Source organism: Pteropus medius, unplaced genomic scaffold (assembly GCF_902729225.1).
Source record: "Pteropus medius unplaced genomic scaffold, Ma_sr-lr_union100, whole genome shotgun sequence".
NCBI classification, from domain to species: domain Eukaryota; kingdom Metazoa; phylum Chordata; class Mammalia; order Chiroptera; family Pteropodidae; genus Pteropus; species Pteropus medius.
In genome coordinates this window covers 21,707,105-21,995,462 of record NW_024354875.1, presented here as the reverse complement: position 1 = coordinate 21,995,462, position 288,358 = coordinate 21,707,105, and the positions used below count along the sequence as shown (strand labels likewise).

Below are 288,358 nucleotides of genomic sequence, written 5' to 3'. Positions count from 1 at the left end.
GAATTTATGGATTATATTGCTTCTATTAAAATTGTATTCAGGGTTCCAAACAAGTAACTCACAAACATTTTGGAAGGTTGACACCTGCCAATATACTGTCCAAAGATTTCAGATTGACACATATTTTTCATCTGCTGACAGTCTGAGTTAGACTTTTAACAGCTGAGTTGTTTTATCACAGATCTCAAAATAATAGCAGTTTTTGATAAAGTTCAGTTGGGTATTCTGATTCCTTTTTCGGTGCTTTGTAAAAACCGACTCTGTTGTTTATTTAGACATTGACAAATTGACAATAAGTGGAAAATTCCCATCAGCGCATCAGTCTGAGATTCAAGGTAAGATTCAATGAGAATATTTATTCTAACAGACGTCACGAGATACTTCAAAACATTCTTCTGTTTGTTCATAACAACGAAAAGGAATAGTTGCAGTAATAGATAAGAAGTTTGGACTTATAAAGGCACATAAATTGCATAAAGAATAAAGAAAAGCACAAAACAGAATAAACCAAAGTACTGCTGTATGAAAACAAAAATAAGAATTTACTTAAAATGGCAAGTCTTGAAGCATAAATCAAGGTGCTTCACAAATAACGCATTTTCATTGTGATTATTTCACATAAGCTACGTGGTAAAGTATTTCAAAAAATATAATCAAAACAATCATGTTCATGATTAAAACTTTCTATGCAATCACTATCTTACAGTTGGTAAGGAGCATTTTTTCAGATGCAGGCTTTTCTCAAAGAATCCACTGACAGTTAATGTAGCTGTCTATCCAGATTCTGGTAATGTATCAAGTAACACACACATAAAAAAGTAAGTTTAACTAAAACCTAGTTAATATCAAGTCATTTTGCTGCTCATCCTTAACACTTACAGAACAATTCTGCATATTTATATATTTTTATACCAATTTATATACCGAAGTTTTCTAGGACAATTTTTTCCAGTTTTGTCTTATCTTTCCCAACTAGATTGCAAAATTAATCACAGATTCTCCAAAAGTGGAGACTCAATACTGAATCCAACACAGACTATAAAACAATCTGGGGAATATCATTTTTTGGCCACGAGATCTAGCGCAGTCTGATACAGAGCAGAGATATAACAAATACTGGGTGAACTCAAATGAAGGAGACAACTTTTAAAATAAGAGTTATCTAAAAGAGAACACAATACCTCACACACAGGATTCCAGCAAATATCTGAAGCAATAACTGTGTTCAGTCCCCTCACCTGCACCCCTGGTGGTACTCAGGAATAAGGTATTACTTTAACTAAACAGTCCTTGTTTCCCATTCCAGCCAGGCACAGGTGTCAGAAAACATGATGCACTTCACTACAAATTATTACTGGTTTCCATTTTACAGGAGTGTTTATAATTCTCACGAAGGTATGGAAACTGAAGAGCCTGTTCAAGTATTTACTTTGAACATGACACTGAGAATTCATTTAATATTGCATACATTAGTAGTAAAATCGAGTCTACTTTTTGAAAACAATGTACTTATTGCATTAGCGAAGAGAAACCTGCCAATCTCAATATTTTTAAACTACTGTTTGTGAATGTATACATATGTAAGTTCTGTAGGGATTCCCCCCACCACCCTGCCTGTAGTGAAGAGCAGGATCTGGGAGAAGCTATATGCACTGGATTTTTAAATCTCTACACACACACACACACACACCCCACATTCCCCACCCCCATCCAAGTAAAATATCTGAAATCCATCACAATTTCTTAACACTGGTAGTTTGTCCATATTCAAAATCAGAGTTAAATAAAAAGTACCCCTATTCTATAATGAGGTATGGATCAGTGAGTTTCTACCAACATAAAATGTTCATGGAAAAACATCTTTTTAGAGTAACAAGTCTGTCTCAGTAATTTAGTATCTTTGAGGACAAATCAAACCAAAACAAATGGTAAATGGGTCTTTCTCACTTTAATTCCTTCTTTTTCTATCCAACTTATAGAAATTTTAGTCTCAATTAAGGGTTAAATTTCAAATGTGCACAGTGGACTTGTTAATAAATGAATCCAAGACAATAGCCACTGACTGCCAGTATGGAGTCAAATGTTTGTCTGGCTGCAACACTTATATTTTCAGAAGCTGAGCATTTTAGGCAAACAACTTCAAATTTTCCCGCTTATCCTGGAGGGTAAATTGTCATAGATTCTTGGGAAGACTGTACATTCTTGCTGAGGAAAAAAAATGTAATCAAAAGAGAGCGGTGAAATATAAGTATGTGAAGGCCTCTACAGAGAATCTAGTCTAACTCTTTCATTTTATACATGAGATAACTAGAGCTCAGAAGAGTTGAATGACTTGCTTAATGGATGCACAGCCAGGACTAGAACTAGAGTCTCTTGATATCTACTAAACCACTGTCTATTGGTTTACATCACAAATCTTGCAAATTTCTCTTCTAGTTTTTCTTGCTTTGGCAGTTTACTGCCGATTTCAAGCGTGATTAACTTTGGACAGAAAAGGTAGCTTAAAGAGTTAATTTATAGGCTGCAGTTCAGTCTACAAATGATTAACATTTTTGTAACACTTTCCTTATGGATTGACTTGAAGACATTGTATAAAATGACTACCGCTTAGAATTACAAATGCAATAGTTGTATACATATTTAAAAAGGTATGTTTTACATTGTACAAGTGTTTCCACTTGTGGCTCCTGCAATATGATACTATCAGTCTTCACTTTTTAAACCTTACAGTTTACTAAGTTGTATTTACCCAAACTTCCTACATGGGAGTTGTGTTTACATGCCTCTAAGTATTACTATTACCTACACAAAGAAGCTATAACTGTCCTATTTTAAAAAGGGCCCATATTTGATTTATTTTTCTGGATTCTCTTCCTTACAGGCAATCTCTTACAAACTAGCAAGCTCATAATAATTTTTTATTAATAGTTTACTTCTCATAATCATATTGACTAAGATAACAGAAAGCAAACCAATAATTTGTCTGGCATATAGAAGATGCTACAGAAAGCATCATACGTACCATGGTGTAAGAATAAAACCAATGACAAATGTATTAAGTACTGGCCCTGAGCCAGGCCCTATTATAATTGCTTTACACATATTAACTCCTTTAGTTATCACAATAACCACATAAAGTATCTAGATACTTTAATCATTCCATTTTACAGATAAGCAAAATGAGGTCTAGGAGATTATATAATCAATCTACCAAGTTACACACCTAGCAAATAGAAGTGCCAGAATTGAACTAGACAGTCTGGCTGCTAACCATAATACCTGTCTCATTGTCTTAATGGCACTTCTCATGGGTTTCACTCAAGGTGAAGGTGAAATCCCAAGGACTTTCCCTGGCCTAAACTACCATAGTTAATCTTGGTGGAAGCAGACAGCAAGATCCTGAAAATATATACTTTAATCCCTTCCGTTCACTTCCCAAAATGATACTGTTAAAAAAAAAAAGAAGAAGAAAATGAAAAGAAAGCTATTTAAGATGAATATGAAGGAGACTCAAAAGTTTCAAAAGAGAACCCCAACTCCTTGTTTCTATAATTTAGGATAAGAGGGGGAATAGGACTGATTATATACATGAATGTTTAGGAAACCATTTTTTTCTTTAAAAAAAAAAAGATACTGAGAACTGAGAACCTTGAGATGAAATGTATCTTAGATCAATGCAATCCAAACCCTGCATTTTTAAAAAGAATGAAGCTATAACCCAAATGTTAAATGGTTTGTGGAGGTCATAAGGTTTACTGGCAGATCTAATTTCCGGCTTAGGGTGCTTTTCATCTTCCTCTCATGTCTGCAATTTAAGAGAGAATTTATAGTAGACCAGAATTTTGGACAACATCTACCCAGTGTCTTAAAAGTCTATTTGTAAATGGGTTGTGGGTGTCTATGAATAACTGTATTCTAAGCTCCAGGCCAGGCTCTCAAAGTCTGCCTGCATAACACCCTGACAGCTCCATTTCCACTACACATTTTATGTAACAACTTTCCTATAAAATTATTTTATGACAAAAACCCAAATCCACTCTAAATTCAACCTGGAACACTAGGCACCAACTACTATATTCTATCTAATGGACCCTGAAAAGGGGCTTTCTCTGCCTCTCCAAGTAGAGAGATGCATTCATTACTGGTGGGGTAAGGAGGGGGCGGGGAGGCAGGGAGGGGATCCAGATTAGAGAAGCACAGAATAAACACCTTTGGATATTTGCAAATCAGCTAAATTTATGTTTAATACAGACAATAACTACAGAAGTCAAACATGCCTCAGCTGTTGAAAAAAGAGGGTTACTGGTTCCCCTAGCTTCCTCCCTCCTCACCCTTCATTCATGAGTTCTGAACTTTGTGAGGGCTATATAATATATGTGCCTACAGGGATTAATATCTACCCAATCAGCAGGTATTATATGGTTCAGGAAAAATGCCTCACAATGATATGACTTAAAAAATTCAGATACTTCCATGTTTTAATTTATATATTTTATAATGCTAAAAATTTACAATCTTATCTCTAACGACATTTTATCATCTGCTATAAATCACTATATATGAGCCATAATAACTATATTACCAAGTCTATGAACAATAAATGATCAGCAATGTAGCCAACATTTATTGGTGTATCAAATAAGTCTAAATTATAAAAAGAAAAAAAAATAATTTAGATCAATGAAAAGTGGACTATCTAAGTTTAACTGAAATGTAACAATTTAGTTATGGTAACATAGCCCCCAAAAGAGTAACATTAAAAGAGTAACATTATTCTATTTAATTATTAAAGAGGCATGTGAGCAACATTTGAATGCAGTACAACTTCTCAATTGAAACCAGCAAGCACATGAATTATTGCTCCTTGTGACTCAGGGTGTGATCTCACCCTAAAAGAAGCCTGTTATTTCTTACTGCTGGACATCAAACTGACCTGCTGACTGCTATCATCACTTACTGGCAGTATATGAAGCCTTATTCAGGTATGCTTAAAGACTTTCTCTCTGTTTGCAGCTCTTTGTAGTCACATTTTGGGCGTGAAATAGTTACTTTTCCGAACATATCAAGTCCACTGGTGTTTCAAATTCTTCTTCCCCCTTCAGTGCAAGAAAGGCACTACAAAACCATTTAACACATTGAAGAAGTAATTATCTCCCAGTATACTGAAGGTGTGAAGGCAAATTCCCAAAGTGACATACAATTCTATGGATGTTTATGCCCTAGAATAACCTCTATTTTATCTCCCAGTTAAAAATGATGTCCATTTTTGAATTAAGCAATTTAGGGATTTACCTCTTGAATGAAACAGAAAAAACATTATAGAGCATTCTCAAAATATAATATTTCAAAGCTGTAAGGTGAAAGACTGGAGTTAACATATGAACGGCATCATCCAGGGTATGAAAATTCTCTATTTCAATCAATTCCTGGTCAGCAGTAAGGAAATCATCTAGTTTTAAATCTGGCAATAATTGGATTTTTAAAAATTAAGTGGATTTAAATAAAGTTAATTAAATTTACTTTCCCAGTTTGTGTAGCTCAGAAAAGGAAGAAAATTTCATTTCTGACTTTATATATAGACTTAATCCAAATACTTCAAGCCATACAATTGCTAAACTTTTTATTAAACTGAGTTTGGTAATAGTTTCTTTAAATTCAAATTATGATGTGAGAACTATTCATTGAATTACATTTGGTTTATTCAGCTTGTAAATGCAGCAACAACATATATATTTTTTTCTGGATGAATACCAGCTGCTTCTGCTTATCTTCTCTTATGCTCTCATCACTATCTTGCTCCCCTATCTCCCTCTAAAGATGAGAATTAAGATAACTGGATACTTTGTTCCCCAAATTAGGATCTTCAGTATAACATATAAACATGAAATGCAGCACCTTCTCCTTACATAATAGTGGGGGATGCAGAAGGAATGTACTTAGTCAAAACACAGTGTATGCTGTTTTTGACTCTGAATGATCACCTGTGTTAAAACTTCTTCTCTTCAAATATCTATTAACTATAGAATAAATTTCTAACTAAAAGCCTACCTTTACTTGAATGAGTAAAACTACCTGCACAACCATGTATATACGTTATCTATATACTTCAACGGATTATTTCAATTCCTAATATAACAGAGAAATTAAATGGGTTTTTACCTTCTAATCTTCATATCAAATCAAAATAAACACGTATTAAACTCCGCTGTAATATGATACTGTTACATAATATTTCCTGTTGGCATTTACAAACACCTCCCAATATCTTACACAGTGTGGCTAACTATTATTTAGAGTTAAACCTCTAAATTAGAAGGTCCACTTATTATGGGCATACCTGAAAAACAGTGTAGCAGCCAAAAAACACAACTTTTGCCAATGCAAAAGCTTTTTTTTTTCCTTTTCTCTTTCTCCTTTCCATTGTGTTCTTAATTAAAAGGTGCTCATCATACTTTTCAATGCCCTTGATCCACCCAAAACAGATGTTGGAAGATAGCTGGACAATCAACTTATTATATTCCTGAATCCAAAACAAATAAAGTGTGGAGAAGCTTATAGCAAACTCAAACTCCAAAGTAAACTGTCAAATAAAAGCACACATAGTACGCTTCTCAACAGAAACACTTATTTTGGACATTGTTCTCATTTTCAAGTTGCCATTTTCCATAACTGTTTCACAGGCACCAGAAATGAAGATACTTCTATAGCAATATACTGCATTCAAAAAGAAAAGCAGTAATCTACTTTCCCTTTGTAAATAAAAGAATCTAAGCCCAATTCTAGAAAAGTGTCTTCTGTCTAAAATTTGCTTTTCTGTACTAAGGAAAATAAAATTTGACTAAAATGTATACTAATCATTATTGATTTTACACAAAATAGCAATTCTTTGAAAGTTGTAGGACTGTATTTATTATTTTTTCAAACTCAGTAACAGAGAAAGAACTGAAATCTCAACTAATAAATTACATTTTTAAATATACATGATTATGTTGTCCCAGTGTTACTTTCAATGGTAACTGACACGCCCCGAATTTAACTGTACCAGACAGTTCTATCTGTCCCATCTCTGACAAAACACTGCTTCTCTGTTTCTATTCATTATATATTATAAGAGGTCTAAACACAGCCCAGTATGAGAAGAAAAATTACAATTCTTATAACAGTAAAGTGATGCATTCAAGATCTCTTTTGCAGAACATCCCCGTCCACGAGCATTAACAGGCATTTTTTGATAGAGCTAAAATACGTTGGCTGCAAGCTCATTACTCTAAGAACCTTCGGCACCCTTTTTTGCAGGTTTTCAGAAAACCCTCAGAAAAAACAGGCACAATTAAAACCTTGCAAACCAAACTTGCCAAGAACCTTCTGCAATGATCAATAACCTTGGCTACACTGCCATCGACCCCCAATTCGTGGTCCTGGAGACCAATGCAGCAAAAACCCAGGCAAAAGGCTAGATAATACCCAAGAGAACTGCCGCGCTTCCCCTCCGCCGCCCTCTCTGCCGCATGGAGAGAGGCAAGGGGAGAAGAGTGGAGCGAACCTCACCAGCTCCGAAGATGCTCCGGTGACCTCTGGCTGCGCGGCGGGAGCTGGGCCAGGGAAGAGCTACTGCAGCCGCGGCGGGCCCTGTGGACTATGCCCCTGGTGCATTCCTCGCATTCCTGCACAAATGTGTCGCCAATCGAGGAGCCCGTGGCGTGCGTCCCCCCGCCCCCCTCGGACAGACACCTGCCTATTGCTGCGCCCGGAGCAGCCGCGGCAGCTGCGGCGCCTCCGCTGCCTGCGCTCGCTGTTTGTCGCACTCAGCCAACACGCAGCCAAATCCCGGCCCTGCCGCTCAACCCTCGCTTTCCCGGTAGGGGGAAAAGAGGAGAGAGCCGGGCAGTCCCAGCGCCCAGCAGGGACACTCGATCCGCCAGGGGGGGTTGCCGCAGCTCCGCTTCAACTCCTGGCAGGGAAAGAAGGAAGCGGCGGCGCAGGAGGACAGCCGGGGAAGCTCGGGGCTGGGGAACCGGGTGGGGTGGAGCGTGAACATACGCGGTGGGGAGAGAGGAGCACACTAGACAGAGCGGGGTGGGCAGAGCCCGCAGCAGCGTGGAACTCAGGGGGCAAACGCTAGACTACCCAGGCAGCAGGGGCGTGAGAGGGAGAGGAGAGGGCCAGGATGCAGGATCTGGGGCGGGAAGGAGCGACAGACGGCCCTGAAAGCCGGAGAAGGCGGGCGCCTCGGGGTGTTAGGGGCGCGGGGCGGCGTGCCAGGCGGGCAAGAGCAGGGAAGCCTCTGGGCAGAGGTCCAGGAGGGCTCGGCGTGGCCCTCAAGTTAGAGGCTGGGGGCTCTGGTTCCGAAAAGGCCAATGTGGGCAGGGGTCGTGTGCGGTGTGTAGGAGAGACCCGGGGAGAGTAATCACCGGGAAAAGCAAATGGAGGGTGAAACTTGTGCGCCTGCCGGGGGGAGGGGAGCAACCAGGCGAGTGCGGGCAGGAACACGAGGTGGGGCAGGAAAGCCGAGGCGGCCGCGAGGCGGTGGGGATGGAGTAACGAGAGGGAGGCGCCCGTCCCCCCCGCGCCCTCGGAGGCAGGTCCTGGCTGGGGTGCGAGGGGGCGAGGGCCAGGGGTCTCGAGGGCAGGAGTCTGCGCGCTCTCCCGCTAGCCCGCACACTTACTTTCCAGGTTAGGCAGCGGCCGTCGTCGCTCCGGGGATCAGAGACATCAGCGCCAAGGAGTCGGCGCTGCGGCACCCGAAAATATTAAAAAAGTGCCGCGGCCGAGCGGCTGCCCGTCCCTCCCTCTCCCACCCTCCCCCTCCCCCGAAGCGGCTTTCCCACCACCCCCGGCGGCGGCGGTGGCCAACTTGCCCCTCTACCCCGTGCCCATGGTGCCGCCTCCGCGGCCAGCAACAACACAGACTCAGCCCCGGAGCCCCCTCTACTGCCCAGAGGCCGCCGCCGCCGCCCGCCCAGCCACTAGCCCGCCTGCCCAGCCAGCCCCAGGCTCCCGGGAACGTCAGCACGCCGCCGTCTCCGGACCTGCTCCACGCCAACCCCATTGGTCAGAAGAAAAAGGCTGGCCCTCCCCATTGGCCCGGCCCTCATATTGAACGGGCCAATGGGAACTGCGGTTTCAGGTCGCCATAGAGACCGATGCTGTTAAGAGCGAAAGGGCCTGGAGAAAGTGGGGAGTGAGGATGAAGGTGTCTCTAGCTTTGGGCGCGGGAGGAGGTGGGGGAAAGAAGAACAGGGGTATTCCCAGGAGCTGGTTCTGAAATCTGACGCAGCTTTTGCTTTGCATTCCGGTCAGCTCCAGCTGTAAAAGGTAGAGTTGGTCCCTAGCGTCAAAGGCAGGAACAACTGAACCCCTAAACGAATCTTTGAAGGTGAGAGCCTAGGAGTGGGCGTTTCACTTTTCCCGCGTTTGGGAGCCCATGAGGCTATGCCCTTTGACCTTTGACATATGTGCAGCTTCTGCTTATCCAGGTGAGTCTGCACCCCATCCCTTAAATCGCTGCTTCTTCCTGACGTCACTGAAACGCCTGAATTCTACTTGTTCTTCCCAACCACTCCTAACCTGGGGCGGATCTTGCCTCAAAATTTTGGGTCTCCAAACTTATAACTCAACCCAAAAAAGACTCAAAAAGGATTTCTTTTGGATGATATTTTGGCAAGGAAACAGGCTGACATATTGTATAATGGATGTCATCAGCTCAACACATAAAGTAATGTGTTCCCTGTTTCCCAAAGCAAACCTTCAATCTCATTGTTGAAGGATATTGGTTAAACACCCATCTGTGTATGCATTCTGGGCTGTGAACTTGACAGGTGTTTGCTCTTTCCCCTAAGAGGTTAAAAGGGTGGGGAAAGGCACAAGTGACAGAGTCAATCCATGCTTCTAATGATTTCACAAGAGAGTAAAGGAACTAGATTACAGTTGATGGATTTTTATGGGTATTTTCCAGTTTATTTCTAAATTTGATGAAAAACACTGAGCTATGGAATAAGTACATGCAAAAATCTTGAGCTTTAATAATAAATCTTTGCTTTTATTTAAAGTTACTTTATACTAATTTGTCAATACTAGATGATTTTGTAAATAACTTCCATATTTAGATACTGGCTATTAAAGTGGGACTTCATGAATATATGAGGCTTTTAAGCATTGTATTGCTCTATCAAATGGCCACTGATATTCCGAGGTTCCTTCTTTGATGATTTTCCCATTTTTTATACTGATCTCTTTAGTAAGAAAACTGTCTTTATGTTACTGCCCCCTCAAGCTGGGGGGACCATATTGTGAAAAAAAAAGCAAATAGGATTTTGGAAATTATAAATATTTTGTTTAGAGAAAATGATTAATATGTGTTCAAACTACGTATGTTTAACTATTGTCCTGAATTTTAAGTTGGACAATGTGCTTTGCTGTTGTTTCTTTATCTTACTGTATTTGAGGATACAAACATAGATAGGAAATATTAATGTGGTACCTTGATTGGAAAAATATCTCCGACAATTTATAGTAAAATTTGAACTTAACCGATAATCCTATGCAATGTTGGACTGCAGAACAAAACAGCTGAACATGTGAGCATCCCCCCTAAATATTTTCAGAATTTGAATCACTAGGGGCCTTGGAGTGCTGTCTCATGCTTTGCCATCATGGAAACTAGATCATCCTGTTTTTGATTTTTGGCTTTTGGAGTGTGTGTGTGTGTGTGTGTGTGTGTGTGTGTGTGTGTATTATTATTATTATTATTCTTGGCGCCTTGTAGCCTTGCCCTTGCCTTATATTTATAGAAGATTAGAAAAAGTAAAATACAAATTTTTATAAATAAGACTCATTTTTAATGTACTAACAAGATACCAATGATTTGGGTTTTTTTTTAAAAAAAATACTGGATGAAAGGAAAATGTGTCTAATATAAAGGAAAAATTATATTTCCTTTTTTCATGCCTTGGGCTATCATGGAAAGAAGAAAATAAGAACTAATTGATTTTTTTTTTTTTACTCCAATAATCTTGTGTTATTGTCAGGTCACATATTTGAAGAGTGTTTTGATATTGTGTATTTCAAGTTTGTAATGATTAAGATGTTACTGAAGTTCACCATGAGTAATGTTCCCTAAAATATTTTCATTCAACATTATTTTTTCATAATTTTTATACTTGGTTGAAAGTTTTCTGTTGAACCTGCTCATGCACTACCAAGCATTGCTGGATAGGGTTAAGAAATTTTATTCCACTAAAAGTTTATGCTATCCAGCCTTGGCTGGGTCTTCACTGATTCTCTAAATTCCTTTCCTCATCAGTAGGTTGGTTATCCGGGACGCTTATCCAGGGACATTATCCAGGGCACTTCTCCCAAACCTGTCCTATTTCTGCTGTCCTTAAGACCCCACTATACTTGGTCTTCTTCCAATTCTGCAGATGATTTTGCCTCACACTTGACTGAGGCATCCGCCATGAGCTGTCTCTATTTAACTTTCCTAAACCTCAGCCTCAGTTTTTACACTTCATCACTTTCTTCAGTCTTAGCTAAGAAGAGGTGTCCACCCTTTTCTTTTCTAAGCTCATACTTAGAAAAGAACAAGCTCATACTTGTTCTCCTAAACATGGTCATTCTTCCTCCTGCAGGATTTTGCTCTGCTGATTATAATTTCTCTCTTAGGGTATGTGTTACATCTTTCCCTCTAATTTTTTTTTTCACTATGCCTTAAATATGTGACCTTTTGTAAAACTACCTTCCTTCTATCCTACCTCCATCTATTGGCCTTTCCTTTCACCAAGAAACAGTCTGAAGGGAATTTCTCGAGACTTCTATTTTTTCACCCCCAACGGTCCTTAAAACAACCGAAATGATTCTGAAGATTGTGCACTTTCTCCTCAAAATCCTAACTCATTTTGCCATGAAGTTCTCTCCTACAAAAGCGCTCTTTTCTTGCAAATTGCAGTGCCTGAATTCCTGGTTTTCAGTGAAGGTTAGAAACCATTGTCTCCCGCCTTGAGGGTCCATAGAAATGCAAATGATCTATTTGAGAAGGGGAAGTTTTTACCTGCTAGCCGCCCCACCGGGGTAGGTCTAATTACTGGGAAGTAGAAGTGGGCCTAGGGCAAGTAAGGAATGTTGGAAAGTAGGGAGAAGTTTGGTGAGCTCCACCCTCAAGAACGAATGTAAACAGCAAAAAGCCAGGGAACTTTTCAGTTACCATCGCAGAAAGAAGTCAACCCGAATTTTTCAGGATTATGAAAACTTTGTAACTTTCCAATGTTTGCTATTTTCATATTAGCAGAGGCAGCAAGGAAAAGGGGTGAGGCAGGAGCATGAGAATGTCTCTTCTCATTCTAAAATGCCTATAGGGAAGGTGGGAGCAGTGAAGATAATACTCCAAAAAGTACACTGATAACCACTAGAGGGTTTTTGTTTCTTTGTTTTGTTTTGTTTTGTTATTAAAAGGAATGTTAAAACTTAGGCAGGATGCAAATTAAGGAAAGAAAGCATTGGAATAAACTGGTCCTAAGAAGAGATGCTAGCGCTTAATAATAGTTCTGCTCTAGATTTCAGAATTGTCTGAGCCCTATCCAGCCCATTCTCTGAATATGCAAATCCTCCCCTGCCCTTAATGGCCCAGTTCAATAGTTAGAGCTGTAAAGATTTTTCTGAAAATTTCCTGACCTTACCCTTACTCTGGAGAGGATGATTTCTGCTTTAACATATCATTGTGGCACTTACCACTCTCTATCCCATGGTATACTTTGTATGTGAGCCTTCTCTCCTAGAGAATAGAATATATATCATGGTCATGACTATATCCTTCACAGTGCCTTAGACTACTGAAGTACTTCCCACAGTAAGAAAAGCCAACGTTCATTAATCCTTTTTTTAGTTTTTGGAGGAATTTGACTTTCAACGATAAAAAATTGGAATTAGTAATATTGGGAGGTAATTAGAAAAAGATGAGACTAGCGGTTCAAAGTGGAAAAGTGAAGTAATATGTGGCAGAGTGGAGTAGAGGTTTTTGTCATGTAGCCTCCTAAGAAAGAAGGGCTTCACATCTCATCTCTACCAGGACTTATCTGGATGCCTCTATGAGGAAGCGGACCTGTGTGAGAACTGGTTGCATGTGCTTTAGCATGACGTTCTATTCAGAGCTAAAGCTATAAAATTCTGTGTATGAGGGAAAATAATTGAAACTCAGCTTTGTCGAGCAGGTTAAATAAGGGTTACCTACATTTTTTCCATTTGAAATATTCAGCTTACTCTGTCCTTTGTAACAGAATAGTATCATGAGAATTTAACAACTTCATAAAATGTGAAAGGCATCAAACATCTGGTAAGTATAACAGACATGTTTCCAAGTACCTATATCCACAACCCTTGAAGTAGGCAGCCCTGCGTGCCTCATGATCTTGCATCTCTGGCCATGATATCAGCCATGGTGGCGACCTGATTCAAATGTAGCCAATTCATTGGCACTGCAACAGTGCCAATCAGATTTTTCCCTTCCTTTAATTTGGAATTAAGAACAAGTGAGCCAGAGAGAGCAACTGCCTTGGTCCTCATGTTTTCTGGGTTACTATTCTCCCTCATGAAACCAGAATATACTTCATTTTTTATTGTCCCATAAGATTTCTGTTTCTTATAATTACCCCTAAAACATTCTTTTTCTGGCTTGTCTTTAGTGAGTCTCTTTTCCTTAAAATCAAAAGGTTTCACTAAAATATCATGTGAATATTTTACAAAACAAACATATATTATGACTATCTTCTTGGACTATGAAGAGCAACAGTCTAAAATGTTCTAACAAGCAAAGAATATAAAATGAATATTCTGTCTAATTCTAAATATTGCCAACCTAAGTTGAGTAAAAGAGCTTTATGTAGTGTGGTATCTATTCCATCCCACTCCCCAGCCTCAAAGTCTTATATTCAATTCTCAGTTCTTTTCCTTTAAAGTTGAGAGCAAGATAAGAACTTTGAGAAGATGAGCAATATGATTGCTTTTTCAAGGTAGGATCATTTTACAACTTCATTGGTATCAGAAGACTATATTAGAATTCATATTTATTTTATACTAATTTTTTAGGAACTCAACTGAAGAAAATAAAAATAAGAAACATTTATCAGATATGTCAGTGGCTCCACAACTCAGGGGAAACAGATTATGAAGTTTAAGTTCCAGCAATTAAAAAAAAAAAAAAAAAAAGGCTGTCAGGAGGAAAACCAGACTTTGTCCAAAATTCTATACTCTTTTATCTACAATATCCAGTTTTCAACCAAAAATTATGAGATTTGCAAAACAAAACAAAACAAAACAAGAGAGTGCAACCCAGATTTAGGAAAATATGTCACCAATAGGCACACTGAATGGCCCCCTTGTTGGATTTAGTTGACAACTAATTCAAAAGAGCTACTATAAATATGCTGAAAAACTTGAAGGAAAAATGACACATAGGGTCTCTCAACAGAGAAACAGAAACTATGAAAAAGAACCAAATGGAAAGTCTAGACCAACGGAAACTATCCGATCTGAAGAACAGAAAGAAAAATAAGATTGAAGGAAAAATAGCCTCTGAAACTTGTGGGGTAGCTTGAAGAACAAAACATAGCCTCTGAAACTTGTGGAGTAGCTTGAAGAACAAAAATAAATGGAGGGTTAGAAAAGTATATAAAAAATATACGAAGGAGCAATGGCTTAAAAGTGCCCAAATTTCATCAAAATTTTAATATGCAGATCCATGAAATTCAGTAATCCTAAACAGAATAAGCAGAGCTACAATTAGGTACATCATAGATTACTGAAAGGCAAAGATGAAAAAATTTTGAAGCAACAAGAGGATAACAACTCATATACAAGGGTACCACAATAAAATTAACAGCTGGCTTATGAGAAACAAAAGAAACCAGAAGGCAGTAAAGGACCTATTGAAAGTGCTAAGAAAAACATCTCAATCCAGAATTCTATATCTAGCAAAATGATCTGTCAAAAATGAAGGTGACAGTCCTCATAAATGAACCTATGTCGAAAGTGTGTTACTCACTATACAGAACCCACACAGCTACCAGCTTTGAGTGAAGCCCAAAGCAAAAGAAGGCTCTCAGAAAGATTCAGGGCACCTGACAAATCAGCAATCTCCATTTGTAAAGCAGCTCTTGGCTCAATGCCAACTCCGGAATATCAAATGATCACCACACTAAAATGTTATTTAAAATACTAGATTTGAAGTTATTCTCTCAAAATAAGTTCTTGGAAAATATGACCTCATTGTTTTCTTAACTCTGACAATAAGCTAACTAGAGTAATAGCAGAAAGAAAATAAATCGCATGCAAGAGCTCTCTCCACATCCTGTACTCCAATCATTGTACCTGCCCCTTTCCATTCTGGAGCCCTATTTCCATTATACACCAGGTCAGCTAAGTGTCACCACAGGACTTCCACATAGCTGGTTACAGCTTCTGTGCATCTCTGGGGTTGGACTAGGAGAGAAAATCAAAAGCACCTGCTAGTACATTACTTTGTCAGGAACAAGAAGTCAAAAACTGCCATATTTTTCTGTAGTTTAGTAGATTTTTAAAATAAGAAAAGAAAAAATGATGAAAATTGATGTAGAAAAGCAGTTGACAAGATCCAATATCTATTCGTGATAAAAATGCTCAACAAATTAGCAATAGAAGAGCATTTCCTCAATTTGCTAAAGTACATCTATGAAAAACCTACATCTAACATCACATTTGTGATAAAAGACTGAATGTTTTCTCCCTAAGGTTGAAAATAAAATAATGTCCACTCTCATCTCTTCTATTTAACACTATGGTAGCCATGTAATAAGGGAAAAAATAAAGACATATAGATTGGGAAAAAAATTAAAGCTGTCTTTATTCATAGATGACACAATCCTATACATAGACAATCCTAAAGAATTACCAAAAAATAGTAATATTAGAAGTAATAACTGAATTTAGAATGGTCGTAAGATACAAGACTAATATACAAAAATCAATTGTATTTTTATATGCTAGGAATTAGCAATTCAAAATAAACTATAGAAAATAATTTCATTCATAGTAACATGAAAAAGAATATGCTACTTAGGAATAAATTTTACAAAAGAAGTACAAGATCTATAGATTCAATGTGATCCCTATCAAAATCCCAGCAAGCATATTTTTGTAGAAATCGACATGCCAGTCTTTAAATGGACATACATGAGAACAAGAATATCCCCAAAAACAACAAAGAGGAATTACAATATCCAATTTCAAAAGTTACTGTAAAGTTACAATAATAGAATATAGTCTTGGCAGTACTTTATAGAGCTAAGGACTAAAACTATAAGATTTCTAGAAGAAAACATAGTACAAAATCTTTGACTTTGCTTTAAAAAAAGATTTCTGAGATATGATACTGCATCATAATCCATAAAAGAAATTGATAAATTGCACTTAATAAAAAATAAAAGTTTTGTCCTTCAGAACACAGTGAGAAAATGAAGGACAAGCTACAGACTAGGAAAAAATATTTGCCAATCATAATCTGATAAAGGACATAGATCAGTTAAAAATGTGCAAAGTATTTGAATAGGCATTTCAACAAAAGTTATACAAATGATTAATGATTACACAAAAAGATGATCAATGTGATTAATTATTAGGGAAACACACCTTGAAACCACAGTACAATACCGCTGCACAACCACTAGAATGAATATAAGCAAAAGATTGACAATACCAAGTGATGACAAGGATGTAGGAAAACTGGAAATCTCATAAATTGCCGATTGGTACTATCACTTTGGAAAGCCATTTTGACAGTTTCTTAAAAATAAATATAAACATCACATGACCCAGCAATTCTACTTTTAGAAATCTACTCAGAGAAATAAAAACATATGTTCATACAAAGACTTTTACATGAATAATAACATTAAAATTTGTAATAGGAAAAAAACTAGAAATAATCCAAATGTCCATCAATTAAATAAAATATGACACAATGGAATAATATTCAGCAATAAAAATAATGAACTACTGATACATGCTATAAGATGAATAAACCTCCAATATATTGTGCCGAGAAGAAAAAAGCCAGGCACATGTTGCATAATACCATGCATATGACACTTCCAAAAAAAGAAAAAAAAAAAAAATAGAAAGCAGATCAGCAATTATCTTGGGCTGGGATGGGAATAATGAATGCAAGTGGTTATAACACAAGTATTTTAGGTTCTAGAACTGAACGGTGGTGATGGTTGCACAATTTGTTTTTATAAATTTTATGAATTTTTACATTTATTAAAAATAATTGCATTGTACTCAATAATGGATGTATTTTATAGAATGTAAATTGGAGATCAATAAAGTTATTACAAATAAACTAAAAAAACTACATAAGCACATCTTAAAACTCTCGTATATAAACACTTAGTAAGTTTGGAAACAATTTTCTAATATGATTGAAATTCTTCCAAATGGCATTTCAGTGGATTTATATCCCATTTGTTAAACATTAAAATAAAATTTGCAAGAAAAACTGATTTATATCAGTCAGAAATTTACTAGAGAAAAAGACTGAACTACAACCTTTGTAGAATTAGTGAATGGAATTGAAATTTGAGTATTGTAACTGAGTACATGAAGCCAATTTTGCACTACTTCTATGTCTTTTTTGTGCTATCTGTATTAGCTATTATATAACCCTTAGAACCAAGGATGAGAATGATCTGAACTTGGACTTTGAATTCTTCTATGATTAAACGTATTAAACCAAGATTTTCAAGGTAATGCAACATTTTCCATCACATAACTCTCACTAAATTTATTTAAATTGTCAATACTATATCAATACTATTTATCTTTTTTTATACTTATGGATTTTTCTATATTTGTATTTTATAATTTATATAATGTTAGGATGATATTGCACTTAAAAAATTTATAATAAATAATTTTAAAAGTGTATGCTCAAAGATGTTTAGTAGTAGGGGTATGTGGTTGAGAATGTTTGGAGACCTCAGTTTTATAGTATCTTTAGATAAAATGTACATTATTTCCCTCTTGTTTTGATTTGTTTTTGTTGTTGTTGTTTCTCTTCTGTCTGCCCCAGGTAATAGGAATAAGTCTTTGGAAGACTACATTTTCATCTTTTGTTCTTTTCTTTTTCTTGAAGACCACTTAGATCATTTTCTCCAATAAGTCACACTTCAACCTCTAACATCATCAGAGATGCTGATCATTATTGTGATCCAGCTTGAGAAGTCAGTGAAATCACGAGTGGTATTGAGAAGAGTATTCTTCTAATATATCCAAATGAGGTGAAAGTGAGCCATAAACACAAATGTACAATACACAGAAGACCAAAGAAATTGCTATAAAGTAGAGATTTGAGAAACAAAAAAATTCTACCCACACAATGTGTTTTTATGGTCAATAGAAAAACCTGATTTTATAATTCTAGGCTTTCAATGGTTTACATTTTTGGCCTCGGAAAAGTCACTTATTTTTCCACTGCCTTACATCTATGAAGCTTAATATACTTCTCCATTCTCACACATATTAATTATTAACTTTTAAACTTAAAAATATACAAAATGTGTAAACTTATGAACATTTAATATCTATTACTGTACCTATATCTGACCATAAACAAAGAGGTCTTTGGCATCTAAAAATTTATCTCAGAAAAGGACTCCTTATTTTTACTTTACATCAACTTTTCCTTTTGCTTTCTTCTAATAACATTAGGGAAAAATGTCTTAACATAGTCCGAACTACCATAGATAACATAATCAGTAGCATTTTATTAACTCATAAATCTCCCTTTTTTGAGGCCACTAGATATAGTATTCTCATAGGCTTATGGTAGGTGGTATGTCATAATCTCTTTGACAAAATATACTTAAATTTAGTATTTTAATTCAATGTTTATTTCAATTATCAGTTTTCTAAAATCATGGAATTTTAGAGCTGGAAAAGATTACAAACTAGCATGAAAACTGACCGTATAACTACCAGCCTAAGACTCTTTCCATTCAACCATGTCAATCTCTCTAATGAAGAAATTAATATCTCTTAGACATTTCGCTGTGTTTGCTCTTTATATGTGTGTGACTAAATTTTCCAAAATTAAAATAATGTCAATTTAAAATTTTTATAAGGATAAAACAATAGAAGAGAAAAGTGTGCAGTTATACCAAGAATTTTCTTCCTTGCATTTATAAATTACTACTTTACACTGCTCTTCTACAATATTATTTGACTATTAAGAAGATAACTTAAGGTGTTTTGTAATCTTCGGAATGTATACAGTAGTTATTTTTTATGTTCTCGGAACTGAGTCAAAACCTATTGACTAGCACTTCTGTGCTTTAAAAACTGATAAATTGTGTTTAACATAGTTGGAGCAAGAGCACTGAGCTCAAAGTCAAATCCGGTTGGGTTCTAGCCTTCTATAAGCTACCTGCTTCTTGAAATCTTAGACAAAGCATTTAATTTTCTCTGGTCCTGTGTTTACTGATCTGTAAAATACATCAGTCATACTAAAATCTTTCTTGGGCTTAAATTAATTCATTTATAAAATGAAATACTGCATGATCTCATTCTAAATCTTTGCTTTGTTTTCTGTTTAAAGAAATTCACTGAAAATGTGTAACATTTTGTTTGCTATAGCCCTTAAGTCTGTCTCTATCACCCTTTCCCTTAAACTGTCTTCAGAAAGACTTCTTTGTTTAAGCTGCCTCTCCCCTCAATTCTCACTTATATCTTACCTTCCTTTCCCTCCCCCTAGGACCTTATCTTTACCTTAACGAGGGAACAGCTGTTTACTTTAAAAAAAAAAAATAGGTGCAGGACAGAGGTCTACTATTAATATTAGAGAGAACCACCTGTGAGTGGTGGTAGAATAGAGTGTTGGATGCATTGGCTGTGGAGCCAGACTGCCTGGACATGCATATGGTTTCTGCCACACAGCATTTGTATGGTCTTGGACCTCAGTTTCTTATTCTGCAAAATAGGAACAGTGGTATTGATATAACGATAAAATGGTAATCACTTCAACACAGGCTGGAAGGGGAAATAGTAAAACTGAGGCACAGGAATAGCTCTGGGTGAACAGAATGGTGTGTTCTTACAGTTCAGAGGCGTTTTGCAACAACACTATTCTCTACTCTCTGCCCTTTCTCTTCTCTCCTTCTGGGATGTAAATGTTGGGCAAAGCATGATAAAGAAAGGAAGACTGGCATGACTTGTGGGTGATGTGCCTTTCATTTAATCTGCAGGAATAACTGGCAACTTTTTCTTCAAGTAAATTATCTATTTGAAATGTGCTTTTTTTGTTGGTTTTTTTTTCCTGTCATAATTATGAACTGACATACCATAATTATTATACTTTAAGACATTAAAGAAATAATCTCAGGAATTATCCTTTGGGCAGGCCTATTTATATAATAATACTTCATTTGAGAAATAGCACTGGTAAAAACTGTTCTTAGCAAAGAATATTAATTGATGAAAACATTTCTTTGCTAACAATCTACGGGAAGCAATCTGTTCTTGGGTCTTTCAAACTATAAAATAGAATTAGCCATTCATGAACAGAAGCTAATTATTTATTGTCGATACTACCTTTAACAAATTTTTGTTTTTGATAATGAGGCTCTTTTTAAATTCTCTATCAAAGCATCCTTTAAAATATAACAGCTCTTTTAATAGAGAAAAGGCAACAAGATTCAAATTTGGGTGCAGAACATACTTCCCATTTCATTATTTAACTGTGTGAGTTGTTTTTTTTTTTTTAAGAGGGAGTGCTTATCCATTTTGATTAAGAAATCCCATTAACCTAATGTTCTGTAGAGCAAGTGTAACAAATATGTCACATAAAAAAAAAATAAAAACACAAGAAAAGATTTTTGACTAGTAAGAAGCCAAAATTCTACAGCATTCAGAAAACTCTCATATTGCACATACCTGATGGACATTAAAGATATTGAATCTAGATAAATCAATGAGTATTTCACATTTCTTCACATTCTTCTAGGGTGGAAAGAAAACAATACTAAACGATACTGACAAAAAGTTAATTAGTACATGTACTTTTTTCAGATCATAAGTATTATGTTTGAAGCTCAGGTCGTAGAATGTCACATAGAATAATTTATCTTTTAATAATCTTCAACATATTTTATTTCAAATACTAACATAAGAGAAAAAGTTACATATTAAACGATTATGATTTACAACTCAATAACAAAAAAATTCTATTTAAAAATGGACAGAGGTAGTAATAGACAATTTTCCAAAGAAAATATACAAACAACTAACAGGTACATGAAAAGGTGCTCAAAATCACTAACCATCAGCGAATGTCTGTCCTTCTACCAATACTGTACTGTTTTGATAATTATACCTTTTATAGTAAGTCGAGATAGTATAAGTTTTATAATTTTGTTCTTCCTTTTAAAAATTAATTTGGCTATTGTATGTTTTTTGCCTTTGAATAAATTTTAAAATTTATCAACTTCTCTCTCTCTCTCTCTTTTTTTTTTTAAGAACTTCGAAGCCAACTGGGAAGTTGATTGGGATGGCATTGACTCTTTATTACTATTGGGAAAACTGACAACAAGTTTTCGATCCATGAATTTAATATATCTCCCCTTGTACTTAGATCTTCTTTAAAGTCTCTTGGGAATATTTTGCAGTATTTAACATTTTAAAGGTCTTGAATGTATGTTGTTAAGTATCCTTAAGTATTTTGTAGTTTCGATGCTATTATAAATGGTATTTTTTTAAATTTCATTTTCCAATTGTTCATTGCCAGCATCTAGAAATACAATTGAATATTATATTTATTGAATATTGAATATATTGTTTTTATAACCTGTGACCTTGCAAAACTCACATAGTACTTTCAGTAGCTTTTTTTGTGTATGTAAATTCCTTAGCATTTTCTAGGGGTACAATATGCTTGCTGTTTTTTAATAAAAACAGTGTTTTTCTTTCCAAAATCTCTGCATTTTATTCCATGTTTCTATCCTTTGTACTTGCTAAGATGCCAGAACAATGTTGATTAGGGGTCGTCAATGTGGACATCATTGCATTATTTCTGATTGTAAATAAAAAGCATTCTATTTTTTACCATTTAGTATGACGATAATAGTAAATTTCTTACAAATGTGCTTTATCAGGTTTAAGAAATTCCTTTGTATCAGAGTTTGTTGAAAATTTCAATCATGAATTAGTGTTAAATTTAGCCAAGTGATATTTCTGCGTCCTAAGATGATCAGATGGCTTTTCTGCTTTATTTTGTTAATATCCTTTTTTTTAATTGATTGATATTCAAATGTTAAACCAATATTACATTCCTAGGATAAACACCACTGGATCAAGTGTACTATTCTTTATGTATATTTTTGGATTCAGTATGATATTTATTGAGGAGTTTTTCTATTTTTGTTCCCAAGAGATATTGGTCTCTAGTTTTCTTTTTCTATAATTTCTTTTTTCAGTTCTGGTAATACCAGCCTTATAAACAGGTTTGGGACGTGCTCCCTTCTCTTTTAATATCTGAAGGTATTTGTTTAGGATTGGCATTATTTATTCCTTAAAAGATTGATAGAATTTACCCTGGAATGGTCTGGGCCTGGAATTTTGTCTTTGAGAAGGTTTTTAACAATTAATGTAATTAATTTAATAGATATAAGGCTATTCAGATTTCTGTTCTTTAGTAATTTTTAATAATTTGTTGTATTCAGGAGTTTGTGCATTCTATCTGTGTTGTTCAATTTCTTGGCATACATTGTTTATAATACATTTCCTTTTTATCTTTTTAATATTTATATGGCTCATAATGATAGCCCTTCTTTCATTTCTGATATTGATAATTCGTATCTGCCTGTTTTTTTGATCAGTCTATCTAAAAGTTTATGAGTTTTATTGATCTTTTCAAAATTCTACATTTTGGTACCATTTACTTTCTTTATTTGACTATTTTCTACTTTAAGTGTTGACCAACTGTATCCCATTGGCCAAATCTAGGCCACTACCTATTTTTCTAAATAAAGTTTTATTTTAATATAACCATACTTATTCATTTATCCATTGTCTGTGACTGCCTTCACATTTACAGCAGCAGGAATGAGAAATTGCAAAAGCGAACCTATGGTCTGCAAACTTTAAAATATTTGCCATATGGCCTTTTATAGAACAAGTTTACAAACCTGTCCTAGTTCGTTGTGGTTTTTTTTCCTCTTAGTTCTTTTTTTCCTTTGCTTACTTGGGGTTTAATTTGCATCTCTCCACCTAATATTAGAAGTTCAAGCTGTCACTTTTCCCTGAGCACTGCTTTAACTGTATTCTACAAATTTCAATACATTATATTTTTATTTTTGTTCAATTCAAAATATTTTCTAATTTCCATTGTGATTTCTACTTTATTGGGTTATTTAAAAGTGTCTTTTTTATGTTAACAACCCAAATTTTCATCAACATATGAATATATGAACAAATTGTATATACATACAATGAAATACTACTTAATAAAACAAGGAAGGATTCATACAACATAGATGAAAACCAATATAATTATCCTGAATGATAGTGCTACACTCAAAGAGTACATACTACATGATTGCATTTGTATAAATCTCTAGAAAAATGCAAACTAATCTACAGTGACAGAATGTAGATCAGTAGTTTCTTGAGGATGGAAGTACAGAGATGGACAGAAAGGAGTGATGACAAAGTACATAAGAAAAGTTTTGGGGGTCAAACATATGTTCAATGTCTAGATTGTGTGTGATGACGGTTTCATGGATATTTACATATTTCAAAACTAATTAAGTTTATTCTTTATGTGGAGTGTAGTGCATATCAGTTATACTTCAATAAAGCTGTTTTTAAAAGTATATTACTTTTGAAATATGTAGGTATTTTTCAGTTGTTTATCTGTTACTGATTTCTAATTTATTTCTGCTTAGAATTCGATTCTGGCCAGAGAACATATTCCATATGATTTAAAACTCTATACATTTTCTAAGACTTGTTTTAAGCCCCAGAATGCAGTCCACCCCGGTTAATGGTACATTTGCAGTTACAATAAATATGTATTTTGCTGCTGTTAGTTGGAGTGTTCTAATAATTTCAGTTGGTCAAGTTAACTGTAGTGTTCAAATCTTACATATGCTTGCTGACTTTCTATCTACTTTCTATCAGCTACCTGGAAAGGAGTTTTGAATTCTCCAGCTATAATTGTGGATTTATTTGTTTATTCTTTCAATTATCCCTGCTTTCGTTTCGTGTACTATGAAACTTACTGAGTTTGAATGTTCTTGATGAGTCATTATAAAAGTTCTAATTTTTGCTAATATATTTTGTTCCAGTGTCTTTTCTGTAGTAATATAGTCGTTCTAGATTTCTTATAATTAATTTTATGCATTGTATCTTTTGCTACCCTTATACTTTTAAATTGTATTTATCTGTATATTTAAAGTATTTTTTTTGGATAGCATGTAGTTCGTCTTTTTTTAAAAAAAAAATCATCTGCCTTTTAATTGTAGTGTTAGGTTATTTACTCTTAATATACTTATCAATTTGATTGGATATAACCCTACCATTCTATTTTTTTGTGCATTTCTACCATCTATTCTTTGTTCATTTTCTTTGCATTTTTCTCCTCCTTTGGACTGAGTAGCTTTTAGTATTCTATTTATATCTCTACTATGAGATTACTGATTATGATTTTATCGTAGTTCCTCTAGGATTAATAGTTTAACTCATCATTGTCTATATTCAATAATATTTTCTGTTTATGCATTGTATATGACCCTTATTATGTAATATTTTCATTTCACTTCATGTATCATTTGCCATTGTTATAATTCCTTTTTTTATCCACATATGATATAAACACCACTATATATTTTCCATCTGGTATCATTTTTTTTCCACCTGTAAAACTTTAACATTTCTTGTGGTTCCTTGGCTACAAAATCTTTTTGCTTTTGTTTGTCTAAAATATTCTTTGTTTTGCCTTCAATCTTTTTTTTTAATAATTAAAAAAAAATTTTCAATTGCACTTGGCATTCATTGCCATCATTCTTGAAAGATATTTTCACTGAATATATAGAATTCTAGGTTGACAGATTGTTTTTTCTTTTTTGTTTTTTATCTAGTACTTTATAGGTCTTATGTTACAGTCTTCTGACTTGTACAGTTTCTGGCAAGTTTATGATCATTCTTATCTGTATTCCTCTGTATACTATGTGTCTTTGTTCTCCCTGGCTGCTTTTCACATTTCCTTTTTATGATAGGTTTTCAGCAATTTGATTATTATGCCCTTGTGCGGTTTTATTAAAACTTGTTAAGCTAGGCTTGGAGTTTGTTGGAATTCTTGAACCTGTGTTTTTCTCATTTTCTTCAAATTTGGAAACATTTTGACCTTTATTTCTTAAACTATTTTTTTTGTTTTTCACTTTTTTTCTAGGACTTTACTTACATACATATTAGTTTTCTTGGTATCCCACAGACCATTGAGACTGAAATTTTTTTTTTTTTTGCCTATTTTCCCCTCTGTGCTTCATTTGGGATAATTTCTATTTTTATATCTTCAGATTCACTGATTTATTTTTTCTGCAGTGTCTAATCTGTTAATTCTATCTAGTGAGATTCTCATTTCACATATTGTATTTTTTTCATCTCTAGAAATTCCATTTGATTCTTTATCTTGTTCTCTTTTTTTTTAAACTTGAGCATATTTATAAGTTATTAGAGTTTTTTTCAAGTCCTTTAATACTAATCCTATCATCGCTGTCATTTCTATATCTGTTTCTATTAATTGATTTTTATTCTTTTTATTGGTCAATATTTTTCTGCTTCTTGGTATTTCTGGTGCTTTTTGAGGGAACACTAGACATTTTATATGTTATGTTGTTGAGTATCTTGACTTTACTGTCTTACTTTAAATTAGTGTTGGGTCTTTTTTGGCAACCAGTGAAGACTTGTGGATTAAGTCAAGGCTTGTTTTAAGATTTGGTAGAATGCTGAGTAGACTTCACTCTAAACAAAAATTTAACCTTACTACTGAGGCATAACCTCCTGGAGGTCTCTACTCAATGCCCAGGGTGATTAACATGGGCTTTCCATTCTGACAGGTCAAAAATAGATCATCTCCCATCCCTGTGTGGACCCTGGTAGCTGCCCATCTTACATCTTTCCATGCAATGTCTGCTTGAACTTGGACTGTTTTCCCCTTTGTACACACCTCTTAGTATTCAACAAAGACTCAGTAAGAACTATATGCAGACTTATAGAGCTGATTTTTCTGCCTAACTCCCTCCTTTTTGGAACCCTCCTTCACAACTTTTAGATGCCTTACCTTCCCCAACTGCCAATCTCTGATTCCTCAACTCTACTAATGCTTGAGAAATCCCCTCCTTATTGCATGGTCTAGAATATAACTCCAGGCTGAAAGTCAGGGAAATCATGAGTTCTACTCAGCTTTTCTCTCTTTTTTCAGTGATCACAAATGTGTTCTGCCTGTTCTCCAATGTGTGAAAATATGGGTTTCATATATTTTGTCCAGTTTTCTTGTTTTTACAGTGGAAGGGTAAGCCTGGTCCTCGATACTCCACCATGGTCAGAAACAGAAGTCTGGTTTGTTATTATTATTATTATTACTATCTTAATCCCTTAATATTGTTATTCTTATTCTGGTTATTACTACCTTTTGACAGTTTGTATTTTTATGTATGCGTATGTTCTTATGCAATGGATATTATTGGCTTCTTCTTTCTTAAAAAATTGTCTTCCACGGGCTTCTAAATACATACTAATCTGATTTTCCACATTCCTCTCTTGCCATTTCTTTTAAGACTTCTTTTTAGGCTCATCATCCTCTGCCTGAGCATTACATCTTGGAGTTTTTCAAGGCTTAGTTATAGATCTCTTTTTCTTTTTATATCATATTCTTTCCCTGGGACATCTTACCTATAACAACATTAAAAGTCACTAAGGACCCCAACATTTTATCCCTAACCCAGACCTCTCTTACATGCTCTAGACCTTCCTGCCTCTTGGATGTCTCTAAAGCAATTCAAAATCTAGTTGATGAAACTGTGATCTTCTCACCTGCCCTAACCCCCAACCCCAAACCTGGCCGTCTTCCAGTGTTTTATACTTTAGTGAACTGTACCTAATCCAGTTGTGCTGGGAAGAAACCAGGGAGAGATCTTGAACTGTTTCTTTTCCTTTATTCTTCTGCCATCTCCAAATGTACCTCTTTGTATATCCTCTCCATCAGCAAGTCCTATCAGTATTATTTTAAATTTATTTTTTACTCCATCCATTTCTCAACCTTGCCACTAAATTAGCCTGAGATAAATATCACCTCTCATCTGATCTACTACAAGACTCTTAATGAGCCTCTGTATATCCCCTCTAATCATCCATCCAAATTTGTTCTCAATACCAGAGGCTAGAGTGATCTTCCAAAATACAGATCTAAGCATGTCAGCTTAAATTCTTCCTCAGTGAATTCTCATTGATTTTAAGATAAACACCCTAATCCTAAACAAGGCCTAAAAGGCTCTACATTCTTACCTCTCTCTCTTCTCTTACCACAGTACTCCTCAGTCTGTTCCCCAGCCACACTGGCTTTCTTTTAGTTCTTGGAAGATTTCACCTTCCTTCTTGCCATAGGATCTAAGCAAATACAATTATCTTTCCCACTTTCAAATCACACGCTTCCCCAAGTAAATTAATCTTATTTATTTGTAGATTTCAACACATATTGTTTCTTCAAGTAAGCATTCCTTTCCCTTTAAACATGCACTTTGTGTATAATTGTATAAAACTAACGATGTCCCTGCCACTTTGTCCCCAGTGAAAATAAGCTTCATGTTTTCAGCAATAGCCACTACATGAATATTGGCTGAATGAATGAATGATTCAATGATTGCTTTTTTATTTTTATAGAATCATGAGCATGATAGAGCATAAATGAAATTTGTTGACCACTTTGTGAATTATTGACTAAAGTACGTCATTTCATATATTCTAAATGACAGTTTATTTATAGCCTTTTAAAAATGAGAATAATAGCATTGAAGATGATAGCATAGAAGAATTTAATTTCAAATAAACTTTCATTATAAGGGCAAATTTTAATTTTTTAAAAAAATATGGTTAAAAGATTACCTCCTAGTTGCTGTTTGCCACTTATCTTTCAGAATATTTCAGTCAATTTTCAACTATACAGATTGTGAATTTTCACAAAAGAGTGAAAATGGTATCCAGTTTTTAAAGAGGGAAGCGGGCTTGTAGAAATAGTTCTGACATCTCTTCCCTCTCACGCATATACTCCTGAGCACCACAGCAGTACATTATCAATTTCGTCGTCCAGGTTAGTTGCCATTTATTATCTCATATGTGCCTAGTCCCATGTTTAGTGCTTTAACATATCATGAATCTCTAAAGTTAGTTTTACCAATAATACAAAACGTGCATTACTAATGCTATTTTACAAATTAAAAATGAAGGCCTAGAAAAATTAAGTGAACCACTCAAAGCCACAGTAGGTTAGTGCCAGGGACAGGATTTATGAAGCTCTCAAACTTTTACCTTTTCTGCTACTTGTTCGTGAGCCAATTCCTGGTTCCTAGTGTGTAAATTGAGACTTTAAATTTGCTTGTTCCTTAGATTTTTTGACATCAAATTCAGTTAAAGGCTATCTTATAAAAAGAACGGTTTCTTTTAACTTCAATGACTCATTCTTAATATAACCTTTCTACAGTAATTAAATTTTTATAGAGCTATTTCATAACTTTATTATTAGCATTGTGATTTTCAGATCTTCAGAAATCAATACAATTATTTTGATACTTTCTTGTTTCCAGATATTAAAAGCTAAGTAATTTAAGCCTTTTTACTCAATTAGTTAGAACATGATCTTGATATTGATCAGCATACAATTATATTGACCTCCCACAGAAAAATCCAGCCCAAAGCTAATACTAATGCTACTTCCGGTGCACATTTGGGTTTTTATCTTCTCTAATTATGAAAAACAGCACACAGAGCCAACTTTATATTCTGCTTCTTTATGACCCAGGAAAATAACTGAGTGAGAGATGATTTTTATAACTCCTTTCACTCTTCTAAATGTTAAAATGTTTTTTCTTTAGCATGCAGATATTCATTTGATCACTCATTTGTTCATGTAACAAACATTTATTGACTGCTTCCTACATTCCAGGCATCATTCTAAGGAATATAATGATCAATAAGACAGAAAAAATGTTCGCCCCATAAAGTTCTATTCTTGTGGAGAGAAATGGACAACCAAACAATGAAATTGTTGTAACTGCTGATAAAAAAAAATGTATACAGGATATTCTGATAAAAAAGTTTAGGGATGCGGCAGGAGTTATTTTGGACAGGATAACTGCATAAGGTATTTTGGTAGAGGTGACATTTGAACCAAGACTTAAACTATGAGAAGGAGCAAGCCATTTGAAAAGCTGTCAGAAGTACTTTCCAAATAGATCCAGCAGCCCTAGAGAGCAAGAATGACCTTTGGAGGATCCAGGAAGAGAAAGAAGGTGCTGCCAGAACATTGTAAAGCTAGAAAAGGAGTCAGAGGCCAAATCTTGAGCATTTCAAATGAAGTTACTATCAATTTCTTCTGATATAACATTATCAATATTATTGTATTTGCCTTAGAATTAACTTTTTCTCCCTGGCACTGAGAAACATATATTATCATAAAATTTTAAGAAATGAAAGGATCCTTAGAAGTTACCTAGTTTAACACCTTCATTTTAGAGACAAGGCCATTTTAATCCAGAAAGGTTAAGTAACTTATAGGAGATAATTTACCAAGCCTGGACAGGCTAGAATTTGAGCTCAGGCTTCAGGGTATAGTGCTCTTTTTTAAAAACCCAATTTTTAAGAAAACATTCGAAATTTTTTTATTTATGGTATTTCTGTGACTGTCCTGTTTTCCATTAGATTTTTTAAAAATTATAAATTTTTATAATTTAACCGGTATTTAAGTATAGTTAATCGTTTTAAATTTGGATTATATATGTTTTTCTGAACCATCAGCTAAATTTTTATAACTATATGAGCAGAATAATGCAAATGTCGACTTAGTATTTATCTCATTTGACTTTCATTGTACCATCTGCAGAGATTCTTAACCTGGTGTTTTTATACTCCAAGGGATCTACAAATGGGCTTTGAGGTTCCACTAACCCTCTGAAAAGATGCACAACATTTTACATGCTTGCAAGTATCATTTCGGGTCCTCCAGGAAACAGACATCAACATAGGATTAGACAAGCTCAATTTATGGGAAAATGTCTCTTGTGGAGAATAAAGGAGAGGGAGCAGGAATAGGCAGCAATGAGACCACAATGCAGGCCTGACATCTGTGAAGAGAGAAAGGAAAGGAAGGCTTGGGTAGAAAGTCTCAGCCAGGCTGATGTGGAGTCTCCAAGCAAAAACTGCTTGTTGGAGACAGAAAGGCATTGCAACCAGTAACCCTGCCATACTCCGTTATTGGCTCCGAGTGGCCCCAGGGGAAGTGTGGTTTTGCTGTGAAAACTGTCATGGATACAAGGGGACAGCAATTGGGGCTGTCCGTCAACTCTGCTCCTGGCAGCAGTTCTCTGGAAGGAGATCTGAATGGTACACTTCCTGGTCCACCACGCTATGCTTATGTGCATTCCTTTGGGGAAAGTGTGCCTTTTGTCATATTCACAATATATTTGGGTTCTCCCAAAAGTTTAGAACCACTGATTGTTCTGACACCTAAATAGTTTAAGTGTGGCCTTCAGAAACCAAAGTATGGACTCAAATTTATTACCAAGTCACCAAACCGTTGAAAATTGTGACATGGTGATGAAGACAGAATTCCTGGGTTCGTACTGTAATTTTGCTGCTGATTAATTGCTTGACCATGGGTATATTACCTCACCTTTCTGTGTTTCCGATTCTCATTTCTTACATGGGCATAATAATACTGCCTGCCTTTTTGGGTTGTGGGAGGATTCAGTGAAGTGATCTCCAGAAAGCTCCTCATACAGTGCCTGGCACACACTGTTTCTATGGTGATAGGCTCTTGGGCACTGAGCATGGTAATGTATCCCACTTGAGCAGATTCAGCAATCTAAAATATGAAGTCAGGCAGTAAATGAATGCATGAAGCTCAGATCCTTCAAATTGCAGCAGGATCTTTTAAAGAGTGAACGCTTCTAACATATTTAAAAATTATTCAGTGAAAAAGTAGTATCTCTGGGTTGGTAGTATTTGAGGAGATAATTAATTTTTGTCTTTGTATAGAAGTGGGTGATTCTATGCATAATATTATTACTGCTGTTACTACACAAATGTTTTAAAAGTTTTCAGTCTCTATAGAGCTTGACCTTTCTTTTTTTAATTTTATTAAGTTTATTGGGATGACGTTGGTTAATACAATTATATAGGTTTCAAGGGTATAATTCAATTATGTATCATCTGTATATTGCACTGTGTCTTCACCACCCAAAGTCAAAACATCCGTTACCATGTATTTTACCTCCTTTACCCTTTCTACCTCCCCCCATCCTCTTTCCCTCTGGTGACTACCATACTGTTGTCTTTGTCTATGAGTTTCTGTTTGTTTGCCTTATTGTTTGTTGGTGTCTTTCAGTTTTATATCCCACATGTGAGTGAAGTCATATGGTCCTTGACTTTTTTCATCTGACTTATTTTGCTTGGCATGATATTCCCAAGATCCATCCATGTTGTTGCAAATGGCAGTATTTCATCTTTTCATGTGGCTGAGTAATATTTCATTGTATATATGTATCACATCATCTTTATTCAATCCTCTATCAAGAAACACTTAGGTTGTTTCTATGTCTTAGCCACTGTGAATAATGCTGCAATGAACATAAGGGTACGTATATCTTTACAAATAAAGGTTTTCAAATTTTCCAGGTAGATACCCAGAAGATGGCTGCTGAGTCATATGGTAATTCTATTCTTAATTTTTTGAGGAACCTCCATACTGTTTTCCATAATGGCTATAACAATTTACATCCCATCAGCAGAGTATGAGGGTTTCTTTTTCTGTTTGGATGATCTAGCCACAAGATTATTTAGATTACGGCTATGATTGTGTTTTTGTCAGTTTCTCCCTTTTGTCCTCTTAGTGGTTGCTTTATATATTTTGTCTCTTCCTGATTGGTTGCATATACATTGATGTGTTTTGTCTTCTTGATGTATTGTCTCCTTTATCATTATAAAATGTTCATATTTGTCTTGATATCTGTTCCATCAAATATAAGTATGGCTACACCCACTTTTCTCTAGATGCAGTTTGCTTAGCGTATTGTTTTCCACCCTTTCACTTTGAGTCTATATTTGTCCTTGTAGCTGAGATGTGTCTCCTGAAGGCAGCATATGGTTGGGTTGCGGGTTTTGACCTGATCCGCTACTCTGTGCCTTTTTATTAGTGAGTTTCTGTCTGTTATTTTAGTTTGATGGTATTCTATGATTTTTTCCCATTTCTATTTTTTTATGTTATGTGTCACAGTTCTAGATTTTGTGTATGTGTGGTTACTATTAGGTTTACGCAAAAGAAAGTTTCATTTGTACAGTTATCCTTTTTATTCTGAATGCATCTTATCTTCATTTGCCTTTGCAAATTCAGACCTTTACTCCCTCCTCCCCTTTTATGTGTTTGTTGTCACATATTATCTCTATTTATGCTATGAGTTCCTTTCCAAATTACAGTAGCTATTGGCTGTTGCTTCTCTCTTTTTTTCAAATGTTTTTACCTCCTTTAACCTTTACATTATATTTAAGTGTCTAATACCCTCTTCTGAATACGAGTTTCAGTTTTCTGCTTCTGTCTGCTTCTGTTAGTCATCTTCCTAACTTACTAAGTTTTATATCCTTTTGTCTTTTTGTTTCAGGTAGAATAACCTCCTTCAGTATTTTCTGTAATGCAGATCTTATGGTAGTAAATTCCCTCAGCTTCTGTATGTCTAGAAAAGTCTTGATTTCTCCTTCATATCTAAAGAATAACTTTGCTGCATATATTATTCTTGGCTGGTAATTTTTCTCTTTCAATAGTTTGAATATTTGATTCTACCTTCTTGTAGAGCTTGACCTTTCTTGATGAATCACTTTCTGTTTGGGCGACACTGCCTTTTCTCCTTTAACAACTTCCTTGATATCTCACAGCCTCTTTTTTCTATAATACTTTAATTCCCTATTTCCTTTACCCTCTTTTCTCTATTCCTGGTCTAAACATTTTTAGTAAGGCAGATATGATCAAAGATTAAATAAGCATTTTAAAGGTGAAATTCACAAATTGTTTAGTCCAATAGTTTGCAAACTACAGCCAAAAGACCAAATCTATTCGGCAGCCTATATGTGTAAATAAAGTCTTATTGGAGCCATGCTTTTTAGATTATATATTATATGTAGCTACTTTCATGCTACACAATGGAATTAAATAGTTACAGCAGAGACTGTAGTTCTACAAAGCATAAAATATTTACTGTCTGCCCTCTTAAAGAAAAGTTTGCCAACCTCTGATTTAGTTTACTCAAAATTTTAAAAAGAAGGCAAAAAATTTCAAAATAAATCCACAACAGAATAACTTCTTGAGGGTAAGAATTGTGCTTTATTCATTGCTTTATCCTTAATAGCTAAATTAGCCTAGAGCCAGGCTTGTAGTACATACTAAACAAATATTTGTGAAATTGAATTGATTACATTAATTTTAAAAATTAAATACTTAAAATTAAAAAGAAATTTTCCCCCAGTATGTTTTTATTAAAGTCGACACTGTGGAGTAAACTCTCTGGGCTAGCCCATTAGAGTGGCCATTATAAATAATCCTCCTGTGGTGGTTTTGATACATTAGAAAACTTTTTTGTGCAAAAAACTATTATTTTAATGGAATAACATGTTTGAGAGAGAATACTTGACCCCCTGCTGCTGCTTTTAAGATTTTGCTTTTTATGTTAAGATTCCTTTAATAATTTCTTAATACTTTATGCATGATAATTTACCAAATTCTTAGACTTACATGCATGAAGCTCTCCAAATATTTTAGTAAATGTATTCTAGTATCTAGTTTGGAAAAATTGTTTGGGTGGAAAAACCTTTATATCTGGTTACATGTGAATTATGAAATTTACTTTAATATTTATTATACTGCTATAAAGGTCAAATATTTTTCTTATAAATTATTAATCAATTGTATTCAAAATTTTACAAAGAAAGGAATCCAACTTTAAATAGATGATACTTTTTAAAAATTAGGGCATGGATTACTGGTTTTCTTTTTGTTAGTCCATTTGTTTTTCTGTGATGAACAAGGACATCAATAACAACTTTGAAAATTTTCCGTAAAATGTTTCTAATTGATAAAAATTACCAGAGACACGTCTTTAAAAACATTCCAGCGGGAAGTAATAAAATAGATAAAAATTACCAGAGACACGTCTTTAAAAACATTCCAGCGGGAAGTAATAAAATAGATGGAACACAGAGGATCTGGGGGGCCAGTGAAATTACTCAGTTTGATACTGTAATGGTGGATACATGTCATTACATACTTGTCAAACCCGGAAAAAGTGTAGACTAAGAAGAAATTATAATGTAAACTATGGACTTTGAATGATAATGAGTGTTAATGTAGGTTCATCAAGTGCAAAGGATGTACCACTCTGGTGGGGAATGTTGATAAGTGGAGAGGCTTGCTTCTTTGCATGTGGAGGGGCAAGGGGATATATGAGAAATCTCTGTACTTTCCTCTTAATTTTGTTCTGAACCTAAAACTGCTCTAAAAAAAAAAAAATCTTTTAAAAAAAAGTAATAAAAACTTCCTAGGTCTCTTCCCTCCAAATTTCAAGTCAGTATTTGTGGGATGGGGCCTAGGACTTTTACTTTTTTAAGTGTAAGCACTGCAAGTGAGTCACATCAGAGAAGTTTAGGAAGTACTACTTTAAATAATACCTTCATATTTTCTCAATCATGTGTAAAATTATTTGATTGGCACTTGAAAAGCTTACCTAGATCTATCATACTCTCACCAATGATGACACCATTTTAATATTTATATGTAGAATTTAATATTTGCATTTAAAATAGGCTAAATATTAAATAATTTTATTAATTACTTAGAATGGATATTTCAGTCGCTGACTGTCCTTCAAAATTTTAAGCTTATTTAGGTCATAGATTCCCTCTGAGAAGCTGATGAAATATATATAATCTCTCCCCAGAAATATTAATGCCAAAAACTTTTGCATACAATTGCAAGATTTCTACTAAACCTGACATACAATAATGGACTCCAACCATGGATCAGTTAAGATCCATTCTTCAGTTAGGACCCACTTTGTTTTTCATTTTGCTTGATATCTAGGTGTCTTTACCCTTATTTTTTTTTTTCTATTAGATGTCAAAAATTAATAACTGTCAAGATACTGACAGTATGTATCTCTCTTTCCAGTTAAATAAGACATATATTGTTAATGTACTTCTGATGCAGGACAGGGCAAATTTTCCCAAGTGACAGGAGACCAAGCCCTGCACTGAGAGAAGAGGGTCCTTTGGAGGAAGGTGTAGAAAGAATTCACCACACACACCAAAGTTGGGTCAAGAGGAAAGTTTATTAAAGAAGGAGTAAAGCAAAGACTAGAGAAAGCAAAGACAAAAACCCAATGAAGGAGAAAAGGCCTTGAGTGTTGAGGGATCCAGTTTCATATCATTCTTTAGTTCCCTTGAGTTCTAGTTTAAAGACTTTGTTTACCCATTTCTTTGATATGGATATACAGTGAGGAAGAAGGGAAAGAGCCTGTAGCCGCGAAAAGCCTGCTGGCAATTCCCAGCCCTTAACTCATAGGTTCTCTATTGTTTTAGCCATAGGGAATGATCAGTTTTGTGTAGGGCAACCACTTAAAGACTGTTTTTCCTGTTTCTCCTTCACAGATGTTGGAAATGGGTTGTTAGCAATCCCAGCAGAAATCTTTCTCTGTTCTGCAAGGGTCCTCCTCCTGGCCTGGCTGCAGAGCTGATCAGCATATTGCAGGCTCTGAATGTTGCTCGATTTAACATTTTATTTCTCGTGCCGCCTCCCTACATAACTTCTTTTGAATAATATGTCACTTAAAAATCTCATTTTGATACAAATGTGTATTTAGGGGATGCTATTTATGAAAAGAGCAAGACATTGTCAGTTTGTTGGTGGAAGAAACAGAGAGAGATACCTAGAGACTGGGTGACTCCTGATAGAAATGTGATAGAACAAAGAAGATGCCTGGAGAAGGAGCAGAGGTGACTAGAAACCAGCAATGAAAAACTGAGGGCAGACTGAAGTCAGAGGGGTGAATTCAGAGGAAGCTGGCAACATAGGCCCTTGATTCCTCCCTAGTTTTAGAAATGGGAATTCAGTGAGGGATGCAAACAGCTTGGGTGGCAGATGGCTTCAGAAAGAACTGTTTCAACCCAAATTTGAGCATTGTATCAAAAACTCAGGCAGAAGGAATTTTGTTTTCTTCAAGGTCTTAGGGATGAAGTCAGGGGTCAGGGGAGAACAAGAGAGAAATATTGAGTAGGGAAGACAGGGAAGGGAGAGTGAGAGAAGTGAGAGAGAAAAAAAAACACAGAAGGGAAACTTCAGGAAAGGAGCCATACTTGCATCAATCTAGACAAAACAGGGCTCATTGATTACATTGGAAATATACTCTACCTACCTGACTGGAATCTCGAGTAGTACTTTAAAATGACTTCCTAAAAGTGTATATTATGTTTTATGCTTCACTGTGATGGGAGGAGTATCAGAGAATAAAAACGGGCCAACCTCTCACCTATATGTCAAATTATGACTCAGAGCTCACACTAGCCCACAAGACACTTTTGTATGAATTAGAAAAAGGCAGATGCAGCCCCACACAATGGCATGTGGTTTAGCAAGCAGAGCATGACTGAGATTTCAGCCTCCATTTCTCTCCATTGCCAGACCAGCTCATGCAGTGAACTCTGTGCCCAATCCTGAGTGCAGCCCTGTTACAAAGAATTGCATTTCTGCTTAGGCTTCAGGCAGTAGGGAGGATAAGGAGAGTCTTAGGATCTTTGTAAAGACTTTTCAGGTCTCTTACAGACCAGAGCTTCTACAATTTTTTATTTGTTTTTAAAATCTGAAGTATCCAAGTAAATGTTAGTCGGGGTAGCAAGGCTACAGAGCAGGCTGGCTTGAGGAAGATGCACATGGAGAGATCAAGGAGGAAGGAGGTGCTGGTCCAGCCAGCCATTTCACATGGAACCTCCTTGGCACTCAATAAAGAGGCAGATGTTTCCATCAGATTGTTCTCACATCTATAAACTAGTTATAATTGTTATATTTTCACAAGTAACTATAGAAATAGTTTCAGAAGTCACTAAATTTATGTATATACATATATATTCACACATACGAGATTTGTATACTTGTTTCATATATACATATATATATATATATGAATCCTAGCCATTCTTTCATATGACTTTAATATCCACCAAACTACTGAATAAATTCAATTATTGTAAATAATTCTTATTGTATCTACTATAACAAAATATGAAATATGTAAATAAGGAAGTCATTAACTTATCTGAGGACTTTTAAAATTACGATTCCATCTTAACTGTTTATTAATGACAATTAAACATCTAACACTTTTTTTATGTAGATGATTAAGTTGAAAACAGTTTACACATATTTCCAATATTTTCTTCAGCTTTGTTCTCTGTTTCTATCTCCTTTTTCAAATTCAGTGAAAATCTGAGTAATAAGATGTTGCTGATCAAATGTGAATTGTGTCTGTATCTTTATTTGCATAAATTTGGATTATCTTTAATTAAGTCTGGCCCATTTTCTTCATTTAGACTTATTAAATATCATCTATCATGACTAATAAAGTTTTTAGTTGTAAGATATATAGAAGTACTTTATCTTCCCCTATGTTTAAATTCTTTTTGTAGGTTCAAGACAGTCTCTTCGGACCTTTTACTTTATTAAAATAGACAATTTTAAAATTCTTTTAATTTTTGAATATCTCTTACTTGATATGGTTCAACAATTAAAATGATTCAGAATGTATACAAGGAGAAATCTTATTACCTCTTCAGCTCTGGTCCCCTTCTACCTCCTGTGCCCATATGTAACCATAACCATTTTTGTTTCTTGTTAATTTTTTTCCGTTTCTTAATGAAAATACAAGAAAAAACAAATATGCATTCTTATTTTTCTCCCATTCTTTCAAAAACAGGCAAAATTTTGAAATTCTCCCCTTAAATGCCCTTTTAATCTTACTATTGACTCATTAGTCAGTTGATAACTCTTCTTTGCAAAGAGTTTTAATGAAATCATCTACACATACATTCACGAGATCTCCATACAGTTATCAAAATTAACAAGAAGATTTTAGGTAAACATTTATTGATTGTACGTACTCTTTCAAGTTTCAGAATGGGTTGGCTAATTTACTGGAAGCACAATGCTTAAGTTAAGGATATCAGAGAAGAAGCTAGTCCTGTCTAGTGACTGGAATATTCCGGTACACTGTTTAGGTTACTTCTTTCTTGGTTTGACAATTTGGATAAGTGCTATGCTATTTCTTCCTTAATTTTAAAATTAGTTTAATTTCCAGCAAAAAAAGCTATGCTAAAGTTACCACATAGGAAATTGTGTCTAGATATAAGAATTGGTTAAGGATGTTTTATCATAAATGCAAATTTAGAAATCTCTTAATTTCAAAATCTTATATAAAGTGATGTTGCAAAAAAGTTTGATCTGTTTAAATTTATAATGCTGAAAAAATTTGATACTAACAGTTGTCTCTGATGTGATTATATTATCAACTGCTTATAAAACTGGAAGTTTTCAATTAACTTGAGCCCTTCCCTCTCATTGCGAATATTTTCATTCAAGGGTGGCTAGGCATTCTTATTTACTAACATGTATTATATGTTGAGTATTAGTAAAACCTTGCTCCTAGTCCCCAGGATTCCAAACTACCAGACTGCTACACAGATAATGATTGGGGTGGCCTGCCACTGTATTGCTAATGGAGCTCCCTTTCAACATCAAAAGTGCCTGGATTGGATGAGAAATTATGTAGTCACTTTAATATAAGATTTTTCCAATAATAATTATGGCTAACATTTATTGGGCACTTGCTCTATAAAGGCATTGTGCTAAAGTGTTTACATATATAATTTCATTTATAATGGTATATATAGCATAACTTCCATTTGGCAACTGGTATTATGATACTTACATCACAAAAGACAAAGGAAGTTAAAAGGTTAAGTAATTTACCCAAGTTCATGCAACTAGTAACTGAGGAACTAGGACTTCAGTTAAGATATATCAGATCCACACAATGAGTGTTTGTTATTTAGACTGTTTTGAGGACCAGTCTGTGGCCACCAGTGCCCAAGTTTGTTTGGCAGCAGCTTGAGGAGGTTGGGACCACTGAGTTTCTTTTGATTGCCTTAAATTTATGCAGTCCATTCATCTGCTAAATAAATAAATTAGTTCCTTTCTTTTTTAAGTAAATGCCTAGGCAAAACAATTTTTTTTTTTTTCAAGACAGGACTGGTAATCTTGGCAGTGTTATGTTATAGTGGTTTTTTAAGTTTTGTACTAGATGCCATTTTAATTGTTTAGTTTGATGGATGCATTAGAGACAGTGGTTCACTGTTTTTCTTTGGAAAATCTGCTCTTTGTCAGGTTTGTGAACAGCTTTATTGTTTCATTTGTGTAAAGGTCAGTAGCTCTAAAAATATACACTTTAATGGATGATGTAATAGATAGGCTATCTGCGTCGCAAGTACTTTCCCTCATTGGTTGAAATGAGCACCTTTGTGCCTTTTGCAGAGAAGGTATAGTTATGTGTGGTCTGTGAAAATGCATGTGTGTCTGTGTCTGTTTGAAAGCCCAGTCTTGTAAACTTACACACTGGATCCTTAAATCTTTATCTTATGAAATATCAACATTTCCTGTGAATCTATTGTATATCATTGGATCAAAATGTGGACTTTAGTTCAGAAAAAAAAAATTGTGGTGGATTTTGTTAGATTTTTTAAAAATGGAATCAATTGATTTAGTTTAGCTTAGCAGCCTTATAGGTAACTTTAAACCAATCTCAGCTCCCACCCCACCAACCCCACAGCCTAAGAGATAATTTCTTTCCTTTTGTTTCTTTTCTTAGCTTGATGAAGTGTTAAGATTTGTTCATTTCAAAACAGACCATTTAAAAATGAAGAAGCCACATTGTTTAGTTCACTGGACTGGGAACCTTAGAGACAAGTTCTATTCTCAGCCATGGAAAACTCTCTTAAAGCAAAATCATATGACCTGAAAAAAAAATGTATTACTCTAGTTTGAGAGAGTACATTTTACTTTCTAATCAGTGTTAAAAGCAGTACTAACTGGAAAGTTCTTGGCAAAGTTATACTATCTAAACAGGCAAGTTCCAAATCCTGGCAGAGAATACTCCTCTGAATTCCATTTTTCTACAACTTTTAGTCTCTTCTTGGCTGTAACCCTTCATTCCCACTAGAATAATACACGATTAATCTATCCATCGGTGGGGTTGGGGAGGGGTGGGTATATGAAGATATATTGGTTGAAGTTAATATAAGTCCCTTATCAAAATGTTACCATATGTAACCCCAACTCTTGTGTCTGGGTGCTGGGATGGTGGTGATGAAATTGGGTTACTCTGATCTGTAGCTGGGACTGTTGGTGACTTAATGCCTGACATCACAGGGAAACTGATCTTTTTAGTTATTCGGGTCCAAGCTTTGACATATCTTTTCCTCGACATTTTTCTTCTGTATTCAACCAAGACTTATCTACATTAAAAATAACTCCCCCCCATAATAAAACAAAACTTTCTTAAACAAATAAGGAAAATTGTAAAGGGATAAACAAACCTGGAAACCACGTGGTGAACAAATTGCAATTTCTAAAGAAAGTGCAATGAGCAGTACACAGTAATTGTTTTTAGAAGAATTAAGCTTTAGCAGTCTTCGCCATTTACTGTTTTTTTTTTTTCTTTTAAGCAATGGCCTTAATCTCTTTTTTGCTATTCATCTGTAAAATAGGGGAATACTGCTTCATATAGCTAGTCTGGGATCAAATGATAAACGTGAAAGTACTTTGTAAAAGATGGATGTTCAGTTGTTGTGTTGATATAAGGCCAGCCTCCGAGCTGTTAGGTACATTCCTTGCACAACCCAGGTGTTTTTTGGAAACCCTCAGGAGAAGTAATTTCAGATTGTGTGGGTCACACATGGTAGAATTCTCACCATTTGCATGATCTCCCTTTTATTTTAGTCTTGTATTTGGCTCCTTAGCTGAGGTCCAGGCTCATCTGCTCTGACCATAGTTTGTACTCTATATTCTTGTTGCCGTCACTCTATCAGTATTCTTGCCCTCTCCTGCCTTGCTCTTCTTCAGTACCTCTTTTCCAAAGAGAAAGGCTTGTTTTCCCCGGGTCAGTACCAACTTGTAGATACCTCCCTTGCCCTCTGAAGTTGTATAGCTTCAGAAGTTTAGAAGATCTATCTTCTCCTAACTCTGGTTCTGTCTGCTGGGTTGGCTCATCCGAAACACATTTCTTACTGAAATTTTGAGACAGATTCTTGCTTTCTTTCTGGGCTTGAGCATGAGTCTGGCTTCCTAGTGGTCCCATTGCTTTTGAGATTGGAAGCTCTCTCACTTCATTCTGCAGCTACCTCATTGCGCTCGTGAGCAGTGGTGGACAGAAACTACTCTTTCCTACTTTTGAAAGGCTCCATGTTCCCTAGGGCTTTCTAAATGAATTTCGATTTCCAGCTTGAGAAAGCAGAAATGAGAATGAAGGAAGTCCCATAGGTAGTGATTGTGATAGCAACAGCAGCAATCATCATCATCATCATCATCATCATCGTCGTTGTTGCTGTCTCTCCATCATCATTGTCATTGTAGTAGTTAATATTCATTGCCCCTTTTTATAGCCAGGTATAATAAACAATTTTTTATATGCATTACATTATTTAAACCTTATAACAACCCTGTGAAATGAGTCAGTTACTATTTCTCTTGTAGAGTTGAAGAAACTAGGACTCTGATATGTGAAGTAACTTGCCTGAGGTCACAAAACTAGTAATCCAGAGAATCGGTATTCGAATCCAGTTTATCTGATTTCAGAACCTGAATACGGTGCTATGTAGTATTGTGGAATATATTCATTAGCTTTGTGGCAGAGGTCACTAACTCAAATGCCTGTAAGAACCAGGCCAGAAATGACAATTTGTAGAAGAGAACTGAGTTAGCAAGGCAGCAGTGCAAGCTGGATGATAAATGGCAACCGACATTATTCTTCAGTGCTGGGGTGAGATAAGGCATGACAAGGACTGTAGTTTACTGGAGAACATATTCTAACCAAAAAACTAGCTGCTACTCACTCCATTGGTTGTTTTTATAAGGGGATAAACTTTTGAAACATGGATTTTTAAGAAGATAATGAAAATATGGGTTTTATATTATTTTCTGATTGTTAAATGCTTAACAGAACACTGGGGAAATCCCAGTTGATTAAATGTAGTATAAAGACTGAAAGAAAAAACATAAATAACAATAACTCCTATTCTTGAGTACCTACTGTGTGCCGAGTACTTTAGATGCACTATTTTATTCATTTTAATCCTACAGCAACCCTGTTTATTAAGTAAGGAAAGAGGTCTGAGAACTTTAATAACAATAGCAACAACATCTTGCTAAAGGACATGGTTCCATAGTGTAGCAGTTAGCTCGTCTGCTTTACATGCAGAAAATCCTGGGTTTGTGCCCCAGTGGAGCCACAGTCCATGGTCTAGGGCCATGCCACCCTGAACAAGCCCGATATCTGATCTCGGAAGCTAAGCAGGGTCAGGCCTGGTTTGTACTTGAATGGGAGACCACCTAGGAAGACCAGGTGCTGTAGGCGTAAATAATAATAATAATAATAATGATAATAATAATAAATCATCTTGCCAAAGACATCCCTCTAGTAGGGGACAACATTGATTTGAATCTGCATGTACATCATTCCCATGCCCTTGATCTTGCTGCCCAGCTCTCCTTCCTTTACAGTGTAATATTGCTGGGAGATTAGAGTTATGCTAGAACTCAAGTAAACGGAGACAGGCTTTTCAAGTTGTTGTGATTTTCAGTTTGTCTGGGGGATAGTTTCTCAAATCAAAATGATCTCTGCACTCTACTGGAAATTCTTCCATTTCACTTTATCACCCATCTGGAAATTCTAGCCATTAGAGATTCTTTTGTGTTAACAAGCATACTCTTGGGGCAGTCCCTGCTTAAGCAACCTTTCCTTCTTTCACATGTTAACATGAAGTTAATCAGATTACATCCTGGGACAGTAGGGAAGGGGAAGGGGCCATTGTGAAGCATGAGTCATCCTTCAGGTGGAATGACAGGATTGTGGAACTTGGAATGGGTCCCTGTGTCAACTGCAGGCTTCCTGTTGCCTCAGAAGCAAGAAAACAGACAAAAGTTTGTTAGCTACTCTACTTTTTTCCTAGAGCTGTCCCCTCAAATAGGTGAGGCCATATTATTGCTTGGTACTATTCATCCTGTTATATTTATATTACAAGAATGTAGCATTTTTGCTTTGAATAGATTTTGAACCTATTTTATACTTCTAAAATAAAAATATAGTCTTTTAAAAATTAATATTTTTTGATCAGATTAAGGAACAGACCCAATGAATAATGAAAAAGAAAACAAGGCAAAGGAATAATTATACAATTGCTGTCTCTAGGGATAAGATTATAATGGACTTTTTAAGTATTTTTTGAATTTTTTTATAATAACTCATTTTAAAAGGAGAACAAAGAAGAGTTTTACTACTGAAGCAGAGTAAATGAAAACATTTTTAGTTGTCAAGTTGTGGTAAGAACAAGGTGGTGAAGTTTTACTGTTTATATGGTAAAATTTGGAATTACTTCATGAAGAGTAGTCCCACTTTCATGTGCATAGCGCACATGAAAGGGAGCGGTAGAGGGCTGACTCTCAAAGTCCTTGTTGATCTTTCTCTCTTTTCCCTACTCCAGAAGTACCAAGAAGTATGAGATTCCCCCAGAGTGTTTTCTTCTTCGAGAGACAACGAGAAGAGTTGAAGGATTCAGGGTGATTCAATGCAGAGTTCCTTGATATCTGCTAAGCTTTATTACTGACTGTTATGTATTAGACACCTTTGTCCATAACAGCCCCTCAGTGACAAATGTGCCAACCCTTGTAGAATTTGCTTGTGCTTCCTTGTATTATGTGTCTTCTCTCTCCCAGCTATTTGGCAATATCAAAATAGTTCTACTTTCTTCCTTTTTTCTTTCATTTTGGATACTAGCTATGAAAACTTTTAATTTTATTGTATGTGGTTCAGATGCAACTTGAAATCTTCAACTCAATTGCCTAATTATTTGTCAATGGTAAATTGTTGCTTTTCTTTAACTATAGTATATTGTCTTTCAGTAAAAGTTTTTTTCCAAGAATAGTAAAATTTTTTCAGCATTACCGAGGCATAATTGACAAATAAAATTATAAGAAGTTTAAGGTGTACAATGTGATGATTTGATGTAAGAATAGTAGTATGAATGTATGTATATATTAATACAGAATAGCTGAGCTTTACTTTCTGTAAATAAACTCAAAACTGGTGAATTGTAAGTGGGATAAGATTCAGTGATACAGACTCAGCTCTTTGTACCTACCCACCTTTCACTGGTCAGTCTCCAGAGTCTCTCAGAGGTATTAAAGAGTAAAAAGGCTACAAAGAAGAGTATCAAGAGCTAGGAATTCAGAAAGTTTTTAGGCCTTTAAAGCAAAATGGCCATCATATCCTTTAAAATCAAATTTGGTATGTAATTATTTTATTTGTCTAACTCACAGATATCTGGTACTAGGAAAGCCTTTATGGGTAACTGCTCTAGTCTCTGTGCTATTCTTGCAGTTAAAAACCCTTTATTTAGTTTCCAAAATTCTGCTCCACACCAGTGTCTTTTAATATGACATGTTCCTCAATGATTTCTCTTTAAAAATCTGTCCATCTCTGTGATCTGTTCTCTTGTCCTCTTGTCTATTTAATTTTGGCCATCTTTTTCTAAATTGAAGCCATCAGTGTTCTTGACATCAGCAGAATTCTATCAATCCTCTTTTCATCTATTACTTCTCTGTCTATAGCTAACGCTGCCCACTTGGCTCCCTAACCTGTAGCCATCTAGAATTGCTTGCTTATACTAGTCCAAATACATCTTGCTCTTGTGCTGCCTGACTTAAATAGCTGTGTCTTCTAAGGCCTTATCTCTTCCTATGCATGATGAAACCACCCTACTATTCTTTAAGACTCACCTTTCTCCACCATGGCCTTCTGCAAAATGAGCCTGTCTGCCCTTTGCACTCCAATATCTCAGGTGTCAGGATCTTTGTCTCACTCTGCAGACCAGTGTTCTTCTAGGTAGAGCGCAGGTCAGTCCTGTGCAGGAAGGTATGGGAAGGTAGTGCTAGATCTTCTATTTACAGTTATTTCAAATCTAAAGAAATAAAGTAAGCTTTCCTAATCTTTAATGCATTAATCCATCCTGATACCTTCATCTAGTCTTTCATTATACCAAGTTTGATCTCACTTATTTGCTCATATGTAGCATATTGTGAAATGTTAATAATTACTTTTATCTGGTTTAAGAGGATTTACAGATTATGTTAACTTTTTTTTTTTTTTTAATGAAAGCTAACCTTCATAAAATGGACAAATGCCTTAAATATATTCCTGCAAAGATCCCTGGATTCTAGATGATACTTATAATGTAGGCAGAGCAAATGACAAGAAAAAGCCAGAGCCGACTCCTCTGTGAGGACTCCCTCAGCAGCAATATGGCACGTGATTGTGGGCAATAATATGCAGTGGTCCTGCCATCAGACCTATCATAGGTAAAATAATCACAGTAGCAATCTGATTACATTTTACTGAAGATTTAAAGTGATTAAGATCTTTTAAAATATAGATTTCCATCAACTATTGCTATCTAGGAATAATATCCTAAGGGTTTATTTTTTCCTAAGATATTAGATGAAAGGAATACAGTAATAATATAGAAAAATTATAACAATTTATAAATAGTAATATCCATTATTGACAAAACATAGTAAAAATTGATTAGGAGTATGTAATAAAAAAAGTTTTGAGGCCACTATGATATGCTTAGAGTTGTTGGAGGATAGGGTCTTTTTCATCTTTGTAGCTCCGGCACATAATACAGTGACTGGAACATAGTATGTACTTAGTAAATATGCAGTGAATGAATAAATCAGTGGCAGAATCAATACAAAAAAGGTGAATGTTGTGCAGAGAAACCTGTCATTTTTTCCATTTTAAGCTCTACTCAAAGCAGTCTCAAACTAGAGGGGGGAACCAAAATGAATCAGATGACTCAGATTTAGGAAGTGGCTTTATGTCTGAGTACATGGAGTGAAATTATGACCATGCAATGTGAATGTGCCTGGCGAGGTCATCGCTTCCTGTCTCATGGGGAAGGATAGAATGCCAGTTAAATGAAAGAATTCTCCTTGTGATTTCACCCTAAAACTTCACCCCATTTCTCAGATCCTCATCCAGGTTTTGTTCTCTCACACCTACCACTTGTGCCTCTGTTACTGTGAAAACTTTGTGGAACTTTGAAATGCTCACCTAAATTCCTGAATGATTTTATCTCTAGTGTGATTACAGTCCCAGCGGTATTTTCTAATAAGTGATTACAAATTTACTTACGTAACCCTACAAGCCCAGGCCTCGTTCTTCAATACAGTGGCAAAAGTCTTTTAAATTCATGTCATGACACTGCATCAAAAGTCTCACCGCAAGACTCAATTGTTTTCTTGTTTAAGTATTATCCTTAGAAGTTCTGGGTTCCTAATGGAGGAAGCCTTTAATCATTTCTATTTATAAATAATATTAACTGCTAAGGAAAGTAATATGGGCTAACAACTTGTGTTTTCAAAAGTAGAGAAAGATGTTCTCCCAATATTGTAAAGGAGCAAAAACAGTTTCAGTAACTAGTAGCATAAAGTAAAACTTTATTACTTTGTTAGCATATGTTTAATTCATCTACATCATCTTAATTAATGTTCTCTAAGATTTTATGGTAGTCATAAGCTTACCTAGTATGTCTTAGGACTAGTAATGTAAGCATTTCACAAATAATACTGATCTTTTAATTATATGTTCATGATAAACATAAAATATTTATTTTGAGCACTAATACTTTTTATTGCATTATTATGAAAGAGTGGCAACCATCAATACCAGGGAGAGTTTGCCATCTGTAATTCGCTGCCAGTGAGTACACCAGTGGACAGTAGGCACCATGAACATGTCTCTTTCATCTATTGCTGTGGTCCCTATGCCTAGAACAGTGCCTAGTGCATATCAAGAAACCAATAAATATACTAAGATCTTTTAAAATATAGATTTACATCAACTGAATGAGTGTCGAATGAACGGATGAAGTATGTGTAAGTTCATCCCTGACACCAGCCACACATTATATCTACGCCTGCACATAAATACAAGTCTCAATAACGACTATTGCTTAGGGCAGTGGCTTTGCATTTCTGATCTAGGGAACTTTGGTGCTCTGCAGAGCTGCTGAGGGGTTCTGCAAACAGTGAATTACTTTCTGCCAAACCTTTACATTGCCTGAGTGTATTTTTCAGGATTCTTAGTTACAATACAATCTAACTTAAGCAAAAGAAAAAATTATTGGCACAGGAGTATCAACAGAGGTGGAATAAATGAAGCCAAGGAAAGGGCAAGATTCAGTGTAGACCTCAGAAAAATTCACCACCTCAGCATGTCAGTCAGCTTCGTACAGGCTCACTGCAGGCCTGTTGCTTTTAGTGGGAAATATGGTTTATGACAGCTGTTAAACTTTATTTCTTAGGACTATATAGTCACTGGATAAAGAGTAACTTAAAGCTTTCTGTGGCCTTAAATTTAAAATCTTGGAGAAAGAATTTTGTTTACAGAAGAGTCTGGCTATTGAAAAGGGTTTGAAACAGTTTTGTTTTAAGCAATTAATTTGCAATCCCACCACTCTTTTCTTACCTTCCAGATGGTTATATTCCCATCTGCTTTTCCTCAGCATCATTTTCCTCATTCTGAACTTGGATCTCCCTGCCTAGTCTTACCCTCTTCTTAATCTCCTCCTGGCATATTTGGTCTATAGATTTTCTGTTCCTTGTGATTGATATGGCTTTTTTCCTTCCATCGTCTTGTCTTTTTTTTTAAATTTAAAAAAATTTTTTTTATGGTGACATTGGTTAATGAAATCCTATCCTCTTGTCTTGAGTGAAGACTTTCCACCCAAAGAGTCCACTTCCAACTTTCTGTCTGGGAGGAATTCAGTCTTCTAATGTGCAAGTTTCAAGATTACATAAACTATAGCTGTATTACATTTTCTTGATGCTTTGAGAAGGTTTTCACTTAAGGACAATAGGCAATTATTTTACATCTACTGCAGTCCCAAGCAGCATTTTATAGGGTAGAAGTTCTTAAAATAACTTCTTTTGAAAAGTGAGACACCTCAATTATTGGACAACTAGAATTTTCTCTGAAACAAATGCTAAGAAACAACCTTGATTAGTAAAAAGGTACATACAGATAGAAGCATGAGAATGATCAATACAGTCTTTATTTCTTGTTTCTGGATAGTCAGTTAAGGCTTTTTCTCCACTGGTCACAGCAGAGCCTAACCTGAATCAGTTGTGACAATGACATTATTTCACTATAACCAAAGGAGGTGTCAGCTCATTTTTAGAGCAGGACATTTCATCTTCACTAGTCCTCTTAAATTTTAATACTGGCTTTAGAAAATGTGAGAAACTTGTCGTGGAAATACATTTTAAATATTGAGAAAATCATTATTTATTAAGTCAGAGAGCATGATAAATTTAAATAGGTAAGGTAGTGATCCTACAGAGTATTCTTTGCTTAGCTCTATAGTGAAAATATTTTAAAATAAAGAAAAATTAAGCTGCACTTTAATTAGTTTGTGAAATCATGGATAAGTACTTTTGAAAGAATAATGATCCATCCCTTAAGGGAATGTGGGTTGAAAATTGGAGTTGATCGAGGATTAGCTCACTTAATTTTATCATAATCTCATGTTCTGCAGTCAATTAGCAGGAATTCTATCATACATAAACTATCTTTATTTTTTTTTTGCTTTAGGTTATTTTTATTTATAATATTTGAAAGTGGTCCCACCTATTTAAACTGAAATCTAATTCTTTAAAGGATAATTTAGTCTTTGTTTATATTACCTCAAGTTGTGGAGAGAACGAAAATATATTATTATGCTATAAGGAGTTATTCTTATGCTGGAGATCATCAACATATGCTAGGAGATTAATAAGTTCTCTCTGAGAATTTAAATATTTTATGTTTCTATTTCAATCTTTAAGAAAAAATACAAATATGTAGTCTTAAATCCATCCATGCAATTTTGGTGCCTATTTTTGTGCTCCTGGATTAATGATGACAATTGTGCCACGTGATCGCCTAAGTGGTAGTCTCTATTTTAATTTATTGTTTCTCAGATCAGAGTCTAAGAGTCACAGAGTCCATAGACACATTTTCAGGCATCTGTGATAACATTAGTGATTAGCATATTTTGTTGACATTTCCGATGCCAGATGCTCTTCTAAGAAATTTTTGTATATTATCTACCATATATTACTTGAAGAAGTACAACTACTATCTTTATTTTACAGATGGGGAAACTGAGGCACAGAGAAATTAAGAAACTTGCAAAAGTCCTCAGAGCTAGATTTTGAACCTAATATTCAGCCCCAGAGTTCAAACTCTTGAGTGGAATGATATTTTCCCTCCCTGGTAGGCACAATGGGTGCTGTTTCTTCCCTTTGTTATTGGTTACCCAGATTTATGATCATTCAAAATGAAATTACTTTCATTAATTTAGTAAATATAGATTTCAATTTCTTAGAATAAAACAACTTGCCTTATGTCCTTTTATAATCCTTTTCTCCTTGCCTTTCATAGTCCTCTAAATAACCACTGATTTACTTTCCCTTAATATAGGTACCATTGCATTTTCTAGAATTTATATGATTGGAATCATTAAATTTTTACTCTTTTTTTTTTCTGGTTTTCTTCACATTGCACAATCACTTTGAGATTCATCAATGATATAAGTAGCTCAACTTTCTTTTTTTTGCTCTGTTTGATTATACCACTATTAGTTTATCCATTCATCTCTTTATGGACACTTGGGTTATTTCCAATTTTCATCTATTGTAAATAAGGCTGTATAAACATAAATGTTCACTGGTCCCTATTTTAATAATATGACCACTTATAGAAGAAATTAATTTATATATTAAATATTTTTAGGGTTGTCATCAGAAAACTGTTACATCATAATAGCAATAAAGTAGAGAATTTCTGTTGAAGTATATTATCTTCGTAGGAAGAAGACAAGGTTTCTTCTACCCAATTTCTTTTCTTTCTCTTCCCTTCCTGATCAATCAATTAGTCTTAACGCCATTAGATGATGAGAAGTTTCTACACCGGAAGGGCAGGGGGGCACAGTGGCCCAGAGCGTGGTATTAGAGCTCAAAATGGGGAGAAGAGGATCCATTTGGGAAGGCTGACCTGCACTGATGTCAGAGACCAACCAGGCTAAGGACTGGTATCTATGTGGAGGGGCAGCCTGACGTGAGGTTGTGACATTCAACTGGAGAGGAAAATATCTCCATGCAGTAGGGAGAAGGGCAGCATGCGGAGTGAGGAAGGAGTCTCTTTGGAAGACTATAGTCTGCCATGGTGTATTGGAGCTGATATGGTGGCGGTGGGGCACCTTCTGTGGGTTGTTGAAACTCAAGTGGGGTGAGGAAAGCGTTTGTGTAGAGGAGGAGTAGCATTAAGGATGGGGGAGACAGGGTATATATGGGGAGTTGATCAAATAAAATATATAAAGAGTAACGAAGGCTGGGTTTCTTACTGTTGGAATAAGGATTTACAAAATAGGAAAAAGAAAAACACTAGAATAAACTTTATACTGTTATATTGTAGTTGGAGATATTGGTGTGCAAGGTGCTCTATCTATCTGTTTATCTATGTATTTTTAAAAGCGAAATAGAAATATTGTGTGTGTGTGTGTGTGTGTGCATTTCCTAGCTTTGTTCATAGGGAGGGTCAAGAAGCAGTGACACCCCAATAGCCATGAATGCATCGGTATCCAGATCTCGACTTCTAAATACCATCCTCCAAGGAACCAGATCTCTTTGGAAAAAATAGCTGACTTCAGGACTGTGAAAAGCAAAGCACAAGATGAGACTTGAAAAATAGGTTACTCCAGAAGACAAGAAAGTACTCAAAGAATGATTTCAAAAGGACACAGAACTCCTCAACCATATACGTATTTTCATACTTCTTTTGGTTTCCTGCAAAGACACTTGTTGCATAATTTAGGTATAACAATAGGTTTTAATTGATTATCAGAGATAAATTAGCAAAAACTAGAACTAGAGTTGGGCAGATTGTTAAAGCTAGAGATGGATGGAAATTAAATGTAAATGAAGGTTAAATCAGATTGAATTGTCCTGACAACATGAGGAAAAGTAGACTATAGCAAGGAATGTGGGAAAGATGGAGAGAAAGTCCATGAAGAAGAAAAAGACAGCTAGTTATTTTAGGGGCCTGGGCATTGAATTTATCAAGAATTGTGTCAGAGAATAGCAAGAGATAAAAGAAACTACCCTGGGTTTTTGAATCTATGGATAAATACTAGTTCCAAGTATTATGGAGTTTGGAATATCTCTATTCAGGTTTGAGAGATCAATGGGAAAAATGGTTTCAAAGTGAGCTTGTGGTGTTATCTAGATCCCTCAGTTAAAAGTGCACCTGTTCATTTGAAAGTTAAAGTCTGAGAGGTTGGAGCTGAAAAAAAGCTTAGGAGAAAAAAGTAGTCTGCACTGTAATCACATTACAGATCGCTAATTTACCTTCATGTATAGGGAAGCAGTGATTTATATTGCAGTAGGTCTTAAACTAGGCTAATCATTCATATTTCTTGGGGAACTTAATATATATGTATATGTACATATACATATACATATATATAGTAAATATATATACATATATGTACACATATATATACATATATATACATGCATACATATGTACATATACATATACATGTGTGTATATATGTATATGTATCACCAGATACATATACATAGAAATCACCAGAATCTCAGAAATCACCAGAATCGCTGGTATGGTGGAAAAGCTGAAACCAGTCACTTCAAAACCTATTTTTACCATTTCCTAAATGCATCCTTGTAAAAGTTATGTAAACCCTCTGAGCTTGTTTTCTCACTTGTAAAATGAGACTAATAGTAGCTATTTTAGTGTTATAAAGTACAGTAAAGAGGTGCACTCTAAATAATTATTAACTTCTGTTATACCCTCCATCCCCAATTAATACATATTTTTTACTCTGGGATGCCTCTCATAGCTAAAACCAAAGAAAAAATATACTCTAAAATTTTAGCTGCAAATAACTCAACCAATTTAGTATAAAAGAGGACTATACATTAGGAACGAGAGGCCAGACCACACTTTTTCACTTGAGGCCTTGAGTAAGGCAGGAGTGCAGAAAACCAGGGGAGATGATGCAAAGCCTTCCTTTTCAGGATGCCCTTGTTGTTTTGGCAAATGAGCATGACCAGACAGATGGTGTCAGGGAATGTTCTCTCTCTTTTCAAGTGACCTTTTCTTGCCAAAAGGCTACCTCACACTCTAGGAAGGAGGCTGGGCTCTAAGAAGTTGCCAGAAACCTTGTTTGAATTATAGCAGTGTGAGGAGGCTAAAACCTATCTTGCCAGCCATAGAAGCTTAACTATAACATAGCTCAAAAGAGATAAGAAAAAGCAAGAATCTATTTGGTGTTTGTACTAAAATTGGATAAGACTACATAGGCAAATTTATAACATATAATTCTGTCACATGTAAGATGTGTATGTTCCCTTCTTGTTTAATATTTTTCATACCATGTATTTTTATTTGTTTTTTGTTTTTGTTTTTAATGCTACACAGTATTCCATTAAATAACTATGCCGTATTATTTAATTAAACCCCTAAAATGAGATTTTTGGTTTCTTTTTAAGTACTTATTATAAATGTACTATAATTAATATGTCCTTTCACAGATCTTTGTATATGCCTCTGATTATGTCTTTAGCTAAAGTCGAATTCCTAGAGGTAGAAATATTAACCTTTCAATATACGTTGCCAAATTGGTCTCCAGAAGCTTCTAGCAATTTATATGTCTTTGATGGTACATTGAAATATCTGTTCACTACACCCTTGACATTCCTAAGTCATTGCTATTTTTTAAATTTCTCTGAGTTTGCCAGATAATGAATAATAATGATAGCTAATGCTTATAATGTTCTAGCACTTTACATAAGTAGGCAGAATTCTAAGATGGCACCCAAGACTCCGTGCCCGCTAGTGTACACACCTTGGATAAGCCCCAGGAATGTGAATATGAGGAGATACTGCTCCTGTGATTGTGATTATGTTATTCTGTATTGCACACGGGATTTTGCAAGGTAATTAAGTTTCCAGTTCAGTTAACCTTACGATAGGGAGATTATCTAATAGACTTTATCTTAGTACATGAGCCCTTTAAATCTGAGGTCAGAGATAGAGAAAGTCAAGGAGATTCAAAGCATGAGAGGGGTTTAACTTGAGAACGATTTATCCCTGGTGGTCCTGAAGATAGAGGGAGCTACTTGGGAAGGAATGAAAGTAACCTTTACTTGCTGACAGTGGCCTATGGTGGACAACAAGCAGTGAAATGGGACCTCAGTCCTACAGTTGCAAGTAACTGAATTCACCCAACAACACAAATCAGCTTGCAAGGGGATTTTCCCCAGAGCCTCTGGTAGAACAGTTCAGCAAAGAAACCAGTCATGTCATGCCAAACTTCTGACCTACAGAACTGTGAGTTAAAAACGGATGTTGTTTAAAAGAAAAATGTAGGATGCAGAAGATAGCTTAAAGTGGTTTCCACTGGCCAAACTGGACATAATTTGATCATCAAAATAAATAATTATAGTAATGGCACAACCCATTGAATAAAATGAATCTATATAGATATGGACAAATACATACATAATTTAAATGTTTACTAAGAAATGGGGTATATACAGCATTTTAAAGGAACTCTCCACAAAATACTTATTAATTACAAGTAGAAAAAGAATTCCTCTATAATGGAACTCTACCTTAACTAAGTGTTCAATTAAGTGTTCAAAGTGAATATCATCAGTAACGGACAAATGGAAATCAGATTAGAATACAATGAGAAGGACACAAATCACTTCTGTGATATTCCTGACATAATCTAAGTCTAAGCATGAAGAAACATCAGAAAAACCCAAATCAAGGGCCTGTAATTTTCAAAAGTATCAAGATCATAAAAGTCAAAGACCAAATAGCGATTTCAGACTGAAGCTGACTAACGAGACATGACGACTAAATGCAATGCTTGATTCTGAATTGGAGTTTATTGCTATAAAGAGTATTACTGGAATAATTGGCAAAACTCATGAGGTCTGAGAGTTAGTTGATAGTATTGTTATTTGTCAGTGTTAATCTCTTGTTGATCGTTGTCCCGTGATTATGTAGGAGAATATTCTTGTTTGTGGGAGAGACAACTTCAGATATTCAACAATGGTGGAGAATCAGAGTAGCAACCTCCTCAGACATAAAACCTTTCAGAAAAAAAAATTTTCTACTGTACTTGCAACTTTTCTGTAAATCTTATTTTTTAAAATTTTTAAAAAATTATATAAAATATTTTTTAAAAAACAATTTTCTTCAAGTCCTCTATAAATTTATTTTAAAAAGAGCAAAAAATGAGAATAAAAATTACTACTGTTACATTATGACGATAGCTTTATAATCATTTATTAATATTCATGTACATCCGTGTACATATATATGCACTTATAAAATTAGAATTCTCCCTCTTGTATCTTGTTTTACGATTTTTATATTTATATATAATCTACATGCCATTAAACAGTATACTACAATATGAATTTTTATGGTAACTTTTTGTACGTAAAATATATTTCATTATTATTTGAAAGGCTCACGTTTGGTTTTAAAATTAGTTGAGCACCTCTCATCAACTTTGTCAACTTTGTCTCTATGTCAAATAAACCTCAGCTAGTAATTATAAAAGATAACTTGAAACAATGAAGTTCGTTTGTACTTCAAAGATCGATGGCTGATGTTTATATATCCTTTTCCTTAGAAACACTTCCCATTGGACAGATCCAGGAGCACCATTTTTCTGGACCTAACAAGCACTAGTACTGATGAATATTTCACTACCCTCTCCACCTCACAGCCCCACCCCCAACAACAAAAGTAAAAGGATAAATTTGTGACTATACCACCATTTATTTATTCAACCACTGATAGATGTTTGAGTGGTTTCTAATTTGAGAATACTAGGAATATTGCTGATATGAACATACTTATACATTTCTTCTGGTGCATATATGTGCACATTTCTGTTGGGTATATGAAGGAGTAGATTGGCTGAATCAGAGCAGCTTCGTTGCCAATGAGTTTTCTAAAGCAATTGTACCAATTTAGACTCTCACCAGCAGTGTATGAATATTCTGGTTGCTCCACCTTCTTACCAACATTTGGTATTTTTTCATTTTAGCCACCCTAGTGTGTTTAGAGAGGTATTGCATGTTGGTTTTAAATTGAATTTTCCCAATGAATAAGATGAGTCCTTTAAATATGTTTATTGGCCATTTGGGTATCTTTTTTTTGTGGAGTGTCTATTTAGTTCTTCTGCCTCATTTTTTATTGGGTTGTCAGAATTTTCCTTATTAAATTGTAGGTACTTGAGAAATATCTGTATTCTGAGTACAAGTCTTTTGTTGAATATATGTATTGTGAATATATTTCCCACTTCTTGGGTTGCTTTTTTATTCCCTTAATGGTATATTTGGATGAACAAAAGTTCTTAATTTTAGTACTTCCCAACTTAATACATTTTCCATTTATGGTTAGCATGTTTTTTCTAAACTATTTAAGAAATCTTTGCCAACTCTAAGGTCATGAATATGTTCTTTTACGTTTTCTTCTAAAAGCCTTATTTTTTGTCTTTCACATTTAGATCTTTAATACATCTGGAATTGATTTTTGTAAATGTTGAGAGGTAGGGGGTTAAGATTCATTTTTTCCGTATGAACATCCAATAGACCCAGGAGCATTTATTGAAGACTGTTCTTTGTACACTTCACAGCAGTGTGCCTCACCTCTGTCATAAATCAGGTGACCATAAATGTACGAATCTGTTTTTTGACTCTATATTGTTCATTGGCCTGTTTGTACATCCTTGTACTAATAATAACTGTGTTAATTACTACACCTTCATAATGGATTTTGATATATGGTACTTTAAATCCTCCAGATCTGTTCTGAAGATTCCCTTGGCTATTCTTTGTCCTTTGCATTTCTATACACATTTTTTAATCAGCTTGCCAATTTTCACATACACACACAAATCTTTTAGGAGATCAATTGAGATTGTATAAATCAATTTGGAAGAGTTGACATCTTTACAATTTTTTGTCTCATCCACCATCTAGTTTATGAGTGGTAGAGTTGGAATTCAGCCTTTGGTGGCCTTATTCAAAAGCCCAGCACTACTCTTGAGTTAAAGTATACCTTAGTTTGAGGATATGCTGTTTTCATTTCAATTATACTTTAAATGAACTTATTTTGTTGGTCCAATATAATGTTTTCTATAAGAATATCTTTTTAAAAGCTCTCACTGTATGGATATCTCTTATGTCTCATGTCTTTAATTGCCAAAGACAAGTAGTATTGTAGTCATATATTAGTGACTATTTCATGTATTATTGACCATTATATTTTGGGCCAACGTATTTAGATGGTACTTTTAAGACCAAGTGAAAAATTCTGTGCAGCCAAATTCTTACTGTTTTTCCTTGTGTATATGATAATCTGACCGTTTCCCCAAACCCCAGCTCCCATTCCCCATCTCCAGGCAAAAAGGAGAACTTTTCCTTCCCTCTTTCTCTAAGGGAGAGAAACTTTTTTTTCTACCTCTCCTAGCTTTCATAGAATATTATTGGGATTTTTCATTCAAGGACTTTCAAATAATTGTTCAGAGAATATGGATCCCTATGGAAGGAGATCATGCAATAAAATATAATGGAGAATTTCCCTTTCTTTTCCTGTGTGAAAGATTAGGCCGAAACAAAAATTTAAACAAGAAAAGCCTGACTTCTTTCACTACACCCTCCTCATTTAGCCTTCTACTCACATCAGGTGTTCCCTCCCTCTTCTCCACAGTGAGGCTGCTCATCCTGAGTTAGTTAGTTGCCTCCTATCACTGGAAAGCCCACCCAGATCTGCCTTAGGGCCCACCTTTGATGCTCTACCTCCTGTGCAGTAAAACTTCTAACCACATCAGCAAAGAATGCAGCGATCTAAACTGTGAGTTTGCTTTCTTGGGAGAGAGGATGCCTTCTTTTTGACCCAAACTTCAGGGAACTAAAAAGATTTTTTTCCCTCTAATTTTTTTTCTTCACTCTTTCTCTCCCTCCTTCTAAACTTTATCTTCACTTCTTTAAATCTTCTTTTTGTTTCTTCACGTCTTAGCCTAAAGAACTTTTCTTTAACCGGCAATAACACAAAAATGAATTAATATTTCTTACCTGTTGGAATTATTTCATTTATTCTAAATGTATTGCTGCTACTGTGTTTCAGGCAGTGCCATTGAACAGTTTTATAATCTTTGTTGTTAAAGAGTGGTGGATTGCTATTTTTTATTAAGAATTAAAAAAAAAATTTATGTAGCATTTTAAAAGAAAATTTCTTCTTGTATAATTGATCCTTTGTGAAACAACTATTTATCCTGCAGTATTAAAAACCCACAAATACATTCTTCTGTGTTATTTTTTGATAGTGGAGTTAAGTTTCTGAGGATTTTTCTTCCTTTTCCAGAACCACCTACACATGTTTTTATCTATTCTCTTCGAGCTATGTTGACATTGCAAGTGAAACTCTATTGGAGTTTTAAAATAAGAAATTTCGCTAGATGTAATTTTCTCATGCTACTATTGAAGAGCAATGATAGTAATACTTTCTGGTATTTTATCCTGTTCTTATATTGATGGGTGCTTTCTAGAAGAATTTTTATACTGCTTTATATGGAGAGGCATCAAAATCTCCTGGATGCTTCATATAATTCCAGTCTGTATCAGTTGGGAATTTTGTTTGGCTGAAAGTTACAGAACCCGATTATAGAAGCTCAGGGATTTATTTTTTTCATAACAGCAAGTCCAGAGAGAAGTAGTCCACAGCTGGTATAGCAGATTCTTAATATCAGCAGTGTCTCAGGCTCCTTTTGCTTTTCTTTTCTGCAATAGTTAGTATCTATCTTTCATCCTAATACTCACTACATAATCATAACAGCCTCCCTATTCTCTAGTTTCACATCCACATTCCAGGCAGGAAGAAAGAAGGAAGGAAAGACAAGGAAGAAGGGGCAGTGCCTATATGAAAAAGTAAATCTCGTTCCGGGATTCCCAGATTTTACATTATTGGCTGGAACAATGTCACTTGTCACTGAGAGCCTCAGAGATATAAAAACGAAGACCAATATTGTAACCCTGAATAAAAATGGATCCTGTTAGGAAGAAAATAAGGGAGGATGGATATTGGCACCTAGCTGTGTCTACCCCAGTCTTAAACTTCAGATGATAGACTCTCCTCAGCAGTGATAGCGAAAAGCACATCAAAAGTCCATCTAATTGTTGAACTCTGTAACCTCGCTTGTGGCCTGACATTAACAGTTTTCTTCTAATGAATAAGCTTGTAATCAAAAGAAAGAGCACTGCATTTGTGACCATGAATCAGGAGAAAAAGTACTCTCTTTCAAATCATTTTGTTAAAGATGTCAGAAGGAATTTTTCATAAAAGGTACAACAAATTTGTATAAAAATTATGTTGTATAATCATACCAGAAACTTGTGTGATGGTAGCTGGGGCCAGGAAAACAAGTAAAAAGATATTGCAAATACCCCCTCTATACACATACACCAAGGTTTGAAAATCCTCCCCCCTCTTTTTTTTCTATATACTTCTTTAAACTAGATATATATGCATTTTCTCTTGGGCTTTTGAAATGATTAAAATGGTTCTCAGGATGTAGCAGGAGTTAGGGCATGAGAGAGTCCACTGTCTACAGAACTCTAAAGTCCCTCAGAAACTTCCATGTTCCTTGCCTTGGAAAGAGAATCAAGTTTTTAAATGAAAAGAAACCTGTAGAATTGCACATATATCGTGATTGCATTTGTATAAAAATTGGATACAAACATGTATATGCATAGAACATCTTTAAAAGAATATAAAAGAAAACACTAAACATGAACGACTACCAGGGCTAAATACAGTGGGGATATTAGGGCTAAGTAGGAAATTTTAATTTTTACCTTATAGTTTTCTATACAGTTTGGTTCCACTAGTTTTTCCAGGACAATCATTTTACCTTATGCTAATTGCAATGCATAATATTTCATAGTGGAAGTAATATGTGCCATTCTGCTCAGACTTTAAAAGAGAATTCTGCATTTTTAAAAAACACTTCTTAAGCTAGACTTTGGCCATAGTATTTGAACTAACACTTAAAAATGTCATAATTTGATGCTACATCCAAGATATTTCTTCATATTGATATTGTTCTCACACTATTTGTCCTCTCAGAATCCTCATCGCCTTTGAAAACTTACCCTCAGAGGGTAATTGGAAAATCCACATATGTCTACATGGTTCGGCAGTTTTAGAGTTAAGAAACTATCCATATGTTGTACAATTTTAAGCCTAAATACAACAGACATTTCTTTCCTCAGTTTATTAAGGAATTTTCTTAGGAAAGAGAAGAATGCAAATCTTAACACTTAAAAAGATCGCATTGTTATAAATAATCTCTTTGCTATTTTTTTCCTTTTCTCTAATGAAGTCCTGATTGTTCACCTTCTCTGAAGAGACTGAGGTCATGTATTTTTTTTCTAAAGTTTAGATTCTCTGGTAATCCGTAAAAATTAACTTTATTTTAAAATGTTTTTTCAACCCTCTTGCTATTGTGAAGCTATCATTACATTATATATCAGACGTTTCTCCTGCACTATAAGGAATTTCATATCAAAATATATTATTTTAATATATTTTTGGTAACTAAATAGATCTAAAAGGCTTAACATTTTGATAACACTTATAAGCAATTTAAAAATGTCACACAATGTGGACATGAAATAATTTTTAAAACTAGGTGCTCTTAAATTATTTAACATGGAAAATTCTATTCAAGTAGCCATTACTCAGCCAAAAGCACTTTATAAGCTGAAGTTAGCCACTTTGAATTTCTCACTAGTAAGCATAAAATTGAGATGACCCAGATGACATTTACTTGTTTTAATACATTTTAATAATCCTTTATCTGTAATCTGTGGGACCAGATGTAGTTTGAGTTTTTCAGATGTTTAGAAATACAATATAGAGCTTATTCCTTAAAACTGGTGGTGCTTGGGGAGCATGCCATAATTAAACACATTAATATTTTTGCACAAATATATGAGTATTCACATTAAATAGGATAAACTTCAGTTTGGGTCAAGTTTGCTACCAAATGATATCAAGTCAGATTGGTTAGGTCACCGTATTGATTATGAAATAAACCTTTATCTTCAGAGATTTTTATATTATGAATATAAGATTTTGGACTGAAGTTCACTATGATGTTGGTCAGTTCTCTGGGTCTCAATCATCTCATATGCTAAAATGAGAAGTTAGACTAACAGATTATTTTTTTGTGTGTGTGGTGAGAACTTATTTTATTAAATTATTTTTCAATTACAGTTGACATACGATATTATATTAATTTCAGGTGCACAACATAGTGATTAGACATTTATATATCTTACGAAGTGATCACCTCGATACTTCTAGTACTCATCTGGCACCATATGTAGTTATTACAGTGTTATTGACTGAATTCCCTGTCATACTTTATATACCTGTGACTATTTTTATAACTGACAATTTGTTAGACTAAGTTAATTATATGTGAACTCTTCAGGTTCTAAATTAGAATATTATTTTAATTCCCTGATATAAGAAACAACACAATTAAATCAGTTTTATAATACCTCAGTTTAATAATTACTTAGTTTAGAGGCCCTCAATATTCTTGAAAGGTGAGCAGTAATTATTTATGATTTGTATATAAATATTAAAGAATGTTGATCAAAAAGTGTTTCCACTCGGTTTTCTATATCGTTAGAACCAAACTAGGTTTCAAGTTCATGAAGACAATTACTTTTTGATTACAAGTTTGATTTCTAGAATGTGTTCTAGTGCACAGTTCTTATGGTCATAATTAAAATTTGAACTATGCATAAATGGTGAGAAACTTTTTGTAGCCATCATGATTTTGCTCTGAAGACCAGAAAGAACAAATTAAACAGAGTTAGAGCAAGGTAATGGAAAGGGAGTCTATAAAACCTCGTTTTATTGCAGAGCCTCAATCTTGCAATCTTTAACATCTTTAAAAATGTTTTAAAAATAATATTATAAAATTTTAGCTGTCTCTTGTTTCCTTGACAGATATGGAAAACATGAATAAAAGAGACCGACCTTTCATCGCAATTCAGAAAAACAATAGCTCAGGTATATTTGTACTTTCAAGTCTGCTTTGTGATTTATGGTGGATTATGCATAATATAAAATTGAAATGTTGATTTTCGAAATTTTAATCATGGAAAGCTAATTTTTTGGGTTTCTCCAGTTTCCTCACCATAGGCATTTAAATCACCTTCGACAGCTGTTAGGACAATCTCGCTGTCCTTCACTGTCCTTGTCTTTTTTGGAGCCATCTTATAGTCATGTGATCCATGATATATTTAATAAATCTTAATTACTTCACATGGCACTGATTAGTTATTCATATTATTGAGGCAAATGTACATTTTCTGCTTGAATTACTCAGTTTATTGTACTTTATGCTACTTGGCCTTAAAGTACCTCATACTTATGTTTTACTTTTTTCAAAGTAGCTAATATACCAGACTAAGTATTTGGATAGAGAATGCCTGCACAAACATTTTATATCATTTTAATTCTGTTTAGCCTATTAAATTTTTTAGCTTTCAGTTTCAATCTGTTTTCAAATTTAATTAATTCTTTTTCAATTTTTCTAAGTTAGAAATACAGCTCTGACTTTAAAAAAATCTATTTCTTTAATTTGATTTATAATAATGTGATATTTAAATATTCACAGATGATGCTTAATACTTTTAAATAAAAAATGGTCACACTTGTATCTTGGCATAATAATTTTCTAAAGTTCTCAATATACTAACTTAGATGAAAGTATCTCTTTTATGCCCTTTTAGAAGTAATTTTATGCAAGGAATATATTGGAATATATTGATATAGCTTCAAATATACTATGAATGTTTTAATATATTATTTCTTGTATTTACTTTGAAATATTTAAAAATAAGACCTGAAGTCAGCATGTTGCCATAATTATATATTTTTTTGCCATAACTATATTTCGACTTCTAATAACATGATACTATTTCTTTGTCATTTTCTGTTTTTGATGAAAAACAGATAATCTGGTATTTCATGTGAAAAATGGAATAAGAAGCATCAAGTATAAGCCAGTAGACTATCAACAATTGCACGCATTAACTGAAGCAAAAAAATTAGCTTCTGCTTCTATAGAGCTAAAGGTTAGAAGTTGTGTGTATATCCGTGTGTGTGTGTGTGTGTGTGTGTGTGTGTTCTAGTTTTGGAAAATTGAATTGCTAAGAAGTAAAATGATAATAAAATGTAAATGTGAAAATAAATAACATTCTAAATAGTTTTTAGTGTCTTCCAACTATTAATAATAGTGAATTTATTGACTCCTCTCAGACACTATGCTATATAGTTTATATTTGTTACTCGCTTAATGTTCATAATAACCCATTAGGTTTGAATTCAACTTAATTTTTAGAAAGATTACTGTTTCATTTGCTTTCAACAATTTCTAACTTAATCTGAAAAATAAGAATTGCTAGTAAAAGTGCCAGCCATGGGTTATCTGATTGAAGACTCCCTCTGCAACACCATTCAAATGAGCCCTCAGATGCTTCTCTTTTTTAGAATTCTCTTTTTTGACTTGACCTAAGAAAAGGTGAATCTGGACTAGACTTGAAAGGCATTTATGTGCAAGTGATTGTGCACAGTATTTTAGGATCATGTATGGTTTAGGATTACTCATGCAATATGTTTCCCTCATGTGTAAATAATACAGTATATTATAAACAACATTTTCATTGCTTGGTTGCATTCAAAATCTGGTTTGGCAAAGCAACATATTAAGTAATTTATAAGTTTTCATTCATAATTAATATTTTTGTGTTATATATTGTTAATATATTTTTTAAAAGGCAATTGTTATAAATTCAAAGCACATCTGATAACTTTTTCTAGAGAAACTACCATATATCCATGAGCTATATCCCCTCAAACTAAGAAGAGCACCTAAAAAAGTAGGGCATTATTTGGTTCAAATATAACAAGTTTAATGTTATCAGGACATTCAAAAAATTTTTTGAGAAAACCACTTATATAACTATCATCCTAATAAAACACTTTTTATATTTCCGACTTCTGTTTTGACCCATTATACATGTACCACATATACACATACATATATAAGTATAAACATATACATACATATTTGATTTTCTCCCATGATAACATAGACATAAAATCCTGTATACTTTTCCTCCTAATATTTTTCCACATAATCTTTATGATATTTAATTACTCAAGTAAATAAATATTCATTTACTTGAGTATGCCTGGAAGATACAATGGTAACAAAATATACCCCTTACCCTCATGGAATGTACTGTTTGCAGGAGAATGGGAGAGAAGTCAGTGTTTCTCAAATAATCTCCAAAATGTTGCAAGAGAGGGGAAGAGAAGTCAGTATTTCTCAAAAAACTCCAAAATGATATTACGTTAAGTATAAACTTCAATAATAATAATAATAAAACATGCTGTCTGGTTTGTAATAATAGGGCTTGACCCCAATTGGGTGGGAAGCCTGTTCTGAGGAAGTGACATTGAAATTGGGATCTCAAGGCCAATAAAATTGAACTGACCATAAACAGGAGTGATGAGTACTCCAAATAAAAAAAGATGCATGCCTGTTCATATCCCGATTTTTGGATATTGGGATTATATCCAATTTTATGATATTGGAAATTATGCTTTAGTAAATGTCTTCATGCATAGAGTTTTCCACCCCCATTGGATAAATTCTCATAACTGGGATGTCTGGGCAAAAAAAGAATGAATGTCTTTTAGCTCTATCCCAAAGTATTGTTCTAATAAAGATGCCACCACAAACGTTTTTGTCTATGCCATTGGAATATGTACATGTATATTCAGATATATATACATATATAGTCCTAATATTATCCATATATTTATTTTGTTCATCCGTTCTTCTGTCCATCTGTCCATCCATCCATCTATCCATCCATCCACTATGCATTGAAAGGAAAAAAAAACAATTTCGGCTTAATGTGGAATAGTTGATGTTAAAATCAGTGTTTGGTCAAAGTGAATTTCCTTTTGATGATAGAATCACTATCAAAGAATAAACATTTTAAAATTTTAATAATTAATGTGGTTTTTAAAGTTTGACATTAAATGCAGGGATAATAATTTTCAGCATTGTCAGCTGCTAGGTTGCTTCGCTATTCAGTGTGCCATACATTTTTGAGGTTAAACAGATGATCACTTAAAACTGACATTATAAATAACATCAATAACCTTTTTGTTCATAGAAAATAATTCAAGAAGAAGCCTTTTAGTTACATATTTCTTAGAAATAACTTTATATCTGGGATTCATACTTTTGCAAATCTCAAAAAATCCTTTGTCTTCAGCTCAGCTACTGAAAATGGTTCACAGTCTGTAGCAATCATTTTGACAAACTTCTTACTTCCATTTTTAGTCTCCATAGTTTCATAATGATAAGGAATTGTCCTTTTAAAGCATTTTTGTAATATCTGTTGTTTTGAATTTTAGTTAGTGAGAACAAAATGTGTCTGGGATACTCCGTGATTTTCTAACACTTTCTTCTTTTCTTTATACAGTTTTTATTTTTTATTATATTTGGATTAAGGAAGATGTATTGAGAGTGTTGTTCTATATGATTTTTGGAGTCTTCCCTTCTCACTTAATTTGGAGATAGCAAGTTGACATTTTGCTTCTAATTTACTCCCATAAGGTGTGAATAATTTCCAACTATATCTTTTTTCTTGAGACTCGTGGCCTAAATAGAATTCAATGTCTAGAAATTAAAATATAATTCTTAAAGTTTATTTTGTTTAATGTTATGATTGCTAATATACCAAATAGTCTACACCAACTAGAATTATGAATATGACGTTATTTTTTTCTATTATTTAAATTTTTATAAAATATGTGTTGGATCAAGAAGAATATTTTATTCTTCTTAATATTACATAGTTAACATAGTCTCTCTTAATATTTGTATTATCTGTCCATTTTCCTATTTATTTTACTAATTAAATGTGCTTATTTTTTGCACATGAAATTAACAGCTTTAACAATCATTGTTAATTGTTACAGCACTTTACTCTGGCAATCTTAACTATAAACATACTTAAAACTGAGCAATAGAATCTTACCATTTAAAGCACATAGGGAGATTTTTGTTTCAAGTTATGTATAGAATACTTACCTATATTTGAAAAAAAATAACAAAAATTATTGTTAATTAACAATAAATTTAGAAGACTTGCCTGATTTGTATTACTGGTATTGTTATACTGATTAGATGTAATGATTACCTACGTGATCACTGTGTCATTGATCATGCGCAAGTCCTGGGATGCCAACTAAGACATTGATGTGGACAATGAGTAATCCAGTCTTTCAAAGGCTGAAACTGAACTTGAAGCTAAATAGCAAATTTGGGTTGAAAATTGAGACCCGAATTGAGTTTTGGTACATTATATGTTAACCGTTCATTCCCAATTTAAGTATAAAAGATATCTTTATAATTATTTTTATTTGAATTTCTTTGCTTAGCAGGAATAAGTATTCTTGACCAACTCAAGTATCAATCTACTAATTCTTTTTTTAAAATGTTATATTGTAAGCATATGCAAAATTAGAGTGAATGGCATCATTAATCTCCATGTAACATTACCCAGCTTCAACTAGGATCAACTCTTGGCCACTGTTTCCTCTGTACTCCCACCCACAACTTCCCCCTGTGCCAAATTATTTTTAAACACATCTCAGACATCATAATATTTCACCATAAATATTTTAATTTGTATCTCTTAAAGGTTATGGGGAAAAAAACCCATACCCTACAATACTATTACCATTAAAAATTTCTTAATTGTTTCTTAATAATTTCAGTTATCTAGTCAGTGCTAAGTTTCCCTGATTTTCCCCAATTTTTTTCTTAAAGTTTATTCAAATCAGTGTCTAAGTAAGATCCACATATTACAATTGAATTTTTATGTTTTTAGATTTCCTCCTCTATCTCCTTGTATTTTTATAGTTTACTTGAAGAGTTTGTATTGTTTGTTTCATAGTTTCTTACAGTCTGGATTTTGCCTATTACATCCTGGTTGTGTCATTTAACATGTTTTTTTTTCTCTTTCATTTCCAGTAAATTGGTAGTTATATCTAGAGACTTGATCAGATTCAGGTTCAATTTATTTTGGCAAGAACACTTATTGATGGAATTTTTGTGCTTGTCTTTTTCTATTACAAATAGTGCTGCAGCGAGTGAGCTTTGTTCATTTATCTTTGTATACTTTTGTCAATATAGATTTCAGATAGATTTCTATAAGTAAGAGCAAACCCATGTGAAAATTTGTTGTACACATCCAAATCCCATAGCCTCACAGAGTGTTTTGTTAAACATTTGAGTTTTTGTCAATCTGACAGATGAGAAATTGCAACTTAGTACAGCTGTTTTTTTTCTTTTTATTTATATTAACAGTTCTTTGTTGAGGTATAACTCACATATAGTAAAGTGCACAAGTGCACAAATCTTAATTGTACATCTCAATGGATTTTAACAAATATATACACACATAACCAACACGTACATTGTCCAATAGTTATTGTTTATATCTCAAGTTAGATCATCTGGCCCAAAGGCCTTTTATGACATTTCGAGGTGCTTATTTAGGGTTTTATTATCTTGGATCATCGCAATAAACCAAATAGGAAACATCTAGTTTCTAATTCTTTTATAAATTTATTATTTTTGTTATTTTAATTTCATCAGCATTTTGAATAAATCATCATCCACCTTAAATATTGATTTCATATGGCTCATTGCCTAGCAAAATGAATTGGAATCACCTAGACATCTCTATATTGATAAAGATACAACTTTGAATCTTTTTGTTCTTTTCAGATTTTATTTTTCTTCATTTTTGGCCTGAGGATAGAAGTGGAGTCAATGGGTGAATTTACAAAAAATTAAGATGTTCTGCAAAATATTGGAAGTGTCTAGTGAAAAATAGTAGCTTTATTTTGACTTTTATAGTCTATTTAATTGGTCTTTCCCCAGGCCCAAAGGCAGCAGCATTGATTTTCTTTTAAGCTGTAAAAATGTGTCTACATCCTTCACCAATGTATTTTAATTTTTTTGTATGACATAGACCAAATATGTCAAAGAGATCTAATTTCAAAAGTTGTGTCTGCTGCAACAAACTTTAGAGACTGTAGATGACAAATAGTTGGAATGAGTTTTAGGTATTCTTAAAGCAAATACTAGAGTGTCAGATTTTAGAAATACTATGCATTTTTATTTTTTCCCATAGATAAAATAGAGATTCTGAATGCATTCCTGCAGTGTCCAGTTCTTATTTAAATGTGCTTTTCTTCTAAATTCATAATTGTAGCACTCTTAATATCTCCTAAAGAAAATATTTGACTTTTACTTTGTGTTTTTTTAAGTTATTTTTTTTCTTGCAGCCCTAATTTTGAGTCAGTATCCAGAACTGCGGAAAGATAAACTCAAGGTTAAAGTAATCAGGGAATGACAGCTAGAAATAGCATGCATTATAAAGAGTCCTTTTAGAACTTATCTTCTGAAGGTTTTTTATCTTCAGTATTGATCTGTTAAAGCATTCGGGGTACTAAGCATTCTAGTAGCAGAGAAAATATAAAATACATGTATTTCATCAAGTTTCTGATTTGAGAGTAGCACTTTGGTTAAAAGTATTAATATGGAATACATGAGTTCAACATATACACATGAGTACCAGGCAGAGTCTAATGTGGAAACAGATACTACTTGAGGAGGTCTCTGATGAGTAGAGGGGTCTTTAATTCAGGAAATGGTTACACAGGTGATGGAGCTGAGAAGCCAAACAGGACTGTGAAGCAATACAGGGATTAAGAACAGGAAGTCACTGCCATGTCAGAGTGACATTTAGAAAAAGCAAGGCTGTACCATTTCCTATGAACCAAGGTTACCTAGAGATAGCTGGAACTGTAGTAGAACTGTCAAGAAAAGTTGGAGCAAATGAAGAAGATGCTTTGGCTTCTTTCCTCCCTCTCTTCAGTCTCCCACTGCCAGTGTCTCCTTTTGACAGAATGCAGCTGGAAACCAGCTGAGGGGTGTCTGAGAAACACAGGCTGCTCTTTGATATGGAGCAGATTAGTGAGAAGGCCAAGAAAGAATTTTAAGGCAAACAAACCCAGGCCTGATACAACTTGTCAACAGAAACCTCAAAGTACTAATTATATGTTAAATTTTTTAAAAAGTCATAAAATTTAAGGAAAATTGAAATTTAGTTAAAAATTTGGGTTTCAATGCTACCTGATATTTCACTATTTCTTTAAGTATCTTCAAATAAATATTTGCCTAAATTCTTTTTAGCAATTTATTTATGAAGTCATGGAATCGAAAGATTAAAATTGGATATTCGAGGTCATATTTCTAGTAGGTGTTGAAGTTGGGACTACAGCCAGGCCTCCCAACAGTTTATCCAATGACCTTTTCCCGTCCTATGCTGAAGGGCCAGATAAAAACCAATTCATGCACCAAGATTCTACATGATTCTGATGTTTATGAGCTTTATAATCTTGACCAAGTCTTTTAACGTCTCTGAACTTCAGTGTCTTCATCTGTAAAATGGGAGTAATGATGCTCATGATGCCTGGCAGGAAAAATGTACTGAAAGGTAAAAAGCTCTTAATATGGAAAGCTCTTAAAATTTTTTCTGGAATTGTAAAAATTAATATATTATGTATTGTATGTACGGAAAATAGAATTACTTTACCTTCGTTTTCATAAATAATGTTAAAAACAGTTCTTAAATTGATCAATATTCCAAATCATTTTCTCTTTCACCTCCCAGCTTTTTGTTTAACAAAGTACTACTTTAAGGAGGATTTTGTGTTAAAAGATAAACTAATAGTATTTAAAAACGGTAAGTATTTAACTTAGAAAATACAGATTAAACATTTCCATTGAGGAAAACACATTTTTAAAATATATTGAATAGGCTCCTCTTTTCTTCTAAATCTAGATCAGAAAAGCAGTGCAGACTTCAAAGATATCTAAGGAACAAACACTAATAAAGCAACACAAACAAGTGTGGTGGCAGGAGCATCAAAGGCTAAATGAAGTCAGGTAAGAGCTGAAGAAAATTTTAATAAGAGCACCTAGGAATTACTAAGATTTGCAGTTATTTAGTTAGATAGTCTATAATTGTCTAGTAAACAATAATAATAAAAATTTAAAGTTATCATTTGGAATTTAATAGATATATTAATATGGATTTCGCTTTTCTTAGGGGGAAAAAAAGACACTATTTTCTAATCACTTTCTCTTCTGCACTCCCATTCATACTAGCAATACACCTAGCACAAGGGCAAGCATCCCATCATATTCATCTTTTCATTGGAGGATACATAGCAGGAAATGTATAAATGATTTCAATAAATTAATGCATAAATAAACTAAAGGGTTCAAGTTGTTCAGTAATTTCTAGATGTAGCTGTATCATGACTAACATTCAATTTGTATTTTTGACTTTGTTATTATTTCCAGCAGTCACTTCAAGATGAATTAAAACTAATGATTCTATACTTGATCTTAACTGTAATTTTTGAAAAATAAAATTCAAAAGTCAAGGCAAAAAGAGAAGGCAGGTGTGTTCTCCCTCCATTTGAGGTACATATACCAGTTGATGATCATTATATTTACAAAGTATGCTTTTTAAGTGTATATTTATATCAAAATAGTTAACTTTTGTTGTCTTATTCTAAGTCAAATCTCCCAATACCATTCACTTTAATTTTGATGTAGGTGCTTTTTATAGTAATAGGAGTTTCTTATTCTGGCAAGAGATTCCTACAAGTAAAAGGCTTGTGATTGGAAGTGCTTTTACATCACAGTATAACTTAAAACATGGAAAAATGAGATTATATAGACTTTGTTGCCATACTGCTGCTAAGAAAACAAATCAGACCCATCTTATCCCTCAAAAAGTTATCGTTTGTGGAAAGTTTGAATCCATTAGAAAAAGTTTTTCTTGAAAATTTGCATAACTTGAAACCTGATAAAGAAAGCTGTTAGGAGGTTTTAATTATGGTGCTCACTGATGCAAGCTCAAATGTGAAGGAACACATGAGTGGTTTTTTATCTTGGCTGTTCCATACTCTTTAACAATGTGTATATTAAGCATGTTCTTGGAAGCTAGATAGAGAAGATACATCATTGGCTATGGAGAAAAAATTTTACTATATATATATATATATATATATATATATATATATATACTATATATATATAATTTTTTTTTTTTTTATTGACCTGGAATGACACAAAGATGATGGAAATGAGGAACTTATAAGGGCTGAATATTGGACCAAAAAAGGAATTCCAAGAAAAATTTTTGTGTTATTCTAGAAAGTAGGCTAATTTCAATATATGTTCAGTGAAATTAAGAAATAATAGTGAAAGGAGGACAGTTAGAGTGTGGCTAGATTTGTGGAGAATTTAGGAACCATCAGAAAATCAGGAGTTTAAGCTCTATCTTTAAAAGTCTATCTTCCCTTTTAATAAAAAAATTAAAAGTAAAGTATTCTTGTGCATCACTATGAGAGGCTCCATTTGAGAATCTCAGGCCTGTAGAAAGTAAGGGCCTCAGTTTGGTTGGGTAATTTAGCATGTACCAGGTACTATGTTAAGTACTTGGCATGCTTTATTTTATTTACTCCTTACAATGACCCTGCAGAGGTCATTTAGGTATCAATGCTATCTCCACTTTACAGATGAGAATCTTGAGGTTCAGAGGATTAGTTATTTGCAGAAAGCAAATCAGCTAGTTTATTTGAAGGTGATATTGGAGCTCTTATCTTTAACTCCTGTTGTCCATGAACTTGAAGTAGAGCAGCTTTTTGTTTTTTCCACAGAGTCCCATTCATAGTACCTGAGATCTAATTGGTTTAGCCTTTGTAGAAAAAAATGATTTTGCCAAACTTTAATGCCTTGAAATCTGTACTAAGGAAACAAGTCACATAAAATTTTCAAATATGAAATTATATTTTATATTTAAATTTATAAAATTATATTAGTAATTGATATGTTTTCTCAAGCTACACCTCTTGAAGACTGATATACTTCCCCAGGGTTCCTTGCTCCCTTGTTTCAGAATGGCCAGTTTAGAGGTTTAAGAGATAGTTATTTATATTGGTCATGTGATAAAGAGTTATAATTTTTATTTTAATAAGAGGTTTTGATTAATAAAGTTTGTGAGGGCTTTTGGTCCACCTTACTACTTTTACTATAATGCCTACAAGGGATGTTTTTAACCAAATCTCTGTTAGAAATATATGTAGTCTCTTGCTCACAATTTTAGTTTTAAAGCATTATTTTAAAAATATCACCTTTATACAAAGCGTTTCATAGGGTTTTACCAACAATTAAATGTTGTCTGGAAATGTGTCTTTAAAGATAAAATTGAGACCAGTATTTAAACCATGTGACTTAGGGCACTGGAGAACTCTCTCTGAGCCTAGCTACTGAACTCATTCCTTCGCCAACAGTTGTGAGACTTCCTTCTCTGGCCTCTGTGTACGCTCACTTGGGAAGACTTTTAATAGTGAGAATCGGATCAAATAGCTGAGTCTAAAATGTCTGCGCTACTGAGTTCCTCCCTTGTTGGAGGGCTAAAGCTTTGGCCTTCAGCCTGCTCTGGTGTCCTAATTTTCTACAGCTCTCCTGGTTGGTAGTTCCATGTATGGAACTAACAGATTCACTTGTTATGCCTTTCACAACCCAAGTTTCTTTGCTTATTGTTTGCTTAAATGGCTTCTGATTTACCACTCTCTTGTACCCCATGCTTCACTTGTTTTGCCAAAATTAGTAACTAAGTGGTTGCTCTAGAAATCTCAGGAAGCTCCGGGTAATTGTTGATGTTCTGAGGAGACTGATTCTACACCTAGAATGTGGGCACCATCCTGGCAAGGCCGAAGACCTGTACTGAGAATAGACTCCTGAGAGCTAAAAACACCCTTCTCTGGGCTGGTTTATCTTGCAGGTAGTTGCATTGCAACTAGGCATATCTAGGAAGTAGATTAATATATCATCCAGGCAAAAGGTCACACAAAAACTCAAGAGATTTTGTAGCCCCATCATATTCAGTGGTACCAGAGGAAAGGCCAAATAACATTAGGAGGCACTAAAATTTGCAGATTTAGACACAGAAAGTTGCCTTACATTCAATTGTCCCCTCTTCAGATCTGGAGGAGGTTGCATGTACTACAGAGTTCTAAGAACACCTGGAACCTAGTCTAGCATGTCAGTGATAAATAGAACAGGGTTCTCTTCTCCAGAGTTATCATTTTTAATATCCTATGTCTATTGCAATTTTAATCTATATTTTCTAAATCATCCTACAAAAGAGAAATATTCTTCCAGGTATGGCTAATAGTGGATTTCATGGTCCTGTAAATTAGGGAAATATATTTCATTCCCTTTTAGAGAATCTCAATGCATTTTATCATAATCAAGTTTCTGGGAAATCCACACCATAAAAACTTGTCTGATTTTGTTTAGTTTACCATTTCCCATATTTCTTTCCCTAGCATCTCCTTGACATTACTGTTTTATAGAACACAATTTGGGAAATATTAGCCGGCTTTCACAAGCTAGTCCCAGATTCTTGTAGTTCTTGAGGACATAAAAAATGCTTCTGGATTTTTTGGGCTCTCAGGACAATTAGAGAAACAAGCTAGTCTTTTCTGATGACTCAGGATTGTTAATCTATGAAGCCAGGATGGAGCTTACTAGAATGGTTACATACAAAGTAGCAGGTTGATCTGTACGAACAAAGCTACTTCTATTTGTTTGTATGTTCTACCATGGCTTTCTGGGTACTGACAATATAAGGGAATTGAGCTGGATGGTTTATAAGTACTATGTTTTTGTTTAAGCAAATCCATTATGAAATAACTTCTGGTTTTACTCCACCGTTATACATCCATCCTCTCTTTAACAGTTTCAAATTTAGTCTTAAAGATACTTCTGGCAAAAACTACATGCTGGAAAAATACATGGTGAAGTATCATCTATAATAGCACCCCTCCTTTATATATATATATAAAAAAACCCTGTCCCCTGTAAGTGAATTGGCTTAGAAGATGAGGGCACATATAAAAAATAATTGATAATTGTGAGAATTATTTAGATATATCTTAAAAAATTATTCAAACCCCCACTATAAAATGGTAAATGTGCCATAATTACAACTATTTAAAATATACAAGCATGTAGACAAGTGCTAGAAACTTATAGAAAAATGAAAATAATCATGGAATTGAAGTGTTGTAATTGTTGCTATTTTAAATTTTATGCCATTTTAATATTGTATTTTAAAAATGATAATAAATCAAAACTATTTTCTAAGATTTCATTAAATCTGCCATAAGCAAGGGATAGACTACAATATTTTGGGATGTCCATTTAGAGCTGGTTATGATTTTACTCTAAAAATGACTATATTTAAATAATATCATAAAAGATCATAAAGATTTGTTACTTTTATTTGTGTATAAAAATAAAGTATATCTTTTCTCCCATTTTTCTAGTTCAGGACCTCATCTTCTCTTAACTTTTAAAATAAACTCCTTGTTGGTCCTGTTTTACCTGATCCTCTCCTCCTCATTTTCCATTTTTATTGATCACCCCTCTTTCCAGCCCATCCTGCATCCTGCTGCCTTGGGAATTTTTCTAAAACACAGATCTGCTGAACAGGCTAGTAGTGCTTGCCTTTGTTCACGTGTTACTTCTACCTGAAATGTTCACTTATGTTTCTTTCTAGCTCGGTGTCTAGCCCTTGCAGGAAATTCAGTTTTGTCTAAAACATCTACAGAGATATTTGGTCTATGCCAAGAGGTCCTTGATAATTATGTACATAATTAATATAAACCCTGCTCTTCTGCACAATTCCAACCTAGACCCATCTATCTAACCCCATTTGACATTACCAGGTAGTCTACTGAGGCAAGAAGGGTTATTATTGGCAATATAGCCACAATATAATTATTGGACCAATAAAACATGATAACATTTTTTATGTATTAATCCCGTAAACTAAAAGTAGAAACAAATATTATGGACTATTGGAACCCAGGGACATTTTGTAAGCATGGACGTTTTTGACAGGACCAAATATCAAAGACCATTTGACATGGACCAAATATACTCATGGACATTTTGCACAGAACTGTATTTCAAGGACCTTTTGGTGTGGACCAAATGTCTCTGGGCATTTTGGATGGGACCAAATGTCTGCTAATTGTGTCTGGGAAGTACCTAATCCATGTTAAGAATTTAGTATATGGTCTACATAAATAAACAAGTGGATAAAACCACATTAGATTAAATTTCTACTACTAGTTATTTTTTAAACCTATACATGTTTGTGATTATAAAAATGATTGAGATAATGTCTATTTCAGATGTAAAATGGAATTTGAAATAAAATTTTTTCTCAATGAAGAGAGCATTGGAAATGAATGTCTTTCTGACCTTACAAATTTCGGTGAGTTTTTTTTTTCTTTTTTTGATCCTATATTTAAAGGGGAGTTTTGTTTTGAAGATGAAAGTGGGCCATTCACTTCATGTTCTTTTAATATTAACTGCTCTTTTTTTTTTGGTAAATGGATCCAAAAATAAATTTGTACTCTAAGAAACTGGTTTTGAAGAAACTTAAAATAATGTGTTACCTTGATTTAATTTTGTTTCACCATAGAACGAGAGCTATCAGAACAATGGTGCATATATCTGAAAAATGTGATAAATCCTATTCAGCAACTGAGAGCAGATTTAAAATATAGACAGCATCACATTTCGCAGAATTCACATTCACATACTCAGTTAAACTCAGTGAAAGTACTGGAAGAGGTTAGTATATTACCTTTACTTTTAATAATCTAATAGTTCATTTATGTTCCAACTAGAACAGTTTGAGATAACAAACATCTGTGTCTCATGTATTTTAATGAAAAGTATAGCAAATGTGGTCTACTCAATTTCTTAAACATCCCTGAAGCTGTCTAAGCGTGCTCATTTCTCATCTGGAATGTTAAAGTGGCCACATAACTAGTCTCTCTGCTTTCATTCTTGTCCCTCCTCCCAGTGAATTCTGGGATCTACCTTCAGTGCAGGGGGATCAAGTCATGCACCTGGTCTCCCCTCAGGGCTCCTGCTGGGCCATAATTCCTCCCTATACATCAGGCTCCTCTCTGCTTCTTCAACCTCATCTCCTACCTGACATCCCCTTTCCTCCTAGATATTGTCCCACTGATGCTTCCTCACACATGCCAGGCTCCTTCATGTCTCAAGGCCTTTGCACTAGCCATTTCCTCCATCCCACCGATGGCACTTTTTGACCTTTAGATCCTCGCTTAAAAGACCTCTCCTCTGAGAGGCCTGTCCTGATCACCCACATGAGAGAAGCCACAGTCACTCCCTATTATCTCACCCTGTTTTTACATTACTTACCTCTTCCTGATACTTAGCTATTTTTCATTAGTTTATTTGACTACCTTCCCTGACTAGAGTATTAACTCCATGATCATAGTTGCACTACCTGTAGGCTTACAGGTGATTTTTTTTTTTATTCTATTTTTCAGTTATTCTCTACTAGTGTTGTTATATTGCTTTCATAAAATATTAAAAATCCCATGCCCAGCTTGAGATTTGAGCAAGGATGCAAGGGAAGGAAGGGGTGATTGAAACAGGACAATCTGATAAGCTCTCTGTCTTACCACAAACAAAGTCGAAACGTGGGTGTAGAGTGGCTAGGAACCCCCTGTATTTCCGAGGCCCATTTTTGGATTATGTGTCTGGAAGCTCCCTGATAAGCTCTGCCTGGCTGTGGTATCTCTTGAGCCCTCTTCTTCAGATCCTCAAGGGATTTTCTCTCACCTTATTTTTCATCACTTATTGGCTTTAGAGAATAATTCCTGAAACTTTAAGTATGAATATTGGATGAATCACAATTATTTGCATGCTACTTATTTTAAATGTCTTATAGGTTGACTCTGTGAAAGAACAATTGAAAGCTGTCTTTGAAAAACTTAGTCTGGAGCAACAGAAATTAGAAAATAATCTTTCAGAGTGGAATATAAAAGTAAGTGTGACACAGATAGTAATTTGTTTATGTGTCATTTGTGTTAAATAAAACGATCATATAATTTTTTTTTTTTTTAGATACTAGACCATTCTTCAGAAGAAAAGAATAACCTGCTTAGTGAACTTCCCATGGAATTAGAAACTTTGGAATGCCCATACCCTGATTTGAAATCTTCCATTTGTAACGAGTTCTGTAATTTTACAGAGAAATATCAAAAGAAACTTCAAGATTTTGATCTGCAGTTAGAAGACATATACAGGTAATAAGATGAAACTACTTGAATTATATAGATTTTTGCCACTAAATTTTTCTTTTTGCGGGAAGTTAGTATACTTCTGATTTACTGTTTTCATAGTTACTATGTGATTGGAATACAGTCAATCAATAAATATTTAGATTGACTATTTGTTGGAGAGGTTTTTTTTTTCTTCAAAATAATTTCCCTGCAATAATGGTTTCAAAGATTTTTATAAGGTCGAAACATGATGAAAATAGCCCTCTCCTTGAGCTTTTACCCTCTCAGATAAGAAATATTAACAAACATGAAATTTCAATAACTATGAATTTTCATTTCAAGATGTGAAGCTCCTTTTCAGTGGAAATTTACAGATCAGCACTAATAATTGGTTGCAATGGAAAATGTAGCCACGGAATTATGTCATTTGTAATACACTGTGATTTTCTCTTACAGTAAACATAAAGTATATTTTGTTAATTTTCAAAAACATGCTAAATGTTTTTAGAAAGTGTACTTTTGGTTTTATCCTGAGAATGATAATTCTCTTCTGAAAGACAAGCATAATGTTAAGTGATTTAAAATTCAGTTTTGGCCGGGTCTGCCTCTGTGTAAATTCTGTTTTAAAATTTATTTAATGAACAAAGTCAGAAGTGCCATTGTGGGTCACATCAACAGTTTACCTCATGTAATGTTCAGCAGATAAAGTTTCTAGGGAATATTTTGTAGGAAGAGATGGTTTTACTCTATCATATAGACCTCGAAATTTCTCCCTAAGAGTATATACTTAAAAAGACAGAAAAAATATTGAAAGGACACATTCATAGTGTCCTTTTACTAAGGGCTGTCACTTTGAAAAGGAAGAAAAGAAATATGACAAATATCCATATTTCTTAACATTCCTTAATGAAATGCCTATAAGTGAAACTCCTTTATATAAAATTACTACTGTTAAGAAATGAATAACAACAAGGAAAACCTTAAATCCTACCAAGTAGTTCTCTATTTTATTAGCTTTTTGATCCAAAGCCTTCAATCACTGCTTCCACATGTCTCAGCACACTCGGAGAGGCAATCCTAGGTGAGGCCTGCCTGAGGCTTTCCCCATTTAAGCTTTTTTCTTACACCTCTGTGGTGATGGTCCGTCTTCCTCCCTAATAAACACCTTTCAGTCTCCTAAGAACCTCCTCTCTCCCTGCATTTTTGCCTTCCTTTTTGCCTTCTACCTTGCAATAAAGTTGAGGAAAAAATTAATAATAAATTATTTATATGTGTTGATTGATTAATTTCACTTTAATTGAAACGCAGTCACAATGAAGTGTTAACTCAACCATGCACTTAGTTTAAGTCTCTAATTGTAAACTAAATATCCTCTCTCGCCTCCCCATCGTAACCTTGTTTAAGAGATTTTGGAACTTATCAAGCAAGAGGGAGAGGGTTTTATTTTGATATTTTTGTTGTGTTTTTTCTTTTCTTTTTTGAGAGGTTCATTATAAGTAGGCTGATTTTGGCTGTGAAGAAGGTAAATCTGACCCTGTCCTTTTAAAGCAAGTTAGTTGCCTCATGACCTTTTTTTTCCAGATCGCATTTTGTCCCCCTAGCAAAGGTAGCTGAGTTTATAGTGTTTCTAGATTAGCAGCTCCTAAACATGGAGAAGCTTGCCCTAGCAGTCTGTAATGCCTCCTTTCCTCTAGGACCCATACTTCACAGCCCGTTTTCCTACATTCCTTTTAATCTGAACTTAATTTCTGCTCTTCCTTCATACAACACTGTACCCTTCAGAAAAAATTGACATTTCACAGCTCCATTGGCATTACTGAAGACTGAGAAAATAAGATGAATACACATCACGTGCTAAGGGAAGGACCACTGAGGAAAAAATACCATAGGAAGGCTTGATGGAGGAACCGAAATTCACATGGTGTTTGAAGAATTGGTAGGGTTAGAATAAGACAGAAAAGGGGTTGGGAGGACATTCTAAGAAGGAATATTAAATATCTAGACTATAAACCCTTTGAAGACAAAGTAATTTATTAGCAATATTTATATCTTTAGCATCTAGGATATCCCAGTGCATAACAGCTTTTAAATAAAAGATTGTTCAATTGAGTTGAATTAAAGATAAAAACAATAAAGATGAGAGTGGCAAGGCATATTATGGGGGCAGTAGGAATCTATTTTGGCGGAATATAGGTTCACAAATCCTTGTTTAGTAGTCTGCTTACCTTACCGCATATAATCATCCAGGATAAATTTTATAAAATTAATGATGTTTTACTTGATGGATATTTATTGGGTAACCCCTAATACACAATGGTCTCTGCTGAGCTCCTTAATAAAGGGTTCACCAGACAGAGTAGACCAGAAAATGGCTTTTCCTTTAAGAAGGCTTGGAATATGAAGCAGCCTATACACGTGTACCCTGAACAAATAAAAAATACATGCAAACATCAACGAAGAGACTATTTTATAAATATGCTGACAGTGAATGATGAAGCATCAAGAAAACTGAATGAAATTTCAGGGGCAGTTTCACTGAAGAGAAAGTGAGTAAATGGACTATTTTGAATAAATACAAAGATAGTGGGCATCTGCAGTCTGGCTGGTGTGCATTAAGGCATGCAAACGTCCTGTTCTAACTAGCACAATGAATTATATGTTGAAATGTTGTTATATTAATTGGTCTTCTAGTTTGCCAGTATCTGCCATTATTTCGATATAGCCATTTCCCCTTTTGGTTCCAGTTATTAGGCTTCGTAAGAATTCACATAGATTGCACATGCATGTACACAATTGCACAAGTAAATGTGTGCATATATTAAACAGATGCATACCACTATGACATAAGAAGGTTGAAATATGTGGAAGACATTTTTAAACTATAAGTTTTCATTGGGCTAAAGGCAGTGGACATTATGGTTAATCCCAACATTTATTTTAATTCTCTCTATTTTATAGCAGCTCACTGGTTTGGCTTAAAATGACTCCATCCCCAGATCTAAAGGTAGGCCCAGGTGGGAGGTGCATACCAGTCAGTAAATATATTTTCTCAGGCCACAATGACTAGCTCATGGTGGTCCAAATCAGGACAAAGCTCAGAACTTTTGTTAGATACAAAAGGAGTAGCACCTTTTCTTCCCTGTAGTTGTACCAAGAAAGTCCGTCGCTGTGGTTTCTGCTGGCAGCTGTCCTGTGAATGATGGAAAATAGCACACCGGGAGAGGACAGAGCCCAGATAATCATGGGGAAACTGAGCTGGTACCTTGTTTGAACTGCATGGGAAGCCAACCTCAATGTTGGATTTTCAAGGGCAATTAGTCCACATTAATGTCTTAAAACTGTGTGAACAGGGTTTTAGTTGCTTGCAACCAAAACATCTCTTATTTTATGCAATAATTGATTTAATTTCAAAATATTCATAACTTATTATGTACTCTATCAATTTAATACAATTGCAGTTGAAGAATTGTTAAAAAATAATTCCAAAGTTTATTAGGAAGAGTAAGCTCATAAAATCAGGCAAAATTTCAAAATGAAGAATAACTGGGGTGGGAGGTAGAGATGAAACTTACACAGCTAAATATAAATATATAATATCAAAATAAATTAGAAAGTTTTATATATCTGTGGAATATGTAGCAGAAAAGGAGAGCAAAATAGAAATACAGAAAACAAAATATCTATAATTTAATTTATTAGAAAGGAAAATTTTCAAATCTAAGGGAAAGATTGGATTATTTATAAGATAGCATTAAATGACAGGCAATTAGAAAATAAAGTTAGATCTCTTCCTTATTTTATATAACTCAATAAAACTACAGGTGCATTAAAATGTGAAGAAGAAAAATCATAAAAGAATGAGATAAAGACAAATATTAAGAATCCTTGGAGTGTGGAAAGCCTTTTAAAATATGTTACCTGCTGTGAAAATTGTAAAGAAAAAGTTTAAATAAACACAATGACATAAACATTAAGAAAAATCTAAAAAGATGATTTCTCAGACAAGTTTTAAATCTTTAAAGAATCATTAGAGACTTTCAGTTTCTGATCCAGCACATAAAGAGCTTGGAATTTACCACTCTGCTTTGAAAAGCTGAACAAACAAAAAAATCAACAACTCTTCGTAGATACATCAAAAAAATAAGGTCACAAGACAAACCATTGCCTCCAAAATTGGAGATACAGGTAAAATGGAAAGTCACAACTTACTTGAGAGGAAACCCATGAGCAGAAACCTCCATGGGAACAAGATGGGGTAGGAAAACTTGAACTATAATTGATGAATTGCTGGAAGCAGAATATAGTCAACTCTGGAAGTTAAAAACTCTAGGGGGCCTTAGTCATGGAAAGGGGTGGCACACACTTGTGAGTTTTACTTCCAGAAGGCCTACCATGTACTCACAATAAAAATCTGAGAAAAATCTCCTTGAGCCTCTGGCAGTGGGATGGAAAAAGGAATTATTTTGGAAATACCCCACGAAGTTGTATTTTTCTTGATAAGGGCTGCCCTCAGGAGAAACTATTTTGATAAAACTAGAGCCTAAATTGCTGGGGTTTTATCAGAGCCTAACCTACCTAAGGGCAGGAAAATACCTAACACCAACCCTCTCTAGCCATCCTGTCCCACCTAAAGGGGGAGAAAAAACTGAGGACTGGTGAAGTTCACAGCCAGGGGCACAGGCTCATCAAAAGACAGACCTAATATAGGACTATAGAAAGCTTCTTCCCCACTGCCCCCCGCCCCCCACAATATGCATCACCACTACATTATATACTAAAGGCTTATCAGCAGATTTTTTTACCCAGTATATCATGTCCACCTTTCAACATCAACAACAAAATTACAAGGCATACTAAGAGGCAAAAAGTTCAATTTGAAGAGACTGAGCAAGCAACAAAATGAGGGTGAGATGGCAGAAATGTTGGAATTATCAGACTAGGAATTTGAAAAAAAAAAAGCTCTATGATTAATATGCTAAGGGCTTTAGTGGAAAAATTAGACAACTTGCGAGAACAGATGAAGAATACAAGGAGAAAGGTGGAAATTATAAGAAATAATAAAAAAGCAATGGTAGAGGTCAAACACACTATAATGGAAATGAAGAATCCTGTGCTGGGCTCATTAGTAAACTAAAGATGACTGAGGATAGAATCTCTGAGCTTCAGTATAAGACAATGGAAATGTCCCAAACTGAAAAGCAAAGAGAAAAACAACTGAAAGAAGCAAAAGAATATCCAAGAACTGTGGGACAACTACAAAATGTGTACTATGTATGTACTGGTAATGTGATAAGGAGAAGAAGGAAAGGGAAGAACAGAAGAAATATTTGAAGCAACTGAGACTGAGAATTTTCCCATATTAATGTCAGACACTAAACCACAGATCCAGGAAGCTCAGAAAACACCTCACGTGATAAATAACCCCCCAAAATTACACCTACACAAATCATATTCAGACTTCAGTTATCTCTCTCCTTGGTACTTACTCAAAGTAGTTGAAAACTTATGTCTACACAAAAACCTGCACATAGATATTTATAGCAGCTTTATTAATTATTGCTAAAACTTGGAATCAACCAAGATGTCTTTCAGTCGATGAATGGATACCTCCAGATATTGGAATATTATTCAACACTAAAATAAAAATGAGCTATCAAGCCATGAAACGACATGGAAGAAACTTAAATGCATATTACTAAGCTAAGGAAGCTAATCTGAAAAGGCCGGTATACTATATGATTCCAACTCTCTTCTGATATTCTGGAAAAGAGAAAACTATGGAGGCAGTAAAAAGATCAGTAGTTGCCAGGGGTTAGAAGGAGGGAGGTACAAATAGGCAGAGCACAGAAGATTTTTAGGGCACTGAAACTATCTGTATGATACTATAGTGATAGATATATGTCATTATATATTTATCAAAACCCATAGAATGTGCACCTAATGTAAACTAAGGACTTTGTATAATAATGATGTGTCAGTGTTAGTTCATTAATTGTACTAATGTACCACTCTTGTGCAGGATGTTGATAGTGGGGATGTTGTACATATGTGGGGACAGAAGATATATGGAAATTTTTTGTACTTATGCTCAGTTTTTTTTGTGCACTTAAAACTAAACAATAAAGCTTATTAATTTAAAGCATGAATAAAAAAATAAATAATTTAATTGCTATTTAACTTTTCCAGATCACAAAAGAAGGAAAACTTCTAAATTATGTTTATGAAACAGGCATTGCATTGATAGAAAAACTTGAAAAATATTGCACATACACACAAAAAACAATAGCCTAGTCTCACATCTGATACATAAATCCTAAATAAAAAATTTATAATGAAGATCCAGCAGCACATTGAAATAATAAATCTGAGGAGACTCTTTGTGGCTTACCTTTTTGGACACTAAAATGCCATTAAAATTTTTAGCATCTATTCTTTAAAAAATGTAAAAATGTTAAATTATCTGACAAATACTTTTTAACCATTATAAAATGTATGAACTTTTCAAAACCTAAAGGGGAAACAATGGAAACACTTTTATAAGTGATAAGCATCTGTAATCACCATTATTTAATGTTATTCTGTATATACTAGGCAACAAAATTAGACAAGAGAAAGATGTTCAAGTTATAAACATTAAAAGAAATAGCTAAAATTCTTATTTTCAGATAATGAGTTTTTATTTGGAAAATCAAGGCATTTACCAGAAAAATCTATGCAAACAAGATAATTTAGTAAGATGGCAGAGTATAAAATTAATACAAAAAGAACCAAACCTGGTTTTATATACAAACAATGGCCAGCTAAAAGATAAAATTAATGAAAAAAACATAGTTTGCAATAGCAATAATAAATACAGAATAGGAACTCCTTTAACAAAAAATGCAAAGGATCTATACTATAGGAAGAAAACTTTAAAATGTTTCTTAAGGACATAAGACTTGAAAAAGCCATACCTTATTTTTAGAACAGAAGATTCAACAATTATATTTTCCCCCTCAGCCTATAAATTTAATGTGATTCCTATAAAATTATTCACAGGATTTAAAAAATTCATCTGAATTTTAGTTTTAAATTAAAAAGAAGTAAACAAAAATAGCTAGAAAAATTGTGGGGGTGGGGGGATGCAATGAGGAGGACTATTGCTATCATACATTAAACATTTTATAAATGATATCATTTGTTATGGATAGATAGGTCAATGGATATGATTTAGATTTTGAAATCAAATATACTTGCATAAGATTTGGATTCAGAATTAAGTTATAGGGGAAAGAGGCAGGGAGTGAGACATTCATTTTGCTGATGTGGATCACGCTTTGTAGTCGTAGCTTCCTAAAGTGGTGCAGGACCTTTCCTAATCACAAAAGAGGCATTGTGACTTTCTGGGAGCTAGAAATTGCTTCTGTAGCCCTTCCAATTATGTTGTAAGTCATATAATATCTGGTCAATACATTCCTTTATACTTAAAAAATTTCAGCGGTGTCTATCATCTGCAGCTAAACCTAACCGATGTGTAAGAATGTGGGAAGACAGGTATTTCATATTTCATATAGGGAGTCTAAGTTGGTGTAACTTTCCTAGAGAAAGCAGTTTGGTAGGACTCATCAAATCACAAAGCACATGCCCTTTTTCCAATAGTTTCCACATCTTAATAATATATCATATAAATATACTCAAATATATATATATGATTTATTTTTAGTTATTTGTATATGCATATAATGATTTATTATTTAGTTTATTGCAGTAACTAAAGATTGAGGAGAGAATTTTAATATCAATGAGGACTAATTTTATAGATTATTTGTACAATCAAACAATGTATTCTCCATATTTTAAAAAATGTGAATACTTAAGTTAACTGATATGGAATAATCTTCAAGCATTAGAGTTAGGATGTAGCAAACAAAACGATGTACAGTACACATTGCGTAAAACAGGGAAAATTAAATGTGTACTCGCACATAAACACAAACATATATATTTGCTTCTATATGTCTGAAAAATTACGTAAAAACTGATAATGTTTATTGCCTTGGGGAGGGGAACTAGATGTGGGGGGGAAAGGGGTGAGTGTGAGGGAGAATTTTTATTGTATAGTCCTTTTTTGTTATTCCTTTTGAATTTGAAAGCATGTGAACATATTATCTATTCTAAAATCAAAGAATGTTTTTAGAGGAAAATAACGAGAGTAAAAATTAAATGACAAATGGGAAAACATTTGGAATATATCAGGCACAACAAATTAAAATATCTAATATATAAAGACATTTTGCAAATGAATTGATTGCTGAACAGCCAGAGGAACAAAGGAGATAAAGAAACAACTTATCATTTATATTTTCAACAGTATTTACTGAGCGACTACTGGCATAAAAAGACAATAAGCCCTGTACTCATAAAACAAGATGGAGACACACAACAAACTATAAATACAACACTTAAATAAATTATACACCGTAGTGAATCAGAAGTTTATAAGTGCTATGAAAAGAATAGAGATTAGTGTAAAAGACAAGTTGCTGAGGTTGTGGGGATGGGGGGCAGACTGAAATTTTGAATAGAAGTTTGGGGGTAGGTTTGGCTGAGAAAGTGACATTGAGGCAGGCATGACAGAGGTGAGAGAGCTATCCATTCATAAATTTGTGATGTACATGTTTTATCCAGTGTTTACCCAGGTGGGCATGTGGTTTGCCAAAGGTTTGCATGGCAGGAACAGAGTGATAGATGGGGAGAGTAGTAGAAGATGCAGTCAAAAAAGTAAGGGTGAAGGGTGGGACATTTAGAGAGTTATAGTCATTGTAAAAACATTTAGATATGGGATGCTGTTGGAAGCAGAAGTGTGAAAGAAGTGTGCAGAGTAACAAGACCTAACTTATGTTTTAATAGAATTAGTTTGGCGGTTGTGTTTAAGATATTGATAGGGAGGGCAAAAAAACAGAATATTGAACACTTTGAAGGTTATTAAGGTAATCTGGATGAGAGATAATGGTGTCTTGTATCAGGAAGTAGAAGTCATGTGACATACTAAGCTTTGGGACATACTTTAAAAGTAGAGCCAGCAGCATCTGCTGACAGATTTCATAAGATATGTGAAAAAAGAAAACAACAAAAAAATAGTCTGATGTTTTTGGGTTGAGCAACTGGAAGGATAGAGTTACCATAACCTGAGATGGGGGAGGACTGTAAGTGAAGCTGGATTTGGCTGTGGGGAAGATCTAGCTCTCAGGTTTGGACATGTTGAGTTTGAGGTGCTATCAGAGATCCAGATTTTGAGAAGGGAGTCAATTATATGAGTTTGGAGGTCAGGAGAGAGATCTGAGCTGGAGATACATGTTTGTGAGTCATCAGCATGAAATTGGATGTGATCACCAAAATAAGTGAGTGACGAGACAGAGGAGAACAAAGACTGATCCCTTGGGTCTGGCTGTATTACAGTGTCAGCGAGAAGAGGGGTATCCAACAAAGGACTCTGAGAAAAGGTCTGTGAGATATGAAAAAAATCGAGTGTCCTGTCCTAGAAGGCATATGAAGAGGAAGGGGTCAGCAGTGTGAGCTGAGGAGGGGTCATCCATTGAATAAATGTGGCTAAGTCAAACAAATAAGACTGATAGTTGACTGTGGCTTTAGATGGTGGTTGTTGGTGACCATTTACACTGAAGAAGTAGGAGCAAATGCCTTATCGGGTTAGATTTGAGTGAATGGGAGGAGAAAATTGAAGACAATAACATAACACTTTTGAGAAGATCTTTTGCAAAGGAGAGCAAGAAAGGAGGACCAGACTTTATTGTTGTTGTTGTTTTGTCTTTTGTTGTGCTTAAAATGGGAGAAATATCAGCATGTTTGTTGTTGATGAGAATAATCCAGTAATGGAATTTACTACACAAGTGGAGATTAAGCACAGATGGTTCATCTACTACAGTAACAGGTTGGAATACAGAGTATATGGTACAGATGCTGGGAGTTGAACAGATGTCATGGTGGCCGTCCATGGAACTCTGGGCGGCAATTCTAAATATAATGACAAAGAAATTTATGAAAACCTCTCTACTCATCAAAGCAATGAAAAATTGAAAATGTTCAGATTTTTACCCGTCAAATGATAAAGCATAAAAGAAATTTATCCAAGGTTAAAAATATGGGGAAAATGGGCATTTTTTATACATGATTGGTGTATAAACTCTTTCAAAAAGAAATTTGGCAATATGTCATCAAAAATCTTTATAAATGTGATCATTGTCTCTTTAGAAATAATCCTAAAGGAAATCATTATAGAAGTGAAATAAAAATTTGACTTGAAGGATGTTAACATTGTTTTTTTTTTTCCTTTTTTAGTGATAGCAGCATCTTCAAAATGACTAAATAGACAACCAATGGGAAATTAGCTTCATCTATTATAATATATATATATACATATATATATATATACACACACGCAATGGACTACCACACTATCATTAATAATTGTATTAAAGAAGTTTTATGGGCACAGATAGTTGCAATAAGTTGCTATGCAATTAAAAATCAGGTCACAAAATAGTTTGTATAACATGGACCACAGGAAAAAAAGCTGAAAGCTTATCTACTCAAATAAACAAGAACAGTAGTTATCTCCAGGTGGTAAAATTATGAATTATATTGGCATGCCTGCTCTTTCTACTTTGTAAAGCAAAAATACCAATTTTTAAATATCTAAGTTAAAGAGTAAATATCTTCTCATTGATATTTAATGAGTATCTATTACATGATATGACAAGTACATACATTTTAATCCTCAGTGCACCCCTTTAAAAAGCTCTATTTTACAGATGAAGAAACTACAGGTCAGCAAAAAGGTGAGCCATTCTCCCAAAGTTTCCTAGTTAGTAGATAGCTGAGCAAGAATGAGTTTCTTCTGCTCATCTGAATAGAAAACTTTTCCCTCACATCACACCACTTCAAGCATTTACATGTACCAGAATGTTGGTAAATTGGGTTGACTACTAGATCAGTGCTTTTTAATAGAATTACGATGCAAGCCACAGATGTGAGCAATGTATAAAATTTAATTTTTAAGTAGCCATATTACAATATTTTTAAAGATGAAATTTACTTTAATAATATATTTAACTCAGTAGTTCCAAAACATTTTAATTTCAACATATAATCAATATTTTAAAGTTATTAATATATATTACTTTTTTTTGTACAAAGTCTTTTAAATCTGGTCTGCATTTTACACTTACAGCACATCTCAGTTGAGACTAGCTACATTCAAGTGATATGCACATGGCTAGTGGCTACCATGTGGAGAGCACAGCTTTAAAGGAGGTTGTCTTTTACTAAAACATATTTATAAATTTTTGACTACAATTGAGCCTATTTCTTTATTCACTACATTTGTGAAGCTATTTAGATTATATTAGGGTTGTGTTTCATTAGCAACATGAAGACAAATTTAATTGCTTGTTTTAGACTAAGATGAGATTGTGGCTTTAATTTCCTAGCATTTAGATAAATTAATTATAAAGATGAGAAATAATTGAATGATGCTCCATTTAACTATGTCAGATCTGAAGCCAATATGTGACAAAAGCCATATAACAAGTAATTTCTGCCTTATCGTTTGATAGACATATTAAATTTTATAGTATTGATTCATCATTATTATTCTATTATTTTATGAGATCTGAATTTGAATGCTATTTAAAGTCCACGATAATGTAACAATTTTTTCCCTCTGTGTGTATATTGCCAAAGCTCATAGTTTCATATTTTTTCAACTAAGTTACTTCAACTTATCTTACTTATTAGCAACTTTCAAAATAGCTATTTAGTGGCCTATAGACTTTTCCTATATACATATTTTTTCTCTTAATACAGAAAGAATTGTTTTTAGAGAAAAAAATTTTAAACCGAGGCAAGCAAAGAGGAGAAACTAAAATTAATCTAAGTTCCCAAAACTCAAACATCTCCTCTGATAAGAGTTTGTATAATTCAGATATGTGTATGTTGTTTATAAAAATGAAAAAGTACTCTATACACATCCATTTTTTTCCTGTTAATAAACCAGATCCAATAGTATTTGTATTTCAATGAATATTTACTAACCTTCTGTATTTTAGGTCATCGTATTAAATATTCTTTTACAATATATTTTTTATTACATGCACAAAAAAACTCATTTTCGAGTTTTGCACAATTATTTATTACATAGTTTGATATTTGTTTAAAAACCTTGGAACAAACAACTTTGTCACTATATTTTGAGTAATTCCATGATTATTTCCTTAAGACAAATTCCTAGAAATGGAATTGATGAATCAAAGAGCCTGAAAAATTCTAGGGCGTTTGAAAATATTGCCATATTGCTTTCTAGGAAAGTAGAAACAATTTATACTTTTCTCTAATAGACTTTGTATCATTTGATTCATTTTTCTTTTTTTTAATTTTTTTTAGGCAAGGCAACCCTTGGTTGACCTCACAAATTACAAGGACCTTGTCAGTTTACAATCCCTTATTTTCTTTTTTTACAGCACCTGGTCTTCTTAGGTGGTCTCCCATCCAAGTACTAACCAGGCCCAACCTTGCTTAGCTTTCAAGATCAGATGGGATCGGGCTTGTTCAGGGTGGCATGGCCGTAGTAGACTCATTTGATTCATTTTTCACTGTTGATCGAGGCATTGGATATTGCTATCAGATGTGAATAGCACCAGTGTCTTGTTCATATTGTCTTTCTCTCTTTTCCCAATATTTATCTGTATAGCATAGTTGCATAGCATCATGGTCCTTATGCAAAAATTTTGCCAACAGAATTGGCAAAAAGGTGAAAAAGATAAAAGATGAAATAGATAAAAGCCAGCATCTGAAGCTAGTACTCAACAAACAGTGAGTGTCCTCACATAATTTTATTTTAAAAATATTTGAATAGACAAATACTAACGTGTTTGACTATTGCTTGATAAATACAAGATAGAAGAGAGAAAGGAACGTAATAAATAACTGACATTTGCTTACTTGATGAACTCACAACACGTTAACATGGGAGCCTTAATTACTGGGTGGCATTTTTCTCTGAGAATATAGACTCAGTACTTTCAGAAAATTTCAGTGCTTGGTCATGTCCAGTCTCAGGTTCTACATTTCTGGCCTGGGCTCATTGTTAATTCAGGGGTAGTTAATAAGGGGAGAAGTGCTCAGAAACAGGACCATAATTATTTGAACACTAATGTGTTCACTGAAGCAACATTCTGGGTCACTGCAACTTCTATTTTCTCTTGGCATATTCCAGCAGGGATTATCCAACCTGAGCTTGGAATTTATATCTGTTATGGGAGGAATAGCTATAGACTATGATCTTATTTTTGGTCTTGTGTATTTTGTAGGTTTCTCTTAAAATAAATACATCATTAAAAATACTTAATTACTTTATGACTCTTGGACCAAAAGCCACATTTCGTGATTGTTTAATCAACTTTGGATTTGTTGTGGGAATAAAGCGTATTTTAAATCCTCTTGGCTATAGTGGAATGTATTTTATCAACGGGAAAAATGGGTCCAATTGTTATAAGATATCTCAAAAACTAGTCTTAGAGTTTGCCTTTGCTTAATTAATAACTCAGCCTGTATATTACCTGTATGTTATGTTTATTTAAACGTATTTGTGAACAGTGAATCTAGGAATAGTGGCTATAAATTTCTAGATCAACAGTCTTTATTATGAATATCACTGCAGCCTACACCCGCCTTCTTGATATAATTGTTTCAGCTAGGAACTGCACAGTGTAATGGTGCATGAGTCTACATTTTTAATACTTCAGGAGACTGAAAAATCTGGATTTTACAAGGTGAAGGAGTAAGAGTCATTTACCAGACGTTTCTGTTCTTTGCTGAGTGTGAAATCAAAATAATCATGAGTAAATCAAATTGGAGAAAATGGAATCAGAGCAGCTTGACAAATTCATGTCCAAGACAATTGACATGTTATTTTTTAACGTGGATGATACAAATAGAATTTAATAAAATAATAAAATATATGTAGCTATAAGCAAAGACAAGATTAAAATTTTTATGGACAGTGTTGACAAATTTTGATGTAAGAGGAACTATAACACCTATTTTATATTTCAAATCAATTATTTCCTATTCCTTCTACCTGGAAGTCCAACTATGGATAAATATAATCCTTTGAGTAAAACCCTTTCGTTAGAACTGAAACTATGGAGAACAAGTAACATGAGACATTACAATCACCACACTCACAGTTTTATGTTTATTTCTCATATTAGTGCCTATAAAAGAACATAAAGTTGAACATTGTTAATATCATTTTAAAAAACTGAGGAAGAGAGCCACCACTCTCCTAATTGACTCTTATTATTTCTTAATGATTACTGGTAGTTTGTTTTAGGTGATATTATAGCATTTTTATGTAGCAATTAAAATTTCAGAAGCCTCATGATGGCTAATTAAGGTTTTCCTCATGCCATCCCAAAGAAGTACACCAGTTTTATTATTTTTGCTCTTGAACCTGGAAAACTGAGTCATAATATGTATATAAAGTAAATTTGTTCACTTCAACATTATTGCAAATAATGTATTTATAGATGATCATGTCTTTATTTATTGATTCTGTTCATTTGCGTTTGAGCTGGTTTTGTTTTGTTTTGTTTTTTTGACCTAAACGTGGCCCTTGATGTTAAACACTTTTCTCTTCCAATCAGCTGACAAGTGTTACTGTAGATACTGGTTTCTGGCCACATTGGGTCTGCATCTCTTTAATTTCTACATCTTTCACAGTGCTTTCCTTCCAAAGCAATATTAGGATGCTGTTTAAAAAAAAAAAAAAAAGTCATTTTTCTTCCCTTCGATGATAAGAAATTCTGAAGCCATCGTTTTTAGAAGGCTGACATTTCCACTTTCCTGTCACCCCTCAGAACAATATAGTTTTGGGATGCTGGTGTAAGTTCTAGTTTCACCCTATGGTCCACTTTTGTTGTTGTCATTGATTCTTCAATTCAGTAAATTTTGACCATACTATTGAGATCCCACTTTATTCTGCCTTTCAACTCCCAACTGTGTAGCCAGACAGGGCAGAACTCGGGACCCTGGAGGTAGAACAATGCTAAATGGGAATGGATCCCATTGGAAGGTAATGTGCATACCCTAACAAAGCCCAAGAGCAGATTTTCTTGGTCAGAAATGCATCTGAGGCCAGGGAGATCCCTGTAAATCAGGCTGAAAATCCAAGATAGATTTGTATTTGGACATTGGTCCTGAGGTAGTGGAGTGATGGGTAGTAGAAAAACAGTTTCAGGAACCAGGTTGATTAGATTTGGTGTTTGAACAGGTTGGATTTGGAAAGACAATGTTGAAAGTGAAGTCAAGTTATATTTTCTACAGGGTCAGACCTAGTACAGCCAAACAAGCGGATAGTGTCAGAGATATTTTTTACCCACATTAATCCACCAGTGGCTCACTGCAATCATGCTTCTCAGTGGAGGAGCACTAGATGTCCCCTGACAATGTTACACCTGGAAAGATAAGAATTTTTCTTCAGGCTAGATTCACTATGGTCATTTTCCAATTTCGAGGCAGTTGCCAGATGCTGAAAATTGCATCACCTGGCTTTCAGGAGACAGTAAGTACTATTTTTGTTGTAAAACTCCCTTTACTCTGAGATAACGTAAAACAACTTTCAGCCAATTTGTAAACACCATGTTTAGTTTCATAGACTTGTTTTTGTCGTTAATGTACCTGTTACCCTTACGTATCTTGTTTACCATTGTCTGCCCCTCCCTCTCAAATGTGTTTTGATGTCATGGAACCAGACCTCAGGGAAGTGGTTTAAACATGACAACAAAGAAAACCAGTAGCTAAGTTATTGTGATTCAGTTTTGGATTTGGGGGATAATTCAAACAGATATAAATAGGGAGACAATCAGCCTTGATCTGGTTGAATTCTCACAGCCCTGTTGTCCTTCTTTTTTGAATTACCTGTTTTGTCTCACATTCTGTTGAAATTATATCAGTGGAATTCAATATTTGGGAGCCAGGTATGGTGGGTGGGAATTGCATGGTAAATATATCATACTTCTGCAGGCTAAAATTCCCTGAACTGTAAGAAGTGCCAATTAACCTGGAAACTATAAAATCTTAGAGTGCTATTTTAAAGATGAAAATTACAAAATAATTTAAATTAGAAAATTTGGATTGACAAAAAGAATAGGAATAACAGAGACCTGCCAAAGGTCTTTTGTCTAAATATATTTTAAAAATTGCAAAAGTTTAGAATAATTTTAAAATATTCTTTAATTTTTTTAAAAAATTATAGTCATTTTTTTGTCAAATTTAGAAAGTAGATAAGTGATCCAATTATTTTTCAATGCCTGAGTGAATTAGCTCGTTCTGACATCATAGTCACCAGCAAAACAGTTAAATTAAACAAGAAATTCAGAAGGTAAAAGCTAAGCTAGTTATTTTATAAAGCTAAGCTATTTTATGTAGATTTTTCTGTAAATTGACAGATGAAGGTTTGATTAGGAAAAATAAACATCCAGATTTGAATTTAGAAATGCATATTTTATTTTAAAACTTTATTTTAATTTGATTTTATTTTAGAGGCTAAGTAGGAAATGATTACTTTGTTATTGTGAAGAGGCTATTATGTTAGAATATTCCTCTTAGATTTATACCATCCAGAAGACTATGTATACATAGAGAGAGGTGGGAGTTTTCTGCCTCACAAACAGCATCCTAATGGAGATGTATGACTGTGCCATTAGTATTGCTGATGTGAATATTTGCTTTAAGATTTAAGCCTGTGGCTGTGAAAACTGCTATAAATACTCTAAAAATAATAATATTGTGAATATTTCTATATTTCTTTAAGATGTTTTTCATTTTTATTCCATGTATACTAGAAAAATGACTTGCAATTTGTATAATTGTGGTAATTGGAAAAAAACTATTGAGATGAGAGATTTCTAAAATTAATAAAGAACAAGATGAATGTGATCATTGTTCATGACATATTTTGTTTGGAATATTTGGTTTTAATGTTATATTATCATTTTATATGTTTAAGTCATTTTAATGTCATTAAAATGGGACATAATTAATACATTCATGCAATGTATAAAAATGCACTGAGTGCCACTAATTCTCCTGCTGCTATATTTATTTATAGCAATGTACACTGCTTAATGCTTTTATTTGAAAAATATTTTTGTCGATGTTTGCTATTTGCGCTTCCTCTTTGAAAAAACCTTGCACCATCATTCGATATGAGAGATCATCAAAGCAATTAGCTTAGAAGTACCTATCCATCTACCATCTATTTTTGAAAATTATAGGTAAGATTGCTTGTTGATCATCTTAGGTCAGGTTTGGTAGAAGCAAAGCTGAGACAGGGATTATAAGAACAAATGATTTGTTTGTCAGTGCTCTCAGGAGAAGTGGGGTAAAGTAAGCAGGATAGAGGAGGAGAAATGTCTGCAGGAAGATCTCAGTGAGAACGAGCTGCAGTTTGTTCCCACAGTGAAACTCTAGAGCATGACTAGAACCACAGAGTTGGTCCCATCTTGAGGCAATTGGGATGGTCTTCTGTATCCCCATGTCAGTCAATCACTGGTTGTGGCTGGCACTTGAAAGCAAGTGGGTGAGTGGCCTTCCTGTGTAAGGCAGTTCCCAATTGGCTCAGGTCAATTCTCTAGAGAAGGGAGATGCATCTGATAGGAATTCTAGCTAATAAAGGTGATCTGTCATGGCATCAACGTTATCTATTACATAATTGAATGACAATTTACAAGAACAGAAAACTTACTGGATTTAGAGTCTGTCACTTCTTCTTCCCCACACACACACACACACACACACACACACACACACACATTTGTAATCAGAAAGGTGGAAATTCAAACCATGTTCAAGTCCCTTTGATTACAGAAACAGTTTAAGAGCATTAATGGAGACATGGACTTTAAGATTATTTTGTTGTTGCTGTTGCTTGTGGTTTAGTAATAGAGAATTTATGTGGCAAACTGCTATTAAAATGCATTTATGTAATCATAAGTGAAAATGAGTTCCTTGAGAGAGGACCTGAGATATTGTCCTTGAAGTCTTGAGGGTGTTTTAAATGCCAAGTACACTCAGACAAGCCTTTCTCCAAGCTTAATACCCCTATTTGAAATGCTTTATTTGCAAAAGGCTTTGACTCTCTATACCATGCCTAACTGATTTAGTCAGAACAAAACATTCAAGGTGGTCAATGAATGAACTCATCTCAAATTCTTTCTCTGAAATAGATTATGTCATGTTGAGGAACTATAGAGTATGCTGCTTCCTGGTGAAACATATCCAACTCTCTTTTACTTCTCATTATGGAACTGATAAGGGAAGATTACCTTTGAAAAAGAATTTTTTTCTTTCTTGCTGCTTACCAGAATAATGAAATGCTTTACAGGAACTAGATAAACTTGCATAAAGACAGTGAAATTCCCATTACTATCACTGACTTAAGTAGATTTTTATTGTTTTAAATTGTCAAGTATTTTTCAAGGGCATGGAAGACATATTATGAAAAATCCTTTGGATTGCACAGTTAACTTTAAAGTAGAAGATCACTGATATAGTAGAAATAAACAATAGCAAATCTTCATCTTGGATCAAGGAAATATTTGTTGCTAATAATATTCCCTCTGATTGCATCTGTATTTGATTATTCTAATTTATTAGACAGGAATAACAATATGCAAATAAACTTGGAATAATAAAGAGACATTAATTCATTTTAGAGTTCAAGCTGATATTGCAGCCTTTTCACTCTGCATAGGGCTTTGCTAATACAATTGACCCTTGAAACAACACAGATTTGAGCTGCATAGGTCCGCTTATATGAGGATTTTCTTTCAGTAAATACAGTCAGCCCTTTGAATCTGTGGGTTTCACATCTGGATTCAACCAACCACATGCCGAAACAGTATTTTCGCATTCCCACCTGCAATTTTCTAACCACAGATTCCCAACCTCCACATCAAAAATACTGTTTTGAATTCTGGTTTGGGTGAATCTGCCCACGTGAAAGGTTGACTATAAAGTCAAGAGCTATACATGAATTTTCGACTGAGTGAAGGTCAGAGCCCACCCATCCCGTGTTGTTCAAGGGTCAACTGTACTTTACATAGAACACAAACCAGGTCAGTGCCTAAGAATTTTCTGAAGTGAAAAGGGCATTTTCGAGCACAGTGGACATGTTATTGGTAAGGTGACTTGAGGTGATCCTATTAACAAACAATTTCTTCAGTGATCTGAAATTTAATGTCATTGGTTATCTTTTCACTACCAATATCTAGTCTTACCCCCACAAAGGAAGAAGTTGAGAAGTAAAAGATGATTTTAGACTTGTTTTTAAATCAAACCTTAAACAAAACTCCTTCCTCAGGCCTTAGTTTCCCTTGTGTAATGTTTCATTTAACTGTCTACATTTGTATTTTCCTCCAGTCTAGAAATAAGAACTTTTGTCAAATAAGTAAAATTCCTTTTTAAACTGTATGTTTAATAATAACTTATTTCCCAATATTTTAAAATTTCATTCTTGCTCATGATTTTTAAAATAATATAACAAGGTAGAATAAATATTTAAAAAATATGTCTGATTGCCAAATTTTTTCAAATTATGCCTGGAACTCGTGGCAAGACCAAATAAAAGATCGAAAGAACCAATTATATTAGAATTTAGAAACTTTTCTGTAGCAGATATTTAATTTGGCTAATGTATTTAAAAAAAAAACAGATCTCATTTTATGTAATCATTATCATTTGCTAATAGCTCGAACGGTTTGAGGTTCCTCAAACTCCATAATTGTTAAAAATATGGTGACATTTTTGTTGCTTCCAGAAACTTTCAGTTAAGTGAAGAAGACCACTGGGTTTACCAGGCTGTTTTGGATCAGTATCCTGGAGATCTATGTGGCAGAAGGACTCTGTATCTGGACATGTTACAAAGATATTTTCCTCACAAATCTAGGCATGATTTGGTGAGTGCTAGACCTTATATACTGGCGAGTTAAATTGTTTTAGTGGTCAATAATTATTAAGCAAAAATATATATTTTAAATAGTATTCTAAAAATTATTTTTTCCTATACTCTAGAAAATAATAGGGTTGCAGGTTGAAAGGCTGACATTTTTCAAGTCTGTATGTCCTGTAGAATGTTGGAAGACCCCTCTGACAACATTTACTCCAATGCTTTTACTTGCCCCTGAGATTCCACTGTGGCACCCAGGTCGCTCTACTAGTGTTTGACCTCCAGGTGTCTGTATATTCACCCACCCACCCTGGGTGTCACCTGAAAGTGGGTGCCAGCTCTTTCATCCACACAGTTGCCACACCTCAGTCCTTCTAGCCATGGGGAAGCCAACACTTGCCTTGGGGGCTGGTGCTTATCTATACCATCCCCTCCACAACTCCTCTTGATCCCTCCAGATGGGTCTGAAGCACAAATGTCTCAAATTCAGAACTCAGCCATGACTAAAATTTCCCTGAGAAGGGTCTGGAAAGTTACTGTTTCATTCTTAAGTTGACAAAACAAGAAAATAGAAGTTACCATGTCACCGATTAATTTCATAATAACTCACCTTAAAACATATATGTAAACAAACATACATAGAGTCTTAACTTTTCAATGGGCCATGCTATAAAATATTATCACATATATGCATTTTTGTAATTGTTTTTAAATTAAGTTGCAACAATATTAACATGTATATAGAATTTACCTGTCAGTCATGTGTAAACTCCTGTAACACACATAACAGTAGACAAGGGAAGATGTATTGTTATATTTATTTTCAGATGAAGAAACTGAAGCAAAGACCATATAACTAATATGACCATCCTCTCCTATCCTTTCTCCCTCACCCCCTCCTAATAATTATTTGTTTTAATTCTGACCTTTATTTTATAGCAGATACCTGCTATATAAAAACATGTTATATAATAAATCATTCTTTCTAGAGTTTTTAAAGTCTTAATTTATTAAATTAGATCTTTCTTTTTATTCTCTCTTAAATCTAGTTGCTTCTGTAATGAGCTGTCATTTTTAACTTTGTAGACTTTTGTATTTGCCTACTATTTACATAATAAAGATTTTTTCATTTCTTACACTGGGTTGATTAGTATGCAGTTCTTCATGGTGTATGCTTCCTTTCTTAAGGTTTGACAGGTTTAAAGTATTTTTTTGGCTTTTAAGAATAAAGCTAAGAAGTTTACAGAACAGATTTTAGTAGCCGATGTTTGGTTTAAGTGAAGCCATAGCCTATTTCATCATATACCTCATTTACCATACTTAAATTATCTTTGGGTTAGGACCAACCTAATCCCTCTTGCTAGCTTCTTATCTTATACCTCTTAAGGGTTAAATAATGTATCAAATCAGAGACATTGTCTATACTGGCAAATAAAGAATTATTTAGATCAGCGACTCTCAAGTTCAGGAGACACGCCTTTATATAATGAGCATTTCAGAATCACCTACAGAGATTTTTCCAAATACTCACAGTATCTCCATTCCTGTTCTTCCCCTCAAGACTGATATCTCCCCTGGTTGTGATTCATTGCCAACAGGAACCACTGGCACCAATGTGAGAGTGTCATGTCCCTCAGGAGTGTGGGACGGGAAGGGCTAATATCATTGCTATAATTACTTCAAGTTTATACATTATAACATCTGAATGTTTCAATAATCAAGGGCAAACTGAGTTTTCAAGATTATTGTTAACAATTTTTTTTTATGTTTATTAGCACGTGTCTAACTGAAACACTTGAATTGATTGTTAAAATACCAAAACTGATTTAAAGATGGAGTATTTTTGAAATTAAATATGCGGGAAATAATGCTTTCTGCTCATAGATTCATTGTCACATAGAAGTGGAAGTTGTTTTAGGGCCATCTGGTCTGACTCCATCTTACACAAGGAAACTAAGGACTTTTGAATGTTAAATGACTGGTCCTCAGTCCCCAGTCAGCCACAGGCTCAGAACTCTGGGTCCGATACCTGGTCCTGGTTGCTGCATTTACTATTAAGATATTTGTCCTCCATTTTTCGGAATCATTTGTTATTCATTTTTGTAGCAATGACATAAAGCATAGACTCATTTTCATAATAAGTCTAATAATAACCATCTGTTAACGTTTCAGGTTGAACACGAGAAATATTGTGACCAATATCACTTTGCTAGGAAGCAGCGAAGGATCTTGATAGCAAATTGGAATAAGAATAGGAGAGATTTTATACAGAAGGCTGTGCTGACACTCGCTGAGGCCTGCGCAACTCATGAAATGGAGAGCACGTTGGCTAAGGACAGGAAAAAGCAACAGGAATTGTGTGCTGATCTGAAAGCCAAGGTCAGATGCTTTGCAGGTGTTTCAGTATTTGCCTGGGTATTCATTTAAGAATCCACTCTAACTTTTTGTTCAAACCCAACCTAAAGTTCAGTTTCTCTAAAAAGCCTATTTTGAATAAAATTGTTAGTTTGAACCATATGAAATTGCAAATCTTTTAGGTCAAAATACTCAACAATCAACAATTTTATGTAGTTCGACCTGAAGTTATTATAACAGGAGGTTAATATTGAAGTCTTGATTGAGAGATACCCAACACCAACCATCAATGCTGCACACCAGCATGAGGTGCTGACAAAAGTGCAGAGTGTAATTGTAAAGTAAATGTCTGATTCTGGTTCAAAGGCTCTTGGCCCTGTCCTTCACATTAAAGATGTTTTTAAAAAAAGGTCAAATTAAGAGGAGAGAGGATCTATGAAGAGTTCTGTTGGGAGAGTTTGTGTGTGAGTCCTCAACAAAGTGAAAAGGGAAGGAGATGGAGTTTCTTTCTTTGCAGACCCAATGAGGGACCTCTAGCATGGCTTGGAGAATTTCATGAGTAACTCTGTAGTTGGAGGCATGAGGACTGGTGTCTGATGTTCACAGGGAAATACAGAAGAGCTGTCTCAGGTTCAGAATTGAAAATAAGAGTGGCAGCTGCATTGGGAATAACTGCATTCCCCAGACTGGTCATGGTGCATGTGTCCTGGAGGCCCCATGTGGGTAGGACCTCCCTGGGAGTGTTGGCAGAGCCATTAAAAACAAATTGTATTGAGGTATAGCATGCATACAGTAAAGTGCATGGATCTTGGTTTATTGATAAATGATGTGGTAGGACGATGAGGGCACAACAAGAAATTTTATTCTCTTGATAGAAAAGAATAAAGTGGTAGATGTTATACTATAGCAATTAATAGCACATAAAAACTAATATTTCTTTTTTAAAAGATTAGAAGAAAAATGCTTGGTCTGCATTTCTTAAACAAAAAGATATTTCTTTTGAAATTGCATAACTTTGGGACTTAAATGGAATAGAAGCGGCATCAGGTCTGATCTACAATAGGCTACAGAGCTAAGGTACATTTCTTCTCCATCTGCAGCTAATAAGAAGCACACAGGGGTCAGAGCCATGACAAGTCCTATATACTCCTAATCTGTTTATATTCATTTTGCATGCATTACCATTAGCGCTCGAGCTATGCTGTATGTATTATTTTCTTTCCATCATATTGCATTGAGGTAAACATACACGCAGTAAAGTGTACAGAACCTAAGTATGCTACTGACTGAAGTTTTACAAATATATATTACCCCATGGAAATATCACTGAGATCAAGATATAGAACATTTCCTGCAGCTCAGAAGGCTCCCTCATGCCTCTTCTCAGTTTACTACCCTACTCATAACCACTATTCTGAATTCATTACCACAAATTAGTTTTGTTTATTCATGAATTTAATATAAATCAAATCCTACAGTGTATAGTTCCTTGTGCTACTTTGGCTCATCAGACCCGCGAGTGTCATCTTTGTTGCATGTTGCAATCATTTGTTTTTCTTTATTGCTGGGTAGTATTTCATTGTATACATATACCACATTGCATTTATATGTTCTCCTGCTCATGCAAATGGATATTGTTTCTAGGTTTTTTGCTGTTATGGTAATGGTTCTATATACGTTCTATGTATGTCTTCTGGTGGACGTATGTGCTCCTTTCTATTGGATAAATACTTGGGAGCAGAATTGCTGAATCATAAGGCTCAGACATGTTTAGCTTTAGTAAGTACTGCCAAATAGTTTTCCAATGTGCTTATAGAAATTTGCAACCAGTTTCAGTTGCTCACATTGTCACCGTTGTTGATATTGCCAAACAAACTTAGCTGATCTGGAGGGTGTGTGGTGGTACCTCATTAGAATTTCCATTCACATTTAGAATAAAGATATTGAGCAGATTTTCACGTGCATATGAACTATTTGGATATATTCTTTTGTGAAATGTCCACTCAAGTTTTTTGCACATTTTTCTATTGGGTTGTCTGTCTTTTTTTTTATTCATTTGTATTTTCTCTATATATTCTGTATGCAAGTTCTATTTCCTTTTATTTTCTCCCAATCTGTGAGTTCTCATCACTCTCCTAATGGTGTCTTTTGGTGAACAAAACTTCTTAATTTTAATGAAATTATGGGTTTTTAAAAATTTTTAAATGTCTTTGAGTTATGCTACCTACAGTAAAATCACCCTTTTAAGTGTATAATTCTGTGAGCTTTTTTTCCTTCATTTTGCATACTTTAATTTCAGAACAAAACAAACAAAAAACCCACAACACACAATATCCTAACCCGATGGAACTCTTCCATCGCCCTTCAGAAATCCTTCATGCCCCTTTGATGTTGGCCTTGTCCTTTTCTCCTAGCTGTAATGGGTCTATGCTTGTGCCCTGGTGGTTTTGCTGTTCTTCATCTCTCCCCATCCCCAGCAGAGTTTTTGCCTCCCTCATAGACCTACACTACCACAGGAGGCTTCCTCTTCACCCCTACTCTGACTCTAATCTTTATATGAGCATTCTATGTAGTTTGTGGGGAAAAGCCTGTGAGAGAGTGTAAATTCTCTTTGTGTCTGTAGCTTCCATGGGTTCTATACTCTCACTCTCGGCCACCGCAGCAAATTGTTAAAATTTAACTATTTACAGAATTATAGCTACAGTCTTCTTATCCACCTCTGTGGTGGCCTGTTCTTTCCCAGGTGCTCTGCCTCAGGTAAGCCTGTTCTCACTTTGCCTATCTTTTTTGGAGCCATTTGTTTTTCTTTAAATCTCAAGCTGCTTTATTGCCATGTGACCTCCGCTCTCTGATGGGTTCAAAAAATGTTTTGATGTTGGCTACTTAGTTTTTTTTGTGGTTAATGTGGGAGTGAAATTCTTTTCAGCTTTCTACATCTTAAGTATAAGACATTGGAAGATCTCAATGAAATGTTATCTATCAATCTCTTATATGCCCTAGTCATGAAATCATTGGCTAGTGGCATGGGTTCATTTTCAAAGGCATCCTGCCAGAGATTTTTCTGTCTAACAAGGTTCCTGCCAGAGCTGAGGGGACACCAAACCAGTGGGAAGGAACAACAGTAATGGAAACCTGATAGGTGGAAGAGAAGTCAGAATAAAATGTGTATGACCCACAGCAGGAAAATTTTTCCATGAACAGCTCAGCTAACAATCATGGCAACAAAACTGGTAGGCAAGAGTCAGCGTTAACTACCTGCCAGGTTTACTGGGGACAGCATCAGTCACCAGTGTAACGAAAACTCTGCTGTCCTCTCCTATACCTCTCCTTCCCTTTTCCCTCCCACTTGTTGCCTCTGATGGTCTAAGCATCTAGAGAATGAAAAGAGATGTCATCTTCTGAATAAAAAGGGAAGAATCCATTAATTTTGAAACTGGACCATTTAATTTTGAATCAGGACAGTATTTTGTGACTTAAAGTGACTGTGGGACCCTCTGTAATCCAAGAATGACCATGAGCTCTGCTTAGTTTTCATCCAGTGACAGGAGAAACATCTGAATGGGGGACAAAAATAATGCTATGTTTCGGTGATTTCCCACATATTTGCTGTTCAACATATCACACATACTCTACAGAGTGCCCCCTACATCTCAGGCCTTTTAATAGGCACTTAGTAGGCATTTTCTGATATTATCTAAGTTAAGACGCACAGCAGTTGCTTCAGAGTGTCTATGCACTGAAATCAGGGGCTTGGTTCCTGGAGGCATTACAATATGGTGTCTCTTCAGTGATTCATGGTCACAAGATGATGAACAAATCTCTCTGAACTTTTGGAAATGAAGCCCCTAGGGAGTTAATGTGGTCAGAGAATGGAGAACTTAGAATATAAAGTAAATTGTGGTAAAAAGGGTTCTATTTTCTCCTAGAGATGGTATTATCATTGGAGTTTTTATTCCTGATAAGGATGGAAGCTCAAGAAATTATAGCTGGGACCAAAAATATATCATATCAGAAAAAGGGTAACCCTATCAATTCTATAGTAATTTAAAATATTAAATTATGCTCATGATTTTTTTTTTAACCTGGAAGGAAGCTTGGAGATTTTTCTCTCACTTTCATTTTATAAGTCTGAAAGCTGAAGTCCCAAAAGATGAAATGACTTGCCTAAGGTTCACGCCAGCTCATTTGACTTGAAATTCAATATTATCTCAGCCCTACACAGCTTTGCATACAAGAATATTACAGAATAATAGAAGATATTTATTATACTGTGAGCCCCAATGTACTATAAATTAGACCCACAGAATGTGAAAAATATTATTTCATTGTATCATAAATTTGACCTTTCTAAAACTAACATGCTAGCTATAACATAAACATTAATTAAACATTTAACCATAATTTTGCTCTCAGTTTTGGCATTTAAAAGGGCTTTTGGGGGATGATCTAGATGATTTGTGTCTTTAAAGAACAGCGTCAAAGGAATTTGGAAAAAATGAGTTTTCTCTTTCTCTTTTTCTCTCTGTTTTATTTTGGTTTTCTATCCATTGCAGTTGCTGTAGCAAGGAGAAGCTTTTAGGCCTCTCATCAGAGAGGTGAGAAGAAAGGAGGGAAGTAGAGCACTTATATTGTTCTTACAAAACCTGCTCTTTGATCCCCTAAGTTTTCCTGGAGTACCAGCTGCTCCTCAGCATCTAGCCTAGACCACTCTGCTAGCTATGCAGTTGATTCCTTAGCACTGTTGTTTGTGGCATGGCTGAGGAACCTCATTCCCAGATCTGTCTCACAAATGACATTCTCTGTGTTCATACTGGGTGGCCAAGGGCCATTTAGAAAAATTCAGCTTCATCTGGACTCTCAATGCCACATGAGAGGCCTTAGTCCTGTCCTTTGTTCACCAAATCGCCCCATCCTTCTTATGATTGTTTCAAAGGGGTCACCAGTCCTTACAAGAAAGACCCTCACCTAACGCCATCCACCCTCCCCACCAAACTCTCAGGAGACAACCCACCTTCTACTTTATCAATAGGATGAAGTCACGGAGGCATGAAATCAAATCCGAACTCCTGCCTCCCCCACGCTATGTCTTTCTGTCTCCTGCTACTCCCCTGCTTTCCTCCCGATGCAGGATGTGATGCCTCCTACATGTTAATGTCCCATCCTTCCCTCTAATGTTTAGGACTTTGACCAATCTGACCACTTCGGAAACTTGATTCTCTTGACTATCCCCTTTCCTTATTTTTTTCCCTCTCTTACTCTATAGATTATTTCTCTTAGCCCATAAAAATGATTAAGCCTTTCTTATCTAAATAAAATCCTTTATCTCCCGGGCAGTTCCTAATCTCTTGTCTTTTGCTTGAAACAAACCTTTTAAAAAATTAATCTATATCATTTTCTCCAGGAATTCTGACTGCTTCACTCTACCAAAATCTTCTCCTTTCCCAAGGTCACCAGTGGCCTCCATATTACCTCGTTCAGTCTTCTATCCTGATCTAGTGGAACTTTCAGCTTCATTTCTCACTTTTGACTACTCTTTGACGTTCTTCACTCCTTCAGTTTCTAAAGAATTATTCACTCCACCATATCTTAAAGTGATTCTTAATCCACCTGTGTATTTTTCATTGCCCACTCCTAAAATCCTGGTAGCCTGCAGGTTTCTGTCCTTCCTCTTTGCTCTTCTCTCTCTACGTCTTTGGCTCCCAAACCCTCCTCGTGATTTTACTTACCTTTATATGCTAATCACTCTCAATTCTTTTTCCCATCTTTAAACAGCTCTCTCTTGAACCTCATTTATATAGCTACATACTGGTTGTATCAACTTATAAGTCTGCAGATACCTCAGACTCAGTGTCCGAAATAGAAATTTTTGTTTTCCCTTAGTAGATTTGTACTTCTTTCCTGAAACTTAGATTACTCTTCTCCCTCACTGTCAAAGCCATTTACCAAGTTTGGAAAATTTTATCTCTGAAGTGTATATTCCTACCTTCTATCACTGGGCCCTGGCCGTTGTTCCTGAACTATTACAGCAGCCCTCTCATGGCTATACTTCACATTCTGGCCTTTTGAAATCTTTTCCTTAAGTTGCAGGCAGAATGCTTTTTCTAAAATTCAATTCAAGTTATGCCATCCCTTGATGACAACTCAGTGGCACCCCTTTGCTTATAATAATAGCCAGACTTCCTGGCCTGGCTTCCCAGGTCTTCAATAGCATGGACTTCCAGCTTCCTTTCCAGCCTCTTTTCTTGATACATGCTACCTCATACTTACAATTTAGAAATACCAAACTCCTTGTAATCTACTCTTCCTTTTCTTCTGCCAATGCATTGTACAACATTTTGTTTCCTGACTCTGTGCCTTTGCTCCTGCTATTGTTGGCTTTGCCTGAAATGCTTCTACTAACCTTCCTTTGGCTGGCTAAGTCTCACTCATCTTCAAGATTCATGTCTGCTCAAATGTCTGCTACAGGAAGACTTCCTTGAGTTCTTGGCTGTATTGAATCTACTCTTGGTTCTAACTCCTTATGCATAACCTGACTTGCTAGTGATTATGGCACACTAAAATATCTATGTCCCCTATATAACTGCAAGCAGGAATCCCATCTTATTCATTTTGTTATAACATACACCCTCTCCAACTCCCCCACGCTTCACACTCTCCCCAATGTAACATATTTTTTACTGCTTGGAACACAGTAGGTGCTCAGTAACTTTTGTTGAAGTAAAGTATATACTACGTCTTAGACATTTCCCCCTCTTTTCTACAATACCTCTTGTTTTTACCTGATTTATGAGAAAGCTTACTGTAGAAACAAGTATGTAAATGTGCAAAGTCATTAAGAAGTAAAGTATAAGTCTTAATTGTCAACATTGAATGTGCTGAGATGTCAAATGTGGTTTTAAAAATAAAACCTGGTAACCTATAAAACAGCTATGAACAAAGTTACCAGGCGCTTACTTTTTTTCTCCAGTTCATCTTGCTTTTGTGTTCCTTATCCTCATCTATAGCTAATTGTGTGTCCTAATTAAGAAGTCATGGTAATTAGGGAAATCAGATAGTGATGGGTTAGAAGGTACTTTTTTGAATAAATATCATTGAACACCCTTTCCACATTTCAATAGTTTCTCATAGCATCAGCTTCTTCCATAATATCCCTTCTCCATAGATTTCAGATTCCTTGTTGGAGAACAGGCTTAGACTGAGGTTTCACTAATCAGATGGTGAATTGTACTTTAATTCAAAATAGAGAGTTTTTCAAGTTCCAATTCAGGTGATAATGAACACCTAATATCACAGTAAGCAACTATAAAAAGTGAACAAAACATTAAAAAAAAAAAAACCCGTTTGCAGGCCTTGGACAATCAATGCATGGATAATATCCTTGAAATAAAAGCTTTGATGGTGAGCCCTATGTTTACTCTGGATTTCTTCCTGATGACATTATTCAATATAAGGTGGAAAGAAATATAACCCAAGCAAAAAATTATACTCTTGTTAGGTGAAGGAAGCAGAGATTGGAGTTTGAGATGTAAAGGCAGCTGAGATTTAGGGGAATAGGATACCAGAGATGTAGAAAAAGCAGATAAAGAGGCTCTAAAATGAATATAAATATACTTCATGTGTCCTTTGCAACTTATAAGTTCAGAATGCACAGAGTGAGACACCAACAGGCTAGCAGAGAACAACTACTAGAGGTTGAGGACTTAATAGAGATTTCAAAGGTCACACATTTTTGTAAGGTATAGGTATTGGAGGTCTAGCCCAGCTAAAGTGGAGAAATCTTGAAGAACAACACTATAGACATTCAGTTGAAACTCCAGAGTTGTTATGCCTTAGGGGTATGGATTGCACTCAAAGGTTATGGACAAAACTGAAACAGACCTACCCTAAAAAAGTAAGAATAAAGCATCAACAAGATCCAGGAGATTTGCTGGCAGTTTAACTGCCTTCCAAACTAATGACTCAACACTGTTTAGAGAAAAAGACCGGCACTTCAAAATAATTATGACTAGTATGTTTAATAAAATGAAAGAAAAGATGGACAAAATGGATGAAAATATGCAATATTTTAGTAGAGAATTAGAATATATAAAAATAAACAAATGAACATTCTAGAAATGCAAAATATAATACCTGAAATTAAGAACTCATTGGATGAGCTTTAAGAATAAACAAGATGTAGAGAGAATTAGTGAATTTCAAGACAGGCCAATACGAAATACTCAAACTGAAGCACATAGAAAATTAAAAAAATGAAAAGCAGAATAGAGTTAAGAGCACACGAGAGACATAGAACATAGTAAAAAGGTTGAATATATATGTAATTGAAGTCACGTAAAGAAGTGAGAGAGAATGAGATAGAAGCAATATTGAATTAATAACATCCAATAACTTACCAAATTTGATGAACATCATCAATGTATATTTTCAAGAAGCTCAGCAAAAACCAAGATGTATAAGTAGAAAGAAAATGATACCAAGGCACATGATAATCAAACTACTGAAACAAAAAGTGAAAAGAAATGGAGTTATGTGAAGAAAAAGATATGGCATAGAGATCCATTTTGCTGGTACGTTCACGAGCGAAGGCAGCATACCCTGGGATCAGAGGTTATGGCAGCAATTTCCTGATTGTGCCAGAGGCAGCACAACTTTTACTGGACCAGCTCTGTGGTATGCAGTATGTGGTTCTGGATGCTATTCCTGGAAGTTTAGTCTAGAGCTTACTTCTCTGACCCTTCCAAAGACTTGGTGAACGTTCTAAAATCCCATAATTAACACTTTTCTTCTTAAACTAACTAGGGTGGATTCTGCTGTGTGCAGCTAATAACTCTGACACAAATGATACCTGGGTCTTGTCATGCTACTTGAATGTGCCTACTTGCTGACTGCAGGTTAGATGAGCAGGAGTCAGAACCAGGAATGACTCATCACTTAGCCTGATTTAAGCTGGAATTGATCCTATGAGCATAGAGGACCCAGTATAAGACCACTGTAAAGGGAGAAGTGACCACAAAAAGCTTACCCACCTGTCACATGGCCTGAGTGACTAGATACAGGGGAAAGGACGCTTTCTCCACATGATAACAATTTATCAATGTCTATGGTTGTCATTTAATTCTATTTACATTTCTGCCATTATCTCAGGGTTTTTTTCCTTGGTAATGGGAGATATAACAAGTTTCTTCTTGGACATTAATTATACGCCTCACATCATATGCCTCTTTGATCAGAAAAAAAAAAAACAATATAATTGGAAAAACTTGAATGTTTAATTTACCACAGGAATTGGCAAGGATTTAGCAGTTTCTGCCAATTTAGGGCATTTGTTCAAGAATGTCTTGCTGTAGTTAACTGTGCCATGCACCATCAGTATAATCAGTGTTATGGATGAATCCTCTGCATTACTGGCTTTCCTAAAGCCTCTGCAGTTGGGGACATTCACAGAGAAGTTCTCTGTGGTTAACCATGGATATAATATTGGCAGAATGAAGGGAGCTCTGAGGAACCATAAGCATCGATACTAGGGTGGTTTTTGGTCACAGAGGCATATGGTATTTCCTCTATATAACTATATTATGCTATCTGTGACTCTTGGCAGGTAGCTAATTGAAATTCCACAGGGCTTGGGGACTTGATAAATCTATGTATTAGTTCCAAGTAAAATACTGAAAGTAACCCCACTCTTAAAATGTCTTAGTTTTAAAAAGCATATTTGTCTGCATTGGGGTCTATTTTAGAAAGTCTAAAAGAGACTGTGCTTTTTAATGTTCTTTATAATGAGAGCCTTATATTTCAGGGACAAATAATACCGTCATCTCAGAAGATGTTTTGCAAATGAGGATACATGATGATATATATTGTGTTGTATGTTTGTATTTTATAGTGACTTTATGCAGTAGAACTTCAGGCAACCATAATCTCAATGATTGGGTAATTTAAGAGAGGAAGCCACAATTTGGAGTTGGAAAGCCAATGTTGTTTTAAATTCCTATTAAAAATAAAGACATGTTTACTAAAAAAAAAAATAAGTGTATTTCTTTAACAGACTAGAGAATCCAGAAATAGATCCATATATCTATGGTCAATTGATTTTCCACAAAGATACAAATTCAATTCAAAGGATAAAAGGTAGTTTTACATACAAATGGTATGAGAACCAGTGAATATCTAGATGCCAAAATAAATGAACCTTGATACATACCCTGTGCCCTATACAAAAATTAACTCAAACTAGATCATTGACCTAAATGTAAAACTGAAAACTAGAAAACATAGGGAAGGACAAGATAGGAGAAAAATCTTCATAACCTTGGGCTGGACAAAGATTTTAAAACATGACACCAAATGCACTATTTCTAAAAGAAAAAAATTGATAAATTGGACTTCCTAAAATTTAAGAACTTCTGCTTATTGAAAGACACTGTGAAGACAATAAAAAGACAAGCCTCCTATTAGGAGAAAATATTTGCAAATCACATATCTGATGAAGGATTTGAATCAGAATTTATAAAGAATTATCAAACTCAATAATAAGTAAACAAGCAACCCAATTTAAAAAAGAGCAAACTATTTGAAGTCACTTCACAAAAGAAGATATATGGCAAATAAGACATGAAAAGATGCTCAATATCATTAGTCATTAGAAAAATACAGATTAAAACCACAATGGGCTATCAGTATATACCTTTTAGAAAGTCTGAAATAAAAAATCTGGCCATGCCAAATATTAACAAAGATGTGGAACAACTGGAATGCTCATACACTGCTGGTGAGAATGCAAAATGATACAGTCACTTTGTGAAACACTTTTGCAATTCCTTATGTTATTAAACATATGCTTGCCACATGACCCAACAATTTTACTCCTAGATGCTTACTCATTTAAAATAAAATCGTATGTTTACACAAAAACTTATAAAGGAACATGTATAGCACCTTTATTTGTAATTGCCCAAACTGGAAGCAACCCAAATACCCTCACCTGAGGAAGGGATGAACAAACTGATATTTATATGCAGTGGAATATTACTTAGCAATAAAAAGTAATGAGCTACTGATAGATGCAACAATGTGGACAAATCTCAAATGTATTATATTAAATAAAAAATGCCAGACACAAAAGGCTACATACTATATGACAATTTTCTCGCAAAGACAAAACTATAGGAACTGCGAAAGAGGAACTTCCCCAGTCGGCATGAAGAAGGGAAGGAGAAAACTACACCACTGCTCTTCAAGTTTATTTTCCAGAAATTGCACACTCTGGTCCCACTTAACCTCCCATGAACCAGCACTTACTCATACCTTCTATACCTGACTGCAAGCTGAACAGTATAGGCTATTTTAGGTGGTTGATTTCCAGCCCAATTTAAGAAGTCGTCTCTATGAATAAATAAGAGAGACAACTAGCAGACTCTATGACCGTGAGTTACCAAGAAGGGATTTTGGGGTATCTGCCTCCCTAAGATTCTACTTCTGCTTCAGGCATTTTTACAAAGGGTCTTTATGGCCTATTATCTCTAAGGGCCAAACAGGACCCTTTAAGTTCTCTCGGAGAGCTGAGTCTGTTATTTCTAAGGGAAAACTTCAGCAGAGAGAAAAAAAAAAAAAAGATTTGGTTAAGCAATAACTATATTCCCTAGCTTCTCTTGGTCCCATTGGTGCCATCTACTCTTCTTCCTCTTTGTTCCTCTTCTACCTGCACTTGCTTTGTGATGACCTAATATTTGTAGAATAAATAAATGAAACTTGGCTTTGAAACATGTAGGCTAAAACAAGTTAAATTGCTGTTTTCGTAGGTCAGAAATGGCTGAATATCAACACTTTCATAAAGCATAACCTACTAGGTAGATAAATGTAAAGAGCATTAGCTCTTTTTACATTATATATAATGGTACATTAACAGTGCAACTTTCTCTTGAGATCTGAATTTTCATGGACTGCAACAGTAAATGTACTCCCCCACTACTGCACATTGTTCTCCCTGTGCTCACCTCTCATATTTCATTCATTACATCTAATGTAAATGTTTATATGTCTATTGCTGGACTCTAAACTTATGAAGGGGAGGGTACATTTTTTATTCATCTCTGTATCATTAATGCCTAACACCAATTATAATCCACAATAAGTACTTAATAATCACCAGTATTAATTTCATATACCCTAGCATAAGTCATATTTGTATGAAATTGATTTTAAGTTTTTATAAAAAACAGGAAAAATCCTGTATACTCATTTATGTCTTCTGATAATCTACTTGTATTTCAAATTGTTCACATCTGACTTAAATGTTTCTTATGGTTTAAAAATAATTGTATTTGAAAATCAGTTCATGGCATTAACTAATCTAATCCTGTTCAAGGCAATCCCCAAAGTTTTTATAACACTAAAGGTCATCTGGTTCTTTTATATACTTTTTTCCAACTAGAAACTCAGAGGGCAGATCTATTTGTTTTTCGTTGTTTGCCCTTTCACCTTGCTGTTGTCTGATTGGAGAAATTTTAGGCAGTGAATGAGAGAAAAATTGGGTAGAAAGATTCTAGTCCTGATTTCTTGCTTCGTATGGCACAGGAAATCTTTTATCAAAAAAGTTTCAAGTCTAGGATTGACAGGTTATAATAAGTAGACATAGGAGGCCATCTTTTTAATGTGTCATGTGTTTTCATAGAACTCTAGATGATAACAAAGAAATTAAATACATTAGTTATTGAAGGAAATCTCTTTTGATATCTATGATATCTAAACACATTTCTACCTAGTGGAACATCTAGTACTCTGAACACAATGACCGGTTGGCACCTGTTACCAGGCTGATTCTAACCCAGAGAATTCCCATTAGAGTATTTTCACTTCAGACTACTTGAGAAAATCCCCATTTTGTAAATGTCTAAAGTAATGTATATTGAGTTTCCCCTATATTGTCCTTTTATAACAAATATTACATTTGGTTATAGTTGCTTATTGGAAGTTCTTTTTCTGTGAGTGAGAAAGGCAGACTAGTAAAGGGATAAAATTGAACAAAAAATGAGAAAAATAGTACGTTGGTGTCTGAGGCATTTATAATAAAGAGAACCAACTTTCTGGGCATGAAAAGATCTTAAGAGACATGTTAGAAGTGATTCTTCTGGGCTCTGTGCCTATTTCTTTACTTTCACAAAAGGTGGAATTTGTAAAGGACATATGTTGAATGGCTGACTATTTGAAAATAACACAAATTATTTGTTACTAATTTGCTTAGTAATTATCACAAAAATTATTTCTTTATATATAGCATAACTCATTCATTTACTCAGTCACCAAATATTTTTTGAGCACCTGCCTTGTGCCAGGCACTGTGATAGGCACTAGGCATTCAGAGATGGATAAGATGCCTTCAGGGGTCCAGATTCCAGCAGGAGACACAGCCATATAAACGTAGTTATTATGGAAGGTAGTAAGTGCCACAGGAGAGAGGTGTATGAAAATTATGGGATCACAGAAGAGCGTGCATAGCCTACAAGAAGAGGCAGCAGTAACAAGCACTGAGAGAGGCAACTGTTTAAACTAAATCGTAAAGGATGGTATTTGTTAACATGGTAAAATAAGAAGTGGGAGGACATTCCAGACATAGGGACAGATGAGCCAGTCTCCCACAGATCAAAAACAACATGTCGTGGTACAAAAGCAGTTTCCTGTTGGGGTTTCCTGTTCACAAATTGTGGGCCAGAGAATAATGAGAGTAGAACCAGAGAGGTAAATGTGTGTTAGATCTTCCAGGGCCTTGTGTGCAGTGTCAAGGAGCTGGAATTTTAGTCAACCTATGTGATGAGGAACTATCAACAGGTTTTAGTAGAAGACTACCAAGTTTTAAGATCAGTCTGATAGCTCTGGGAAGGATGAATTTTATGGGGACAGGGGTAGAGGAGGATAAGGAAGTCAGGCATCTCTTGCCATAGTCTGGGTAAAAAATGACAGTGGTCTCAGCTAGAGTGATAATAATAGAGATGGAGAGGAAGAGATAGAGGGATATTTAGAAATTTAAATGGATAGAACCGGGTGAGGGAGAAGAAAGAGCCAAAGATGGCCAGATTTATAGCTTTCAATATTGAATGGACGGGTTCATTCATTTGTTATTTTGTTTATTCATGTATTCAATTATTTATTCAACAAATATTTAGTGAGTGCCAAGTATATGTAGCATTCTTCTAAGTACTGGGGAGTCAAATATTAAAAAAAAAAACCCTTAAATTCTAACCCTTAGAATGCTTACATTCTAATGGAAGTTAGGATGACTAATAAAATAAATAAGTAAAATATATGGTGCAAGAGTGTGGTAAGTACTAGTGAGGAAAACATTAAGCAAAGAAAAAGATCCAAAGTATGGTGGGTACTGTAGAAAATTTAGATAGATTAACTAAGGAAGACCATAAGGAGAAGATGACAACTGAGTAAAATCCTGAAAGAGATGAGAGAGCAAGCTGTGAATTTAGATGAAATGTAATAGACAAATATAGGCAAAGGGAACAGCACGTGCAAAGGCCCTACGGATTATGCTTAAGAAACAGAAATTAGAACAGAATGGTTGGAGTGAGCAAAGAATGACATGATGTGATTTAAATGGGTTAATAGGATCTTCTGACTGTTGGTTTAAGAATGGACTAAAGGGGCAAGGGAAGAGGCTGGCAGACCTTTTCAGAGGCTTTTGAAGTTATCCAGATAAGAGATAATGATATAAAGTGCTAATATATAATGACAACCTGCTCAGCCTGTGTGTTCAGTTCTTCCCAGCTGCTAGCCTCCTTTCTCCCCCAGCTTGTTTCATTGCCCCCACCTCATCCCCTCCTCAGCCCGCCTCAGTGACTCAGCTCCCTTTCCTCTGTGACTCACCTCAACCTCCCTTTCTGCCTGTGACTTGTTCCCCCACATCAACCCCCAACCATGGAATGCTTCTTTGTCCCTCCTCCCTGAGACTTCTCCCTGAGACCTCGCTGCAGCAGCCCCCAGCCATGTGCTTTCTTCAGTTTCTTTCTTTCAGCCTCTATCCACAGTTTACTCCTCAGGCTCTACCCCTTTTTCAGTCACTTGCTATAGCTTCACCCTTCCTCCAACTCTGCACCCCAGAATAGTATAACCAAATGTTGTGATAACCATTTCTGGGGTTTTACCACTGGATATGCATTCCTGAACAATATAAGTTATGTTTGAACATTTGCAAATGGAATCAACTAATATGTTATTATATTCTGTCTTGTATCTTTTCCTCAATATTTATTGTTGTGTGTGACTGTAGTATACCACAATCCATTTTGCTATTGATGGACAATTGGGTATTTGCCTGTTAGAGTTTTTAGGGACATGTTACTATGAGCATTCTCACACATAATCCCTGGTGCCACATTTCTATGGAGTCTATCTATACCTACAAGTGGATTGCTGGGTCATAGGGCCTGTGCATTTACAACTTTAAAAGGGACTACCACATTTTTTTTTCTCAAAGGGATTGTACCAATTTACAGTTGCACCGGCTATGCATACAGTTTCCCATTGTTCCACATCCTTGCTAATGCTTATATTCTCAAATGTTTTCATTTTAGCTAACCGATGGTTGTAAACTGGTATTTTATTATGGTTTTCATTTGCAGTTCTCTGATTTCTAATGATGTTGAGGAACTTGTAGCATGTTTAATGGCTATTTGGATTTCTTCTTTGTAAAATTGCCTGTTCAGATCTTTTGTTTATTTTATTTTATTTTTCTGTTTGGTTGTCTGTCTTCTTATCAATTTATACTTGTTCATGAAATATTTTAGGTATAAGCTCTTGTAGATTTTATGTTTCAGATATATTTTCCACTCTACTTCTCTCTTTTTTACTCTCTTAGTAGTACTTTTTCATTAAGAAAAGTTTTTCATTTTTAAGTTATGAATTTGTCAATTATTCTTATAGTTATTGCTTTTGTATATTATGTAAGAAATCTTTCCATACCCCAAAGTCATAAATATATTATCCCTTTAATCCTCTAAAGCAGAGGTCCCCAACCTTTTTGTCACCAGGGACTGGTGCTCCTATGAGAATCTAATGCCTGATGAGCTGAGGTGGAGCTGAGGCAGTGATGCTAGTGCTGGGGAGTGGTTGCAAATACGGATAAAGCTTTGCTCACTGGCCTGCCACTCACCTCCTGCTGTGCGACCTGGTTTCTAACAGGCCACAGACCAGTACCAGTCCACGACCCAGGGGTTGGGGCCCCACTCTAAAGACTTATTTTACCTCTGATACTTAAGTATAAGATCTACCTGGATTTTTTTTTTTAATACTATGAAATAAAGGTTCAATTTTATGTTTTATCATAAGGATACTCAGTTGTTCTAGCACCTGTTATTGTAAGGTCTGCCTTTTCCCACCGCTTTGCAGTTCTACCTGTGTCATAAGCCAAGTGGCTGTAAATGTACGGATCTATTTTCAGACCCTTTTTTCTGTTTCATCTGTCTATGTGTAGTGCACGGGCCAATACCGTCCTGCCTTAGTTCCTACTGCTTTATAAATAAGTGTTGGTTTACAATAGAATAACTTCTCTTACCTTGTTCTTCTTCATAGGTGTCTTAGTAATTCTTGGACTTTTACATTGTGTATACATCTTAGAAACAGTTTGTCAAGTTCTAAAAAAAATCCTATTGAGCGTTGTTTAAGATTGTCATGAATATATAGATAAATTTGGCAAGAATGGAGAGATTCACAAAATAAGGAACATGGTGTATGTTTTAATTTACTTAACTCTTCTTTAATTTTAATTTTGCTCATAAAGTTTAATAGTGTCTTACAGAGATCCTCTACATCTTTTACTAGATTTATTTCTAAGTCTTGGTGTTTTTGATGTTGCTAAAAATGATATCTTAAAAATATATTTAATGTTTATTGCCTGAACATAAAAATATAATTTATATTGACTACAAATAACTATGGTATACAAATATTGATACATTAAGTGTTATTAATTCTAATTATTTATTTCTATTTTATGTTAGGTTATCTATGTATAGACTATTACTTTCTGCGAATTGTAATTTTGCTTCTTCCTTTTTAATGTTTATCCCCTTTATTTTTCTTGCCTTATTGCTTGGCTAGGTCCTCCAATACAGTATTGAATAGACACTTATCAAAGTGTCTTGTTTCTGATCTCAAGGAGAAAGCTTTCAGATTAAAGAAATTCTCCTTTATTCCTCGTTTGCTAGAACTGTATGTATGTGTGTATATGCAGATGCAGATGCATATATGTTTATATGTAAATATTATTATTAAATGCTTTTTTTGGTTTCTATATTTACCTTTTCTATATATCCCCTCTATTTTATATTCTATTCCTTTTTCTAGATAGTTTCTTTTAACCTATTTTCTGACTTATCAATTCTTTCTTCAGCTATTTCTAACCTGCCATTAAATCCACCACTGAATCCTAATGTCAGTTATTATAGTTTGCAATTCTAGAATTTCTATTTGCATCTTTCTGAAAATTTGAAATGTCAATGTTCATAGTTTTTAATTCCTTGGCTACAATTTTTAATTCAGCTTTTATCTCTGTGAACATAGTAAGTGTTCCATATCTGATGATTCTTGCAGAACTTCTGATCCTTTTTTTTCTTCCTGGTTCTGGCTCAAGCAGACTCCTACTGGTGCAGCCCTTCAAAATTCACGTTTCCTCTATGATCTTTTCAAAGCACTGCTCTTCTCTCCCAGTTGGTGAATGCCCCAATGCTTACCTCTCGGTTTTTCAAAAAAGAATGAATGGTTTTGTGTAGCTGTCTAAATTCCCAAAAGGAAATCCTCATTTGGTCCTTTAGTTTCTTACTATTTTATTAGATTTTTAATAAGCTATTATTACTATTTAAAAATTTGGGAGGCTAGTTATTTTTCAGTTGTTCGGAAGAAAGTTTGGTCTGAAATAACTAATCTGTCATAATTGGTTTTTATTGTCAAATAAATTTAACTATGTTTTTTTTTTTAAAAATGAGTAAATTTAAAGAAAAAGTTTAACGTCCACAGATTTTTTGTAGATTTGGTTTATGAAGAGACACTCTAGTGACCAAAGTTTACCAAATACTGGTGTAGTGGCTAGAACCAGAGGTGCTAGTCAGATCAACTTGATTCATGTCTTACCTAGTTACTTATGAGCTCGTTAACCTTGAAAAAGTTGCTTAACCCCTCTAAGCCTCTGTTTCCTCATTTATAAAATAGGGAAAATGAAAGACCTAACTCACTGTATTATAGTATGTATTAAATGAAGATATGTGTGTAAATCACATGGCATAGTTCCTGGGATTTAGTAAATGTTTCATAAATGTTAGTTGTTGTTTTCCTTATTTGTAAGTCAGAGAGAAAAATGACAATGGCATTTTTAGGTCAATCATTATTCTCCTTAATTATGACAAAACATTAACTTAATTTGGAACATTTCTTGGTAGGTATGAACCGTTAAATATCAAGAATGAGCATCATTACTTCAAAGAAGTGTGGGGTGCTTCAGAGTAGTTCCCGAATCCTCAAAAGGATTTTGGCATGAAATAATCAATCCTGCTGTGAATAGCCTTTCAGGTTGTGTACTGCCAGCTTTAATTTCTATAAAAGGTACTGCCCTCTTGAGTTGTGCTCTGCATTCATCTTCACAACTACTTCCAATAGCTCTGATAGTATTCTTCAATAGTGGTACATTCTTAACATATTTACAACATCAATTTGCAAACCATAATTGGACTTAAGGTATCCGTAGTAATTTGTCCTAACAATTTTTGCTTCTTAAGAGAATTTCTTGAATCCTAGTTTATGCCCTGTTACTTTCTGTGTGGGCGTGGTCAAGTCACTTAATATTTCCAGGCTTCAATTTTTTTTTTGTCTGTAAAAGATGAAAGTTGAACTAAATTACCTCCAGCTCTAAAATTCTATGATCACATGTAAAATGCAATTTTAGAATCTCTCTGTAGATTTGCATATTTGAGTGAATTTCTAGTATTAACTGGATTGTTTGGATTTGTGTATAGGCTGATAATTGAAGCATCATACTTTTTCCATTTGTCACGTTAACGAAGCATACATATTCTAGAACAAATGTGTGACATTTAAAATAATAGAGCTTAATCTCACCTCAGAGACCTTTTTAAAGTCTGTTCCAGCACCATGAATATGTGTATACAAATAATCATATTGGATGCCTACTTAGGTCGCAATATTTTATATGGCGGAAAAAAGTCCTTGTCAGTGATAATTAATAGAAAGTCCATTTTGTGTGTCTGAATGGAGTTTCAGCTCACCTAATGTAATACTTAATCTTAAATTTGGCTCAATGGTACAATAAAGCAGTTCTGAATTCAAACCCAGTAAACTTCTAGTGCCTCATCCCGACCTGACAAGAGTCTTGAAAAATGTCAATTCATATAAATAATTGACAACTAAATATCACTATTTTACATGTTTATCTTTTTATTTAACTCAATCGATTTACTTTTTTTTTTTTTTTGGAGAGGTTAGCCATTCTTTTCTTTAAAAGAATCTGAGATATAATGGTTATTCTTTGATTTTAAAGTGAATAGATGCTCAGGCCATAAAATCCTTTGGATACGGGGAAGTAATACTGATGATGTTCAGGGGTGCTTCTGTCTGGAACTTACACTGCTGGAAAAACGCTCACTATAATATATACCTTTTCAGCCATCATGACTACTTACACTTTTCTAAAGTAATAATAATTTCTCCAGAGATTTTTTCAATTTAAAATTTTCCCATCGACAATTTTTTACAAAATACTTTGAATAAATATAACCGACTGCAACTCTGACTTCCAGCTGTCACCAAAGGTCTCTGAAGAATAACTTTGATTATAAAACTAGATTGACAGGAATTTGAGAAAAAAGGAAACTCCAAAAGGCCACAGAACTATTAGGCCCCTTTGTTCACATAAATTCCCTAGTATAAAGCCATAGAAAAGTGTTAATATTAAAAAGTTCTTTTTTCTTTTTTGGGAAAGGAGAAACCTAATTACTACCTAGAAGTGAACGACATGGCTCCTGCTTGTGCATACAAATGCTCTGAAAGGAAACATATTATATTGCCCAAATCTAAACAATATAACAATTACAATTTCATTATCTTCCTTAATTTTTCAAAATAGTTTGACATATATTTTTCTGTCATCGAAGCTGTCTTATGAGAGAGGACAAGTTATTATCCCTAAGCTACAGATAAGGACATTGAGTCACAGAAAATTGGTCTGCCAGAAATGATGTATATGGTATTTGATTTGGGACTAGAAATCATTCTGCAGATTCCTAGCAATGCCATTTTCTAAAGACGACAGGATCACTTACAGGGACTTAGGAATAAAAGGGAAAATGCTGCTCAGAGAAAAGCAAAGAAGCCTTTCTTCTTCATCTCTTTTTTCATGTTCCTTTCTCGCAATACTTATGCCAAGGCAAAGTGAACTGGCCTTGTTGTTCCCAGCGACACAAGTATTTTGTGGCTATCTTGCTGCTAATTTTGTAATTCATATAAATTCAAAATTGACTTTGTTGACTTGCCCCTTTCTTCCTGAAATCCTTTCATTCTTGCTTCTGAGATTTCTCTCTGTCCAGTTTTTCTTCTAGTCTATGACCCTTCCTCAGACACTCTTGGATTGCTGTAATCATCTCTGCATTGATTCCTCCAACACTAGTCTTATAACCCCAAATCCATCTTCCAGACAGCCCCCAGGAAAACCTACCTGAAATGAAACATCCTGCTATGTTACCTTGCTGCTTAAAACTTGTGAATGGCTTCCCATGGGCATTGGCTGTGGTTGTCAGTACCCTTAGACCCAGTGTCCCCCTATTTGCAATGAATAGTCTAAAACGTCTCATTTACTCTCCCCAAATGAAATCCATAGAAAATACAATCCACCTACACACATAACTTGAAAATAAAATCAATATCATACCCTAACAATAATATAAAAGGGAAATAAAATATAATAATTTTGTATAAAATGATATGTATTTTAATGGGTAAATGTTTGGGTGTGACACCCCCAGAAGATCCAATGGCCAGATGCTTTCATATATAGAATCACAGTGACTGTGATGGCTGCAGATGCAGATGGATACAGATGTCTGTATTCACATCTCAAATCTATAAGCAGTGCCATAATTTTCTGAAATGGTAAAATTTAGAGAAATAGTTTATAACATTATCTTCTCATACTTTAATACAAACATGAATCACCTGGAGATCATCTTAAACTGTGCATTCTGGGGTAGAGTTTGAGATTATGCTTTTCTTACGAGCTCCCATGTGATGCCTATGCTGCTGGTCCATGGACCACGTGTTGAGTAGCCAGAGCCTAGACTAGGGCGGCTACATTTATAACCATGGGCAAATTACAACTATGGGTAATTCAGTAAAATTGTGAAGTCTCATGAGAGACTTTGTGAATTCTGGCATGGGGTCATCTATATATTGCAGTAATTTTAAGGCATATCTCTATTTAATATCTTGCTGTGCTGGAACATAGCATTGAAGGCTAGCAACCTTAGGCTGTGAGCCCAGAGCAAGGGCCAGGGAGTGTAGAGAAAACACTCTCCCCTTCTCTGAGAAAAAGTCAGTGGCTGAGGTGGAAATTGTCTCTAAAGGACTTGCAATACTTAACAGGTCGTACACTGGAGCAAGATGGACTCTGCCAAGCCTAAATTGATTCTCCAGTCTCATGACATGTATCTATTCAGCTATTCAGGTGCAAAGGCATGAGAGATTATGATAGACAGAAGGCATGGCATCTCAATCCTTTAAAAGAGAGTAGTGAATGTGACTCATTTCTGTACGAAACCCAGAATCACTGTAGCACAGGAAAAGTGGAGGGATTGCAGGGCTGGTTAGCACCTCTAGGATTTGGAGGCTTTGCAAGTACCAGGTGATGCCTTTTAAGAAGAACCTCTCTCAGAGCTGCAGACTTAGTGGATGCAAAGTGGAGATGGCAGATCCACCCCCTGAGGTCTGAGGAAAAAGTCAAATGCCCACCAGACACGACTTGTTAGTATACCCTCTGTCAAACTCTAGAAACAGTTAGGGGACACTTTCCAGTGGTCTGAATTTCCCAGAGAGGAAGTGAGCATAAGGAAGCAATAAAATTTGTCAAATGCTAACATGACTTTACTTGTAGTCTGGGGACATTATGATAAACATTTATGTTATTTAATATCAATAATTATCACATATCTCCTTCACTGGTGTTCTCTATATATCATGCCTGTTATCCCCATAATATACACTTTTGACTAAACTTTATCTCCTTCTGGTTTGACATCTTCTACATCAAGTCTGTATGATTCCCTACAAAAATGTTCTTCCCAACCTTTACAGGATGCTCAGGAGTTTGCCAATTCAGAATCATAATTTGTAGTGCAGAAAGCAAATCTTTTCTCGACTATTTTCTTCAGAGCCAGCTATTTACTTCTCATATTCTCCAGCCTCTTCCAAAGTCATGATGTCCTTTTAGAAGAAAAAAGTAGTCTGTCTCTTGTGTCTCCAAGGCTTCAATTTCTGAGACAAGTTTTTAAGGTCTAAGAGATACATTCTGGATTTTATTGTTTCGTTCTTTCACAATAAACGAGTAGAAATGTGGGGGTTCGTGTGATTGATTCTAGGCAAGCTCTCCTTGAACTTTGACCAGATACTCCAGGAAGATTGATTCCCCACAGCAGATTTTCATTCAACTGCCCCATGCTCTGCAGTAAGCACCACACATCCATTCCAGCCCAGCACAACAGTCCTACTCTCTTGGGCTGGCCTTCTGCAGCTTCATCTTCCCATCCTGACTGGGAAGAGTTTCATACCTGATGGATGGTTAAGGCATTATGGAGTTTCCTCTTTTTCTTATCTATGTCAAAGATAAGAATTGCTAAAGAATTGGCAGTAGCTGTGTTTTTTCTTTTTGATTTTAGTTCAAGAATAGTTTATTCCATTCATCTATGAACTATACTTCACCTTCCATAAATGAGAGGTATAGAAAGGAAGTACCTAATCCTTCTCCACTAGCAAGCAGACCAACTTGCATTTAGTACCCATATATTTGTCTCTACCTCTAGCACGTACTCTGCTTGTCCCGGAGATTATTCCAAGGTCGTTCATAAGTCTAAAGTCGAGCTACCACTCTTTGTGTTTTCCCTAGAAATTTCCACTATGAATCTTATGAAAATCTCTTAGAATGCTATATTCAAGCTTGTTAGGTAATACTCATGTCTTCTCAGAGCTTATTTGTACTTGGTTCTGATATCAACCAGCTGGGCATCAGCCTAGCCTTTTGGACTTAGGAGGAGAGGGAATGGAAAAGAAGAATCAGATTAAACAAAGGGTGAATTAATATAACTCGATTTACGATAGGGAGGCAAAGAGGATGTAAGATGCCTAAAATTTCCAGCCTGAAGTGTATAGGGGAATAGAGAAAAGAGAAGAGCAGTTTACTTTTGTGACAAAATCACTGTTTGGTTTTAAGGCATATTGTTTAAATGATAGTTACATTTCTAAATAAAAATAGTCAGCAGTCAACATTTTACCTGATTTCAGTATAATAAAATAGACAGATTGCATATAAAATGCAATATATGCATAAAATCCTCACATAAAATCTTCAAAATAGTTTATTAACTTTAAAAATCTGCATCATTAATTCCATTAGTTGGTGAAAGTGAAGGTGATGGTGATTATGCTGAAACAGAGAATAAATGAATGCAGTATATTGTAAAATGTTGTAAATGTTTATAGTGTTTATAGTGCTTGATTATTGTAAGTACTAAGAAATTATTTGTATATTTTTCTTTTACATGTTTTTATCTGGAATCACATCCAGCCTAAATTGCTCATTTAAGGAGCAATTTCTGGACGCTCCTGGATGTTTCCAGGAGCTCTTTCTGCAGCATTCATCTATGAAGCCTATAAACTGTGAATGAAATTCAGGAGTTTTCCTCTAATAGAGTACACATTTGTGACTTCTGTCTATCAAATATGTGAGCTTTTACTTTTCACGAAAATTCTAAGAATTTTCTAAGAATGCTTTCTACAATAGGAAAATAGCCCCCACGCAAAATATGCCTGTAGATATAATCGGCACATATATGTAATATATATGTGTCAGAACGATCTGTGCCAAGAAGAGTCGAGTTATACTTGCACTGTCATCAAGAAAATTGAGAAATCTATCCTTCTGAATAGACTAGCTTTCTCTTGCTTATTGACAGAAGCTACTTTTGTATGGACAACCAGAAAAGTAGTATCTATCGTCGAAAGTAATAATAATGATAAAAACCGTTACAAGATTCCAAGTTTACCTATGAATTGTTCAATATAAGGGGTAAACTTTATTGGAGCCATTTAAGTGTAGCTTTAACAGCCAGAGTTATCAGGATCAAGGACTTCGTTCCTCATATAAAATAAAGTAAACCCGTTCTTTGCTATTTGCTTCTGTCCTAAATGACACAAGGGTCACTGTCACTCATATCTTTTTTCCAGACCTGGTATGAACCGTTGTACAGAGAAACACCCTCTTCCATAAGAGACCACACCTAGGCAAGCCACCTTAATTGTTTTTCATATTACTCCCATGAAGCTCTGTCACAAATGTGCAAGTAAACTAAAACGATGCAAGTTTACAAATTAGTGAAGAATAAAAGTTAAATATTAATGTTTAGCAAGTTGACAATATTTTGTTTTCAATAAATCTACAATACTGTCTTCACATATACCCTTACAATTAAAAGTTAAATATACACTTACCATATGACTCACCAATCCTACTGGGTATTTATCCAAATGAAATGAAAACTTAAAGTTTACACACAAAAACTGCCACAAATGTTTATAGCAACTTAATTATAATCACCCAAAACTGGAAACAACCCAAATGTCTTGCAACTAGCTAGTGAGTAAACAAAATGTGGTGCATCCACACGATAGAACACTTCATCAATTTCTGATGCGTGCAACAACATGGATGAGCCTCAAGTGTGTGATGAAGTGAAAAACACCAAACTCAAAAGACTACATGCTGTATAATTCCTTTTATAGAAAATTCTGGAAAACTATATGGTCAGAAAACAGGGACAAAGTCACCGCGTAATGAGTGAAAGACTGACCAACCTAGAAGATTATGAGCACTTTTCAGCTATAGTTGTATTTCTATGAAAGAAAAGTTAAATTCAGACATCAATGAAGATCTCTAATCTGTTTTCCTATTGTTAATATTTTGTTATAAACTAGGGAAAATGGTACAGTCTCTTATCTCCTCCTGGTTAGTTCTAATATAATTGTGTCCACCAATAGGCTATGGGCTGAGAATAGATATAAAAAAATTAAGTTTTTTCCCTTAAAGAGCTCCATTGTCTGACAGGGGAGGCAACTTTAAAATAAGTAGTTTCAATTTACTCCAATTAATTCTATAATAAGTGTATGACCTAGTAACAGTGATGACACCAAGGACAAAATAATTGTCTTGTGGCTGGGTCCAGGAAGGCTTTACAGAGGAAGAGATGCTTGAGCTGAGTCAGTCTGAGAAAGTAAGTAAGAATTCGTCATTAAAAATATGAGGTGGGTAATGTATTCCAGAAGTAGGAAAAACTATTCAAAGCCATGGGGGAGTCAAAACAGCATGGCACTTTTGAAGAATTGCATGTAATTTGTGATGGGTGGAACACCGTTTGGGTGCAGGGAGGTTGAAGAAGGGAATATTCTTTGACAGATAATGGGGGATCCAGTATGTGATGCTAAGAGTTGGAATTTTATCTAGTAGATGAGAGGTTGAAAACTAATAGACTAGATATTAAATTAAGGCTTTATATGTTTGTTTTTAAGAATATAGGTGTATTTTCAACAATAAAATTTTAGGAAATGTGCATACAAATCCAGATTTCCTGCTTCTCTTGAAAAATTGGGATATCTGGTGGCCTGGGGCCTACATTTCTATATGTCAACAACTGGCTGGAGTCAAAAGCAACTGCCTCCCTTAGGTGCCTTTAGATGGAGCATGCACCTGACCCCAACAGATATTTGAATTTGTGCTTCTGCTGGAGATAGCAGGGAGCCATTGATAGCCTTGAGGTAGAGGAGTAATATTATCAGATTTTTCATCATAAGAAGATTAGTCAGACATGATGTAGGAGATGGACTGACGTGAGATAAATTTGAAAGCTGGGAGCCCAGTTAGGAAATAATTCTTACAGTCTATTGGAAAGAGATGATGAAAGTTTAACTGAACTTAGCAGCTTTGGGGTTGGAGATGAGATAAAGGAGTTGAGACATAAGGAGGACTTGGTGATAGGCTGTAAAGCCAAATGGAGAGAAAGGAGTCTAGAGTGGCTCTTGGCTTCCATAACTGGATGATCTATGATGCCGTCAACTGGATAAGGAATACAGGTTTTGAGGGAAGGATAGTGATTCTGTTTTTGAATGCATTGCTTTTAGAGGTCTGTAGGTTAGGTATGTGGCTCTGGAGTGGTGTGGTGGCTTGAGTACACTCATGGTACTGGAAGCCCAATGGGTTGAATGAAAAGGAAAGAACCAGAAAGGAAACCCTGGGAACACCAGAAGGTATATATAGAAGGCGGATCCAGCTAGCTAATGAAGATATACAATTGGTCTTATTAATTCAGACATGTTATGGACTTTTAAAAACGTGCTTTTATTCAATTAAAATTTAGAACCATTTTCTTATTAATTTCACATAATATGTCTTAATTTAAATGCTAAGAACAATATTTTTCAAGGATTAGAGCCTCTCCCTATGTGATCCATGGGATGTACATGACATAGAGGAATCACACATGGGGAAAGGTGCAATGCCAGAGCTCATCTGACTCCTAGGAAAAGACAAAGTAGTTTTAAATGTAAAAAATCCCCAAGACATTGGCACATAATAATGTATAGAATTATTGGTCAGTTACATTATCTCTGTTACAACAGATAGCATCTTCTGTTTTCCTAGCCGGGAGTAATTATCTATAAGCAGCAACCTTGCAGTAGGCCACAGACTTGAAAGACCTAATTCAGATTTCTAAATCTCCTAGCATAAGTGACAGATTCACACCATCATGCTTTATATGTTCTGTTTAATATATCTTTATAGATTAATACAGAGTTGTCTCCTTGGCTGAATAGTATAGAATTTTATATAAGGGATCATAGTTATTCCTTCGAGAAACATATGCAGAATAAGTAATTAGAAGACAGGGCAGGTAAGAAGGATATATAAATGAGCTTCAGCAGAGTTGTCATTTTGAAGTAAAACTGGTCAAATCTTGAACAAAGGAAAAACAAATTCAAAATAATGTACATTGTTCTAGTGTTTATCTGCTCAGAACATTCATTTCAGAGGTTTACTAAGACTTTATGGAAAAGAATAAGATTTCTCATTTCCATGAACATATTGTAATATCAGTAGAGCATCCTGCTTCCTTCTTAGTGTCTATTTAGAAAAAGTTTAAGATGATAGGATTTATCATCTTGTGAATGTTTAGAGAATTGATGGGTATAACTTCTAGTAGTGTTTTTGGGACTAATTGGGGTGAGGCCCCTGTACATGGATATAATGGCCCCTTAATTTTGCATTTTACCTTTTGTCTTCCCCTTTTCCCTTTTTTTTCTATTACCTTTTTTTTTTCTAAGAAGATATTGGTTTTTTCTCGTTTATGTTCTAATTATTCTTTTTTGCAGAAAAGCATTCAGGCAATATGCACATATCAACATGCACTATATCTAGTTTGAAATATTTATTGCTCAAAAACATCCCAAGTGAAGGAGTTCTGCTGATGCTAATGAAAGTCACTTTCTTTTATGGTTTTTCCCAGTTAATCTTCTTGTCATCATCTCTGCTTGGCTCTTCTTCTTGGCCCCCCACGTAGGTGAGATGTAATGGGTTTATGTGAAGAGATTAAATATACTGCCAAGTTCTTTAAATTATCTGATGTTGAGTCTGTGCTATACTAGAAAGAACTGAAATGATGGGGGGAAAATAAGTATCTCGTTGAAGGTTTCCTGTTTGGGTCCTATGAGTTAGGAAATCCATAAACTGTAATCACCTTTATCACACACTATAATCACTTTTCTAATTTTTTGTTCTCAGCAGCGGTCTCCATTTCATAGTTCCAAAAGTGTTTTATTCTCATTAAAAAAAAAAAACCCAAAAAACAAAAACCAAAAAACTGTTCCAGTGGTTACTAATCTATGAGCCTTTCTCTTGAGGTTCTGTTCATTAAAATAATAACTCTAAGGGAAGTAGCAGAGCTTTGAGGTGTATGGTTATGCTAGTGTAAACTTGTGAATTTAAGAATAGCTTACTAATGCTTATTTAATACATGTTTCCCACTTTCTCTTTCTACACATCATGCCACCCTAATTACAAGAAACGATTCTAGATAACTCTTTTCCCATAATCCATTTCACTTGCATTAATTAGGCAAAGGCCTTGTTAGGCAAATGCGGTAGATATTATATTTGTATTTTATTTTTAACCATAGCCAAAGGTAAGAAAGCTCAGAATTGCAGAATAAAAAGTGGAGTCATTACTGGGATTAGTGACTTTATGGATAATCCCTGGTACTGAAATTAAATTTAGGGCTTACAAAAAGTTGTCTCAACTTTCTTACATGATGATTGTAAGATCACAGACATCTTTAATGAGTGTTATAGAGTACCTTCTATGAGTTTAGCATTGCAGTGGATTTTATAAATTACAAAAAATTGCAATTTTTGTAATTAAAAATGACCTCAGACTGCAATTAACATATAATTTAATTGAGAAGTGGACTATACATGTGAAATGGTTAATAAACAAAATCTTGTTTAAAAAATAAGGTATAATTGATGTATAACATTGTTAGTTTTAGATGTACAGCATGGTTTGAAATATTACACAAAATGATTACCACAATAAGTTTAGTTAACATCCTTCACAACACATAATTATTATTATTTTTTCTTACAATGAGAACTTTTTAGATTTATTCTCTTAGCAACTTTTAAATATACAATACAGTATTGTTAACCATGGTCATCGTGCTCTACATTACATCCCAGGACTTATTTATCTTATAACTGGAAGTTCGTTCCTTTTAATCTCTTTAGCCCATTTTGTCCACACTCATTCCTCTGTTTCTAGCAAGCACTAATCTGTTCTCTGTATCTATGAGTTTGTTTTTAAAAAAGCTAACATGTAAGCGAAATCATTCAGTATTTGGCATTTGTCCTTCTCTGTCTGACTTTACTTAGCCTAATGACCTCAGTGTCTATCTGTGTTGTCAGAAATGGCAGGATTTCTTTCCTTTTTTATGGCTGAGTAATATTCCACTGCACATATGAGACATCTTTATCCATTCATTCATTGATGGACACTTAGGTTGTTTCATATTTTGGCTATTATAAATAATGCTGCATTGAACATGGGCTATTATAAATAATGCTGCATTTGCGATAGTGATTTTGTTTTCCATAGATATATACCCAGAAGTAGAATTGCTGAATCATAAGGTAGTTCAAATTTCAATTTTTGGAGGAACTTCCATACAGTTTTCCATAGTGGCTACACAAGTTTACATTCTTACCAACAGTGCACAGGAGTTCCCTTTTCTCTACATCTTCCCCAACAGTTGTTATCTCTTTTCTCTTTATGTTCTAATTATTTAAGTGTCTTTAAGACATGAGGGGAAAATCTTATAGGTACACATGATAAAGACAGACATGATTCACAGGTAAAAGCGAAGAAAGCTTAAAAGCCTGTCAGCTGTTGAAGCTGAAGCTCTAAGTACGACATGTTGCAGGCTGAAAGGAATAGTAATTAGTGTTCTCCTCCTTCCTCCTTACCCTCTTCTTTAACAGAATCCACACTAACTTCCTCATAATCCTTCTCAAGGGCAGCCATGTCCTCACAGACTTCAAAGAACTCTACTTCCTCCATGCTCTCAACCACATACCAGTGAACAAAGGCATGTTTGGCATACATCAGGTCAAACTTGTGGTCCAGGTGAGCTCAGGTCTCAGCAACAGCTATGGTGTTGCTCAGCAGGCACACAGCTCATTGTACTTTGACTGGTCTCCGCCAGGCACCACAGTGGGAGGCTGGTAATTAATGCCAACTCTGAAGCCAGTGGGTCACCAGTCCACAAAGTGGATGCTGTGCTTCACCTTGATGGTGGCTATGACAGCATTGACATCTTTGGGAACCATGTCCTCACAGTACAACAGGCAGCAAGCCATGTATTTATCATGGCAAGCATCATATTTTACCATCTGGTTGGCTGGCTCAAAGCATGTATTGGTGATCTCTGCTACAGAAAGCTGTTCATGGTAGGGTTTCTCAGCAGAGATGACAGGGGCACATGTGGCCTGAAGGAAGTGGATGTAGGGATAGGGCACTAGGTCGCTCTGGAATTCTGTCAGATCAGCATTCAAGGCTCCACCAAGTCTCAGGGAAGCAGGAATGGAGGACACAGTCTGGCTAATAAGGCTAGATTAGGTTGGGCACTCAATATCAAGGTTTCTATGACAAATATCATAGATGGCCTCATTGTCAACCATGAAGGCACAATCAGAGTTCTCCAGGGTGGTGTGGGTAGAGAGGATGGAGTTGTAGGGCTTAACTACAGCTATGGAAACCTGGGGAGCTGAGTAAATTGAGAACTCCAGCTTGGGCTTCTTGCTGTAATCAACATAGAGAGACATTCCATCAGCAGGGAGGTGAACCTAGAACCAGTTCCCCACCAAAGCTGTGGAAAACCAAGAAGCCTTGAAGACCTGTGCACTGGTCAGCCAGCTTCTGAATTCAGTCCAAGACAAGGTCAGTGATCTCCTTGCCAATGCCCATGGTTGCCAACGCCTGTCTCACTGAAGAAGTTGTTGAAGGAATCATCTCCCTGCCCTTCCCCCAATGGTCTTGTCACTTGGTTTCTAACCATCAGCCTGGATACCATGTTCCAGGTAGTGGAGCACCCAGCAGGCATTGTGGATCTGGATACCAGCCTGGCCAATGTGGATGGAGATGAACAAGGGTGGACAAAATGGGTTAGCAGGCACAGGCGACAGGAGAAGACACCGGGTCCCAGTTACTGTCCCCGAGAAGCTAAGAGTCGAGGTAACACACCTCTCTCTTTCTGATGATAGTCATTCTAACAAGTGTGAGGTGATATCTCACTGTGGTATTGATTTGCATTGCCCTGATTATTAGTGACGTTCAGCACTTTTTCACGTACCTGTTAGCCATTTATATGTCTTCTTTGGAAAATGTCTTCAGATTCTAGGCCCATTTTAAATTGGATTGTTTGCTTTTCTCTATTTGGTTGTATGAGTTCTTTATATATTTTGGATGTTAACCCTTTATTAGATATGAGATTTGCAAATATTTTTTCCCATTTTTTAGGTTGCCTTTTCATGTTATTAATAGTTTCCCTTGCTGTGCAGAAGCTTTTTAGTTTGATATAGTCCCACTTATTTATTTTTACTTTTATTGACTTTGATTTTGTGTCAAATTCAAAAAGTCATCAGCAAGACTGATGCCATGGACTTTACCCACTACACTTTCTTCTAGAAGGTTTTATAAATAGGACCTTTTTATAGAAGATAATGAAGTGCTAAATATGTTTTAACACACACTTAATAAACATTTACTGTGTGCCAGGAACTGAGATAATTTTTGTCGGAGATAAAAAGGAGAATAAGTCAGTACTCTCTATCCACTGAAAGAAGATAGCTCTACACATATATAAGCCTAACCTTTCTCAAGACCTGCACTCATAGAGTATATACCCTAAAGTAGAGTCTTTTACTCTGAACTAATATAGTCTAAGTCCTCCTTCTTTCTTAAAAAATAAAAGCTGAGCTTAGGTTCTACCACCAGTGTGGAACCATAATAATTTTAGCCTATCACGTTGATAAAATGTCAGAGAGGCAGAAGGGAGAGGAGGTAGATAGAAGGAAGTATGGTATGTGCAAGAAATTGTTAAGCCTAAAGGTTCCTGTTGAAATTATGGAATCCCAGAAGCAATATGCTAGGTGGTAGTCATCTGCACCTGAGGTTTAGAGACTAAACATGTACATGATTGCTAATCTGAGTTTTAGATACTTATTCATCCACCCAAGAATATCACTGAACACTTTGGGTGAGGCACTGTCCCCAGAATGGGGTTAGAATAGTGAATAAGGCCATGTCCCTGCTATCATGGAGCCTAAAGTCTAGTGAGAAACATAGACAAGAAAATAAATCGATTGATTAATAACCATTTTTTCCATATATCGCTGTATGTTTAAGGTATATAGCATGATGGTTTGACTTCCCTAATTTGTGAAACGATTACCATGATAGGATTAGCTAACATCCATCATCTCATATTGATACAATACAAAGAAAGAAAAAATTTGCCTTGTGATAAGAACTCAGAATAATATAATTTTATATAGTGAAATGAAAATAAATCAAGATAAGTTAAATAGTGACTGATTGGTGTCTATTTTAGAAACTATTATGGATACAGGTCAGAGGTGGGATAGACAATCGTTGGATGAAATCATTAGGAAGGGGCCCTGAATAACCTTGAAGGACAGATGAGCAGGAGTGAAGGCTTTCTAGGCAAGGGCCTGGGACAGAGATAAAAATAGATGTATAGGAGTGAAGAGGAGAGAAAAACACAGAGCAGGTAGTGGAAGGGCTACCTGTTTGCGCTGAGAAATAATAAGGAATAAGGTCATATGTGTGGAATCAAGTCCAAATATCCCTTAAAAGATTTAGTCTTTTGAATATGTATTGTCCAAATAAATAAATAGCCATAAAAGCTACTTGAAATGGTAGCCAACACGAAGCCACTACTGTTGAAATCTTGAGCACGGGAGCAAAAATATGTGAAAATTAATATAATAGACAAATTCAACAGGATGAAGTTAGGAAAGTCAGCTGGAAAGCAATTGTAGCAATCTAGGAATAAAGTTAAGATTTGTGTAGCACTTATGCTTTCTTATCTCATTTATTTATTCATTCAAACATATTTATTGAGCATCTATTAGATGTCAAGTGGTGTGTAAGGCACTGAAGATACACTGGTGAGCCAATCAGATATAGTCCCTGTCCTCATGGAGATCGCAATTTAGAGAGGAAACAGATATTGGTTATCTAATCATGAGGTTGAATGTCTAATTTTAAACTATGATAAGTACCTTGAAGGATAAGTAAACAATGTTATGGGAGCGTGCAACTGGGGGTGGGAGGAGGGGTGGCGGGATTACCTCACGTGGGACAGGTGGGTAAATTTTCCCTGACAGACACTGGAGCTAAAATTTGGAACTTAGTAAGTATTGATTAGGAAAAGGTGTGGAGACAAGGTGGAGGGTAAAAATATTCCAAGAAAAGAAAATAGCATGTATAACATCCATGTAGCTGGAGGAAATGTAGCCTGTTTAGGGATCTGTAAGATGGCCAGTGCTACTGGAGCACAGAGGGTGGGTCTGTGATTGGTTGCGGGTTTTGAGTTGGGGCTGCAGACACAGGCAGGGCCAGACCTTGGATATTCATAGTTAGGAGTTTAGACTTCACCCCAAGAGCAGCGGAAACCATTGAAAGTATAGGCAGTGAGATGAAGATTTGGGCAGATAATGAAACGAAAGTAGATGCAGGATGCATCCTTGTAACATTAGGATGGGATCATAAAGGTGGAGAAAAGTGAATGGGTTCAAGAGATAGTTGAAGGTACAGTCAACAGGTAATGGATTATATGTAGAGTGTCAGGAACCATCAGTGTTAGGATGGTTCTTGAGTTTCTGGCTTGTGAAAATTGATGGTGTTTGCATAGCAACCCTGTAAGGTACATGTCATTGTTATCCCATCTTACATTAATCTGAAGTTCTAGGTGGTTAAATAATGTACCACTTATTAACGGAATGCCATTAATAAGTCACAGAGGTAGGATTCAAGCTCAGGTTTACAATTTCAAAAACTAGGTTCTCTAGACCTGAACAGACACTTCTCCCAAGAAGACATACAGATGACCAACAGACATATGAAAAGATGCTCAACTTCACTAGCTATTAGGGAAATACAGATCAAAACCATGATGAGCTACCATCTCACACCTGTTGAAATTGCTGTCATCAACAGGACAAGTAATAACAAGTGTTTGGAGAGGAGATAGGGAAAAAGAAACTCTCATACACTGCTGGTGGGACTGCAAATTGGTACAGCCACTATGGAAAACAGTATGGAGCGTCCTAAAAAAAAAACCCCTAAGAATTGAATTACTGTATGATCCAGCAATCCCTCTTCTGGGTATTTATCCAAAAAAAACCTGAAAACATTTATCTGCAAAGATATATGCATCCCGATGTCCATAGCAGCATTATTCACGGTGGCCAGGACATGGAAGCAATCAAAGTGTCCTAAGATAGATGATTGGCTAAAGAAGATGTAGTACAAATATACAATGGAATATTACTCAGCTATATGAAAAGTTGAAATACTGCCATTTATGACAACATGGATGGATCTTGAGATAATCATGCTAAATGAGATAAGTCAGATAGAAAACGTTGAAAACCACATGATATCACTCATATGTGGGATATAAATCTAAAAGCAGAAAATAAGCATGACAAGTAAACAGAGGCTCATGGACATGGACAGTGGATTAATGTTTACCAGAGGAAAGCAACGAGGTGGGGTGGGGGTAAATAGGGGTAAAAGGGGTCAAATATTTGATAACAGAAGGCAATCTAACTGTGAATGTTGAACATACAATGCAATATATTTATTACATATGGTTGAATTATACACTTGAAACTTATTAGATTTTGTTGATCAATGTCACCTCAATCATTTTTAATTAAGAAAAACCTAAGTTCTCTCTTCTATACCATGCTTCTGGGTTGACTGCAGAAAGAATGTCTATGGCTTAATGATGGAAATGCAATAGCTTTGGTCTTTATATCACAGAGCCATAGAAACTTACTGTTGGAAGGGATTATAGAGAACTTCCTGCTGTGTTTTCAAGCTTCTTTGACTGTGACCTACAGTGAGAAAGGTATTTTGCATCATGAACAAATACACATACACACACAATTTTTTGAAAAAAAATTCTTGAAACAGCATTACTATAATGATGAAATACACTCTGATATTTACTGTTCTATTCTCTTCCATAAAAAAAAAAACACTAGTTCCTTTCTACATGACTGACTTCATTATCTACTAATGAGTTTTAACCTTCTGTTTGAAAAACTGATATAGTCCTCTTCATTTTTCAAAATGGATTTGAGGCCCAGAAATGGGAAGTGATTTCCCTGGATCTCATAGACCGCAGGCTAGTGACTTTCTAACTGTTAGCCCCATTTTCTGACTCTAATATACAATTTGGCTTTGTCAGCTTCATAAATAAAATTGACAGGTTTGTCAGTTTTGTTCCTTAAGAAAAAAAATCTGTTCATAGTTTTTTGCTTATTGACATTTAATTTGTTTCTTCCTCTACAAGTCTTGTAAGGTTAAGACTTTCTAGGACTCAGTTAAATGAAACTTTGCAAGGTTTTATTTGAAAAGGAAATGAAACAGTCAAGATAATATTGCATAATCTTTAAGATTTTAAGAAAGACTATTAAAAAGCCACAGAAAATAGAAAGCAGTTTTCAAAAAGAGGTGATAAAAAATGAACCAAGAAACCAAGCGACAGTTGTGAAACCAAAAGGGAAAACCAAATCTTTCTGTTAAGCAAAAATGCCAAGGAGAGAATAGAAAGTTTTAATAATCTATGCAAAATCACAGGCACTGCATTTCATGAGCGAAGTTTAAACATAAATGGAACACATAAGATAAGAGCTTGATTAAGTAATATTGAAAAATGGTGGGACTTTAGAAAAGAATTTAATAGAACTATCAGACTGTTAAAGATTTAATAAAATGAAAATTTGAAGTTGACTCAGTTGAACTGAATTTTGAAGCTTTTAAGAACATTTAGGGAGAAGACAGAGAAAGGGATTTTCTTGGCATTTTTTTGCACATGCCCTCTGACATTGCTAGAAATATGAATTAGTTATTGAAAATCCCGACAAGGTTTTTCTAGATATTTTCCCTCTCAGACAAGCAGAGGTGGAGCTTCGGAAGCACAGAAACAGCTAGGATTGGGCAAAGTAAAGATTGAGAATCCCATGGTGGTAGAGTGAGAAAATGGTAGCATTTCTGGTGGGAGTAACTTTTCTTTCTAAAGACCAATCCAGCAGGGAGAAGGTGAAATATTGTCAGTGTAACTTCTGAGCCTTAGCCCCAGAGCCTTATCTGTGCATCCACCAACAAGTATTTCTTGAATCCTTACCAAGTGCCAGGTGCCATGTTAGGCTCTGTAGAGAGACTATGAATAAGACAAATTTTGTCCCTGCCCTTAAGTTTGTAGCCAAGAGAGAGGTACAGGCAATTCCAAATGCTTTGGTACATGCCGTAATAGACATGGACAAAGTGCCAGACAGGAGACACCTGACTTGGACATGGTAAGTTAGGGAAGGCTTCCTGGAACAAATCTATCTAAGCTTAGACTCAAGCAAGATAAATTCAAGTTGACCAGATGAACTGTGAAGAAGATACTTTGCTCGTTTTATATGCTTAATGTCTTTATGAAGCATAAGCCTGGCACGAAATAAATCTTCATAAATGGCAGTTTTTAATATTTTAGTATTGTCAGTTCTAAGGCATTGGTCAGATGATATTTTCCCTGTATGAAACAACACACATGACACAGCGTTTCCATAAATTTGGCTGATAGAATTCAATATTAATATTTAATTGCCTGTTATTACTTAACAGATTTATAAAATACGGATGTTCCTCATTGCAGTTTTTTTTGCTTACAGAAGAAAACTACAGAGCATGTCATATATTGTGATTTCTCTATCTAAGAAAAATTTGAAATAGAATCAGAATAATAGAACTTAAACTATAAGAAAAAGGTAAAAGGGAATATAATCAATAATACTGTGATAAGTTTGCACAGTGACAGATGATTAAAAGGCTTAGTGTGATGATCACATTGTAAAGTATATAAATGTCAAATCATTATGTTGTACACCTGAAACCAATATATTAATGTATACCAACTACGTTTAAATAAAAAAATAAAATTTAAAACTATAGAAGTCACCTGATCCAGTCCATCCCTTTAATACAAGAGAAAACTGAGCCATTTGCTCAGAGGAACAATGTTGTTGGTTAGTGGCAGAAATAAGACAAAAAAGCAGGTGTTCTGACCAAAGTTGATCACAGTAGTCCCCGCTTATCCTCAGTTTTGCTTTCCACAGTTTCAGTTGCCCATGGTCAACTATGGAAAATTACAGAAATAAGACAGTTTATAAATTATGTGCCATTCTTATTAGTGTGATGAAATCTCTCTCTATCCTGCTCCATTCCACTGGAATGTGAATCATCTTTTCATGCAGTGTGTCCATGTTGTATGTACAAGGACAGTAAGATACTTTGAGAGATCACATTCAAATAACTTTCATTATACTATACTGTTATAATTGTTCTATTTTGTTGTTATTGTTTTTCTCTTTCTGTGCCTAATTTATAAATTAAATTTTATCATAGGTATAAATGTATAGGAAAAAATATGGTATATGTAGGATTCAGCACTATCCATGGTTACAGGCATCCACTGGGAGTCTTGGAGCTTATTCCCCACAGATAAGCAGGACTACTGTACTCATTTCAGTTATGTCACATCCACTTGAAGTAAAATTTTTTTCAAAGCTCTTAGCTTTGATGTAAAATTGTGTTAATATTGTTACCTTGATGTTAATTTCCATCATTACCTTTGAAGTTTTCATGGGCTTCATATTTTGTTTTTCTTGTACTTTATTCACTCTGAGAATATATGTTTTTAATTGAACCATTTTATTTTTACATCGAGAGCAAGGAGTATATGTGATGCTACTCACCGTTTTCATTTTAAACCATTAATTTATTATTTGCAATAGATGAATATATTTTAAACTTTATTTGTTCTCTGTTAGGGTAAGATTTCATTCAAAGACTATACCTTTGGCAGGAATATTGAATAAAAGACCTGGAAAAATATCCCGTAATTAATCGTCTAAATAATGCTTTCCTTATAATGCGCTCCTAACTGCTACTGTGGTAATGTTCTTTCGTAGTTATTATTGTTACACGGTTATGTCACATGTTCTGTTTAAAGCTATATAATTAGCAAACGCTTTAAAATAAAACCACTGAAATGTTCTTCTGGGTTATTCTTCCTTTTGCTCACTGTTTGCTCAAAGTCTTCTGTACTTTAGCCTATTGTACTAATATTGATTCTTTCACCCACCTGCCAGCTTTCTTATTCTCTGGCATCTCAAAATTACCATAATCGGTTGTCATTCTCTCCACACGGGAGCTGTCTAAATCCCTAGGCTGCCACTGTGGGCATCTATCGGGTAAGGATTTTTCAATAGCACCCTTTTCCCACCAGATTCTTCACCGTATCCATTGTGCATTTTGAAAAGCCCCATTTACCTTACTGCCTGGATACCAATTACTGCAGATCCTGTTTCTTGTTGTCAAGGTCTCACAACTCTAGCTGTTTAAAATACAATGCTAGCTTCAACAATCTTCTCTTCTACTCTTCATGTTATTTGGGTTATGGTTATAATTACAGATGATATTTTGAGTTATTGATTGCAAGCAAACCTCAAAGGGTCCCTGACCATTCTTATGATTCCAATATTGAGTGGAAGCAATTTAGTTTCTAAAGGCTGGTGCTGACTTGCCCAAGAGGTTTTATTTTCCTCCCCTGGAATTTCATAGATTGCTTGACATCTATAACCCATTGGCTTTTGGTTGCTGAACTTGCATTTGTTTCATGATTCTACAGTGTGCATGCCCATTTAAAAAACTGCCATAATCTTTTTTTTCCCTAGAGAACAGAAGAAACATCATTCAGATTTGCAAATTATAAGGAAGAGTAAATTGAGTAAATTGGTGGATATACTAGATCGCCCCAGTTTTATTAGTCTGGTTATTTTCTCGCTGTACTTGCCTTTGGAAACACAAACTTTTTCCAGTTATAGATTTACTTATGCTTTGGCTTCTTTAAATTATATGACACATTTATGCAAACCTCATTCAATGATAATTCCCATAAGTTAGTCTTAAATCAAAAGATGAGAAGAATAATTCCAAGGCCCAGACTTTTTTCTATCAAAATTTATGGAAGCAATCTCAATACACAGAAAGATTGAATATGTGGTATTTTTCTTTTCATTAGTTCAATGCATCTCAAATCTTCCCTCCTACTGTCTGAAAACCTTGGGACTACAGTTTTTATTATACAAATCTCTTTGACATATATTTTATAGTTTATTTTGTTTTTGTACAAAATTTTAGTGTAATTTTAAACAAAAAAAATTTAAACATACAAAAGTCTATCTTCACTCAACTTCAACAATTATCAACTCAAGTGTCAAATTTGCTTCATCTATCCCCTTACCTATTCTCCCATACCCATTGGGTAATTGTAAACAAATCCCAGACATCATATCATTTCATCTGTATTTCAGTATATATCTGTGAAATTAATAAGACTTTTAGAAAGCATAGCCATACTGTACGAAAACCTATAAACTTTAACAATATTTTCTTAATAGTATCAATTAACTAATCAATATTGAAATCTCTTTAATTGTTTCATAATTTCTTACATTTGGTTTATTCAAATCATAATCTGAAAATTATCTGCATATTGCATTTAATTAGTATGTTTCATAAATCTTTTTTAATCCATGATGCTCCTTACTTCTTTATTTTTCCTTGTAATTTGTTAAAGAACTTTAAAGTTCTTCAAATACCAGTTTAGCTGATTGCATCCCCATACCATTGTTTGATATGTTTCTCCATTGGCTGAATTTCCTGTAACCTGATCCATAGGTTTAGAGATTCGATCATATTCAGTTTAATCTTTTGGCAAGAATAGTTCATGAAAAAGTTGTATTCTTTTCTCTGGATGCTTGTTTCTCTGTGATGTTAAGATTGTTTAGTGTGTTCAATTATTGCCAGCCTGATCCATCCATTATAAAGTTTTGCATCAGTTGTTAATGTGAAAGTTTTAGTAGCCACTACGATTGTGAATGAGGACCCATTATTTCATTAGGTGTTTCAAATTGGCATATTCTGATACTATCATTTCTTTTTCATTTACGTAGTTTCATTTAAAAATGTTTATTTGGGTAAATTAAAGAGAAGGTAATTATTGAGTGCCTGTGATGTGCTAGCATTCTGCTAGACTCTATAAGGGAAAGATAAACTACATATATATCATGAACCTGCTCTAAACAGAAACCGAAACATTATGCTCAAAACAATTAGTGAGCAATTATGGTATGGTAAATGAATTAAGAAAAGAGAGATGAACATGGGTTAGAGAATGTTTCAGGAAAGACATGGGGCATGTGTTGGGCCAAGAAGCGTTTTGTGAACTAAGAGAAAACTGAGAGCATTCCAGGTAGGGGAATAGTTTGAATCGTGTTATGAAGCTAAGGACAACAATGGCCATATAAGGGAAGGCACAGGAAAAAAACTACCTGAGGATTACACATTAGCTAGGTTAAAGTGGGGTATTGGTTGGGAGTGAGAAAGCTAAATTATTCAGGTTCTGTTTGACATCCCCTGTGAATATTCTGGTATTGTTCTAGATACATTTGGCAGATAGACTTTGGTTGGACTAGGGAATCACAGTGAAGTGGCCTATGGAAACTCAATAGTTTAGAAATCAATTTGTCATAAGTAAAACCTCATCTAAGCTTAAGAAATAATAAGATTGCCCAAATCTTGCGCAAAATGGAAAGAATGAGTCATGTTGCTAAGTATACATGGTAATAAAAAATTACAACCTACAGAGATACTTGTGGTTCCACGGAACAAACGAAGTTGTTTGAAAGAAGCGGCAGGTACACATGACTTGGCGTGAAGCTGTAGCAAAGTTAAAGATATTGAATTAATTTTGGAAATGTTGTGTTGGGGGTGCATATATAAATGGAAAAGGCCTTAAACATTTGTTATGATGGGGTTACAGACAAAAAGATGAGGCTGATATTCTACATTTTAGAGTCAGATACACAGAAGTGATAGGTTAACTCATAGGAGAGGACGTGCGCATCAAATAACAAACAGAAGAGAAGCTGAGTTTAAAGAGAAAGAATAGCAGTAGAGTTGTGGGTGTGGAGTGGGAACAGGAAGCAGAAAGAAGAGAAAGGTAGTATCCATTAGTGGAGAAACAGGGGAGAACAATGTATGGCCAAGGAAAGAAGGAGTTTTATACATGAAGAGATGGTTAACAGGGTTAAGTTCCACCACAAGGTTAAGAAAAGGAGGACTGAGAACCATCCTTTGGGTTTTCAGAAGGGAGATCACTAGCCACTTGACAGGACACTTGATTTTGTTATAGCATGTTACAAATGGGAAGTGGGTCACAAGAAGGAATGGTTTGGAAGCAGGAAGTCAGGATTGAAGGCATAGATGATCTTATTCTAGGAATGGGATTTCAAAGAAGAAGATAAATAAGATTGATGGCCAGGATAAGCAGCAGATATGTAAACCTAAGTGTATTTGAAAACCAAGAGTCTAGATTTTCTTGCTTATTTTGATAGAGAAAAAGATATTTTTAGAAAACAAACTTTAGATAATAAAAGTACAAAAAGAGCTTAACAAGTTACTTTAACTCATCATATTTTTAGGACATTTTATTTATTCAATTTTTATGTTATGTATTACCATAATGAGTCATGCTTATTTCAAATATGTAAAATATGAGTATTAGATTGAGAATGCTAATTTCTTCTTTTTCAAAAAGAAATCTACCCACCTTTCCATCTCCCTCTTCTCTGCTTCCTTAGCTATATCTGTACATGGAACATGTGTTGTGTTTTTATTTTGTTAGTTTCATTGGTTTCCTGCTCACGAAGATAATACATGTTTATTGTACAAATGTCACAGCACAGAAAGTCTTAAAGGATACGTTTTTTTTTAATTCCATGAAATGATATTACTCAAAGATAATCAATATGTTATTTTTGTAAATCTCCTTCCAAATTTCTTTCTATGTGTAGATACATAGATGATATTTATATTAATGAGATCATACTGTAAATGTTTTTGCAACTAATAATATGTCGTGGACATTTTCTATTTCAATGAATATAGAAATGACGGCCATTGTATGTTGGTACCATAATTAATTTAAGCTGTTTCCTATTGTAGTCATTTAGACTCTTTCCAATTTTTCTTTTTGAGCAGCACTGCTGTGAATGTTCATGTGGGTACATTATTGTGGACTTGTCCAGTTGATTGTCTTCTTTGAATAAGTTCTGAAAGTGAGGTTGTGTGTCAAAGGCTATGCATATTTTATATTGTGATACATATTTACATATTGCTCAATGTCCTCTAGAAGTGCTATACCAATTATATATCTACCAATAACATCTATCAATACCCAGTAAGTTCTTTTAAATGTCTTGAAAATTTATTTTTTTAAATCTTCATTTGGGCTCATTTTCCTCACTTATAAAATAAGAAGGATGAAATATATCAGTGGTTCTTAAACTTTTTAGGATCTTAGGACTACTTAAGAAGTTTAAAATTGTTGAACAGAAATATGAACTGTTGTTTCAGAAAAACACACCTGTGCAAAAACACAGACATTTTTACATACTATTTATGAGAATTCACACTGAAGTCAATTCACAGAGTCTTAAGGATTTCACTCCATGAATCTGAGTGAAGAGTCTCTGAATGAGATGATTTTTAAGTTGCTTTCTGCTTTTAACACTAAAGCACACACACACATCTTGCACACATATCATAACACATATCACACACTCATATGTACATAGAATTTTAATGTGTATTTGAAAAAATTTTGACATCTGCTTGGTATGGAACCTAGTCTTATTTTGATCTGGAAAATCCTTTGAGTATGTATAGTTTTTGGAATGAATTTCTGTTTATTTCAGGTTCTTCAATGGCGAGCCCACCAGGAAGAGGTAGCAAGACTGGAAATGGAAATTTCTGCCAGAAGAAGGAAAAAGGAAGAGGAGAAAGAGAAACTGTGGAAGAAGAAGGAATTGTTACAAAGAGAAGAAAAGAAAAAAAAAGTATGAAATCCTCTGTTGCTGTGAGTGTGTGAATGAATGTTTAATTGCCTGATTGAGCTTTGGTTTATCTTAGTCTTTGGCATGGAATTCTAATTGGCAGTTCTTAGAAAGATTCATAAGGTTCTAGCAGGTCCTGCTTCAGTTCATAGGAGCTTCAAAGATTTGTGGACAAGGAGGGGAACCCACCTTATTGACCTGCACAAGCACAGATATTCATGATGAGAAGAGATGCTGTAGATGAAGGACAGGGTTTGTGACTGTTGTCAAGCCTTGTACTAAGTTGGGATATGGCAAAGGCCAAGTGTACTGGGATAGCATTTTGGTTGACTGCAATGCAGAAAATGACTGTCAATAGATGTCCATGAGAGAAAGGTATTTTGAAAGATGAGAGAGAGACCTTTATGAGCTTGTAAATGAACTGTTGATATTTGGTCTGACACCAAAACAACAACAACAAAACAAACAGTAATGGAAGGAATAATTAAATTCTAAACCAAATTCATGGTCAACATCTTGAATTATATGAGACTAAGGCATATGTTTTATTTTATTTTATTTTTAAAAACACTTTTTACATTTAGAATATATTTTTTAAATACAGAGAATGATGTAATAAGCACAATAATACTCATCACCTAGCACTGAAATTATTAATATTTCTCATTCTATTTCAGATTTTTATTCTACAAATAAAGTTGAAGTCCTCCTTTGAGGGCATACTCAGTACCATTTCCCTTCTTACCTTTTCAAAGGCAGCCTTAATCATAAATTTTATTTTTATCTTCCCAGGCCATCTATTGCTTTTAACATATTTTAATATGTAGTTTGTGACTTTTATTTTTTTTCATGGATACGATCATCCAGTATCATTCTGTAGCATGTACTTCATTCAACCTTACATTTTTGAGATATACCCATGTTAACACACTCCTTTTAATTGCTATATAGTGTTCCATTATAGAATTGGGCTACCATTTATCCTTTCTCTTAGTGGTTGACATTTAAGTTTCTAAAATTTTGTTCTTGTAATTATGCTGCAGCAGCCACCTTATACATGTTGACTGGGGTATGTATGCACCTATGAGGGAAATTACTATGTTGTAGGATTCATATACTTTCAAGTTCATAATACTTTTTAAAAAGATATTACAACTTTCCTGTTTGACTTTTGTCAATCTAATAAATGTGAACAGTATCTCATTGTTTAAATTGGATTCCCCTGATCACTTGTGAGATTGAAAATCTCATGTTTATTGGGCAGTTTTCTTCCTCTGTGAAATGCTTATTTGTACTTTTTGTCCATTTGTCCATTTTTTTCTTTATTAATCTATAGTTCTTTATAAGTTCTGGATACTATTTCTTTTTATCAGTTATATGGGTTGCAGATTTTTTTTCCAATCGGTCATTTGCCTTTAAATTTTGCCTGTAGTGTCTCTAGTTTCATGAAAATTTAAAATAATCAAGTAATCAATGTTTTTAAATTCTTCCTTTGTGAATTGTGCTTTCTTTTATGAATTTTGACCTGGTAGTGAGAGCATCTCTACAGGGAATTTTTATATTTGCCTCTGCTAAGAGCACTATGCATTTTACTGGCCCGGGACCAGTTTGTATATTAACTTTGAGACTTGCGACCTATTCTGAGAGCTGGAGTGGGTGCTGACTTGGCACTGGTGCATAGCACCTGCCTGGGTTCTAGAGCCAATCCCTTTTTTCCTCTGGTCTCAAGCAGAAAGTTAGCCTCCCTGTCACTTCCCTGGGGAGTGGTCATGGTGTATTTAATTCCCATTCCTCCATGGCTTCTTGGTCATTGTAAGTAGCTTGGTTCCAGCTCCCATGTGCATAAGTCCCACAACTAATATTAAAGGCCCGGCCACCAGCTTCTTAGACCTATCTCAGGTCCTCTCACTGCTCACTTTGAGTTTTATCTTTATTTTCAGCACTGGGGCAGTGTGTGTGTGTGTGTGTGTGTGTGTGTGTGTGTGTGTGTGTGTAGTTATTGTGTTATAGTTTGTCCAAAATTTCTTTGTGTTGAAAGTGAGAAAGGAGGTTTCTATGGTAAATCAGACATACTGACCAAAGTTTTGGCTACTTTTATATATACCAACCACAAATCTAAATTCTCTTGTTTTAACTATTTTATATATTGGAGACAAATTTTAGTTCTTCGGTGTTTAACAACAGCTTGGCAGAAAAACCCTTATGGGCAATTCTCCATAACTCAAGGCTGGTTGCCTTGTTAGCTGGTGCTCTGTACTTCCCCATCTACTGTTTCACTTGCCCGGCTTTCTCTTCTCATAAGAAAGCAGCAATAGAGATAAACTATGTCATCTGTAAAATCCCACCTTAGGATTTCTGAACAAGAGATCTTCTTCCTCATAATTCTTCAGAGCAATTTCTCTTTTAGGGAATAATTACTGTCTTTTTGCTGGAATAACATATTGATTTCTATCCAGTGCCAAAGTTGATCCTGGTAGGTGCCCAGCTTATTTCAAATATACCTTTAAATTATTAGATTACTTTTTCTTCTGTGCTTTAAAACTCTAGTTGAACATAGTATTCACAGTTTTAATGCTTTTATCTCAAGACTCAAGAGAAGTTTTGATTCATATGCTGTTAGGTGATAATAGTAATATTTCAGAAGCATCTCTTCACTTTTGAAATTATTATCAAGATAAAATCAAAAGATAATGCCTTTCCATAAACTATCCTCAGAAGCTATTGTAAGAAACAAAATTACTGTGCTAAATGAACCTTAAAATGCTTGATGTGTAATATTGGTCACAACACCACCCTTCCACTGGACATGGCTCTTTGGGTGGCTTCAATAATATAAAATTGCTCTGCATCATGGTGTTTTAGGAGATTTTGTTGCTGCATGATGCCTAGAGTTCTATGGCATCCAAGACAAGAGTAGTTTCACCCTTGTTCCCCAAATGGAGATTTCAACCAAAGCTCACATAGAAAGAAAATATATCTTTTTCTTGGTCTCAGATGTCACAAAACTCTCCCAAGTTTAGCCAGCTCCTAATTCAACACTGAAATCCCCCACATTGTGTGACAGAGGTGGGGAGCATTATTAGGAAAGTCGAATAACTTCACCAGCCATATGACCTTCAGCGTTACCTCAGAGATGGTTCTGGGGAAGAATCTGTCATTTTATGATCTCTTAACCTCAAGTGACATTGCACCAGTAAATACCAATAGACCATGGCTTAGCACTTGGTTGCTCCCCCTTGTCCTCAGGTGACCTGGCAAATGTTCAGAATTATATTTATCCTGTAAATATCCAGGGAAGAGGAGAAACAGTCTAAAACAAAAAGTGTAGGCTGTCATAACCAGAATGCAGTCTAAAGGGCTGGAAGAGTCTAAAGGGCTGCTTCTCAGATGATTCAAGAAGCTCTATGCTCAGGAGGGAATGCACAGTACCTTTTCAGTTCAGATCAAAGCCATTCTCTCAGGGTGGGAATCTATGGGTTTTTATGAGAGCATTTCATCATGAAATCATAAAATCTCTTTTCCAGTATTTCTTAATCTAATAATATAGTGACAAAGAGATAAGAGTGGGAAAAAATGTCAACACAGATGATAAAACAAAAAACAAAAAAACTCCTAGACTTTAAACCCTGCTTCTTTAGGATTGTCAGGACTTAAAAGGGCCAATGAATAACACCTATGATAGGCAGGCTTCTAAGATGGGCCCCAAGATTTCGCCCCCGTGAGAAACATGTGCTATATAATCGCCGGGACAGTAAATACCATGGATAAGATTATATTATATGACACAGACAACCTTGGGAGATTACATCGTGGGCTTGACCTAATCACAAGCCCTTTAAAAAGCAGAGAGTTTTCTCTGGCTGCTCACAGGAGGGGTAGTCAGAGATTGAAAGCACAAAAAAGACATGACCCACCATTCTTGGCTGAAGATTGAGGAGGTCACACGGCAAGGAATGTGGGTGGCCTCTAGGAGCTGAAAGTAACCCTGGCCAACAGCCAGAAAGGAAATGGGAATCTATAACCTATAGTCCTATAACTATAAGGAACTGAATTCTGCCAAAAAAAGAGAATGAGCTTTTTTCTTTTCTAAAGCTTCCAGATGAGAACTCAGAATTGTTAACACTTTGATTTCAGCCTGAGATATTATGAGCAGAGAACCCAGCCACACCATGCTAGACTTTTGATTTATAGGATTCTGGGCTAACAAATGTTGTTTTTAGCTGCTAAATTTGTAGTAATTTGTTATACAACAATTAAAAAAAAAAAAAAAGCTGATGTAGATTCTGGTATCCAGAAGTGAAATGCTGCCAAAACAAATACATAAAAATGTGGAAGTGGCTTTGGAATTGGAAAGTGAGGAAAGCTGGAAGAATTTTGAGAAGCATGAATGAGAAAAGACTAGAATGCCTTGAACAGGCTGCTAGTAGAAATATGCATGTTGGAGATGTGGCTGGTGAGGGCTCAGAAGGAGAGAAGGAACATATTGTTGGAAACCGGAGTAAGGAGGATATGTAGTGTTGAAAAGCCTAGGGAAATTCTGACCTGCAATTAGGTGAAAACACTCCTAAGTAAGGAACTTCGTACGTGATGAACTAAAAAGATTTCTAAAGTGTGTATACTTTCTAGGTGATCTCAATCCAATATAATTTTTATGACATTAATATGTTGACCAGTGCCAATTAATATCTCTGACCTGGACTCTCTCTTAAACGGCAAACTCACACATCCCCCTGCCTCAAATCGATATGCCCAAATCTAATCTTGTCCTACCCTCCAAACCTACTCTGGAGATAAGAGATTATTGCTGTCAGCATGGCATAAAGAATAGGCTGAGTGTGCTAACACAAAACCCTTTGTTGGAACCTCAAAAAAATCAAGAGATCAAAGTATTCAGTCACATAAAAGACACTTCCAAGAGATTGAGGGTGTTTCTCATAGATCTTCTCAAACTAGGGAGCCTTAAGGAAGTTTAAGGACAACTTTTTTTCTCAGCCACCTCAACAGGAAGCCAAAAGAGGAAGGAATTATCTCAAAAAGATCTGTGGGTGTGGCATTTGTCTAATGGAGTGAATCCCCATAAAATCTGCAATGGCTCACTTGGTTCTTGAGAAAATTTTTGGAAACACTGATTTCTAATAGAACAAAATTTTATCAGAAACACTGCCAGCTTGAGCTGAAAGGTACTGAGAAAGTATAAAATGGAAGGAGGCTCATGGACCCCTGAATTCTATTGGGAGGCTGATAAAACTACTCAGGAAGCCGGCATTCCTAATACTTCCAGCATTGAATGAAACCCACCCATCCAGGCTCAGAAAGAGCTTCTTTCCACTCCCCACCACCTTATACATAGCATAGTTGTGTCAGCTTCTAGTAAGACATATTGACAATAAGACTGTGTGTAATCCCAAAGGGGTCACTGGAGGTCCAGATAGGATGATCATTCATTCATTTATTCAATAAGTATTCCAAAGTGCATTTAACATGATATATATTAAACCTAGTCCTTCATGCAATTGTAAGAGGTTACCCCACTCAAACAGAAATTGCCCCTTTTCTGATATCTTTTTAAAGGGATATGTTTATCTGCTCTGCCACAAAGACAATAAGCGAGTCTTAGTTAGATCGTTAGAAGCTCTTGCTAATAATGCAGAAAGATTTCTTTTAGCTTCAAACTTTATAAACAGAACAAAAGGCTTAAAAGAGAAAAACTAAAAATTCAAAATGGAGTGAACTATATGGAGTTTGCAATTAGTTAAATTAAGCATAACTTCATACAGGAAATTAAATACATGTACATATATGCAGTATATACAAGTGCGTATGTTTGTGTATGTACACTTATACACATGATTACAGTGTGCCTTTCCTGCCCCTCTCAGTTGGGATTGATGAAGGCCTTAGTTTGGGGTGGGTAGAGAGTTCCTTTGCCCTCATCATGCCTAGACCTCCTCTTATTTCCTGGTCTTATATCATCAAACATACTTTGGGCATCTAACCTTACATTGGCTCATGCTGCTCTGATTACTTCCTAGTGTGAATGCTCTTATGCTAATAAATGTTATTAGTTTTGCCACATCTGATCAAAGTTTAGGCCTTACAGTATAAACTTTTTGCCCTGACTCCAATAGGGTTCGTCATCTCTCTTTTTATTATTTTTTTCCTTTTTGTTTGGGCCTTTAATTGCTCTTGTGTGTGTTTGTGCACTACAGGAACTACAGGATATGAAACTGTCCTCTGCAATTTCCTTCAAATGCCTGTGACTAATTGCCTTTCATTTCCAGTGAATGCCCTGCTGTTGCAGAGGGAGGGTGATATAGATCTTGAGGATTTAGGTGGTTGGAAAAAAGACCTTTAAAATTAAGAGTGCTGCCTGGAAAACATCCCCTGGAAGAAAGGACCCTCAGAAATAGCACCTCCTGCTCCAGATCCTTGTCTATTTTGTCCAAGTCCGTTCCGTCACACTGCTCTTCTCAACCTTGAGTAAAGAATGTGTGTGTGTGTGTGTGTGTGTGTGTGTGTCTGTGTGTCGGAGAGAGAGATCTAACTGGATTCCGCTTAGACTAAAATGACTTAGGATATAAATATTATCAGTTTATGTAATATGTCACAGAATTGTAACTACAAACAAAAACACTGTGGCAGTACTCAGTAATGCATCGGCATTCAGATGATCTAAGATTGACCTACAGCACTTTTTACATTTTCATAAAACAGAGAGTATAAGATATAAGAATTCTCATAGATTCCATGAACCCTGAAAACATGTCTTTGAACCTCTCTGAACAGTTCGACCTTTGTTTTAACATCCACCCACCCAAATCTCTCACTGCAAACATCCTCTTTCCAAAGGAACCACCTGCCATTAGAGCTGAAGTGTCTGCACTGGCTGAGAACCAATCTGTTGAATTACTTCCCACTCTTGGTTTTGTGGTTCTTTCAATTACTAACTCTTAGAAATGTGATCTTGCAGTCAAAGTTTGAGAGCGTGTTTTTCTTTTAATTATTGGTCTTTTTACTTGGGAATCTGATGAAATACCCCAAACATGGGAGCTATAAAACCTAATGGATAAATTAACTATCAGGATATTATAATGGTCCAAAGCAGAAGATGGTTAATGCACATTTTATGTAAAAATGATTCCAAAATAAACTGGATGTTCAGACTTTCTTTTCTGAATATTTAATATCAGTCTTCTGAATAATATTGTATGAGTAAAGAAATTAGTGTAGTATGGGAGGCTTAATTATTTGAAGATCATATAATTTTAAAATATTCATAATGTTCCTTGTTTTTGTCATTAAAATTTGGAAATGAACATTAACATAAGCTTACTGATTAACCTTCTAATCTGAGAATGAGTGCAGAGTCAACTCTCAGTACATGAGTCAATAGGTGGCAGAAAGGCAGATGGTAGTCCAAGAAGCTCACTTTTCTGCTTTCAACTGTCTTTTAAAAGTGAAATTTCTAGTAGAAGTTCTTTTTTAAAAGTAGAAAAACTGATGATGGAATCTTCCTACTCTTCATCAGGAAACAGTTTTTTTAGAAAAGTCAGATAAAGGTGGGGGGGAAAGCCTGGATGATCAAGAGCCAGATAGATTTGTTTTTCTGTAAAATATTTCCCAATAGACAGTTTTAGAGGAAAAGTCTTAAAAATTAGCTCCAGGTGTCAATGTTTGGCTATATTTTTTAGCTAGGTCTTGATTATTCATGGTGATTTAATTTAATAGACACCTATATAGTGCTTGCTAGTTGTAAGTCATTGTTCTATGTTCATTAAACCTTAACTACCCGAAAGGGTCCATAGTAATATGATCTTCACTTTATAAATGAAGAAACTGAGACACATAGAGTATACATAATTTCCCCAAAGTCATATAGCCATTAAGAGGTGCAGTCAGGATTTGAACCCAAGAGATCTAACTCCACAGTTCATGATTTTAAACACTGTGCTATGCTGCTTATCATTGTGATAGCTGTTAATTTTTATGATTAATCAATTTTGAGAAATCTCAGTTTCAAGCTATTTGCCTTAGGGTCATTTTTATAGTTTTGGTCCTGTCCTAGTTACTCAGAACAGTTAAATAGAAAGGTAATTGATCATTTTAAAACTCTTTAGTAGTTCACTTACTATGAATATTTCTTTTATGTTCTACAGGTGCACATAGTTTCACTGTGTCTGTCTCCTTACTCTTCTTAATATTCTCACAAGATTTCTCTCCTTGGATTAATGAGCCACTATGACTAAACACTTTACAAGGAACCAGATGGTTACAGTTTGATCACAGTTGAAGTGCCAAGTATAAGATGTGTGTTGTGAATGGATTAAAAAACACCTTCATAACTTCTTTAATGCCTTTCTTTTGTTAAGTAGACTGAAAAAAATATTGATGATTTTGATTTTTTTACCTATCAACATCTTACTTCACAAGGAGAGAATTTCCACAGGCTTCCAATATCACATTTACCAACCAATCAGAATCTGTACCCATTACCCACCTTTTCTCCTTTTACAATGCATAAAGTAACTGTGCTCCTGTCTAAAACCATTTCTTTTATTTACACACTGAGTCCTATTCCTTCTCTCCTATTCAAGTTCATTCCAATTTCTCCCCGCCCCACTGTTTCCCCCTTTTCTTCTAGTTCTTTCCTATTAACCTACAAATAAACTATTATGCCTTTGTTTAAAAAAATACTCTCCCTTGATCCTCCACCCTGCCTTAGGAAAATTGTACCATTCTATTGTCTATATACACTGTCTCCAACTTCTGCTTATTCTAGTCTGAGCCATTTTGTCCCTCCACTTAGCAGAGCTGTTCTTGCCAAGGTCATCATTGAGATTTATGTTGCTAATTCCGTGGGTCAGTTCTCAGTCTTTACCTTACTTTGATGATTAAGATGCAGATGGTCACTGCCTCCTCCTTGGAAAACTTGATATTTGGCTTCTAGGAAGCCATTCTTTTTGTTCTTTTGTCTCACTGGTTTCTCCTTCTCAATAAACTTGGATGGATCTTCCTTATTTTTCTAACTTCTAAGTCTTGGAATGCCCTAGTGGCTTGAGTCCTCTAAGTTCGTATACTTTCTAGGTGATCTCAATCAATCCAATATAATTTATATGCCATTTATATGCTAAGTAATACCAATTAATATATCTAGACTTCTCTCTTGAACTCCAAACTCACACATCCCACTGCCTCAAATCTAATGTGCCCAAAATGTACATTTTCCCCCACTCCAAACCTATTTCTTCCCTAGTATTCCTTTTCTCAACAAATGGAAACCTATTCTCCCAGTGTTCAGGTCAAAATTCTTGGTACTTCTTTGATTCTTATTTTTTTCCCTACAAACCCCATACCCATACCTTTACCTATAGTCATGAACAGAAGGCTCTACCTTTCAAATCAGAACTATTACGATAACCTCTTAATCTCCTAATTAATTTCTTTGCCTCTTTTTTTCCACTCCCACCCTGTGCCTCCAGTCTATTTTCCACGTAACAATCATAGTGATGTTTTTAAGTCACATCAGATTATGTCAATAAATCTAGGATCTCATATCCTATCACTTTTCCCCTTGCTCATCCTGCTCCAGCCACACCAGTACCTCCTCCTCTTTGAATACCCTGGTACATGTCCTCTTAGCCTTTTGCATTGACTGTTCCCTCTGGAATTCTTCCCTCCCAGATGTCTGCATAACTCACTCTCTTACCTCATTCAGGGTTCCGATCAAATGTTATCAAGAGGGAATATTCAACCTTGATTACCAAACTTAAAATAGCATCCTCCTTCCCTGTCACTCTGTCCATTTACACTACTTTATTTTTTTTCTTAGCATTTATCATCCCCCTAACATATATCTACTGACTACCTTCTCTTGAATGTAAGCCCCATAAAAAAGTGGGGATATGTCTGTTTTCTTTATTGTTTTATCTTTAGTGCCTGGCACAAGGCCCTTAATAAATATTAGTTGAATGAATAAATTTAATGAACAAGCAGTATACAACTATACTTTGATGCTGCGGTATAGAGGAAAATGTGCAAATTAGGAGGCCCTAACAAGGTGGATGACCTTGGGCAAGTTATGTAGGCTCCGTGAGATGTTGCCGCCTCAATTGTGAAATGAGGTGTTTGGATTGAATGATTGCTAAAATCACCTCAGCTCTAACAAATCATGATTGAATAACTCTGAGGTTTGATTACTTTTCAACTTTTATTCTCCCTGACACTTCAGGTTGTGAAATACAACATTCTCAGTATATATACTCCCTTCTTAATGAATAGTGAAAAGAGAGAAATTAAACAAGATTACAGACAAATTCATTTTAGCAATATCAACATATGACATGATCATTATGTAATATTTCAACACCCATGCTGAAAATAGACCTTATTCCTAAAGAAGACATCACAGTTATTTTTTAATCCACCTGGCATTTCAATTAAGAGGGAGATAACTAATGTGTTTACCCCATTTCTTGGCTCATCATGTTCTAAGGACATAAGACATCACAGCTCAAAATAGCTATTACCAACTTGAGTAGGCAGCTCTGTTATGGAAAAATGCTCACATAAGTGACCAAATTAAATACCACTTAAAGGAGATTCATATTATTTACTTATGCATGTAGACGTCACCTCCCTCCAAACACTTTATAATAAAAGGAGTCAACACTATTGTGCTGGATATCCCCCCCTTGGGTCATATCTATTCTCTATTCTGCTCTGTGAAACAGGGAGTTGTCCCATATGGCTCCCTTGCCCTGTGGCTTCTGTTTGGGTTCAAAGTAGAACACTAGAGATGAGAACAAAGGAGAAGAGTGGGGTTGGAAGAGTTGCTCCCACGGTTCCTTGCCCTGCAGAGTTGTGCTAACTAACTGTGTCCTCCAGCAAAGCCTTCAGCTCCAGTCAGGTGGCCCTCCCCGTACCACCCTCTCTGACTCTGGTCTATGGACGATAGAGCAGCCAGGCTACCTAATGACCCCTTGTGATTACCCTGACTTTCAACCCTCTTTTGTCAATTGTCCCCCTTATATATTCTTTTGGATTTATCCTAATTTTGAGTGTGCCATCTGTTTCCTATTAGGAATCATTAAAATAGAAAATCAGCAAGAGAATGAGAGACAAAAATTTAAGAGGATGAGGAATATAGTTATGTCAGCAAACCAAGACTAAAAAGGGGTGCTGTAATTGAACATGTTAAAGTTAAAAGGAAGCATTTAGCTCTTATTTGCTAATAATAGACAACATCCCAGCACATCAGGAGCTGGCACCATGTATTAGGGGGAGGGAGGCAAACCACTCAGTGGATAGCATATTCAGTAGAAGTTTTACAGAAGAGTCTAAATCAATCCTCATTTGATATTGCATCAACCTTCAGAAGGCCTATGGCATAGAATTAAATCACAGTTCTGTGAAACTTTTCTATAGAAAATGAAAATGATGCTGCATGCAAGGTGATAGAAAGTAAAAATGTTATATACGGGGATATACGGTATTCTTATCTTATGACTTGATACAGGAATAGAGTTTGGAAACTTCAGAAATAAATAATAGCCATATCCCTTAGATATTCCTTCTACATACTAATTTTTCTTGGCCAGACTTTTATAAAACATACTTTTGTAATTATAAAATATTTTACATCCATTGTAGTTTGGAAAATACAAATAGGCACACAGAATACAATAAAAGTCACCCAAAATTCTAAACTGTTGCTAAAGAAAATTATTAACAATGTCCTTATATTCTTTTTTCTATACACAGAGACTTTAACGTAACTAGAAAGAGACCGTATACATTATTTTTAACCTGATTTTTTAAATTTATCAATATATCTTATATATTTCCCCCTGTTTTCCTACCACATAATTTTGAGTGCTCACGTAGCATTTCATTATGTGGAATATTGCACTGAACCAATTTCTTATTTTGGGATGTTATATTGTTTCCAATTTTTTTAGCATTTTAAGGCTGTAATGAGCATACCTATATATAAATCTGTACATATGTTTCTGCTTATTAATTCTTAATTTTTATTTCTTAATTCTTAAGACTTTTGATAGTTATTTTCTTATTTATCCTTAAGAAAGAAGATGACAATTTACACTCTTACCAGTGGTGGATGTGCTTCTTCATCAGATCGAAGATTGGTGGCAAAATGTTCAAGTTTAGGACACTAATACACAGCCGAAACACAAATAGTCTGATTTGTGGACTGAAAGGAGATCTATTAAATTCAAATAACCAGGCAGGATGGTGGCAAAATTGACTTTCTATTTTGAAAATCCAAAATCTAGCCTTGATTTCTTACCAATATAGAAAAATTTCCAACCTTTCCCTTAAAGAATCCCTTGCAGAGTAATTCTTCTGGAGTCAAATTTTTATTCAGAAGTTTCAGTAAGTCCTAAGTTGAAGCCCACATAGATCACTATGCCATAAAGTATAGAAGAGATAACATTGGTTGAAAGGTTTTGAACATGAAAATGACTATGTCCATCTTTAGCTCAAAAAAACCTTTAGCTTCCGTAGACAATTTGATTTAGATTGTTTACCTCCACACCCTAGATGACTAAATGATCTGGCCCACTGATGGTCTGTGGTCTATCATTGTTTTCTATCTAGATGTTTTATTAATAGTTTTGGATTTATATGAGTTGATATAAAAAAGTATTAAGTACAATGTTGCTTTTCCATATTGTTTTTCATTGGATTAGTTTAGTAAATGTATATCTTCCACCTATCATCTGCAAGGCGTGATATTAGATACAAATAAATACCACAGTATAAGGTATATTCCAGAAGTTCATACAAATCATGTGGAAAAATATAGCTGATTATCAATTTATTGTATAGAAAGATGAATCATACTTCAGTTGGTGGTGATTTTATGTAATCTAAATGAAACAAATGAGAAAATTTAGAGTAAAAAAATACTTTTCTATTAAGAAATCCCATTATCTTTCTATATGTAACAACTCGACTTTTTTTAGAGGTTATGTATTCCTGGCTGAAAGTAGAAAAGAGATCTGTAAGATGCAAAAGAAAAAAAAAAGCTAAATAAATAAGAATCTAGAAAATAAAATAAAAATTGCTTTACCTCAGAGATTTATGAGGAAAAGAACTGGATGTCTTGAACTTTGTATTTCATATATTTCGTGTATCTGCCTAAGAATTGTGACTTCCTCCTGAATAAGTCATTAAAGACTTTGCAATAATGACCTGGGAGCAAGGTACAGAAGTCGTCCATTTGTTGAAAGATTCAGCATTACACAGTCTGCTTGGAATCAGAGACCAAATCGTCTTCCTACTGTAAAGTATTTGTACTAACTTTCTACTTTCTATGTGTAAACAAGAAATTCTTATTTCATGCTGAATTGTAATAATTCTTGGACTGAAGGAGTAAAAAATGTAATGGTTGTGTAATATTAGTCAAAGTTTTTAAAAATTAAACTCTAATTTACTCCAATACCATAAACATCATGTTTACTAGTGGAGTTTTTAATGGGAAACAAATTATTTGGAAGATTACAAAAGTAAGGTGGGATATAAAAATGATCTTAAACCCTCTGAAAAGATAGCATAGCCTATCATTATTTTAGCTCTCTCTCTATAAATCCATGTAGAGAATAGTTTCTTTGTTTTATTTATACTTTTACTGGCTTAACTTTACCAAAGTGAACAAAATGTGGAACTACGAAAGAACATTCAATATGAATCAGAAATAATAAGAGAAGATGTGGGACAATGAGGGCCTGTCTCGATTTTCAGAAAAGCGAGCTTTTTCTAGAAACCTCTTCTGGAAATCTAGAGACAAGCTTTAAATTCAACTCATCATTTGCACTAACTTTCTGATTCCCTTATCAAGGATTACTCAAGAATTTTAAAAAGCAGTATGTTTAAAATCTGTCTCAACAAATGTCCCAAAGGGCTAGTTAAATACGCTTAGCCTTAACTTTAGTTTGAGTGATGGTACCAATAATTCTTGACACACACTTCTTGTTCCTATTAATTGACGAAAGTGAATGGAACTGTCCTTAGGGAAGTGCTTAGTTCAGACTTTAACATCCTGCAAATAAAACTGCTGGCCTCGTTCCCATCCACAACTTTGTTATTCCCAGCCCAGAGACCAGAAGAAGCTTCCACTCAGCTAGCAATGATCAATTAATCCCTATTATGTGTCAGACAAGATACAAGGTACTAGGGAAACAAAGATGAATAATGCAGATCAATATGGGAAGAGCTATGCTAAAGATACATAAATAGTGCCTCAGAAGGTATATCCAGCTATGTCTAGAGGAGAAGGAGAGGACTGACGACTGAGAAAGCAATGCTAAAATTGAGTTTTAAAAGATGGTCAGGAGGGATTTAGCAGACAACAAGGCAGGGGAGAACATGCCAGGTGTGTAGTAAAGGCCCAAATATATCAATAAGAATCCAGTGGCCTCATAACAAAGAATCAAGGAATACAAGACAGGATAAAGAATAGAGCGGGTAATAAGCCATAATCAAAGGTCACTGGTATGCCAATGATGGAGTTAACATTTTTCTGGGAGGGTTCAGAGGAAGATTCAAGGGAGAGATAGTAATTGTTCTGGTCTTACAGGCAGAGTAAAATTGGCAAGTGGGTGAAGGAAATAAAGTCATTCTAGTTGAGAAAACTGCAAAAAGTTGGTAAGCATGCAAGGGCATGGCCACCTTCTCTATTTTGTTTACATTCTCATCTTGGAGATCTCATCCAGTCCTGTGGCATGAAATAACATTTTAAGTGGATGTCTCCTTTATTTAGCTTTGAATCCAGCTTTGAATTCTCCCTTGAGCCACCCATCTGTACCTCCAGATGGTTATATGGAATCTCTACTTAAAGGTCTTACAGTTATGTGAACTGTTTTATATTCACCACTGAGCATCTGATTATCTTTCTTTTCCAAACCTGTTATTCTTCCAACCTTCCATCTCAGTTGGTGGTACCATCACTCAATCAGTTGCTCTAGCAAAAACCTAAGAGTCATCCTTGATTCCTTTTTCCTTCAGCTTCCATATCCAGTCCATCAGTGAGTACTATGACTCCACTTAAAAGCGAATCTCAGATCTGAACACCTCACTTCACATCCTGAGTCCAAATGATCATTTTGCCTCATTCTTCTTTCTGGTCTCCTTGTTTCTTCTTTGCTCCTTTGCTAGTCATTCTTTATCAATAGCCAGAGCTGTCTTTTAAAAATGTAAGCCAGATCATGTCATTCCTTTGTTTAAACACTTCAATAGCTTTTCCTTGTTTTCTAGAAGTAAATCCTTGCCTACTTCTCTAGCCCCCATCTAGCTTGCCAACCTCACTTCCAGTTTTAACTCACACCACCTGCTCCACCTGCACTGACTTCCCAGTTCTGAACATATGCAAGGTCTTTTCCCACTCAATGCTATTGCCCTAATAACTCCCGTTTCTTTCATCTCCCTTCATCTCTTCCTGTTGTCTCATTTATCTTTCATGTTTTGATCTAAATGTCGTTTAAAAAATATGCCTTCTAATAGTTTTACCCACATTGTTCTAAATCGTCACCATATTTATTTTCTTCTTAGAACTTAACATATAATATTATGTTCATTTATTTACTTGTTTATTATCTCTTGCTCTTTTGTTGAGTCCCAGCTCTATGTTCAGAATTAAAGGTCTTACAGTTATGTGAACTGTTTTATTTTCTCTCTTTACACGCCATCTTTGGTGCTGTTACCTTTCTGTCTTCTTCTCTGTTCTCAGATCTCAGTCATCTCTGGAGTGAAATCACCTTATCTTGAGCTTATCCAATTATTAATTAAGTAGTGAACAGTATCACTATGTGGCTGCTGAGGTGGCAGGCCCTGCTGCAGTAGTTCTGAGTGCTTCTTTTGGTTCTCCCAGGGGTCAGAGACCATGTTGCTTGGGCAAGTCTAGAAACCCTTTAGCTTTTCATATCTACTTCTGAAAAGAGAAAATGTCACTTTGGGGGTGAGGCTAACACATCCTCTACCACAGGCCCTCTGTGGGTAGCCAACCACTATCGTTCACCTTTGAGGTATTCTGTTTTTTACCAGCAGGATCCAGTCTCTTGACCAAGATACAACATGGCAGACCAGAATGGTGAACCGGCCTGTGTCAAATAAATATTAATTTCGATTGCCCGGAATGAGGAGAACCCTAAATAGTGGTTTCAGCCCTCTGAAAATAGCATATGTGTACTTCCGTTTTTCTCATTCTGTCTCCTGAAAAAGAAAGTAAAACAGGCCTAATAAGAACTATGCTTTCACCTTTTTGAGCCTAATAAATTTGTCCTTTATTTTACCACATAAGTCAGAACTACTATATATCACAATCCCGCTAATTTTTTTCTTTTCTTCTTTCCTCCCACCTATCTCCTGCCACTTCCCCAGAAGCATAAAGCTTTCAACATCCTGCTGTCCATTAGCGTAAATAAACTCATGCTTTTAAAGTAAAAATAGGTTTAATGCTACAATTGTTAAAGACTGCATTACCATATGATGATAAAAATATTCTTGAATAACAGGTAGATCACTTACTTTAAAGACAATAACATGCTCTTATTGTGGTTCCCTGAAAGTCAATTATTTTAGCCTTAGATTAAAACCCTAAGTCTCAGCACAAGTGAAATTTCCACTTCAGAAATTGTTAAACCATGTAGTTTCTCAGAGTGTGTACCTTTGTCTTAACTGTTTTTTTCTGTTGCCAATATACTGTAGGCAGATTTTAAAAATGAAAGTGATAAAATGCTATTTAAATTTAATCTTTGCTGTATAAACCAATGATTAATGTTAATTTTTCCTCCTTGTTTTTATATATCTATTGTTAATTTAAATTTTATGTAATATTTATACAATAGATAAGAAAATACTGGGCTAAAAAAGAAGAGAAGTGGCAAGAAATGGAAATGAGAGATCTTCAGCGTCTAGAAGAACTGAAGAAATTAATGGCTGAACAGTCAGTAAAAGACAGAGAAAGGTAAAAGAAAACTTTTAAATTGTGCAGTGATGGAGATAGTGAATGGGGTTTTCTATAATGTGCTAGGATAACAATATCAGAGGGAACATTTTTTATGCTTAATGTATCCTTATAGTATTTATATTCATGAATGGATAAAATGATGCTTATAATGTATTTTAAGCTCTCATCTTCATACATGAATCTCTAGTTTTTTATTTTGTTCCTTAGATAGCTTCCTAGTTAACACCCTCACAGAGGATTTCATAGTATTTGATTGCCCACTGTGTGCATGAAATGATACTGTCTGCTGCCGTGACAATACTTTGACCCAGAAAGAGGAAATCATTATTCAGATACAGGGAGACCCGTTTACTATGACTGAGGTTAGGGAAAACAATACACAATTATACTGTGTTATATGATATCCATTAGCATACCGAAGACGTACCCTATATAGAAAAAAAAAAACCCTCAATTTCCTAGAATAATGTAATTTAAGAGCTGAATAGGACATTTGAGATCAGCTAACCCAATCTCCTCATTTTTTGAAAGAGTACACTGAGAAATTAAAATCATTTTCCAAGGTTATTGTATCAATCAGGGTCTGTGAGAAGAAATAACAATAATTTGAATAGAAAAATCTTAAGATAAAGAATAATCTCGGTTACATAAAGGGATAAAGAGAACTTTAAAGCACACCCCAGGGATGAAAGAGGGTTCCCATGGAAGAAACAAATATGGAAGTGGGGCCTCCTCTCTATGGTTGGGATTCAGACCTTATGTAGAAAATGTGATTGTGGTCCATTTCATGGTGGGGAAGTTCTTGGATGGGCTCAACCAGAACTTGTTCACAGTCACCAGGCAAGAAGGAAATACCCTACTTGGGTGCAGGAGGCCAAAGCTGAAAGTCAGTTGGTCTGCTTGCAAGACTCAGTGGAAATCTGACCATGAGAGTGCCTCTGAAATTTGATGGGAGACTGTATGGAGTGACATTGGAAATCCCTGGGCACAAGCACCACTAGTGTCTCCTACACATGCTATTGGCAGCCACATGGTAGGAGCAAGAAGAGGTAAACACTGGTACCAGGAAAGAAAACCGATTCCTTCTTCAGCAGCCCTCCAGCACTCTTTTCTGAAATATAGCAACATTGTGCCAGCTACAAGGGAGAAATAATTACGTGGTTCAGCTCTATTTTCGTACAGCAGACAATGAAGGGTGGATTTGGAGCTGAGAGACAATAAATTGGTAACTGGCATAGCTATCTAGTTTACCTAGCTCCTGAGTGGATTTTCACAAAAGATAAATTAAAGATAGGTCTTTTAATTCATAACATAAGTCACAGTAAGTTTTCTTTACAGTTAGTCAATGTACAGGAACTAAGTACTTCCTGTTCACTTTTGCTGTGAACTTAAAACTGCTCTAAAAAATAAATTCTATTTAAAAAATGCCCCTTAGACTTATAAATAACTTTGGAGGACATAACCGCTTTATACAATGAGGTTCACTTGTATCTAGGAAGCTTTGTGGCCTGTGGGACAGTTATCTCAAACACCAGTTACAAACTTGCAGAGTGAATCTGGGGTTCCACATGGATGCCAGGCAAGTCCTAAGGCTTTACTCAGTGAAATTCACGTTGTTTTCCAGGCATCTCAGGATTTTAGAGTTGAGTTTAATCTATCATGGAAGAAATTAAGAATATAGCAAAGCCAGAGTGCAAGGGTAAGAGGTGAAACAGTCCGTGAAAAATGAGTTAAACAAGCACAAACCATGATATAACGGGAAACCAGAAGGTAGGCCATGCCATGGGTCAGACACAAAAAAAAACCCCAAACAGCTAAATACTGAAGGGCAAGGCAAAGACGAGGGTCATGAGACCGGCTGGATAGTCTGAAATTATGCTGGGGAAACAAAATTGAGCCACAGGAATTAAAGGAGGTGGAAAAAATAGAACAAATGTGAGGTCCCAGCAGCTAGGCAATGCTTCTAATAGCATCTCTCCTCATAGCCAGGGAGTTTCTTTGATTACAGAACCATTTCAGTCTTTTGCTTCCTGTCCCAATAATTATCAAGATTAGCTGACTCAGAACTCCAGTTGAAGAAAAAAAAAGAAAATCAGATTAATCTGCTATTACGTAACAGAATAAAAATAGGCATTTTATAACATACTGAAAAGATTACTAAGGCCTAAAAACTGAGAGACCAGGGTTTTACTCTTCAATTTTTCTTGAAGAGTATATGACCTGAGGGAAATCATTCATTTAACCTCTACAAGGCTCTGTTTTGTCCTTTGTAAAATTGAACTATATGATTTGTGTGTGGGCTAAGTGAGTGATCAACTTTTAAGAGTCTGCAATCTGTATGTTCAACTCGTGTAAAATGTTCAACTCACGTAGATTCAGATAATTATGAATCCAGCTCTCGCATGCCGATAGGAAATCAGCGAGAAAGGCAGTTAAAATATCAGGATGATATATTAGGAAATAATTCTCAGAAAATTTTGGGTGATGTAGATAAAAGCATAGCCTTCATTCTGTGATTTAAGGAGATGAAGTTCAACATGTAAAAATTGCTGGTAGCTTTTGCTTCTGACCAGAAGCAGAAGGTGTGTTCTTTTGGAACCATCCTGACACTAAGAAATTAGTTGATTGGTTAATACACGTTTTTCTATTACTGAAATACAATTCACAAATTTCATGTTTGATGTTATAATCGTGGGCATATTTTTCTCACGTCAGAATGAGAAGGCTTGGAACAGTTTCCAGATTGTTAAAAACAAACATACACACAGCCTTGAGGGTTTGGAAACTTCTGTTGTTTATTTCCTTTTCCTACTTTTTAAGATAAAGTGTCTTGAAAACAGTATTTATAAATTAGCACATACGTTAGGATGGACCATAAGAAAATCAGGTTTTTGTGGGTCAAAATAGTTAAACATTGGCAGTTTGATGTAGTTCAACATAACTTTTAAAAATAGCAATTCATTTTATTTATTAATTATATTTTCCTCTCACTCTATTACAATATGTCTTTTTGCCTTCATCATTTTATTGAAATTGTTTTTGCCAAAGTTTCTACTACCCTTTTGATTTCTTGATGCTCGATTTTCTCAACATGCCATAAAGATTAAGAAGAAATGCTCTAGAATAAAGTTTTCAAATGATTCTATCTTTTATAGCTGTATAAACTTGAGTAAGTTATTTAACTTCTCTGAATCTCAGTTTCTTCATCTGTACGATGACATAAATAGTATCTACTTCAACGAATTGTTGCACAGAATAAGTGAGATATTGCATTAACATACTAACTGCCTGGAACATAGTAAATATTCATTAAATATAAGTGATTACTATTAATTGAATTTTTAAAATGTGAGACACCTTTAACATAATTTTTTCTCAAAATATTTCAGCATTTTAAATATTTTAGATAAAGCATGTAATATAAGGACATCTTATAAAAAGTTAAGGTTTAAGTAAAAGTGACTGTCAATCACTACCTTCATACAGTCTCTTCTCTAGAAATCATTTATTATCAGTTGTTTAATACATATACCGACGTACTACCTATATGAACCTACATATAAAATGAGTTTAAGAACAGCAATAAAAACCCCATACATTTTATAATGACGTACCATTGTATAAGCTCTTGCTGCCATTACTGTTGACTTAAACAACAGATACTTATTTTCTCAAAGTTCTGGAGGCTAGAAGTCCAAGATCAAGTTGCCAGCATGGTTAGTTTCTAGTAAGAACTCTATTCCTGGCTTATACACAGCTGCCTTCTTGCTTTGTGCTCATGAGGTGGGAAGAGAGACAGCTAGCTCTTTGGTGCCTCTTATTATACACTAATCCCGTGGTGAGGACCTGCCCTTATGACCTCATCTAACTCTAATTATTTCCCAAAGACCTCATCTTCAAATACCATCACATTGTGGATTAGGACTTCAATATATGAATTATGAAAGGACACATTCAGTTTATAACAACCACTTGTATAAAAAATCATTTATGTACATACAATCTACTTACTATTACTACTATTTATTGGTTGCTGCTGACATATAAGGTTTTGTACCAGTTAGAAAAGGTGCCTTCTTCTGGTGGCAAAGTGCATACCACCCCTGCTAGATGTAGACAAATTAGAAAAAGACTCCTCTTCTGAATCATGGCACACAGCTTGACAAGTGGAGGCAAAGCTGGACATCATTCCCACTTATATTCCTGGCTGGGCATCGCTTTCGCGAAGTACAAACTTCAAAACATTACATGGTATCCCTGAAAATAGACCTACCTAATTCTTTTAAAATACTACATATTGTTTATGATTCTTCTAAAAATTAACCGTCTGCAATTTATTTTTATGTATGATAGGAGCTAAGTGTCTGACTTTCACTTTTGGTCTAATTTGATAGCTATCTCAACATCAAATAGTTGATGATTCATTCTTACTCACTGATTTAAAATGCTACTTTTATTCATATTGCAGTTCTAATTATGCTTTTATATACATGTGGATTCTTGATTAGATTTAATAAAAACTAATCTATATATATATATATATATATATATATATATATATATATATATTTCTACATGAATACCATACTGTTTTAATTATTCTGTGCTATCTGATAGAACAAGTATTCGCTCATTGTTCTTTTTAAAATTATCTTAGTTATTATTATGCCAAATTTCATTTAAAAATTCCCGTTGATTTTTTACACTGATATTTTGTTAAGGACAGCTTACATTTATACCATATTTAATGTTCACTCTAGGATCATGTTTCCAGAATAGCTCTTCAGTTCAAATCTTTTCTTAGGTTCTTTAGAAAATTTCATATATTTTTTTTTCTGGCGAAAACTTAGAAATTAATTTGGAAATAAGTAGAAATTGGTGACCAAGAAACCGATTATACATTTTCTTTACTAGCTCTGTGAGAAAAAGTTTCTAAACTAGGAAGTGGCAGTGGGGATGCTGAGGTGACAGATGTTTATGAAGTATTTAGATTAGGTAAAATATGGTGGCTCATTTTAATAGGGATGGAGTTGGAAGGAAAACAGAGAAAGAAGCATGATCCTGAACATTATTGAGCTTTTTACGTCCTCTTGGGCTGAAAGCTTTAGTTATTTTGTTTTCAATGTCTTTTTTTTTCTAATAAATACATTTGGCTATAGATAGGTTTTTTTCCTGTATATCTTCGGCCACATACCACAAGGCTTGAAATATGTTTTTATTATTCAATTTCTAAAAGTTTACATTTCATTTTTGATGTCCTAACAATAAATTGGTAGATACTGGGGTGCTTGTCAAAGGCTAGGTTGCTGATAGTTTTCATTTTTTTCTCTACTTTCTATGTCATTTCATTAAAAGTGTTTGTAGGAAGCTACTAACACTGCTACTTTTAACAGTAAAAAAACCTTCTTTATTAAAGAATAGCTCATATCACAAATTTACATTTTAAGTGTACGATTAAATGATTTTTAGTAAATTTATATAGTTGTACAACCATTGCTATAGTCCAGTTTTAGATCATTTACATCACCCCAAAGAGATCTCTTACGCCCATTTGCATTAATCCTCAGTCTCACTCCTAGACCCAATGACTGATGTCTTTTCCTGTCTTGATAGATGTGCCTTTTCTGGACATTTTATATAAATGTGATGCATCTGGGTCTTTCCCTTAGCATAAAGTTTTTGAGGTTCATCATGTTATGTCATGTATCATTAGTTTTTTCCTTTTTATTGCTGAGTAATATTCCACATCAGCATTGCTTTATAAATTTGTTTTGCAAGGCAATATAGTTTTTTTTCCTGTTGGTGAGGATTTAATATTGATGTGTATAAGATCGTAAAAAAAAAAAAGGTATAAAGTATGATATTAATTCTATAAAAGGCTTTCATTTGTACGAAGGTCAAATTCTCACACCACTCCCAAATATGTGAAGAATAGTAACTGATCTCAACTACTTTATGGCCCCCATCTTGCAGAGTAGTGTCGAAAGATGGAAACTTGTTAATTAAAAGTATTTCAAGCCCTTTTGTTTCAAAACGGTCTCATTTTGGATTATCTCTATCTCTTTCAGGGATAAAACACAAATTCTAATCTCTGCTAAAGGCAACCTCCTCCAATAGAAGGGTGAGATGTCTGGTCAGCCTCTAGGTTCTGGAATCACATATGTAATTTAATATTTTCTAGTAGCCACTTTTTACAAAAGTAAAAGGTGGAGTTGACCTTTTATTTAACTCAGTGTATCTATAAACATTATCATTTAAATATGCGATCAATATAAAAATTGTTACTGAGATATTTTACATTCTTTTTTCATAGGAAGTCTTTGAAGTGTGCTGTACATTTTACACACTTTCAGCACATTTCAATTTGGAGTAGTCACACTCCAAGTGCAGAATAACCTCATGTGATTAATAGATACCGTATTGACCAGTGGAAGTATATAGTAAAGCTTAGCAGCCTCTTGGCAATGGAGGTTGAGTGGCTGGTCTACCTGCAGATTCTGACTCCCTTATAGAATTTATATCATATTTTATATAAGTTATGAACCTTGCTTTTGTGCTTATCTTGCATCTTTCAGGGTCTTCATCATCCTTGCCAGTATGTCCTTGGTATCTCTTGTTTCTGGGAATGGTCTTGGTCCTTATGCAATCCACCAGTAACAAAACTGGACTCACTTAGCCTTAGGGTGTCATCGAACACATGCTTCTGCTGACCACACACCCTATGGTTGCCTATGGTCCTGAGGTTCCCTCTTTCTGGTCTTGCCAGCCCTGGTTTCCCCAGCACGTGGCTTGTGCTTCCAATAAGACCTCGTGCAAGCCATGAAGAGCAAATGTTTTCTCTAGATACTTCCCTCTGCTCCTGTGTTATATCAGACAGGACCCCATGTGGAGGGCTGGGCTTCCCTGGAAAGCATTTTGTAATGAGAAAAGGGGGGAACCAGCCCCATCTTCTTAGATTCTCCCATAGCTATCTTGGTACTTCTACTAAGCCCCCAAACATCACACTTTTATCCACTAAGGGGTAAAAAGTGATGGGGCTGCTATTTGAGAACCTCACCTACTTCTCCTTTCCATACCAGTGTAATGGCCAAAGGGGAATATGATTCCAGGAAAAAATAAAATAAAGTTTATATTTTTTAAATATTGTTTCTGTAATATTAGCTAAGGAAAAAGTCTAGAAAGAGACATAACCCTATACAGTTTTTGTCTCCAGGTAATGAAATGAAAGATAGCTTTGATTTTCTCCTTTATATTTCTGTATTCTCTAAAATTTCCACAATGAGTATACATCTCTGATAGGAAAAAACCTGTAGTCATTTTAAAAATAATAAATAAAACATAAACATACTTTTTTACTTTCATTGGTTGTTTGGCTGTAGACTTCACCTTGGTGGGCAAAATAGAGAGTAATGTGAAATGTATAGAAGTGAATATACTAATCCAAATATAAGAGTATTAAATGGAAAATACCCTTTTCAAGTAACAGAAATCATCTTCAAAATAGACATAAGAACATACACTTCTCTTTTATTTTTTACCATAACATTTCTACTGTTTATTATCTAATTTCTTTAATTCTGCATTTCAGGTTCTTTTTCTAACCATCCCTCCTCCTTGTCATTTGACCTCCTAATGACTTGTCTCTCCAAAGCCTTGTTTTCTCACCCACCACTGGAAACTTAATTCTCCCTCTTCTTTTGCATGCAGTGGTTCTTTCATTCTTTCCGGCAGAGCTCTAAATGCACTTGATCCTCACAGCCTTCCTATTGGGGCCTGTTGGGGCCAATGCCACAGCTCTAGTCACTGCAGTATGTAGTCTTGTAAGCTGTGATGGTTCTGTGATGTTTATGTTGCTTGTGTTTTGGGGTAATTTTTAACATGTTTTCTACAAAAACTTCTTTTACTGAGTATTTGTTATGTTAGATACACACAGGGAGGAGAAAGCAATGACATGTAATGGCCGCATCTCATTTTTTTGTCTTAGCATCATCACTTCCCATTACACTTGAAAGTTACAGAGTAAACAAGCAGAAATTAGTTCACTATTCCATTCATAGAGGCTTCTTCCCTCTTGTCATTATGACATTTTATAAATGCTTTTAAAATGTTCAATCCGTAACTTTTCTGATGTTCAGCTCTCTTGTAGCTAACATATACACTCCTTTCTTTGTACTTGCCATGATTGTTTTTACAAAGATGGATATAATTGAGGCATTTTAGTTATATTCATTGCTGTTCCTTGTAATTTAATAAATAGCTTGCTACTTCCATTTACCTCCTTTGTAATAATGTTAATGTATTTAAAAAATTTTTAATTATACACTTTAGAAAATAATTTTAAAGGTATCTAAAAAGCAGTTTTACTGGGCAAGAAGTTGCTCTGAGTATCATTTCGTAACCAGAAAAACAGAAAACTGAATGAGGTTGGGCACAACCAACAAAAGGAAGGTTTGGGGTGATCAAAGCTAACGTAATACTAGAGCAGCGGTTTCATTCTTTGCTGCAATAGAATCACCTGCGGAGCGTAAGAAAGTCCTGATGCCCAGGCCAAGGCCCCAACGAATTCTATCAGAATCTCTGGCAATGGGAACATGGTTCCATAGTGTACAGTTAGCGCATCTGCTTTACACGCGGAAGATCCTGGGTTCATGCCCCAGTGGAGCCACAGTTCATGGTCTGCGGCTATGCCACCCTGAACAAGCCTGATATCTGATCGCGGAAGCTAACCAGGGTTGGGCCTGGTTAGTACTTGGATGGGAGACCACCTAGGAAGACCAGGTGCTGTAGGCATAAATAATAATAATAAATAGGAAAAAAAAAAAGAAGAATCTCTGGCAATGGGATTTTGGCCCCAACAGGTTTTTTTTAAATCTTAAGGGGATTCTGAAGTACAGTGAAGTTTGAGAACTAATATACTAGGGTTCTTTCCTTATTTTCTTAAGTATGAGCCCCAAGTCACTTATTAGGTTTCTGAAAAGATCCTACTTTTTCTAGAAATGCCCTTAATTTCTCTTTTCCCAGTGCTATACCCTCACTGAAATAATTCAGGGAACTCATGTAGGTGAAACTTCACATTCATGGAAGAGCTTATCAATTCTAGAAATCCTCTGCAAGCACAAACCTTCGAAGTTTCTCTCCAAGCAGGGGTGTGTGTGTGTGTGTGTGTGTGTGTGTGTGTGTTTGTACACATGTGCTCATGCATGTGCATTTAATGGAGAAAGCATTGCTTTCTATAGTAACAAACACTAGTTTTTAGTTATTGTTTCCAAAAAAAAAAGAGTTTCCGATGTTGTAAGACAATAAACATTTAAAGTTTAAAATGGTGATGACCATTTGGGAAGGAAGAAACTAGGGCCAGCTGCCTTCCTAACACTAATTTGGCTTTGTTAATCTAGTGTGTGTTTTGGGGTGTTTGCCAACCGCCGGAAATTGACAGTTATTGCATTTTCTAAGTAGTAAAACCAGATGTTTCTCTCTATTTTCCATGTCTTTTCTTAACAATATGCAAAACTCAGCATGTTGTATTAAAAGACATTAAGGGCATTTGAAGTGAGATTTTTAAAGAGTATGCTTAATAAAGTGACTTCAACAGAGACTTTACAAACATTTGTTATGTTTTTGCCTCTCAGCATGAGATTTCCCTAAATTAGTGAAAATACTCTTCTTCATTAAATCTCTGTCAACCAAATCTCCATTCCAAGTGGTGGTGCCAAATGATGTCAACTAAGGATTATTATGAGGCATTAAACAAATATAATTCTTAGTAAGTCTGTCTGTTTTGCCTTTTAAATGATGTTAGAAATGTTTCACAAATTAGTATTAATTTAAAAGATTGGAAGAGACCCCATTGATTGCCAACATGCAATCTTCCAACCCATAGGAGTAATTTTGTCAAACAATAATAATACTTAGAGCCTGCTCATCAGTATAACATAACTATGGCATATGTGTGTGTTTATCTGTATGTGTGTTTTCATATGTTTGCACAAGGATACACAGATTATTTGGACATAATTCTAGTGGTCCTTGAATAAATCGTAGCTGAGCAAGCATGATTGACAGAGGGAGGCTAAAAAATTTATGGACAGAGCAATGTACAGTTATTTTAATGTAAAAAGGAACAAGCAAGCTGTGCCAGTGGGCAGACGGAGCACCAGCTGGGCAGACATGGCTCAGCTGAGGGTCATTTTACTGGTCTTGGACGACAGTTTATCCCCTGAGGTGTGCAAGTTCAGCATTAGATCCACGGTCTTTTTCAAACCATAGGCAGTTGGAGAGGGCCTGTTGTTTAGTAGTTTGGGCTGCTTTTAGTTTATTGTTTACAGCTTTGATGTTTGATTTTAGAAATCTTTACTCATTAAAAAAGTGGCTTAATTTCTATTATATGCCAAGTTGATCTGTCTGTTGCAGTTACTTATTTAGGATAGAAAATGGAATGTCATAGGATATGCATTTGGTAGAGGGCAGACAATATTCAGAAACCCTTTATAATACATTTTAATACAAAATGAACACTATTGAAATCTTTTAGTGCCCACCATTATTTTTCTTTCATATGTAAGTATCGGCAAAGTGATCACAGTTGCTATAATTATAAATAGAACAGCTAAACTCTCTTGTCTTTTCAAGAACCAATCATTTCATATTTTCTTCCCCAGAAGTACAGACTTTTATCTTGGCCCACAATTAGTGCTATAGATATTTAAAAGTTTTTCTTTTTGGGGCACTGGGGTGTTTGAAAACTGCATCACCTTTCTCTATTCAACATTTACAGGGATATGTGGAGGGAAATGGTTTGCTGTTCTTCAGCCCTGAAGGGATGCTGTGCTCTCCAAGGCCACAGACAGTATTTGTGAATGAAATGGAGGCAACCACTGGAAACGTTATTGATGTCTTTATTACTAACCCCTTAACTAGGGAGTTTTAATGAAATATTGACCTTTTAGACGTAAACTTTAGGAAGATTTTATAAAGCTGCAGGGCTAGGTAGACAGAAACTTAGCAGCCATGGTTAAATGAAGGAATTATAAAGCCATAGGAGAAATATAATGGCAACTTTCATAAGTGCCACTTTTGTGCTTCAAGTACTTTATATTTATCCTTTGTTTGGAAAGAAAACCCAAATTATTTCTGAAACACACACACACACACACGTATGCACACATATAGCTTTCAGGTGATACTAAATAAGAATTATTTAGTTAGTGAGGAAAGCATGTTTACAATCTGGGTTATTTTCTTACTTTATATATTTTAATATGAGTTTTATAGAGTCATATAATTTTAGAGCTGGGAAGAATCTTGAAAAGCATCTAGTCCAGCCTCCTCGAACTAACTAGGGCTTCGGTTTGCAAACAACAGAAATCATTTCTAGTTAAATTTTATAATAAAAAGATTTTGTTGAAAGATATTTGGCTAGCTTATGGAATGATCTGCAGAATGAAACTTTGAAAATGGTTGGAATAACAGAGGCTGGGAAGATAGAAAAAAGTCCAGACTGTGTCCTAACTTCCTCCTCAGACTCATCCCAGCAAGTCCAACCACTGACCATTAGATGACACAGCTCGCTTTTTCCTCTGCTGTCTCAGGCCTCTGGTCATCACCGTTGGCAATGCTACCTTTGTCCCTGCCATCTGCCACTGCCCGTGGCCTCAACAGCATCTCCCCAGGCCCTGCTTCTTTCCATCACTGTTTTCCAAGTGAAGTATCTGATGGGCTGAACTCAGGTCAAATGCTCATGTGCTAGCAGGAACGGAGGCTAGGAAAGCAAGTGTCTGGCATCAGCTTGCAGCAAGGATTTCTTAAAGAGCTAATGGGGAAAAGAGAAAGAAAAAGAAAAAAAAGTGTCTCTTACAATCTAATATTTTTCTTTCTATACTAAAATGACCAAAAAATTTCCTTCTACCCAACACTGTATAATTTTACCTTTTACAACTCAAGTTAACTTCTACCTTGGTTTCTGAGGGACTGGCTTATGTAGGGTGACTGTTACCGCTGGGCATGTAAATACCAGGTGTCCTAGCAGTTCCTCGGATTCCATCTGCTCCTCCCTGAACCTCTCTGTTAAATAACAGCAGTCCTGTTTCCCTTCGATGGGTCAATTGTTCCGGCCAGCACTAACTTTCTTTTCTACCTGTTGGGTTACTGGTTTGATAACCCTCAAAAGGCAAATCTTTGCGTCAGCTCCTAATTCAATTAACCATTGTTGTCCTTCTGGTGAAAGTAGAAGTTAAAACCAACAGAACTTAGAATCTCAGGGATGGGAAAGAAATTTTACAAATGGGTCTTTAGGGTTAATTATGAAAAGCGCCATTCTCTCTTGTAATTACTGATCCAGTTATGTACATATTCTGTCATTGTTGAGAAATAGCAGCACATGCTGGTCACTACTTCAGAGCAAAACACTACCTGTAAAATAGCATCCAACTTCACAAAATATTATCTCTCAACTCACAATGTGTCTTGAGTCTTCAGTAGGCCATTCCTCCATTTTATAAGAATGGCAGTGTATGGGTGATATAGTGAAACCCTGGGTTCTTCCTAAGGAAGAAGCAATGTCCTATGAGATAGTATTAGTACACAAATGGTGCAAACATGGTATATAGGGAAAGAAAACTCAAATTATTTTTCTACCTTTCCCATGATAGCATGGATATCATATAATGTTGTAACCAGCTAACACTGGCTAATTTCCCCAGTGTATTATATCCTGTCGAGGGCTCAGAGTGACAGTAGTCAGATCAGCCTTGACAAGGGCAATCCATGTAGTTGAGCAATGCATAGCTTCTGTTCCTACAGCTGGGAGCATTTTATCATGAGCCCATTGAGCAAGTACCAGGCTGCTGGGGAAGAGGACTCACAAATACATAGCAGATCAACTCTTCCACCTGGTTCTGTTAAATCACCTCCATACAATGTTCTTATACTCTGGGCCAAATCTACCAACTCCATCCACATAATCTGAGTCTTTCTGTCACAAATCCTCTAATCATATTCCTTCAGTGTCCAACCAGTTGGCCAAACCATTAACTACTACTCACAAAATATGATTACTCCAGTGGTCCCCAACCTTTTTGGCACCAGGGACCGGTGCTCCTATGAGAATCTAATGCCTGATGATCTGAGGTGGAGCTGAGGCAGTGATGCTAGTGCTGGGGAGCAGCTGCAAATACAGATGAAGCTTCCCTTGCTCTCCCGTTACCTCCTGCTGTATGGCCTGGTTCCTAACAGATCACAGACTGGTACCAATCCTCAACCCAGGAGTTGAGGACTCCTGGATTAATCCATCATTTATTCATTTACTCAAAAAATATTTATTGAGTACCTAACATGTGGCAATTACTAACCCTTTACCTCAGATAAAGCGAACATTGAGATATTCCTATTGAAATTATGCTCACATGGAAAATTTTCCTTCTTTACCACCCTTCAGGGATACCTCAGATAAAGGCTATCCACCATAGCAGTCTACTTATGTCTGGGGCCAGTACACATGTAGACCCAACTGTAAAGCTGGCTCATTTTTTTTTGCCAATCAGCTAGTCATTGAGAATGCCCCAGGGGCCATAGGTGTGGGTTCATAGAGGGATGTCAGTGTAGAAGGAGCGTGAGCAACGTGATCATGAGAATTACCTGTCTTCAGGTCACACTTAAGCCCAGACCACAGACTTTCATTAGTCTGTGCTGCTAGCCACCCCCAGCTTTCTAACCAAGTAGCTCAGATCACACCCAGCTCATTTTGAGAATCTAGAGTCTCACCGTCACCCAGTATCGTAAAGGCAAAAGTCCAGTTGATACCAACCCTCATCTATAAGATGGAGGTAAAAAAAAAAAATACCCACCTTATACAGTAGTAGTGAGAAATAGGTTAAAATAGGGAAGTACTTACTACAATGCCTATCACATTGTACCTGCTTGACAAATGGTCACCATCATAATAATTACCCAATAGCAAGCCAAAAGCTATTTCTTAAAGGAAAACTCATTCTTGCAAAGAAAGCATGAGTGTGCGGCTGAACCCTCAGCATCTCTACTATACAAAAACCTACAACGTTTTTTGACAGGCTCTATAGAACATTCTGGTCATCCAGAATACACAGCCTGTCAGAATTCACTGCATCATGAGGCCAAGTGGAATTGCTGTCTGCCCTGTGACTTGAACCAGGTGGATAGCTTTCTCTTGCTCTGGCCCCTCTTTAAAACTGTTAGCTTTTTAGGTCACCCGTTAAACTGACCAGAGAGGCATTCTGAAATTTGCTGCCTTCAAAATCCAAAGAGTATCACCTGGCCTTGTGACTTTTTTTTAAGTGGAAAAGAGTACCATGTGTCTTTTGCTTTGAACATGGAGTGTCCATATTAAATTCCCTACCTTGCCACATCCTGTCTATGACCTTAGGCAAGTTACTTACCTTTCTGAATACTCCCACAGGATTGTTATCAGAATTAAAGAAAATAAAACCTATAAAATACCTGGATTAAAATATACACTCAGTTATATTACTTCCTCTCTCTTCTCGTCTATAATATTTAGCCAGCTGTAACCTGGCTTTGCCACATGGTGAATCAAATTCTCCATGCTCCATTTGGAGTTATTCGTCACTCACTCCAATCCATTCTTCCTCTAGTGTCTCCTTTTCAGTAAATGGCACCCCTTCCTCTCTCACTCCCCACTCCCACAGGCAAAGGCTTAGTGAATCCCTTGAATTTACCTTTTAAATACTGATCCCCTTTGCTATCCTGATCATTCCACTATTATCTGTCACCTACAACTTGCCACTTCTTCAGCCTTGCCTGCAAACACATCCAGTTGTGTCATTCTGATACTGAAAACCCTTCAGGAGTTTATCTTCACACTTCTGATAAAGTGCAGATGCATTAATGTTGCTTATGAGATGAGCCATGATAACTCTGCTTCATCTTTTATCTCCCACCTGACTCCTGCACATTCCATTCCTTTCCAGACTGCTACACTCCATCAGTTCCCGAAGGGCCTCAGGATTTCTCTTGCCTTCACTGGCTTTTCAGATGGATTATTTCTTCTACCAAGTTCACTCTTGTGGTTAACTCCTGTTCTTTCTTCATGTCTCTACTCAAATGTGACTTCCTCAGAGAGGCCTTCTCTTGCCCCTAGAAAAAGGTTATGTTTTCATGGTGCCTGTTGTGATGAACCATTGCTGCATTACAAACCACTCATAATTTATTGGCATAAGACAACAACGGCATTATTATTATGTTTATGGATTCTCTGGGTTAGGAATTTGGACAATGCAGAGACAGGATGGCTTGTCTCTGATCCATGATGTCTGGAATATTGGCCAGGAAGATTCAAATGGCTGACAGTGAATGTTTGAAATAATTGGTGACTTCTTTCATTTGGACTGGGATGACTAGAAAGCTAGGTGTTGCTATAAACTGTCAACTGGAGCTCTGCATGCTCTCTAAATGAAACTTGACTTCTTCAAAGAATGATGGGCTCAGAGTAGCTGGACTTCCTGCAGGGTACCTTATCTAACATCAAACAAAGCAGAAGCCTAATGACCTTTCATGACTTGGCCTTGGAAATTACATAGTTTTACTTCTATTTCATCTATTGGTGAAAGTAGTTATAAGCCAATCCTGATTCAAATGAGGACATTAACACCCAAATTCTCAATAGTAGGTGTATCAAAGAATTTGTAATCACCTTTAAAAACCATCACAGGGCCCCATATCTGTGCAATCTCAATTATCGTTTTTTAATTGTAGTTACTTGTTAAATTTTTATCTTTTCCAGTAAATTCTAAATTCTCTGAGACTGGAATCTATATTTGTCTTCACCACAGTATCCTCATATTTGGCATGTCATAGGTAATTAAATCTCAATAAATAGTCATTAAGTGAAGAAATGAATATAGCTAGAATAAACTACTATTAAGCAAATAGTAGGGTCTTGAACAGTTGTAGATTAGTGAGCCACACTTGTCTCTGTTGTGGTTAAATTAGAGTAATAAAGAATTGCCTTAACTCTTTTGGTTACTTATGTTTGCTTTCTTTTTTCTTAATGAAGAAAAAAATGCCATCCCCAAATTGTCAAGTCTAAGCATGAAAGGTCATAAATCTTAAAGTTATCTGTTCAATTATTTTAATTTTTAAATCTCTTCTACTGCCTCTCCACTAAATGGCCATACATCACAGATATCTATATCTATATCTATATTATATTAAAATAGATATAGATATAGATATAGATGATATAGATATAGATATAGATATAGATATAGATATAGATATAGATATAGGAAGGTTAGCATCATGAGATATATCTATATCTATATCTATATATATCTATATAGATATAGATATAACCTTGCTATCTTCCAGGACAGTCCATTTCATCTTTAGACAGCTATGGGACTTTTTTCTTTCCTTCCTTATTTTTCTTCATTTTTTAATAGTAATCCCAAATCTGTCCCCCTAGCTTCCATACATTAATTCTCCTACTGTTGTTTTAGACCATGTGGAACAAGTCTGAACCTTCTTTTCCTTGACAACAATTGAGGATAGTTATGTATTTCTCTTTTTCCCTATCCATCTTCATCTCTATAAATCCTTGTTTTTATAAGCTCTTTTTGGAGAGGTTTGTTTTCAACTCATTTGTCAATTATACTGGAAGGGGTCTTAGGGGAAAACCTTCATTGGCCAAAGGAGCCAAGCATCATGATTCACCACATATCATGGTTCAGGGTCACTATGGAATATTATTAAAGGATGTAAATTATTGTAAATAAAGGTTATTACTTAAGAAGTTATGTCGGTATCTACTATATTCATTTAAAAAAAAGTTCATAACTAGAAACAAAATGATTTGATTGCACTGAGGTATTAACGTGAGATAGACCAGTCACGGCAAAGGCCCCAAAATACAAAGACAGTAAGCGAGGTGACTTTACTTGCAGAAGGAAGTGAATGAGACAACTCTTTCTAGTTTAAGGTAGATCCGGGACTGATAGACCAAGGCTCTAGTTATTATTACCTACATTATGGCTCCTCCCAATTATGCCCATTACAAACTTAGAATGAGGCTTCCTATTCAGAGCAGCTTATGGACTTCTTTAATCTTAGAGGTCTGGGAGGAGACTCTTCAGTCTGCTCAATGACTTAAGAGCATAGAGCTGCCTGGACCCTCCAAAGGAGCCCTTTTCCTTCATCAAAGCCAAGTGAGGCAGCTAACAAGCAGTAAACACAAAGGCACAATAGTAAGTTTCAACTCATTGTAAATTTTTCCCTTTTGTTCTCTGGGTTGAGCCATATCTACCCCTCTGCCTGTTTTTTTTTTTTTTTTTTTTTTTGGTATCACCTGCAAGCTGAGAATGTTTTATACATTTTTAAAAGGTTGCAAAAAAGAAGAAAGCTTGTTGTGTGAAAGTATATAAAATTAAAATCTCTATGTCCATAAGCAAAGTTTCATTGGAATACAACCATTTTTATTCATTTGCCTATGGCTGCTTTTGTGTGCCACAGTGACACATACAGTGACCATATGGCCCACAGGCCTTAAATATTTATTATCTGGCCCTTTACAAAACAAGTTCGCTGCCCCTGGGTCTAGTGGGATGGTAGAGAGGAGGGGTTTTAATGTTGTTGCTTAAAAAACAAAATATTTCCTTTTACGTGGGTTCTATCCTTAACTAGCCTCTAGATAAACTGACCTGGAATGAAGGAAAGCTAGGAAAACTTGAAATTCTACTCAGCCTAATACATCATTCTCTCCTCTGATTACACTTCTGTCTGTCTATTCCCTTTTCACAGTAAAGCACTTAGAGCTCTAAGTATCGTCTGACCCTCCTGCTAAAGCAGAGTAGAATTAAAAGCTTCATCCCCAAGATTCACATGTTAATTAATTTTGCCCAAGGTGACCAGGCATATGGATCACTTTTAAAAGTCCATATTGAATTAATGGTCATCTTTCTCCACTTTTTTTTTAAATATTAAATTTTAATAAAATTTCAAGTTTAAAAAAGAGTTCAAGAATGGCAGAAAGAATTTTTCCCCAGATTTGCTAATTGTTAGTATTTTGCCCTGTTTGCTTTGTTTGTATTCTCTTTCTCCCCCTCCTCCCACCCTCTCACCAACCCCTCTCCGCCCCCGGCCACACCTCCATCCTCCCACACACCTGCATGCACACTGTGTTTTACCTATTTAAAAGAAACTTGCAGACATCACAACACCTCACCACTAAATACTTTGGTATGAATTAGCTAAGAATAAGGACAATTGCCTACTTAACTTCAATACCATTATGATACCTAAGAAAATGAACAATAATTTCATAGTGTTATTTAGCATTCAGTCTATATTTAAATTTCCCTAATTATCATACGAATGTTTTTATAGCCTTCCCAACTAAGATAATATTACCACATTAAAAAAATTATTTCAAGTAACTTTTGAAAATAGTACTCTGCACATCCTCATTTGGATGTGGGAAAACATACTGGAAAGAAATCCTAAACTTTAAACTTTTTATTAGTGGTAACATTAGTATTGTAAACTTGAAATGTTTTACATTTGTGGTAAACTATATAAATGAACATTTTAGTGTTAACAGGACTAGGACTGAGTGTACAAAAAGAGATGCCAATATTAAATATAAATTTTAAAAACTATAATATTAAATATAAAATGAAAATATCAATAAGAATTTGTGATTTTTTTCTTTTTTTTAAATATATTTTTCTCCCTCTAGAAAGAGTCACTGAAAGGGCCCAGAAACAATGACACTTCAGTAGCAATGAGCATTCTTTGTACTATTTAAGTAATGCCCCTCCCTTTTGCCTTCCTACTAGACCTGGGGTCAGTAAATGTCTTCTGTAAAGAGCCAAATAATAAATATTTTGAGCCTATGAACCAGAACTCTAACTTAGTATACAAGACAGGACACTCTAGGTACTAAATCACACAATCTAGTATCTCAATCAATTTTACTGATGTCTAAGTATCATTTTCACCTAAAGGAATGAGGGTTGATTAAGGGAAAAAAATGGCTGATTCTAGTTATTTAGCAGGGCAATTGTAAGGTGAGCTTAGGCTATTTTATTGTGTGAGCTCATAAATGTTGAAGGAATGATAGATGTAGAAAATGACTGTTTTCAATTTCTAATGTAACAATTAATGCAGGCAAAGATCATCAATGGATGGTAAAAACTTTAGGTGAAAGATTTTTGAGATATAGAATATTTAAACAAAGCCAAAGTATCACTCTATGAATTACTAAATAAAAACAGAAAAAATATATATACTTTAACAATGCAGAGATCTGCTTATCACCATCTTAACTAAGTATACTCATTTAGCACCACTAATAGCGGGACAGTCTGACACTGCGCCTCATGAGATGATGCAATATGAGATACATTACTTCAGTCTAACCAATTTTCTAGTCTATGAATTGGCAAACATTTTTTAGAAAGAGACAGACTATAATTATTTGGGGCTTTGTGGGCAATATGGTCTCTGGTTACAACTGTCCAACTCTGCTGTCAGAGCAGGAAAGCAGCCATAGACAGTTTGTACATAAATGGGTGTGGCTGGTCCAGTAAAACTATTTACGAATATAAGCAATGGATTAGATTTGGCCTGCTGATTGTAGTTTGTCAACCCCTGTATGAGACATAATTTACTGTTAACAGAAAATTCAGGTGAAAGGGGAATCAAGGAAAACAGATACCAAGAGAATATAATCAGAAAAATATGAAACGAGGAACATTTTCGATACAGCGTCCTTAAACGTTTCAAAAAAGTCAATATCCTGGGGGGAAAACGTGATGAGACTATTCAGTCTAAAATAAATTAGTGAGACACAAAAAGCCAGCTTCAGCATGTACACCTAGATAACGATCATTTTTTTCATATACAGCTCCGTCAAACCCCGTCTCCCACCCCATCTGTGCAGATGGTATTTTGGACCAATATACAGAATCTTACAGTTATTCTGTTCCTTCAATCAGAATGATTTGCAACCACTACCAGGATGACTAGTATGAGCAGGTCTCAACCCTCTTGAGCTGCTTTTCAAAGCTTCATGACATAAAATTAATACTATTTTTCTCTGAACTTTTTATTAAAAACATTAAGAGGGCAGGTTTGTGAAGAAAGGCAGAGAAAAAATGGCTATGCTTTAATCACTAATTTTTAATTATCATCAGTTACAAGCAAGAGATTTGTATTATTTGACATTCTTATGCCCAAAGGAATAGAAAAATCTGCTTCTTCCAAATAAGAATCTAAGCAAATGACTATATTTTTACTAAAAATTGTAATAAAGTTATCTTTCTTATTCACCCGCAATCTTCCTACAAGATAGGACTCGGAGTTAAAAATCTCAATTTATTGCAAAAAATGTCATCTAGAAGCACCTAAGATCTGTTATAAAAAAATAACTTCGAATAACTTATAAGCTGAAAATGGTTTTAAATTAATATCAACATATCTTTTTATTTTGAAACTATTTACAAGAAAGTTATTTTCCAAGCTTAAAGTATCATATACTTTAGAGCAAACTAATAAAACCAAATAAGGCCTCTTATTTTTTAAAAATTCACATCTTACTTCCATGACACTTTGCTATTCTATCCATAAAGCCCACACACAATTGTAGAGCAGACTTCATTCTCAACTAATTTTAACTAGTCTGCTCGTCCTTGCCTCTGTTTTTCCATTCTTGTTTTGGTCTCCTCCCTTAAGTAGTCTTTATGAGGACAAAGCTGTTTCAAAATGAAGGTATATTTGATTTCCCTCATCATGATGAAAGTTTACTCTGCTTTCATTCCTTAGAGAGAAAATATTCTTGAACTTTACAGTGGTTTTTCAGTTCTGTTTTAAAAAGGGCTAAAGTTTGTGCTACCAGTAACACACAAAATCAAACAAGATAAATTTAAACTCAGTTCACTTTTTCTGATTTTTCTATCCTACAAACCATGCTAACAAGATGATAGTTATGAATGATCCTTTCCGACCTGAAAGAAGAGATCCTGAGGCAACTACGATTATTGCCCTGAAGATAGCCAGAAAGTCCGATGAAACTCCAGGCACCACTAGGAAAGAAAGCAAAAGCATAAACTGACATGTGTACAAAATCTCCATAGATTTGCCTTTGGGGCACTACATTGTCCCTATCATGATTCAGAAAATGATGAATATAATGGCCATGAAATGGGGCCGTTCTTTGCAGAGGGTCGGAGTTGCTGAACTGAGCCTCTAGTGTGGGAACCCAGTGTTAATATTATTTTAAATTCATTAGCCTATTTAATTTATAAATTAAATAATTATGATTGGATGCCTACTATCTTGACATAGAATGATAAAAACAAAGATACTTCTTGTTTTCAAGGATCTAACAGTCTAATGGAAAATTCAGATATTCTTGGTGAGGGCAAGCACAAATTACTGTGGAAACATATGGGAGTGGCACCTAAACCATTTAGGCATAGCAGGAAAATATCTTTCAGAAATGAGAAGTGTCTTCCTCCCAAATATCCATGGCAATTTCAAGGAACTAAATATAATATAGTGTAGTTGCAGCATAAAATTTGGAGTGGGTTGGGGAAAGGTTATGTTGAGAGAAAAGGTTGAATAGATAAATAGAGGCCAAATTTGGAAGTCCTTGGAAGCCTTAATCTTGGAGGGTTTAAGTTGAGTTAATCCTGTAACATTAATTAATTTTAAGAAATTAAGTAAAATTAATTGCATTAAACAATTAATGAGTACATCCAGTGGTTTATACCCTTTCTATTTCCAAAGGATTTTGATGCATAGAGATTTAACAAATTTCAGGATACTACAAGAATCTTGTATAGAAATTATATTTACCATTAGAGTGCTAGTAAAGACTAGGAAAAGAATTATCCTAGAAGGTTACACATGTTAATGGGATTAGACACACAAATAAACCTAGTGGATTCTTAAGGAAAATTGTTTATTTGAGGCCCACAAGGCCCTCCCACAAAAAGACCTCCATTGATATGATCAGAAGCTGAGTTTCAAACAGAACATTTTTCGGGGGGCGGCAGGCAGGGGTGTGGATTCTGTATTATGTGTCTTAGGTATTCATATCCTTATCCTTTAATTATACATACTCATTTATTTGGGGTAGCCTTAATAAATATGATCTTCAATTAAGCTTAAATCTTCAGAGAAAATTTAGAAAGCTAACATTCACATCTACTTGTGGGGAAAATTCAGACATCCATCTTCCATTGACTGCATTTTTGCATGACTTTTTAGTAATAAGACTCCCTTCATTCAAATTAAGCTTCAATGGGATCATTGATTAAAATGGCCGATTAAAAACTTTAGAGGGGAAACCTTAAGATAATTTTCTCTTACTGAATTCTTTTAAAGTTCTTTTAGTGAAGTGCTGTAAGTTGAATCCCTCTTGATTTATCCTGAGGGGAAAGAGAGAACAATGATGCCTCTGTGTTAAATTCCGAATCATTCTCCAAGGTCACTTTCAGTTTCCCATTAGTGTTATCATTGCCATGTAAGGAGTTTCACTTTCTTTAGATTTTCCTGAGTCGATTTCCTGACCCTTTAATAACTTTTGCTGGCCTCTTCCTGAATTCCTTCTTAAGAATTCTAGTATTGATTCTAAGATGCCTAATGACCTCCCTTTCTAGTATTTTAGTAGCTTCTGAGCTGGGCTTAACTTGTTGTTATTTAAGTTACAGTTAGCCAATCAGAAGTAACTATACAGCTACAGTGTAGTGCACATAGGTATGCACACACAAACACACAGATACTAACACAGATATAAACATATTTATAGAGTGGGGTCTAGGTGACAATATAAAAGAGCAGAGATTTTGAGCAGAGAAAAATTAGATATAAAATTTGTGTAAGGGAACTTCTGACTTCATCTTAGAGACGAAAACCAATAAATAAAGTAACGATTCAATATAAACATTATTTAGATCCATTGTTTGATATAATTATGTTTCCACAGGCCTTGACTTGGTAGATTTTAGACCACATTGAATTGAACAGAAAGAAAGTTGGAGGAAATGTGAATATTTTAAGTAAAGTTGGGAAATTTCACACATATACTGTATTTTTGTGTTTTTCCCTCTTAATACTAAGTGGGTTTACAGCAATAATGAGCTGGTAAGCATTTAACAACTAACTGGAGATGGGATGAGGGGACGGGGTAAGCCTTGATTTGTAGCATTTGTTGATTTCTGTGGTGTAAATATTCCCACCATGGTTTATTTCAAACTGCCAACTTGATGTCATTAAACATGGAATTGGAAAGAAATGTGCAGTTGCACAACATTATATATTATTTCTAGTATATAGGTATAATAGGTGTAAACAACCTCAGTAACATAGATAATAGTGAAATAATTGGGAAGTAATGAGTTTTGAGTATGAGTTACCTTTTTATTTTGAAATATTTTATTTCAAGTTTCTATAATTTACTGTTTATTAATGGCCTTGTTTAACAACTAGCTTGCAAAGGTGCTAAAAATTTAGCATTTGGCCCTCTCCAGCTGGTATGAGGCAGCTCTGGCACTTGACTAGGATTCAAGGGCACCCCAGCAGATGAAAGAAATCATATGACTAAGTCCCATGAAAAGATAATTGTGATTCCCTACAGATTGCTATGGAATTGCCTGTGTGCTGACCTGCTGTGCCCTGTCAGCTGTGCTGCCTCCTCTGTAAACTCTCTCAAAATTCAGAAGTGAGATCTAAACCCACCAGACACTCTGGATTTGTTCTGGCTTATATGATCAGTTTGAAGAAAAGTGGAAGATTTTCTGGAAACTTTGAAGTCTTGTGTAGAAGACTAAAGGAGCTAGGAGTGGAGGTGGTGTTTCCATCTGGTCTTGTTAATACCGGTAGCTTTGGAAGCAAAGTCGAACATAGAAAATTCTCAGGATGTTCTGAACATGATCTTTTAAAAATGGTTTCTCGGGTGGCCTGAAAGAGAGGCTCTGAGCTAGGGACAAAGACTAGTTCTTGAAGATGAAGAAAATATTTTTGACAGGAGTCCTTTAATCCTAAAAAAAAGGGGGCAGAATACTATTCTAAATTTTAAGAGAAAAGGTGAAAATTCACATAAAACAGGAGTAAAACTAGAGGGTCAGTGAGCATTAGATAATGATGAATTCCCGAGTGACTGGAGGACTGATAACTACAGTGTGGAAATTAAGACCACAGACTTTAAAGTCAGGTATTGGTTGTGTCTTCATGTGAAATTGGCAAATGTGTAAGGTACATCTGAAGACAGTAGTATAAGCCAACAAATATATTGAGGAAAGTGGACAATAACAGAGGCTATGACTGTGTCTAAGAGCATTTTGAGAGTAGAAAAAGCATAAGATATGCACCTCAAATGTAGGGAATAATTCAATAAAGCCCATGAACTGGAAATAACATTAAAGAGCAGAGAACAGATAATTCCTCCTCCTAGGCCAACTGAGCATCGATGCCCAGAAGCTGGGGAGGGAGTGTTTCACATGTTCCATGAATAGCAGTGTAGAAAATTGATCCCAAGTTAGCTAAGTATGGATTGTTTCGCGTGCAGAGCTATCATAGTGAGCTTAGGAGTAACCAGCAGGTGATGGAACATACGCAAATATTAGGAGTCTGTGCCAGGAATAAAAAAAAAAAAAAAATTTTGATAAGGGTGAAGGGGATGGAATGCTGAAAGAAGACTAATAGTACAGTCAGAAGAGGCCAAACACATGGAGCCATTCAAAGTAAAACATCAAGTGGGCAGTGGACCAGGCATTTGAAAGTATTATGAGCACAGGGCAGAAATAGGAAAGCATACAGCAGTGTCCAAGAGATTGAACAGTAGGACAATTTTCTACCTTCTCGATGCTAGAATTTCTATTGTTCCCATCAACAGGCACCAATCTCAGAAAAGCAGTGGTTTCCAAACTTTAGAGAGCGAAAATATCACCTAGTGGGTATGTGAAAATATAAATCCCAGAACCGTACCACCAGTGATCTTAAGTCGGGGCCAGGAATCTGCATTTAATAAATGAGCACCATTGAAAATTCCAATACAGTTGGTTTACCAACCGCTTACTGAGAAATGCAGCAATATAATTAATCCAGGGGCCTTGCTGGTGAGACACGTCTGGAAACATATTGTTAAACAGTCCCAGGGGTTCAGCATTTCCACATGGTAAGCAAATGTTGACTCCTGTGAGAGGCAAGTTCATGGCCCAGCTGTCACACCTGTAATTGCTTAGAAACTCTACTACTTGTACTGGTTTTTAAAAAATCTTCTTTGATTTTTAATGTTGCTATTTTAACTTGGGTTTACTATTACATAACATTTCAAATCTTGTTTAGAAACAGATGGAGTGTAAATCTTAATTAAATAAAAAAAATTAATTGGTAACTCCCTCTGTCATATAATCAGAAAAAGTAGAGAAAGTAAGAGATGCTGTTTAGATATTTGTTGAATAAGTTATTTTTATGCTGACTCTGTCTTGATAATATATGTGAGAGTATATTTAAAACTGTAAAGTTTTATACAAATAGGTGATTTTTAAAATATTAATACTTTATATATACCAAATAAGTATGTACATTTATCTATTGTATTCCTATATCTTTATACATTCAAATGTTCTTGTATTTATGATGTTTAGGTGTATTTCCACTAAATGCACCTAAAGACAAGAATACATCACTTTGTCAAAATATTGTGGCTCTTTATTCTTTGTAGTTCTTCCAAATCCCACAAACAGAGAAAGCATTATCAGTACTATCTGAGTGTGTGTGGGCTTGAAAGCTCTGAATGTTTCTAAAAGAGCAAGGCTTTTTGATGCTTTTTTTTTTTTTTCTTAAACTGGGAGCTTTTGGTGCAAGTTAATCCTTTTGATCTGTCAGACTATTGTTCCACATACTGTACCTTCCTAGAGCTTCCATGTAATGGACATAACCCATTTTAGGCCAGGCTCAGATAGTGTCTTGCTGCGGCCCACGTGTGACAATTGACTTATTTGCAGAAAGGCTTCTATTCATCTGCAATTACGCCAAGTTTATACATAGAAATGGAACAGTCTAAGCAAGACTTTGTGCTTGAACTGAAGAATACATGTAAGAGAAAAATGTTGGCTGTGCCTGGCTAAGGTGATGATAATTATTTTCAGAAACAAGGATCCAGGCAGAAGATAGATTTATTGATGCGACAATCTCCCAAGAAGCCAGAGACATGAGCTCAGAAAGACGCATATTCAAAAGAGGCTTTAGGGAATATTCTTGTCTCTTGAAATAATGGGGAATCTGGCAGAGAGGAGTTGTGACAGCTGAGAGAGGACAATAAAGATTAAAATTTAAAGTCATTCGGAGAGAAAAATGTGAGTTGCTTTTTATATACGTGACAAGGCTAGCTGTATCTCTAAGTAGAATCGTGTGGACATTCAGCTTATAGCTTTTAGAGAAAATAAAATAGCCTTCTTTTTGCTATTCAGGCCACTGGGTTGCCCAGTAGCTTGAGTGAGAGTAAATAATCTACCTTTGAGGAGCTAGATTAATGTCCCTTTCATCAGCTTAATGTGGACAAATTGGATTTTTTTGTGGGCTCACTTTTTGGGGGTCATAATTAGACCCCATGGGAGAGCCAGGTCTGTTTGTTTTCTGAGCTCTATTACTGTGACATTCTTGCAACAGGAGAGAATTCTTTCTAAAGAGCCTCTCAGGCCACCGCTTTACTCTGTGTGCAAAATGTGAACAGAGACACAACCCGTCTCTTGGTGTTCTTTGTTAGCTGTGTCTAGAAAGATGACACTTGGCCATTGTAACTTTTATTAAAATAAAATTTCATAAAAGTTAAATACCTAATTTGTTTCCACCATGAAATGACTTTGGAAATTCTGCCCTGCTTCTCTTGTAGCCTGTCCACCCTCTCTCCAGCTGCTCCCCAAGTTTGAGATTGAATTATAAATTCTGATAAACTGTTAAATTGTACAAACTGTGCATTTTTGTAAGCCTGTGTCATTATACTTCTCTGGCCCATGACCATGTCCTGTGAACTTTTCCATTTTCTTTGACTGTCATCCAGAGAGAGGCCTCATGGAATACAATGTGCACATCTTTAGCTTAATGTAGGAAAGGAAAATACAGGGATTTTGGAGATTAATTTCTGTCCATACCTAAATAGTGCTGTTGAAAAACTGTGTGTCTTCTTTTAAAAGGAGGCTGAGGGTCATTGACCTACGTATTATAAATTTATGATACTGGAACTCTGTTCAGTTTATTGTTTTATCTTATCTGGTAAAGTTGGTTCCCTATCAATTTAGTCAATAATACTATTTTCAACTTTGTTTATCTGCTTGGATTCTGGAGAAAGCCACACATCTCTCTCTTAGCCTCAAGTAAAAGCCTTTCTAGAACATTAGCATTAGCATCTCATCTGACAAAACTGCAGTTAGAAAACAGAGCTCATCAAGCCTGCTCTGGTGATAGGCCCTCTCCCCCGAGATCCCACCTCCGAGATCTAAACACCGATGCTCACCTATGGAACTCTTAGTGTTCCTGCTTTGTGGAGCTAGCTGTCTTGGTCTTTAAAAAAAAAAAAAAAAAAAGGAAAGAAAGAAAGAAAAATGGAACAACGATTCCAGAGCTCAATCCTGAAGGCTGAATTGAGACAAAAAAGGAATATACCAAGCAAAGCGCTGCTTGGCAGGAAGTCACTGGGGAAGCGAGTTGAAACTTGAAGGCGGAAAATCCAAGTGTAGCAGGAGTAAATCAGCATACGAGGGAGCCAAGGAAAAAAGCACTAGGAAAGTCACACCCAAAACTAAACATATTTTATCATTTGTTTTTTTAAACATATATTTAAAATGCCTAGCTAAAAAGTTTTAATAAAAAACGACATATTTTTGTATTTGTAGGGGGTGGATTAGAAGGGTCACTTTAAAAAAGAGAGAGAAAGAAATCAAAAGGTGTTTATGAGAGTAACCTTTCTGCAACCCTGATATTTTTAAAACCTCAAATGTTAAAGAGGCTGTTTGTGAAGTCTCTTCGCTGATCATTTCCTAAGCTGAAAGAGAATCAGGATTTACTTTATTGTCATGGATGGCTGAATCACTCTAAAAGTCTTTGGTTCTTTTTCATGTTTGCTGTCTACAGGAGTTCTGAGAGACCTGGGGAGGAAGAAATGGGATGTAAGAGGGATTTTTCAAACAGTATTAGAGAAAGCAGGTTTTACTAATTTTATTTCTTATTTACTTCAATTATTTGTTTGAAAAAAAGGACTATAGTTTCTTTTGTTGTCTCTGTGCCATCCCATCATGACTCCTGAAGAAGAGAAACCAGTTTCATCATAATGATACAGCTGTCTGTGTCTGGAAAAAACAAGGACCAATTATAATCAGAAGTAAAAAATAGATAAAACCAGACAGATATAGTATGATCTGATAACACAATGGGATGTTTTAACATGGCTTTTTAAAGCAATGCTTTTTTCAGTATTTGTGATTCTGAAAATGGTCCTATTGAAATTTGGGGAAAAGGAAATTATGTGTTTCCTATAGGAATTCTTCAGGAAAAAAAGTCAATAAAACTAATCACTCCCGCTTGTCCTTCATCTACCTTTAAATCATTTCTTCTCTTTACAAACCAAAGTGGGAAAAGAATTTAAAGAAAGTTTCTGATATTGTGAGGTAAACCCTCAATGAGAATTTCCTTCTTGTATCCAATAAAATAATTATATAGCATCTTAAAGATTTTAAAAATACAATACATATTAATTATGAAGTTAAATTTTATCTATCCCAAACCATTTGTGATTTCAAGAGTCACTGTGCAAATTACTAGATTAGTGTAGTATGACAGATATCTTTTCTTCGTGAACTCATATGATGGCAAGTGGTAAGCTCCTGTATATATTCAAAAATCCTGATGTAGGTTCTGCTCTTGTCTACTTAGTGTTTCCAGTTGCTCTGGGCTTTTGTTTTGCATAGTATGATTTTTACACATCCATATATATGACACTTAATATAAAGGTGTTGAATAAATGAATATATGGAGGCAATTAGGCATATAAGTGCTGGTCTGTCTGAATAGCCTTATGAATTTCAGTTCATAATAAATAATTCCCTAAAGCCAGCATGTCATTCCTGTATTATGGGTGTTATGTCTGATTTGCCTTTTGGCATCCATGTTTCCTAATTGTCCAAAGGAACTAGACACCTGATTTGTTCTTCAGTGATTCAACTTCTCTTTCAACTCCTCAAATGATTAAATATCTTACAAAGGAATACCTCCTGCTTAATTAATAGAAAAGTATATATTGAATTTATTCATAAATTTTTATGTCAGCTCCTGTGTCCTTTTATTTGCCTACAGCTTAAGAAATTCGGTTGAATACTTTTCATAACTTTGAATATTCATTAATCACTTATTCTGTCTTTCATTGATTGGTGCATGCCTTTTGTTTTAAGCACTATGATAGTTGTTAGAGATACAAAGGCAATTAAGACATAGCCAATGTACTCAGGAAATACAATCTAATAGAAACAACCCAGGAAAACAACTATTAAACAAACCAATATGAGTATATGTGTTTATACCTATTGATTTATTTACTTGAATATCCCTTCTTGTTAATGGAAAGGCAAGTAATATTTTCTTAACTGGGGGTCTATTGAAAAAGGTTTCTATTATCAGGCAATTTGGGGAAATAAGTGCACTAAGTCCCTTTTTTGAGAGATTTATAATGTATACCGCCATATTAAACAAATATTCTGAGAGATCCTACTGTAAAGAAACCTATTTCACTTTGTTGATCTTAGTTTTTCTCAGACTTATTTGAACATCCAGCACATTCCTCATGACACATGTGTTAACATCCTGTGAGATATTAACATTCCATGGGCTATCGGTTTGGGAAATAAACTGATTAACATTTGGACAGCTTGGTACATGCCCCCTGTTATAAAAGATAAAAAGATAAGTATTCCCTCATACACAGAAGATATGTTTATTGGTCAAGACTCCTCAGAAGTAACTGAAAGAAACAACTCAAACTAGCTTAGGCAGAATAAGGAACAAAGTGATTTCCATGAATGAGAATCCAAGAATGGGTCTTGCCCCAGGGACTCAAATTGCTTCATCAGGTTCCTCTCACTATCTTTCTACCTCTTTACTCTGTACTTGTTTGTGCACTGGTGTGGACTTCCTCCTGTGTCTGAGCTGGATGGAAGTGTAGGGAAAGAGGAGGCATAGCTACAAGCAGCTCCAGGCTTAATTATATCATGTAGTTTAGCAAACTCAAAGAGAGGGTAGTTTTCTTCTTCAACATCTATATATAAATCTTCCGGGAAAGATTCTGATCAGCTCAAATCAAGACATGTGTTCCCTGAGGGCCAATCACTGTGGTCAATTAACTATATCCAGTCACTTGTAAACCCCTAATACTAGGAGAAGGGGGAAGGGGATTCTCTAATTAAAGACTTCAATAGATCTATACAGAATGAGGAGAGGTAGTTTGAAGGAGGTTGATTTTATTATGTTGATGCCAGAGGATTAAAAAAAAAGCAGGTGTCTACCACAATGTGGCCTAATTATTAGCCCTAATACTAGCCATAATAGGCAGTTGGCCTTTATATCCAAACATTGCCGGGAAGTACGGATTAAAAATAATCAACTATTCTAATAAAAAAGTCATTATTTTTAGAAGACAACTGATAATTTATAAAATGACTTATAGCTAATAATCCTAAATGTCATGACCTCACTCAGTTTTTTAAGAATAGAAAAGATTTTCTTGACTTTAAGAAGTTGTGTTGATCAAAATTATACATTCTATAAATGCTTACCTTAGATTTGTAAGTAGCTGAAGTGACTAATTCTACTATAAATGTTTCAGGCTAAAATTGTTGCAGCCATGTTATAAGGTCTTAAATGGTGGGAACTTAATTGTCTGCCTTTGGATTGGAGCAAATCCAAAATAATGGACTAAGCAGCATCTTTGCCCTGTCTATTGTACCACATGGCTTATCTCTAAGAGAATGTGGGGAGGCCTTCCAACCTTCTATTTAGGCCTGTGTCATTAGATTTTTTCCTAAGTTTTAACTAAAGGATATCAACTCTATACCAAGTTCAGATGCCCATTAAAACAGAACCTCTGCATTTAACAATCAGTGCAATATAATTATGCTTGAGGGATTTGTCTGAGGCCAATCCAGAAATTACATAAATGTAATATAGAATTGATGGAGGTGGAGGTTACAGATATTCATGCTTCGATTATAGTTGGAGTCAGATGCTTTTAAATTGAGAAAAGAAGAGGATTCATGTTGGAACCTTGGTTGGACAGATGAGGAGGAGCCAATAAAAACAAGGACGAAAGCAGTCAGAGACAGGAGGTGCATTTCAAGAAGGTGGTCATCAGTAACAGGCATTGTAGACAGGTCAAGTCAGAGGTTCTGAGTTTGCAATTTGGAGTCACTGGTGACATTTGTAAGAGCAATTTCCATAGAATGGAAGGAGCAGAGGGACTTTGAACTAAATGAGAAGTGAAAAACTAGAGAAAGTATAGCTTCTTCACTTAAGAAATTTGCAGTGAGGGAAAAAAAGAGGATAGTAGCTGAAAAGGGAGTCAGAGTTGAGAGACACATTTTTTTTTCTCATTTGAAGAAGTTTATATTCAGAGAAGGTAGGGTGGGGAAAGGAGAAATAGGAAAGGAAGATATTCATTTCTGGAGCGAGATCCTAGAGACAACACAGATTAAAAGCTCAGTTGTGTAATGAGCAAAGAATGAGTCTTGACAAGATTGGAAGTGGACAAAACATAGGGGAAGTGGATGTTTATTGGCCTTTTCTTTTTGCTAAAGTAAGAGGTGAGATTTTCTACTAAGAGGAAAAATTTAGCATGAGGTAGAAACTTATAGAGAATGTCAAGCATCTAGGGGTAAAAAAATGATACTGGAAGAGTATTGAATGTCTAATTAAGTTTTGGCCTCATAAATGTGTAATAAATTCAATAAAGAATTAGGGCTGGGAATTAGCAGGGCAAATATGGAAAGAAATGAATGCAATTAAAGGATACTCATGATAATAACTTTGAAGAGATAGACTCAGTGATCTAAAGCTGGGAAAGAATGAAGTAAAGTCTGATTGTGTCTCATAACCTGGGAGAAAAGGAAGAAGTAGAGTATCAGTAAACTTCACAAGAGAAGATTTAGCCTGGGGCCTGGTACACAGTACACAGATAATAAATATCATCGAGGGATGGAGAGTTTTGTAAGAGTCTGAGTAAGACTGAGTGAGAACATAAGGAAGATATGAGGTTGACAGGCAATTCATTCCTAGAGTGGTGCCGTACACAACTTTTATCAGTACCTGTGGTGACCTTAGAGACTGGAGTCAGAATGGAATCCCTCAGTTTAAGATTTGGGCAGGGGAATCAGTTCTAGGTGATGCCAAGCTCCAAGTTTGGTCTAAGGAGAGGGCTGTTGAAGCAGAGGAGAAGTGAATGCTGTTGGGGATCTATAAATGTTGGGCAATGACCTGGGCAGCCAGTAGTTGATTCCAAGAACCCTATTAGAAAGAGGTGGTCTAATCCCAAAGTCAACAGGTAAAACTTTTCTGGAGTTGTCACTGGAGAGCTGGGAAAATGCCAGCCTCTTTAAAGGAGTAAGTAGCATGGAAGTAGTGTCACCTGGGAAGCACTGGGTTTTCAACTAAGGAAGACCTTTGAAAGGAGCAAATGAGTGAAGAGAGAGAGGGTTAAATGTTCCAGCAGAGGGAAAATTTTATCATTAACTTTGTTCAGAATTGCTGATGCATGGTAATTAAAAAAAAAAAGGCCTCTATTATTTTTAAATTCTCTGTAGACAATGTACCTCTTATTGTCTGTTCCCCACTTTTGAAGTGCTATTGTAAAGTACTCTTCTATGAAAATTTTGAGGATATCTGAGAATATGGAAGGATTACTGAAAGCTAGATGGAAAGAGTTAGGAAGAGTTCTAAGAGAGGAAGATATATAAATTGTGGCAGAAATGTCTTTCTGCACTAATTTGGGGAAAGGGCTAATATGATATTTGCAACATTCTTCTAGTAACCCCCTCTCACGTCTTGTCTTGTGCTCAACTCTGGATTCCTAGGTTTAAGTCCTTGTTCCACAGTTGTTTATATCTCTGCACTTCCAAATCAAGTGGCATAGACAGCTAGGTTGGGACCGATTATAACCAACAAGAAAATGTACTTCACTCTCATTCATGGGTTTTCACACTTCCAGTATGATAAAATACCCACCCGTTTGGAGCTTCAAGGACTATTCCCAAAGGAAGTGGCTCAGCCTTTTTAAGGCTGAAATGCTTTCAAGTTATCTCTTCCTTCTTTGACTTTACTGAATAGACCCTTTAAATATTACCAGTAGCCTGAGGTTTTCAACTGTCATTAGGATACATCAGTGTTTTGTCCACTGGAGGGAAAGAAAGAGATCCAGTAGCAGCCATTATTGCAACTGCCCATCACCAACGTTGACCCAAGCCTAAAAGGGCCACTGTCACTGAGGGAACCTGTCATCCACGTGATCTGGGGCCTTGGAGGATGGGATGGGGTTGAAAAATTCTGCTCTTGAATGTCAATAGCACAAAATCAGGAATCTCTAGTTTAGATAAATTCTGAGGTATATTAACTGTAATGTATATCACACACAGTCAGAAATAGCCCTGTCTAGGTAGTAATTCGTACCTGGTTTTATCTTGATAATAATAGGTAGAGTCCCTCTAATCCAAATTATTTATCAGTGCTGTAGTTCTCAAAGTATGGTCCTCAGAGAGCATTATCAGCATCACCTGGAAGCTTGTTAGAAATGCAAATTTTTAGACCCCTGCCTCACTACTATTGGATCAGAAACTCCATAGGTGATCTAGCAATCTGTGCTTTAACAAACCCTCTCAGTAATTTTGATGTTAGCTCAAGTTAAGGAACCAGTGGGCCAGGTGGTATTGATTCTCAGCCCAGGCTGCACATTAGAATCATCTGAGTGAGCGTTTAAAATACCCACCACCAGATTCTGATGTAATGACTTTGACGTGGTGCCTTGATATCAGAAGATTTTATAAGGCCCAGTGATGCTAATGACCGTCATAGTTCAGAACCTTTGCTCTGTAGCAGTATAAGAAGGGATTCTCTAATTTACAATTTTGTGATAAATTCAAAAACAATGTATGAGAACAATTTTCTGTATTTTTCTAGTGTTAATTTAGGCATGCTTATATAGAGCAAACCACAAATAATGTAAAACTTGAGAGGATGGGGATCTTTTATATCTGGTTTTCATTTTTCACTATTATATCCTGAGCTCCTAGGGCAGAGCTTGGCGCATAACTATGTTAACTAATTGAATTAATTACTCCATTCAAGGATAGAGTTCCAATAGGATCTTGTTCTTAAAGCTGAAAAAGGAACCAGTAAGTGCCCTGAGCTGAAAGAATGGTCACTGTTTGGGGCTGGTGTGGGTTCTCTATGAATCCTCTTTGTTCTTGTCTCATGCTGATCTGTGCTAGGATGTCACTGCCTTGTATACTTCACAGTGCATTTGCAGAAAATGGTCTCTGCTTATTCCCTTACCCAAAATCCCCATTGAGTATGGCCTCCTTGCCTGTGTCATTAGAGGGGTTATGCCCTCTGATATGAGGACCCAGTTACATTGTTTTCCTTCTTTACTTGTGTCTGGCTTCTTCTTTTCCCCTCCTCCTCCACCTTTTGGTGGTGCTGCCCCCCGGCCTGCTTATCTTTTGATCTGAACATTCTTCTCTGTTGAAGTATCCTGTATCTAACGGTGGGATTCTCTCTGCTTGGCGAGAAGAACAACTTTCTGAGTGGGCTTTCCCAGCAGGAAAATGGATTTCCCAGCAGGCTGAAACACCTCTGGCAGTAGCACCATGAGCATGTGTCTGTTAAAATATTTCATGTTCAATGTCAAGTAAGCCACACGACCTAAACACCAAGTAGCAAGTTTGTTTATAAAACTGCCTTTAATTTAGTAGAGCAAATTATTTCTCTGAAACATTTTTTTGGGGGGAGTTCAATAGTGGTAACTCTAAATAAGACCTGTCTTTACACTGCTTCACTTATTCTTAAATCTTTTTTTAAAAAATGTAGAACCTGCCACTATCAGCTAGTCTTCAGAAGTCTTTTATTCCCCTTTTAGTTTCTGTAGCTTCTTTTTAGACTGAAGTTACCTATGGCTCCAGATAAAGAGGTCAAGATTTTGTGCTTAGTATATTGCCAAATTCTTACAGAAATTTCACTGAAGCAAAGGGAGGCTGTTACTAAAATTTAAGGTGTTTACAAACCTTTTGCATTTGTAAACTCATCTCTTACAGTGCAGTACACACATTAAAAGTCCTCTAAATGATACGTAAATTCTCCATTTCTACATGAAAGCTTCCTGTCCCTTCAACTTCACTGAGGCCTGGAGGCTTAAACAAAATCCTTTTCAGATTATTGCTAATGCTGTGCCTGATTCTGCGGCAACTGTTGCTTTTGAACAATATGATGCTTCTCCTCTCCCAAGAGAACTTGAAAATGCCTCTTTTGCAGCACTTTCCACCCTGGTAGACTCAGGGAGCCCGAAAACAGACTGAGAGATGAACCTAGGATTTCTGTTTGGGAATTCAGCACACAACTTAAAAACTGTTGAGTTTATCCACATTCTGACATTGACTTTCATAGCAACAGTTTAATTTGGAGAAAGTCTGCTACCTCAAATGGCTAAGGGTATTTATGTGGAAAATTTTCCAAATGATCGACTTTACTTCCTCCGTGAACGTGTATTTGGCTTTTTCCCAGAAGTTTTTCTATTTCACTTCTCTTTAAGCAAAGAAATTTTGTATCCAGAGAGGAAGAAGAAAGAGGCACCGAGAGTTTCCTCTTCTAAAGGGAATTACTATTTGAGTTTACACCATAGCATCCCTAAAAATGAAGAACTTGAGTGTGTCTCCTGTTTCCTTAACCTTTCCTTGGGCAAATCTTTAAGGTGGTCAGAGTAATCTTGATCACTTTGGAGCCACTGCAGCTGCTCTGTGCTTCTTCCAGCACCACCCTGCTTCCCTCCTGCTCTTTTGCATGTCTTACTGAAAGAGTTATCTCTACTCCTCTCTCTCTCTTCCTCACCTCCCACTAATTCTTCAACCAACTCTCTACTGACTGCTCTTGCCAAGATTGACAATGGCTCCCCATTATTTAATCCCATGATTATTTTGGATTACAATTGATCCTTCTATAGATTTTGACATCGTCAATCCCATTTTTCTTAGCTTCTTTGCCACCATTTCTCTTTATTCTCCTAAAGAGTTTCCTCATTTGTCCCTTATTTAAATGTTGTTTTCTTGGGACTCCTAGGCTGACTTTTTTTCTTACTCTATACAGGCATACCTTACAGATATTATGGGTTCAGTTTCAGATCACCACAATAAAGTGAGTATCACAATAAAGCAAGTTGTAATCTTTTTGTCGGCGGGGGTTTGACTTCAATTTGTAAAGTACACAACATCTGCAAAACACAATAAAAGGAGGTATGCCTGTACTCTCTTCCTGATTGATACCATCTGCCCCGTGGCCTCAGTTCCATGCTGCTGATGAGATTCCCATCTATTTCTCCAGGCCAGATCTTGTGAAGGCAGGTCTATGTCCATACCTAACCTAATTCCTTCTCTTTCCTGTTTCTCTTTCTAAATTCCCATTTTTAGTGAGGGACTCCATCGCTCACGGTACAAGACAGAAACCTTAACTTCTTCCTTTATGTCTTTTCTCCTTTCCCATAAAACTCCTATTTATTTTCTTTTCTACATAAATTTTACATTCATGTCTTCTCCCTACCTTCTACCAGTACCCCTCCCCATGCCTTACTTCAAGAAACCATCTACTTGCAACCGGATAACCCTCTCTGGTCTTGCTTCTTTACAATCCATCCTCCATATCACTAAAGAGATTTTTTTCAATCATTGCCTTCCACTGTAAGCCCCCATGCTTGCAACCTCCACAATCTGGCCCCTTTGACTTTCCAACTTCAGTTCTTGGCACTCCCCACGTTGCATCGTTCATTTTGGGTCATACTGAATATTACCTCTGGGCCTTCACATTCTGTTTCTGCCTGGAACGTTTTCTATTCTCTCCCCTTCCAGTGAATTCCTGCTCCATTTTGAAGTCTGAAAGTGAGAGCACTTCCTTTTGGACGGTCTCCTGAATATTCCAAGTTGGGCAAAGCTGCCTCTCTCATGGTCTCTGCCCCATTGTCCCATCAGAGCAAGAGCCATCTTCATCATAATCACCTGGGTCTTTTTATCCCCATAAGACTGTCACCTCTGTGAGGACAGGAACATGTTTCCTGTGTTGAACTTGTACCTTCAGTGTCTTGCACATTGATTGATGCAGAGCAGGGGCTCAATATATATATTTGTCGAATGAATGAGCCTCAACATAAACCATGAACCAACCTTCTTTATGATACAGGTTCAAGTTCCTTACTCTCATCTGCAATTTCTTCCTCGCTAGTAAAGTTCCCCTAACTGAAACAACTATTGCTTTGCTACAGAGCAGACAAAACTTTATTGCCAACAAAGCAACCTATATATCCCAAAGGAAGAGAAACTTTCCAAAGGTTCTGAGAATTAACATATGGTAATTCTCAAATCCCTGGATATCTTTTAATTGAACCTTCACAGTGGTTCACTTAGCTTGTACTCAGTGCTTAAATTGAGTAGAACCTCATTAGGGAGATTGTGTCATGCCTTAGTGAAAACAGAGAGAATGAGAAATATAGCTATGACATGGAGGCATAGGAGAAAGGGAGCACTTTGGTCCGTGGATTCTTTTAATCTGTGTGTCGGACTGTACTGACTCCTGATATGGAGATGATAGGGAAGATAGCCACAGCTATGGACGGACATTGCTTAGGAGTTTCCTTTTATATCCCATTCTGGGTTTTGTACTCTACAAAAATCAACTGCATGCTCCCCTCTTTTCCTCTCTCTATGTTTCTTCTTCAGTGCCAGCCTTAAGAGCAACCCGGTTTTAAAGAGTTTTCCTCCCCAGAAGCAATTCTTCCCAAGGGAAAGAACCAGCTCAGCCTGCCAATACTTTTCTGCGCTTCTCTTGATGGCTCATTAATAATTCACTCCTGTTCTAGCCACCTGAACTCTTCCCTTGTCAGGGCTGTGACTAGGTGAGGCAAATCAGGTTCCCAGGGGCGAAACTTAAGGAGTCACCACTTTCAGATGCCAACCCTGCACTTAAACAAGCCTGAGTGTGAGTGCCTCCCTTGACTCACTCTTGTCCTGGCTTTTTCTGTCAGGAAGGCTGGCCTTCCCTCAGCCATTATGCCTTCCTGTCTCTCCAGATCCTAATCCTCCAGACCCAGCTCAGCTGCTGCCTCCTTCATAAAGCTCTTGCCAAATCCATCAGTCTTTCCCACAACCCAGTAAGTAGTCATCTCACTGTTCTCCAAATTCTCAGTGAACCTTATTTATACCTCTCTGAAGCGCTATGTACCTTGTTTGGTTCTTATGCTTGTCTTTTTGTCTCTGTTAAACTATACACTTCTTAAGAGCAGATTTTATTTTTCAGTGTGCTCACAATAGCACAAGGTTTGACGCATAGGTATTCATTAACTCAGTGAGGTGAGTGGAATGATCAAAGGGAGAAGAGAGACTAGTATTAGAGGTTAATTGCATGAGGGTGGGAGGGGAAGTGGTCAGCATGGGCTCTGGGGCTGATCTGCCTGGGTTTGATCTCTGCTGCTGCCACTTACTAGGTGTGAGAACTTGGATAAGTTGCATCACCTGTCTATGCCTCCATTCCTTTATCTTTAAAAGGAGACCAACCATGGTACCCCAACATAGGGCTGTTGTGAAGTCTAAATGGGCTGAAACATGTAAAGCACTTAGCATAAGACTTGATACACAGTGAACATCTCAATAAACACCCGGATCCAGAATAAAGAGTCTAGTGACGATACATCCTTGGAAAATGCAGGGGTGCACGCTAAAGGCAAAGCACGTCTGTGACTCACGTCAAAAATAAAGGTAAATCTAAATCATCAGTGATGGGAGAGAGAGGCAATGGCCTCTCTGAAGAACCCAGGTAATTAGTTTTTTTTGAAAAGACAAATCTCATCTCTTTAACTCAGTAGAAGGGTAGCTTGAGCAAGAAGAAGGCAAGAGAGACTGCCCCAAAAAAGGCAGCAGAGGAGGCCCAAATGAGCCTGGAGATAATAAAACAAGTATTTAAATGTGCCCTGTTTAATATCTGCTGATTTTAAGGAGGATGGAAACATGAAGCCATGGGAAAGTCATGTTTTTGCTGCCATCTACAGTCAAAGTGCAATTTTCAAAGTTGTCGTTGTTTTTCTTTTTTTTTTTAACGCGCAGAAAAGGCTTTCTTGACAAAAGGAGTGACTGAAATATAGTTTGATTTAAGTTCTAGTAATTGAGATGAGTTGGGCATATTATTATAGTATTTTATTTACTATTCTTTCTAAAAATATGTATATTTAATCAGTAATATAGCCTTTTTAACATCTTGAATTGTGTTAAAACTCATCAGAAGACTGCTATAATAACTCACTTCAGAGTTTCATCTGTCAGATTGGATTAGCTGCAGGCGTGGTAGCCAACAGAAAGCTTGAAGTAAATACAATGATTTCAATGAAGCAAGAGATAGATAGTATTTTACCCCATGTTTTCCTGCCCCGTGACCTACCGTTTCTTTGGTTATCATCAGAATTATTGTAAATTGCATTTTATATAAGTGTCTTTTATTATTTAGATATGAGAACTCTAAAGCAAGTAAAAACAAAGTATGACTGTGATGTCACCTCTGAGATGCCTTCTACCACTTTACTTTGATCCGTGTAATATGCAAGATTCTGATGATGTTTTCTCAACTTCCCTGTGCATTATTTTTAAAGGGTTAAATATAGACAAGAATTATTGGAAAAGCGTTTGATGGAGAAAAATGAAGTGGCTCTTCAAGAAGCGCATGAAGAAGCAGAAAGAGAGAGGCGGCTAGAAGCCCTTAGGAAACAGGTGTTTTTCATTTGGAAAATTTCATGGGTGGTTTAAGAAATGTTTCTAAGTGCTCTTAATAATATTATTACTAGGGCTTAGTTCAAGAGATTTGCTATATAAAAGGCAACTTTTCCAAATTGAGACACTGATCTTAATTCCTGGGAGCAATTAGATTTATGTTGAACCATTTCCAGTTTCTTAGTATATTAAAAGAACTTTATTAGGACCTTTTTAAAAGCTCTCTCAAGATTTAAACACATCCACATTACCTCTAGATTAATAGCTGAATAGTGTCCATTTATGGCAGTGAAACTCTGCATCTAGCCAAAAGATTTTACTCTCCTCAAAAAACCAGGTGCAGCTTGAGCAAGATAATCCTCTTTGGAGTAGGAACTTCTGTTTGGAAATATCCCATGGTCAGTGATCATGTTAAAAACCCACATTTTAAAAATACTATTTTCATGGAAAAATTAATGTCTTCCATTGCTTTACCTAGTAAAAGTAGATAAAAGTTTTGAAAGTAGAGAGTAGATGGCAGAATCAGGGCTTTAAGAACTTGGGAAATATGACAAGATAGTTTTACTTGGTAATTTTTCAGTCTTTGACCTGGAAGTGATTAGCTCAACTCATAAGCTCTGAAGTCTTCATTGACACCATTTCCCAGCTGATAGGAAATGACTCTCTGGTTTCCAGTCATTGTCAGTGGAGGCAATGTAGAATCTTAGATAAGAACTTGGCCTCGGCTGTCCAAACCCGGTACAACCTGGTTCACTACTCACTGGCGGAAGCAACTTAGATCTTTTACTTAACCTTCCTAAGTTTCATTTCCTCCTCTGAAAAATGGAAATAATAATAGTCATACCTGCCTGATAAGTTTTTGGTAATGTTCATTCACATATTTTTGAATATTTACTAAATACAAAGTCCTCTTCTAAATGCTCTTAGGTTTTACCTCCTTTAATTTCTACGAAACCGTATGACGTAAGTATTATCAATATTCCTATTTTCTAGAAGAGGAAACTAAGGAGGGACAGAGTTTCCTCAGAGTCATACAGCTAGTAAATGTGAGACTGGATTCAAACCAAGGAAGCCAAGTTAAGTAAGATAGTATAGAGGAAGTGTAAATGCATACAACTATTATATCATCTTCTTTGATAAAATAGATTCGAGAAATACATTAAAAGCATAGGAACATAAGTCCTGGTCATCCTAGATTCAACAAAATTTGAATTATTTGGTCATTAGCAAATAATGATATACCATGGTCTTCTGGAGACAATACAATGTCACTATTACTAAACATATTCTTGTTCAAAATATAGCCTTGATAACTACAGTCCATATGATTAAAATCCTTTCCATCTGTGAACCCTTTGGAAAAGGAAATATCTGTGTTTATTATTTGTAACCAGTGTTTAGAACTATAGTATGAAATTTTGGCTAGGAAACCTATAATAACTAAAGTATATTCAACTCCCCAGTATGTTCAGCCCCCCAGTTACGTCATTGTAGTTTCTAAATAGCATTAAAAATGCTATTTTATTAATGCTAATTCTTGACTTCAGGAATTAACAGGCAAGTGTTACTAATGGTACATATGATTTACAAAATTAGTGGCCTCTTCATTAGGAGGCAATTTTAAATAATTTTAATTATCATAAAGAACAAGAGTGTTTGTGTGAAAGTGTCTCTGCAGTTTTTCAGTAGAAAGGGGAGCAATGGTTTATAACAGTTCCTGGAAATCTAGTCGCCTGGTACAATGGAAATTTATCCATCTTGTCCGATAACGTCAACACTACCGACCCTACCCATGATTATATGATCTAGATTTAGCTTAATCTGATTAAACTTTTTAGAAAATTTTAGGAGGTTGTCAAGATGGTCATAGAGTGCTAGTGGTTAAAAATTAATGTTAATTTACTTGTTTAAATGTGTAGGTTTTCCATATAAGATTTCCTGTGACTTTACATCAGAGTGACAAATTTTTATCTAAATTTAATCTTAACAGTAACTATTCAATTATTAGCAAACCATTATATATCACAGCCTTTTAATGTTATATTTTGTTTTTAAACTATCAACTCCTTTGTGGATCTCTAGGACTGACCTAGTTTAACATTCTTTTTACCTTTCCCTCATAGGTTTTATCTTTAATAAAATTTGTTAACTTTGATGGACATCAAACATTAATAATATTGTCCAGTAGTTAGCCTGTATTTAGTTCCCAGTAGCCATGCTTTCTCTTCTTTTAGGTTGCTATTGTTGCTCAATTTGATCCTGTTAGAATGATGTCAGATACAATGGCATCAAAAGCGAAGATGGGTATTGGAATTGAAGAAGAATTTATTCTTCAAAAGCCCCTCTTCACATTGAACACATACAATGAACAGCAGGTAACTATGGGAATTAGCATTATTGATGCAAAAGCCATGATAAGAATTGTAGAAGCGTGTGTTTCTGGTTACAATCATTTTTAATACTTACTTTTGAATATTATATGTATCAGCATAATTTTTACTTTTAATGATAGCACATAATTCCTACTCAATCCTTATAAAATAGTTTATAACATTATAAAATAATTGATAGGTGACCATAGAAAAAACAGATTATCTGGAAATATTATGAATTCATCATTGAAAATTATTTTTAAATTTAACTTTAAGTAAAAAAATTTGACTTTAAAGTTGTGTTAATATTGTATATCGTTGGTAAATGCTTTTCTATCGTATTCAGAATTTATTTAAATTCATAAAGTAAATCCTTTTAAAGAAACAACTGATGCTGATAAGAAAAAGCAGAGGGAAGCTTTCAGAAATTAAAATGAACAGAAAATAATACATCAGAGCTAATGATAAAATAAAACATTTTCTATGGAAAAAGTGTTAAGGGGTTACTTAACCATTTCTAGGAAATTTGGTTCATTTTAATCTGTTCCTATATCTGAGAAGGGATTTTTAAAAGAGTTTTTAGTTAGATGGATAGAACGGAGGGAGGACAGATGAATGAATATGTATCCCCGAAATTAATAAAGTAGTTGTTAATTTTGCAAATCTAAGGAGAGCTGCTAAATGCTTATTTAATTATTTAAAATGTAGGAAACTTCATTCACCCATTGACAAATTGAGTGTATCTCTATTATGTTCTGCATACTTCGCTAGGGAATAAAAAGATGAACAACTTATTTATTAATTGGACAAATATGGACGGAACATATACTATATCTGGCACTGTGTGAGATGTCATCCTGAACAAGACAAGACTTGTCCTGTGTGGAGGAAATGAGCAGGGGAGCTGGGTTGGAAGGGACAGTAATGTGTATCAGAATAATGCCACTAGGTTGAGATCAGCATGCGAGGGAGATTTCCATTTTACTTTGTTTATTCAAAAAATAGGATAATGAAAACATTTTAAACCTCACAATCCCAGAGTAAAGAAGAAAGGTGAATCCTCTCTTAGGGAGTCAACAGCACACACAGATGGAGCATGAATCACTAGAAGGTGTGAGTGACCAGGGAGACTATATTGCAGTAGAAGAGGAGAAACCTAGGTCTCAGGTTCACAGATGTTGGTTGTCAGAAATAAATCTCTGTATTATTCTTGACTTACAGGCATCGTTGCTCCTAGTGTCTGTATCTGATCAGTTGCCAAGTTTTATTAATTCTTCCCTTCACAGTATTTCTGACAGTTATCTCTTCCTTGCTACCAGCAAGTTTAGGCTTTTCTAACTTCATGTCTAGACAATTGTAGTAGATCCCTAATCACTCTCCCTGCCTCCATCTCTTCTTTCCCTGCCACTTTAATTTATCCTGAACTTACAATCAGATCCATGTTTTTATAAAAGCAATGACGATGATACTTCCATGCTAAAAACAGAAAAAACACAATTTCAGTAGCTACTCAGACTCCTTGGCATAGCCTTCAACCCTTTAAAATTCAACACCCAGTCTTAGAGGTATCCTTTTCCAGTGTTTCCTAATGTAGGTACTTTATGCGAACTATTCAGATCTCAAATTGACCTATTTCACCTCTAAATTTGCATGTACCTGCCTTTCCTGCTCAATGTCTCTTCTTCCCCATCTGCTTCATAGAGGAATAAGTTGGACTTTACAGTTAGTTCAAGTGCTCCCCCTTACCTGAGACCATGCTAACCTCAATGGCATCAGGAGATATACCTACTCTTGGGGAATCTGTCACGTGTTGCCGCAAACTGTAGTTATCTATATACAATCTTATTACTCCTATGAAAGAGCTTCTTGAAGGAGGGGCTGCTTTCAACAGCTTATTATGCAATCCTCTAGGGGGACTTCAACTCCACATAAAATGTTTCACTAGCTGAAATCCACATGTGACTACCTTCTTTTCATTGCAAACAGTACTGTTGACATTTAATATTCATGGAAGGAGGAATAAGGTCCAATCAGCAATAAATGAAAACAGAAATCGAACTACTCGTGTCTAGTCCTACTTAGAATCATATTGACGGAAGCATTTTCTAGTTCTGCTTGAAATAGAAATCTGGCCTTGGAAGAAAAGTTTTACTGATTTTTGTTTTTCAAGTAGTGTCATGTGTTTAAACTTAATTTACGTATTATCAAATGATGTAGAAATTAAAATGTTTATTTAAAGACAGATGCACAAGTTTGTAGTTTAGATTTGCTTTAGTCAATTATTGTCTATATTTTCTAATTCTAGCTATCAATAAATAATGAATCAATAATAGTATTGAAAGTAAGCTTCTTTCATCTTATCTTTTAATAATTTTAATGTGTTGTATTTTGACTAGTATACAGTATCTTATGTTGGAAACCACTGATAACCCTGGAAAGTGATAATGTTAAAAAAGGTTTGGACATTTTCAAAAAAATAACTAGAATATAGTCACTGCATACACAAAATTTATGGTCATCTGGTCATCTTTCCAACAGAAACAAAATATGTAACTTGGGAAAATATGGAACAAAATGATAAAATTTACTTTGGTTCAATGAATTGCTATTTATTTAAATTGTATTTTATTTCTACAGATAATTTCTGACCCTAGACTTCGTTTTGAGTTAGCACTCCGAGAAGCTGGACTTCATGAAACCTTTTATGCCAAAGAAATGTTACCAAAAATCAGTCCTCAAAAACCTCCAAGAAAGGATATGGAGTCCACTGTATTTAAAATCTAGAGCTCTTCCTTAAATCTTATTAGACATAAACAAGGTTTTTCTCTGAATACATTTATATGGATAACAAATAATTACTACTTTAAATTTTTTTTAATTTCATACATAGAAATCATAACACCTATTAAAACAACTTGGCCTTTCTTTTATGATTCTTAGAATTTTATGCACTATTTCCAATTTCTTTGTTATGTTTAATAGTACAAAATTCTCCAAGAGTATGGAAGTTAATTATGACACATATGGTACGTATATTATTATTTAGTAAAATTGTGTTTTGGAAGTTGTGTTAACCCATGAAAAGAGCTCAAAATAATCATTTGTGAGAATTATAATTTATGTTGCTGCCAACTGCTAATGTTCATTTTTGCTTGTTATTTCAGAATTTGACTTTTTAATTATGAAAGCTTCATTATCATTAATACTTCTATTATTTCTCGATTATTATAAGAGGAGACTCAACCTTTCTCTAAATTTAGAAACCAATTTGGTACACCATGTTTACTGCAAACCAATCATCCAAACAATTTCATTTTGCAAATTAGCCCATAAGAATAAATTAGAAATTAGAAATAGCATTTCAAGCATGGTAATATGTGTTCTGGCTTGGAAAGCAATGTGTGTGGTTGTTCAGGAGGAATATTTTAAAATTTATAATATTTAGAGTGCTATAAAAATTTCTACATTATCTATTAAATATCTAGATGATTTTGTAGAAAGGGAGTGTTTCAAATAAAACTCAAGCATATTTTTTTGCTATTTCTAAGGAACCACACAAATCCAAGTAGCTGGTGATGCACAGCAGGAAGCAATGCCGCCATTTTGAGAACCACAAGGTGTTATACTTGTGTTTATGATGAAAACGTTAGTTGAGATTTGGGCAGTAGCACAGCTGTTGCCATGCCCAGACTCAAACCTTATTAGTTTTCTTTCTTTTTAAAAATAGTATTAATGGTTACCACTTATTGAGCACAAACTGTGAGCTCAGCACCATGTATACACACTTTATAAATAATGTCTTATTTGACCATCATAACAACCTTATGAGAGTATATCCGTTTCACATAGGAAATAGGTTCAGAAAGGCAAAATAATGTGGCCTTGATCAGTTGTTTTTCAAACTGTGAATCATTAAATCAATTTATTGAGTCAGCATCTTTTAAATGAACCAAATTAAAATAAATCAGAAATATAGATGGCCAATAAACATATGAAAAGATGGCCATACCAGTTAAAGCCCCAAATGAAATGATCCAAAGATATTAGACACCATCCTCGATCCCATAGTTCATAAATGGTATATAGCCTGATTCAGCATCCCAGGTTGGAGGATAATGGGCTTGTCTCAAACTGAATGGAAAGAATGTAATAAATCCATCTGGTAGGAAGTAATTTATGTTCCTACCACCAAATCTGCAAATATACCAAACCTTTCATGTGTGTTTTGAATTTCATCCCCTCTCAACTCCATGAAAATTTCTTTTTTCACTATACTCTTTCTTTCCTAGGTCTTCTAGGTCTCCCTCAGCATACACACATGCTCAAATAAATTCCACTTTAAAAATCAATCTCCCTTAACCCCACATTTTCCTTTAGCTATCAGACTATTTCTCTGCTCCTCTTCTTAGGTAAACTTCTTGGAAGAGTTGCCCGTAGATATGTGGTGTCTTCTCTTCTCACTTTTCAGTTACTGTCACTCATTCTGGTTTAGCTTTGGTCTCAACCTCCACTGACACTACCCTTAGCAAGATCACCAATGAACTACATATTGACAAACTTGATGACCATTTTCAATCTTTGTCTTTCTGACAGCATTTAACTCAATTGGCAATGAACCCATCTTCGAACATGCTCTTCTCTTGGCTTCTGTGACGCCAGTCTGCTTTACCTCCTGCTTTAGTCACTCTTCAATCTCCTTTGCTGACGCCCCCATCTCTACTGATCTCTAAATGTTGGAGAGATCCAGAATTAGATCTTTTAACTCTAACCTTTTTTTTGTCAAATTGCCCAAGGGAAGATTCTGAAATACTATATTTGGTTTTAGCTTTTATGTTATATCTATTGAGTGCCTTTTAATCTGTAGGCCTCCCCTTTCATCCTTTTTTTTTTTTTTACCTTGAAATTTATTTGTTGAAGAAATTTACATATAGAATTTCCCATGTTGGATTTTCTGACTGTATCCTCTTGTTATAGTTTAATCTATTCCTCTATGTTTGCTATAAATCGGTAGTTATATTTAGAGGCTCTATCAGATATTGGATTTAGGGTTTTTTTAATGACTACTTAATTGAGGTGCTGTGTTCACCCATCAGGATGCATACATTATCTGTTTGAGACTTGTTTTGAAATTTTAGCTAATACTAATTTTCAATGTTTAGATCCATCAATTAATTATGGATTGCATGATAGAAATATTAGAATTTAATCACTTCTTCCTTCACTAGTGGGAAACCTTATATAAAGAAAAAATTTCCTTTTCTGGTATTTAGTAATATAAGAAAGGTAAGCTAAGTGTTTGAGTTTTTTCCTTTATTTAACTTATCATTTTTCCAAATGAGTTGGTTTTCTAACATCTTCCAAAGGTGATCAGTTTTATTGTATCTTTATGAAGTCACGGATTTAGAAGTATTTGATGTTTCAGTCCATTAAAGTGTTATGCTTATTGCTACTGAAATGATCTCCTGATTTCCCAGTGAAAGCCTCTTCAGTTTGGCACATAGGTTCTTTTGAGACAACCTGATAGACTTGATAATTTCCTTGCTATTCCAGTTATTTATTGGTTTTTAACAAAATGTAGTGGTTCAAAACTACAATTTTCTACTATCTCTCGTGCTTTTCTGGGTTGACTGGGCTTCATTGTAGGTTTCTTGCTTGGATTTTGTGTTAATTTCATATAACTGCTTAACAAATTACAACAAACTTAGTGGTATAAATAATACAAATTTATTATCTTATTTTTCTGAAGGTTAGAGGTCTGCATTGGGCCTCACTGGGCTAAAATCTAGGTGTTGACAGGGCTGTCTTCCCATCTGGAGACTATAGAGGAGAACATGACTTTTCTGCATCAGTTGTGATGATTATGTAGTTTTTCATTATTAATGTGGTGTGTTACATAAATTGATTTTCACATGTTGAACCATCCTTGCATTCCAGGAATAAATCCCACATGTTCATGGAGTACAATCCTTTCAATATGCTGCTGAATTCAGTTTGCTAGTATTTTGTTGAGGATGACATCAACATTTTTAAGTACTATAATTTTGTTTTTTAAAAAATAGAAAGTTCTTCATTTGGGGGTCTTTGTTTTTAGTTTTAATTTTTTAAATATTTCTTAGCTTCTATTTTCTTTAAGGATTTATCTGTTATATTTTTCATTCATTTATTTTTTTAGATTAGTCTAATTTCTTAAATGTTTTTCTTTTATTTATATTTTTTCCCTGAGAACATATCACCTAATTTCTCTGAGTTTTCCTAATTCTGATTAACATTCTTTCTTATCTTATATCATTTTTGTATTTTTTAACTTTTAGGTTATAATTTTAATCTACGTTGTGGTAATATCTCTCTGATGTTCATTTCTTATCTATAGGGATGTTATGTTTTGTAATCTGTTTTTTCAGGTTAACATAAAAATCTGATCCTTTTCTTTGCTCATTTATGCTTGAAATTAGTTTGCCTTAACTTTTAAAAGTATTTACGGCTCAAGATAGTTCTTTTAACTTTACAGCTTAAGAGTTCTCTCTTTTGCTATATTTGTGTAGGGTTCAAAAAAATGCTGGCAGCTTATTTTCTGGAGAGAAGTTCTCCTCTACTTTTATCTGGACAGGCTATTTTCTTTAACTCTGTTATTTCTGTGGTGATCAATTGGATTCTTCTTATAGCAGTTTCTCATCATTGTTTTGACTAGTTAGTCTGGGAATTCATGGGGCCCGGACTTCTCTGGAACCTTAAGACTTTACTGCAAACTCCTCGTACTCATTTTTTATTAGAGAGTGTAAAACTCTCAGTTTCAGCTTAAATGGTTTCCAATGAGTGTATCTTGGCTCTTTTCGGGTTCTCAGGTCCATCCAATACCCCTTGCTTTCTTCCTCGTCTGCAAAGATGTTGGTATAATTAGGTCTTATAGTTGTCAGTGGTTACTCTTTAACCATTCATATTTGCTAGTGTATGGGAATATCTTGTCATTTACTATTGAGGATTATCCTCATGGGTTTTTGGTGGTGTTGTCTTATTTTTTGTTTATTTCCTTTTATAGGCCAAAATGAAGGGATTCAAAAACTATGTCACTTCTCTGTCATTTTCCCAGAATCCATCCAAACTTAACTCTTGATCCTAACTGCTTTTTCTTGCACTAAACATGTTCCTCCCTCAAGATTACCACCCCATCTTGGTAATAGATCCACCACATTATGCAAACCTGATATCTGGGAGTCATTATACCCCTTTCTCTCTCTGACCTGCAACATCTAATCTATCAAGACCTATCAACTTTCTGTCTTCTACACTGAAACGTGCTGTCAATGGAGAATATTTGCTGTGCTTTATGGCTTCCCAGCCACACTATTCTCGTTTTCGGAGTATATCCCACATTATGGATCCATCTCCCACATTAGAAGCTAGCTACTTAATTTCCCTAGTCTCTCATGGTTTCTTCTCTGCCAATCAGATACATACATTTGAGATTTCATTCATAAGAGAGCCATGTGAGAAGGCAAGAATCCATTTTCTGGCAAGGATGGCAGTGGAGGCTTCAGCTTTGGGTGATAAAACTTGCTTCGTTTTTAGTATATAGCACTCAGGGTCAGTGATGTAAGCAAAGGTGCGTGGTACTAGTAGAGCAGCAGTGAGTCTTCAGAGAAGCAATCTTCTGGTGATGGTTGAGCATCTTGCCTAATTGGGTAGCCTCAAACACAGATTCTCTGACTCTCCCAGAAGTTCTAGGAATGACCAAATAGCCTTTAATAAATTGCTTTCCTATTTAAGCTAGCGTAAGTGGGTTTTATTGTTTGCTACTATAGATACAGCAATGCACTGGTCTTTTTTTCAGTTCCTATGATATACCAACCAAAGTCTCACGTCCTCTCCATCTCTGTAATCTGTCCTCACAGTTGCCATTTTTTAAACATCATCTTAATTGCTAAATACTATTTTTTTACAGCAATTATTTCCACTCTATGGAAGGGTCAACTAAAAATTACTTTCTCTTTCTTCAAAGAGTTCAGCCTACTTGTCCATATCCAAAGTCCTGTATATTTTTAAAAATCATTAAAAGGATGGGGCTTCCTATTTCTGGCATATGTTTGGTTATATTTTTAATGAGGCCTCTATTTTCATGGGTTTTATGTTGCCCTCATTAAAACAGCTCTTTTATCTCTTTAGCTGTGTTAGATTTTAAGTCCAGGACACAGAGGTACAATGTGAAATCATTTTAAAGGTAAAAGATATTTTTAAGGAAACTTGGGAAAATTGAAGACTTTTTAAAACCAAGGCTTTGCCTGGAAAAGTTATGAGGAGAATCTAAGACACAACATTTTTAAGATCTCAATCAAATTCCAGAAATGATGAAGTTTGACCTAAGAGGAAGAAAAGATCTGAGTAGTCTACTGTTTCTGACATCTGATTGATTTGTTTTGGAAAAATCACTGCATGCTTGTTGATGCATTTGAGGATGAACACTTGATAGATGACTGCCAAGCTCTAGAGAGATCCTGAGGGAGAGAGCATTTAGGAATTTAGACATTGAGCATTTAGGAATAGTGAGTATTTCACTTGGAGACTCAGTGCAGGACTAGGTTATAATAATAGACTGCACAAGCTACATGACCTCTTATGGAATAAAGACTCAATCTTTAGAGAGGAATGTGGCATCAAATCTATCCTATTCTTATCATATTTTTAAAATCTCTAGGAAGATGTTTTTCAAACTCTACAGGAATTTCTCCTTTTACACTAATGAGTACCTGTGTTCTTTTTCTTTCCCACTTTCAAAGGCATTTGGTCTAACTTTTTCCCCTGCTTAAACAAATTCAGGTTTATATTTAAATACATGTTTCCAATGTTACTGCCGGCCTTACTAATTTTACCAAATAACTTTTTTTCCCTCAGACAACTTATTATTTTATATGTGGGACTGTAAGTATGAGGAAGAGTAGTTGTATTATTTGCCTTCTATTTTGCACATATTCCCAGATATATCAATATTACTTAGCAGCACATATGCTTAAAACTCTTAATAGTTATAAACAAGTTCAAAACAATTTGCTTATATTTTTTAGACATTTTATAAATATTGTATTAATTTGAAATGCACACCTTCACAGTACATTTAAAACAAATGCTGCACAAAATGTCATGTTACTATCAAAATAGTATAAACTAACTTAGTTTGGGATGATTATTAAAAGCAATATTGATTTTTAAACTTAGTAAAATGAAATAAAACTCTACTTGGAGGTAAAAATACTTAACTTGCTAAAAGAAATTCAGCACAACTCAACATGAATTCATGTTGATGTGGATCGGGTCCCTGCTATCTGGAAAGAAAAAAAACCAGGTAATGTAAAGAGATTATTATTTTTTTCATTCATGTTGTTATATCAATATGACATAATTGCTTAAAACTAACTTAAAAGCAGATGCCTCGAGCTTCTTTAGTTTAATGTTTCTAGACAATTTACTCTCCCCACACCACACCTTCAATTTCTCAATCCAAATCTATGGTTTAATTCAATTCAACAAATATTTACTGAAATTATGGCATAAGATAAAGTCTCTGCAACTATTAAAAAGAATGAAGATTGTGGTTGCACAACTCTGTGAATATTCTAAAAACCACTGAACTATACACTTTAAATGGGTAAATCATATGATGTGTGAATTATATTTCAAAGCTGTTACAAAAAAATGACGAGAAAAGTTACATAGGCTAGTATGAAAAGAAAACCAAAATACGTTACATAGGTGAGGGTCAGAAAGCAACGACAGACAAATATGATCCTATTTATGTAAAAAAAGAAAAGACTGTTGGAAGGATATATAAGAAACTGTCAGCAACTGTTACTTTTGGGTAATTGGAATGGGAAGTTTTGGTAGAGTGGTGACCAGAGAAGTTTTCCTTATCCTTTTATACCATCTGTACTGTTTTAGTGTTTACCATGAGTCAGCATTACTTTTATAATAATGATTTTTAAAGCTGAATATGTTAGAGGGTGCTGCGTATCAGATGTTGGGAAATCCAAGAGTTCCGGAACCTGCATAAAATGTCCTCTGTGATGGGCAACACCTCGTTGGGGTATTAGGTGGATAGGGGTTAGTCAGTAGTGACTTTCTGAGTCAATGAATGTATGGATCAATAGATAGGTGGGTTAACTATGACTTTTATCTTTACATGGGATATTCAACCAACAGTTATTCATAGCTACTCTGAATAAGGAGAAATATACAAGGTAGAAGGACAGTTTAAAATAAATTCCTTCTCTTCCTAAAGCATGCTCAGAATTTGGCTGAGGAGATAAAAGATCTCATATATTTACGAAAAAAGACAAGTAAAAGGTAGTAGATATGAGAGAACTACAGAGCAAGACACCTCTTATCCTGCTTATTTTGTTGATGGGTTGTGATTCATCTCTTTAGCTTCTTGGGACACTGGAACTGCTCGTGTCTTTATTTTTTCTCCCTTCCTGTCCCTTCCCACTTTATGTATAGAGATAAGAAAGAACTAGAAAATGAAAGGGACAGAAAGGGCAGAGCAGTTTGAATGGGTCCAAAGGTTTGTGTCAAGGAGTAGAGGGAGTTTTACAGTAGACTTACTGTGTGGCCTATAAATAAGTCTGAAGTTAAAACATGAAATCAGGACACTATTGCAGAGAACTTCCGTGGATGACCATGATCAAGACTGCCTTCAGAAAACATCTCTGTGGAGAAATTAAAAATCCCCTAGTTCTCTACACAGGTTTAAATCAAAGAAAATGCATAACCTGTGGTGCAGACACAGAAAAAAAGGTTGTAGAAAATTATGCAGCAAGAATATTGGGACTCATAGCGCAAACATTAGGCGCAGATGGTTGTTCTAAGTGATGTGGCTTGTTGAGAGGCTTTACAAGGTAGCAGAAGTTTTTTTCTGGGTAATGATAGAACCTTTCCAGTAGGAAAGATAAGTTTCTGGGAGCCCTTTCGTTCAGACCTAGCAGGTTCTTCATCCCTGCAAGCTGCTGACCATTATCACCTCCTTGGCCAGTCGCCATGAGGGAAGAAATGATACACTATTCAGATGATTCTTTTGTGCTACTTGGCTACCCTTTGAAGCTTCTTAAATCTAGAAAGTAGTACCTATTTGTATATGTGTTTCACGTCTATTATCCTCCAATCTAACCCCTTTCTTCTCAGACACAGGCCTATGAACTCTCAAATAATAGCCTAAGATATTTAAACTTTATCATGTAGACAGTACAAAATAGATAAAGCTCTGTTGAGCATTGAAACAAAGATGGTACTTTTGGACAGCAAATATGAGAGCAGGGTACAAGTTGGATAGTATTGGGGAAACAGTTTACGGTGATTTAGAATAAATCAGGTGTAAGTTGATATAAAAATGGGTATCAACTGATCCTTATCACTTCAGGAGAAAAACTGAACTCTGAATTCATTCATTCCTTTCTCTCTTGCAAAGTTTCTCAGAGGTATGAGGGAGCAAGTCTGTCTACAAAGGAAGCCTTGACCAAGTGGATATGCAAATGAAAATATGCATAACTCTCCTGAGCACGAAGGTGTGGTGACTGGCCTAGCTCTAGCTTCTCCTTTCCTATTGTCTAAATAGGATGTTTCTGAATCTCACACAGGAAACTTACTGCTCTTCCAGAATCTGTGATCAATCCTGATCCCATGCATGAGGTGATGAAGAATACCACCTCACTCTGTATCAAACCCTCGAGGCTGCTGCTCCTTTGGTCAGCACATCACCCTGTGTCCAGGGCCTGGTCTGCTGCACCATATCCTGCCTGTTGTTACTTCTTTGTAGTTCCTTGATAATGGTTTTTCTGTCTGTGGTATACCAGAACTCAGAGGTTGCGTTCTCTCAACAAACGCTCCAGCTCCTGCGATGCCTGTCTTTACTCATCTCCTGTTTCCAATAACCTGCATGGAGCTCTGCCAATCATCTCTGCCATGTTTGACCTTGGCTTAGATCTCTCTATACCAAAGGTCTTCATTTCTGTTCACTTCAGTCATTTGGACTCACACCTTATCTGTCCTTTATTTTGAAAGAAATATATTCTCCATACTCATCTCCACATGCCAACTGTGGTAGCTGTCACCAAAGACCACCCCTAATGAACCATGCCTCCTAGTAAGCAGGCCCTTCTGTAATCCCCTCCTTATACATTGAATCTGAATGGTCTTTGACTCTTTAACCAACAGAATGGGCAGAAGTGATGCTGTGCCAGTGCTGGGCCTAAGCATTAGGAAAGGCCTAGCAACTTTTGCTTTTGTGTTCCCAGAAGCCAGCTGTCATGTGAGAAGTCCAACTACCCTACTGGAGGATAGGCCACATGGGAACCCTGGAAAATAAGAAGCTCTATGGAGAGAGACATCATGGGGTGGGACAATAAAACACCAGACACAGGAGGAAGTCAGAGACTTTCCAGTACAGTCAGGCCTCCAAGTGACTCCAGCCCCAGCTGCCATGTGACTACAACCACATGAGAGACATCTAGTGAGACCAGCAGGAAAACCACCCTTTTGAGTCCAATCAACCCATGGGATTATGAGAACTAGTAATAAATTATTGTTTTAAGGTGGTTTGTTGTACAGAAGCAGATATCTAAATCAAAACTCTCAGCAGATCCTTGACCATTCTAGTCCTTTACCTGAACTTCTAATAGAAACAGTCAACATTTATTGGGTACTAGCTACATACCAGGCACTGTTCTAGGTGCTTTGTATGTATCAGTAATTTGATCTATACAACAACCTATTAGATATGCATTATTGTTAGCCTTATTATATAGTTAGGGAAACTAAGGCACAGGAAGGTGACTTACTTTGCTCAGTATTACACAACTCCTAAGAACCTAGGTTGAAAGCCATATAACCAGGCTTCTGATTCCTGAACTCTACTGCCTGCTAGCCTTAGGATTTGCCAGTCTGGCCATCTTCCTCATCAAGAATATCTAGAACTATGTTGGGCCTCTAAAGAAAAGGATGATACATAGCTACAAGTCGGGTATGATGAAGCTTCTTTGGGTTTTTACCCGGATATGGACTCAAATATATTATAATGATGTGATTTAAGACATGATGAGAAAGTCCACTAGCAAGCATCCTATGCGTCAACTATCTCCCATTATCTGGAATAAATGCTAAATTTCTTTCAGTAGTAAAGCACTCAGGAAAATGTGTCCTTCAGGAGAGCTATTATCTGAAGTTGTTTCCAAGGCCTATTCTACAGAACCTTTTCCCACAAGATCTATTCATGCACCAAATACCGCCCTGCTAGTGGCTATAACATAAAGTCTCATTTCCTTTTTATATACAATTTGTTTTGCCATACCCACCATCCAGTATTTTTTATCTGTTTCTCTTCTGCACATTTCCAGAAATGCCTGCATGTTACACAAATGTGTCCTGCTTGAAGCTTGTCATCTTAGATACCCTGTGGTTCCACCACAGCCCTGCTGGTCCGCAGATCATTCTTTTGCCATCTCATATATGGCCTCACTTAGGCTGTTGATGTTTTCTCTCCAAGCTTTGCTCTAGGCATGAAAACAAGGAATTTCCTTAATTCCACACACTCTGAAAGCTCTTATCAGCCTGTAACAATTTGCAAGATTTATTGAAGGCTTAGAGAATAAAAGGTGATTATGATCAGAGAAATAAAAAGCTAATATACAGGCCAACTCTTCCATAGGAAGCCTCCTACCAGCTAGCATTCTCCTTGCCATCGCTGGCCATGGCATAATAGTGGCCAGCCAGACTGCATCTGAGAAAGAAACCATGCACTTCCCCACCTGGAGACCAGGCTCCAACTCTCTCAGGCTCTAAGGGATGAAACTATTCCCCTCCTTTAGAGTTTTCCTAGGACTATTGATGAGCTAGGGAGGAGGGTAGCAGGAAGGTGGTCTTCGGAAAAATAGAAATTCCATCCCTTCCCAATGGGCTTGACTTGCTCCAAGTACCGCCAAAGTATCCATCGGAAGTTGGCAATCAGTAGCTTTTTAAGAAAACTATTCATTATTGAACAGTACTGTGTTGGGTACACCAAGAATTTGCTGCATTAAACCCCGTCTGTTATTTTTTCCATCTCTTCTCCATCATTACCTGAACAGAGGTCCAACTGCATATACTCCTGTTATTAGTCACTATCCAAATTGCCTATAAGCAAATGCCTAGGCCAAAATATACTGAGCTCTCAGGAATGAGGACAATTTTCAGGCATATGGCAATTTAAATATAGAGTTAGAAAACAAATAGTTCTTAGTGTAATCATTCTGCTAAAAAAAAAAATAAACCCAAACACATTACTAAATGAAATATAATATTTCATTCCAAAGTATCTGAATTTGGGTGTTTCTACTGCATTCAGGTCTTCCAAAAAGAAAAGGGCGTGTGGATATACCAAAAAAAAAACACAAAAAACAAAAACAAAAACATGCACTCTGTAGTATTGTGCATTAAAAGTAAAGAAAACAAGCAAGCTGTGGTTAGGAACACATTACTTCAAACGTATGCAACTTTGTAACTAGAACACTGACATCCAACAATAATTGTTACCTGGGGAGTTAACTTGGACCACACAGGCATCTACCACAGTGAATGAAAACATGCACAGAAACAACAGAGAGGAAATGCTGGTAACACCTCAGTTGGAGCACAGCTGGAAAGTGCTGAGAAAATGCCCATGGAAGCTGCTAGCTGCTTTCCTGGTGAGCAGTGTGAGTCCAGGTAATGGCCACCAAACTCAGAGTAACCCCATCTACAGCAGGGTCACAGACCGAGAGGCTTCCTCATCCCTGCCTTTTGCAAAGAGTCAGACTTTCCCTCAATCTATTCTTCTACGGAGAGTAGAGTCACTTCGAGTGTCCTGACTATTTGGGGGAAGTCTCCATTTCTCCTCCCTGACTGCACAGAACCAACGGCCTGGGTTTCTGTTTTTATGCCCCGCTCTATGCCACCCCAGCAGCCATTTACCCCCATATCTCTGAGACCCTGGAGCAGGAATCAGGAAACTTTTTCTATAAAGGACTAGGTAGTATTTTCATCTTTGCGGGTCATGTGATCTCTGTCATAACTACTCAACTCTGCTTTTGAAGCACAAAAAGGAACCAGAGACAATATGTAAACACTGAGCCTGACCAGTTCCAATAAAACTTGATGAAAACAGGGGACCAGGCTAGTTTTGGCTCCCAGGCTGTAGATTGCTGACCCCACATCTAGCATAACACCAATTTCTGTGTGTTCATCTACCTCTGTTGTGTAGGCTTTGTCTTTGCCTTTTCTGTCTCTTAAGGATTTCCTCTAATTTCCTGTGAGCTTAACAAGACCTTTTAAAGAATCTTTGTGTGATGTATCCAGATCTGGGTGTTTTAGGGTGGCAGAGAAATTTTTATAATATTTAGTTCTCCATCCTGTTGGAAATATATGTCTGGTATATTTATTTCTTTTCTATCTCTTTAGTGTCAACCTTCTATGTCATTATGTTTTAAAAGTTCTCCTCTATACAATATATAGTTGAATTTCGTTTTGCTTTTCAATTTGATAGTCTCTGTCTTTTCATTAATGAGTTGAGTCAATTTATACTTACTATGATTACTGGTACACGTATTTATTTCTGTCACCTTATATTTTATTCCTTGTTTATCATACTACTTTTAATCTTTCTCATGTTTCCTCTTCTTTATACCACATTAATAAAGTTTTATTTTATTTTCTCCCTCTAATTATTTGGACATTCAACATTAAATTTCAATTCTTTTGATGATAACCCTTAATATTTTAATATGATCTCAATAAAGCTGATAAGGGGATATTTATAAAAAAGAAAAAAATTTTAATACCCAAATAACTTAAAGTCTAATATCATTCCAAACCTCTTCTCTCCTCCCAGTGAGGGTGGGCTCTTAGGATTCTTCGACTGACCACACTTCAGTTTCCATTTTAATGTTATCTAGTATTGATGTTTAATCCCTCCAAATTGATTTTTCAATCAGTGTTTACCAATTTTCTGCTCACCGTTGCTCTTGCATCCTATACTCCCTTCTGAGTTCAATTCCCCCCACCACTGCAACAAGTACATTCTTCAAATAGTTGTTCTTTTAGCAAGAATCTAAGTGTAGGGAACTCTGTTAACCTTTGTTATTAAAAAATGTTTTTATGTTGTCCTCATTCCTGAATGATATTCTGCCTTGGTAGAAAATTCTATGTTGACAATATTTTTCCTCAGGACTCTGAGGATAGTATCTTTTAGATAATCTAGAATCTTCTAGATTCAATGGCTGCTATTGAGATATGTGCTCTTGATCTATTTGTACAGAATCCTCATGAGGCTGGTTATTTTGTGAAAATCCCCTGCAACCTAGGTGTGTTTGTGTTCCCCCATGTGGTATTGCTTTTATTTATGCCAGGAGTGCCTTGGGCATCTCTGTACTATAGCCAAATTTTCTGTTTATATTTTGAAATGGGGTTTCTTGGAATTTAATAAAAATGTAAACTCCAAGCCTAAATAAAGATCAAGCATGGAATTGTATTTCTCAGGGAATTACATGTTTTTGTTTCCCACTGGTTGTCTAGACAAAGACAGTAGTATCTTTAAATGTCATTTTAAGCAAATAAACATTTGCTTCATAATTAGTGGCATTAAGAACCTCCCTTTCCTTTTTTAATAGCCATAGGGACCTCTTCTTCACCTCACCCAAATTGAGGCCTCACACCCATAAGAGGTTTAAACCCAAACTTCCAGGTTATCAGGTAGCCACTCAGGTCACTATTCTGGCTTTAAGTTTCCTCTTTTTTACTAGCATGTTTTGATTGTCTTCCAGAAATATTTCGTGCAACTTTGGCATATGTTTCCATGGTTTGGGGGCATGTTAGCTCTCCATCTTGAACAACTCCCAGTAGACTTCGTCCTTATAACATTATTTCACAACCATCCTCTTTCCTTACTAGTCTTCCTTTCCTCTCAATATTTCCTTTATTTTTTCTTATTCTCTTCCTCCACTTTGTACCAATTACTTTTCTGGTAGCATATTTCGAGCCTAGAAAGCCCGTATGTGCTATGCTAACCTGAAAAGATACCCTTATTAATTGGTCTTCTACTGTCATTGAGACGCCCAAGTGTTTATACCAACAGCAAAGCATATTAGGCTGATGCAAGAAAATGTCATTTTAAAATCACCAACTTTGATCCAGTAGAGATATTCCCGAGTGGTGTTCTTTTTCTCTTTTCTCTAGTGAATATTTTAGATTTAATGGTTCTTTTTGATAGCTATTCATATGTTAGTCATATTCTCACACTGAATTCCTGACTCTGAAGAACCGTGCTTTGAAAAATAACCTTAGTTGACTATACTGCCTTAAAGAAGAGTGCCCAGCCTGGCTGATGCAAAGATTCAGATCTCCTTGGCAGATATATTCTTATATTGAAGATGAGAACATTAGGCAAAACGGTCTCTCTAGTGGTAGCTATGACCATACCAACTCTCATGCTCTGGTTTCTCACTCACTAAGCAACCTTCTTGGATCATTTCGCTCATTCTATGCACCAGAGAAGCCTGTGTAGAAATACCAACCAGCAGACATGGTTCTATCAGGGCACTTAGTGTGAACTTTCTCTCTAAAAATTAGTAAATTAGAATTTGGTATCATAAAAACCACAATACAGACCTCATCAAGCCTTTACTCTTTGTTATTGTAGTAAAATATACACATTGTAATATTTACCATCTTAAGCTTTTTTTTTGCAATTCAGAGACATTATTGTGCAATCATTACCACCATCCATCTTCAGAATTTTTCATCATCCCAGCTGAAACTCTGTACCCATTAAGAACTAACTCTCCCTTATTCTTTCCCTCAGCCCCTCGTAACCTCTATTATACTCCCTTTCTTCATGAATTTGACTCTTCCATGTACCTCATATAAGTGAAATCATACAGTATTTGTCCTTTTGTATCTAGTATAATGTCCTCAAGGATCATCCATGTTGTAACATGTGTCAGAATTTCATTCAGCCTTTACTTTTTAATGTATTGAATTTTATACTATACTTTTATTTGGGAAAGCTGATTTTTTATTAGTCACAAAGCCATAAAGCACTTTATCTACACAGATACTGAGATCATTGCTGACATCTCTCACTCATCAGCCCTTTAAATACCATTCTCTCCCACAGCTACTGCTCTGGCTCTGTCATGTTTGAACTTTCCTTAGCCTTTTAACAAAGAAAAGACTTTGGAAACGCATCATTTTCACATGAAAAGGAAATTTTTATTCTGAAATATGTAAGCTGCTTAACTTATTAGGTGAAAATTTGACGGTACTGACCTTCACAAGTAGGGGAGCTCACAGGTTTAACAAAAAAATGATGTCTTTTCTGGCCTCAGCTTATCTTTAACCCATCTCTGCCCTCCCCCTAACCTGGAACATTATGAAAGGTCAAGTCTTGGTCATCCACACACAGAAACAGTTTCTTGTTACTGGTACTTATCTCAGTCTTATTCCTGCTCCTCCCACTTATTCCCAACAAACTTTTGATCAGTCCTGCTCTATGCCTTTTCAACCACTTTCCTTTGTGGAAAAATAAGGTCTAATCTTCTCAACCTGACTTTTAGGGCCCTTTATAATAGAACCCCAAAATACCTTTCGAATTCCAGCCAAATAGGATTCTTAACTATTCTATTCCAGTCATATGTCATATATTTTCCTCCTTTGTCTTATTCCATACTTTCCCCTTTGATGGCAATATCCTCCCCAGAGTCTCTTTGAAACTCATGGTCCTTAAATAAAAAGCTCATCTCAAATATTCACCTTGTCCAAGAAACCCTTTCAAATCCTTTCACCTTCATGTGTTCATTCCCTCTGTTGACTCCTTTTATTTCGACCTCTTTGGAGTCTGTCAGACTATTCTTTGAATTATAGCTGTCTGCACATTTATCTTAGTGCTTCAAACTTAATTGGCTGTCAGTTGTTTAAAGGAACTGACTATGCCTTGCCCTTTCATAACACCTAGCATTGTGACTTGCCCAAAGCAGTCCTTTATAAATATATTTGTACTATCATTTGCTGTTTACTTAGAGTGGGTCCAAGGCATTGCAACCTTAAATTAATCATGGAACCAACTCTATAACAGGTAAGACCACTGGAGTTCCAGGGGAAGGAAAGAAAAGATAGGACCAACCACGAAGTGTAGGAAACAGATTTGAGTGGTGGACTGGTGTCCCTTGCTGATTATTTACCCAGAGTAAGTGGGACATGGTGACATTTTTTGTTTACTTCATCAAATTTTTTTTTTCTGGTTGTATTGTCTAGAGACAATGTAAATGCGAAAAAACCCTCTAAGCTCAGATAAGAAAATAAAGCGACATGGAAATAAAAAGGAGAATCCATATTTTTGAAAATCTGCTCTTTCTTTTCTAAAAGGGATGGGGCAGAATCAGATTATTGAGATGATTTCCCTAACTCTAGAATATCCACAGTGTTTCACTACATTAACGATTAAGCTATTGTAGAGACTAACAGATTTTCCAAGAAATCTTTGAAATTTAGAAAAAATAGACATACTATGAAATTACTACCTGTTGGTAGAATAACTTTTGACTATTCTCTTAAAATATATGATGTTGGTTTCTAGGTTGTTTGCCTGATGATATTTTAAACTATGTTATACTTAAAAGAATAATTAAATTATTTTAAAGGTTTCACGGAGGAAAAAGATGTTTAATGGTGGGCTTTTGGTGTCAAACAAAAATTACTATGCTCAGTTTAGAAAACTAAATGTTAAATTGATTCTACATTGTATGCCACCTATTTAAAAGAAGTAAAAAATGAAATCAGAAGTGGAAAACTGATGAGGAGTGAATGATGAAGCAGGTTGCAGATTATAAGTATTTTCAGTTATTCATCTTAGGAGACATTGGATTATGGAGCCACTGGCTATGATTTTAGGATTTTTAGAAGATAAAGTCCTGGAGGACTGAGAAGGGAAAAAACTATATTTATGTACACACACATTTATATTTCATTTATTTTTTAAAAAGGGAAAAAGAGATACCCTAATAACTAAAGATTAGTTTACTTAGCTTTAAACCTGAGATGAAGATTGTAGATCAAATCCTTAAAGAATCTACGTGTGGTATAGACACCTGAAGGCACACAGGATCCTGTAGAGGAATGAGGTGGCTTTCTGAGACTCAGTATGTGTCAGACAATTTTAATTTCCTTCCATGGCAGAATGATGAGACATATAACTTGAAGGCAAACAATAGAGGCCATTTATGTCTTTTACTCAAGCTTTCAAATCTATCATACATGTGATGCCCAGAAGCCAGGCAGGAAAATATGTCAAACATCATGTTTCTCAAGCTGCAGGGCCTGGAGAGTTCCACGAGAATTTTTTAATATAAGAGTGCATTCTTGTATAGAGAATTATCTTTTTTAAAGTATTCTACTAGTTAAAAAGAAAAAAATGCTAACTTCTGTTTCTCAGTAAAATAAATTGTAATTGAAAGATCTTCATATGGAATGACTTTTGTTTCTTAAGTCAGTGGTTTTCGAAATGGTTTTGGGACCTCTGGTCTATTTTAGAGGATATATTACTAGGTCCCAGCAGGAACCAGGTGGCACAATTAAATTGAGAAACTGAGAGAACTTAATGAAGGGACTTTTTACAAAGGGGTGAGCAGGATTTAGGGATCGACAAAGGAAGGTGCAGCTGGGAACAGCGGCCACTAACCTTGATCTGAGAGGGCTAGAGCGTGAGCAATTACAAGAACCTGGAAAAGCCAGGGGTATGTCAGAGGCCACCAACAGGAACTGTGGTCATTGATAGGCAACACAGGTATCCTGGCATGACTCAGCCTAAGGAAGGTGTGTGAATTCATGAAGTTATATTAAAATTCAGGGGTATACTGATGAATGTGACTTTTTTGAAGAGCGGGTTCATAGATTTTATCAACAGTCTGCAAAATGAGTCCCATATGTTAGGACCTATAAATTTTGACAACCTACTGAATGGGAGAAGATATTTACCAATGATACATGTAATAAGGGGTTAAAATCCAAAATATATAAAGAAGTCATACAACACCAAAAAACTCAAACAATCCAATTAAAAAATTGACAGAGGACCTGAGTAAACATTTCTCCAGAGTGGACATATGGGTGGCCAATAGACATATGAAAAGACGTTCAATGTCACTAATCATCAGAGATATGCAAATTAAAACCACAGTGAGATATCTCCTAACACCTGTCAGAATGGCTATCATCAATAAATCAACAAACAAGTGTTGGTGGGGATGTGGAGAAAAGAAAAACGTTGTGCACTGTTGGTGGGATTGCAAATCGGTGTAGCCACTATGAAAAATGGTGCAGAAATTCTTTTAAAAATTAAAAATAGAACTACCTGATGACGGATGACCCAGCAATTGTACTTCTGGGTATTTATCCAAAGAAATCCAAAACACTCATTTGAAAAGATACATACATCCTTATGCTCATTGCAACATTATTTACAATAGACAAAGCATGGCAGCAACCTAAGTGTCCATCATCCATAGATGACTGGATAAAGAAGATGTGGTGTGTGTACATATGTATAATGGAATATTACTCAGCCATAAAAATGAGCTCTTACCATTCGTGACAACATGGATGGACCTAGAGGGTATCATGCTAAGTGAAAAAAGTCAGACAGAGAAAGACAAATACCATATAATTTACTTATATGTGGAATCTAAAAACTGAAATAGAGAAGCAAACGAAACAGAAACAGACTCATAGAAACAAAAATAAACTAAGTGATGGTTGCCAGATGGAAGTGATTGGGGGGCTGGATGAAAAGGTGAAGGGATTAAGAAGTACAAATTGATAGTTACAAAATAGTCATGGGGATGTAAAGTGTACCATAAGGGATATAGTCAATAACATCATAATAACTGTATGGTATAAGATGGGCACTAGACTTATCAGGGGGATCACTTCATAGTTATATAAATATCTAACCACTATGTTATACACCTGAAACTAATATAATATTGAATGTCAACTGTAATTTAAAAATTAAAATTAAAATTAAAGACCTATATTTTTAAAAGAAGATAATAAAATTCAAACTGATTTCATTATATTGTTGAAATTGATTTATAACCCTTATTAAGTACCTACAGGGTACAACATACTAAATAACATTCTATAACTGGATAAAAATAAGCCAGAAGAACTTATTTACTGTATTTTAAACCAAAGATTGAGCTTTTACTAAGCAATTATTAAACTTCAGCTGTTTAGATGTGTTGGTATTTGGGAGTGAAATGTGGAATGTAAATGAGCTCACATTTGTAAAAAAATAACCTGAAAGGCAGTCAGCTGTGTATTTGTTATTTAGTTATTTGTGGTTTTGTTTGTTTTTTGTGTTTTGCATATTTTTGTATATATAATTTTATATATTTAGATGGTTTCCATATCTTAGCATTGAGAAAAAGGTAGCTAGCTATACGAGGTATTTGTAATAACTGTTTCACAATGTATATATATACATCAAATTATCAATTTGTACACTTTGAATATATACAAATTTTATTTGTCAATTATACCTTAAATATATATATACTCATACATATATATGTATGAGTATATATAAATATACATATATACATACATACATATACATATATATATATATATATATATATATATATATATACACACACACATACATACATATACATATATATACTGTTCCTGATGTTGAGGAGTAAGATTCAAGTTAAAAAGCTTGATTTTTATGTAACTATTCTAGTGGAGACACTGTCTAAAGACTTAGAAGTTCAGCTGGAGGAGTATCTACCTGATTCACAGACTATTTATTCTTCTAAATCAATGGCTCTCTGCCCAGGACAAAAATCACCAGGGGAAATTTTTGAGCAAGGCTTCCCGAGCTAATTCTCAGAGCCTCTTATTTAGTTGGTCTGAGATGGGGCCCCAAATGGTGTCTTTTAAAGGCTTATGAGATGATCCTAATGTGCACTAACTAGCGTAGAGAGCCACAGGGCGCTGTGCTGGAGGAAAGGCATTGACCGGCACGCCCCTCCCCCTCCGCGCTCCCAGGCAGCCAGCCCCAGGGCACAGACTGCGTTGCTCCTTAAAATCAAGCCTAGTTGTTCTTCTCTTGATCATTAGTTCATATTTTGTCTTAAAGACACTGTAATTTTTTTTCCTTTTAAGAAGCAACCGCTATAGCCAGAGCCAGTTCAGGGCCTGCTGTCTGCCACAGCATAGACTGTATGAGAGGCATCTGGATATTAGCTTCAGGCTTTGTGCCAATGATGCCCCTTCCCTTTGCTTTTCCTTTCTCTTTCCCCCTTCTTCTAATTTATACTATCTTGATGTGCTTTAATTTATTCTTGTAAACTGTCTCCAAATCTTTTAAGGGAGAAGGAGGGGTGTGTTTTTATAATGAATAAATGAACGAAGAATAAAGCACAACAAATGCACACAAACACTCAACATAGAAATAACCAGAAATAACAAGCCCTTCAATTTCCTGAAAGGGATTCAAGAAGGGCAAGACTGGACAGGTGGAGAAGGGGGTTAGAAGTGAGGTGGAACGGTGGTGCCTAGACATAGGGCAGGCACAGGTGAGTAGTCAGTGAATGCCTATAGCTGATGACTGCCGTGGCAGTCTAAGGGTAGAAAGGAGACTTGGGCCTTTCAAATGAAGACAAGCTGGACAGTTATAACTCAAGTTCATGAAAAAGGATAAAAGTTCTCAACATAGCACATTAACGAGAACAAGTTGATGTCTTTGTAGTGCAATCCTAGTCCTAAAGAAACAAGAAGGGAAGATATGATGGGCTGAGGGGAAAATAAACTTAGAAACCTTCCTGAAGCAGATGAATTTGGAGCTTAGTTTTGACAGAAGGGAAAGCCTTATGCTACATAAAAAAAAACAAGAGGTTCTAGACGTTGACACAGCTCTACACTGATGGTACAGAGACTTCCTCCCCACAAAGTGAGGTGTGGTGGAAAGAACAGCCAGAGAGAGCTGAATAAGGAAAAGATAAATCTTGTGAAGACTAGGGACATTTTAGTGAGAGTTTATAAGGGAAATGCTATGAAGAGGGCTCATTCTTCACTGGACCGATATTTATTGAGTGTCTAGTATATGACAGGCATTATTTTGGATGCTTGGGATATAGCAGTAAATAAAACAGGTATGGTTGGTCTTCGCCTTCGTGAACCTTGTAGTCTAGGCATTAGGCATTAATTATATAATGACCCAATGAGTACTTTAAAGAGGCAGAGGGCGCTGTGGGAGGCCATGGGCCAGGCTGGGAGGAATCTAGTTTGAGGACAAGAAGGCTTTCCATTGGTGGACAAATGGAGAAATATTTAGGAGAATTGATAAGACTTGGTGATTGACTGGAGGGAGCCTGAAGGAGATGGAATCATCATAGAGGTTTCCGAGGTTTCCGGCATATACAGCTTATAACATTTACTGAGATAGGGAATACTAGTTGGGAAAACACACATACACAAACGTATGTATGTGCACATGCGCACATGCACACACACACACTCCCAGTCAGGAGTTGAGAAGACAGTTAAATGTAATTATTTTATTTTTCTTCCTCGGAGCCTCCTCTTCTCTGAATAAAACAAAAAAATAAAGATTTTCCAGGATCAGACAGATAAAATTTCAAACTTATGAAGGTTGAAGGCTTACAGAGAGCATTCTGAAGTACTTTCCACTATGTCTAAAAACAAAACAAAACAAAGTGAAAATCTCACTAATGACTGTAGTGTTATTCTACTTTACTTTTAGCTCTGATCTTTGTATATGATGGTCAATTATTGGGGTACCTTAAATATTACACTTCAGGAATATCTATTGCCAAAAGAAGTTCCCAAACGATACACCTCTCAGGGGATTATTCATCGCCATTGTTTCAAAGGATGCAAATAATCATTATCATGGTTAAATTAAACTTTATTTGAGCCACAACTATATAAATATATGTACACAACATGACATACTATACAAGATTGTAAGCCCTCCTCTACCCATCCCCCATCTATGCTTTCCATCTCCTAAGTGTGTCAGCTTTAGAAGAACAGTCCCACCCTCCCCACCAGCCCAGGCAGCATTAACTCATGGAGAGCATGGCACACGCCTGTAAGTGACGCTGTGCCTCTTAGAGTGTCTAACTGATTAGGGGTGCTTCAAAGTCTCACGAAGGCTGGCTTTAACATCTTGAACTCAAGTATAAATTCAGTTGTTACTAATTCTTCAACCTATTGAGTTAATATTGAATGAAATAAAAAATGCAGCCTCCTTAAAACTAATTTCCATAAAAGAAAAAAACATCGCTAAAAGGTGATTTAATCATTTGCGATTTCTGAGGCAAACTGAGAATCTTTCTTTGGATTACTGACGGTTTTCCTTGAAAATAAGTGTGTGATTATATTCCACAATAAAATTACAAACATAGAAAAATATAACTCTATCCTTATTCCATGGTGCACTGAAATCATGCAGGGGGAAAAAAGAAGTGTGGTCGTATTTTCCAAAGGAAATAGACACTTTTTTCTGTAAATATTTTGAATGTGCATGATCAATTTCTGTCACTTGTCCAACACCTAGAAGTGCCTGACAACATTCTAACATGAATTTCTGGATTGGTTTCAGAAACAGTGACTGGTAACCATATCTACAAGTGGCTAATCTATTTTTGATGTGAGTTTAATTAATGCTGCATATGAAACTCCAAATGTCACAATCCAGGAGCTTTAAACGTTTAATTATTAGACTGGCTTTGTTAATGTATTCTAAAATAAAATTTTAATTTAATTTCATGTATGTATTAAATTCTTTAATGATAAATTCATTTTTTAAGAGAAAGGAGTTTTATAAAATCACTCTATAATGATTTTAGATGTAGAAGAGAACTATATAAAAAAGCCACAAATAATATATGAGGTCATATATATGAATACAAACTTGCAGGAAAGGACTGGGCTGCCCAATTATGACGTCTGGTCATGAAGTCCAAGCCGCCGTTTGATGAAGTTGGAGATTAGAAGCTGAGGCCTTTGCTGGTAGTCCACCAGAACATCGTGGGGCAAGTTGATCTGGTCACATTCAAGTCTGTCTAGAAGTGTCACACAGACCACCGCAGCTAGAAGAGCAAACAACATCATTACCGAATAAATTAATTTATCTTTTATATAGAGACATTAGCCAAACATTCCATCCCCGGCACACGTACTTTGTATTATTTCTCCTGTCATGTAGATGCAACCCAATGAACCCTCTAGCCTTCTCTATAACTCCTATTTTTATAGACTCCCACCAAATATTTCATCTATGTAAGTTAATGGAAATAATTTTAAGCACTCTCCCTTCTCCCTTCCACAACAATCAGCTAGATTAAGGGGAAGCATTGCGTTTGGGAAAAGAAAAAAGAGAGATCTTTGACATCCAAGATAAATGCACCTCCAGCTTTCTATTCAATTTTCAGTTAGAGAAGCATCTTCTAACTTGAGGATATAACCGGAGAGCTAGCCATTAGTCCTGAGATGACGTTTTATTCCTTGGTGCAATGTTTGAGTTTGCCTGCCAAAGCCTTTGCTGAAAAGTAAAGTAAGTAGAGAAGAGATATGAACGCTGACCTCAGGAAATATCAGTAAAGGTGAGTACGGACACTCATGAAGTTTGAGAAGAAAAATATTAAATGGAATGTTTAAACATAAGAATCAGCTCCATGAAGGAGCAAATTTATTAGCATTTAGTTTCTACAGAATGAGAATAAAATCTTATGATAGATACAAAACTAGGGGAAAAGAACAAACATCTTTTTCTAAAAAAAAAAATAAAATAAATGAAACTTTCATTTTTGAAAAGTCACCATGATAGCAGCATCTTTGGTTTGTTACATGAAGAAGAACCAGAGAGAAAAACCAGGTCTCCTATAAATTTTTTCTTGTCAGTGTCACATGAAATCTTTGATTTCAAGAAATGTGGTTATACACATTGAAATGTATAAAAAAGTATAAACCCGTTTTGAACTGATAACAGTGCAACAACCTCTATCTTCATCTGCATCATTTTTTAAAAAAGATTTCAGTGTTTATGGGATTAGATGTGGCTACATAACTACTTTGAGGCCGTAGAGATCAAGTTGGGCGTGTATAATATTTATTTCTTTGACCTCTCCACTATTTCAGATTTCTTTTAAGATCTGAATTCATGAAGGAGAAATGGACTGTAATTATAATAGATACTATCTTTTATATTTGGTTTAGTTCTTGCTATCTTCTGGGTATTTGTGATATCATTTGGTCCTTACAGCTGTACCATGAGCTAGCTATTATTTTTATCCCTTTCTGACAGATGATGAAATGAGGGCTTAGGGAGGTCAAACAAATGGCCTGACAATGCACAGCTAATAAACAGCCACTCAATTCTAAGCTTCCTAAACTGCTAAGAAGAGTTCTCTACCTTCCGTCCACCCATCCCCTGAGCTGGCACAGGTTAAACCATTAGGCAGACGTGCCCTGACTTCTCGGTCAAACTGACCCTTCTGTTCAGTGAAGTGAAAAGGAATGAAAATGTGCAACTTGAGGTGAGTCAAAAATCTCATCAGCTAAGATCCTATTTGTTCAAAACTCACTTGGTTGTAAAGCAACTTGGCTGAACAGGTAACTAAGCAAATAGAAGGGCTAGGAACTTCCCCAGCTTTTCAAGTTAATGATCAGCAAGTCTGTGAAGCCTAGAGTGGGCTGGCAGTAGCCAGGAAAAGTTGAAAGTCTTTCTCTAATCCTTCACTTGGAAGAAAGATAAAAGGAAACCCGTGCTCTGTACTTTTCACAGAGTGGAAGCTGACTTCGCTAAATGTCTTATCTGGAGATTTCAAGGGTAATGCCAAAGATGGAAAAGAACAGGTCATACAGTCTCCACAGTGTTTTCTTGACCCCGGAGGCCCCATTAACAAGCAGCATATAATAATCTTGTCACCTAAAATTATTATTTCTATGAGCAATTATAAAAAACTAATTACCCAAAAACAATTTGTCAAAAATTAAGCCTGAAAGCTTTGCTACCATAATCCTTAGATTGGGCAGGAAGGGTGGCTCCTGTGGAGGGACACTTAATGACCTAGCTGTCACCAAGGAGGTTGTCAGCTAACTGACTCAGGCTGAAGTATGAACACAGAGCTCGGAGTTCCAGCTACACCAGGAACTCTCAGCGATTCTCAGCTCCTTGGAATCATTTATGGTCCCTTTGAGAATCTGACGAGAGTTGTAATTGGAACTCTTTTCACAAAAATACACATATGCATGCACATAAAATATCTGTGTACAAATTTTCAGGGGTTCAGGGCCTCTGAAGTTCACCCATGAATCCTTAGGAATCCACAGACCCCCACGTTAGCCCTACCTTTCTGATTCAGAATAGACTTCCAAGAAAGTTTTCCCATGAACTGTAGGCAAAGACAGCAAAGCGGGGCACAAATTCTCCTGTAGAAAACAGGACTCAAAAACAGAGCTGGGCCTTGGAAAATGGCAAAGTGGCGAAGGTTATCTTGGGAGTTCTCAGCCTGGCTCTTATGACAGCTCCTCTTCTACCTCTCCTGGCCCTTTTCATGCCCCTCTTCACTCCTCGAGGTGTGCATTCATTAAGACCCCATCTTTCCTCCCTGTATGCCTGGTTTATAAAGCATAGAAATCTCAACAACCCAGAGCCTTTGTACTGCCTCTGTTTCCCCTGAGACATTAATCTCTGGCTGTTGGCCGCAAATCAAAAACCACGTGGAGAAAATTTATATTCAAAGGGGCTGATCAAAGCTAAGGAGTACAAGAGCAATTTGTTCTTCTAGATTGGTGGTTCTTAAAATGTGCTCCACTGGCCACCTCCATCAGAACCAGAGCTTGTTAATAATGCAGATTCATAGGCTCTCTCCCAGACATATGGAATTAGAGGTGAGGGGTGAGAGAGGGCAATGAATCTATATTTTTAAAAGACCTTCCCAGTTGTTATTTGCACATTAATATTTGAGAACTATGGCTTTAAAGACTTTAAACTCTATCCTGATTCAAATTAAGTTACAACAAATGTACATGCTAGTACTTTGGGTTGCCAAAAGAATGCAGAATTATTACCAAGACTTAGCATTGACTCTACCAAGAATTGTTCCATATCTTTTATAAAAGTGTTATTGAAGACACTGTCTATTAAAATATAGCTGATAATTTTCCTTAAGTTTAACATTTGGATAAAGTTTTTATGATAAACCTCAAATGCTTTCTTTTATTAGATGAGTTCTGTGTAACTCAAGGTGTTTCCATTTCAACTTGGCCTCCAGGAGACTCAGAACTAAGTATAAGTATTTAGGTTTAGTATTGCACTCCCAGATAGCCTCTTTGATATTGAGAATTCCCCATCTGCCCTCTTAAATATATGCCTCTAATTCTCTTCCTTTGCTTAAATTGTATTATACATTCGTTTTTTATGGAAAGCTGCTGCTAATGCTTTTTCAAAAAAAGAATACAAGTAATCTATCGATAGATAAATGTGTTACTCTTTTATACCTTATGGAATAGAAGAGGGAGTGGGGGTTAGGAGATAGGAGATCTCAGTTCTAGCTCATCTCTGTTCTGATCTGGCCATGTTCCCTTAGGCAGGTCATTTACGCTCTTTAGGCCTAATTGCTGTCTCTGAGAAAGGAGCAGGTTGAATCTCAGAAGTTTCTTCCAAGTCCACACCCTCAGCTTATATGTCTCACATCATCTTTTCAGTGTGAGGACTATGCTGTCATCTCCAGGAAGTTCAGCAGCAACAACCGTGGGGACTTGAGCTTTTGCTGGATGCTGGACCCCTAACCAGGGATGCATTAGGATAGGCAGAAGATGGAGCCTAGTGTGCTGGGGGTGAGGGGCTCCAGTTGGGGAACCCAAGATGCCTCACTGAGGGAAGAGCAGGGAAGAGGTGAGTCACAGGTAATGCCAACCATACGCAAGGTTGAGTCAGTGGTCCTAAATGGTTCTCTAATGGGTGATGTGTTGGTAAGGGGCAGGGAGGAATGGGATAGAGAATAAAATAGTAGAATTAAAATGAATCAAATAAAACTATAGACACTGACCTAGATTAAAAATATGTAAAAAGTAACAAAGTAAGAAGAAACCATTTTTTTTTAAATCTTGTCTTTGTAAAAGTAATAAATGAATTATTTACTTTTTTGGCCTGATTTCCTCGGCCAACGAAAAATGGCTATGCATTCTACTGAATAAGTATCAATTTAACATTTTATTTGATTCCAAGAGTAGCGTCTTGGTATATGCTCAACCTTTAGGGTTTGTTTGCTGAATTAGTACAACTCTCTGCTCACAACTTTTAAAATAGAAATATCTGCTTTCGGTTTTTCTTGTTACTGTTCTGAACAGAGACTATGAACCTTGTGTATCTGCTGTGGGGAAGAGGCAGCAGAATGCAAAGGGGCCTCAAATTAGACAGACCTGAGTTCAAATTCCAGCTCAGCTTTTTATTAACTGTGAAAATTTGGAGAAGTTATTTAACCTCTCCAAGCCACAGTTTCTTTTTCTCTTGTGAGGGTGAAGAGAGCTGTAATGGCTGCCTCGCGCCCTTGTGTAATAACATTTCAAAACCATGCTTTTCTTCCACTTTAAGAAATGCTCCAGCTCTAGACTAACTATAATCTTTAATCTTTATTGTAATATCTCTTTTACTTTATCTGTGATTACAGTGCAGTTCCCAAAGCCCAATATCCTTCATTGCTGGGACCAGAAGAAGAATATAAAATGGAATTAAAGTCAAGATTCTGTTCCCTCTCATTGAACTGTAATAAAGTAATATTACAAAGACTGAATATATCCCCAAAGTTACCAGTATCTGTCAAAAGAAATAGCATTGAATTCTTTCTTTACCTTAAAGAAAAACCATTGTGGGTGCTGCAGACACCAAAGACAAAGAGGATTTAAGCAGAACTTAAACTTAGATAAATATTAGGTTTCATAAATTGCCATGCAAGCGTGTGTCAAAAGGCAGCACTGTCTTTTTAAAATGAATGCAAATTGAACATACTTATCACAGGTTATAGTGCAAAAGGATTATCATCTTTAATCAGAATGTTAGTGGTTCAATTAAAGTGGATTTTGCTTTACAAGAGAGACAGATGTGTGCATATTATAAAATCATAGATGAATGCATTTATGTAGCATTGTACAATGGGTTTACAGTATTCCGAAGGTTCAGACTTTTGATGTAGAATATTTTGTGAATACCACTATTTTCCTTCACCCAAATTTTTGTTAAAGCAACATTAGATTCTCACTATTCTTTTTCAGAATAATCAGATCAGGATAACGACAGTGACTTATGGGTGTCCATGGCCCCATTTCAAGCAGTTTGTTCACCTATGAAATATCAAGATATTCAGCGGCTACAGATAAAGCAGAAGTATTGCATGGACTTTACAGCAAAGTGGAGTTTAACTTTAAGGCTTTGTCTCTTCCTATGTGGACAGTTAAGAGGCACTCTGAAATCCTTTAGACAATTGCAAGCCACTAATGAGGCTGGGGAATGAAGGAAGCAGTTTGTTATAGGCATTTTCCACGGTAAATAAGAGTTGAGTGGTCACTCTTCTTATTTGTTTGTTCATTCATTTAGCAAATATTTACTGAATGCCAATATGGCAGATATTATTCTAAGTGCTGGGGATATGACATACAAGGTCTCTGTTCTTATAGTGCTTATATTGTCATGGAGAGAAATTCTAAATACATACCATCATGCATTAACATATGTAAAATAATATATAAGTTAATATAAAAACTGGAAATATTGTCTATGGTGGAAAATTCGATGCAGAGAAATGAATTAGAATGAGTGAGTGAGTAAGTAGAATTAATGTAAGTGGGTTTAGTTCAGGTAGTCATTCAAGGCTTCTCAAATGAAATGACATTTATGGTGAGATCTGATATTAATCACAAAGAGAAGAAAGGGTAATCCATGTGAACCCAAGACATCCTTGTCTCAAGTGGATGCTGAATAATCTGTTTCTACACTGATCCAAACTCACTGAGTGACTCCTCTGGGTTAGGTAAGACAATAGGTCTCTAGAAGACCCTCGTTAAAAAAAAAAAAAGTTGTGTTTTATAAGCTGAAACCATTAGCCATCATCACCTTAGTATGAAGTCAAACTGAGTTCAGTCATCTGGTAGTATTAAAGGGACAGAACAAGTCATTAGAGAAGGCTGCCTGGAGAAACAGGGTGGGCTGGGTCATTATTAACAGTGGGAGCAGGATAGAGGGAGATGGGGAGGCCAACTGAGCCTCTCTGTCCTGAGCTCTTGGTGCCAGGTGAAACATACTTTCCTACGTTGCTTCTCATTGGTATATCCTCCCTAACTTCCTCTATGTTAAAACAGCTGCTTGTGAAGGCTGTCTCAGCCCTTTTCCAGCTCACACAGAGCTTTTCCAAGCTTAATGGCTGTGGGGGGAAGCATGTTATGAGTGAGGAAGGATGGGAACATGGTAGCATCATATGCATGGGGTTTTTGTCTGTGTTCTTGGTGGTCAGTCTTCCAGGGGGCACTGTACCAGGCTCAGCTTTCAAAATGGTAGTGTATGAGAGAGACAAAGAGTTGCCACAAAGAAATTCAGGCAGAAATCTTCTGAAGAACTATAGAATTACAGAGGTACAGGTGCAACCTTTTGTGTGAATGTTGGCAGCCCAGAAGACATCTACTCAATGCTCAATGACAAGGCTGCAGCAGTGGCCTAGAAGAGAGCTATTGGCAAGTTAAAATCTGCTAACAGCAGCAGAAAAAGGAAAATGCAGCAGGTGGCAGGAACTACAGCAAGCTAGACAGAATTGTCCAAGAGAGTACCTGCAGGAGGCAGAGAGAGCAGTCACAAGGATTTGCAGCAAGGACAGAAAATCCCTTATAACAGAGTAACTTCTCTGAGGTTTTGGCATCATCCTTAAAAAGAGAAAGATGCAGGTCCAGGGTTCACAAGCCTAGGACTCTCCCTGGCTGCCAAGTGATGCCTCTTAAGAAAGAACTGATGGTCATCACCAAACTTATATCAGGACAGCACATTTGTATGTAGGCATTTTATGTTTAACTAAACTGGTTGTTAATTCTGCTCTATTTGCATATTAAGTGGGGCTGTGACTCAAGTGAGTGCTTGTTGTTTCTATAATAAAGAAATGTGAGAAGCATTTCCTGAAGCAGAAATATCTGAATCCAGGTGTTCCTGCAGGCTGTGTGCTAACTGAACTGCTCTCAGGCAAGGTCAAGCTGACCCCAGCTGGGGTTCCCACTCTCACTAAAAACAGAAGAGAAAAACAGATGCAATTGTTTTTCTGAAAGGGGGTATTAATGATGACTTCCTAAAGAGAACAAGGATGTATTTGCATCCTTCACCCATATAATACAAAGATTTGCACGTAAATGTACTATAAGAGATGGAAGTAGTTAAGGATAGTGGTTCTATAACTAATCTGTTCTGAACTATAATTTCTTTCTAAAATATATTTTTAGAAATGTTACCACAAACATTTTGTTTGTAGTTTGGTATATTCAAATTGACTAACTGTAGGAACAAATATTGGAATTAAAATTCCATTTGAATCAAATGGAACATTATCATACTATAATTCTTTACTGCTTCTTTGAAGTTTTCTTCTCTGGGTGCCAGGACACTAGACTCTCCAGGTGTTCTGCCAACTTCCCTCCTTAGTGTCCTTCCCTGGATCGTCCTTACCTCCCCTAACTTTTAACTTCTAACCAAGGACCTTTCCTCATCTGCTTCTACACTCACTCACTTTGTCATCTCAATTATTGCATGGCTTTAAACGCCAATCATATACTGTCAACTTACAATTTTGCTTCTTCAGTCCAAACTTCTTGCTTAAATTCTAGATTCATAAATCCATCTGCTTACTTAGCCTCCATTTAATGACTACAGCCCCAAAATCCTCACTCAATTCTCTTTCCCAATTATAATTTCATCCTTCCAGTTTTTCAGGCCAAAAAATCTAAAAATCATTAATTCTTGTCTTTCGCTCAAATTCACATCACTTTGTTGACAAATCTTACTGGATTTGCCTTCAAAATGTACTTAGAATTTTACTACTTCTCACCACTTCCACTGCTCTCACTCTGGTCCATCATCTCTCCTTAGACTGCTGTATTTGACCATTTACTCCTCTCCTTTCTTCTGCCCTTGACCCCAGTAGGCTCTTCCCAACTCGGCAGCCAGGGTGGTCCTATTAAAATGCAAATCATATCCACTCACTTCTCTATTCAAAGCCCTCCAAGTGAAAGTCACACTTCTCACAGTTACTACACCATCTATACACCGCTTTCCTACCACTCTCCATTGTGCTACTCCCCTACAACCCCAACACACTCTGGGTACCCCTGCCTGGTGGTCCTAGATTTGCGTTTTCCACACTGCTCTTTCCCAAATGTCACATGGCATTTTCCAAAATGGTACCTTCTTCCCCAACCATGCTATTTAAAATTATGGTCCTCTTCTGTACCTTGGTCATCCCTATTCCCTTTCCCTGCCTTATTTTTACCATACCACTCTTCAGCATCTTATATATCACTATGTTTTTAGATATTACTCTTTGTTGTTGTTGTCTGTCTCCCTCCATGAGGGCAGAGATCCCACCTGTGGTGTCCACTGCTGTATCCCCAATACTGGGGCACTCAGGACACTCACTGATGCATGAATGAAAGTCCTTCTTTGTTTAGAAATATAATGATTAATATACATCTTACCTACCAAAATCCAATTTAAAAACCAGGCTTCTTAATTTTGTGCCACCCACTTGGTAGGCATACTATAAAACATATTAGAATCAATAACACTATATTGATGGACTTTTTTCTTAAAAAAAGAAAATTGCTATGGACTTTTATGGACTTTTTTCTTAAAAAAAGAAAATTGCTATGTAAATACAAAACTGAACTCTGAAAAAGTATTGCTCAAACATTTTCTTAGAAATTATTGTTAATATTTGGGAATTACTTCTCAGTCAAAACCCCTATTTTAGATGTTGATATTCTTCTTTAGGTCTGACGTTTTCATAGTCAATTGAATAAGCAATATTTTATTAACTTTGTAGCTTTACTCTCTTTCATTAATAAAATTAAAAAATGTTTAAATCTATAAGATGACTATGAATATAATTTAAAATCACAAAGAATAGTTATATTGACTAGTGCTCATGAAAATTGTTTTACTTCATTATGTTTTCTTGTTGCTGGTCTAAGGTTGGTGGTTCTCTTGGAATAATTTCGCTAAAAATAAAAATACATACTGCAGCCATATTCAGTTTCTTAATACCATTCTCTACCAAAAGGAACCAGAACTTATTGAAGAAATGGCTGATTCCAGACCTGAGCAAGGGAAGTACAACTCATGCCTCAGAAACTGGTTGTGCCTGAAAGTTGGAAAATTCTCATGAGCTAATAGGTTTATTTCAAAGGGACAAAAGAGTGCAATAGAGGGACCTCTTCCTGGCCAAATTTGCGATAATTTGAGTACCAAAAAGAATAATGACAGAAATCATTTATAACAGTATTGATTTGAACAAAATCCACAATACAATGCCTCCCTCCACCCCACCATGAGGGAGAAAAAAGAGAGAGATCGAGAAAGGCAGAAAGATGTGTGAGAAAGAAAAGCTCCTCTTAAAGAAGATGCCAGTTAATAAACATAGGACGAGTGAAGGAATAAGAAAACCACTATTTTGGAACCCATGCTAAAGTCATTGGGTAAATGACAGTTGGGTAACAGGATATCAACGCAGTTCCAAATTATCACCTCCGTAAATTATTTGCTACTTTCAAAGAGAAAACTTTAACTTTCCAATGGAGCGAGATAGCAGTTACCACTTGAACCAAGTGATCCAACTTGAAATTGCTAATCTAATTGAGCCATTAGACTTTAGTTCCACTTTATAGGAAATATACAGCATAGACGAGCAAGTGAAACCCCATGATGAAACACGCAGACAATTCTAGAACACGAAATATTCGGACTCTTCAGAAAATCTACTGTATTGAGAAAAAACAGGGAGAATATGCTAGATGTAAAACGTAAAGATATAACAATGAAATAACTAATGTATAAAGTTAATTTGATGTTGGATAAGCAAAAAATCTAGAAAAGATATTTTTAGGAAAATTTAAATATAGAATGGATGTTAAGTGATATTATGAAACTATTTTTACTTTTTAAATCTTTTTTGTCAGTTTGATAATGGTGTTGTGATCATTAGGAGAATATTTTTATTCTTATGAAATGATACTGAGGTACAAAAGTTAAGTGGCATGATGTTTGCAATTCATTTACAAATATTCAGGGAAAAAAGCAAATGGGGTGTGTGGGTGTGTATATACTGTATATATATTTAGAGAGCATGCACAAATGTGGCAAAATATTAAAAACTGTTGAATCTTGGTAAAAGGTATATAGATATTTATTATACTTCCCACTTTCTGTATTATTAAAAGTTTTCTAAATAAAAAGTTGGGAAAAGCAAAAATGCATGTAAATTAACTTTAAAAACACACTAGTCCTTTGATGGACTATTTTAGGAATATTTTATTTGTGTCATGTCTTGATAAATTCAACTGTAATAGAGAATAGCAGCCAGGAGTAAGAAAGTAGAACTTGCTGTCAAGTCCTGGCTACATAACCCAATAGCTGGTGACCTTTGGCAACTTGCTTTTGACCCTTGAGAATTGGTTTCCTCATTTCCATAATGGGAATAGTGTCCTGCCTACTCGAAAGACATCTTGAGATAATACATATTATGAACAATTATAAGGCATGCATTCAACCCAAAATAATACATAGCTGGACTTCTTTTTCTTCTCCTGTAGAGTGAAAGTAACTTCATGAAGGAGAGACTTTCATCTTAGATATTCGTGAACAGCTTACCTTTTAGACCACAAAGTCTACACATGGCTGCAAACACTGTAGATTCCATTTCAATGTTCCTGACGCCGGCTTTGTATGCTCTCTTCAAGTAATCTACCTTTTTTTCTCTGGAAAAGGAGCACAGTGCTCCATCTAGTCGACCCTGGCCTGAAAGAGAATAGAGAATAGTGACCACAGTGGCAGTGGCATCCCTAAGAAGCTTGCTGTCAGCTGGAGTGCTCTGCAGCTGACTCTATCTCTTGGGTCTGCACCCCAGGTAGGACAAACCCCACCATCTGAATCTTTCTATCATGGGATGAGGAGCAAGGCTGTGCCCCACTCAGGAGTCTCATATGTAAAGGAGTCTCTATGGTGCTGAGCACCCCAGCTCTGGAGCAAGTAACCATTGAGTGGCCGCAGCAACCAGCACTGTACCCAAAGGGTTACTGAGAGATCTGTCCTTTGAGGAAAATCTTAGGTTGTTCCCGAGACTGGGGGATCACCCAGGGCCAGGTGCTGGTGCTAGGGGAGAAGAGGCTTCAAGACTGTGGTGTTCTTAGCTACTTGAGAATCAGGACACTGGTTTGGACATTGCAGCTCTCCATCTGCCTATGATGACAGTGGCAGCCACATACAGGCAATAGATTGGTCTACCTTCTTCCTCGACACACAGCTCTCAGGCTGTATGTCACCATTTGTGATCACTTTTTCCCTTCTAGGCTGCTCTTAGTATTCGTTCATCACGTAATTTCACCTATATCAACTCATGGAGCTAGAAGAGGGTGGGAAAAGCTCGATGCTATTATTCATCTCCACCTTGCATGTACTAGAAACCGATTTCCCCACACCCAACTCCCAAGGATGGCCTGGGTTGAAGCAAAGCAGGATAATATCACCCTGTGACCTTCTATTATTGGCACAGTTTACTTTTTGGCTACCTTTTCTCTTTTTTTTTTCCTCCCTTTCCTCTATCTTTCATGCTACTTTCACCCTGACTGTCTGCTTCTCCTTTGGTCTTCCTCCTTAAGGCTGCCTGCCAACACCTCTAATATAGTGTTATTTAAGCCGATTCAAACTCAGATGTCCTAGAAGCCAAGCAGGTAATGTCAACGAGGTCTGTGTGGTCTGAAGGGAGCAGTCTCACCTCACCTTCACTGAATGTGGGCTGAGGCTTACCAGGCCTGCCATGCATTATTTTACATTTTTTAATGTTATGTTATTTCAGGAAGACAAAACTATGGATTTTCATATGAAATCTCCAGAAATTATAAATGTTGGCAAAAAGAAAATTCACGTTTAAAAAATTCTGTGCAGGCTAAAGAAAACACTGACTCCAAAAGGCTGCCATTTGCAAGCTCTGGCTTAAACCCATCCGTGACCCTCTCAGTGAGGGGGCCAGTGGCCTATCAGAGTCTCAACCCTAATCAGACTCAACGTGCCTCTTGTTTTATAATATGTACGTGGTGGTGCCACCTTTACTGAAGTAACATTTTTAGATAATATATCTTATCTCCACACATAATTTTTAAAATTTTAACTTGATTTGGGGACACTGCTCATCACTGAAAGAACAAGAATCACTCTGAGACCACCCTATCCCTTTGGAATTTCCTCCCCTAAATATTTCTCCCCATTTCCTGGTCTCCGCTTTTTCTTGACTGCCAGATCCTTTTTGAGGTACAGATGATTATACCTCAAAATGGCAGAAACAGAATCAACATATTCCCCTTCTTCCAGAGTCACCAATTTAAATTAAAAGCATAAACAGAGATAAGATTTCGCTAACATCACTAATTGCATTTTAGTATTCAATTTGTTCTTGGAGGATTAAACCCACTCTCAATATATATTCATTATGTGTGTTTCTCTGTGGCTTATTATGTCCTTACATTCCTATGCTTCAGAAAGTTAAAAAGGCTGTTTCAGTTCCATTTTTAATCCCCAACTATTAATTTTCTAAAGAGGAGTTTTTAATATAAATTATGGATTTGAATAACAAAGAGTTGCTAACAATTTTCAGTTGCATTCACAGTTTATGAATTTTTCTTACCTTCATAAAAATCATAGGTACACATCGTATGTCCAATGAGCGTTGGGAAGTTGGGTATTCCTTTGCTACAGTTAAATAATTCCTCAGCCAGTTCCTTGTCAAGTTCAGTACTTCGGGTGACAATGTTATCCAAGATTACCTGTTCAAACCGAGGCTTGAAGAAAGAATCTACAGCTGTATCTGTTATTACAACAGACCCCGGTGTGATCCCTGTAGTATGGGAATAAATAAATGGTTACCAAAGAATGTCACTTACAGTTTACTTTTGACACATAGTATGTAATTAGTTCTGCCAACACTAATTAATGCTAGTGGCTAATGATTCTCCTTATTTTCATCTTTTAAATTATTTTCTTTTTCAAATGCAATTAAATAACAACATTCAGTATAAGCATTTACATTTGCTGTCTTTCCACATTCACATTTACAATGTGATGGGGTTTAGATTTCAAGACAAACATGACTCTTGGACATGCAAATTAGTATTGGCCTTCGGGCTCAAATTTGAATAAATTAGGTCAGGAACAAACTAAATGAGCCTGCCAGCAAGTAGCTTTCATAAAGTGATGTGACTACTTGATATTTAATCTTCTCTGCAGCTCCTTGATTACTATAATTTCTTTGCATCTCTATCTTCTCTTCCTTCTGATTCTCCTCACGTCCGTTCTCTTCTCTCCTCTCTGGCCCCATGTAAATTAGGCCTCTTGGCTGACCTTCCAGTGCTGCAAAGTCTGGCTTGCTCATGGGACTCAGTAACTCAAGTCACAGGGACTTGAGAAACCATTTTCTGCCAACTGTTATTCTCCCTGCCTGGAATGCTCTCTTGTCCTCCCCAACAACTTTTCGTCAGACTGACACGGACTCATTCTTCAGGCATCAGCTTAAGTCACTTCCTCCAAATGGTATGAATCCATGGAGGAGAAAAAAATTAAAAGGAGACACAGATAGATTACATTAAATTTCTCGAGGCCCAGCTTTTGACCTAGTTTTGACCCATTCCGATTTCTGTTTAGAGCCAAAATAAGGGGACATATAATGATAGTGCCCTAGACTCTTTCTGTTCTAACTTTAATCACATTTTTTGTAATTATTCATTTGTTTCTCTATTGCTCTGATGAAACATAAGCTCCATTAAGGCAAGAGCATTGTCTGTTCACTGTTGTCTCCCCAGGTCTAGCAATATGCCTATTACATTATAGGTACTCAATAAAAATTTGTTGAATGAAAGAGTGCTTCCATAGAGTTATAATGCTGCAGAGATCAGCAAACTACAATTCATGGGCCAATTCCAGCCTGTCTTTGTAAGTAAAGTTTTATTTACTTATAACCACATTCATTCATTTACATATTGTCTATGGTTGCTTCCATACTATCATAACGGAGTTGAGAAGTTGCAACAGAAACCATAAGACCTGCAAAGCCTAAAACAGTTACTATCTGGCCCTTTACAGAGAAAGCTTATCAAACCCTGCCATTGAGGACAGCCATATCTTCTGGGTTTTTATAAATTCCAATATTGGTCAATGTGACGTTAACCAATCCAGCCAGGGACCCACGGTGAACTCTGATGATAGAGCGTTGGTGGGTTAATACTTTTTAAACAAATCAAATAAGTGGATCCTTGAATTATTCACAATATTCTAAGAATACGAAAATGATTGAGAAAGAAATTGAAAATGTGGGCATCAAAAATGATGCTATTCACATGCCATCCTAATATTTAGAACATTTATATCCTGATTAAAGTCTTTCAAAGGCCAAAATAAGGGCATCCAGGAGGATGCCTAATGTAACAATGATTGCTAACATTCTCCTCTTTCAGGATGGACATCCACGAATGTCCTTTTTTTCTATCTCATATGGAAAAATAAAGTCTTGGCTGGACTTTATTCATGCACCACAGCTGTGGAGAGGGGCTAATCTTTTTGAACATGTCTGTTTCTACTGAAGCACGGCTCAGCTCTCTGTGGCTCTGTGATAGTGGACAAGTCACTTCTCTAGTTTTTTGTTTGAGGATTTTTGAGGTCACTTTTTGCTCCAAAAATATGTAGTTCTAAGACCAAAATCTCGGCTTTTTTTTTCTAATTCCCAGTCAGTCCTGTCATTCTGTCAACCAAGCTCTTTCAGTTACAATGCTCTGTCTGTATTCGCAGTTGATGACAGTAAAATCACTCCCTCACAAGATCTGCTCCTAAAGAAAAGGTTGAAAAAGAAGGAGGTTTCCTCAGAACCTTATCTCAGCTCAGTGTGGAAGCACAAACAAGGCCCCTGACCAGCTGCCTGACCAGCCAAGGAAGAAGGGAGGAGGGGAAGCTGTGGGGAAACTTTAGGAAGCATTTCTTGGCCCTTCCCTAAAGACTGATCTCCTCTGGTGTGTTGTAAGGAAAAAATCCAGCCAAGAAAGGGGATGTAATTGCAGACTTGAGCTAAAAGCAACATTTTCCTAAGAACTATGAAGTCTGCTGACATAGCTAACAAACAAGGGAAATATTAGTGGTGATTTTTTTACGTGAAAATACTTATTTCTGTCACTTAAAAATTTCTACACCTCAAAATTTCTGTAACCCTCAAAACTTACTCTTATCCTCAAAACATATTTCCTAGTAATTCTACTTGTCTCCTTAAGAACACCTAAGTTCATCTAGGCAATAGGCAGTGGGATCTCTCCCTCCAGGTTTCCATGGAGAAAAAAGAGGAAGATAGAAAAGAAATATTTCTCTAAATTACTTTTAATGTCCTTAAGCTAAGCCTCCTGACACTTCTTAGCCCATCTGGTTTTCTACTAGGCTCTGAGTATGTTTCTATATTTTGGCAGCTACTCTGTATGGAACAGTCACTTGGACTTTATAGTAGAAATCAAACCATCTCACCTATTCCCCCTGATGTGCCAATTCTGATAATGGTAATGTCACAGCACTGGGCGTGGTGCAGTAATTTGATGAGTTCATGAAGCATGATAGAAATGGAAGGAATGCCCATACCATGCTGTTGAGAAAAAAAGAGAAGGTCATTCATTATACATCTCGCAAACCGATACAGGCACAGGACATATTTTCTTTCTTCATTACAAGTTACCAGCCCTTAGATAAATTTACATAATGATCACGACTTGCTCAAAGCCAAGGAAGACGTAAAGCAGCTCTAACTGACGCCTACATGACATGCTGATCGACATGTTCATCTCTGAGGATCCGAGAGAGGCATCTCCCTGCCAGTTACACTGAGTTCAGCCTTCATGGTCAAGAGCAGAAGGTGGCAGTGGCATGGTGTACCCGTGTGTCAGGGCAGTGCCATTTTTCATCTCTCCACTGGCCTCTTTATAGTGAGCCTTTGAAATAGAGCTTTTTCAAGACTGACTTGATTTTGAGGAAATATAAATTTGGTTTCCATGTCATCAGTTCCTTTCCACCTTACTAAATGAAATAGTAAATCCATGTCATTGCTCTCATGTCGCCTCATTCATTCATTGTGAGCTCTGAAAGGTACAAGGGTAGAGATGTAGGTTACAGCCATGCCTAACAGTTCAGAGCATATACTGAACGTGCAGGCAAGGTTAAGTTGCTGTAGATCATGACCATAACCTCGATTTTCCTCAGCATTTGGAACAGTAGAATCAATGTCACCAGAAAAGGAGTCAACATGGATTAGAGGATTTAGCAACTCCTAGTTGTTATAATATGTTCTAATAATTCTCCAGAAATATCCTCCATGCTGGAATTTGTAGTAGCTGGAGCTAAGTTTAGAATCGGTGGTTATTTAATTCCTAACATAAATTAGAAAGTCAAATGTGTTCTTCAACTTTGCTCTCTGGCATAAAGACTTTGTGTGCAGAAAAAATTAGATGATGCCTGTCACTAATTCTCTCATCAGCAAATCTGGAAAACCATTGTCGTTGTGACCACGATGTTCTCACCTGAGTTCCCTCCTTCTCACCATCACAAATATTAAACAATGAAAACTTTGAACCTCTGGGTTCCCCATTTTGCCTCCCATTGAACACACCTTGACTTTCAAATGTATTTCAAGTCTCTTGGAGACATGAATCAAACCCGTATTAATGTATACGTCTGAGATTAACAAGTTTGGGCTTTGGCATTGACTCTGCCACTAACGAGTAAACTAAATCTCAATTTCCTCAACTGTAAATTAGGAGAACAAATCATTATTTGATCTATTAGATTCTCTCTATACGAGATATTTGATATATTTATAATATTCACTTACTATGTGACATGGTAATAAAATGACAACCGGGTTTGTGTGTTTCTGCTAAAGGCCCTATCTCCTCTCTCTCTCTTTCTCTGTCTCTTTGTCTCTCTCTCTCTCTCTCTCTGTGTCACACACACACACACACACACACACACACACACTCAGTTGCTGGAGAGGAAGAATTTTCAAAGAAGGGGCCCAAATCGGAAATCCACTGTCTGCTTAGTGAGGCCCATTTCTAATTAGCTGACCTCTTGGCCTAATACATATTTCAGCTCTTTTTTCCCTGACAAGACAACAGGATCTGTCTACTGCTGCTTTGATATCTTACTCTTATGTTTAACTGCTTGTTTATGATAGTTTCACATTTTTATAAACCTTACATTTTTGTCCTTACCCATTTATTGTGCAAAAAATTGACAAACAGTTGTAGCCTAAAAGTCAGCAAAAATTAGTAAGACAAAATTTGCCAAGATCAAAGGTTATTCAGTTTCCTTCTAATGTAGATATTCTATGATTATCGAATGAGGAAAATTAATAAATGGGCTCAAGCCCAAAGCAAGTTTCAGGCATCTTTAACCCAGAAGGAAGATCAACTGAGCTGTGCCCCTTACAAGGGCTGCAGCATCCAGATATGCGATGGTGTAGAGCTATTATTTCAGAATACAATTCTGAGGAAGATATAAACTTAGAAAGACAAGCTTGGTGCACAGGCACATACACCCTGAGTTCAAGAAGGAAGTGGTTTATATATTCCCTAAAACTGCAAATTATTCCATTTTCATTTCGTCTTAGGACACTGTGTGTGTCCAGACCTGTTAACATATTCTAAATACATGAGTAATTCACAAGAGCTCTGGAAATGCATTAACAGCTTTTCAGCTAGCTTATTATAGTGTTAAATGGCACTCTTTGGTAATCCTGAAAATTGACCCCTGTGTGCTTAAAGCTCAACATTCCCAAAGCTGGAAAAGGGATAAAGGAGAGAAAATTACTGGTGGTTTAATCAGTTACAAACTAAAGAGAGGAAGTGCGCTTTGAGTTTTTTTTTCCCCTAACTTGAATCGCTAAGTGATAATTAATAAACTAAACTACAGTAACACTGAATACTATGTTCTGCCCCTAGGACTTTTTCCAATAATGAATGTTACACCTGGAAATTTAATTTAGTTGTGTGAGAGGGCAAAGCTGGAGCAGAAACAGAACTCCTTGATTCAGAAGTTCCCTCTTTTTCTGTGAGCTTGTGATGACTGACTACCTGAAGTGCAGTCACTGAGTACTTACGCTGATGGAGAGCACGGGACCAATTTTGTACATACAGTATCTGTCTGTCCCAGCACAGATGTCCTTTATGTGCTCTCCACTTTCCTCCAATCCAAGCTCCTTACGCATAAACAATGCAAACGCTTTCATTCTGTTGGGGCTCCCCCCAACGCAGACAAACTGTTAAAATAAAAAAAAAAAAACAGTTTCTTGCATTAATAACTAGGATAAAAACCAAGGATCGGTTTTCAACTTTAGTGTTTTTATTTCATTTTTCTGTAATTTATTTAAGAGTATGTGTAGATATTATGGGTTATGTTGATGAGTTAACTGATTTGCACCGTTAACCTATAAATAAGGCAACCAGACACAAAGTTTGATGTACATAATTAGTAAAGAAAAAGATCATTACGAAAATCAAAGTAAGTGTTGCTCTTATTCAGGTCAGTGTTTCCTGGTGTTTTACTTCACATCGAACATCAACCAGCCTCTTAAGTTGATATCTGCAGCTTATAGTTCGGCATTAACAGGCTAAATGTTTAGTATGTCAATACCTAGGACATGGAATATAAATAACATGAGAACAAAAGAACTATGAGATTTAGATATATTTTCTCATTCCACGTCCCCAATCCTAAGTTTTTATTGTAAAATGTGCTATATTAAAATAAAGCTTTAAAAAAAAAAAAATCACATCAAGACATTCCCAACTTCTCCTTAAGAAGAAATTCTCATGGAACAAGCTTTATTGTAGACTGAAATTTTCACTACGGTATTTCATCAACTCCAATAATATGTTTTTGATTTTGTTTTGTTCACATTTTAACATCTCTGAAATTATAATAGGTGATGCAGTCAAGAGTGTCAAACTTAATAAAATATGTGTTTGCAGATATTTTTGTACAAATAAAACTTGTTTAAATCCAGTAAGAAAAAGACAGTTGGTGGTGGCTGACTGATGTGGGAATCATTAGGCAGAGGATCAGAAGGATTGCTGGCAAGGTCCGTTACAGGAATAAAGAATATCTGTCTAAGAAAATGCCTAACTGAGATTGTAGAGTAGGCACCTCCATTCACAAATGACTTACTGTGACTCGGGCTGTCGGATTACATGATGCATTCTGTTTCCATGTAGCAATAATTCCTATGTCACACTCATTTTCTCTCATGAGATGTAATTATCCTTTTATCTAGCCCCTCTGCTTTTCTTCAGCCCTCATTATTGTCTTTTCTGTGGCTTCTGATGAGTTTCCCTGATGGGGCTTAAAGTTGATAATAACCTGGAATGGAAGTTAGCCATAAAGGCGGGGTAGCAAAGAGAGTAAGACCATGGCCTAAGGAAAGTTTTTAAATTGTTATTGATTATTCATGAAATTTTTCCCTATGTTGGTATGGACAAGTAAGACATAGCTCAAGATCTAAGTACAAAGAGATTTTTTTGTTTGTTTTGTTTTATATTTTCAAAAGACAGTAGTTTGAAAATAACTTCTTCATTCGGTACATACAGTGAATGTAAATTACAACTTTTCAGATTGACCATAAAATCGAAACAGATGTTAGAATAGCTTGCAGTTTGAATTCTTCTTTGAACTCTAGATATTGCTGTAATCAAGAGGAATTTCCAAATGTTTTTGGTGACTTAAAGATGATAGGTATAGACAGAAGCATTTTTATTCTTGAAGCCCTACTCCTAAATCAGACTTACTAAATATCACCTCTAGACACAATTTCAAGTCTGGCTGCTTTAATGAGAAGTAACATGGCTGAAGACCACCAACCAACACTGACCTTAAGTGACACTTACTGTGATTTATGTCCCAAACAAATTTATAATTTGTCCAATTTATATCAAAGAAGATAAAAGTATATTGGGAAGGAGTCTAAAACATTACAAAAACATATTAAGGACTTTGCCATAGATAGCCAGAATTGAGTTACTTACAAATATGCCTACTGTCTTAAAAGACTTAACTCTGCTGTGCTTTATTAACCTGGTCCTATTGCAGTTCACGCATTTTGTATGTTAACAAAGGAGTACAAACACTTAAAAAATGTATATTACAGAGTGTTATAAGGTAAAGTTTTTTCATGTTACTTGAACTTTCTAGTGAGAGATTGGAGGGTATCAGTTGGTAATTTTATAAAAGATGTATTTGGTTGTCAAGTTTGAGTAGATAACTTCTAAAGCTCTTCCACTGTATTTTTTAATTGCTTGATTCATTCCAGCTAGTATGACAAAGTCTGATTAGCTGTTTATCAAAGCCGTTTCCCCTTTTTTGGGAGCACACAACTAAACTCAAGTTCCTAGCCTCCTGTCCAAGTAGATGAGGCCACATGCCTGTGTTCCAGTTACTAGAATGTGAGCAGAAATGATGGGTGCCCCTTCTAATCCTAGCCCATAGAAATTTCCCATTGGTGATCCTACAGATTGTTTTCTCCTGTCTGCTGGATAGATGTTGACACTCAGAAAAACTTTGCAAGCCACTCCTTGAAGGTGATAGAGCACCAAGGTGGGTTCCTGAATCACACTGGAAGAAAGTACGCATAAACTGGTAACACCCACTTTGTACTCAATGTAAGTAAGAAATAAATTTACTTGTGTTAAGCCACTGATATTTTGCAGTACCAGCTAGCAAAACCTTTTAAAATATAGTAAGTAAAAAAAACAAAGGAAATAAGATTGATTGTCAGCATCTTTAAGGTCTAAATTTTACACATCCAGAGTTCTCCTTTCCTTTGAAAATAGTGCTGTTAGTAATGATGATTATCTCTATGAAGACGAGGTTGAGTTTTCAGGTACTGATGGATTATGTCCTCTCTTCTTAACTAGGATCGCTGCCCTAGGATTTAAAGGAGTCAAGAAACTGAACCTAGCATGTTTTCATTTAAAGCTAAGAATGTGGCTGAAAGAAGGCAAGTTTCTGAGAAAAGCATCTGTAAATATAAATCAAACTTTACCTGCTGTCTCTAGAGGATTCTGGTATGGGTTAAACAGCCAGTCTGATTATTTGGAACTACATTATCTACTTCCCAGTCTACACACACACACACACACACACACACACACACACACACACACGTACACACACATGTACTTTTGCTTGCTAGTCATCAAAATGGCCCGGTCAATAGAGTTGCTCTCTGGTGGGACAAAATGGATTCTAAATCAGAGCATGTCTTTTTATTCAAAAGAGAATCTACTGAAGGGGTCCACACCAGGTGGATGGTGAGTTTATAAGGCTGGATAGAGGTTATGACAGAATGTGAAAATAAGTGCTGATGAAAATCTAGTCGGGTAGAGAATTTATGGCCTGATTCCTGGGATTGTAACAACAATGAGACAACCGTGTGTGTGTGTGTGTGTGTGTGTGTGTGTGAAGAGAGGTGTGAGAGTCCCATTATTTTCATGTCTGAAACAAAGCTTTCCATTCCAATGATTTCCCAAAAACTAACAGAGTACAAAATGTAGTGCTTATTGTCTTTCAACTAAAGAAAGAACTATTATGCTTTTCATCAGAGAAGCCTAAGGTTTAAGTCCAATTCTTTCACTTACTAGCTGTGTTATGACTATTACAGATATAGATATATAGATAAACATATATAGAGAGATATATGTACAGATACATAGATATAGGGCTATGACATATTTATAACAATACATTTATAACATATGTTACAAATATGTATAGATACATATATTATAGCTACATGTATGTTTGAGCTTCAGTTTTCTCATCTGTACAATGGAGACAATAACAACGACTTTAGCTGCTATGGGTTTAGAATGATATACATATGCCTAACACAGACATATGCCTAACCAGAGTCAGATACATGGAAAGCTCTCCATAAATGGTAGAGAAAAGACAGGTACCTAGACATGTAGATAATAGAAACGTTCCATCTCAAAAACATATCCTGAGTCTTTCTAGTTTAATTAGATGTGCACCTTAGTTTATTAATTATGAGGTGTCTTTTAGTTAATCTCCAAATAAAGGTCCTGGGAAAATCATCGTGAGACATGAACCTCAAATCTAATATTATTTTAATTCAAGTAAAGTCTGGTTGATGATTATCGTAATAGCCTTGATCAATGACTCTGGGAACATAAACATCAGAAACAGTAGTAGGGAGAGAGGTTACATTGAACGTAAATATGGAGAAAGGCTACTAAAATAGAGGTCCCCAGCTCCTAGGCCACAGACAGGTACTGGTCAGTGGCCTGTTAGGAACGAGGCTGCACAACAGGAGGTGAGCAGCAGGCAAGCACGCTGAGCTTCATCTGGTTTTGCAGCCGCTCCCCAGCGCTGGCATCACCACCTCAGCTCCATCTCAGCTCATCAGGCATTAGATTCTCATAGGAGCACCGGTCCTTGGTGCCAAAAAGGTTAGGGACTGCTGCATTAAAAGACAAGGAGCAGCAGACTGGAGTGGGGTAATGGGTATGTCAAATCAGGACACAACCTTAGGCATTGTGCCCTGGGAGAGATGGGAGGGGGAGGAAGCAATTTAGCTCCTTCCTTTCTCCTTCTCCTTCTCCTCCTTCTCGCCTTCTTTCCTTCTTCATCCCCTTTCTTCAGTTCCCCCTCTCAATTAATGAACTGTTCTCAGTTATTATGACTCCAAGCGCAGTGGGTAAGAACCCTAGAAATTGGACTTGAAATAATGTGATCCAATTTCTATCTCTGCCACTGTCTGTTGTAACTTGTTAACTTCCTTTGACTTCTTTGAACTTAATTTCTTTGTTTTATGTAGGAAATGAACATCTGTTAAACCCACCTAAGAGGGCTAACATAAAGATTAGATGAGATACTGTATATGAGATTTGCTTTGTTTGTTTGTTTTTGTAATTGCTAAAAAAGTGAATAAAAGTCAGATGAAAACTGTACAATTCTCTTTTGATGAGAATCTGAATAAGTAAAGTCCTTTTGAAAAACAAAAATTATTTTAAAAGTTTATTCCCTTTGACCACTGCAATGAATCATCCTAAGTAAATAGACTTAAATGTGAAAAATATTTAGGTGTGAAAATAATCCATTTTAGTGGTTTTTATAATAGAAAATACTTTAATATAAAAGTAGACTATATAATGTATGGCACAGCCACTTGACATCCATAAATAATGTATCAAAGAAAATGTCATAATATGGGGAAATGTTAGTGACATAAAGTTAAGTACAAAATGCAGGATGCAAAGTTTTGTAATTCCAACTATTTTAAAATTTATTAAAGGAGATTAAAAGAAAAGAAAATAGGCTGATGTCTATGTTTAGATGAGGGTTTTTTAGATGTATTTTTAAAAATCATTGTTCTCTAATATTTTTCCAGTTTAAATGATGAATATGAACTGCTTTTATAATTAATATATATAAGATAAAATAAATATAGAGAAGTAAATTTTTCTAGTATTATTCCATAAACACTTTTCTCATAATATTTCTTATGAAATAAAAATCTTAATAATATGAAATATTGAATACTGGTTATTTTCAAAAAGTAGAATAAGGTAGCATTGTTAATTTTGTTGAGTTAATGTTATGATTTAATAAAATGTGAATTAGTGAGGTTCGAATATAAATGTAGATGTTAAACAGTGAAGTGAATCACAATGAATTGTCAACACTCAACTCTATTGTGAATAAAATTGTATTTACCTCTAGGGACCAGAGCAGCCAAATAATCATGTTTGTATTAGATTTAGTTTGGGAGCCTTTATGTCTTGTTGGAGAGGAAATGATTGTTCATGATGAACAGATTCTAAATTGTTTCAGAGAATGAACATGCCTTCAGATCCTATTGGGACCTCTGACATTTTGCTAGCTGAATGGGTAAAGTTTATATTGGGGGAAAATACGAAGCAATATCAGCAGAGGAGACGCAATTGTTTTTCTTAAAGTTAGAAATATTTTTACCTTTACATCCCCAAACATTGCTGGTAGATTGTGTGTTTTTGTTCCTAAATCCAAGTGATAGAGAATGTCTTCATCCATAGAATCCAGGTAAGGATTTTTAACATGAACAAACCTTTTTCTGGAAAAAATAATATGAAAAAAGTATAAAAGAATTTAGAGAGAAAGCACGCACAAGAAAAAGATATCAGTCTACATCAATGATAATCACTAGCCCAAATTGGATACAAACCTTCATTTAGGATTAAATACTTTGTCAAGAAGCAATACAGTATAATAATAATAATAGCAACAACAACAACAACTAACATTTTTTGTGCACATAGGCATAGCCTTATGCATGAAAGCGCACAATGCCATACAAATTGCATATAATAAATACAATACCTCATTTAATCCCATAATACTCCCATAGCAATGAAAGCAATACTAAACAATCCAATTTACAAATGAAGAAGCCAAGGTATACAGAAACTGAGAAACTTGTACAAGATTTTACAACCAGTGGATTACAGAATAGTCATTTCTATCCAGTTCTGTGCTGCCCTCGTGGTCATTTTCTTTCTTTGCATGGGTGGCTGTGTAATATAAGCTACTGGGCTCTGTAGTCAGATTGCCTGGGTTCCACTACTAGTTCAACCATATATATACTAACTAATTCTGCAATCTTGGGTAAGTTGCTTTATCTTTATTCTTTAGTTTCCTAGTCTGTAAAATGAGTATAGTAAAAATAATAACTGCTTTGCAAGATCGCCCTGAGACCTAAATGAGCCTAGCCAGGCCACCATCGTTTCTCTCTCTTGGTAAAATAATGCGGGACATAGAATGCAAGACAGTGAGCTGACTGCTGCTATAAGAATGACCTATATTCAATCTAATTCATATTTATGAAGCCCATCATTCACAGCCTTTGGTTATTTGTGTAAAGATTATATACTTTAATTATTAGTGATAACAAATTATCTGCCCCATAACACATTGGGTCAAGTCATCTTTGCCAAGAACCATGTGGGACTTCTTTCCTATAACTTCCTTCCATCTCCCACTAAATAACTCTAAACATTTTAACAAAATCCTTTTGTTTTTCTATATCTCCAGTGATCTTCAACAATTATAATCACCAAGGAGCTTTTAGAAAAACACTGGTGCTTTGCCCCAATGAATTTAGAATCCGAAAGTTTTTTTAAAGCTTCCCACATGATGTGATGTACGGCCAAAATTGAGAACCCCGTTAGGCCTTTGTTCCTGAAACATCCTTCCCCTTTCCCTCTATTTTTCACTTATTAGAATCCTACTCATTTTCCAAGGTCAAAATGAAATATCATCTCCTCCATGAAGATTTTCCAAGCATCTTTTCTCCAGTCAGTATGAATTCCTGCCTCCCCTTTCCCCGACTCTACACTATGCACCTAAAGCATTTATTTCATTCTAAGGCTGATAGATAGCATTTCATATGTTAATTTTCTGTCTCCCCAGAAAAATTGTGAATTCTCTCATGCAAGCTGTCTCATATATCTTGTTTTAATCCCCAAGTCTTAACAAATTCTATTTGTTGAATTAAATTTAACTGTTCAGGAAGTGGAACACTATACTATTAACTTTCTCCTCAAAAACATTTAGGGTAACAGATTCTTAATTAGTTAGTAGATCATAGCTGGTTTCAAAAATAAAGTTTTCCACGATGTTAGTACACTTTACTACTTCAGAACAAGCCTCAGAGCATCACAGCAAAAGGATTCCTCCTTCCTTATGGAGAAAGGTGAGAGGATGTACCCATGCTCCCTTGTTAGAATAAGTGTGATCAATGAGCTAGCAGCATCACCAGGAAATGGAAACTCTCAGGCCCACTCTAGACCTACTAAATCACAATCTGCCTTTTAATCAACTCTTATGTGATTTCGTGCACATTAAAGTTTGAGAAACACTGCTATTTACTTTCTCTTCCAGCTTCCCTTACACTTTCTGTTTAATTCTGTCAAACTGCTTTTACTCAGGAGATTTTTTCTTTGATTCCCAACTGAATCTATAAATCCTTACTCCAGAAAAGAATGTCATTCATCTACTCCAGTGATTCCAAACTTTAACTGCATATCGGAATCACCTGAGGGTGTTTTTAAAGGTACTGAAAACTGGGCCCCATCCCTAGAAATTCTGGTTTAGTTGGTCATGGAGATATGGGCCTTGGTATTTTAAAAATTTGATGTACTCCACCTTTCCTATCTTTAAGAAGAAATTCTCAAACCATTAATCATAATACTCCTATTAATTAATTAGGAGATATTCTTTAATTTTCCTTGATGGTCTGTCCCAATAACTGATGATTCTTTGGTCAGAATATTTTGGGGCATATCTGTTGAAGATTCGTATCCCTTTGGGCTGGTTCATCAAGAAACATTTCTAAGATGGTCACACTATCAGTTACCAAAGAAAAGACTAGTTTGGAGTATTATGCCAAATTCATCCCAGTATGAATCTGGCAATTGTAATACTTTGATCTTTTCAAAATATAATTTTTACTAAATAGACTTGCATTGTTTCCTTCCTTAACCTCATTTTGCATTTTCTTTCCTTTTCTTAAAATGCGGGACAAAGATGAGGTTGGGAATAAAGTCTTTTAGCACACCATGACAAGTTACCCAGCAGAGTTAGTACTGAATACTGGTAACCAAAGAAAAGTATTGGCTGAAAAGAGGTCTTTCCATTTTAACATTACCTTCGTCTTCATAATTTTTCCTTTCCTCTCTCCTTGGCTTCCCTGAAGAAATGAACATGGTAGGAGGCTACCTCTCTTTGGGATGAGCAAATGAACATTTTCTGAAATGCTGACATGATGGAGGCACTAAGCAAGACATTTCATACAAGTCACGAATCAGAGGGAACATGCAAAAGTTCCTAAAGCCTCCTGAAGATTAATGCTCTATTATGTTCTGTGAACCTGGGGCAAGAATTGAAGCTAAATTTGCAGACAGCTTTGGAAGATTTATGTCTACCCCTGAGATGAATAACATACATGGTATTTTAGAAGTGAATTCTCTGTAAAGTCTATCACAAAGCATATGAAATCACTTCATAATATGCTGCAACACAGTTAAATCTCCCTTAGGCACTGGGAGGCCCCTTTAATTATTTCTCAGATATTTCAGCCCATGGTCCTGGAATTAAAGGCTGAACACCAAGCTGAACTTTGAATATGTTCACTCATGCAGGTTGGTTAAACTTTTGCATGTATTTTTTTTTTTTTGCTTCACTTATTTTTAAATTGAGATATAATTGGCATATTGCCCTTCTATCTTAAATGAGCCAAATTCCCCCAAGAACCAAGGAATGAAAACATTATTGAGAAGAAAATCTGTATTGTTTTTATTTTGTTTTGTATTATGAGCTGTTCCAACTATGTCATCTCTAAACCTAAGAAATTTATGTAACTGTATAGGTCTACTGAACATTTAATATAAAATCCAAAGAACATCCATGTGATCAAAACAAATAAAAAAAAACAAAACCAAAATTACTTACCCAACATATGTATTCCTGTCAGATGTCATGGATTTATTGGAAGCAGGTAAAATCGAAGCCATACTTTGTACTGTGTGGATAGTCACTCTTAAGTAAATGTCAGCAAAGAAATATATAGTGATTTGCTATTAAATTATAGATCAATCATAATAGTTCAGCTCCAAGTTAGAATGACACCTTCCCTTAAAACTTTTGTTTTCTTCTGAAATTGCTAATGGAAATTTTCTCTTAGCATTCTAAACTCCCATACCAATTCAAAAAATATCCTCCTCGATATGGCCTTTTATACTGTAGTCCAGCTCTCAGAGCAACACTTCCTCAAGAAGATAGGCTCCCTTCGAAGGTGTGGCATCCTATCTCTCTGACCAGGTTGGTTAGCTTGTTAACTGTTGATCAGTATACCTTTCCCTTCTGGCCTTGATCCCAGTGTGGGTCTGGTGTAGCACACCAACTTATTTACTTTGGGATGACTGTATATGGGCCCAAGTCCTCTTCTGGTTTCCAAAATGATTCCAATAATGTGTCTGGTACACGTGAGAACTTTCAGTTCCCAAACATTTCATTTTTACCCCTCACAAACTTGTTTTCATACTTTGTGTTCACAAGTAAGAAAAACATACAAAGTCACGACCTCAGAATGCCTCTTCATTCGAACTTTACCCATTCAAATTCACACAGAAGGTCTACTAATTAAACAAAATCTGTTTTCTAGGGCTTCATTAAGCTAACCCCTAGGCTGCCTGTAAAACCCAGTGAAGCAGGTGTTAGAGGTTAATACAAGTAGAATAACAGAATAAGGCCTAATATTTTCAGAAAATGGAGTTTCTCTTTTTTTAAAAAAATCCATAAATTCACTACTTTTGCTGCTGCTTCTCACTTTACACTTTTGGGATGGAAAATCTAGAAGACTTTAAAGAACTTCATCCTGTTCTTTTTTCTTTAGCTCCCATGGCAATCAACTGAAGTTGTATGATGGTGACAGTTTGAAGAACATTAATCTCATGGCTTGCAAGCAAACCAGAGCTTCAAATGTTCGTAAATGCTCAAACAGCAGCATATACAAGACATTTCATAATGTGCATGAATTTCTCTGCAAGAATGTGCATCACAGTGAGGAATAAAATGCCCATATCTTAACTGAGGTCTCCGTTTTAGGAGATACTCCTCTTCCTGGTGATGGTCACTTTGGACGAATGCCTCAAATTCCATGCTGGCCTCCTTCAATTCATCTTGGCTAGGTAGCAAAGTTTACAGAATGAGAAAGAAGAATAGGGAACTAATGTAGCACTCCAACTCTTGCAACTGCTACCACCAATTAGACTTTTGTAACTTTGCTCAAAATTATCCAAAAATCTCCAAGGAAACTGATCTTGGAAAAGGTAATGACAACTTTGAGGCAAAATAAGCCTATACATGTGTGTTGTTCGTGTAATTTGGAAGAGCAATTCCTGTTTGTAGAGTGCAATAATATATATTAAATGTATTTCTTGCACCCCACCTCAGAGTGATCTACCTGCTGCCCTTTCTCCACCACCACTGGTAATGTTGAGACTCAACATGCCTACCACCCACCAGAAGGGGCTTCATACTTTTGTTTGGTATTCCATGCTGTATCTCTCAATTTATTTTTAGGGTGTAATGAGGAGGACTGCAGAATACTAGTTTGGCATTTACCTCTGGCTCTGACAGGTGAAAGTGTTAGCTAATTAGATAAGTGTTAAATAATTAATTACTCCAGCGAATTAATTAGACGAATTGACATGTCTGTTTCCAGTGCAAATTCTGTCAGCCAATGATCTTGATCACAAATAGTGCCAGGTAACAGCAGCAAAGATTTATAGGCTCTATAGAACAACTCCCCAGGAAATTACGGCAGGAGGTCATCATTTGGGTGAAGTGAAGAATAGTTTTACAGATCCTATGAAAGTATAGTACTAATTAATGTCTTCTGAGTAGTCTAAAATTATTTTCCCTAGTTTTCAATCTTTTCAAGGCTCAATCCTATTCTTATAGTAGGTTGTAGCTCATCAATTTCTTTCTTATTGACTGTATTGCAAAAGATTAGTCACCTGAGTGGAAATGGAAAAATGTCTCGTTTTAGAAAGCATGAGATGCAGGAGTGCATCTGGCAAACACAGGCCCCGACACTGGGCATTTGGCAATACAAGGCCATGTGCCAGGCAGAGCCCTACAACTCAGCACAGCCTTGAGAACAGTAAGGCCTGCATTGACTTCTCTAAATCCATGCTCCACAGTATCTGGCTTAAGACAAAACACATCACTTCCTCCACAGTGCCAGCATTTTCATATTCATGCCTCCATGACAATTTTCTATCTGGATAATTTTGCCTCTGAACCTCTACTACGGAAGAAGAGTAATCAGAGTCCTGGTGTGCAACGGGGTGGCATTTGGGTCTCTCTCCAGTTTGCATGCTTTCTGTTGAATCCATGAGGTTTACTCATGTAAACATAGAACAATACCTACCCCCTAAAACAGCTCCTGTTGCTCTGGGGAGGGCCATAGCTAGGAATGTGGGGCTCCCAGATCCTTGCTCTAAGGGGCTGGTCATATACCTCATGCCAGGCCACTGCGTTAAATTCTGAGAACACAAAGAGAATGAGACAAATGGCATCTGCCCTAAAGGAATTTACACTCTACTGGGTAGGAGCGATGAATAGTAAGAAATATGGCAGGTGCTATGAAACTCAGAGAACAGGCCCCAAACCCAGACTGGGAGATACAGGGGACTTCTGGAAGGATGAGATGCCTGCATTGAATCTTGAGTAAAGATATAGTCCAGAAAAATATTGTGGAGGGTAAGGGAAGGTGAATATGAAAGCCCTGTGCTTCTGGCCCAGGGACCATGTGTAAAATGCACATAGGTGACAGAAAAAGTGTCACATTTAGGGAACTATTAGCAGCTCTGTGTGGTTTTACTTCCACATATTTGCACCAGAACATCTCAGACAGGGCCTTATTGGCTCTCAGCTTCTGAGATTTCTGCTATATTGAAAAATAAAGAAAGACTAACACAGAGTAACACTAGTTATAACACACATTTAGTCCAGAACAGTCTGTTTCATGGTAAATGAAGATTCTACGTGGGAGATGTCACACATCATACCGTAAGTGTTTATTAAGCACCTCCTATATACTTCATGCTCAAAGTTGCATAACGATGTAAGAAAATGGTCCTTGTTTTTCTGGCAACCTCCAATGAAAAGGACTAAAGTTACAACTGCCCTGTCTGCTTTGGTGGCCTTTCTTACTGGGACTCTGACTCCCACAATGTCACCAATGCTTAAGTTTCTTGTTCCCCAGTGGCTGACCGTAACTGACACCAGTGCCTCAGGGAGTCAACAGAGCCCTCTGAGGAGCCAGTGAAAGTCATCAGTGCCTTGAGCGCTTTGGTCAACAGAAGCACTGGGATTTAAAAACTTGGCTTCTGAATATGCTTGTCTTCAATTTTTAGAATGTTTCTATTTTTAAAGATGTTTGAGAAGATGAAATGTAAGGCACAGAATATCAAACAAAAATTCAAGAAAATCTACTTTACTGGAAATAAAGCATGATATTTTAAATCAGTAGCAGTAAGAAATAAAATTAAGTACTTTTCTCTAACTTCAAAATAATAGCTTTCAACTTGGAATGGAAATCTGAAGGACAAGAAAAAATAATTGAAAGAATAAGAAGAAAAGTGTCGGTAACAATAGTGATGAGTTCAGCATTTCGCAGGCCAGGCTTTGGACTACCTCATTCAATCCTCACAACAGCTCTGTGAAATGGGTATTGTTATTTCATCAATTTTTAGATGAGGAAATTAGAACCCAGAAAGGTTTGACAAGGTGCCTGATTCTATAATGAACCAAAACCAGAATTCAGATCTAGGGCTGCCCAGCTAAAAAGCCATGGGATAGTCCAGTCATAATGTTGATTTTAAAATTATCTCATTGCCAAATTTTAATTGATCTTTAAAATGTGCCCAAACACACTTTAATTTATAGTTTACCTCATCTCAAGCTTACCACTTTCCGATGATTTTATCCAAAAAGCTGGATCCAATTCAATACCCTGACTGTAGCAAGTGCTGCTGGTTCCCAAATGGTCCCTGAAAAGGGAATCAAAAGGCACTTAGGAGAGAGGATCCTAACTGCCTGTGGCTCACCTATTCTCACCCCTTCATGCCTTAGAGATTAAAGCCCACGTTTGTTTTTCAGCACCAGATGAAAGTGCCCCAACTGGAATGTGAAGTACACTGGAAATCAGTTGAAAAGAAGCTCTGTAACCTCATACTGAAATGAGAGGAGGGGCTATTTTCTTTAGGACTCAAAGAAGGTTCAGTCCTAACCTCTAACAAAAAACCGAAGTTATTACTGCTGCTGCCCAAGAGGACTCAGATGGGAAAATAATGCTAATACATTGTAGAGGTGGTGAATTCCAGGCCCAGAAAGTCATGAAATTTCAAAGCTGACTGATTCTAATTTGGGTTTAGCTGAGGAACAGGGAACAGCGTGTTTTATGATACTCTCTTAACGCTACTAAGTGCAACACATTGAGTTAAACATTAATTTTTTCTAAAGAAGTAGAAAGGCTTGAGTACAAAATCATGGTTACATTCACATTTCGGTTAATGCCTCACCCCAGGAAGGTCATGAGTTTTTGAAAACGTGATTCCTTTGAACACTTCACCTTGGCTTTGAATTTCATTTTCCGCTGTGATGATTGTTGGTATTCCTCTGAGTATTTTATGTTAGTCGGTATTCTTTAAATTTTTAATTATGAAATATTTCGAATATATAGAAATGTGCAACTATAACAGATGCCCATGGAGTTAACACACAAATTTAACAACTGCTAACATTTTGCCATATTTAACACAGACCTTTTTTTAGTTTTAATTCCATTTGTCCTCATTGTACACTTGAAGATGATGACAGTCACCATCCACATAAAGCTATAGATGTAGGGAGGGAAATCAATCTTTTACTTCCTATCTCTTCAGTTCTGAAGCTACTGCTGACAGAGCCTGTTGCTTTTGAGGTTTTGCTAATTGGGCCTAAAGTTAATTTAAAATTTTTGTTCAATGGTACTATTGCTTTCAGAACAGTTCTGATTACTGTAGTTATTTTTCTTTTGCTCAAGGTCATACTTTCTGACTAAATAAACTATTTCAGTGTATCTTGGCACTTCTGTTTAAATCTTTTCCTATTTCTCTTTAAAACAATTTTTTAAATCTTTCAATTACAGTTGACATACAATACTATATTAATTTCAGGTATACAGTATAGTGGTTAAACATTTCTATGCCTCCAATAAGTCTAATGCCCACCTGATGCCATACATAGTATTACAATATTATTGACTATATTCCCTAGGCTGTAATTTACATCCCTGTGACTGTTTTGTTATATAACACAGACTTTCTCATTTAAAAAAAAAAAAAAAGAATTCATTAAAACCTTCCTTGCCTTTAGATTACTTTTGCTTTCTCCTCAGAGGTAACCTGTACCCTGAAGTTGGTGGGTATCTTTCTGGAGCACATTTTAAAACTTTCATTTATAAGTATGTACTTAGTATGAACTTATAACTACATGAGCAGGTTCCAAGGTCCCAGCATGGGTTCCAGGTCCAACTTCCATCTCCCACAGGCCAGGACCATGAATGTGCACTCTGCAAAACCCTAGCCGCCTTGGCATAAGGGTCTATTCTAAGGTCGATCCTCACTGAGCCATTATGACATCAGCTACTGAGCTGACATTCTTCATTACTGAAATTTAGTATTATCTCTCTCATTTCCTAAAGTTCACTTGTGTTAACTTTTACACAATAGTCCTTTTGTTTATTTTAGAAGGGGTGTCCATGGGACTCAGTATTCCATGTTGCTTGCACAAGCTTTGTTTGATAAAGATAATACTGTAAAAACTAGAGGAGTTTTTGAATTGAGTCGGCCCTCAGGCAAAAGAGAAACATAGTTCATTATGAAGAACATGGTATAGGGCATAAGTTTTCCTTTAAAATAGCCTTGATTTTTGTTAAGACTAAAAGTAGCCTCTCTCTGTTAAGCACTAAAAAATTGCTATAAGCAGTTTTTGGATTTATGATCATGTTTTTCCAACATTAGCATTTTACACAATTCTGCTATATTCTGTAATTTACTTGATGAGAGTGTGTCTATGCCTTTATTTTTCTGGTAAAGCTTGATTTTTATGTCTCAAACTCATTTGACGTGCAACAACACTACAAATCACCATTTAGAATAGTACACAGCATAGCATGCTACACTTTGTAACATTAAATTTTATTTGAAAATATTTTAAAATAAATTTCTTTAAATGAATACTTTAAAAATGTTACATGTAGTTTTCTAAGCAATAACCTGAGTTACTAGACATCTTTCGTCTCCTCTTGTGAGAACCTGACTCTTTCTCCTTTGTTGGGGTGAGGAAAGTGTCAGGGGAACAAAGAACAGTGATGTCCCAATCTTAATTCTAATCCTCTACTTTTTTCTTTAATCCTGTCTTCATTCCCATACCAATGAGAACATAGTCTGGTGAATAAAATGCAGAGGCTGAGATTTCAGTAAAAGTGTCACAATTCTGTTTCAAAGTAGGAAATGAATTTTTGCAAAGTTTGGCAAGTTTTGATTTGAGTTGAACTAGCTTGGAAAGAGAACTATGGCTTTAATAAGCTTGAAGAGAGTAGAGCATCAAGATTTATAAAAATAAACCAACAATATACCAAATTATTCATTATCCTTAGTATAATCAGTGTATGAATAAATGGACAGTCATTGTATTCAGAGAAAAGCCATACTCTTGGCTCTGTAAGCAGAAAGAAAGAGTAAGCACAATTCTATCACAGAATATGGATGCTGTTTTGTTTCAGAATGGTAGACTAACAAATTACATCTACAAAGGCAATATGGTGTACTAAAAAGATAATTCTTTTTAAGCCAAATGAACCTATACATCATTGGGAAAGCTCACTATCTTTCCAAGCTTTGCTTTTTGTGTGTGCGTGTGTGTGTTTTTTCCTAGTAAAGTGAAAATAATAGTAATTACCATGCAGGAGTATTGGGAAGATAAAATGAGAACATATATATTAAATACCTGGTTTATAAGCACATAATAAAGGATGGCAATTATTATCTTAACCCCATTTATTATCTTATTATTTTAACATACTTTCTAAAAAATTATGGAACATGCAAATAGAGAAATGTGAAACGGAATCCAAAGCTCTTAGTCGAATAAGAAAGCTTTGAAAAGAAGATTCTAAGAGAGCTGCAGTGCTAAGGCCAAGTGTGTTTACGTAGCTGTGTTGTCTCTAAGCAAGTCTCTGCTCCATAGGGTAGGACCTTAAACGCAGAAGGTGATTACACTGAACGGCCTGGATGTCTCTGTGCAAATAGCGCCTGGCAGACAGCAAATTGATTCCTGTGATATGTTTCACTGAATGCAGTTAGCTTTCCATTTATCCACACTAATTATATGAAGGAACAACGAATCAGGCAGTATGTAGCTCACCCTTCTCTCAGTGACTCTGACACATTCTAACTCATTTGGCCTTTTTCTGCTAGAAGCACACTCATCATTGGAGTGTACACACAGTGGCAGGTAGGGGAGAAAATATTGGAAAAGATTTTTCTAAACTCTTTTTCTTAAAATATACATGGATTCTGGATATATATTCAAAGGAAATAAAGTCAGTATTTGGAAGAGACATCTGTACTCCCATGTTCTTTACAGCATTATTCATAATAGCCCAAATATGAGAACAACCTAAATGTCTGGTAACAGATGAATGAATAAAGAAAATGTGGCATATACATACAATGGAATATTATTCAGCCTTTAAAAAGAAGAAAATTCTGCCATTTGGAACAGCATAGATAAATGAAACTGAAGAAAATTATGCCAAGTGTAATAAGCCAGGCACAGAAAGACAAATACTATAGGATCTCATTTATATATAGAATCTAAAATAGTTAAACTCATGGAAGCAGAGAGTAGAATGGTGGTTGCCAGGAAAGAGAGTCAAAAATGGGGAGATGTTGGTCAAGGGGTACAAAATTTCAATTATAAAAAATGAATAAGTTCTGGAGAGCAGACATACAGCAATATAACTATAGTTAACAATACTGCATTGTATACTCAAAATTTGTCAAGAGGGTAAATCTTAAGTGTTCTCACCACTAAACAGAAAATGAAAGCTAGATAGAAAATAGTAATTATGTGAGGTGATAGGTATGTTAATTAGCTTTATTATGGTGATTATTTCATACTGTACATGTATATTAAAACATCAAGTTGTATACCTTAAATAGCTACAATTTTTATTTGTCAATTATACCTCAGAAAAGCTCGGGGGGTGGGAGGAAGAATGAAGTCTTATAAACCCGTACCTGTACCAAAAAGTGCCCTCTTTCTTGAAGACGTGTAGAATTTCTAACTTCATCTTAGTGTAAAATCATGTAACTGTTGTCAGTGTAAACAACATCATGCTCTTTTATAATCTTAAAAATAAAATACAATATATGTGGGAGAAATGTACAAGTGGGGGAAATAACTGAGTGAAATAGAAAGGATTCAGCATGATTTAATTGCCTTTTTATTTGTCTGGTTCCCGTGTATAACGATGATAGGTGCTTCAGGTATATGATCTTGTTTCCTCTTCACGACCACCTTATACTACAGATATTTCCATTTTACAAGGATGTTAGTCCGTTTGCCCCCAGGACACCCAGGTGGTGAATAGCCCATGTCTCTCTCTGATCCGAAATTCTACTCTTTTCCACTCACTGCTCATTCTACCTGAGAAGCACATCTAGGATCGAATTCTTATAATTTGTGTATCTTCTGGGGCCATATGCAAATAGTTGCTTAATTAATATTTTTGGTGAATAATGTGAGTGCGGCAGAGAAGAAAGAGCATCAGATTGGGGGTCAGGATACTAAGGTTCTAGTCCCAGTTCCATAATTAACTGGCTGTGTTAGCATAAGGAAATCATGTAACTTTTCTTGTTCTCAGGTATCTCATCTATTAAATGGGTTGGATTCTTCACTCAAGTCAAAAGACTTGAGTGTGTATTGTAAGGCATGTCTGATTTCTAGGTAGGAACAAGTAGAGATGTCTATCTGGAATGGGTAGAGATGTCCCGCATGAGTGACACCAACATTAATGGGCAAGCTGCTGAGAGGTCCAAGATAGTTTAGTGTGGGTCCATTCTTGAGAGGAACCAAACAGTAATTTGAACAAGGGACAGTTAAATATAAAGAATTGTTAACTATAGGAACAGATTGCAGCAGTGGTCCCCTACCTTTCTGGCACAGAGACTGGTGCTCCTATGAGAATCTAATGCCGGATGATCTGAGATGGAGCTGAGGCAGTGATGCTAGCGCTGGGGAGCGGCTATAATAAGATGAAGCTTCCCTGGCTCAATGCCACTCACCTCCTGCTGTGAGGCCTGGTTCCTAATGGTCATTTCTTACCAGACCATGGCCCAGGGGTTTAGGATCCCTGGATTAGAGTAACAAAGGATTAAATAGTAAGAAATGAAGAGGATTCTAAAAAATATAAAAGAGTAGCTATCAGGATCAGCCACTATCCTTAGGGCTGAAGAGCTGATCTCCACCCATGGCTGAGATCTTGAACTTGCCAGAGGGCATGGCCGTGGCTCACAGAATGCCAAAGAAGTCACCCTGGTGCCATACCAGTGGAACTGGCTGGAAATCCTCCCTCTAGGAGGAAAAGCTGTTCATAGGGAGGTGTCTTAGCAGAAGTATTCGGCTACAAGAGTGTCCAAAGGCTTCCCAGGGAAGCTGCTGTCCACAGTGCACTGCAAGAGCCAGACACTAGAGAAGTTGTATGCACTGCAATAGAGAAATGTTTGGGAAGTCACTCACAATGCAGAGCTTGGCACTGAAGAAGTCACTGCACTGCAGTAACTGGCCCTAGAGAAGCTCTATGCGGAGCAGGAGCCAATTGCCTTTGGAGTCACAGGCACTACAGGAGCAGGGTGCTAGAGAGGCTACCCAATATGCAGAAACCCACCAAGAGAGCTCATTGGTATCAGAAAGCAAATCTCCCTCTCCGCAATATCTCTCCACCACAACCTACTGATATAGCTTAACCTTATGCCAGCTGGCATAGGAAAACTATCCAAAGGGCCCAGCTCTGTTTACACAGAGTAAGCAAAAAGGGTAAATTTGGAACTGAGAGGCAATAACTTGCACAGATTGACATCAAAAGCCATTTCCTAAAAAATATAGCTTCATAGAATATGACTTCTTGCACCTTAGCAATGATTCATTCCAGAGGCAGCTAGCCAAAAGCCTACTGACCAAACCCAGGCCCTATGGATAGCAAACAGTTTTAAAACTTTGAATGTGAATAGTTGAAGAAAGGCCATGCATGTTCTGATTTATCACAGTCCTCAAAAACTCTCTATTAGCTTAACCGTGAGAGCAGGCTTCACATAAATATATGCCAGGCCCCTATAGTCATTTGAGTTTGTGATCTTTGACCATCTATCGGCTTCATTTTACAGATGAGAAAATCGAGGCTCAGAAAAATAAAATGACATTCTTAAACTACCTGCTTATGCCATCTCTGTCACATTCAAACAAAATACAGATTGAAAGTAATAAATCAACCTGTCTTGAATACTGATTTGTCTCAAACAATTGTATTGGATTGATAGACTTTGTATTTCATAGACTTTGTTTATTTACATAAAATCAGGAGATTGCTGTAAGAAATGTGTAATTCTCTGTGGCAAGAAAATAACCAAGAGCTTATCAAAACTTGTTCCTCCCTGGGTTAACTACCTTGATGTTAAGTATGACCTCAAGTAAAATCCCATCCAAAATATCTTAAAACTAAATCAGCACTTCACAATCTGTAATTACTGCTACAAAAACAATTCTATCGATTCCCATTTTTACCCTTTCTCCAGTATTTTCAAAGCCATTACTCTCCCAGTGATGAAGTTATAGTTTCCTATCACTTCACAAGAATGGAAAAATCTTTGCTTTCTTTTCATTAAATAATTAAGTGTTAGAACATTTCCAAATCTTAAATAATTTCACACTCTTGGCAAGGTGAAAAAAAAATTTATTTCCAGGTTTTCTCAGGATCACGGACAATGATAATAGCAATATATTCTCAATGCAGAATACTTATGGTTTATGTTATGCTTTTACATACATGATTTCACTTGAAATGAATCTTCAGAAATTTTATTTGCTAGAACCTTTTTAATTTTTTAAGAAAGAAGACTAACTTGAGAAACAGTGCAGCTTAAAGATGTTAAAATGAAATGTAATTTTTTAAAAAAACATTCCAGTTAATTCCAAACAGAAACTTAAGTAATCTCCACAATCTAACTGTTTTATTTAAAAAAATAAAAGACATCTTCATAAGTTGATAACTATTGAAATTTTATGTAAACAAATGAGTTTTAGAAATTAATCTGGGTTGCAGTATTTATAGCTGAATAAAGAGTGGGTATGATGAAAATTTGGTATTTGGGAAACAGGACATGTGGGTTTATATATCTTCTCTTCCAGCAAGCAATAGGTCATCATTTTACTTCTCAAAATTTTGGTTTCTTAACCATGATGCAGGTGAGAGTCCATGTTTCTTTATAACATTTCCCCCTCAATATTCCCACCAAGGCAGCAAAGAGGGATGCTCTATAGCCTTTATCTCCTTCAGACTTGTCTATCAACAACTCGGTAGGGAAGAAGTTTTGTTTGTTTTTATATATCAAAGTTATATTATGAGGTGTAATCTCAACATTTTTATTCATTTAAAAATACCTGAGTACCTACCTTCTGTGAGGCACTATTCTGTGTACTAAGAATGCAACAGTGAACCAGAGTTCTTATTCTCAGGTGGTCTGTATTCTAAAGGGGAAGACAGGAAATTAGTTAATCAAGTAATCATGGAGTTTGTAGGTGGTAAGTGAAGCAGGAAAAGAAGATAGGGAGTGATGGGGGTGGGGGTGCTGCCACGGGTGGGTGAGAGGTACGGCTCTTGGCAAGATGATCAGGGAAAAGTCTTCCAGAAAAGGTAACTCCTCGGAAAAAATGTACAGTATTCAAGAAAAGACTATGCTTATATTGCAAACATTTCCTCTAAAACTACTGAAGCATATTCAAAGGGATGATTGTAAAACTGTGTTTGTCAGCTTGGGGGTGGAGGAGAAGAAAACAAAAGGGAAAAAAGCAGATTGGTTTATTTCTAGCAACAAATTGAGGGCCTAAGCAACAGTGGTACTCAGCAAATGGGCGTTGAATCTGAGCATAGTCAAGCTTCTAACCTTATATAAATCAAGTTAATGTAGCAGTCCTATCAAGAACAGTATTTTGGGATGTTGGTATGATGACCCTCCCTTACAATTAAGCCATTTTCTGTCTGTGCACCTCATCCATCTCATGGTCCTGGGAAGGGAAAAGAACAGATGTGATCTCAGGAAGGATGAGAATATAGCATCTTCTAAGGGAAGTCCCAGTCACAAGAGAGAAGAGGGAACACTTCCCCTCCCAGACTCATTGGACTATGGAAGAAGAAGAATGTTGGAGTTTTCTCTTCACAGCCAATCCCTGGGTCAAAATCTGGGACACGGATAGGGGTGCTGGGTAGTACACAGCTGACAGCTATGAAAGAATCTGGAACATCAGGAACTAATAGCAGGTTCCTCTTCATTGACTGAGGAAAGCTGCATATGCTTGGTTAGAAACCTTGAATGTGAACACATGTCCCAGAAGCAATAATGCAGAAGTCAAGGGAAGTGGCCAGAGAAGATCCTGAGGCAGAAATTCTGGCTTCCCAAAGCCCATCCAGGGTGTCTACAGCTGCATTGTTCAATATGGTAGCCACTTGACACATAAGCTATTTACATTAAAATTTAAACTTACCGAAATTAAATAAAATTTCAAATTTCTTTTCTTGGTCCCACTAGCCGCATTTCACATACTTGATAAACTATATGTAGCTGATGGCTACTGTATTGAAAAGCACAGATATAAACATTTCCGTCATTGCAGAAAGTTCTATTGGGCAGCACTAGTCTAGAGAAGTGGTCACCAACTTTATCTCTAAAGAGCCAGATAGTAAATAGTTTTGGCATTGCGGGCCAAACAATCTCTGTTACAACTACTCAGTACTATAGTTGTAGCCCGAAAGCAGCCATAGTTTATGTATAAATGAATGGGCATGGCCATGTTTCAATACAACTTTATTTACAAAAACAGGCTTTGGCCCAAGGGCTGCAGTGTGCCCATTCCTGGTGTAGAGGATCCAAAAGTTCCCGGTGTCTCAGTGAAGAAACAGGAACCACTGAAAGGACTGGTAGACTAGAGAGCCCTGGGATAAGACCAAATTACCTGATCTGTAAACCCAAAGGTGATGTAGGTCAGGTGCAACACAGCAGACACCCATCGAGGACCAGACTTAGTGCATAGGACAGCACACAAACTCTCACACACAGACTCGAGGCCATCTTGAGAAGTTGCAGGAGAGGGAAGAAACCTGAAAGACCAACCTCAAATAAGTCAAATAATCTAAAAGAGACTGTTGAGGTGGAAGAGACAGTGATGCTGTTGGTTGGCAAATGTCACCACCAACTGCCCCAACCCCACAACTCTGGGGGCGGGGGGATCTCAGGAGGAAGTTAAGATTCATTACAGAAAACAAATAAGCCACAATTTCCTTGCATATCTGAGTTAGAGTGCAAATAAAAGGTCAATGCTACACAATATTTTCTCACATGCACATAAAGATAGCTTAAGAAAGGAAAGCTTCCCATGATCTTTAGTTTGAGTTAACTCATCTTTCCAGTCCCATCAGGGCCTCCCTGTGACTGAAGATATCCACTGAAGTATTGGGTGAAGAGAACACTGGCCTCGGAGAGAGAGAACCTGGGCTCTAGCCATGTGGCTTCTGCTAAACCTCTTAACTGCTCTAGGCCTCACTGATCTATTCTGCCACATGAGAAGGTGAAATCGAACGACCCCAAATTTCTTACCCAACTCAGAGAACACGTTTTATGATTTATCTAAAAGACATCTGACTGGGGTTGTAGCCTGTGACTATAATTAACATAGTGAACCAGATCACAGGTCAATGAATAAAGTCTTAGCTCTATTAGTAAGTTTCTACTGGTTCACTGAAAATACATCTGATACTTGGATGGTTGTAAGATCATCTTATCGATAAAACAGTATTAGTTCACTTGGGCTGCCATAACAAAATACCATAGACTGGATGGCTTAAACAACAGACATTTATTTTCTCACAGTTCTGGAGGTTAGAAGTCTGAGATTAAGGTGCTAGAATGATCAGTTCCTGACGAGAACCCTCTTCCTGGTTGCAGACTTCTTGCTTTGCTCTAGCATGTCAGAGAGAGAGAGAGAGAGACAGAGAGACAGACAGAGAGAGAGAGACAGACAGAGACAGACAGACAGACAGAGACAGTGGGAGAGAGAGAGAAGAAAGCTCTTTGGAGTCTCTTATAAGGGTACTTACATCATGAAGCCCCCATGGCCTCATCTAAACCTATTTACCTCTCAAAGGGCCTATGTTCAAATACCATCAAATTGAAGGTTAGAGCTTTAATATATGAATTTGGGGGCCACAACTAAGTCCATAGCACAGACCTTCAAATTACTTTTATACTTAGATGTTGAGTTCTTAAATTTTGCTCTCTAGTCATAAAAAAAAAAAAAGATGTTTTTCTCATCAGTAGAAAACTATTGAGAAAGTAGTATCAAATTGTGTCTCTCTTTTTCTGAGATTTAAAGCCAGGCAGGATGGGGGAATGATTGCCTTGATTATCAGCTGTCATGATGGCTAATATTTACTGGGCAATTTACTATGCAACAGGAACTCTTTGAAGTACATTACATGAATCATCTCATTTCACCCTACAACAACCTTATTAGACCTATTGTAGAGATGAAGACACTAGTACTTGGAAAGATTAAGTAACTTGCATAAGGTCACATACCTAATATGAGTCTAAGTCTGGATATGAAACCCAGTAGACTAATTTCAGAGCCTGCCCTCCTAATCACCATGCTCTACAGCCTCTCAGGTTGGGCACTAGTCTTGAAAAGAGTCCCTGTGCATGCACATGCACACACATGTATACACATATGCACACATGTACCAGAAATGCGCTTGAGAAAAATAATATGCATTAATGTATTAATAATGTGTGTTAATTAATTTATCAATGCCTATAAGCTATTTCTATTTTATGATGGATTCCTTTAACCTACTAAGCAAAATTCTTTCTCTTAACATCTGTCTGAGATAAGAATTTCAGGAAACAGGAGTTTTGATGAGTGGTGAAGAATAAGAAGCTATTATGGATTGGGTGTCCTACAGTGAATTTTAATAGCTTACAACCAGTTATATTATCTGCTTCTGTGTGCCACCCTGTTTCAAATTCCATATTCACATTTGATAGTAGCAAATAAAAGCTCATTTTAAAAAGATTCCTTGAATAATAGAATTTTTGTCCTCTTTGTTCACACAGTAAATGCCAGAAGCTTCTTATTTTAAGGCCTCTTTTAGAGACCAGACTTTTACAGTTGGAGTTAACATAGTCTTTCATCTCTTACTTTGTTGAGGAACAAGGACAGGATCAAGTAGTACATGGGGGGAAAAGAAAAACAAAAAACAAAAAAACTAAGCCAAATAATCCACGTAAACAAACTGGAGCCCAACTATTTATTTCTCAGTCTTCACTTAGAGTTTTTGCCTCTATGCTTTCAGTGAAAAGCTGTTAACGGCTCTCACTGGTTCTTAAAAATGCAGAATAGAGAAAATAATATATGTTCGCTGTCCCCAGGAGATGGTCTGTGTCAGCATATGCTCATGGAAAGCCTCGGCACAGAAAGTTGTTTATTTATTTCTCATGAATCTCTAAACACTCTGCTGAATTTCTGTGTTAGGAACAAAGCATAAAACCCTCTATTCTCCATTGTTGCCTATAATTCTTAATATTTCCACTTCTCCACTCAGTGGAAAACAAAAAAAAGTAAAATTGAGAGAATCAAGGAGATTGATTTAAAAAAACGAATCACCACTGTGAAGGAAGAAACTTAGAGTCAAGGGGATTTTTATTTCACATTGCAACGGGGCTTTTTGGTCCAAATAAATCATATCATGTAAAAGCCATTTTGTTCAAGTCTCTTCCAAGGAAAAACTGTCCACAGAATTTAGGTCTTAAACAAATATGTTTGATTCTAATGTATGATCATAAGAAACTAATGGAAAACATTTACAAACTCTTTCTCCCCAGGTAATATTCCCCAGTTCACTTCAGAATCCCAAATGAAAGCTGATGACTGTTCTACTACAGTGTAAGATCTTTGATGTGGTCAAATGCATGAGTCCGTTAAAGTGCCAGTGTTCCTACTTTCCGAAGAGAATATGAAAGTGATCACTCCAACCTGTTCTCCCCACACTGATTTTCAGGCACCTGTTGTTCACAATAGGGAAAAAGACTCACTAATATACCACTCCCTAAAATAAAAAGAGTTGAAAAACCATTCTCTGCTGCCAAGAAACGCTGGACTACAAACAAATGTGGAAATTTAAAAAGGAAAATGGGGAAAAGAATACATAACAAGACCTGGTGTCTTCTGAAAAGTACTTGGAACCTAACCAATGAGGCTAAAAAAAGAGAGAAGGGTTGTGGCATGGACGGGGAAGTGTTTATCCCCTTGGACCTGTGGTTATGAGGGTGCCGCTGTCAGATGCACAAGCTCCCAAATCGCTCTCCATCAGTCCCAGAACCGATCATGACAGATGCATGCCTTTGAAATAAACTATCTCTCATGCTTTGCTTTTAATCTCTATATCTTTCTATGTGGAAGAAGTGAGACATGGATCCATAGTCAACCATTATTTTAGAATATAGTACTTTAGTAAAAGTCACCTAGTGAGGACTAAGAGGATCAAACACCTAATAATTACATTGAATGTAATTGTTCAATTACACAGAATGTCAGGAGCCACACAGGAGAGACCTAAGTTGTCAGGGCTTACATCAATAGCACTGGTGCCTGGAGGAGGAGAGGTGCTACAGTGGAAAAGAGAGGGATGGCTGAGGGCACACTCATGTCACATCGTCACATTGTTAAAGAGACTGCCCTGCTTAGCTGGGGGAGGGGCAGGGGTAGAAATTTGGTGGGGGTTTGCCTCTATCTGCAAAGACCCCTCATGCAGGTCCTCATGTGGCTTTCTGACTTCCTTCTTTTCAAGCCATTCAAATGCTGGGTCCTAGAGAAGCAAAAAGAATATGGTTAAACATGGAACCAGAATCCTAGATAGCTAATAATTTACAACTCTTTAAACCAATATTGTTTAAATACTTATTTGACTTAAAGAAACTAGGTGCTACAGAAGGAAGATATCTGGGTAGTCCTCAGTTTTCTTTGTTTTTTTGTTTTTTTGTTTTTTTTGGTTTTAAATTTCCCTGAACAACTCAGCTCTGGCTACCACCATGTGGAAGAGTAGCAAAACAAAAATACATTTTAACATTTACTGTCACCAAAGCCTGCCCAACGGGTGGTCTCGCATTACCCCTGCCCCAACACACCCTCTTGTCCAAGTACTCCTTCTTAACCACATGAGCACAATCATGAGAAGAATTCTTGCAAAATCCTGTGTTCTTTCTTATTCCTTGTCCAGTAATGCTGTGCCCATTCTCAATTAGGTGCTTGAGGGGAGAGGCCCAGCAATTTCACCCTTAATTCGTCTCTGGTTTAATGGCTGGTTATGGATTCTCAGAGGCCCTGCCCCTTCGCCTACCCTGAACTGAAGGCCACTCAAGACTGTTCATCCTATATACCTCTTCTCTCTTCAGATTTGGAACTGTCCTGAGAATTAAAATCTCACCTAACAAGCAGAATATCTGGTTTATTATACTCTAACACCAGGGCTGAGATGGAAGAAAAACTAGTTGAGAAGATTTGTACCACAACAATTAAAAATAGTCTGGCATATAATAAATTTACTAAATACTTATTAAGTAAAAATAAATTAATAGATGAGCCACAGGGGCAAGAGATAAAGGTGATAAGCTGTCCCCTACCTGAAAGTATAGTTAAAGGTACATTCATTTGTAATTTGGCTCTATCCTAATCTATTTTTCATTAATTACAGCTGATATTGAAGTGAATGTTATTTTCACATATAGCACTAAGGAATGGTACTGAATTAGAAAAAAGAGACCTTCTCTGCCTTCTCATGTCCATTGGTTTCTTGGTTTAGTCTTGGGTAAACCTACACGATACCTCTGAGTAGAAAACAATACCCAGGTTTAAAACTGATGTCAGCTACCAAATCCTCATATCGGCATGTTCCCCTTGTCACTGACGTAAAACTCATAAAAGGGGAAGGTTTAAACTTATGCTGATGTCCAATGAATGGGTAAACCAGCACCCACCTATATTTCCAAACACCTCTTAGGTCCTCACGTGGTTTTTCCATTGAACTCAGCAAGCCCATGCTTACTTACGCTAAAGTGTGCACCACCTGAAATGAGCTTTAAGACTGGTTCCCCTGAAATGAACCTCAACACCTCTACTGTGCGAACATATGGTGTTCCTGACAAAGATGTTTATGAGGTAGGAAATATACTGCACGCCACCTCAAGGTCATTTTGCATGGAATGAAACTTGGAATAAACACAACATGAGATAGAATTATAAACTGACTTAGACTATTAACCAAAATTCTCTCAGAGGCCCATATAAAGAACAAAAATAATTGATATTAATAATTATAACTCAGGGAGACTGAAAATACTGAACTATTTTATGAATCTTCAAACAAAAATAGTATATACTATAATTTTAATTTATTTGTTTCAATATATTTGAATCCTTTGAAAAATCATATTCTACTTATAATATATAATGACATTTTATTAAATGCAATATTTGAATAACTATAATATATGAATATAATTCTGCATAAGAAAAAATTGACTGACCCCTGATTCCTCATATTGGAAAAGGAGGTGAAATTTATAGAAGTCCTTAATGAAGCTTATTTCTGCTAATGGAGAAACTCAGTCACAATTACATAAGCCTATTGGAGAGACTCAGAGGAAGGAACACCTTGTCGAGAAAGAACATTTTTATGTCTTTACAGGGCACTTTCCCAGTTCTTTTTGTCCTGACTAAGCATAAGTGAAATAGTAAAGAATTGACCACTTTCTCTTGATTTATCTACCTCAGATGCTTTCCTGGAACTTCCCCCAAGTATGGTTCTGTCTCCTATTTCCTAAAGCAAAGGTCAGAGGTCAATCCAAACAACCTAGCTCAAAAAGATGATCTGAGCCAAGCAGATCCTCTGACTGAGGAGTCATTGAACTAACAAATTGTAAGCAAATCAGACACTTAACAGTAAGAAATGAAACTGTAGGTAATGATTTAGAGAACAATTGAAAAGTTGTCTGGGAGGTCGTGATGGACCATTTTCAAGTGAGTTTCTGAGGGAGGAGAAACTATGAGCAAGCAGACACTCTAGTGGTGGGGTTATAAATTTATTTAAACTGCGGTTCCACCGTGAAGAGAAAATGTAGCTTCCTCAACTGATCTACAACTCCTTTAATCTTTTTCATGAGCCCACATCCATTGGGTAACAAAAGGAATAAAGCGAAATAAAACACATGAGTCCAGTTTTTAGCTCGAAGTTATCATTTTGGCATTTCTTTAGCTATTACTCAGTGTTTTACAATTTTATTTCTTTCTCTTCTCTATTTCAGTATGGTCTCGGAGTCTTGGGGTGGGTCAGTGGGGCTTAAATGGCCTTGTGACTCTGAGGGGAAAGAGGCTCGAAAACCATTAGATATTCTTTGTCTCCTCTAACCTCCAGAGCCATGACCCTTGAACACCTGATAATAGCTGGGCCTGCTGGCTTTCACAGTTGCCACTGGCTGACGGTGTCACTTGTGACCTGGTCTCTCGCAGCTTCAACAGTGACCAGTGGCCTTCCCTCGCTCACGTGGCCTCACATCATCCTGCCAATGCTTAAGGGCTGTGACTGCCATCCATCCACTGCTATATCAAACACTCTCACTAAGAAAGAGAGAGCCCCAAACTCTCAGTTTCTTTTCTATTGAATCCACATCACTGGCACCCCAAAAGAACCCAGTCAGGAAGTTCGGCTCTTCTGTCACACAGCACCACCAGACTAGACTTACTTTGATGAAACTGTCCCAGGGAGCTGCAGAGGGCAACATGGAAAGTGATTGCCTTCCAGAGTCTCAGACGTGGAGTGGAGCAGAATCCTCATGCCATTCAAGTCCTCCATCACCTAGATGTTCCTAAAGCTACCGACTGCCCTTGAAATTTGGCTTTGAAGTGGTGGTAAGATATAAGAGGAAGAGAAAAAATGAGTGTCTTTCCTCCACTTCTGCCTCTCTCCTTTCTCCCACAGTCCTTCAGCCTAGAAGGATGAGGTTTTCCATCACTTCACCTGGATTGTGTCATCCTGCCACCATTATGAGTCAAGTCTTTGATCGTAGGCATATTAGAAGAAAAGGTGTCATCTGCATACCCTGGGTGGAATTTCATGATCTGACCCACCCAGGTTAATTCCTGAATTTCTAAAGAGATTTAGAAAACCCTCTCTCTTTCAAGCCAGAGTTTTAAAACTGTTTTTTTTTTTCCCTCAGAGGATGAGGGACTTTATGGCTGAGTTTCAGAAGCAGAAAACCACGAAGAATAAGAGTTGAGAGGGAAAATAAAAAATATTAGTTTAATATTTTGCACATATTATCCTCATTACACTATAGATAATAGAAAAATATGTATATTAAGCGTGAGGGAGTTGGCCAGAAGTGAGAGAAGTGAGACACAGACACATGGAGCAAAATTAAATCTGTTATTTGTAGAGCATTAAAATAAACACACAATCTACTAGAGCCATTTGGGTATTGAAGACTCCAGTTGCTATCTCCCTGGGGCCTCCTTTTGTCAATTTGTTTAGCTTTTCCTGAGTTTCTATGCTTGTGTACAAACCTTTAATTATTCGATTTAATTTTAATGCGTTTCTGTTCCTTAAAGCCAAAATATCTGAAAAAGCTTTTAGCTAAAGCATTCATATTCCACAATGTATACGTTGCGCACATGAGTGTCACCAAGTCTTATTCCATGCTCTGTAAATGTCTTTCTAATCCGTCCCTCCACCTTACTTCAGATCCCATTCTCACACCTCCAGATCACTGCCATGAAGCCCTAGCTGGCCCATCTACCTCCAGGCTCTCTACTCATTGTAATTCTTGCCCCTTCGTCTTCCTGAAACTCCACCTTCACCACCTTCTCTCCTGTTCAGAGACTTGCACAGCAGACTTCTCCTCCTCCCTATCATATCATTTCAGTCCATTTTCAAGTACTGCCCTTGTAAACGAATCCGAATTCCCTCTGTGCTCACCGCGCCTCTACTCTAGGCAGGCTGATGTCCAAACTGGCTTGGGAGCAGGAGCACTGCTGCCTGTGTCTTCTCTTGTGTTTTTTACATATCCAAAATTATTTTGCCCCACCCTACTGTTAATTTAATCCCAACCCATTTTTCCAAGCCCACCTCAAATCCAGTTTATTTTCTGTCTCTTTGAACTCTTAGTTACTCTAGGCCATACCACATTCCTTTAGAGTTTAATTATATTTTATCTTTGAATATGGATAATACCCACAGCTAATCTTTATCGAGCACCTTTTATTGGCTAAGTGCTTCACAGGAATAGCTCCTTTGACCTTCAGTTCGTCCTTGTGAGGTGGGAACTATAAGACGCACATTTAAAGATGAAGAAACAGATTCCTGGAAGTTCGGAAGCTTTCCTGAGGTAAAATGATGGAGGCAGGATTAGTGTCAAGAAATTAGATTCCAGAGGCTAAACTTTGAGTTAACCCTTTCTCTGTTAAGAAAAAAAAGTGCCACTCGCTGCCAGCGTTCACTTAACATCACGCGTAGGAACACTGCGTTTTCTAGGATTTGACATTTTCAGCAATCGAACTACTAAAAACGGAATGCTATGAACAGAACGATGTCATTTGTTTCCAAAGACTATCGATATACTAGAGCAATGCAAAAATAAAAGAGATATTTCATGGCAAACTTTGGGGGTAAGGTTAGGACTGAATCCTTGAATTATCTCAGGGTAAACGCTGCCGCCGCAAGTATTCTCAAGACAAACAAACAGGAAAAGGGCTAATATGGCCTACTGCCCCCAGAGAATTGCTTCTTCTAACTTCAAGTGTCTTCATTTTATCTCCCCAGCTAGACTGTAAGCAGCTATATAGATAGGTAGGATCATGACTTCTGTGTTTTCCTGGTCGTCCTGAGTCAACAGAGTAGACCTTTAAAAGATACTTTTCTCCCTTTGACTGGCCTTTCCTATTGAATCATCATTTTTTGGATGTAGAACAACATGGCCTGTACATTCGAGGTTTACTCAGACTCTGCTGTGGTTATGTGCTACATTTCTTCTCTTTCTTTCCACGAACGCTCACGAGATCCCTGGATGGCTAAGGTACCAACCACCACAGGTAGGAGGCTTCTGATGTCCTCATGGAGGGGCCATTTCTCTCTCTCTCTGTCCATCTGCCAGGCTCAACTTCTGATGTCCCCGGACCCTGCCACCACATGATGCCCTTTTGCAATGCCAGGGTTTCACAATGTTCCTAAATCCACCTTCTAGGCACACCAGTCCCAAAGAATTTTTACAAACGAAATTGTAGCCTTCAGTAGGTGGTCTCAGGCCAGTTTCTCTGAGGATGGGCTCTTTGAACAATGTTTAAAGGAGACCCCAAAGATCTCTCATTGAAATACTCAGAAGGCCTGTGATTTATTTAGAGAGAAACCAGCTGCCCTAGAGAGAGCAGAGAAATATATGGTTTGCTAACAGATTTTAAACATTAGAGCTTAGGCCTTCAAAGGGGATTTTCCCAAGGGGATATCTCTTCCCTCTCCTAAATGAGAAGCTATAAGCATTTAGGATTGCTTTAAGATGTGGTGAAATGAGGCTTTGAGACTGTCAGCATTTGGCTTGGGTCTTTGTGGATGGTGTGTGGGAGCCTCACAGGCCTAGGCCTGGCAGGAGAAGGTTCAGCACGGGCCACTTTGTTGTGAGAGGACTTCAGGGTGGAAATCACCAATATCTCAAAAGGCCAGCAAACAGTGTAGCACCTCCCTTACTCTCCAGCCAGCATAGCAGTCTCTCTCCCCTGTCCCCGCCCCTCGTCACTCACCTCTCCTGGCTTCTCTTCTCTCTCTCTCTATCCCTCTCTCTCTCTCTCCTCCCTCCCTCTCTCTCTCTCCCTCTCTCTCTCCCTGCTTCCCCTTCCCACCTACTGTCCTCTTTTGGAAGAAAAGGAGAACAAAGCACATTCAAAAAGGTCTCCCTAATTCCTAAGCATGCATGAGCATTTTGTCATATTAAGACCTGACTGCAAAAACAGGGCAACGTGGTAAATGATGACAGGGTATGATCATTTAAGGATCCCTTGAAAAGGCCTGTTGTTTGTTTAGATTTCTACCCACAGCTGCCTGCTTAGGAAATATAACAAAAGCATCATGAAATCCTGTTTGATCTCAGCTGTATTCACTGCTAATCCCATAGGATAGAAACATGGAGTTTATTTCAAGATAGAGAAAGGGTGGCTTTTGTGATCATGACAAACATCAGACACTTCCCCTTCCAGACATGTCAGGGGATGTTATGGGTTATGGGAGGTGCTCAGGAAAAGAAGGGGTCATTTTTTTCCTGACCTGCTTATGTCTTTAATTATCAACTCTTCTTTTCTGCAGAGGACTGAGAAGAAAGAACTCCACAGGCCTATATTAGTCAGGGCTGCAGAAAACAAGAGAAGTGCTCCACATAGGAATTCACTCTCTCTGCAAGTGGGGAACTTATTTCTATGCCTGCCCCACCCTGGCCTACTTCAAAACGGCCTTGAAGCTGGCCACTTGCCTGCAGAGAGAAAAGTGAGGCAACATCATTTGACCCCCCCAACTTACCTAAGAAATGTGGATCTGCCCGGCTCTAAGAAAATGTGATTCCTGGAAATCCAGATTTGTGAAAGTAAGATTAAGTCAAAGATTAGGTAGGTTTTTTTTGTTTTACTTGAAAAACATCAAAGGTTGCCTTAAAATAGTATCTTCCATCCAGAGGTATTTGCGATACAGTCTGATTCTTAAGAATTTGATCCCAAATCAAATTCTTGGGAATCAGATCATATACAGTTTTTTTACCCCTCTTTAATTACCATCCCCTCCCCACTTCCACCCCTGACCTATTGATGTTGCCATCTCCCCTTAAGGACTGGATCTCTGAACGCCAATGACCCCGGGGCCCAGTCCGTGGCTCCAACTGGGGCACGAACCCAGGACCTTCTGTGTGTAAAGCAGACTGCTAACCACTACACTATGGAGCCATCCCAGACTATATACAGTTTTAATGAGAGTAGGCAACTCACTAACTAGTCATCTATGCAGTTCCAAGATTGGTTGTGGAAGGAAAAATTTCCAAGAGAGAACAAGATTCACTAATTAACTGATCACTTTTTTAATTAGTTCCCATTTAATCATAACTTCCCATTTATGCCAGTGTCTATCCTCACACATGGCATCAAGACCTTTGTTGGACACTCCCAGGTGGTCAATAATACAATGCAAATCCAATGCAAATTGATTGCAACAAAGTGAAATTGTATATCCTGCAAATGGTGCAGGCTTTCATCCAACTTGGATGAGGACACAATTTGAGCTTCAAAAGAGAGTAATTTAAATATCAGAGAATTAAAAGAGGCCCTTGGGAGAATGGACCAAGTCTTTTAATATTTTTGCAAAAAATGACCCTTTCAATAACTGTGCAGCAAAAGTCAAATGAGAAGTAAAGGGGTGGGGAGTAGGGGGTCTTAAAATGTTATCAATCAAGTTAAGCCAAAAAATCAACACTTGATATATTTTCTGATTCTAAAATTTAACAATTAAAATTATTATATGATTCTGGTAAATGTAAGTTAAATATTAACTTATTTTTATACATTTCAAATTTAACAATAAAAGTTAATCAATACTTTTAACCATTTATTATAAAATTTTGGTTCTTGTTTTAAGTGATTTCTCTTTTTAATTTTTTTTAATATCATTTATCCTTGGGTGATGAGGACCACCTATGGTTCTTTATCATTTCATATTATTTTGTTTACTACTTGCATATTTGTTAGACTGAGCAGCTTTTAGCATCATTTTACAGGTAAAAAAACTGAGGGCCTGGGAGGGCGATTTGAACAGCACCACAAAGTTAGTAAATATTAACTTCAATTGTGCAGGCAGTGCAAGTATTCTTCTTTTGTAAATAAGAAAATTATCTAAGAGGTTTAGTGACTAACTCTTGGTCACATGGCTAGTGATATTAATTTAGCCATATTCAAACCTTGGCCTTCTGACTCCCAGCTCAGGCCTTATCCTACTGCAACACCACATTACTTTACAGGTAAAGATAGCAAATCATGATATAACCAAAATTTTGAGTATTTACTACCTACCAGTATCATCCTGAGTGTCTTATGTGTTTCTCTCATCTACTCTTTACAATAATGCCATTAAACAAGTACTATGACTTATCTTTATTTTACAAATGAAGAAACTGAGTCTCAAGAAGTTTAAGTGAATTGCTCAATGACACCAGCAAGAATTAGAATCCATACTTATCTGTCTTTGTGCTCTTAACTGACACGCTACTGTGTTTCTTTTCAGGTAGAGATCTATTCCACAAAGCGAAGCTCAGGATCTTTGCCCTTAACCATTACAGTTATGCCCTCAATGTATAATACATTATATTTTCTGGAGAAAATTGACCTGGAATTTTCTTTCCTCAGCTGGTTTATTGAAAAGGAGAAGCCTGAAAAAAATAGGGCACGGGATAGTTCCATCTACAAAGTTCTTTGACAGCAGGGTTGGAAAATAAGATACTTTCACGTCAGATGGCAAACCCGCTTGATTGGTAGAGGGTTCTAGGATGCAGCCTAAGGCCTAATCTGGGCTCTACCGCAAAGAATGGCATGAGGTTTGAACAAAGCTGCCTCAGGAATAGGGATTAGCCCACACGAGAGCCATGTATTTACTATTTTACCCTTGAGTGTAAGTTCAAGATATGGGCACCTTAAGATTCAATAGACTCATAAAGATTATATTTCCTAATATTTCACACCACAATGAGTACACAGACTGCCTGAGATGGCGGGTGAGGGCAGGAGGTGAGCATAAAAACTGTCATTACTCCAAATTCAAGAAAGAAAGACTGGCTGCCCTTTAAACATAGCAACAAGTAACTACTAGATAAGGTTTTAAACAATCCCCAATCAATTCATAAAGACTTTCAAATGCTAACCATGCTTCTGAAAGCCAGCCAATCATCAGCAGCTACACTTCAGTAAAGCTTACTTACCATGGTGGCAGGTCAGCCGATCCCTGGCCACTCCCGCTTCTGAGAGGCCACCAGTCCCTGAGCACTGTGTTTCCCCACACCCCACAGAGAAGCAGCCATTTGTTTTTTTCTTCAGAAAGATCGTGTCTTACAAATACAATTGCCTCTTGCTTAGCAAATAATGCACTCTGCTGTTTGTTTCAGATATCGAGTGATGGCTTCTTCCTTGTCCAAAAGAAAGAGCAGGGAAGGAAAAACATGGGAAAAAGCCATGGTTAGCATAAATCTAAAATGGTGAAAAATCTACATATAACATACATAATAGAAACACAGAAATACCTAGAAACACACACACCCTAAAAATGGGGAACTTCTATCATTTTCATGAAGTGGGGTTTCCTTGCAGCCTCCGATGTGAGGAAGAGGTAATGACCATTAAAGAATATGTTTATTTCATTTTAGATTGAGTTAAATTGGCACTTCAGCAGTGAATACAAAGGCTATATTCTTCTTCTTCAGTGACCCATTTGCCAAAAGTACCACAGTGATTAAACACTAAGCAAATGCATACATAGGTAAGATAAAAATAGTGTTCAGATAGTGAAAACCTAAACTTACCCAGCACATTTAAGCCTAGCACAGCAAGGCATATGCAGTATCTGTTTTTATTAATGGATTTCTATTTCTGGCTTCTTTTTCCCTTCTTGCTTTGGTAACTCTAGATGTAGGTACAAAAATCTAGATATTTATTCAGAAATTGGTACTGTACTACTGATGAGTTGATACAAACAATATAACTAGGGCCATTATAATGTTAAATGAGTTTTGAACAAATAGAGTTAGAAAGCCAATTATCTTTCCTTAGAACGCTTTTGTGTAGAGTCATTGTTAAATAAAGGAGGGAAGCCAGTGGGAGAGTTAGAACAGAAATTTCTCCTGCCTGCAATAGGACATTGGAGAATTTCATCCTACACACACATTAATCCATTCATAATGGCCTCCCCTCTGTGGTCAGCCCACAAAGATCTCTTCCAGCTACTGGAAGCTTTACTTTGGAAGTGGAGCAGAGAATCAAGAGTATGGCTTGGGTAAGAAATTAAAAGATGAAAAAAAAAAAGAAGAAGAAGAAATTAAAAGATGAAACACAGATCCTTGCACTGGGCAAATGGCTTAGAACTAATTTCTGGAAGGAAAGCACAGCACCCCTCTCCTGGCACCTCAGTCTAGGGCCCTCAGAGCTTACCAGAGGTGACAAAACAAATACCTTGCAGTGGTTCCAATTTGACTGGCCTTTAGTCAGCATTAGGTCAGTACATCTCAAATTTTAATAAACACATGAGTCACCTTGGTACCTGGTTAATGCAGGTTCTGATTATCTGGTTGATTGCAGGTGACACCCATGCTGTTTGTCCATAGACTTTGAGTAGCAAGAATCTAAATTAACCTAAGCCTTAGTTGGGACAGGGTCTTCTACTTGACTCTCAGCAATGGCCAGTAAAATTATAGTCAAGAAAGAGCTTAGAGATCTGCTGATCTTTGAAAATTACTAGCTGCGTGACCTTGGGCAAGTTTCTTATCCCCTCTGTGCCTTGTTTTTTATAAAAGGTAGGTTATGAAGATTAAACAAAATAATGCTTGCTATAGTGCCCGATATTCACCATTTGCTTTGTAAATACTAAAACCATCTGGATTCACTCCTTCATTTTACAGATGTAGAGATAAATCATTCTGAGTTGAAGAATCCTATTTAATGTGACACAGCTTGCTAGGGCCAGAGGTCGAACAGAAACACTGTCTCCTGACTTCCAGGTAAAAGTCCTTTCTACTATTTAGGTAGACCCACCGGCAACTGAGAAAGCTGGCCCCACTGTGTGCTCAGCGTCCTTTTCTGCCCTAACTTCAAATACCCACAGAGCAATTGTGGCTTAATCCACATGCCCAAATATTTTTGCTATAGCTGGTCCTGACAGCTCAAGTCTTCTGCCATTAATTATGAAGATTACCCAGATAATTGATTTAATTGGGAACAAAGAGTATCTTGGTGCAACCAGCCAAAATAGATTAGATCTCCTTTGTGCAATATACAGAAGCCTGAAGCTCCCAAGGGAAGGCATTTCCTCCCTGGGGGAAATTGTGGATGCCCCAATTGAATCTATGGTATAGACTATACAGAACACTTATCTTGGTGGCCTGGTCCCCAGGGATATAGTTAAAGCAAGTCCAAGTGTTGGACACATACAGCTCTCTCTTATTCCCTACCATCTATAGAAATCTGCAATAGAATTTTTAATGCCCACACTTGACAGTGATGTCTTTGGGGAGGTCAGAAAGCAGAGAGTAAAAAATTCTCTCCCAATGTGGCTTCATAGTTGGGCATTAGCCAAAGTCTGTTACAGTTCAGTGGTGAATAGTAGCACAAACTCTTTCCTTTCTCTGTAGTAAAAAGAACAAAATGAATTCTTTCTACAACAGTGCTGAGATCTGAATAACCAAACTGGAAAAAATATTAGCTGTCTGCCTAGTGTTGCTGCATAATATAAAATATTCCAGCATCTGCCCAGTAAAAATTACAAACACACTAGCAAATGCATGCTGCAAAGTATCATGACTTTGGTTGTCCTCATTATTGGTGCCATCAAAATGGGGTCATCAGTCTAGTTCTTTGAAATCAATTATTTTAGTATCCACTTATCTTAAAGACACAATCCTTTAAACAAATCCGCCCCACATCAGTTTAACTTCTGTGGAATATTTTTTCTGTTTCTATGTGTATTGAAGTCATGCTGAAAATCTGGTAGGTAGAAAGCCCCAGGAAGATAAGCCACCTGAACAAGATCTAGAAAGCTGGTGTTGTTGATAGGAACACTGAAAGATGTGTTCCTGGCATCTTCAAATTTGGGAGACTAAAAATAAGATGGCTCTGGGAGTTGGTTGAGGGGATATAGAGCCTTTATCTTTTAAGTGACTGTTGACATTCTAATCAGAGCTGGGATGGAAAAGTAACAGAACAGAAACACTTCTATCTGTTGTGAATACGTTATTGAATGTTTCTTTCAAAGGCCCCATCAACCTGCCACCACAAATCAAACCTATCTAAGACGTTATCTTACATGCTTTGGCAATGTTCATTATTTGACAGGGTCAGTTAATTTCTCATCCTCCATTATGGGTTGGATTGTATTTCCCCCCTCTCCCCCCCGCCCACATACAAATGTGTCAAAGTCCTAACACTTCATGCCTCAGAATGTGACCTTATTTGGAAATAAAGTTGCAGATGTAATGAGTTAATTTAAGATGAGGTCATACTGGAGTAGTGTGGGCCCCTAATCCAGTATTACTTGCCAGCTATCAATCCCTGAATATCACTAGAAGCTAAGAGAGAGGTAGCAGAGGCCTCAGACAAACCAATCCTCCTAACACTTTGATTTTGGACTTTCAGCCTTTAAAATTGTAAGAGAATTAATTTCTACTATTTTAAGCCATCCAGTTTGTGGTACTCTATTATAATAGCTCTGGGAAGTGAATATATGTCCCCTTTTAGGATTGTTACGTTTCCATCCTCTATGTCAAGTCAGGCAGTGATTGGCCCTCTGCGACAGGAATGAATCTGAGATTCCAAGAAATAAATGAGCTTGAAGATAGGAAACTTTCCCTGCCCAGTGCAAGCTTTGGACTGAGCTTGTGTTTTGAAGATATGTCACCTATTTTTAAAGAACACACAGCTGATCTTGGGTCTCCTTGACTCTCTGGGACCTGTCAGTATAAAACAAAACACATATGAAAATGTATAATTTTGACTATACCCCTTTCAACTCATCACCATTCTTTGATTTCATTCAATGAATATTTATCTTCTTCCCACAGGGACAGGAAACTGACATGTTGAGTACTTAGAAGTAACTGGTCTTATCTTCATTCACCTTTCCATAAACATTTATATTCACAGCATCAGTGTCACAATCTATAGTTGATTGATTTTGAAGTTGTGTGTTTCTCTGAGCCTTACACCAGCTTATGAACAGATAAGAGCTAGCAAAATATCTGCTCAGGGTCTTTACATAAACTTGCAGAACTGGTTATAGTTTATGCTGGAAAATAGCTTTCATCTTTCATGGTACAGAGTGAGCCAACACTAATGGATTGATAACGAATGCCAAAACTGAGAGCTTTGTATTGAGCTTTGTATCTCACTTATAAGAGCCCTACCCCCACCCTGGACCCAGCAGGAGCATGTGATGTCTCTGCTTAGCATGTGGGAGTAGAGCAGTAGTGACTGGGCTGATTATTTGCATCCCTTGCCTTTCAGGCTCAAACGGAAAGACTTTGTTAGACCCTGGAAAAGAAAACCGCAAAACACAAAATATAAGTTTAATAACAGAATATGTGACACTATGAATCTTGGAGAATGGCTTAAGAAACTCAGCAAGCCCTTTTCCTAGCCCTTCTCTAACAATAATGCCTTTAATATCTCGGACTAAAGAAGTAAAGCTGGTGTTTGGCTTTTTTAATGATCACTTTTACTTTCCAAGGTTGCAGAGTTTATGCTCAAGATCCTTCTCTTACTGCCCAAGTGACTCACATGTCAGCAGCAACAGCATCCTCGAGCGCTTGGAAACTATTGGCCAACTATTTGACATAATCCTTGTCCTTCAGAGCTCATTAATCTAGGCTTGATGTGAAACTCAACTTCCTAGACCTTCTCTATTTAAGTAGCATATGCTAAGAATATCTGAGAAAAAACAGTTTCAATACCCGTGTATTTGAACAACTGCATCCCACTTAAAATAAGACCATCTCTGGATCAGTCAGCTTTTTCCCTGGGAAATTTCATACTGGTTTTTAGATAGTGTTAAACAGTTTGGCAGATCAAATATCACCAACTTTTAGATTAGTTTCACTCCATTGTTTTCTCTTTCTTTCTTTCTTCCTTTCTTTCTTTCTTTCTTTCTTTCTTTCTTTTTCCTATCACGGAAGGCTTCCCAGAGGAGGTGATGTTTTAGCTGAGATCTGAAGAATGAGTAGAGTCAGGTAAGGTGGAGAGTATATTAGAAAGAGAGAACTGTAAGTACAAAGATTAGAAGGCAGATAGAGTATGCCCCATTAAAAACGGAAAGAAATGGCATTTGTAAGAGAGATAAAGAACATATTGGTTAAGCCATTATGTTTTCTTAGGTGAGACTGCATGAGTTCAAATTCCAACTGTACCACTTACTGGCTGCATGACCCTAAGCAATTTTTTTAAATGCTATATATTTTTATATTCCCCTTTACCTTTTTCACCATCCTCTCACCCCCATCACTCCTGTGGCTGAAGAAACTGAGAATAACCATCTAGCGATGCTAGCATAGACTCTGATTAGCTACCTAGGTCAAAATCCTATCTGTGGGGTAGTAGAGTGTGGTGCTCCATTGATAATCCTATCAAGATCCTATAAAATGAGAGAAGAGTTTCTCTGACTGGAACCACTACAATAGGGATGGACTAGTATGATGACCAACAATGTCTGTGAATATCAGAGTTCACTATAAGATTCTTGTCCCGGTCAGCTTAGGCACCCAATATTGCATGTCTATGAATCCTCCATCATTTCTAGCATTGCTCTTGAAAATACCAGTCTTTCAATAAATGCTGATCAAACAAAGAGAGTATGATGAGGGAAAGAGCTCTTCTCCACACCTCTGTCTCACCTCTTCTAGAATCCAGTCCAGGTCCAAGCCAAGATCTAGGGTTTCCAATTTGCACAATTTCATGTGGCAGAGGATCACCTTAGTATAGAATAGGGACCACTAGGCTGGACCAACAATGCCTAGGCTCCTCACAGTTTCCTCAGTTAAGGCCTCATTTGAGTTGAATGAGAAACCTAAGGCTGGTTTGAATGGGCTGCCTTTAGGTAAGGCCAGAACTGGATTGTGCTCTGTGGCAGTGAACT

General features: G+C 36.0%; 3 protein-coding genes and 4 pseudogenes across 14 annotated transcripts in view; 3 read left to right on the top strand and 4 right to left on the bottom strand.

Moving 5' to 3' along the window:
* PKP4 (plakophilin 4) overlaps positions 1-8,928 on the bottom strand; it is a 217,562-nt gene extending 208,634 nt beyond the window's left edge. For 4 of the 12 annotated variants that reach the window (XM_039855416.1, XM_039855419.1, XM_039855432.1 and 1 more), the window contains exon 1: positions 8,667-8,928. The gene's annotated coding sequence lies outside the window, so the exon portion shown is untranslated. Of the gene's footprint in view, positions 1-7,548; positions 7,671-8,666 lie in introns of those variants that run through there. The other 8 variants (XM_039855422.1, XM_039855423.1, XM_039855430.1 and 5 more) reach the window with 6 other exon arrangements.
* Positions 8,929-42,888: 33,960 nt separating this feature from the next.
* Positions 42,889-43,004, top strand: LOC120597391 (uncharacterized; annotated as a pseudogene).
* A 13,308-nt stretch (positions 43,005-56,312) lies between these two features.
* CCDC148 (coiled-coil domain containing 148) lies at positions 56,313-204,893 on the top strand. Its single transcript, XM_039855433.1, has 16 exons — positions 56,313-56,465; positions 57,513-57,656; positions 61,827-61,889; positions 62,838-62,959; positions 69,827-69,930; positions 75,267-75,349; positions 75,560-75,711; positions 76,847-76,942; positions 77,023-77,204; positions 97,057-97,195; positions 99,358-99,564; positions 142,537-142,677; positions 159,540-159,658; positions 199,581-199,698; positions 201,933-202,073; positions 204,708-204,893. The coding sequence occupies exons 2-16, from the start codon at positions 57,593-57,595 to the stop codon at positions 204,852-204,854; spliced, it is 1,878 nt and encodes a 625-aa protein (XP_039711367.1). The 5' UTR covers positions 56,313-56,465; positions 57,513-57,592; the 3' UTR covers positions 204,855-204,893.
* Positions 89,687-89,805, bottom strand: LOC120597496 (uncharacterized; annotated as a pseudogene).
* Positions 124,588-130,774, bottom strand: LOC120596947 (tubulin alpha-8 chain-like; annotated as a pseudogene).
* Positions 168,336-168,451, top strand: LOC120597408 (uncharacterized; annotated as a pseudogene).
* Positions 204,894-227,011: 22,118 nt separating the features above from the next.
* On the bottom strand, positions 227,012-256,306 carry UPP2 (uridine phosphorylase 2). The gene is made up of 7 exons (XM_039855434.1): positions 255,970-256,306; positions 252,457-252,574; positions 246,566-246,724; positions 243,943-244,057; positions 241,073-241,282; positions 239,044-239,190; positions 227,012-228,238 (listed from the first exon to the last, which is right to left on the bottom strand). The coding sequence occupies exons 1-7, from the start codon at positions 256,029-256,031 to the stop codon at positions 228,087-228,089; spliced, it is 963 nt and encodes a 320-aa protein (XP_039711368.1). The 5' UTR covers positions 256,032-256,306; the 3' UTR covers positions 227,012-228,086.
* Between the last annotated feature and the right edge of the window lie 32,052 nt (positions 256,307-288,358).

Excerpts from the sequence above, each read along its gene's own strand:
- UPP2 (XM_039855434.1), bottom strand. The coding sequence starts at position 256,031 with ATGGCTTCGATTTTACCTGCTTCCAATAAATCCATGACATCTGACAGG. Across the intron at positions 244,058-246,565 it reads GTCCCGTGCTCTCCATCAGC|CATGGTATGGGCATTCCTTC; the intron begins GTAAGTACTCAG and ends TTTTCTCAACAG. Across the intron at positions 239,191-241,072 it reads TACCTATGATTTTTATGAAG|GCCAGGGTCGACTAGATGGA; the intron begins GTAAGAAAAATT and ends ATTCTCTTTCAG.
- CCDC148 (XM_039855433.1), top strand. The coding sequence starts at position 57,593 with ATGCTCTACCTCCTGTGCAGTAAAACTTCTAACCACATCAGCAAAGAA. Across the intron at positions 61,890-62,837 it reads TCAGAAAAACAATAGCTCAG|ATAATCTGGTATTTCATGTG; the intron begins GTATATTTGTAC and ends GATGAAAAACAG. Across the intron at positions 159,659-199,580 it reads TCAGTAAAAGACAGAGAAAG|GGTTAAATATAGACAAGAAT; the intron begins GTAAAAGAAAAC and ends TTATTTTTAAAG.